We start from the raw sequence: 288,358 nt of genomic DNA on the forward strand, positions 1-288,358 counted from the left end.
TTGCAATATAAACGCGATAGAGGCAGATGTGCGCGCACACAGCACTAACCCAGTCCTCCCACGTGTCTAGCGCTTTCCACTCAACAACAAAAACAACATCGTTTCTTTCCTCCTTCTCTCCTCGCCAGCCGCCGCGGCCGTACCCCTGCCCTCCTCCCCTCTCCTCCTCTCCTACCATTTTTTCCCCCTCCGACAAAAAACCTGTAAAATCTCGCGAGAGGCGCTTGCTAGCGCGGCCGCCATATTGTGTGACAGTATTTTGATTCGTATCGGTTTTGGAAGATAGAAAGGAAAAGAAAAAAAAATAAGGGGGGGAGTAAAGAGAGAGAGAGAGAGAAAAAAAAAGCAGGGGAACTGTCAAACGATTTCCCCGAGACTCTGAAGCAGCGGGGAGCGGCGGCGTGCTCTCCCCCCCCCCCCGGCTCCTACCACCGCACGGCAGGCCAGGGTGCTCTCCATACCCCCTTCCTCAAGTTCCTCCTCCCCGCGTCTCTGACAGCACCCCGGCCCTGCGGAGACTCGGTGGCGGTGTCTCGGGTGTTGAAGGTGGCCCGGGGAGCGGCGGCGGAGACGGTAAGAGATTGCGTCGGGACAGGCCCCGCACTGGCGACAGGGGTGGGGAGAAGGGTGCCTGCGTTTTCCCCGTCCGCCTGCCGAGAGAGAGCAGCACCGCAGGGTCCCGCAACCGGGGGGGGGAAACTTTCAGACTTTCACCAGCTGTTGGAGCAGTTTTCTGGCTGTGTTACAGTGGCGGATGGGCTCGGGTCACTCGCCGGGGCTTTTCCTCAGCCCGGGGTTTATGCACTGTCATTTGTGGCATGTATTTCGACAACGAGTGTAAAAATACACAGCGTTATATTTGATTTGTGTAGTCGGTAGGTGGGCTGAAATGGGAGCTGGCTGTGTTCAATGAAGCGGAAAGTCTTCAGCAGATACACCCGCAGCGGCTCCTGTGTTGCACTCCGCAACTTGTTTTAGTTTTGCTAGTCGGACCAGGCGGAGAGTTGGACATTTTTTGGCCAGTAACACACGTTGCTACCAAATACAGTATCTCTTCAAAGGTTTAGGGTGTTATCGGCGTTACGGCCTATTTAGCATGTTGAGCTAGGTTTGCTGTTCCAGTGCTGCATTTGACATTGTTGGTGTATGTGAATGCACTTTTATCCCCACACCCCTGAAATAAAGAGCCAAGACGCTCATATTTAAGTGGCAGGCCCCAAGCTGAAAATAAATGTGGGGATAGGGGCGGTAGAGAGACACAGAGGCATTGTATGGAGGAGCACTTTTACCTAAGGGGAATCTGGACGGCAACTTAAATGTGGTTAACGAAGCCTTTCTCTTCCCGTTTTGTGTGTTTGTGCTCTTCGACGGTAACCCAAAGGCACCGGTTTGAAAGCGTTGCATCAGCTCCGCAGTTTTTCACTTCTGTTTGCATCTCTCCTGATTCAAGATTTCGCCTGATCAGTAATGCATTTCCAAGGCTTCATCTCTTTTTGTATTTGGAAGCACTTTTTACAAATTGTGTGCAATATATTGATCGTGGGTTTTGCAAAGAACAGGACGCACGAGCTGCACTGTGATCAATTAAGTCATTAAATAATAATAATAATAATAATGAGGATGATAAAAAACATACCGTGCAGGTTTGTTTTAGTACGTGTGTGTGATCACAGTACAGTGGGAGATCTTGTAGGATCTTGGATGTTTGGGATCTTCTACTTTATACTTCCTGGGAAAAGTGGTTTTAACTTGGAAGAGGGGAAATTCCACTTTTTTTTTTAACTTTTTGCTCAAACACACGTTGAGGGAGGAATCCTTCATGTGTTTCTGGACTGCAGAGGTTTGCGTTTTTAAAGCTGGCAGTTGCGAGATTTGTTTTCCAGATTTTAAGATGCTGTGAATTTTGAATTTTGACCCTTTATATCAAGCTTTCCTCTTGTTAAGTGGCCTGCTACCATGACAGCTGGTTTACCTCTCCACAGGTTGTTTCTTTTCCCTCGGCGTGAGAGAGATTAAGATCATCAGGGTCAGTGTGGGCCTTGTACCTCTTAGTGAGAAATGCCTGGTAGATACTATACTTTTTCAATTTATGTGAAGCTTGAGGAGTAATTGAGACTTATGTGCAGTGTGTATTGAACCCAGAAGTGCTTGTGTACAGTAGTTTGCATTGTCAATTAGTGGCTTTGACTAACCTAGTTTATTACTACCATGGTATGCCCATTTCAAAACTGCTGTAAGAAGGTGTTTGACACTGTGATGTAGAGGTATCCTTCACATTTCAAAATTAAACCTAATTTATTTTCACCTCACTACAAAGTCCTTAACACCTCTTGATAACTGTTACAGTTTTGTCCTCAAACCTGTAGTGAAATGGTGCTTTTTTTTCATACTGCATGTTTTCTGGTTATCTCATCTCCTTGATTTCTGTATATTTTCCATGTTCCAGATATGACTAAACAGTAGCACAAAAATCATTTGAAATAGACCCCAGTTTAACTTAGATGTATTTGAATACCTCTGATCTATTTCACATGTTGTCAATATAGAAACTCAATAAACTGTATATCTGTATCCAGTTGGCAGTTCAGTTGCCAGTGGAGGAAGTGGTTGTCAGGGTCACACATTAGCAGCTTGTGCCTGTCCGTACTTGCAGGCAACATCGCGCTTCCTGATCAAAGAGCCACACTATCCAACTGTTTATAGGTGCAGAACTTTAAAACAAAGTTAGTAAATCAAGATGTCTTTATCATACATCAGCATGTTACCCAGAGTCGGTCACACAAGGTTTTAGTTAATTTGTTATATAGGTTAGGCTATATCATTAACACACGCATTTTTGTCTTTATTACTATATTAAAATGGTAGCAAATTTGATATTTATTAAATTAAAGTGATGATGCGGCCTCACTACAGCAGTTAGACTTAACTGGTTTTATATTAAAAAGGGATTAGTACAGTTTTTGATTAGCCAATTCGTAACCCATGTTTTATTTCTAGCTCCAGTATTGGTCAGATGTTAAGTTGCTCCTGTGAAAGGGCTGCATATTGGTGCAACAGGCTGTGCTAGTTCCATGCTTAACTGGTATTTTCTGAGAGATGTCTGTAATTAAAATCGTTTGGAGCTGAGGTTACTGTATTGTTAATTAATATTGCGTTCTGAACATAATGTGAGAGAACTATTTCCCCCTTGTTTTAAGTACATGACACAATTACATATTTATATGGATTTAATACATTAAATTGTATATTTTACTATTTACTGCAACATCATTCCTAGTTTAAGGGACCAGTCATTTGTTAATCATTACAAAATTCAAATTTTGACAGTTTGAGTGATCTGTATGATAAACTTTTTGATTTCATATAAATTATTATAAAACTCTGGATTGTTGTGTAAAAAGGTACCACATCCTCCTATCTTAAATTATGTGTCTATTTGCCTAGCTAAACATGTATTATTAATAATAATGTTAATACTTACATATTAATACTATTAATGCTTTCTTGAGTAATTGCTTCCTTTTTGCCAACCTCCCATATTGATATTGTCACTTGCACAGTTTGACCAGTCTTGGCCAAAACAACCCTGTACCTCTTGTAAAGTTGGCATTGGACTCGTCTCTCTCATCAGTCTCTTTCTTGCTCATTTGTCCCAGTTTGGAGGGACGACCTGATATAGACAGATTCTTGGTGGTGCTAAACACCTTCCACTTCTTAATGTTCAACTTGACCGTGCTCCAAGGGATATTCATGGCTTTTATATTTTTAATACCCATTCCCTAATCTGTGCCTTTCAACAACTTTGTCTAGTATGTTCTTTCTAATGCTCCTTGGTGCTCATGGTTGAGTCTTTACTTTGAATTGCACTGTCCAGCAGAGGGAACTGCTGAATTTATCCTGAAATCATCTGAATCACTACAATTTAACACACGTGGAGGCCACTTATCTTGGTGTGTGTTTTGAAGGCGATTGGTTACACCTGAGCTAATTTAGGATTGCTATTGCTAAGGGGTTGGACACTTATCAAACCAATCCATTTCAGTTTCTATATTTAATACTTTTTCTTAATTTCTAGAATGTTTTTCACTTGAAAGTTGTGGGAAAGATGTGTGGATAAATGGAAAAAAAATGCTTAACTTAATTCCAGGCTATAAGGTGACAAATCATGAAAGATTTTCTATAGGCACTATATCTTTCTGACAGTGTGCGCTGAATTGTGAAATGGGCAGGTTTCACTTATTTTCTGGATCCTAACAAGTGGTGATGAACACAGTGTATTAGTAATGTTACTTTTAATCTTTTGAAAGCCTTGTTGCAAAGCAACATTTCTCAACCTACTAGGAAAGCTGCTAAACCTGTTGTCAGGAAAATGCAAAGTCATTAGTACTTTTGCTTTTAGCATGTGCTGGAAATATTTGCTGAGTTTAGTGCATTGTCTTACAAGAGGTTTTGGAAATGTGAAGAAATCAAAGCAGCAAGAGCTTGTGTCACAGTAATTGTGCATCTGACTGCAGCATAAACATCCCATACATTGTACAATTAATTTCACTGGTGTATAGAACTGTACTGAAAGGGATTATTTTGACTCAGGGATACATCTTGCTAAATCAAGGTTTTATGTTTTATTGTGTGATGAACATTTATGTTGCATCAGTATAACTCTTTGCAACATCAACCAATATAATCTGAAGTGAGAGGGCCTTTTTTGTATGTAGAAGCCAATCTTTAAGTACATTAACCAGACATTTATTATTCTGCTTGCCAGTGTGGTTTAGTGCTTTGATTCGAGGATTAGTAACCAGGAGATCCTGGTTATAATCCCGCCATAGACAATGCCTCCATGTGCGGTCTTTGAGAAAATCCCTTCATTCTCAGACCTTTGTTCTTTTAGTGGGTCAAAGGCAAATTACTTGATTTAGTCTATTTAATTGTTCTATTTTGTGGAAAATGTTATGTTAGTACTTTCCTTTTTAATTTGTGCTTAATCTTACCAAACTGAGTAAAGTGACAATATTTTAAAGCTATCCTAACCTAAATTTAACAGACATCCTCTGTTTAGATGCATTCAAACTGTTTTAGAACTATGTAAATATGTAGCTTTTAAGTATTACGAAGAATATTTATTTATGGTGGTGGTGTAGCTGTAGTATATGATGCATTTAAAGTGTAGATCCCACTGTTTCTTTACATTAGTACTGTAGTATCTGAGTCAGAAGGAAATAGAAAATGTGCATATCAATCATTACGTCTAAACTATCCAATGTTATAGGGAGTCCTCTCTTCCATATTTGGAATGTACTTAACTGTGAAATATATTACTGTACTGTCATATTGCTACACTGTATTTTTATTACTGACATGCATACATTGAATACCGATATTAGGTTTCACATGTTTGTACAGTTACAAGTATTCTCCATCTTTAGTGTATCTTAATTTTTAATGAGCAGCAAATATGAGGTTACACATCATATTTTTTCATTTTCTACAATTAATTGTGTGCACATCAATATATGAAGTAAAGGAAATGTTTGGAGACATTGACGAGGTATTTGCAACCATTGGGTTTGGCCCTGTTACAAGACTCAAGATTTCCTACATTTGACTAGCCTCTCTCTATTTGTTTCTACAGATTGTGAGATTTTGTATGAAAGTCCCAATAACCTTTAAATAACTGAAGTTAATTAGAATTAAATTGCTTGAAGTAGACTGGGTTGCTGCATTAGCCTTCAATGGCACTATTACTTTGTTATGTATCATTCCTGTTTCAAAAGGCATTCTTTAACATAAAAATAATTGAAGTGCAAAATTTAGTGAGCTTTATGTAAGTCACTCCAGATGTGGGGACAAAAATGCATGTTCAATACTCTGTTTAAGAAGAGCATGCTTGTGGAAGATAGGGCCACAGCTGAAATTGAATTTATTATACAGGACCTAACGCATTAGCTGCACATTCTTCAGCTGCTGAGGAATTACAGAGGAGGTCGTTGAAAGTAAGAATATCATAACATACAAGCACAGCAGTTAACAGTGGGAAGTACTGTAAGGCTGCACTAAAGTACATCAGAGCAGGGTAGGCAAAAGATTGATGTTACTAAAACAGGGATTTAGGACCCAGGGTTGTTATACTTGTGTTTTGAGCTGTTTAGAGGGATGGAGTTTTTTCATGTCCAATTACTTTCCCTTTTTTGCTCTCTGCCAGTTTTATTACTCAACTCCAGCTTCACCTTGCTTCTTATCTATGTGCATAAGGAAGAGATTGAAGGTTGTTTCCTTCAGTTTCATTCCCACATCCCTTTCTCCCCCTGGCATTCTCATTTTTGAATGTTAACAAGTCACTGAGCTCTTGAGAACTGAGCTCTGTGTATGTGTTCATCTGACCTCATTCATCATTTCCTAATTTACAGCTCATGGTGATATTCTAGTAGCAGTCCACACCACATTTGGTTGCTATACTGAAATTCTATGACTTGAAGCTTACTTGTGGCATAATCCGGTTTTATTTCAGTCATGTTTTTTTTGTTTGGTGTTACAGGCAACATGCACATGCCACTTCTTAAAATTGTATTACATCCTCTGGCAGCCAAGTGATTGTTCCCTGTACTATGTCTTTCCAGCACATTGACTATAGCCTCCATTACAATATTTTCCAGGGTATACAGGGTAATTTATATTATAAGAAACCAATTTTCTTTTTTGTTGTTACAACCTGAAATTGTCATGCATTTAAATGTGATTTTGTCTGATTTTCACAATTTACTCCACTTTCAGTGTGTGAATTTTTTTTTGGGGGGGACAACAAATACATAAATTAAATCCTAAAAAGTCTTCATTAGAGAAGTTTTCACTGCCCTTTGTTATGACACTCCTAAATAAGCTCGGGTGTAACCTTCAGAATTTACACTTGAATGTTGAATGGAGTCCATCTGTGTGCAATACATGTGGTTCTACATGATATCAGAATTAAAACAATTGTCTCTGGAAGGTCCCACAGTTGGGTAGGGTAATGCATTCAAAGCAAAGATACTACCATGAAGACCAAGGAACTTTCAAAACAACTCTGTGATGAAGTTATGGAAAGGCACAGATCAGGCTAGGGGTTTAAAAAGGTTTCATAGTCTTTGAATGTCACTTGGAGCACCATCAGCTTCCACATTAAGAAGTGGAAGGTATACGGCACTACCCATAATCTGCTTAGAGCAGCCATCCTCCCATACTGAGCAGCCTGGTAAGAAGGGCATTGGTCAGAGAAGCCACTAAGAAGCCAATGACAACTCTGAACTACCTACAATGTTCCATGGCTGAGATGGGAGAAACTGTCTGTGTCAATAATAGCTCCTGTACTTAACAAATCTGTATGGAAAAGTGGCAAGAAAGAAGCAGTTTCTGAAAAAAGCCCATGTGAAAAAACCTATTGCGCTTGGAATTTCCAAAAGGCATGTAGGAGACTCTGATATGATGTAGCTAAAGGTTCTATGGTCCAGTGAAACAAACATTTAAACTATTTCGCCTAAATGAAAAGTGCTATTGCTGATGCAAATCCAAGCCAGCACATCACCCAGGTAACACCATGCCCACTGTGAATTATGGTGGTGGCATCATCATGATATTGGGCATGCTTTGCATCGGTAAAAACTGAGAAGCTTGTCAATGTATAGTGCATTGTCTGATTGGTGTACAGATGCATTCTCATCCAACTTGACAGAGCTTGAACAATTTTGAAAGCAGAATGGGTGAATATTGTGCAGATGTGCAGACCTGATAGAGGCTTTCCCCAAGACTCTCAACTATCTTTACTGCCAGCTTCTACCAAGTATCGACTTAGAGGGTTGTTACTTATCTGACCAAGACATTTTTTTTCTCTTCAGTACCGGTTTCATAATAAAAATGTCCTGTATAGGTTGTATAAATCAAAGGGAAAAACAAAATGAATGTGTCCGTTTAGTAAAATATTATTTATAATTACAAGACCTCAGTTTCTGAGTGACAGGTTTTGATATACAATCCTGTGGTTCTACTCTTCGTTTCACCACCAGAATTATCCATTGAAATGTAACACATTTTTGAATTAGAAGAGAATGTAAAGTCTTTTAAATTATATTGAGGTGATAATTATCATGTAGTAAACAGCAGTACACTGCAAATATCTGCACTTCAGCAATGCAAAACATCTTGGATGAAGAATTTTGCTGATGTGCTGTCTGTGAGTGTAGGGCAAAGATATGTGTAGCTCAGCAGAAACTTTGTGACTCATTTGGGACATGGTGATAACTTTTTGAATGTAGTTATTCCTTTGGAACTGCTTTTCAACATCTCCATCTCTTTTGTTCTCTTAATGTAGGGCCCTATGAAATAAACTGAAAATTCTAAATAAAACTTTTCTTTATTTATATTTAAACACCAAACATTATAAACACAAGTGTTTAATACATTAACAGTAATGGCAAACCTAGAAATGCATAAAAAAAAACAAGTCAGACTTCTGTCATTTTCATAGCAACTGATTAGCAGCATTGTCGTTGCTAAGCCCATTGCTAGGAATGATATTCTACTCACCTAACATACTCGGCATCTGCACGGACGTCCGCAAATACCCAGGTAAACAAGCCAGCAAACCTACACTGCTTAAAAGTCGACATCTGAGTGAAGGTCGCTTTGACTTATGAAACTATAACATTATAACTTGTATTTGTTTTCACTCAAGCATTTACAGTAACTACAGTTGCAAGTGTGAAGTGGCACGAGGCAGCGCTTTATAGTTTTTTCGGGTTGTGTTTGGTGACACAACCCGTTTACAAACTGTTTATTTCAATGTATTTAAATATACATACACAGTACTGTGCAAAAGTTTTAGGCAGGTGTGAAAAAAATGCTGTAAAGTAAGAATGCTTTCAAAAATAGATGTTAATCGATTATATTTATCAATTAACTAAATGCAAAGTGAGTGAACAGAAGAAAAACCTACATCAAATCCATATTTGGTGTGACCACCCTTTGCCTTCAAAACAACATCAATTCTTCTAGGTACACTTGCACACAGTTTGTGAAGGAACTCAGCAGGTAGGTTGGCCCAAACATCTTGGAGAACTAAGATCAGGGCTCTGTGGGGGCCATACCATCACTTCCAGCACTCCTTGTTCTTCTTTACGCTGAAGATGGTTCTTAATGACTGATGCTGTAAGTTTGGGGTCATTGTCATGCTGCAGAATAAATTTGGGGCCAATCAGATGCCTCCCTGATGATATTGCATGATGGATAAGTATCTGCCTGTACTTCTCAGTATTGAGGAGACTATTCATTCTGACCAAATCCTCAACTCCATTTGCAGAAATGCAGCCCCAAACTTGCAAGGAACCTTCACCATGCTTCACTGCTGCCTGCAGACACTCATTCGTGTACCGCTCTTCAGCCCTTCAGCAAAAAAACTGCCTTCTGCTACAGCCAAATATTTCACATTTTGACTCACCAGTCCAGAGCACCTGCTGCCATTTTTCTGCACCCCAGTTCTGTGTTTTCATGAATAGTTGAGTCGCTTGGCCTTGTTTCCACGTCGGAGGTATGGCTTTTTGGCCGCAGGTCTTCCATGAAGGCCACTTCTGACCAGACTTCTCCGGACAGTAGATGGGTGTACCAGGGTCCCACTGTTTTCTGCCAATTCTGAGCTGATGGCATCTTCCGATTGGGAAGGGAAGTAAGCATGATGTGTCTTTCATCTGCTGCAGTAAGTTTCCTTGGCCGACCACGGTCGACCACGAGGTCTACGGTCCTCAACGTTGCCCGTTTCTTTCTGCTTCTTCAAAACCTCTTGGACAGCACATCTGGAAACCCCTGTCTGCCTTGAAATGTCGGCCCGGGAGAGACCTTGCTGATGCAGTATAACTACCTTGTGTCTTGTTGCTGTGCTCAGTCTTGCCATGGTGTATGACTTTTGACAGTAAACTGTCTTCAGCAACCTCACCTTGTTAGCTGAGTTTGGCTGTTCCTCACCCAGTTTTATTCCTCCTACACAGCTGTTTCTGTTTCAGTTAGTGATTGTGTTTCAACCTACATATTGAATTGATGATCATTAGCACCTGTTTGGTATAATTGTTTAATCAGACACCTGACTATATGCCTACACAATCCCTGACTTTGTACAAGTGTACATAGAAGAATTGATGGTGTTTTTAAGGCAAAGGGTGGTCACACCAAATATTGACTTGATTTAGATTTTTCTTCTGTTCATACTAAATACTTTGTATTTAGTTAATTGATAAATATAATCTATTAACATGTCTATTTTTGAGTGGGTTTGAGTGTCTAACTCAGTTTTTCCCCTGAATTCCGATTATTTTGTCTGTGTTCTCCGCAATGCAGATTTCACTGGGCCCTATAAATATATGGTTGACTAATTTGAAAGCCTGTTTTCATTTGCAGCACAAACTGGATATTGGCCAGCAAGCCAAAGTCAGTTTTACAAGGGATATATTCTAGGCTGATTGGGAAAGCGTATTTATGTTATAATGTTGGGGTATTTTAAAGTACCAACATAAGATCAGATAAAAAGTTGAGTTCTTAAATATAAGTTTGAAAACTTTATTTTAATAATAATAAAAAAAAAACGATACTAAAACAATAAATCCTGTATGTATGAAATAAATTATTTTTATCAGGCATTTGACCAGATACACTTCATATCCCACATATACAGACTGGACTTGTTTTAATTTAGGCCTAGTTAATAAATAAGTGTTTTAATAACTATCACAGGCAGAAACCACCAATATTTATAAAACTGAAGTGCAGAATAATCATACATAATTGTTCATGAGAACCTTGTAAACAAATGTAGACGGACATGAAACCTTAATTGTGGTTTACCAAACTAGGTCAGGTTGCTATCCATGGGGGGAGGAGAGGTATGAAGTACTTTAGACATTTATTGTTAAGCATTCTCTCAATCCAGAGAACCATTATAACTGCTAATATGTATACATTATGAATTACCCTGAGATAAGACTGATTTGGCTGCAATGTACCAGTTTCTATAGCTATTCTATTTGAAAATTATGAATAATCATTAAACATCAATGATGCAGCTTTCAAGCATATGATGTATGTTAAGGACAGCATAATTCTTTATGAAAGACTGAGCAAAATTGATTTGAGAACTCTTAATGATTTTTCTCATTCTACTCCATACATAGCGTCTTAATTTGCAGATGAATTCGCATATTTATAAATCCTTAAATATTGATCTGCATATAATAAGTGTTCACAAACAACAATATATGAATAAAATACAATACATTGGAAACTAAACATGTTTTTGTTATTCTGTGACAATATAACCCTTTAAGAAAGATGGACATCTCTACTAAATTGCTCCAAAACTGATCTGTTTTTATACCTCATCTAATAGTATAATATTAAGCACATTTGCTTCTGATAGTCAATTGTTTTTTTTTCTCCTCCCAGTTGGAATTGCCAGTTGTCTACTGTACCTGTTGATGTGTCGGGAAGCAGTTTTAAGCACTCATTTATTTTTTATACCGACCAAATATCAAATGCAATGTTTTATAGCAAAACAATGCAGAAACATGTTGTTTTTACAATTTGTTTCCACTTTTATATGAAGGGAGAAATGAAATCCCATGTTTCAAACTATAAATGTATAATTATCATCATGCCCTTATTTGTGACTTAACAATAACTATCCTCTATGTATGTTTTTGTCAAGTCTGAGAAAGGCACTACCATCCCAGTTTCCCGCAGCGCTATCCAGGCCCGCCTGGCCAAACAAATGCATGTTTGCAAATGCAAAAAAAACAACAAACTATAAAGCACAAGCTCCGACTCCAGCTCTCATTTGCCATTGCTAATCCTGCTCCGCAAGCAACCCCCCACACCCCAGCTCGACAATTCGGTATCAGACCGCCTTCCCTATGCACATTTCTGCGGGAAACCCTGACCATCATAATTTAGGGGGGGACAATAATCTCTGGGAACAATAGTGCATCATTCTGAAAAACAAAATACTTTGAAAAGCAGCTATATCAGCCAGCTAACAACTTTGTGAAGGGAGTAAGGCTATCTGACCACCAGGTACTAATCTAGAAGCCCTGCTTTTAGATGCTATTCCAGGGATTAAAATGATTTCCAGTTTAACACAATCTAAAAGATATGTAAATGTTACCTATTCTGTGTTTGTTGGATTAAGATTATTATTTTTTCTTCATGTTGGGCATGGTTTTACATGTAGGGGGGCTCATCATGTACATGTAAAATCAGTACTGTGATAAACCTCCTGTGTCAAGAGACCTGGTCTTTTGGCGTGGCACTCTTATTGTCAAGTGTTTAAGTGTAGTGTAAGTTTGTTATTAATATATCCAGTGGTGGAATTGAGCCGGAATGCTATTATAGGTATGAAAACTGCTGGAGTAATTAGACAGATTATTATTTTTATACAGTGTTTTTTATATAAATGTGTGACTCTCCTGTATTGTTGCTATAATTAAGATAAACTTAGCTCCAAATGGCCATGAGTTGAATGATGTTCACGTTCAATAATTCATTAATAATTCAACTTTTAAGAACAGGATTTTTCACTTCAAAATCATTTCAAACTTACTTGGTTTTCATCTGGATGTCTCAGAGCAGAAAACTGTTTTATATTATGGAGTATAATAATAGGCCTTCATTTTATTAACATAGTGTTTATTGTAATCCTTGAGGCTGTCATAGCCCTCTAGCCTTGTTTCATGTTGTTCAGGGTTGTACAGATGGCTATGAGATATCTCTTCATAATTATCGTGCAAATCTAGTACTCAGTTCCTTCGTGTTTTATTTTCAGGCCTATACACAAAAAATAAAAGGTCTTAAAATAAAACCACTCATTTCTTTGATCTTGCATCAATACAACAAATCTTTTCAGTTGCTTTTCTCTGTATTTAGACCAACATCACTAACACATTTGCTGGGTGGGTGTGGTGGATGGAAGAGTACACAGTTGGTCTCTTGTACATACTTATGTTTGTTGTGGTTTGAGTGGTAATGCCAATGCAACTGGCAGTCTTGGTCTATCTTGTTCAAATTCCTAGGGCTGTAGTGGTCTATTTAGTTACACTTGTACTCAGTTTTTTTTTAACTGTTGCATCTTCAGTGAAACCTTTTGAGCCCTGTGAAAGAAAGCCAGCAGCTATGCCTTGTGTGCATTTGCAACACATCTCAGACTACAGTTTTTCACTGCATGCACTTCAAGGTTCCAGTGTGTTTAAGGTTTCTGGCAGTTTATTGGATTTATAATTTTATTAAAATTGAGGATGAGGCCACAATTCTTCCCTCATGGAATTCAGATTCTCTTGTTTTGGTCTTTTGTCAGTTTTCTTGTCACTGATTCATGGAAACTTCCCCCCCCCTTCTTTCCCTTGTCTTTGAAGCTGGCAGATAGTGAATGCTGGGGGAGGGGATTGCACTCTTTGAGCACCCTCTGTGTGACTCTGGGCACAACAATCCTTTCTCCAGTGGACATTCTCTTGGTTAAATTTAATTTTATTTTAGTAACTGTGTATATTTATTGTGTGCACTTCAACAGAATGTAAAGCAGAATAAAAAAAATAGTGTCTTTTAAACGTGTGCTGTTTAGTGGCCTTTTGTTAGCTGTGGAGATGTCTGGCAGTCACTAGCACTTTCACTAGTCCACCTGTCAGTGCCAGTCTGGGACACACTAATGGGTCTTTTCCAAGATGGGCATGATTTGATCCACTTTCCTTTTACTACCAAACAATTTTATTATCACCATACTGCTGTCTTTTTCATTCTTTGGTTCTTATACATTTCAAAAGTGAGAACTGTTTTTAATATTGGAGGGATCCTGTTCTTGCTGTCATTTAGACCTAGTTTTCCACCAGTTGACATGATTACTTTTATTTATTTTAGGTGGATAGCTGTCTCGTGACAACAAAGATGAATCCATTACTTTCATTCTCTAATGACTAAAGTGCTTATAAAGACTTTTAATCAACAAATTCAGATGACTCTGAATGTCATCTGAATTATACACAATGTGCAGCACAATAAAGTTAAATTCACTTATCACCTAAGGGAGAACACATGAAAAGATGCACCACTTGTACCAACTCTGGTATTCTTAATTTATAGGTTAGGTGACACGGAATAAAAACAATTCCAGTGCATTTAAAGGTGTAAATGAGGTCATGCATAACCTGGATATCAGCTTAACTTCATACGAGCAAAACAGCTGTGACTTATTTGGTTGTTCCATCCCTTTCTATGCTGCCAACAAAGGAAACAATATCTCGGTCGTCATTTAAATAAATAAATCACTCCCTAATACAATAGATTTGACAGTTTAATATTTTCAGTATATTAACTTTAAAATTGACCATGTACTGTCTCTGGAAAATAAAAATTTCCTAGTGAACACTAACAGCTATTGAGAGTTACTGGGCTTGTTACTGAGGTGGTAGTGGTGTTTTTGGAACTTCCTCTTTCCATTTCGCATTGGGAAACATGGAGGAATCATGTTTTCAGTAGCTGGTGTGCTAATTGTTACCTTGTGATCAGACTAAAATTTGAATGTGTGAGGGTGTCTACAATTGGAAATGTAACTGGCTGTGTTCTCCCTGTAATTAAATGACTGTACAGCAGATACACCAAGCATCACTACGCTCGTTTTTTTCTGATTCATCTATGAGATTTCATAAGCTTAAATATCTAAGAATTGTGTTGCGCAGGAAATGGTTAGAGAGAAGACTAACCCACCCTTCATTCTTGATATTGCAATTCAGTATGGAAAATATGCTACATACTAGTATTGCGGTACACGTCAGTAATGTGAGTATTTGGTTCCTGCAATTAATTTTTCTCCAGTATAGCACCTATAATACATACTGTTCTGGGATCTTTTTCGAATTTGTAAAAGTTTGCTTACTCTAAAAAACTTTAATTTTAGAAATGACTGAGAAACCTCAGGTTTGCTAGAATGCACAAACTGTAATGTTGCACTGCATAGCTGTAGCTCTTCTGTTTTATATTTTAATAGGGGGAAATTGTTTACTTTGTTTGCATTAAGAACCTAAAGCTACATTTCTGCATCGAGAACAACTCAATCTTTATCAAACCTGCTGATCCTGTTAAGTTAGTGTGTTGAACCCAATATCCTTTACTCCTGTAATCAATACAAATAAGTGGGGGAACTCCTTTGCAAAGACTTGTTTTGCATTTTATAATGAAATATGATCTTTGTGGCCTTAAAATACTGGTATTGCTGAAAGCAGAGTAAAATACATGGAAGTGGGTTTGGGAATGTTAAAGAGAAGGAAGATGCCCGATGTATATTATGAGGTGGTTCAGGGTTAGAGGAGCTAGGAAGGATTGAAAGGAACCATCCAGCTTTATTGCCAGGAGAGGGCCTGACAAGCTTTCAGTTATTAGGGACTGAAGCTGTCCCTATCCCACATTTGTTTATTTTTTTACAGTGAATGCTTTGTCCTCCTTATCCATCTGTATTCCTTACAACAGGTAACGTTTAAAGTTAATGTATTCCTACTCAACCTTTGATACTATATTGATACCCATGCACCACCACTTTTTTTTAATTGCTTCAAAAAGACCCTGAAAAGTTTAACCATCAATTACGGAACTGAGGAAACTGTCCACTCTCAGACCTGGATGTATTTTTTTTCTGTTTCTGTACCTTTTTTCAAAGTCCGTCCGTACGTCCCCCCCCCCCACACACACACACCACACACACACACACACACTCTCAACCCTCAGACCATCTTTCATGTACTTGCATATTTCCTTAATTGAGGACAGCTATTGTATACATGACAAAAAACTAACTTATCAGAAGACTAAATGTTTTTGCTTTCATTATTTACCACAGATCTGATTGACTTCAAATAAAAAAAAAACTGAACAACCCATTAGAACCATCTACAAAAGACCTGTATACATGAATAAATAACTCTGACCTCCTCACTGTGTGCATATACTCAATTTAATTGCAGTATTTGGTTAAATGTATGCTGTAGTCCATTCATTTGGGAGTGGTTTACCCATTTTTGTATTGCATCTAAGGTTACAAACTGGTGTTTAAGTTGTCTCTTCAGAGCAAGTTACCCTCAGGTAGTGATATTTCAAATATATGGCATCTATGCTGTATTCCCATCTCCTTTCCATGTTTATGATTCTACTACATCCTTACTCAGTCCTCACTTAAATTAAGATATAAAAGTGCCCAGTACTCCTGCACTCCTGTGAGGTCTGTGTCCAATGTAGCACGATAGAACAAAACAGATCACTGGGTTACAGACGTGTGGCGGCTGTTTTAAAAGCACTTGGGCAAACATGGCAGTCCTCCAGGGACCCAGATAAGGCGCGTCTGTCAGAGCAGCTGAAAGCTTTTCTCCAGACTAGACTCAAACAAGAGGACTTGAACTCTAGCTACACCACCCACAGAATTAGCAATTAAAAGCAATCCATTTAAACACAAAAAAGCATTCTATCTGAGAGAGTTCATATTTGAAAGCTGTTGAGAAATGTCTGGGTTGGTCATGGTAATAAATGGAAATCCAGTTTTGATCTGTCCCACACTGTACAACTGATAGATAATCTGCTCTTAACATCACTGTATTCATCAAAGTTACTTGGTTTGGAAGTCATTGTGGGCTTTTATTTTTTATTAATGTCTTCAGATGTGAAATCATCCAAAAATCTTCTCATGTAGCTTTTACATACAATGCAGGAATAATAATAAAATATATTTCTATGTACAGCAGGAGTTCCCAACATAAATGTTGTTAACTCCTGCTGTACATAGAAATATATTTTATTATTATCAGCAAAGTTTAATTTATCTGATAGGCTCTTGCCTATGGCCACACATTCATAACTTTATGGTAGTTTTAAGGTTGCTGTAGTTAATAACAATGTAAGTCTGTCTACATTCTGGGCTAGCTACATTAGAATGTTGAGTCATGTAGACTTTGTGTTATCAAAAATAAGTTATCTGTACTATATGTACGCTACTCAGCTCTTCAGCAGTATTGTCAACAAAGAGCAGTTGAAAATTTGCATAATACCCATGGGATAACCAAAATGTTGCATAAAGTAATTCCGTAAGCCTATGAAATTGCTACATCCTTTTAACGTTGAGTTGCTTCCTGTATGCTTTTACTGTATCAATGTGATGAAAAACGTCAACCCATTTAACAATGTAGGAAATGGTAGCTTCAGAAAACTATTTACAAAATAAAGAAAAAATAAAGATCTTTGGAACCTAGCTGAACAGCAAATGTCCTACTGTAATAAGGGCAAGGTTAAGTTTTTGTCTGTCAAGAATAATATATCCAAATCAAATGTCTTTACCACATTCAGAAATGTCAGAAATTCAAAAAAGTTACTTTCTTGAGCCCAAACATTTTGACTTTGGCCTTCTCTGAGAACAGCAAGTTATTTAGCCTTTTCAAAGCCCAACTGCAACAGGTTATTGGCTTCTTCTGATTCCCATTTGTCAGCCATTTTGGTTCCTGTGTGCAGCGTTGAGGTAAAATGATTGACAGCTTCTGAAGCCTCTGTCCTAAACAGTAACTTTTCCATTCTATGGTTTATACTACTGTGTTGTGATAACTAGGTTTTGATTGAGTCCTGCCATCACAGATTGCCATTTATATGTCCAATTATTCATATTTATGGTTCCTTACTTTCAGGGGGGGTTAGCGATGACCAACTATAGGGGGTGTGGGGCGGGGGGTGGTTAGTGGTAGCGAACGACCGTCTGGCCTGAGTATAACTGCGGGAATCCCTGATGGTATTTAGGTCCATATAGTTTGAGGACGAATTAGAATAAAATCTTCAATATGACCTAAATGACTGATGTCACTTTAGCAGAAGTAGTACAGGTATAGCTAAGGTCTGCCTATATTGCGATTGAAATTTGACCTTATTCTTGGCTGAAAAATGACTTTGAGTTTATATAAAATGCACCCTTCAGACTATTAAATGCTAAAGTCTAGTCAACTGGCAAGATGTGTTTCCAGCACATGAGAAAAGCATTCTGTGGTATTTCCTTTCAAGGCGATCAGTAGTATAGCCCATTTTAAAAAAAAAAAATGTTTTATATAATTTAAATACAAAGTTCTTGGCAGAAATAATACATAATGTTTAGTGGTTTAGGTTAATGTTCTTCTTGTTGTTCAAGTTTCTATTTTAAGTGCAAGCTGTGGTTTTATCATATAATACATTTGTGGGGTCTCAGAAAGTGAAAAGCTTGTCACACTACAGTGTAGGTAATGGAGCATGCTGTATCTTTGATCAAAATCAAGGGTACGATCTGGAACCTGTCTGGCTATTGACCTTCCCACTACACACACACTGGAGTCAATCATGAGTGACATATTCATAGTAGGGTTGTCACGATACTAGAATTTTTAACTTGAATACGATACCAGTTAAATTTCACAATTCGATACCTCATATATATCTGTAGACAAAACATACATTTGCATTCCTTTCATACAGATAGTCTTCACTCTAGATCAAATGGGCTGGAGCAGTAAACACAAATATCATAGTATTAAGAAAACTTTTTCCAGAATTCAGTAACCATTCAAACATTTTCTTCAGAACAATAGACTACAGGGAGCTAGTAACATATGTATATTTTGATAATTTCTTTTGCCAACATAACACGGCATTCCGAGACTGGTTTAATCTGACTTGATGTAGTAACAGTCAATAGGCACATTCATGTTTTAAGTTTTACTGCATTATTATTGCATAGATTTATAATATTTTGAAAATGTGTTCCATATGGGAATTTTAATGTCCTTTTATTTGATATACAGAACATGCATATAACGCACACCAGTCATTATACAGACCAGAAAAGAATACAGTAAATAAGACACGTATATCTACAGTCTTGAGCCATAGTTGATCCGTTAAACAATATTAATACTGGTTATAGTAAAGGTAACTAATTTATACTGTTTAACTTACGTTTTAATAGATAAAGCCATGTCGGTTAAGAATCTTAAAGGCAGATAGCCAGAAAATAAACTGTCGAGTACCATTACCTAGGCCTATATTATGAATATGACTTTAGATATAGCTGAATCAATAATATTTGTTTTATAAATAAGTGTTATTGTTAAATTGTTATGAATCAGTGAACACTAGAACTGCATAGCCCTATATTTTGGGTGGCTTTTGCAGTGCAAAAGTAAATATCTCTGCGTATGTGAATTTCCAGCTTATCTGTCCTTATATGTTACAAACAAAAATTATTTAAATACTTATACAGCGTTTGCTGTAAACCCTTCGAATGTAATAAGTTATAAATACTTCCTTCAGCCGCCGGACCACAGTTAATGCTGTAGGCTTGAATACAATAAAGTTGACAATCTGGGCTTTATAATGAACTCAGTCATTGTGAAATCATTTGAATTGTGTTGAGAGCTAAAACAGTACACGTTTACACATATATTCATATATTATCATTATTTATTTAATTAGCAGATGATACAAAATATACACAATTGACGAGTCACACCTGATCTAGCTCTCATCTGCCTGTTCTCATCGGCTCAGTAAGTTTCTAACTTTCCTGTGGATTTCACTCTTGATCTCGTTGCAAACCCAGGTCTCTTGATTGAATGCCTTGACCAGTCACTGTCTGATCATGTGCTCATTATTTTGTGTCAGGTGCGGCTGGCGATAGGCTGGCTGCTGTTAGCGTTTATTAGACTGCTGTTGGCACTACAGTTCGGTATGTGCAGGACTGAAGATGCCCATCACCAGCGCTGCACAGTAAAGACACTGCCGGCTGCCCAATGCACAGAGCTGCGCTGTCTCCCGCTGTTGAAGTGCAGTCTGTGGTGAATGCACTGCAGTGATGAAAAGCGCCTCCTGCATGCATGTATGAGCTGTATACACAGACATGTTATATTTTCATTTTATGCTATTTTTAGGACTGTTTTTTTATTGTACGTTTGCTAGCATATGTGCATACCGATTTCTACAGCAGTTTGTGTAAAATGTATTATTAGTTTGTTCATGTTTATGTAGCCTATATGCGCTCGTTTTGAAAAAAATAATTACATTTTAAATGTGAATGCAGTGTTTCTGCCTTGAAAATGCAGAATGTTGCGTGATGTTCATATGTAAAAATATTAAGATTAATCCAACTGTTTATTTTTCGTTTTGGTAACACAGCTGTTTTATAAGGAGACACATTGGTGGAATTTATACATACATTTCGGGAGTGAACAACTCCGATGTCATCACGCTGGCTTCCGGTCAAAGCGCATAAATACCCGCCATCAACTGTCCCCGGCCTCCGCACCTGCGCTCCCGTAGCCAGGACAGTCAGCCGAAATCAAATAAATCACATTCCCGCCCCAGCGCGAAGTGTTGTTGTGAAACTACTGAATTGTATTTAATCCGAAACCTCGGCAGTTCTAGTGTTAAGAGCTCACCGATTGTAATCAGTCCAATTAATACCAAATTGAACAAAAATACTACAGAAAAGTGGTGCAATGTCTCGGCGAATTTTGATAACCCAGGCTTCCTGTGTTGTTGGTCTGCTTGAAATGTGTGAAATGACAGCTTTATTTCTGTCATAAAGGCTGTCACTCGCACGCTAGAACACAGCACTGATGCTCGTTCGTTTATCGCACTTCCGCAACTCCTGCTTGCGGAGCCTCGATCTCGCTGGGACCGGCTGATTTTGTTTCCACCTGAGGCGTATGTTGTCACTGTGTGGACAAACAGACTATTTTTTGTTAATTGAAAGATGCAATCACGCAGTTTTCGTTATACAAGTGCAGTGCTCCGATACTTCGATATTACTGAATGCATAGCTCGGAACTGTTTCTGAAATTTGGTATTACGGTAGTATCTTAATATCGGTATTTTTGACAACCTTATTACGTAGGCCTTATGGTTGAGTCTTCCACTTAACTGTTCTTAACGGAATTGAAATATGTCAAGGATAGCCATTTACTTTCATTACTTTTCCTGTTGATATTGTGGCTCTATTTCTACTGTATAATTGATCATTAGGATATGCGGGGGTATGTTATGTACATTATGTTTTGCAGATTAATTAGTTGGTTTTGTTTTCTTGGTAAATTCCAGACAGTTTTTTTTTTTTGTGGTTAGAATGATTTCCAATTTTTGTTTTTTCACCTGTTCCCATATAATGTTTTGTTTGTACACACAATATGTTGGATGATGGTGGTAATGGGTTTTGTTTTGTGAAAGGTTTACATCTTATTTGTTTTAATATCATTTATATCATTTTTAAATATCTTGTTAGTTGTAAAATCATGTGTAAAGATCTGTCACCCTTTGACAGAACAGAGGAAGCAGTAGAGAGACAGTACAGCTCTACTGTTGAGAATTTTTTCCTGTGGGATTGTTATTGGTTATTCTGTTCATTTCAAGGACTTTGGCAGAAAGGTTAACCTTACAACTGATGGCTCAAGCCACTGTTGTTGTTTATATCCTCTTTCTAGGCTGAGTCACTTCCAGCTGTAGCATGAACCCTTCACCTCCATATCCATAATCACGTGAGCTAACCACTGAAAAAGGGTTTATGATTGATTTTGTTTAGAATGAGAACAGAAACCCTTACATATTTCCCTCCCAAACTTAGAAAACTGCTGACACGTTTTTTTTCTTGCGTTTTCAATAATTTACAAATAATTGGCAACGTAGGGTTTTGAGAGAACTTGTTTCAGAAAGTATACAATGCAAAAGGAGGAGAAGGACTTTATACACTACTAAACCCTATGGGGTGATTGTTTTCCGCAGGGCTTCATTCTCAGTTTTTAGTTTCAGCCAGCATAGCAGGCACTTCAGCATACAATACCTTCAATTATGTGGAAGAGATTGAGGTCAGGGTGATATTGGCACTGCTGTATGTGTGTATATTTCCTCAAAGAGCTAATAGTAATTTTCACGGACAGAATGCAGCAGCACTCGCATTTCTAAGAGGCTGATAAGGTGAACTCAGCATTTTATAACCCACAGAAATTCTGTCTAAACGAGGTGGGGGAGGAGCAGAGAGAACAGGCTTCAGCAAGCAGCTAAGAAAGCTTCACCCTGCTAAATCCCCCCCTCTTTTATTTTTTTAAAATCCCCCATATGGTAAGAATAAGTTACTAGCCAAGCAGCTTTTACACAGTTATTTTGAAACATGGTTTAAAAAAATAAATCAGTTTGTTTCTTTTAAACTCTGTTAATTTGCCAGAAAGCTACTTTTTCTCTGTTTAAAGGGACAAGTAAATGGACTATTTCAAATATGAAGCTCAACAAGGCCAAAGTTTCCCTGTGGTAACACCTCTTTTTGTCACACACTGCCCTTTGAACGCTGGGCTGGTTTAGGGAGTCTGTGTCTGCCTGCTTCTAATCAACAGCCAGCTGCACTATTAGCAGCAAAGAATTCTTGATTTCCTTTCCCCAAACCCCCTCCGAAACGGAAAGGAAAACCAAAAATAAAGTCTCCGTCCCCCCTCCAAAAAACTCAGCTTACCCATCACCTTTACTGATTTGATCTACTAACTTCCTACAAATTGTGCATTGTGCACATCTAAGATCCAAGCTGCACCAGCTCAATTTTTGTTTTTCATAAGGCCTAGACATTCATGTTATCCTGTATTCTCCCTTTCCCACATTTTGTTTTGTTTTCCTCTTTTCATTTTAACACACATTGCAGTACTGATCTCTCTAATACTGCAGCTGGATGAACAGCAATTCCCCTCCCATCCTGCAGAAAACAATGCTTTAGTAGATGGAAACTGCCATGTAGGCAATAGAGGAACATTTTAACTAGCTAAAATTTAGAAAGTGAGTATTCTAAACTGATTCAAATACAATTAAACCGGAAAATAAAGTAGTTTGATGATTTTGTCATGACCGAAATTTAGAAAATCCTTAAATTAACACATTTTAACAAAGTTTAAGACTTCTTTATTTGAACCTAGGTTAGATAACATGTTTACCTTGAGAACAAGGATATTTTAAGGAAAATGTTCAGTCCCTTCAAATACTGTTTGAAAAAATGTGTTTTATCAAGTGATCATTCAAGCTTTTTACAAAATATTAACGAGGATTGTAGGCCAATGAATACCATCAGGGAGCTATGTCTGGTACCTGAAGGTTAGTTTAAAGGTAGGCTTAAATATTTGTTATTTGCATTTCTACAAAAACATTTTACCTGAGAATAACCTATATCCTGTTTGTTTAAAAAGAGTGAAGTCAATTCATACTGTTATTTGTTTCACATGAAGTGCGATTCTTCCGGTTGGACTGTGAAAGGCATTCACCCTTATTATCAACATTTAAATTCTAGGCAAAGAGATTCCATCTGTGTTTGGAGCAACTCCTAAGATATTTAGGGGAAAGATGCTGTGTACCTCTCCAACTTATTATTAATAAATATGAAAATAGTGTTAAAACCCTTTTGATAATTATTAATTGTACATGATTCCTTTGGATTATTACATTTTTTATCTGTTAATATTTTTGTAGTTGAACAAATATGGATTTTGTTATGTATTCTGAATGGCAATTTTCAATGTTCCTCGTTTTCTGAGCGGAAAAACAAATGTTGATTTGAATTCATTGGTTGACAATTAAATTATCAAGTATCTTGTTAGGAGAAGTTGTGGTCATCTCAGTTCTTTGTAAGTTCAATAGTCTGGTAAATCACAGTTCTATAAGAGCAATATCTGGTTCAATTTTATAAAGAGCATGTTTAGAAACAAATAGCCACAGTGATTTATGCTCATGTGTTAGGTCATACAGTGCTTTCAATATATTTTAAATGTCAGAGGACCTACTATAGTGAATGTTTAGGGCTCTGCTTCAGCTGTAAGTGGCTGAGTTTTTCCATGAAGCTTATAATCTGAGGTAGACCACTCTTGGTGGCTATGTGCCATTAAAGGTGGTCTGAAGTAGTCCTCCCTGTACCACAGAGCCGTTTTGCAGAAATATTATAAATATGTTGAACATAGAGGAGCACAGAACAGAGAGAAGAAAAAAAAATGTAATCAAAGCTATTTTGAGGTTTTCTTTTTCCTTTCCAACCTCATTCCCCCACAAGGAAGATTTTAGTTGTTTTAATCCAAACTAGTTTTGTTGAGTTGCTTAGTCAAAATGGAGGCTGAGCCTGCCCACACCTCAGTGTGATGTCTGAGGCTGTGCTGGATAACTGGAGACTAAGCCTAGAGCAGGGGTCCCCAATTATGTTTCACCATGGGCCACTTTCAAAGAATGAGAAGATGTAATGAGCCACACAAGAAAATACAATGAAATCAAGCCCCCTCCTCCCCACCCCATGACACGTTGCCCGGGAGGGCCGGCTCAACTTAGTTTCAACCCCTCCAGTAATATAATTTTCCTATCATGACTCCAGATCCAACGTATTCTTTAAACAAAAATGCTTAGTTAATCAAAAAATCTCACAAAAACAGAAAGCTGAGAGAATTTTGAAACATGGGAGTTTGTTACTTTGCAGACTGGAAGCAGTGGTGATTGATATGAGCTGAAAATTTATCAGTCATGAAGAATGGTGCTGACCAGGGCGCCGTTTCCTGTTTAAGATGGTACTTGAGGTTTCAATCATTCTCATGATTAACTAAAGCCAACTTTGATTGTTGTTTATGTGAAATTTGCTTTGCATATAGAATGGTATCTCGTAACTACCGAGATGATATACCTTATATTACTATTACACCTTAGATGCATGGCCTCAAGAGCTCCACTATACCAGTTTTGAATTTTACAGCAGCTGTACCCAGAAAAATATTTTCAGCTGCACTTTGATTAACCCTTTATTTGCTATTATGAATGCAAACCTCCACGGTCTCACTATTGGTTAATTAGCCAATGTATTTTATGAAGAAAACAGTCTTGAGTTTTGGGTCAGTACTCCTGTAGTGGTAACAATGTGTTGATCTAATTACAGCCTGCACTAAGGTTCATTTAATTTGCTGAGTGCTGTAGTATACTCTTTTAATCTTCAGTTTAGCTCTTACTGTGGTGAATGGATTGGTGGTTTAAGGTACCACTTGGTAACCAAAAAAGGGTATAATATGTGTATCTTCGTGTAATGGAGGACCCAAGTTCAGTTAAAATGTAACTTTTAAAAAGTGTCTAAACTATTGGGAGGTGAAGATTTCGTGTTATTTTGTGAAACAAACTTTACATGTTGCGCTTGATATAACGCAGCGTGCTGCCCTAGATTTCCTCCCGAGATAAATTGGTTGTGATCTATGTCGAACCCTCCTCTTGGTCGAATGAACACAGTGTTCTATTTCATAAGGCGCAGTTTACGCTGTAAATGTTCTCAGTTTGTAAATATGTGTAATCAAAATTTTTCTCAATAAATTACATTTTAGTTACAACTGTATTCAATTTAAATATACTGACCAAATGTTCATTTCAATTTCATAAGTTTGTACCAGTGTCATTGCCATCTTTTTAAGGTCACTTCCGTCCATCTGGTCAAGTAGTTTCTTTAGCTTGCAAAGTACCATCTGAATACCCAGTGAAGTGGTAGTGAGTATACATCTTTGGCAAACCTGTTTGTGCTGTCTGAATCTGTAATATACTGTGTTGCACTGCTCATGATTGCAAGTGTCTTCCCATCATTATTTTCTGGTTGTTTCTCACATTTCTACTTAAAATTAAACAAACCCTGCCTCTCTCTTTTCTGTTTCTTTATATTGGTTTCATTTTTCATTTTAAAGCAATTTTTTAAGATGCATTCTGGTAGATGTATGCCAAGATTATTATGAGGAGATAACCAATGTATGAAGATGAAGCGATTTGAGTAATTCCCTGACATGTTATTTTCATTTTATATATATATATATATATATATATATATATATATATATATATATATATATATATATATATATATATATATATATATATATATATTTATTTTTGTTTGTCTGCAAAATCTGTATCTTATAAGGCACTTTATTATATAACAATCATCCTCTTCTAGTACTCTAATTTAGGCACTGTGTTCTTAAACTTCTGGCATGCATTTTGAGAAACTTTTCTATGTTTTAAATTATAATATTATCATGCCTAACCCTGCAGTTTCTCTTTATATGCATTACACACTCTTGATTACATAAACCTGCTTCTTAAACAAGTTTGATTTTGTTTTTTTAAAAACAATATAGAATATAAACTTGGACAGCAGTTGCTTTCTATTTTAGTACTCCTCTGAAGAAAGCTTTAAAATAGAGGGGGTTAAAAATAAGAAATTGTTGGCATGTATGAAAGAGTTCTTCCATCCAATGTTGAACTGTTGGACCCGGTTGTTTTTGTGTTTCTTATAGTGACTTTAATGTAATTCAAGCAATGTCAGTATATTACGCTACAATAACTATGATGTTAGCAGGCATTTGGAGGCTGTCACAAACTCCATACTTTGCAGGTACTAAGGATTTTATTTTAGAAAGAGAATCAGAAGCATCCCAATCAGAACATTGTTTTACATGAATTAGGCATCTAAATATGATGTGTATAATTGTGTGTATATGTGTCTGTGTGTGCAGGGCAGTGCTGTATTATATGGGGCCTACATTATTAGCTGTGGCCAGAGACGCATGTACACACAAAAAACCTAGCTTTTGGGTGGAATACTAACTAAGCTGGTGGTCTGTTCCTCTATTATGGCATGGGCTAAGCTCTTCACCGACATGAAACATGCTTGTTAATGCAAGAGGCACAAAGTGCTCTAGTTCAGTGTGTAGAGACCTTCATGTGATGTACACTGTATTTTGCAGAAAATGCTTAAGCACTGGGAGAGCTGCTGCTACTGAGGCCCTGAGGTGCAGTACAGAGCAATCAGTCCTGACCTGGCAATACACGAATGGCCCAGGGAAGCCACCAAATTGACATCCAGGTTTTGCATGACCTGTGCCAGAAGTTTCCTGAAGTGCCTGAAGGTGTTGTATCCCAGTGCATATTGCAGGTGAGTGTATCCTCAGCTTTCCCAGTTTTAAGATCACAGTATTTTGTGGATTTATTCAGATTTGGGAAGCACACTAAGGAAATTCACAATTTCATTTCATTTCTCCTTAGAACAACAACAATTTGGATGCCTGTTGTGAATTATTGTCCCAGGTGAGCACTGCCTATCTTTACGGTGAAGGAAATCAGAATTTCTCGGACGATTCAAGTCTTTCAGGACTCCGAAATCACATGACCCAGCTGAACCTGGGCTTGCAATCTCAGAATGTGCACCAGCCCTCATTGCGGGACGGAGTGAGAATGAATGGCAGCAGAACTCTGGCCCACAGCCTCAGTGACGGGCCGCTTCAGGCAGGACAGCCCAACAGTGAGTTTTTTCAGCAGGAACCCCAGTCGGCTCCGGTGCAGGTGCCCTCAAGCTTAAACGTCTTTGGTGTTATGGACACATCACGAAAACCACACCCACCCCAACACCTTGGACTGTACCAGTTGGGCACCAAAGGACACTCCATGGGCTCCCAGCAGGCACCAAGGTTCAATCCCATCACCGTCACGCTGGCTCCCAATATTCAGACTGGCCGTAACACTCCCACCTCTTTGCACATACACGGTGGGCCCCCACCTGCCCCAAACAGTCCACAGGGTAACTCTATCTATATAAGGCCTTATGTCTCTCAATCTGGTACAACCCGACAATCACAACAGCATCACCAGCAGCAGCAAGTGGGCTGGCCACAGTATAGCCCCAGTTCTCAGCAGCAGCAGGTCTACCAGATTTCCCACCCCTCCCAGCTGTCTGGCACTTGGACAATTCCCTCCTCCCAGTATAGCTCCTCACATACCTCATCGCACCAGTCGCAGGGCCACCAGACGTCACATGTCTACATGCCCATTAGCTCGCCCACTACTCCTCAAGCGCCTTCCTTCCTTCAGGCTCCTACTGGAGGCCTGCCCTCTTCCTCATCCTCCTCTTCTTCCTCCACCACGCCCGCACCTTCGTCCTTTAGCCAGTACAACATACAGAACATCTCCACTGGGCCACGCAAGAACCAGATTGAAATCAAACTTGAATCGCCCCAGCGGAGCAACTCCACCACGACTGCTGTTCTGCGCCCCGGCGGAGGCGTAGGGTCGGGTAGCGGGCCCCGGTCTTCCTCTTCCACCTGCTCCTCCTCCTCTTCGGTCTCCTGCTCTTCATCTGTCGCTGCTGCTGGTATGAGCTCCACAGCCCCCCTTTCCATCGGTGGCCCAGCCCTGAGCCGCAGTCAACCCACCGTTTACATTGCCGCCAGCCCGCCCTCGGCATCTACTGCCGCCCCTGATGAGGCCTTGATGGCCTCCTCTGGATCCCGCTCTCAGCCCAAATTTTACATTTCGGCCAACGCCTCGGGAGATGACGCCGGCTGTCGAAACCCCCCCACTCTCTACATCTCGGCAAACCCTCCCCTGCCGGGCCAAACAGGGCCCAGGAACATGTCGGGCCAGGTGAGCGTGTCCCCTGCTTATATCCACCACCACCCTCCCAAGTCCCGGGCCTCCATGGGTGGCAGCGCCACGGCCACCTCCCCCCGCGTGGTCGTCACTCAGCCCAACACCAAATACACTTTTAAAATCACCGTTTCGCCTAACAAGCCTCCGGCTGTCTCTCCTGGCGTAGTTTCCCCTACTTTTGAGCCCACCAATCTTCTCAGCCTCCCTTCAGATCACTTTGTGGAGCCTGAGTCCCATCATCTCTCAGACCCAGTGTCGACACACAGGGACAGGCCCAGTGAGGCCCGAAGACTCAGCATGGGCTCTGATGATGCTGCCTATACACAAGGTAAGAACCACCCTTTAAAAACTTTGTTGAGATGGTTTTATAGAATGTATGACCTTGTTTCCCAATAATATTTCTTATGTAAGTTCAAGGCAATGAAGAATCTGATTCATATGACATTTTGGGTGGAAACGAGCATTTTACAGTTAAATGGAATGATGATTTTTTTTTTATATATATATATATATATATATATTATATTCCTTTTTACACACTGCTGTTTGGTTAATTTTGTAAATTTAGAGGAGAAAACAATAACATCTCATTATTTATTAGGCTAGGACTATAACGCTGAAACAGCAGAGTGGAAGATAAATCCTGTGCTCATGTCCTGAAACAGAATAAACACTCCTTTAGGGGTATAGACAGCAACCACAGGTTTGAAGGTTACACTTTTAAGTGTCAAAAGTTCCTAATCTAGAATTCACATACTTTGCTATACTCCTGCCAACACACACCAGTCATCACACCAGTAACTTCGATAGTGGTAAAAGTGGTAGCAAAATTTGTTCTCATAACCCTGAAGAAGGATAGTTGTATATAGAGAGACAGATTATAGATAGATATATATAATCTGTGTCTCCATCTAACACATTAGAGGGGAAATCAAAACACAGAGTGGTGTTAGAGCAAAGGACGAATTCCAGAACAGACCTCTCGGGGACAGGAGCGTGCTTTAGGAATGCTCATTAAGAACTATTATACCTATATTTTAATATGATGTTTGGGTTTGTTTTTGTTGTCTTTCATGTGTGAGATAGAAAAGAGGTATAAGAGCACAACATGCATTTACTCACTAGATAGGGAAGTACCCAGTAGCTGGAGTGTAAAGTGTTGAAGCAAAGCACTTCCTTTTTTGGAGTTTTGACTGGATAACATGTGATTCATTCACAGTCCTCCTCTTACTGCAGTGACTACTTTGTGGTTCTGTTCAGCTGCCGACTCCCACTCTTTCCATGTTAGCTAATATAGAGTCATTCATGCTTGAGTCAGATTCTTCAATGTCCAAAATAAGTTAATGTGAATAAAAGTGTTTTTAATTGTTTTCATCTTGATATTATACGGTGTCTACATTCAAATTAAAACGGACAGGGTTTTCAATCTTTGAATTCCATGAATTAAGTGACTACAGATGGTTTTCTATGCACTACTGCTCTTTGCAGAAAGCCTTATTGATATGTTTAACTTTAAAGCTTTCCAGAAATAAAACTTATTTGTAAAAGGGTGTAAACATTCCTGAGCAGCTTATTAGTATTAGTTGAAAATGTGTATGCTGAGGTAAAAACTTAAAAATTATTTCTGCGATTACCTACCAGAAAGTTGGAAGGTTTATTTTGTACAACATTGAAAAGAAATGCTGTCACAACAGCAGTAATTGTAGTTTTCTCACTTACACAAAAGACGTATGAGGCAGTCATAGAGAACAAAAAAAGTCATACTTGGTTTTATTGGAAAATCTTAATTATTTTAATCTGAATCGGAATCACTGTTATGTCTTAAATGTGTAAAACCTGTCAATGGACAGTTTGAATTTAAATGTATGTGTATGTTTTGGAGTTTTCAGCATAATTTGAATTTGTTTCTAGAAATACCTAAACACAACAAGCACTATGACATTTAGTTCTTAAGTGAAATCCAGTGCTCCAGTAGAACAGCTGAAGCATGGAAACATGTTGAAAAACCTTTGTAATAATCCTCTTTGTAGAAATGCTTTATCAAATTTAAATCTATGAAACACATGGCACCTGCAAATTTTGAATTTCATAATTTTTGTTAAGGCACATTTTTACTGGTACTAGCACATATATTAATTGTAAAATGGAAACCCTTTTTCTGTAGTATATTAGTGTGAACAGCAGGTACTGTATGGACCTCTGAAGCTTCTCAAAGCCGTCCAGTTTACTGTACCCCTGACCTCCCTTACAGCTCTGTTGATACATCAGAAAGCCAGGATGGAGCGACTGTGGCATGAGCTCGAGCAGAAGAAGAAGAAGCTGGAAAAACTAAAAGCAGAGGTCAATGAAATGGAGAACGACCTCACACAACGACGTCTGCAGAGATCAAACTCTGTTTCCCAAACCCCCTCTGTGAGTCCTAGTGGCTTTGGCCAGAATTTGTGTTACTTTGTTTAGCCACACTTTGTCATAGGATGAACCCAACAAACTGATGATTCTGAAATCAAGATTTCATCAGTAGATGCTAGATGGATCCTTGGAGAAAAGTGTGCAGTTCTTCCTGTGGATTTTGGTAGCATTCTTAAATTAATCATGATTACCATTTCAAATGTGTACCTCAGACCTTTACTAATTTCAATGCTCGTCTCTACACCTTGACAATACAAATGCAAACATTGAGGGTATTGGGGGAAAAAAATAAAATAAGAATTAAACTTAAAGATTTGCTCAGCTGTGGAAACAACACATCTATTTCTATAGCAGACTATACATAAGTCCCATACGGCTTGAAAAATATAAAATTTACAAAATATGAGGGATGTGAACTAATCCAGCTAGGCCTAATTCATGGATGGAAACAAAGTATTTGTGAGACTAATAATGCCTGGATTTACATAATGCACTTTCACCAAACACAGAATCGCTTCTGAAAAGCCGTAGGGATAATGGAACCCTATCAGTTTTTTTTAAATAAATGTAGTGGCTTGTACCAGGCTAAGGAGAGGCCTGTGAATCTGAAAATGTAGGTTACAAAAGGAATCTATATCTAGATTTTGATGTGAAAATATCTATACATACATATACACAAAGGAAAATGTTGAAAATGCCACATGATGTTTTGCACATTTTAGGCCCCTGTATAGCAGCCTGAAGGTTTTAAAGTGGAAAATACAAGCAATGAAAAAAAAGTAACTTACATTTTTGCTTATATGCAATTGGTGGTTTCCTGAAACTGCAGAAATGCTAGGATTAACAGAAATCTCAGTGCATTTGTTTTTTTGTACATTCAAATATTACATTTTATGTATTTTATAAAATTTCAGTTTATTTTTCAACTTGCATCTAGTGCTGCACAATGTGCAGTTGAATAATGGCAATTTTTTGTTTTTTTGATAAAGTAAGGGTCACAACTCCATGCCAGCATCAAATTTTACATTTATTTTGATGTTCTGTAATTTGTATATTACTTTAGACGTATAATGGGTTAAGGATTTCCCTATCTTCTATTTTACATATCCGCAATATCGAGCAAAGTTACCAACACCTTTTCATGTGAGACCTCTTGTCTCAGCTGGAGATGAACACATAGCTGAATATAATGTAGCCTCCTTTTTTCTTACAGGAAAAGTTGGGTCCATCTTGTCCTGGTCTTGTTCTATCTGCTATGGTCAACAGTTGTCAGTTTATAGAGATCGTTTAGCCATTTCTAAATTATTAAATTTGAGCACCAGAATACAACTTAAAACAAACCAATGCAGCAGTGCCCTTAGTGTCTGTTTTGTTGATGTCATCCAATTAAACCGGCACTCAACAAACCCCTCTAGGTCAGACATGAACTTTGACTTTGGTTTGACTTTGATCTAAAAGCTGGCAGGGTTCATGACTCAAGCAGAAGAGTTGATTTTGTGGACTTATCTTAGGATGGCATTTTTTGTTCTGTGTATTTATTTATGCATGTATTTTTTGTATTTTAAGATTGAGGAAATGCAGCAGTTAAGATGCAAGAACAGAATACTGCAGATTGATATAGACTGCTTAACCAAAGAAATTGATCTCCTGCAAACAAGAGGTATGCCGAGTATTTTTTTTTGTCAAACTATTGACAATGTGTCCCAAATCGTATATCCAGAAGTACAACACCTGTGCGGGGAAATGTTCTGTAAACAGTCTGTTAAAAGCCACTTTCAACAAAGCATTATAGCATATATAGCCTACATCAATTACAACTACATGAATGTGGTTTTAATAAGCTTGTTATACTATTTTTTTTCTGAATATGATTTCACAAGTGTAATTTGTGTAATTCTCAATTTTTTTATCAATAAGAAGAAACACTAGTTGGGCAAATTGTATGAATTGTTTTTCCATTGTTGCTGCAACTAATATTTCCTGAAATGCACACAACTGTTTTAATTTAATCAATACATAATTATTTTGGTTTTACAAGACTTACTCGTATTCCCTCTAGAAGCAGAAAGCATTTTGTATTCAGTGAAGGTACTGCTATTGTACTGTTAACTAGCAGTTGTTTCCTGAATTGCATCCTGTTGCTGGTTGGCAGCAAGGGATTTATTATCCTCTTGGCAACATTTCACTAATCACATGTCACTGGGGAATTGTCAACAAAGTAGGCACAGACAAATCTTTTCAAGTATGATTTCACATTAAGCATGTATGTAATTCTATTATTAATACTGTGTATTGAAAACAAAATGTGAAGCTGATAAGTCTTATCAGTGAAATGGTAATTGTGCCTTTTGGTGCAGTTGTCTTTTAGTGGAAGGTGTTTAATGCTGTGCTTCGTGTTTTCTGTAAATTCACCTACTCTAATGACTTTGGTTTATTTTTCTGTTCTGTAATTACTCTCTCATTGTTCTGTAAACTGATGCAGTCTTCGGTTGCAGTGGTGTATAGAAAATGTAGTGTAATCAATTGTTTTAATTCGTTACAGGACCACACTTTAATCCCAGTGCAATTCATAACTTTTATGACAACATTGGATTCCTAGGTCCTGTTCCACCCAAGCCCAAAGGTACTTTAACTGTTGGTAAGTGTTAGAGGGGGGAAAAAAAAAGAGAGAAAAAAAAAAAAAATTCCTAGTCATTTAAGTTTCTCCCCAACCCTGCTTTACTTGATTTATGTACGCATAATATCTCATTCTCTTTTTATCGTGAAATTAATAATGGTACTAGTACTACTAGGTAGGAAGGTGTAGATAAACCCTCAATCTAAATTAAGGATAGGAGAGAAGCATCATCCCCACACCATCAAACCTTTTTATAATAGATACAAAACATGTTTTTTCTTATACTTAGTCATGTTTTATTTGAGAAATGTTTTTAATATTTTTCCATTTTACTTAGCCCATTATCCAATTTCATCATCTCCTTTAAAGCTGTCAGGCCCAGATTGTTTAGGCATTGTAGACAGGAGAGGGATAATAAATTCAAAGTTAAAGGAAGACCCCACCACCTTCCCACCTATTTTACCTCTGGGTTGGTATCTTTCCTTCACTGCCTGCTTTTTCTTTCCTGGTCTTTTCTTCTTTTGCAGTGCTCTTATGCTGTGTTATAATATGTGTTATAATATATGCTCTTATAACTAGTGCAAACATTTTGATCTTGGAAATCAGCTTTTTGAAATTGATATAATACTGTTTTTCGGTTATCTGCACTGCTTTGCTTATGCATCTGTATGCTGCTATGGCTGCAACTATAGCTTCATACTTAACAGTAATAGCTGGTGATGTTGACTGAATAGACATGGATCAAAGGCTATAATAGGTTTTGATGTTGAGTGACAGAAAGCCCAGAGTGTGAACTAATGAGTGCTCTCAAGTGGGAATATTTTGATGAGGAGTCTTATGCAAAATAATAGCAAAATATTAATTTTACATTGTATTTTGATATGGTTAGATGCACTTAGTCTCAATTATATTACACAATGATTTTTACATGTGGTTCCATAATTTAGACTAATGGTGTGTGTTTGTAAATGTATATATGTGTATATGTATGTATATAATCTATATCCTGGAACCATTTGCAACTGGTTCCTTACCTGTCCTTAAGTTTATTAAAGTAATAAACAACAGATTTATTTGGCTTTTAAACGGTAACAGATGTGCAGCTATATGAAAAAATACATTTTAAAACACTTTGGCATACAGAGCTTTTTAATGCATTAAAGTGGCCTATGTGGTTAAATATAATTAAAATGTTTACATATGTGCCCTTTAAAATGCAGTATTTATCTGCATTTTCTTTTAAACCGAAAATTAACAAAACTGAAATATGCCATTCATACAGTGAGGGGAAAAAAGAATTTGATCCCCTGCTGATTTTGTACGTTTTCCCACTGACAAAGAAATGATCAGTCTATAATTTTAATGGTAGGTGTATTTTAACAGTGAGAGACAGAATAACCACAAAAAAATCCAGAAAAACGCATTTCAAAAAAGTTATAAATTGATTTGCATGTTAATGAGGGAAATAAGTATTTGATCCCCTATCAATCAGCAAGATTTCTGGCTCCCAGGTGTCTTTTATACAGGTAACGAGCTGAGATTAGGAGCACTCTCTTAAAGGGAGTGCTCCTAATCTCAGCTCGTTACCTGTATAAAAGAAACCTGTCCACAGACGCAATCAATCAATCAGATTCCAAACTCTCCACCATGGCCAAGACCAAAGAGCTGTCCAAGGATGTCAGGGACAAGATTGTAGACCTACACAAGGCTGGAATGGGCTACAAGACCATCGCCAAGCAGCTTGGTGAGAAGGTGACAACAGTTGGTGCGATTATTCGCAAATGGAAGAAACACAAAATAACTGTCAGTCTCCCTCGGTCTGGGGCTCCATGCAAGATCTCACATCGTGGAGTTTCAACGATCATGAGAACAGTGAGGAATCAGCCCAGAACTACACGGGAGGATCTTGTTAATGATCTCAAGGCAGCTGGGACCATAGTCACCAAGAAAACAATTGGTAACACACTACGCCGTGAAGGACTGAAATCCTGCAGCGCCCGCAAGGTCCCCCTGCTCAAGAAAGCACATGTACAGGCCCGTCTGAAGTTTGCCAATGAACATCTGAATGATTCAGAGGAGAACTGGGAGAAAGTGTTGTGGTCAGATGAGACCAAAATCAAGCTCTTTGGCATCAACTCAACTCGCCGTGTTTGGAGGAGGAGGAATAACCCCAAGAACACCATCCCCACCACCAAACATGGAGGTGGAAACATTATGCTTTGGGGGTGTTTTTCTGCTAAGGGGACAGGACAACTGCACCGCTTTAGAGGGACGATGGACGGGGCCATGTACCGTCAAATCTTGGGTGAGAACCTCCTTCCCTCAGCCAGGGCATTGAAAATGGGTCGTGGTTGGGTATTCCAGCATGACAATGACCCAAAACACACAGCCAAGGCAACAAAGGAGTGGCTCAAGAAGAAGCACATTAAGGTCCTGGAGTGGCCTAGCCAGTCTCCAGACCTTAATCCCATAGAAAATCTGTGGAGGGAGCTGAAGGTTCGAGTTGCCAAACGTCAGCCTGGAAACCTTAATGACTTGGAGAGGATCTGCAAAGAGGAGTGGGACAAAATCCCTCCTGAGATGTGTGCAAACCTGGTGGCCAACTACAAGAAACGTCTGACCTCTGTGATTGCCAACAAGGGTTTTGCCACCAAGTACTAAGTCGAAGGGGTCAAATACTTATTTCCCTCATTAACATGCAAATCAATTTATAACTTTTTTGAAATGCATTTTTCTGGATTTTTTTGTTGATATTCTGTCTCTCACTGTTAAAATACACCTACCATTAAAATAATAGACTGATCATTTCTTTGTCAGTGGGCAAACGTACAAAATCAGCAGGGGATCAAATACTTTTTTCCCTCACTGTATATTGTTTGTTTTTAAACCCAGATTAATTCTAACTTTCCAAAAATACCATGTTAGTCTTCTGTATGTTTGCAGAATTTATATCTTAAAATGGGGTTACTGCTAAAAACTAATTTCATACTCTGAATTCAGCACCTTATAAAATGACTGTTTAAATACATTTTATATCTATATAAAAACATTATTTTAAATCATAAGCAAATATTCCTGATTTATGTTTCTAATTGAACTTAATAGTTATTCTCTTAAAAATATGCCTGTCTTAAAAAAATTGTGATGTGGCTTATACAAATCCAGGGTACATTACTTTATCAGCTTGTTTGTAGGGGCATTGCAATAAAGTACAGCAACAGAGCTAATGTAGTATTACTAAATTTACTGACTCCATACAGTCGTATTTATATGGTATTCATCTATTGACAACAATAATGTGCTCTTGAAGCCTATTGTAGTTATGATGTACCTTTATCCTGTTTTTGTCATGCACAAAGGGCTGTTTTCAGAGACCTACATTAGCACTAGTCCTGGCCTTCCCAATGTTATGTTAGGTCGAGTGGTCTTAAGACTGGCACTAATCAGGGTCTGTGAAACCAGCCAAAAGGCTGTAGTACTTTTAAAGTTACTAAATAAACACCACTTTAACCAGGTTTGTCTTACTTTCCCTTTTTATATTATGTCCTGTATTTAACTTTGCATTACTTTGTTTACATTTGTGCATGCTGACTCATTTCATGTGATTTAAGTTATCCTTTGCATGCCTCCGGCACAGAGCTCTAGTACATTAAAGTATTACTGTAGCAAAAGCAGCATTTTCAGTGATTTCCAACATTTTAAAACTAATGAAGTTAGATATGTAGGGGGAAAAATACCAGCTTTGCAAAGCCTTTTTCCCAACAGGATTGTCTGTCGTTAGGGTCTAATATCATCATGTTTCATCATCGTTTCATCATGTGAAAAATTGTAATATACTTAGGATACAGTGTGATGCATGCGTAATAAATTGCTTGATGTTTTTGGTTGACATGATGATGGTTCAAGTTTTGAGATCCAATCCATTGCAAGTAGTTTTAAATCCTTCCGAGCAGACTGAATATCATTTATTTTTTAAAGCACTGATTGCATTGAAGCTGTGGTGAAACTAACCTTTGATCTTGAGCTGAAGTCTCAGAGCATGCAGTGACTGAACTGAAATTATACCACAGTGTTACCATTTTAGAAATGGCTTGTTATACATCTTGCTGCTTTCTCTGAATATTGTAGGACAGGCTTCACATACCTCTAATTGTTCACTGACAGCTTATCCTGTTGTTACCACTACAACTGTTTTCTTCAAATACAAAGTCTTTACAGCTGCAGCCTGGAAGACCCTGGGAGGCTGGGAAGTTCTTTCTTTTACAACATCTTTTTTTTCTCTCCGTCAATTTACAGCCACATGTGGTAACCACTGTAGGTGGAGACATTGGTGGTTTTGCAGCCATAAGACCTCTGTGCTGCAGTACACTATCGAGAGAGAGCACAACAATGTTCCCCTTTGTCGGCAGAAGGAGAGGAATGCATAATTTAATGAACTGAATCCGTCCCAGATAATAACAGTGCTGTCAATCCGAGTCAGAATTTCTTCAGAAGGTGCACATGGCAGACTGCATCATTTGTAGGTTTAGTGAGCAAACTTATAAACCCCCCCCCCCCCCCCCCCCCAATGCAGGCCTGTTAAATTGAAAAAAGCCTTTCATTACCGTATCCTGGTGTTTTTGCATTTCTGCTTGTAGCCCAGTAATAATAATCAGTGTATATCTTTTTGTTTGTAACCCTCTGTGGTTCTCGTTTCCTTTCCCCACCAGAACAGAGATCCCTTGCTAAGACCCCAAAGACTGTAGCAGACACGGAGGAGGATGAGGGGGCCCAGTGGAGCTGCACAGCCTGCACCTTCCTAAACCACCCGGCCCTCAACCGCTGTGAACAGTGTGAATTTCCCAGGCACTTCTGAGCCACCAGGCACCCGTACCCTTTCTTCTTTTCCTTTTTTTATGAGAATTTAAAACTAGATTAGAAAAGGTGTTTTTTTTTTTTTTTCATGAATAAGATCTGGCCAGGTTTTTTTTTTTTTTTTTTTTTTTTTTTCTTTCTTCTTCATTCATTGTTTCACAGCTTTTATGTAGGATGCTGTCCGCTGAAGGCTTGACTGGATAGTGTTTACAGGTTGTGTACTTAATAACGAATAGAGCTGATAATACCTCACCTTTGGGACAACGGCACTTCGGGGAACCTGTTCAATTTTTAAAGTAAATGTCATAAACTTTTCACGAGAGGCCTCTTCTTCCATGTGCAGTATTATCAGTGCTTCCCTTCAGTGTAATGGTCAGGGCAGGGTGCTACGATTCACTTTGCCCTCTTTTCTGTGATACTGGGGACACGTCTTTCAGTGGTTCAAAGAGGGGAAAAATCCACTGTCACACTACATTTGAAGGGAAAAAATAAACATTAAGAAGCTAGTCTGGACCATCTAATTGGTTGCTGTTTTTTCAAAGGATATTGGGAAGAAAACAGTGTTACTGGCACTGATACTCACCGCGTCCCTCTCCTTGATTGCCTCCACTCTGCGTCTCTACAATCCACAGTACAACACAATGGAAGTGAAACTGCATGCTTTGTATGTACAGTACACAGTGAAAAATACCCCCAAGCTTCTCTTACTGTACATAGTTTTAGAATCTGCTTTAAATTACTTTTTTCTTCACGCTAAGAGTTTCTTGTATTTCCTGTAAGTATAGTGTAATAGTCTTGATTAACTGTTTTTTTCCTTTAAAGCAAATAAGCACGATGTCCCTTTAAGCTTTTTACTTTATCTGTGAGAAGTGAAGCCTTAAATAAAAAAAAAAGAGCAAAAATATGAATCTATGCACGAGCTTTCTCTGCTCAGTCTGTTCATTGCTCCTGTAAATGTTGATATTCCACGTATGACCTGCAGATGCAGCTAAGACGCAAGATGGAGATTTTAATTCGGATTGAATCTGAGATTTTACAAATCAAGACTGAAGCTCACAGCAGATGACAAACGGCCAACTTATCTTACAACTTGTGGTTGTAAATGTTTCGGGGGTTTTTAAAGTTTGAGGCTAAAAGAGGGACTTAAAATTGTTTCATGAATACTTTGTATAAAGTGACTCATTCAGGCAGGATGATGGTCTGGTGTTGAGAATGAACGATGGGGTTGTCAGTGCAGTCCACACGAAACCTAATTTGAAGGCTACCTTTGTAAGGACTTTCAGATTGGAGATTGAAAACAGTGTCAATAGATCTGTATATATACAAACAATACCCTTTTTAGTTCCCCGAATATTCTTAACTTTTTTTTTCATTTTCATCATGCCTGACTTCTGAGAATTAAACCGCAGGATCAGCAGTGATGAAACACTTTTTTCAATTGAAATCCCACATTTTTTTCCCCTAAATCGTTTACTTTGGTATTGGTTTGATAATGATGTTTTTAAAAAAAAAACATAAGTTTACCAGTTCATTTCTTTACATTTGTGAAATAGTTTTTAAGGAATTTGTAAAGTTTGTCACATGTTGTGTAGGGCTGCTGCACATTTTTTAATGGTTGTTCTATCAATCTATGCAAGTTTTTTTTTTTTAATCAAGTACTTAATTTCTAAATCATGGAAATAAATTTGGTACCGAAATCCCAGAGCATATACATCAGACTTTAATTTTTTAATCAAGAGCAACTCAGTTTTCAGCTTCATCTGCAGTTCTGTGTGAAGATTGAGTCAGTTAATACAGTACGTTTTATTAATAAAAATCTAATTTGGATATCTACTTTTTTTTTTTTTTTGGTTTTAGCTGGGAAAACTGTCTTTGTAACAGATAAGTTATTTGTAAAAATTAAAAAAAAAAAAAAAAAAAAAAAAAAATTTTGCTTGGTGCTTTTTTCTCATTGAGGATAAGTCCCATCATTTTATAAATGCTGGGGTAGAATGCTGTGAAGGGTGGGGAATTATTGATAATCTTCATTAATGACTTTCATTATTGTTCCAGTTTAAGGTTTGTACAGTAGATGGCACTAAACTACCAAATGACAGAAATGTGCGGCTTGTGATTGAATTTCAAAAACGATTTTGCTAATTTTTGGATTAAAATAAGGCATTAAGGAATATTGTCTATTAATTTTATCTATGCTGTATCAAGACTCATCTTAAAACCCTGAACAATGCCATCTAAATGATTTCTTGGTTTTCTGACTCATATGTGACATGTTTACAAACCATATTGCAAAAAGTATTCAAACAACAAATCGCAAAGGACTGGTATTTACAATGTGTAATGTTGTCGGCTGACTCCTCACCTCCGTTACTGCCGCGCTGTTGATTTGCCCTCCAGTTCACCCCTGAGTTTCTCTGAATGGAGGCCACAGTGTTCAGATTTGTAATTGAATGTTTGCAGCACAATTCATGGAAATAAATTCAGTTTAAACCATTGGGTTACACCAATCCATTATACCAATTGGCAATACACTGTTTTCCATAGAAATATTGTATGTAGTGGTGCTCTTAAGAAGTAGATCTTACAATAGAGGAATATAAACTTGCATCAATAAACTATGAAAATGCAGTAAACTAATTGATCTAATGGGCAGTTTATGCGTCGCATGGCCAAGGTAGGGAATGCTCGCAGACGTGTACAGTGCCTTGCAAAAGTATTCAGACCCTCTCATTTTATTGCTTTAAAGCCTGCAGTCATGACACTTTGAAATAAGAATTAAATGGATCCACAACCTGCTCCACGCATTCAAACCAAAACCAAAACAAGTGTATTCAATCCTTTTGCTCTGGCAATTCTAATTTAATTTGGGTTTGTAAAATGACCTTACCAACCCATATGAGTACTTGAATGGCCTCTGTGTGCAATAATTGTGGATGTCATGATTTCAGAATAACACACCTGTGAGCTGCTTTGTTCAGGGATTGGATTTCAAGCAAAGACTCAGCCATCAAGACCAAGGAGCTTCCAAAGCAAAAGTAAATTTAAACTAAATGAGTCTGAAATGGAAGGTGAAATCAGAAAGTGGTCTTGACAGTTTCCCCTGGCAGGTCAAGATCTTTCTCCATGTAGGCAGAATCTAGCAGTTTATGTACAGTAACAAAAGCATTCAAAAGACATTTCTTACCATTTTGAGGCATAACATCTAGAGGTGCAAGCTGAAAGACACTTTTACTGGAACTGTGCAAGAAGCAGATGCATTTCCCGAACCTGCCTCACTCCCTTCTCCATCCCTCCCCTGCCTGTCTGTACTTTCTTATCTTGACTAGAAACATAGGAGGCCTATTTACTTTGTTTTGACAGGAAACTGGTAAGGGATGCCACTGAGGCCAACAACGGCTTTCAAATGGCTGAGATGGGAGAAAATGTGCATCAGTCAACAATATCCAGAACACTGCACAAAACTAGGCTGTTTGATTGTGTGGCAAGAAGGAAGCCATTACTAAAACTTATCTCCAAAAATTTGGAATTTGAATGTTTTGTTCTAAATGTCAAGTGTTATATTTGGTGCAGACCCAACACCGCACACCTCCCAGGCAACACCATCCCTACAGGCAAGCCTGGACATGCAGCATCATGCTATAGGGATGCTTCACTGCACAGACTGGACAGCTTGTTAGGCTTGAAGGTAAAATGGATGGAGCAAAGTACAGGCAAATCCTAGAGGAGAGACTGATTCGGTTTTTAAAGATACTTAAATTGTCTAAAGTGCTTCCAACATTTTTTTTAAAAATACTACATTTATATAAAATATCATTCTGTAATTTCAGAAAATGGGACACCATAGGAAGGCTTTGAATACTTTTGCAAGGCACTGTGTTTGGCTGCATTATTTTGTCTTAATGCCATAATGTAGCCATACAGAAGAAGCTCACTTTATGGGCTGTTATGTGTTAAAGGGTTTACAGCACTAAGATCAACATAATGACCAGTGTTACCAGACATTGGGAAAGGCAAAAATGCTCTTTGTAAGTGGTTTAGTAATGACAACTTTGAGTGAATACCACAGCAGAATGTGTAGACATGGATCTCTCCAAGACTAACACATGTAATTTAAGGATTTATCGTTTTTATATGTTCTTTAATAAAGCATCTCTTCAGTCTGAAAATATCCCCAGACAAACGCATCCTGATTGGTAGTGTATATTGTGTAGAACTGCACACCAAACCCTGCATGCTGCGCTGTTCTGTACAGGTGGGCATGGCGAACGTGTTGTGGGATGGAATGATTTATGATTATTTGTTTTGTTTGAGGGGAAGTGTGCCTACAGTGAAGAGTAGAGGCAGAAGCCAGAGTCTTGTCTAGTTCCAGTGCTGGTCCTCCGCTGTAGGGACATATAACATGAATTAGTCAAGTTCCTGTTATTCCAGAGGCAGAACAGAAACTTCAGTACTCGGGAAAACTGACCGATTCTAATGCATCACCATGTTTATTTAAAGATCACAGTATATTGTGGCATTCCGAACCAAATACATGAACAAAGCACACACACAGCAATTTGTATTTTCTTCACATTAATAAAGCACTGAATTACCTTTGGTTGTAAGCAGCACCTTATAAACTATTCATGACAATGCGCCATACTGTATTACTAATGCTTTGGAATAACTCCAAAAGGACATAGGCTGTGCAATCTTAAAATGTATACCTCTGAACTCCATAAGGAAATAAGGAAAACATATTATCACAATATAATATATATATGTATTACATATAGAAGTTTGGGGTGGGGTGAATTTGCTTAAATGTGTACACTGGTTATTTTTCATTCACTGAATGTGCTGTACATGCTAATATTGATTAGAAACAATGTGAGCAGAAACAAGAGCTTCAGTGTCCTTTAGTTGAAATATATTCAATACATTCATATATTAAGCTCCACATGGGAAACGGCATTGGTTGCCTTAAAACATTGTTTGTCTAATAATGCTAAAGTCCTAGCCTACGGAAACAGAGGTCTGGACGTGTTTCAGGACCTCTCAAATGTCCTGTACTTGATTTATGGTTAACAGATAGTAACTCCATGTACTGTGTATCTGGAAAGCTTCTTTTAAGTAAAAACTTAAAGCTTAAAAAATAATACATTCACATTTCAACAATCTTTAAAAACACTCTTCAGGTGAGCACAGATACTGCATTGTGTTTGGCTGTTATAATGCTAAAGAATAGCTCAACATTTAGTAACAGAGATGACTGCTTCTGAAGTTTTGGATTAACGAAATGAGATAAGATGTGTCCAACACATTTGGGTGCAAACACATCACCTGGTCTACTGAAACCTGTGGAAACATGGCACACAGCTGCTCTCTGACGCTCTGCTTCTGCTCTCTCAGCGATTCAGAAGATCGACCGCCTGCCGACACCTCAAGCTGACTGCTCTCCCAGCTGTAGTTCATGGTGTGATCACAAGCAGAGTGCTTCTTGGGCATTGGACGGTAATAGTACTGTTCGAGCTCTTGTTTCTCGTAGGGAACTCGACTATTAGACAATAGTGCATGACAGACTTCTTTTTGCTGATGTTGTGCCTTCAGCCCTGGTAAATTTGTAGGATATAATCTAGGGCTCTGAACGGAGCTTCCTGAGGCCTGCGAGGAGCCACAGCTACCCAGCGACCGAATGTGTGAGGGAGTTCTCCGGCAGAAACAATGTGTGTGGACTGGGCTTTTGCAATTGTTCCTGTGCTTACAAACACAGTCCATACTGTGAACATGAGTAAGTAAGTAGCTGTCACTTTGGTGGGGTGGCATTTCACTCCAGTTTGAACTCCTCATCCCACTGCTGTGTGGACAGATGTGACCATGTTTGGGTTGCTTATCATGAATGTATAGTTCAGATATCTTGGACTGAATGGACTTGAGCCCTTCCCCACTCAGATCTCTTGAAGGAGGGCTTCCTGTCTGATTGGGCCTCTCTAGCTGTTGACTGGAAGAAAACCTGCTGTGAATGTCTTCCTGTCTCCGAGTCACAGTGGGCTGAAGGCCATTGCATGTGGACATTTGAAGGCGTTCTTCATAAAAAGTTGTGTTTGATGCAACAGGAGTGTTTCCCTGAACTGGGAAGTTGACTTGAATGTTTGACACCTGCTCCTTGTCCATGAAGGGTTTGGGGGAAGTGGATTTGTTTTTTGCACGAAGTTCATCAGCAACTGACAAGTGAGACTGGCTGGTGCGCTCTGGGTGATAAAACTTGCACTTGATGCCATAAGTACACTTTTTCCCTGAAAGAAACAAAAACATTGTTTATGGACTTTTGTGCCAATTTTGGTAAATTACAATAAAAATATATTACAAGCATTTTCCCAAGCATTGAATTTCAGAATATTACACAAATCTATTTGCATGTTCTTTATTATCTATGCTTATAAATTATAAAGCCTACTAAGCCTTTATACTAGCTATTTAAATGTTTGTACTGACACACTGTATGCTATATTCAGTCTTCTCTTACCAAGAGAGAATTCACTTCCAAATAAAAATAGACATCCCAAATTTTAACCATTAATTGTCTCTGAATAAAGGGCACAACGCTTATGATTCTTACCATAGGGGCAATGTTGCCACTTATGCTCTGGGACGTTGGGTTTTTTTCTCAGGAAATTGTCAATACTTGGTCCATTCCGTCCCAGCGGATCATCTGGAGGCATAAACCTAGAAAGGGGGGCAAATTGTTTTATCAATTTTAGTTATACTGCTGTCTTACTAAGTTTCTTTATTACACAATATTAAATTACAATAGTTTAATTTTAGTTATATGAAACATTATATATAAATATACAGAATGCTTTATTCAAGTCCTACACCAACAATTTGTAAATCTTGTGACTAGGTAACACCTTTATGGTCCCTGAAAATCAAAACAGAATATACAATGGATTAACAGAGGAGGGAAATAATTGCTATTGTAGTGTCAGTGCTGGGTATCATAAAACAGCAGGATCCACGTGCTGAGAATGGAAGCTCATTAAATGGCATCACTGCTTACTTGTCATTGGCAAAGCTGAACATCAGAAGCCTTTCTTCGATGAACTTCTTCCACTGTGGCTTCTCAATCTGCAGGTCACGGTAGTTATCGTTGGATACAATGATCCCATCGGAGTCGTAGGCAAGTTTGACGATGTAGCGGTCATCGTAGCACACCACTCTCTTCCCATTGACGCAGCGGGACGGTGTGAACACCAGGATCTTCCTCTTCTCCAGATCATGGAGAATGTGCTGGTCTGAAACAGCCCATTGCAAAGACCTTACAAAGAAGCCCCACTACTGCACTCAACACAGTCCCAGAGCTGCCCATGTTTATTCCACCCTCATTCACAAGATCATATCATTAATTATATTAAGTGTATATCGTCCTTATATTCCTTTCACAAAGTGTTTTGCTCAAAGGAAGTGATTATCAAAAGAATACAAATTGTTTTGCAAATAAATGTTGTATTTAGATGTATATAGAGTATATTCAACTCATTTACTTCATACAATTGTGTTCATCATGGTCTATCACAGACACAGCCTAATAGCGCCCTCTAGCCGCAGCCAAGCAAATCATTTGTACCTGTAATTGGGGCCTCAGGTCTGGTCTGTTCCTTCCTCCACAAGGGCACAAACACCGTGATGTCTCGATGGCCCTGGTCCCAAAACCACTGCACTGCCAGCTGCACTCCTCGGCAGGAGAACACCTGTTTGTCACCATGGCTGCAACAACACAAATACGTCAGAAACTGGCACGTCCTTTTGCAAAAATGTTTAATGCACATTAACTGTAGAGCATTTATTGTGAACGGCCTGTTTAGTGTGTGAAGAAGGGTCTGTCTTGTCTGAATTCAGGTCCCAGTTTTGAAACCGTGAACCCCTGACTTTGTCAAACTAGGCTGAGCTGGTTTTAAATGGTCTAGACTTGATCAGCTTTCTCCATTGTGAAAGCTGGGACCAGAACCTTACCTAAAACATACAATGGATACCTTGTGACTGAATTCATTCTCTTCATGCAGGAAGTAAGATAACTGGCTGACCTCGAGCTCTCCCTGTCTCTTGTATTCAAGAAACACAACAATTGTAGCACCTCTTACTTTCAAATAAAGCCTTGCAGAGACTCCAGTGAGTTTGTTGACAGTGGATCAGCCAGTAATCTGATGAAGATGATGCCCCTGCTCTCACTGAGCTCTGAACAGGAAGTTTGTTGAAAGTGTGTATTTGCATATGTGAACAAAGAGCAATTACTACACGTCATTTTATGTAAAATAGCAGAACAAAATTGAACGTTACAGGGACAGCAATCCATTACAGAGATGTATTATTCTCACTATATTTAAGGATAAATAATTGGATTTCCAAGGCAATATCTGCTATGTTTATATTACACTTTTTTGGAAATAAAATGTGTGCTCAATGGCCTACAGTTTGTCTAACAAAAAAGTATTAAAAGATAGCTGCAGTACAGCAGTGTATGTTCTCTCACTATTGGGAATGTGTGAGATCTGACTGAGAGTAATGCTCTTCCTTCCATAACTAGTATTTTTGGAGAGCATTGGAACAGAAACACACATAGTGCTAATTTGGGTCAGCAAAAACAGCCAATAACGTATTTTGTCATTTTAGTCCTGCTTGTTTTCTCAGATATTTTAGCTTGAATTGTTTAACCCACATGATTTCACACGCACACACATATTGTTGCACAAATTTTAATTTTTTTTTCTTATTTTTTTCCACTGATGAAAATTATGAGTATTTTGTATCAGTTTATTAATTCTGAATCTCATAGTTTACACAAATAGCCATGCTTTAACAATTCTATAGTATAATTGAATCAATAAAACACTTAGACCTGTAGTTCTCACCACAGTACAGACTTGAATAGAGTAGTGTGCATTTATTTCATGTTGTTCACATATATCTGATAAAATATAGAATATGTCAATGCAAATATAAACATGTTTCTTTCAGTAACACTTTTGGGGGGGAAGCTCCACTTTAATAAATTTGGTTTCATTTCTACATTGAACATTATGAAACAGACCTGACTCTACAGCTGGCTTTACAGCAACTGAATAATACGAGTCAATTTTCACAGAAGTCAGCACGTGGTTTCTCTTCAGTGTTGCACTTATAAATCAATGTAAATGGCAGGAGTTTTTTAGGAACTGAAATTCAATGCATATATATATATATATATGAGTGTGTGTGACTGCGTGTGTGTATGCATTTGCTTTTGAATCCTTTTACATACATACATACATAATATACATAATTATATATAAATAAAAATACATTCAGTGAATTGATGATTAGATGTACATAAGAGTTTCCCTGAATTGTTTTCAGTTTGTGAGATTTGCCAGAATCTCTTAGTAAACACCCAACTGCTGACATGTTCATGTTCTGCTATAGGAAAAGCTTGGGTGGGGTAACAGCTGAAATTCCCCTGGCTTTGTGTGCAGATGCACTGCACATGTGTCACGGTAAGACCCCCTGTGAGAGTGTGAAACCACGCTGATGGAAACGCTGTCAGGCATTCTTCCATTCTCAACACTTTTATTTGTATATTTTTTAGCAGACGCACTTAAGCAGAGCAACTTACACTTGTTACAATATATCACATTATTTTTACATACAATTACCCATTCATACAGCTGTGTTTGTACTGGAGCAATCTCGGTACAGTACCGCGCTCAAGGGTACAGCAGTGTCGCCCACCTGGGATTGAACCCACAACTGGAGCACTAACCGCTACCCACACTGCTGCCCTCACAGCCTGCTATCATTTCAAACCCCTTTATATCGGACTAAAGCAGTGGGGGGGAAATGTGCAATGTCTACCTGGTAGTGATAGTCATAGTCACTAAAGAATCCTCAAAGCACTGGCTGGAAACAAGATTATGAGACAACCAGTAGTAGAACTGGATTAATCTTAGACAAAGAAAAAAGTGTTTGTTTTCCTGTTTAACTGAACAAGACTGTATCTGAAACCAAGTTCTCATCAGTAAGCATGTTTTTCATCTATTTTTCAGTTTCATGAACAGTTAGGAGGAAGTGTCAGTGAAACGGCAGAAACGCAAACCACTGTTGCTGCTGCAAAAATTTTTTTTTAACACAAAATATCCTGCTTTTGTTTTGGTGCTCATTTCTTGAGAGGAGCCTGACCTACTCCACTCCTCCATTGTAAAAGAAAGAAAAGGCTCCTCACGTGTTGTTTTCAGATCTACGTCTACTCAGTGTGGTTAAGACAGGCAAGATCCTTTAGAAGCCATTGCTTTCATTTGGACTCAGAGTGGATTATGAGAGAGACTCACCTCATAGCGACATTGCTCCCGTCAATGACTATGGGTCTCAGGGCAATGCTCAGGTCTTTGTCCTCTTCAGGAAGTCTGGTGGGGGGGCTGCAACCTCTTGGTATGAGCTGGGGACTGACACTCTTGGGTCGGGTGGGTGCAGTGCTGCTGCCAGTCTTGATGAGCTCTTCTAAGATGTCATTAGTCAGGGCATCGTGATGTAGGTTCTCCAGCACCCTCACAATGTCTCGTTCTGGGTAACCCAGCTTGAGAAAGAGCTCAATCTTGCTCTGGTGTCTGTCCATGCTGGTGATCTCCGTTAAGCCTTCAGGTGCTGCTCCTCCTGTACACCCACTTGGTCTCCTCAGGGGAACCCTCTGCAGCATCCTTTTTATCTCATCCGAAGAGTTTCCACAGCAACTGCTTGAGTTTTGGAAAAGATGACAGCTGACACTGAAGCATTCTCTGACACACTCTGTAAACACAGGAAGCCAAAGATCAAGTCAGAGGGGTTTTCAGAGACTGTGGTTTGGCGTTCAAATACAATTGCCTTGTTTTTCGACAGCTACTGCAGCTGCGACATCATATTCGCGTCATGGCGCCTAAAAAAGCCCCTTAGAGAGATCTCATGAGTGCCTCATAGGAGGGGACGTAACACTAAAAATAGCAACTAAATGTTCTTAATTAGTAGTGCTGCCCCAGCTTCTCTTACTGTAACTATTTTTGTATCAATTAAAAAGGTAAGGCACTGTAAGTACCAATTCAAGTAACACAGATTTAAGGAACACTATGATATGAAAACACATTATGATTTAATTATTTCATTGGGATTTGTATATTACTGTAATATGTATGAATACATTTTGGGGGGATATTCCTTGGTTATTAATTAGATGTGTGTTTAGTTATTTATTTCAGTTCATTTTATTCCTTTATTTCCTGACAAAACAACTTATGTACACATGAGTAGGGTGTCTTAAATACATAAACTGTTAAAGTGGACAACATGTGTTATAATACAAATATTGAATGGTGTGAATAAGAACTGCTCAATACAAACAACCAAGTGATTCAAAGGAATTTGAAAACAAAAGCTACATTCGGTTCAAGAGACTATCATAATTGTTTGACAAGTAATAAAAGTAGATAAGCATTGGTGAGACAGACTAATTGTACGGTGGCATTTGTAAAGGCACTATTGGGGTGCAGTGGAACAGAATGCCTCCCCTCTGTGTCTTGTTTTAGGGACAAATAATAGCCTAGATGGCAGCAGACCCATTCTAAGCTTTAGACGCTCTTATTTAGTCCTAATTATTTTAGGCAACCATGGCAACGATACTGATAACGTTAAGTTTACATCCTGACTTATCAGAACCCAAGCATCTGAGTGCTGAGCACACTGTATCCTGTTAAACACACGCAGGATAATGTCAGCGAGTGAAGCCTTGCAGTAATCAGATCTGGACAACACAAGGGCATTAGCAGCTCCACTACATCAGATACAGCGAGGACGGATCATGAGCAGGCAGTGTTGCTTCAATAAAAAAAGATGCCCTTTTGATATTTTGCAGAACGGATCAGTGCACAAACAGCAGTACATAAATGCAGCTGATATAGCCATTTTAAAAGCTAACCCATCAAGCATACTGGTTAGGGGAGAGTTGATGTTAGTGCACTGACAGAAGGACACCCTGTCAGTCTTCCAGTATGACTAACACAGCCTGCTTGGAAATGACTAAAATCTCAAGACACTTGATTTTGGAGCGGCCACTCTTCTTAGGGTCTATAGCAGGCTGTCTGGCTTTGCATTGCACTGTGTCATTAGGAATGCCTATTTAAATGGCATTGTTATTGTGTTTCTATCAGTATCAGAGTAAGTGATCTAGGAGATATGGCAGAAAGCTCAGGGTTGCGGTGTGTGGGTCTGACGCTGTGCTCAGTCCTGGGGTGGACAGTGCACAGATACTTAGAGAGCTGCCAGGTGTGCCATACCTTGACCTATACATTTGCTTCTCTGTTTGAAGTATTGGATTACACTGTGTTCTCAATTGTTTTGTTTAACCTGTACACATGATCTAGATTTTGTTCTTTGTAACTATACTGTTCACATTATAAAGCGATCGTGTTGCTGAACATTACCTTGCTGTGGATAACTGTGTCAACCTCAACAATACACAATAACTACAGTAAGTCTATATTTGAGATCCCTCTGTTTATTTAGTGCATGAGATAGGCATACTCCTCCACCGTTTCCAAAGCCTTCACATTACACCTTCTTTTCCACATAAGAATTGGACCCATCGTGCTCGTTTGGTGTGATCCAAGGATCCTATCCAGTCTGATTTTAAATGTGCCCAAATGTTCAGCTTCTACCACATCGCTGGGGAGTTTGTTTAGATTGTGACCACTTTGTGAGAGTGTCTCCTGCAGACAGATACTTTGCTGTTTTTTCTTTTGTGGTTGTTCTTTTTGTTTTCTTAAACAGAGAACTTCACATACAGCTCTGGAAAAATTTGAGACCTCTTAACATTGATTTCTGAACTTGGAGTGGTCTCTTAATTTTTTCCAGAGCTGTATGTTGCCAGATTAGTCTGTTAATTGTATCTATGAATTATAATTCTCTAGGTCTGTGTGGTAATGCTACCCAATATTTTTAAGATGTCACTGACAATATAAATTGCATTCACTATAAATACACCCTTATATTAAATAACTTTGTGCCTTTAGGTGAATTTATTTCTTCACCACAGAGATCCATCTGTCATTTCAGTCTTCCCTAGATTAAATTTGTCATCTATCACTGAAACTTTAAATACGTTAACAATCTAATGTATGTAGTATTACGTCATTACAGACGGTCACTGATCTGTGCTGATTGCAAACAACGTCTCATTCTTTATAACAACAACAGGAATAGAAAACTAGGCTGGCTACATACACCAGAAAAATCTTCAAAATGTAGCTACAACCTGAGTTCACAAACAATGCAAAGAATGAAAAAGAAAATATAGCATTGACATTTTAGAGAGTTGACCTTGTCTCTTCAACCACAGAGGTGAACAGATATGTCAGTACTTACATTTGATCACATGGAGAGGACCCTGCTCTGCAGAGTGCCTGTTGCTGAATGTCTGTCACACGGTGGTAAAGTTCCCTGGAAAAGAAGGAGCTGTTTATTCACTTACTCATATAAGGAAGTCAGCACTGTGTTTATGCAAGCTGTGTGATTGAGGAAGAAAAAATAATGCTTAATATATTGAATTTTACTTCCTTATTTAGCACCCAATCACAGCTGGTCAGCCTGGTCGTACACCCCTGGTCCTGTAGGCACAGACCTGTCTTCCTGGTGTGGAGCTCACTGTAGCTGGACAGCGATTGTCCACCCACTGCACTGATTCTACTCAACAGCCAAAACCAAGCTTTAAAAGTCTGTCAGGCTAAATTAAAAATGAACTGGATAAACCTCTGAGGTCAAACTGATGACCTCATTGCATTTCTAATGGCCTTTCCACTTCTGAGTTACTATAATGTACTGTATTTATTTCTGTGTTTCTGTATCTCTTTCACAAGCACGAAGTAATTAGCATTTTCCTGGCATACTATTCAGACCATTGAAGGTGCTACACTTAGTATAGTAACAGAATTACAGTTTCTGTGAATCCACAGCCCTTCCAGTTTAAACAGTCATATCCTCAACCTTAAATATCAGAAGAAAAGCTTGGGGCAGTAAAGTACAGGCAGACACAAGGTCTCAAGGAAACTGATTTAAGACAAAGTTAGCTTCAAGAATAGTTTCTATCCAAGTTTAAGCATGAAATATTGAAACAATGTGCCTGGCTATAACAACCATGCATACTTTTTTGTCTTAAATCATTATCTTAACAAATATAAGTGTTTGGGTCAAGCCTGTGTCATACCTCTGAAAATGAATGGTTGATTTTCTTTCCTTTTAAATTTTTAAAGAAGGAAAATGATAATCATATTTACCCAGCAGTTGCCTAATTTTCTACTCAACATTTATTTTGAGGGCATGGTGTTCTAGTTTATCTAACATATTTACATTTGCTTCCTGTTGTAATAACTGACTTGCTTAATAAGGACACATACATACAGTGCCTTGAGAAAGTTTTCACCCCCCTTGGCATGTTTCCTATTATGTTGCATTACAACCTGTAATTTAAATAGATTTTTGTTTGGATTTAATGTACATACACAAAATAGTCCAAATTGGTGAAGTGAAATTAAACAAATTAAAATATTCTAAAAAATAAAAAATGGAAAAGTGGTGCATGCATATGTATTCACCCCCTTTGCTATGAAGCCCCTATTTCCAAAAATAGGGGGTCAATGTACATACACTACATGGCAAAACGTATGTGGACACCTGCTCGTCAAACATCTCATTCCAAAATCATGGGCATTAATATGGAGTTGGTCCCCCCTTTGATGCAATAACAGCCTCCACTCTTCTGGTAAGGCTTTCTACTAGATGTTGAAACATTGTTGAGGGAATTTCAGCCACAAGAGGATTAGTGACGTCGGGCACTGATGTTGGGCGATCAGGCCTGGCTCACAGTCGGCTTTTCCATTCATGCCAAAGGTGGGATGGGGTTGAGGTGAGGGCTTTGTGCAGGGCAGTCAAGTTGTTTGACAAACTATTTCTGTATGGACCTCACTTTGTGCACGGGTTGTCATGCTGAAACAGGAAAGGACTTCCCCAAACTGTTGACACAAATTTGGACGTGCAAATTCACCTAGAATGTCATTGTAGGTCGTAGCGTTAAGATTTCCCGTCAGTGGGACTAAGGGGCCGAGCCCTGAGACCATTATTCCTCCTCAAAACTTTACAGTTGGCACTATGCATTCGTGCAGGTAGAAAGGTGTTGGAAAGGTGGCATCCTATGACGGTGCCACGTTGAAAGTCATTGAGCTCTCAGTAAAGTTAATTCTACTGCCAATGCTTGTCTAAGGAGATTGCTGTGTGATTTGAGTTTACAGTGGCTCTCAAAAGTATTTACCCCTCTTGGACTTTTCCACATGTCATTGTGTTACATACAACATGAAATCAGAATGGATTTAATCATGAGTTTTTGCCACTGATCAACACCGCAAATTTCCATAATGTCAAAGTGAAAAGTTTTGTTCTAAATGAATTACAAATACAAAACAGAAAATAATTGAATGCATAAGTAATTACCCCTTCAGTCAATATTTGGTAGAGGCACCTTTGGCAGCAATGAGTATATGCTGTATAAGTCTCTACCAGCTTTGCACATCCGGACACAGCAATATTTGCCCATTCGTCTTTGCAAAATTGCTCAAGCTCCATCAAGTTGGATGGGGACCTTTGGTGAACAGCAATTTTCAACTCTTTCCACATATTCTCAATTGGATTGAGGTCCGGGCATTGACTGGGCCACTCCAGGACATTGACCTTTTCATTTTCAAGCCACTCCAGTGTGGCTTTGGCTGTATGTTTAGGGTCATTGCCCTGCTGGAAGATTAATCTTCTCCCAAGTCCCAGGTCTCTTGCAGACTGCAGCAGTTTTTTTTTACCGGATTTCTCTGTACTTTGCTGCATCCATTTTGCGTTATGCTGCAACCACCATGCTTCACGGTAGGGATGGTGTTCTCAGGATGATGTGGGGTGTTAGGCTTGCACCAAATGTCGCGCTTAGCGTTGTTGAGGCCAAAAAGCTCTATTTTCTCATCAGACCATAGAATCTTTCTCTACTCGGTCTCAGAGTCTCCCACATGCCATATACACTAATTAGAAGCGGTGTCCACATACTGTTGGCCATGTAGTGTACAAATACTGGACAGTCCGCTAAAATACTGTCCGGCTGTCAACCCTAATTGCCACAGACATCTTTACCATTTTCTACTTTTTCATGTTTGAATGAACAGATGTTTGTTAGTAATATTTTGTTTTTGTTAAACAGTTATTTACATAAAATAAGTAAAAAAGGAAAGGTTATAAATAATGATCGCATCCTAGTTTGCACTGTTTTTTGTGGCTCCGGAGCTGGAGCTGGTTAAAAGCAGCCGGAGCTGGAGCAGCAGGGTGGAGCTGCACCGGAGTCGCTCCGGAGCTGGAGCTGGGGCTGCTGGAGCCCGCATGGAGCTGGAGCAGGGGGTCTCCATCAGCTCCGGAGCCAGCCTGGAGCTGGAGATAAACCTCTGGAGCCACTCCGGAGCCGGAGCCAGCAAACCCGGAGCGCTGCCAACCCTACTCCACAGAGCTGGGCTTTACAGAAGAGTGGCCAGAAAAAAGTCATTGCATAAAGAAAGAAATAAGCAAACACGTTTGCTGTTCGCCAAAAGGCATGTGGGAGACTCCCCAAACATATGGAAGAAGGTACTCTGTGTGGCAGTGTGAGAGGCAAGGCTGGGGTCAGGGTGGGTCTTTCAGTGGAGGAGACTACAAAGAAGAAGAAGAAGAAGAAGAAGAGCGAGAGTGGAAGAGCAGGAAAAATAAGGGTGAAGTTTACAGTTGACAGATTCACTGGCTTACGACCCTTTTTCTGGACCATTCTCCCTCTTAAACCCCAGACTGTCTGACGACCTCCCACTGGTAACAAACTTGTATTACGGACTTTGATTAGGAACCTGCCTTACCCCTGTTGTACTTCTGTCTGCCTGGTGTTCGGCTCTGCCCACCCGGGCATTTGCGGTTATTATTGTTAGTAGTGTTTTGTTTGTAGTTAATGATTGTTTAAGTTTAGTTAGCGCTCCATTAGAGCTAGGTTTTGTTTTGCTTTTTGACACTGTGCCTGCCATTAAGGGAAGCAATAAAACGACAGCGAGCCTGTTTTGTACCCTCTGCCTGCCTCCCTACTATGTGTTTCAAGACCAGACCCCGCCTACATACAGCCCTTTTTGTGACAGGCCCCCCAACCTGCTACATCTGGCTAGATGAGACTAAAATTCAACTTTTTGGCCATTCAAGAAAACGCTATGTCCAGTGCAAACCCAACACCTCTCATCACCCTGAGAACCGCATGCCCTGTGGAGCTGTTTTTCATCTGCAGGGACTGGGGATACTGGTCAGAATTGAAGGAATGATAGATGGCGCTAAATAAAGGGAATTTCTTGAGGAATCAATTTTAATTCAAGGTTGTAAGGCAACAAAATAGGAAAAGGGAGGTGAATACTTTCGCAAGGCACTGTACATACAATACGAATATAAACAATCCTATTTACATACAGACAGGTGACAAATTGAAGGAAAAATCAACATAAATTGTCTCCGTAAGGTGTTGGGCACCATGAGCCGCCGGAACAGCTTCAATGCTCTTGGCACAGATTCTATGAGTCTCTGAACTCTGCTGGAGGGATGAACACCATTCTTCCAAAAGATATCCCTCATTTGGTGTTTTGATGATGTTGGTCAAGAGTGCTGTCTAACATGTCGGTGCAAAATCTCCCATAGGTGTTCAATTGGGTTGAGATCTGGAGACTGTGAAGGCCATAGCGTATGATTCACATCATTTTCATACTCATCATACCATTCAGTGACCCCTAGTGCCCTGTGGATGGGGCATTGTCATCCTGGAATACAGCACTCCCATCAGGATAGAAATGTTTCACCATAGGATAAAGGTGATCACTCAGAATAACTTTGTAATGATTTGCAGATTCCCCTTTAAGGGGACAAGTGGACCCAAACCATGCCAGGAAAATGCCCCCCACAGCATAACAGAGCCTCCGGACCCCCTCACTGTAGGGGCCAAGCAGTCAGGCCTGTACTGTTCTCTTGGTGTCCCACACATGCACTCACCCACTTGTCCAGAATATGATGACGGATGACTCTTATGACCTTATCAATTTTTTCCACATCTCTGTAGACCAGTGCCTAAGTTTTTTTGCACCACTGAACTCTCAAATGTGCATTTGTCTTTGTTATGAGGGGTTTATGCACTGCCAGCCTGATCCAAAATTGAGGTCAACTGGACCTGCTCAGCAGTTTTATACATGCCACAGAGCATGATAGGATGTTAATTGCTTAATTGTATCATGCAGTGCACCTGTTTGGAGGCATCTGCATTCCTTATGTTCCTCCACTCATTTATTCAGGTTTTTCCTTTAATTTGTCACCCGTATGCACATTGGTTGTTGAAGTCTGATTATGGATACTTAGTGACACACATTGCTGAACCTATCAAAAGGCTACATGAATTGTCACCTCCATGATATCATGATAATTTTTATTAATATTATTATTATTTCTTAGCAGAAGCCCTTGTCCAGGGCGACTTACAAAATATAAGTGCAATACAAAGTGATTATTGTACAATATATAATCATTATTATACATTTTCACTTCCTTAAATATGAGGTTGATTGCAGAATATCCAAATAAAAGAACACAATTAAGGAAGCCAGATTTGTATTTATTTTAATAATCAGAGCACTGATACTTCTTGGAAATCATCTGTTATCTTCACATGAAAGTGTGTAAGAGTCAGCACCATTAATTTGGTCCACGCACGATTTTTCAAAAGGGTTTCCCGTCCTCACTGCCTCCTACATTCCAAAAACCAGTTAAAAAGCAAATATATTACGCAGGGAATGAAAGGTGTAAGTTTCCAGAAACAAACGTTTAAGTGACCCCCCCACCCACCTACGTTGTGCACTGAGAATAGCAGGGCTCCTCCCGCATGACAGCGACAAACAACAAGCGGAGACCCGCCTCCATCTTTTCCAAACAGCGGTGTGATATTTAGCAGTAGCACTTTGTGATATAAATATAGATAACATTTGATTAAAACAAAGAACAATACGATGTTTTATTTATTTATTTATTTATTTTTGACTTCCCTAGAAATGAACTTTGCACTTTATGTTTTCTTCACTGGCAGTTGCACAATTTGCAAAGTTTCCTCTCCATTGTGGGGCTGCGCGCGCCGGCCCACGCGTGTGTTTGTTGGTAACAGAACACTGTCAAGAGCATGACGTCACAAAGACCACGCACAGACTTGAACATGTTCACTAAACGGTGAAGTGCGTTATGGATCATTCTTAAGATCTGTCAGAAATTTAGGGTTACAAAACACAGAAATTCCCCTTTAAACTGCGGGAATCCCAAAAAGTTCTTCATTTCAGTGGCTGCAAAATATTGAAATGTGCAGTTTCATACATACCTTTCAAGAATAATTGTGACGATGGTTTTTATCCTTTTTTGTCAATTAAGAAAATTTAATTTCATGTCAATACCACCATAGCAGAAGCTTAATGGGTGGGATATTACAATATATGGGGACGGGGCTTAGCCTTATTAAGATGATTGATTTATCAGTCTGATTGATTATGCCTGTATAGATGGAGGTAGAGGGGCAGACTTTATTCAGGCTGCTGTTCATTAACCCTCTCCCCTCCACCTGTTCTTGTTCAAAGTGGAGTTCCGCCTGTGGCTGCTAAATTGGTTGCACCGCGACTATTTTATGGTTAAATGTTTTTGTTTAAAGCATGTTTTAGCATGTTATATTGGTTTCAGTCTGGTTTGTTTCACTGTATAATCCTTTCATGTGTTTTTCCTATTTTTCATACATTTGTGGGTCTGGCCCCTGAGAGGCTCTGTCTAATGGCAATGGGACTGCCAGACAACATTGTCGAGACACTACTGTCAGCCAGGGCCCCCTCTACCAGAGCCCAATATACTTACAAGTGGTCTGCCTTCCAGAACTGGTGCCTGGCCAGAGACGTGGATCCAATGTCGTGCCTCATGATGACTATACAGTGCTTCCTGCAGCAGCTGCTGGATGAAGGGAAATCTGCATCCACTCTGAAAGGCTATCTGCCTGCTATATCAGCTTGCCACGATAAGATTGACAATGTCTCCCCAGGAGCCCACTTCCTAGTGACTCAATTCCTGAAGGGAGTGAGGCGGCTGGGACCACCACTGAAGGACACATTTCCAGTCTACTCCCTATTTCCTCAACGGAGCTCCACTTTCTCTCTCTCCTTCCTTTTAGCCATAACTTCGGCAAGAGAATCAGTGAAATGCATGCCTTGTCTGTGGATAAATCCTGTCTGATCTTCTTAGGAAACAATGACAGGGCCACACTGAGGATGTTATTGCTGCATTAGTGGTGAACTCCAAAATAGCGTCTTCTTTACAATATTGCAGAACACTGATCTAGACCAAGCTATAATGGCCAAATACCATTTGCTGATTTAAACTTATTAGCTAATTAGGTAACTTGATAATTGATGCTGCAGAACTAGGTAGTGGTGTTATAGCATAGATTTTTACTAAGGCAAAAAATAACACAAAAAAACAGTTGAACAAACCTCACGCAGATCCTATTCAATGTAACACTCACTATAGATGCAAATACACAGCCACTACGTTATAATAAAATGCTATTTGGTGGCAGGTAAGGTGAACTTGTACTGTCCAGTTAAAGTAACCTGAAAAAAAAAACATACAGCCAGCCAGCCAGCTATCTGGTTTATCTGCACATTTATCATCGTCATTAAAAGTTAATTTAGCCTGTATGCAAGCAAATAAAAATTAAGCATAACAAAATAATATTACAATTCCTTTCTCTTGTGCTTGTTTTTCTTCTTCAGTTTGTTTATCTTATTCTTTCTTGTGTCTTTTTGTACATTATAATTTGGTCAGGTGTCAATACTAGAATATAGTTTTTCTTCTTTTCTGACACACCCAAACTGTTAGGACGCAGACGCTGTGCAACCGCAGATCAGTGGCAGGTTTCTAATGCTTAAATGATGATGTTTGATTCCATGATGCCTCTGGGCATGTCTCGCTCATAAACAAAATCTGTAAATTCTTTGAAAACTGATCACTGTGATCATTTATGAAAATCAATTATAGAAAATAATTGAAAATATATTCTATTTATTTATTTATTTATTTTACTAGGGGGCCCTAAGTAGCCGCTTATCGCTTATGCCTAGAAACGGCTCTGAATGAATGTATATTAAAAAAGTATTAACTTTGCAGAAACAAAACACATTTATATGAAATCATAACACTATAACAAGGTAAAATAGTACAATTATAAAACTATGAAGAAACAGTAACTATAACTAGACACTAGTGATCTGAGCAGGTTTAAGAATATTTGCATTGCTGTAGCTCCCCCCTCCTCTCACTCTCCTTTCCTGTCTAAACCTAACTTTTTTATTTGGTTAATTGTTAATGCACCAACAAAATAAAACCTTCCTGATTGGTTATTGAAGTCTTTACAGGTGTCAATCATTTATTACTGACCAATAGTTGTTCAAAAAGGCTTAAAATAGGTGAAAACTTTCAACATACACATCTTCATATGTGATTGAATTGTAGTGCTGTTGGGGTGAAGGGGTTAAACAGGTACGCCGGGAATTGTAGTTCAGTTTTGGAAAAAGGACGAGCAAGGCAAATTCTGGAAATGTTTTGATATTTAAACGGGTGGATATTAAATTACCGAAAAAGCACAGTGTCCAAAAAAAAACAAAAACAAAAAAACGGACATATGGTAAACCTAGTATTGATTCTTGTTGTTTCTTCTTCTGTTACTTACACATTTGTGGGGCAGGGCTTGGGGGCAGTACAGGCAAATCGTCGACGCGGGAAGTGGGGGGTGCAGGTGAATCCGCGCCAACTGTTACTGCAGCGGCCTCATGTTCAGAGCAACAGCCTTGCGGGGGAGGTGAAGCCTATTTGCCTTCCACAATTGGTTATTGGACAGCACTCCCCCTATGCACCATTAATAATATTTTTCACATTTTATCGATAAATGTTTATACCTAGTCAGACACCTTTTTCGAGCATTTTCACTTTTTGTAACATCAGATTTCAATTGAAAGATAACAATATGATTAACTTCTGGGTGTTTTAGATTTATTTAAAAATGCCTTTTTTCACTATTGGCTGGTGCCTATTGTGTTTTTAATATTTTTTTTTATTTTAAGATATAGATATCTTAAAATAAAATAAAATAAAATAAGAACACAATCTCAAAAACACAAACACTAGATCTAGTGCAGATGTTGAACACATAGGCTATAGGCAAAACAAGTGTGTAAAATAATAATCTTTCTTCTGAAAACATTAAGTGATACCAGGTTACATTTTACATAATACTAATTGGACAGTTTAAACTGACAATAACATTTTAAGTTGAAAGAACGATATGTAGGAGTTGTAATATCTCTAAGATATAGTTGTTTTTTTTGCTACAGAAATATTTTACCAGTATAATGCTACTGAAACCGAAAAGGATTTAAGCCTATTCACCCACGTAGCTGTGGTCTATATTGATTTTTATGCATTGTAAATGTATTTATGGAGGAGCAGTTGCCTTTAGATACAATGCATGCGTGTTAACACCTTTAGAAACATAGACATTTAACAGGCATCTGTTCCCCGATATGTGATTATTCTTATTATAATTTATCACAACATCCTAGACCTAATAATTATTAGATTATCAAACATATGTCTGCAATTGTTATTCAATTTAGGTGAAGCCACTCCAGGGTGATTTACAAGGTCATACAAAGGCTTAAATACAATGTTCTATACATTATAGGTTACATGCTGTAATGATTGTAATGACACCAGACAAAGACAGTCTAATCAAGCAACATAGAAATGTATTTACCACACATGGTGCAGGGTCCAAACACACTGGGGCCCTCTCAGTAATAACTCCTGCGCCTCTCCATTTAAAAACCCCTCTATGCGTGACTACAGTGCAGGTCCAACACCCCCGGCGGTAGCCAACTATCCCCAGATGTTCACCCTCTGTGATAACCCACCTAAAACAATAAGGCAAATACACAAACACATCTAGGGGCTTAATCACAACACAATGTGCTCTAGCGCTCCCATTGTATACAGCGTATCCGATAGGAATTAGTCCCCAACAAGACTAATCATGTACGGCTTGCCCTATAAAACCCCACTAGTTGAGGGGTGTACCTCCCATACATTGCCCACCTCTAGCTGGTGAATGGTACCCCACTAACCTATCAGCTACACACACACTCGCTTGCAGAAAACAAAACAAACATATCTGCCTAATCACTCACTCTGCCCTTACCTAACGTTCGGCCTGCCCCCAACCCACGTACCATTACTCCCTCACACTCCCTGCAGCTCGGAACTAAATGTCCTCTCGCTCTACAAAACTATCAGCTCGGCTGTCAGGGGCTCTGGGCCCTCCTCACAGGGTCGCTCTGCTGGCAACAGGGATAGCTCCCCCAGCAGGTTGCGCAGCTCCTCCGCTGCCCCAGTCTCCAACTGCCACTCCCCACACTCCTCCCCCTCGATCTGTGGAGTTATTGCATCTGCCTGTATGCCTGCCTGCGGCCGTAACCCCTCATCGTCGTCCTAATGGGGCTGCAGGTAACTGCAGCCACTCCTCGGTCCACTGGAAAGAAGTCCCTATTTCTGGTGCCCCGCATGCCATCCCCCTAGAGGTCCGGGGTAGCACCCACAAGGACAGTATCTTCTCTGGGAACTGTTGGACCAGTGGCCAGTTATGGCTCTGGTCATGCGGCTCCAGGGCCCTACTCCCTTTCATGCCTTTCCCCTGTTCTTCCTCTTCCTCTTCCTCCTGCCAATGCCCTCTTTGTCATTCTCCCCACAGGCCAATTGGCAGAAGTCTTTCCCTGGTATCAGTGCTGCCTCCGGGCCTTTGCTGCGGTTCAGCCCACCGGCAGTGCAGTTTATACAAATCCTAGGCTTTGAATACCATGCAAATGTATATTTCCATTAGTTTAAGTGTTAATAGCGTAATGACAAAGCCAAATTTTGTAGCTAATACCCAGTAGAATCAAGATCATCATTTATTTGCCCTAATTTGTAAAGATTCAATCCCAGAATTATTTAATATTTCTGTATACCTTCTGAGAGGAAGTTGAGACCATACAGAATATCTTCAGATCTGTATCTCTTATTCTTTCCTCTCCTCTGCTCACTTCTGCTAAAACATTTTACTTCCATTTTATCATTCTTTTCCTAATTTCTCAAACCCCCATAATACCTCAAATCTTTGCCTCCTTCTTTTACACAAAAATAGGTTACTGAAGATATTTATATAAAAAGCATTACTTCTCTCATCTCTTACCTCCCCCTTCTCCTTCTTTGTATGACTAAATCTACTCTCTATCACCAAAACCATTTATATAGCCCTAGTTGGTCTTCCATTTTGGGTGTTCTCCTTAAGATCTGTACAGGAGTGCATTTAAAAAAAAATGTTGCAATGCCAGTAAATAGATTTTGAATCTGTTCCTGTTGTGTGATGTTGATTGCTGTACAGTCCTTATTTTCACTGTCCTGTGCAGTAGAGGACTTGAGCAGGTGGTGATTCATAGGTCCCTCACCTTAATTGAGGGTGGTGTTAATTAGTTTTTAATTTGAATTAGTACAATTTAGGATTTACTTTAAAGTAAAAAATAAATAAAATAATGTTATGTTTCTTTTCACATCGCTGGTCTCTGGTTGCTAACCCTCCGAGTTGAAAAAGGTCAGCAGCAACCCCATCTTCAAGAAATCTTCTCTTGACCCTACCTCCTTCAAGAACTATCTCTTCACTCTCTTTCCTAATTTCCTATCTGTAACTGCATGTACAGTTTACTAACTATCCTCTTTCATCACTAAACATGATTTTCTTGACCTGCCACAGTGCACATTCCATTCTGTTCACTTTGAGGTATCTGTGACACAATCGTTAATACAAAATTAAAAATTGGAATGTCTTGGTTAGAGAAGAATTCACCCCCCTGAGTCAAAACTTGGTAGAACCACCTTTGACAGCAATTACAGCTGCGAGTCTTTTTGGGGTAAGACTCAATCAGGTGTGCACATCTGGATTGTGCAAAATTCACCCATTATTTTTGGCAAAATTGTTTAAGGTCTGTCAAGTTGAATGAGGAGCTTTGGTGGACACCCTGGTTCGTTTCCTGCTTCCTTTTATAGGGGAAGTGGTGGGCGGGGCTATGGCCATCAGGAGCCCTGCTGGCTTCTGGGGTTTGGAGTCTTGGAGGAGAGGTTTTGTAGTCCAGTGTCACTTTGGCTGCGTGCTTGGTGTCATTGTCCTGCTGGAAGGTGAATCTCTGTCACAGTCTTAGGTCTTTTACAGACTGAAGCAGGTTGTCCTCAAGGATTTGTATGAATTTAGCTCCATCCAATTTGCCCTCTACACTGACAAGCTTCCCAGTCCCTGCCGCTGCAAATCAGTTTAGTTTTTCAGATGAATGCAGCTTGGATCTAGCCGAGTGGAGAACGGAGGAGATCCAGGGCTAAGGAGAGGGGGGACAGGCTGCTCAAAACCAATTTATATACCCACATATTTTTTTCTGTGAAATGTGCACATATAACATCATTACTATCATCATCATTTCTTTGTAGGAGAAATCTTCAGAACATGAACTAGATCTGTCTTATTTCAGCCAGCAAATGTACATACTGTATAGCCCACATGGAGCCGATTTACTTTATTATTATTATTATTATTTTTATTTCTTGGCAGACGCCCTTATCCAGGGCGACTTACAACATAAGTGCAAAAATACAGAGAAGTACAAGGCATCAATCATTACAAGTTCAACTTAGCTAAAACATAACAATTCAAAATACATTTTACAGATTCCAATTTACAATTTACACAAGTACAGTAAGTGACTTCCTACATCCTGGACGGTGAAAGCTAAGTGCTGTCAAGATGGGAAATGGGAAAGGGAGCAAGGAGGAAATCAATCAAGAACGCGAGGAGCATAATAAGCTGAAGTGCTATCTAGCAGGGATAGAGGACTAATATTACAAGTGCTGTCGGAAGAGATGCGTCTTGAGTAAGCGCCGCAATGAGGTCAAGGACTCTGCTGGTTTGACTTCGGTGGGCAGGTCGTTCCACCACTTAGGGTTCAGGGATGAGAAGGAGCGTCTCTGGAGGAAGGAGAGTGGAGAGGAGGCAGAGTTAGTCTTCTGGCACTGGAGGAGTGCAGTGGTCTGGAGGGGATGTATGGAGATGTATGGAGATTTACTGTCTGATTTAGAGTGCTCTCTGAAAGCTCTATCAAACATGCTATCTCAAGCGCTGTATTTAATCTAGCTCAGATAGACCCTGTCTGTTTGTATACTTTCGAAGTGGTGCTAATAGTGAAATCAAAGTGGTTTCCTGTTTTTTTAAGTTATAACCCCTGTAGATGTCTGGTAATTCATTACAAATTAGAGATTACTCAAATTTGGAGACAAGGAACCATATCTCAGTCTAAATTCTTCAGATTTCATCTACTCAAGGGTAACATGATACTTTACTAAAACCAGTGACTGACTTTTAGAAATGAACCATCTACAACAGAATTACTTTTCATGGTGTGTACTTTCCAGACCCCAATCTTGTGCCTGACTTCCACTTTACCAAGCATAAGTATCTGGCAGCAAAAGCACCAAAACCAGAATTTGTTTCTTTATATCACCCCTCCACCCAAGGGCATCTCAAGGGGGTAGGCATCCTAGGCATCCCCCCCCCCGGTCTCACGGGAGAAAACTCTGCCACCCCCCCCGCGGGATAATTACACGTGGCCCCCACATACCCTAGAATCCACTCCAAACAGCAAACACCGTCTTTGCAGCAGCTCTTTGGCTCATTCCACCTAGTGGGGGGGTTCTGATGGCCTTGTCCTCATGTCAAAATAAACTTGATGATTTTACGTTTTACAATATACATCTTTCAAGGTTGTCTGAACTCTTGAACTTGTTTCTCCACTGGGGCCATTTCCCCCAAATTATAATAGGGTTTAGAAAACATACAGTAACAGTTATGCCAGTTTTGCTAAATTACTATCAAGTAATCAAGTTATAGAAATTGAGACTCATAGAAAATACTTCAAAAGTTTGGATATTTAGAAAAACAGAAACCAACATCTTTGGAGATAACAATATGAAAAACATATTGATTTAGTTTATGCTTTTTAATTAATTTAATTAATCTCCACATAATTAAAACAATTTACATGTGCTTTACAAAAGGTACAATAGATCTTGTTCATGTCACATAAATACTTAAATGTACTTTGTTACTAACAGACATTGCCACGTTAGATAGGGACTGCAGGACTGCTTAATGGCAGTTAATTGTAGCTTTAAAGGGAAACAATATATAACAAAAACCGTAAAGAGCACAACAGCCTGGTTTCCCTTTCTGCAGAGGTGTCCAGACATGTTTGTAAAAGCATAAGCTGGAAGTCTTAGAATAAACAGAGATAGTTTTATTATATTTTTAAATTATTATATTTTCCCATAGAGTTCACAGCAATGATAAAAACTGTAACTAAATAGGAAATAATGTGAATAATTGTAAATCCCATTAAAATCCTGAAAGATAACCACATCACCTGTTCATCTGTGTATTAGTGCCTTCAGCCATGTCAACATTTAAGGTCACTTGTCTTGAAAAACTTGATCTCTAAAGCTGATTAGTATATTTAAAGATACACTGGTACAGTGGCTTAGCAGGGTACCTTATCAAAGGTCACAACTAAAGATAAAATATTAATATAACTTACAGCCTATGACTGACTTTATTTTCTTATTTTTTTCCTCTTGACTCCATCAAATAGAGAGAGCTATCTGATATGAGAATGTAAACAGGAAATATTATAATCAGTTCCTGGTTTCTGAAGGACATTCTATGTCGGTAATTCTGCACCTTGTTTTTTTAGTCCTTTTTATCTCCTGCATGTCTTTCTATCACCTTTTACCAACATACATGGAGCATAAATGTTCTTGAAATCTATACTAGAAGTTGTAATCAACAGACAGTTTGAATAGGTAGACTTCCTATAACACAGTACAATCTTTTACATTGAGGTTTATCGGGTCATCATGCTCAGACAAGCCTATAATTTACATATAAACACAACAGTGACTCACGTCTGTGTTACCAACAGAATTTTTACAGGAAAGTTGAATAAATATATCTTGGCTGCAACCCTTTGTCCACCTTTGTATGTTCTGCCCTAATGTTATTAACCATTTGCTGTAGATTTTCTATATCATATATGTCATGTCTTCCTTTAATGTTATTCTAAGAATTGTCAGTCATAATCTACCCTCTACTCTTTTCATCTCAGTGAACTTGCTAATGCTTTGCTATTTCTCAAAGTTACCCAGAAATCATACAAAGAGATCATCACAAGGGACAGAAGTTTTGAACATCCTACAGCCTGTACTTATAATTGTATGTCACGGAGGCACAGTCTGTATGCAAAAGCTACATCAAAGCTTCTTTCTGGTTTCATAAATTAGTCTTACCTTACAGTTAACACATATTTATATCACCGCTTTCCCTGCTACTTTCCATAGGTGCAGTGGTTCAAATGCATTGCTATGACAAAGTTGATATTTTAAAATAACATCTTATGGTATAGTTGAGGGATGCTCGGTAGCATGAAGGTAGATCGGTTAACCTCACAATCACTGCTGCCTCACAATACCAGAGACCTGGTTTAGCTTCCAGCGTTTGGTGTGTGTCTGCATGGAGTTTGCATGTTGTGGTATGTTGATTGGCTACTCCAAATTGCCCTATTGTCATGTGTGTGAGTGCTGCCCTGCAAAAGACTGTTCAGAGTGCACCCTGATGATGTGGTTATTAATAATGGATGGAGTGTACAGTAGCACTTTACATTTATCGATGATTGAGTACACTGGGCTCACAGGGATATTCAGAGACTTTGATTGTTTCTGTACCTTTCCCCTGTCCCTGTCAATGACTATCCTTGACTTGCTTTGAAAGCTCCTGGGTCTGCTTGGTTGAGTCTTTGCTTGAAAGTCTCTACCTGACCAAGGAACCTACAAGAGACAGGTGTTCTAATTCAGAAATGTGAAATTATTCAGAAATAACGAGAACCACTAGAGACAATTCAGCTAATTGTGTGGCATTTCAAGGTTATTTTGTGCATCTGAATTAATTTAGGTTTTCCACACCAAAGGGTTTAAATACTTATTCAATCATGGCTTTTCCATTTTTATTTCATATTAATTCTCTACTTACTTATTTATTTTAAATGTAATTGTAGTACACTTGCCAGCTAGTGTATATTAATAATGTCTTACTCATGCCCTATTTCAGCTCAGTGTCTCACTACATAATTTTGACCCATTTCAATACAACATTTAGCATTAGCACAATGAAGGCTGGCCAGGATTTGAACTGACAATCTTCCACATTAGAAATGAATGTCATATCGACTGAGCCAATATACCACCCTGAGGCTTTAATTCCTGGGGCATGGAGCAGTGGGCAACAGGACATTTGTTCACAGCCAAAACACAGAAAACAAACAATTTTATGAATTATTTAAAACAGTATTGACTATTCATCTGTCTTACACATCAGTTTGTTGTAACCATGAGTTATGTATTTTTTTGTAATATGGGTTTTAAATAAGGCAGGTGGCTTATAGTATTTTAATATTCATCACTTGAATACAAAGCAAATTCTAGCAAAATTCTGATAGGTACAAGGTATGGGGGAGGTTCCACTTCATGATTTTCCTATTATCAATATATAAAGCTGTTCAAGACAAATACATAAATAAATGAATACATGTTTTTGCTATCTGACTGTCCCATGTCAGAGTAATTAAAATATATCTTTAAAAACAGTGTTAAACTGCTTTGAGCAACAAAAATTAAATCCATTTAGTTATCAAAGTATTAATCTGAAACATTAAATTCAGCATTTCTATGTCATAGCAGACACGGTTGTCAACTGATAGTCAGTAAAAACTAACATTGAAATCTGTCTGTAAATCCCCAAGTAACAAAAAATGTCTGTGAGTTAGGGTGGTATGTGTCTTCTATTCTTTTGCCTCTTTCTGAATAAGCTTGTACATCATAAAACTCAGGGGTCTTAAGATCTGAGACAAGTGGCTGGGCTTTGATGGATTTTCTCATTATAATTAAATAATTTGGACCTACATCATATAATGTCTTACTATACACTGATCAGCCATAACATTATGACTACTGACAGGTGAAGTGAAATATCACTGATAATCTCATTATCATGGCACCTGTCAGTGGGTGGGATATATTAGGCAGCAAGTGAACATTTTGTCCTCAAAGTTGATGTGTTAGAAGCAGGAAAAATGGGCAGCGTAAGGATCTGAGCGACTTTGACAAGGGCCAAATTGTGATGGCTAGACGACTGGGTCAGAGCATCTCCAAAACTGCAGCTCCTGTGGGGTGTTCCCGGTCTGCAGTGGTCAGTACCTATCAAAAGTGGTCCAAGGAAGGAAAAGCACTGAACCGGCGACAGGGTCATGGACAGCCAAGGCTCATTGATGCACGTGGGGAGCGAAGGCTGGCCCGTGTGGTCCGATCCAACAGACGAGCTACTGTAGCTCAAATTGCTGAAAAAGTGAATGCTGGTTCTGATAGAAAGGTGTCAGAACACACAGTGCATCGCAGTTTGTTGCGTATGGGGCTGTGTAGCCGCAGACCAGTCAGGGTGCACATGCTGGACCACGGAGCAATGGAAGAAGGTGGCCTGGTCTGATGAATCATGAGTTCAAGGTGTTGACTTGGCCTCCAAATTCCCCAGATCTCAATCCAATCGAGCATCTGTGGGATGAGCTGGACAAACAAGTCCGATCCATGGAGGCCCCACCTCGCAACTTACAGGACTTAAAGGATCTGCTGCTAACGTCTTGGTGCCAGATACCACAGCACACCTTCAGAGGTCTAGTGGAGTCCATGCCTCGCCGGGTCTGGGCTGTTTTGGAGGCAAAAGGGGGACCTACACAATATTAGGCAGGTGGTCATACTGTTATGGTTGATCGGTGTACATATTTAAGCTACTTTGAGTGTATTAATTTATAATCTGTACTAAATTGTTAACTTTTTTTGCATTTATTTCAAAAGTGTGTTTTTTGGTCATTACAAAATAGGGAGAAATATATATTTCATTGAAAAAGATACTGTAGCAAACTATTTGGTGCAAAATACTTTTGTTTCTTCCATGTCAGTTTTAAAAGATTAAAAGTTGTACTAGTTTGAACCAACAAAGGAAAGATTTCTAATCCAGTTGAACTCCCATTTAAAATGAACAAATATTATTATTAGAATCGTATGTGTTTAAAAAAATCATGTTGCTTTAAATGACAGAAAACCACAAAGTCTGCAAATGTGCACAATGACGTCTAAGAATGCTTTTGCTTCTTGCAGTGCATTGCAACCCTTTTGCAGAGTTTCCAGGTAGGATGTGAACTAGTACGTTCTATTCTGTTACAGATTGAATTGAATCGAGTGGAAGTCTCTAGTCTAAAGTTGCAGCCTTCAAAGTAAACAGCACACTGTTCTTTTCTTGCATGTCAGGATTAGGTTAAGCTTCAGTCACTTATCTCTGCAGTCTTACCTGTGACCTGCTTAGCTCCAACTGCAGAAGCAAGTATAACATTTCCATAGTTTGTGTAACTCAGCATGGTCCCACATGGCTCATCCTGTAACTGATTTTGAAAAGGTGTGAATGGAGCAGAAAAGAAAGAAACATGGCATGTGAGAGAGTAGACCTACACAACAGCACAAAGCCCCTGCACTGAGTTTTGCTTGAATGATTAAAGTTCAGATCCAAGGTCTTACTGCACACTCTACACCTATGGGGAGACACTTGTTCAATATGATCACCTTATTGTTCTTATACAGACTTCCTAGATGATGCATTTGGAAGGACATCTCCATTTTCTCAATTCTACAACTTTGTGATTACATCCATGTAGGTATATTTGCTTTTCTTCTGTAATTCTGCAATTAAATATTTCACAGGAAACACAATTAATTACAAGGAACACAGAAAGACATAATTAAGTCTGTAAGCTGTATGCCTACATATTAATGTATAATATCTAAATGAAAAGTACTTTAACAGAAAATACTTTATTTTCAAACATTACAGTTAGGGTCATCCCCTATTGATAATCTGTCTGAAATCGTCTTCTGTCCAGACATTCTCGAGTGGTTGTACCTGGAGGTGTTTATTTTTTTTAATTGAAGTGTGAGGTTTCTTCTTAACCACAGACTCAGCCTTCTTCATAATCTTGTGTTAACCCCAGTGTACACCCACACTCAGTTTCCCCAGAGAAGACACCACCCACATTATCTAAAAAAAGCTTTCACCTTAAAACAGGTCTCAAACAAAGAATAGCAGAAACAACTTTCACACATTTAGAACCATGAAATAAGGTCAACAAACTGATGCGATGGTCATCTTCTCCCATTACTCTGAGGGCTTTGAGCTTCTGGAGCTTTGTTATAAAGCAGAGAAACCATTTTTAATCTTGTGTTTGACTGGTTTGCATGGATATATCTGGCTAGGTATTTTTAGGTATTTCATAAATACCACCAATGATATAAACTGTCATTAGTGCATCTTTTGCAGATTATAATGTAAGACATCTCAGCACCCCATTCAATTTCAACATTATCACTGCATATTTGTTCAATTGCATTGAGATTTATTTTCCGACACCCTCCCACACACACACACACACACACTTACTTTACTATCTTTACCACTTTATCTTCCTAATTCTTTTAATAGAATGATGCATTGCAGTGTAATAATAATAGTTGTATAATAAGACACCTGTTCACTTTATTTGTAATACCACAGCCATAATCTCCTAGACATTTCAGCAGTATTGCTTTTATGCACTTTCTGATTAAACTAGTTCCCCTCATGCTCCTGATTACTCATATCATTTTACTGTAATTTCTCGTTCTTATAACAACCCCACCACTTAGCACAGACCAGAGACAGAACTATTATGTCAGCACTTGTTAGCTTATGTGTACTAAGATCTATTCTTATTGTATTTTGCACTGATTTTATTTACTGCACAAAATGTTTCATATGAAAACTGTAAGTTGCCCTGGGTAAAGGCATCTGTAATAAATAAATACATACATAATATAAAAGCTTGGTACTTCTAAATCCAAGTTAAGAAAACTGCTTAGAAAGGAGCTCCATTCAGTGTTACCTGTTAGTATACTTTCTAAATTTACAATTCAGGGCTTGTCTGATGTGGCATCAATCCAAAACTTAAATAAACTTTTCCATCTGCTGCAGAAAATGTATTAGTTAGCAAATGCCTTAATATTACATTTAAACTCATTTTAAGTGAAGATTGCAATTCTCTTTTTGATTTTAGTTTTAACATAACAACGAAGAACCTTAAAATAAATACACACTGAGTATTGTTACATAATGTTATTATTGTTCAAGTCTGGTAAAATGACAAAAACTGAAAATCACTAATTTACCTTTTTTCCTCAGCATTGTTTCCTATGTTTCTTTCTTTAAAAAAAAAAAAAAAAAAAAAAAAAAAAAAAAAAATATATATATATATATATATATATATATATAGTACTTAATGATGTACACTGATCCCTGGTCCTCCATGTATGCTGCCATAATTCATTCATGCAAGCAATTTATGTTATTGTTGTAGAGTTATAGTTTTGAAACTAACCCCAAAATGTATTGGAAGAAACTTCTTAAACCGGTCAAGCTCTGGAAATGCTACACTGTTTTGAGCCAGACTTCACAATGACTCTCCTGGAAAAGTCTTGTGAATGAAGACAAATAATTGAAACAGAAACAGAATTTGAATTTGCTATTTCAGTTCATCACCTTCTAAGTATACAACACTGAGACATGAATCCTCTACAAAGTTAGGAACTGTCATACCCATCAGGGAATTCCTTACATTTCCTGTATGGGCTATATTTTTTTCTGACTATATATATAATTAGTAATGTAGTTACACTGCATTAAGCAAGAGATTTATTTTGCTGAATTCAGCATTTTGGTCAGAATGCAAGTTTGTAAACAATTATAAATAAAAAGCTGGGAGTCCTTTAAAGCTTTGTGGATGACTGTTACGTCTCTCGCCCTGCTTACAGGAATTGGCCATTTGATTCACAGGTTCAGGACAGCCCCCAGTCTCGTATTACTCGTGCTCTCACACACACACACACACACACACACACACACAATCAGAAATAACACTTAATCCGTGTCAGTACTTTCACTTGACACACAGCCACAACCACACCCCCTCTGGCACACAATAAGAAATAACATCCCTCCGCCCCCCCAGTCTCTGCCTCTTGAGGGGGGATCCCGATAGCCTCCTCCTCAAAGCCAGGCGGTCGCCTCTTCAGCTTCAAGGCCATATAAACTACATTACTCAGTTACTACTGTCTACAGGGGGCTGTCCGAACTCCTAAGCAGTGCATCATGTGTGGAGTGAAACACTGATTACACAATTCTCAGACCTCCACAAACGTAGTAAATCTAATCCATTGTGCTATCAGCATATTTAGATACATTTGGATTGATATTACAAAATATAATGTAAGAAGAAGAATTTGAATGTAGAAGACAGGTCAACCATAATACAATCATTTTAAAGTCTTTAATTAGGTGTATCACAAAACATTAGTGGTGTGGAATCTCAGTACTATCACAATATCAATGTCTGTTGTAAAATGGACAAGAGCTGCAGTTCTGCCTTCTAAGGAACTTATAATTGCATTAAATTATCTGTGAATATGTATGAAACCTCTTCCTTTAATTCATTAAATTATATAGAAAATCAGCTATACATATAAAGAGAAATGCAGTGATTCCCAACCCTGGTCCTGGCGGCCCACTACCCTGCTTGTTGAACCCATAATTTAATTTCCTTTTAATTATTTTAAAGAGTAGGGCTTTTAAGTATAAAATTGTATAAGCAACTTATCTTATTAAGGAAACAACTTTTGATTAAAGTAGTTACATTAAGGGTTCAATTATGTAACTGAGAAATCAGTTGGAACAAAACCCATCAGGGTAGGGGGTCCCCAGGACCAGGGCTGGGAACTAACAATACACCGTGAACATCTGTAGGTAGGGCTCCTGGAAAGAGCATTACTGTGTGGAGAATGTACAGCTCACCAATCTCTTTCATTAGAGAAAAAATAAAAATAAGGGGGTCCTGGAGGCAGCTTTATGAAAGTGAGTCATGGGGAGACTTTCAGTCTGTACCATTTACAGACTCTCCAGTGCCAAGACAACAGCTGTTTGTCAAAGATTTCAAAACAATAGCTTTCAGAAAGTACAAAAATTGTAGAGGGCGGGGTCTGGGTGGAGACAAAAAACACATCACAAATAAAAGGTCTGAGGGCAGCTGCACCCCTCAGCGGTGTCGGCTGCGCTCCTTGTCTTTGGATTTCTTGGGGCTCCTACTGCGGTCCCTCCGGTCGTACCCGTGGTGCCGCTCCCCGCCCTCCTGGCGGTGTCTCTCCCGGGACTTGCCGTGCCGGTGGTGTCGGTCTCTGTCTCGGGAGCGGGAGCGGGAGCGGGAACGAGAGCGGGAGCGAGAGCGCGGTCGGCCTGCCTTCCTGCCCTTCTCTCTGTGCAGCTCCTTCATACTGTCCTGTACACAGTGAGAGAGGGGTTCACTCAGGCATCAGACACAATTTTACTATCAACACAGTACAGTAATTGAAACAAAAATGCCTTTTATTCAGCATGAACCCATTATTCATAGAAATAATAAAAGGTAAGGTTTGTTGTAAGAATTGGTGTTTCAGACAATTCACAGTACAGTGAAGATAAAATGTCTGTACATTTCCCTCAGGTTTAAATATAAAATTACCCTAATCATGCCCCTCAGCTGTAGCCAGCGTGACAGAAGTGGAGATCTAGTTTGTACTTTATTAGAGCAGCATGTCAATCATTGAACCCAAGGCATTGTTGAAATTCTTCACAACTGAAAAACATTTAGCGTATTTAGAATCCTGCATCGTTAGATTCACACAAATACTGCACATAGGATTCCCATTCTTACATCGTGTAACAGAGATATAGCTTACAGGAATGTAAAAAAAACAAATAAAATACTTCTAATATAAATACATCTGTATAGAAAGGAAACATTGTGTACCTTGGTTTTCTTTGCCTTCCTGCTGTCCTCATCATCAGAATTGTGGTGTCTCTTCTCATTGTGCTTTTTCCCAGGAGGCTGGTGACTGGGTACTGGCTCCTCTTCCTCATCTCCCAGGACGAGGTCATACTTAGAGCTTCATTGCACATCAAGGGGAACACAACCGAAGTCTCCGAATTCACCTTTCAAGACTGCGTAATACTGTAATACTGCGACTACATAAATCCCCAATAAATAATAACACTTCCTTATTACATATTGAAACATTATCCTCAGGAGCAAGTATATGTAAAACGTTAACTGAAATCTTAAAATCATATTATAGAATAAATATTTACAATACATTACTAACTATATAATATTAATATGCATATGATACATTAATTTGCCCTACAAAATGGTGTTATGCTGTTAGCATACAAGCTTATATACCTGCTGGAGACTGAACTTTTGTATGATTGATAAACATAAGGTTACATTTCTAATAATAATAATACAATTAAAAAACATGTATAACTAGAAACAGTTTGTTAAAAAACTGCATTTTCCTACATGGAAAACCTGTGAAACTCAGATTACAGAACAACAAAAAGGATACTCTTGTTTGGGTTTCACTTTGTCTTTCAAAGCAAACTTGGAACGACTGTCCTGATCTTTCTCGTAGGCGTTGAAATCATCCTTAGTGTATTTCCCTCCTAACAGACAATCACAGAGTTAAAACAGCATCTTGGACAGTAACCAGAGTGGAAAAGAGAGTTAATTCAAATAAATATATAATAATCTTCATAAAAGACTATAATAACTGATTTCTGTAAACATTTTTTCAATTTCTAGCTCTATTTAAAAAAAATGTAAATATATAATTATAGGGCTATTTATTTCAGAACACCTACAATTACTGTATTTTAGGGCTGGGCGATGTGGCTTAAAAATAATATCTCGATATTTATTGTTTTTATCCAATCAAGCTACAAAATAAGACCAAAGACATTCAAACTACAAGTATTTCGTTAATCATTAAATATGCAAAACTTCACTTTTTCCTCAAAAGTCTACAAACAAAACCCCATAATGACAACATGAAAGAAGTTTGTTTGAAATCTTTGCAAATGTATTAAAAATAAAAAACAAAAAAAGCACATGTACATAAGTATTCACAGCCTTTGCCATGACACTCAAAATTGAGCTCAGGTGCATCCTGTTTCCACTGATCATCCTTGAGATGTTTCTACAACTTGATTGGAGTCCACCTGTGGCCTCTATCATCCATAAATGGAAGAAGTTTAGAACCACCAGGACTCTTCCTAGAGCTGGCCGCCCGGCCAAACTGAGCGATCGGGGGAGATGGGCCTAAGTCAGGGAGGTGAGCAAGAACCCGATGGTCACTCTGACAGAGCTCCAGCGTGTCTCTGTGGAGAGAAGAGAACCTTCCAGAAGAACAACCATGTCTGCAGCACTCCAGCAATCAGGCCTGTATGATAGTGGCCAGATGGAAGCCACTCCTCAGTAAAAGGCACATGACAGCTGCCTGGAGTTTGCCAAAAGCACCTGAAGGACTCTCAGACCATGAGAAACAAAATTCTCTGGTCTGATGAAACAAAGATTGAACTCTTTGGCCTGAATGGCAAGCGTCATGTCTGGAGGAAACCAGGCACCGCTCATCACCTGGCCAATACCATCCCTACAGTGAAGCATGGCGGTGGCAGTATCATGCTGTGGGGATGTTTTTCAGCGGCAGGAACTGGGAGACTAGTCAGGATCGAGGGAAAGATGAATGCAGCAATTTACAGAGACATCCTTGATGAAAACCTGCTCCAGAGCGCTCTGGACCTCAGACTGGGGCGAAGGTTCATCTTCTAAAAGGACAACGACCCTAAGCACACAGCCAAGATAACAAAGGAGTGGCTACAGGACAGCTCTGTGAATGTCCTTGAGTGGCCCAGCCAGAGCCCAGACTTGAACCCGATTGAACATCTCTGGAGAGATCTGAAAATGGCTGTGCACCGACGCTCCCCATCCAACCTGATGGAGCATGAGAGGTCCTGCAAAGAAGAATGGGAGAAACTGCCCAGAAATAGGTGTGCCAAGCTTGTAGCATCATAGTCAGAAAGACTTGAGGCTGTAATTGGTGTCAAAGGTGCTTCAACAAAGTATTGAGGGCTGTGAATACTTATGTACATGTGCTTTTTTTGTTTTTTATTTTTAATAAATTTACAAAGATTTCAAACAAACTTCTTTCACATTGTCATTTGTAGAATTCTGAGGAAAATAATTAATTTAATCAATTTTGAAATAAGGCTGTAACATAACACAATGTGGAAAAAGTGAAGCGCTGTGAATACTTTCAGGATGCACTGTACATACGCACGCACCACTTTTCCGTTTTGAATTTTTTTTAAAGAAATTGTTTTTTTCATTTCACTTCACCAATTTGGACTATTTTGTGTATGTCCATTACATGAAATCCAAATAAAAATCCATTTAAATTACAGGTTGTAATGCAACAAAATAGGAAAAACACCAAGGGGGGAGAGTACTTTGGCAAGGCACTGCATGTCCAGCTGTCAGTTTTATTTATTGAATTATTTTCTTTGCTGGAAAATAAATCCTATTCATGTCACCAAATGTGTGCTATTTGTAAGTTCATATTCTACAGAGTTTTATTGTATGCTCTAATTTTGACAGCATTATGGAAATATAAGAGCACTGATAAATGACTACAGGTGTATTTATAATGAATAATTGACTAAAAAGACTGGAAGACTAGTGATACTTGTTTTCGGTTTCCAGAGACATTATCTGTTAGCAATTAAAACCTGAGATGAAACTCCCTTTATGTTACAGTGAGTGTAGAATCGTGTTGTGCCCGATTCAGAGCTGATTCAGACATCCTGCTGAATCCCTGTCAAACACATAAAGGCAGCTTACCTTTCCCTTTCCATTTAATCTTAGCAACAGACTGGCTGAAATCCACATGTATCCTGCGATCATCAATCAGCACATTGTCCATCTTAAAATAGGCCTTTTCACAGTCTTCTTCCTGTTAAGGCACAATGATGGTATGGGTGTGAACTGGTAGCATCAAGTTTCCTCCCTGCACAGAGTGCTGTCTGTACAGGGTGGCAAATGTATTAAAATTATAGAAATATTACATTGTTTAAATAAAGACTGACTTGCAAATACATTATAATAAAAATAAAATTAAAAAAGGGGTAGGGCTTAATTTGAGAGAAAAATATATTTATTCTTCAAAATGTTCAGTTTTGCCTTCCAAAATGCTGTATGATTTTACAAAGATTTTTTTCTAAACCTTAAACTATGTATTGTGACATGATCAACACACTCTCCTCGCACTTACTTTTTCCCTATGTATCATGCATTGATTATCCACAGCAAGTTGCAAAGCTGGGTATGACTGACAATATTTGTTATAAAGTGACCAAGTGCTGCCCTCTACATGTAAAATGTATTTTACTTTCCTTTATCTTTGTTTTTGACATTTACCAGTGAACATTCATAGAAAAAGAATACCATTCCTTTTATTATGTTTTTTCTAGCATCTAAAATTTTATGAAAAGCAATATTCCCGATTTCTAGCATCAATTCTGATCCACCAGCATAAGGAATAAAGTAAAAGGTGACTTGGCTGTCTGAATACAGTAAACATGTTCTGGTTGAGGTGCAACAAAGTATTCTGTCTTAAGGTAAAAACTTTTCAAATTGCCAGTCTGAAGTTTTTGTTTTCTTTGCCAATTTTGCCATATGTATATAGAATATATATTAAGAAATACTTTTTTAAATAGTCTGCATACATTCAAAGATGTACAGCCTTGGTTCAACCTTCTCTCCCTTTTCTATATCTTCTTCTGGCAATATATGCCTATGGCATTCTTAGGTATGTGGAGATACATCAACTTCACGTTTTACTGGACATAAAAACAAAACTAAAGGAATGGCTTTCCCTGTCTATGTTATTCTTTTAAGGCTTCATACAAATCACTGGTAATGTGCTGGGAGCTCCCTTAAGCCCTTTCTTGACACCACTGTATCCTTGCTTTTTATTTATAACTCTCTACAGCTAAGATCCATGGTGCCAGGGAGGGAACTGCTAATTCTGAGGCAATTCAATGTTTTTCACATTATAATCCTTGAATTAAAAAATGATTTATGAAGTCCTCTGGGTGAATATAGGAAAGACTAGGGGGTTAATCACCCTTGGGGGTGTGAGGGAGTTGTTAGGTGAAAGTTGTTGCAAGAAAATATATTTTGCCTTATATTATTGTGTTAAAATAAATCACTCTCATGCTCAAAGCTTACCTTTTCAAACTCAATGAAAGCATAGCAGAGGGATTCTCCTGTTTTCCAGTCTCTGATGATCTCACAACTGTAGAAAACGCCAGGGTTTACATTTTAACATTAAAAATGAACTTGAATTGAATTTGAGGAAAGTGTTTAGTGAATTGTGCTTGAACTCAAACTCAGTACTGACAGTGCTTAACGTACATTTGGGCACATATACAAAGGACCTGTTTAACAAATGTAAGCACATGTCCCTATAATACACAATTATGTTTTATCATTAGCAAGACACAGCATTTGGCTGTACAAATGATGAACTCTACTACACAACTACAGGCAGGTCATTTAGAACATCAGGAATGGCATGTAGAAGGATTTCCAAAAGTTCACACTTCATTCTTGGCTTTAGCATTCAGACTGCAAGGCGATAATGCCCAGGGAGTGGGTAGAGGACAGTCTGATGGAGAATGTTAACTAGGTGTTTAGAGATTTGCCTTTGTCAGTGTGAGCTAAAAAAAATGTTTTAATGTTTCAGTATCGGAAGAACAAGTAGCTGTTGTGCTGACTATACATCCTCAGAACAATATAACTGCTTGTCTACAGCTCTCCGAAGGTGTGCGGTTGTGGGCTGAGCTAAGCAAAGAGCAGGACTTTCTGAACGAGGGGATAACAGGGGAAATAACTGAGGAAAATAACTATGCAAAATAAAAAGGAAGAGTAAAATATCTGTAGGAATCAGCTGTATAATAAAACCGTAAATGTATAATCTCATTAAGGTCTAACTGCTCACTTTTCTTGAAATAAAAGTGCTTTTAATTAGTTATGTTTGAACATGCATGTCCATTTCATGCTTAAAGTTTTTTGAGTGTGTGCACCACACATGGAAACAAGTAATCAGTGAATGGTTTGCCAGTGTTGTGTCAGTACTTGAAAAGAAGATTTTTTTTTTTTTTAAAGATTAATACAGCTTATTTCAATTTCCATCAATTGAACATAAAGTTACAAATCTGTGAGGAAATAAATAACTTGTGATGTACAAAAATGGTTCTCCAGTGTTGCGTTAGTATTCATATGTGCTGCGTTTGAAGTGGTCACTACAGATGGCTGAACTTGCATGAAACATGAAATGGACGTGTATGTTCAATGGTAATTAAAAGCACTTTTATTTCAGAATGTGCAAGGAAACAGACCTAAGGCAAATACTGCTGCCATGACAGACAGCCGTCTCACCTCTTGATGAGTCCGAAGCGAGAAAATATGATCTCCAGGTCTTCATCGGTGGTCACTGGATTCAGTTTACATACAAACAAGACGTTTTCAGGAGGTTTAACATCGGCATCGGGCAGGTCACCCACCTGTAACACAACCAATCAAACAGGTACTTACCCTTCAACATTTTATTCATACCTCTGTGATTTTGGTGCATAAATAGGTAGATAACAACCACATTTAATCCAGTGGCATTAAATATTGTGTTCTGCAACATTCTTGTTTTAGAAAATCTTTATAAACTACTCTCAATGATTGAGCTTACAGATTGACTAGAGACGTCTGGTAAGGATGGAAACAAGCCTAAGTACAATGAATGATCAGTTTTGTATTGAGACAAATAGTCACTTTAATCACTATACTTAATAACGATGATCAAAATAAAAAATAGATCTATCCATTAGTTTATCACACTGCAGATAAGGATCAGAAATGTATTTAGCCAGTTAATCTACAGGGGATTTATAGACAGGGTTTTAGCCAGTGTACTGTGGTTAGTACCCTCTTTAAAAATGTGCCATGGTATCTTAACTAGTGTGATTCCTAAAAAATATGGTTTAATGCATCTTTACATGCTGTTATATTGTATAAGAAACATGTGTAGCACTTAATCTAAGAAGCTTTTAATATTTAAATCTTTTAAAATCAGTGTTTCAAGATAAGTCATGTCAATGTGTTGCATAGTGGATACATACAGCTCTGGAAAAATTTAAGAGACCACTGCAAAATTATCAGTTTCTTTGGTTTTACTATTTATAGGTATGTTTGGGGGGTAAAATGAACATTTTTTGTTTCATTCTATAAACTACTGACAACATTTCTCCCAAATTCCAAATAAAAATATGAATGGAATGGAATGGCTGCCATACATGTAGAGATGCTGATTTAAGAAATTTACAGTGGTCTCTTAATTTCTTGCAGAGCTGTATCTGAAAATCTACTAAAGCTCTGGATTTATCTTCCCAGCGGCAACTCGAGTCATTATCATCAAGTCAATCAAGCATTAGTGTTTCACAGTCTTACTCCTTCATAGTAATTATAGTTTCAATAGACAACGTGTTGCTGCATCCACAGCTGTGCGAAAAGAATGAAGACAGTTTATCTTTTCTCCTTTCCAATAACAGAGAAAATTAATGTACAGTGAAGACTGACTGCAAGTACACAATGCCACATTCAAAGAGAGCTGCAATCACCAGCAAGCAGTTTGATCACATTGCATTCCAACATTTGCATCACTTGAATCATCCTACTCGTTTGTAAGCATAGGCTAATGCACTGTAACATATGTTTAACATCAGTTTAACATCTCATCTGAAAGACAGGTGATGAAATTAAATGTAAATGTGTAACAAAGTGACAAAAAGGCATATAAATGCATTTCCTCACCATCTCCAGTAGGATGGCCTTGGTTTTAGCTTCTTTTTCTTTGAGCAACTCATCCACTTCTTCGGCACCCTTTCCCTTTGTGTCATTGATATCTTCATCAGCTCCAATTCTACCACTCTGCCAACAAAAGTGACAATTGTGAAGCCATGTGCATTTTTTAAACAGTTCAGGTGTTCTTTTAATTCTCATTTATGTAAATATTTTGCAAGGTTTGTGTTTTAAAGTATGTCCCTTGTAATCATGTAACAGCATATCACAAACTCCAGACACAGGAAATGTTGACACTTTACATTTTATTCCAAATTGATGACTATCTTATAATTTGAAATTAGTTCACAGGTCTATATAGAGTCAAACCTACAGTATGTGTTTGTTACTCCTCCTCAAAGCAGGTAGATGTTTCAGCAAGTGAAGATCAAACTCACATCTAGCTGCTCCTTTGTTGGTTCAGGGGAGCGATCAGGAATTGGCAAACCAGATGGATCATCAAATGGGTCTTCCAGTATCACTGTGTGGTTTATTCTGCACAAGAATATAAGAGAATCATACCAAGAGCAGACCTGCTGGCTTAATAATCTCTTAAAATAATAATGACCAAAACTACACACTAACAACATTACTGGTTCAGCTAGAAATCTTATTGTGGGAAAAAAAAAAAAAATCTGAAGATGTTGTTAATTTGATTGAAATGTATTGCAATTCTCAAATAAAAATGCAACAGACACTTTACAGCAAATTTCCAATCAAAATATCATGCTATAACATTAAAATAAGTTAAGGACTTGGGAGACCATGGTAATTTGGCATATGATTCTATAAGATATTTTGTGAGCGTAAATTAGGTCAAATGCCAGTGAAATGTATTTTTGCAAAAGTTAAATGTTTAAGTATAGCAAGATTTCCAGGTGACTCCATAATATTGACCAAAAGTGTATGTTATGTGAATGTCAAATTCCTCCAGGAATGTCTAATGTCTATTTTCTTCCTTCTATATACTTGAACCTTCAAGATAGTTATTCCTTACTTAGTTTTGTTTTATTCACACAGCTTAAAATAAGATCCATGACTACACTTTGCAATTGCAATGATTTCTACACTAATATAATGAGTGTTATGAAAATACAAAATCATGTTTAAACTAATTAACGATTACATAAAATTTAACAAGTCAACAATAGCTATGGAATACTGTTATTTCTACTACTTCTTTCTTAACCAATGATGCTAGATACAAAGGCTTCCTATAGACACTCCTTAGTCAGTAGAGAGCATTAGTGGTCTTCCCTGTGAAGGTGTGATAAGCGGTCTTTGGCTAGCTTCTCTCTTATGCCTGAGCTCTAACCTGATATCTTGGTAAGGAAGGAAGTCCTTATCAACAAAGGCCTCATTGATCTTCATTAGGACCTCCATGCCCTCTGTTACTTCTCCAAACACACTGTGAACACCATCCAGATAATCCAGATTTTCCCCAGTGGTAATAAGAAACTAGAAAGGAAAAGATAATACACACACAATAAGTGGACAAAAACAGGTACATTTAATAACTTTCCATTCATTTAATCAAGGTTTGCAGTACAAATGCATGACAAAATACAGGTGTGTGTGTAAAGGTCACATAAAAAAGCTGTAAGGCATAATTTTTGTAACTACCTGAGAGCCATGCTGGTCACTGCCATTATTCACCATTGAAACTGTGCCCTTCTTCTTGTGCTTGATTCTGGGCACTTTCTCCATTTCAAAAAAACGAGCTTGATCCCCATACAGTTTGCTGAGGGTAAGAAAACAATTAATCCACATTATTTTACAAATATAAATATATATTGGACAAACCTGGATGGACAAAATTCAGAGTAAGGAATTACAGTTAAGATGTGCTGTTGTGATAATATTACTATGTATTACATTATCATCAACATACATCATGAAATTCTTTAACAGTTAAAATTGCTTTACACGTTACCATACTTTCATACTAACAGCAGTCTTTGTTTCACACTTATAACAACATATGTGAAATACCTGGAAGTCAACCCACAAGGTATGCACAGTAAGAACAAGTTATCTACTAGTTAAAAGTGGCTCCTTTCAGAGCTTTACAGAAAAAGAGAAACTGACCCAAACACTGATTCTCCCCCGCGGCCTGTGCCAGTTGGGTCTCCAGTCTGGATGATAAAATCTCTCTGAAAAAACAAGACCAAGGCATCTAAGCAAAACTGGAGACCCCCTGGACATGTTAGAGATCTGACCTGCAATTAATGAGACACTGTACACAGAAACATCTCGGGGAGTACTTCATCAAGCAGTGGATCAATAATGGCTGATGATGCTGATGACATTATATATATATATATATATATATATATTCTACCACTCTGCCAACACACACACAAAGTGGACTCCACATTTATTCATAGAAGTTATAACAGATGATTTAACAGAAGAAATATCAACTGAAACTGTGAAAAAAGTAATACTAACTGCAGAGCAATATCATGCTTTACAAAGTTAAAGTAGCATTAACAATACTTATTTGATCGACACATTTCACAAAACATTGAAATATGAATGTACAAATAACCAGTCAAGTTGCGCTATATCATTACCTGTACATTGTGAATAAGGCAGTAGTTGTAGTACTTGATTTTGCATAACTTAAGGAAATTCAAGCAGGCTGTAAAATAAAAACATACACATTAATCAATTTCACTAATGTCGTTAATTTAAAATCAATAAATAAATCTTCAAGTTGTTCTCCAAGACAAGTTCCACAACAAACTACACAAGCCGCACTCTCAGCTCTAGTGCAAGCCTCGGAAGGGGAACTACAAATCATAACGTAAAGCGGATTAGCACACATTTGTTACTTAAATAAAATTAATACTGAATACAAAACTTAATATTAAAATTAAAAGCGTCAGCTACCACGCCATGCGGCTTGTCAATACATTCAAAATACCCTACTTCAACGTAGTTATCTAGCTGTATACAGACTACCGCAATCGTAAAACAATAAAGTGTTGTATCACGTTTCATATACGCAGAATGTGTTTACCCCTCGGTCTTTCTTCTGTATATAAATCAAACACAATGTCTCCTAATGTTGTTTCTAACAGCACAGCCATCCTGAAACAAGTTCGGAATCCTTGGCACTGTGCGATACGTCATCACCAAGCGACACTGGGGTCCACAGCTCCATCTTCTGGCGATCTATGACCATCATCATCATCATGAAAGAAACAACGTTAATATTTTAAAAGTTACATTTTTTTAAATTTAAAAACACAAATTACAAATTAATTTGAACCTCAACAAAGAAAGAAAACAAAAGTACATGCATTTACCACTTGTGATTAGTCTACCATTCTTTAAAATGTCATATTGCCAGATTGCATTAATTTATTATTCATTAGGAAAAAATGTTTTTCCTTCTGACTAACTGGGCTCTGTTGTATTGTGTTTCTTAAAGTATAGTGGCATAACTGGACCTGTAGAGAAGATTCCTTGTGTATGGTTCCTTTGCTGAACCAGACAACCCCAGTGGCAGGGCCTGAGCAGCAGCAGTGACATCCAGGAGTTGCCTGTCATAGGCCATGAGCACCAGCCCATCCCATGTGCATCCTTCATGGCAAGAGGGGTTGCAGGAGACCGCAGACCTAGGATAATGCTGCAGTGTGGGGCGCTGATGCCCAGTTTCATCTTGCAGTTGATGACGGTGTCCTTTCAAAACCTGCACGGCTGCGAACTACTCAAAACTGTTTGTTGCACTGAGTGACAGGACAGGAGAGCCACAGCCTGGTGCTGTGAATATGAAGGGGGGAGAGGATCAGTAACAGGGACACCTATGGCACTCCTCCATAATAGTGATGGGCCAGTCAGTCATGGCAGTGAGCAGTCTCTCACAATAGCTGGTTCTCCAACAAAATGATGCCTGATTCAATATGTCTATATGTACAGTATCACATTCTGAGGTTGATGTTTTCTCCTATAGTTTTTGAATATTATTATTATTATTATTATTAATAATAATACTCATATTATTAGTAATAACAATACTAGTTATTATAATAATATTCATAAGTATTCGTAGTATTCATATTTATTTGTATACATTATTTTAACAATTATACCAGTAATATAAAGTGCTGATCAAGAATAATACATAGTTGCGAAATAAACAATACATCATACCATACATACATGAGTACATGAACATGTGTTTAGGCTGGCACAGGCAAAAGGCTGCGCTGTGTCTTTAACGATCGCTCGCACAGTATTTCCTCATTGCGTTACCCATGATGCCCCGCTCGGGATGTAAACAGTCGCTCGGACGCAAGATGGAGAGGACGCGGCCGCTGCTCCGGGCTCTTGCTCTGCTGGCTCTGCTGGCTCTGCTGGCTCTCTTTCCGGTGACAGACGCCGCTCCGACACAGCTGGACAAGGTGAGAGAGGAGCCGGTGAAGTTCAGCCTCCCCCGCTGTGCCTCCTGGTTATCATGGTGAAACCGATCATATTATGATAGTGATGTACCTTTCCACAAGCGAGCGGCCAGCAAAGTGGAGAAACGCAGCCGGATCCGCGCACGGGTTGCACGGCGGCGATGTCCAGTAACTGAGGGGCTTTGTCTGCGTGGTTGAAAGTTATTGGGAATGTCCGTCGACTGTAATGAAGTTCAGATTAAACGACATCTGAGACATGTTTTCATCCAATGGCCAGTTGTACCCGTTCAGAATATTTCAGTTGATTTCGAGGCCTGTTGTGATGAGACTGGAAAGTGTCCGCAATGGCAGTGCCGCCCCAGTGTGATTGACCTTTTTTAAAGTTGCCCTGAAATTGAAATCGGCAAAACTTTCCTAAACTGATTTTACTGCTTACCCTTCCTGGCTATACAATCGTCTTTTATGTGAGGACACAAAAGGGGTCTCCAATATGTTTATTAGTCTAGTTTTTCACTTTAAATGTTCATTTTGTACGTATCCTTAATGATAAAGTGTGATTTGATTCCTAGCTAAACACTAATTTCCCTGATTGCCATTCTATTGTACATGCATACATATACACACAACCAATTTGCAAGATACTTTGTATTTTGAAAACATAATGCGAGACTATTGTATTGTCAAGTATAAATCAGTATGTCAGCATAAATAAGTTGTAGTGTCAATTTAGGAAAAGTTGAATGACAAATTTTAAATTATTTCAATTTCAGGGCAATTTTACAATCCAGTCCCGTCTCCTCAGATTAGTGACCATTTGGAAATCCTATCCACCTGGACACACATTTTAAAAGAAATGGGTCACAAAGCATTTAGGGTAACAGTGTTATAATGCATGTGTGTGAAATCAGTTGTTTTCTGCTAGTCATCCAACAATAATTAGGAAGGGAAATCAACTTTTGAATCAGTTTTTTTTTTTGACTGGGTAGGCCAGTGCTCAAATTAGTGATTTCCATAACACTTTATTGCTACTTTATTAACAACATTACTTCATATCCAGTCTTCAATGGCCACAATTCAGAAGGGTTTATAGGTCACTTTAAATGGTCATCTGCATTAGTCCTTGGACAATAATCACATCACTTAGAATTAGCCCACGAGTAATGAAAACCAGAAGTGGCCAGACCCAGGAGGACTAGATTTGGACAGCCGGTTTTCAGATCAGTATTTTGTTATTTGTTTTTTTAGGAGAGTATCGTCGTCAATGTAACAACAGTGGGGGACACACAGGAGACAAAGGACCTCCAGGTATGTGTCAGTATCTCGATGGGTAGTGAGAGGACTGTAATAACCGTATTGCTGCATTTAGTCATTCTTTTTTATTTTTTATTTTAAGGCACATTTAAATAGCCTTTCCTTTTCTGTCCAATAGTATTCAAGTAAGCATCTCTGTTAGTGTTTGACTAAATAGGAAGGAGAAACAACACTACAGTATAAATACACATCCAGTGTGCTGGATCATAAAAGCAAACCGATGTGCCACCAACTCTCCACAGGACCACCTTCTGTCAAGATACAGTATATCCATGTGAAGCAGGGCTTTAAAAACTAAATGCTATGGTACATGCTATCCTATGCTGTTAACCTTATTGTGTGTGTGTGTGTGTGTGTGTGTGTGTGTGTGTGTGTGTGTAAGAGAGCAAGAGGTTTGAGTGCTGAATTTAAGGAAAGGGTAAAATCCCTTTCACAGTGTTGTTTTGATTATGGGAGGTCTTCTCTGTTAAATAAGGCCATCTATTATCTGTTACTCATGTCTGCTGCCATTTCTAATTCACCATTAGAGATCATTAAAGGTAGTTTTCTGGTTCTGGTCCTGGTTTTCTTGCTGCTGTATATTTGAAGATTGTCACTGGGCTTTTATACATTGAGTATTGTAACAGAGTAGCCTGACAATGGTTCTAATACGTATTCATACAAATAATTACATTTAATATGAAGGGAAACTGAAAAATAGGAAAGCACAATGCTGCACATTGAAAGAAAAACAGAAGAATAATAGAAAGTTTGTGAATGCGTAACTAAACATGAACTCCTGTAAGTATTTTTGTGTCTGGTGTATAAATACTTGCTGGTATCAGTGTAAATCATACACTGTAAATTGTTAAACTAATTCTTCCCTAATTACTCAATTTTTGGTAGTGAATCATCACGTGGTTGAGTGTAGATTAACTAATCAGGGGAAAAGTTACAATGACAGGTGAATAAATTGCAGCAATACAGAATCTTTGCGGCTGGAGTTTCCTGATTCGTGTTTCACAACATTAGATTTTTTGGATTTTACAGTCAGCTTAATAAATTTAAACTATTTTGGTAGAACTCAAAAGAACAAATACATTGATTTTGATGTTTGTTTGTTTTTTTCCTAATTATTTGCAATAATGTATTCAACACCACCATCATTATATGAAAACGAATAGTGTATTGGAAGACTACTTTATTTGTATGTATTTTTAAATTTTAGATCAATTTTAACATCTCGGTTGTTGGACATCAATTCTATGTGAATGGTATTCCTGTCAGACTGTCAGGTGTTACAAGGGTGAACTGCCAGGCATTGCATTGTAAGTACCAAAAATATGTATATATTTATGTAGTTGATAGTAGCTGATTTATTTAAGTGTTTTATTCCCCCACAATTTTATCCTCTGTGCTTAAATGTATATGTAAGGAGACTTAATTAATTATTTAAGTTTTATTCTAACTATATGCAACGTATATAATGAAAAGTATTGAGTCAGAATTGTGTAACTGATACAATTGTGTGAAAAACATAACATTTCATACATTTTACATTTTCGTAGAAGAAGTCTTATAAAATTATAAGGTATCCTGGCCTCAATGTGTTTAACATTTGTCTCAATAGAACTGATTATCTAAACCAAGGATGGAATATTTGTATACTATTCTGTGTGTTGCCACAAATATCTAAATGTTTTTTTCTATACTTATCCTCCTTTTCTTGTTATGGTTGAAAGTGGAAGTGTATCCCACTGTTTTAATGTGATGATCGCTCATGAACGTTTGTGTTACAGGTGTGTGTGGCTTGCTCCTGGTGTGTGTGTGTGACTGTCTTTTAAATTTACAAATTATTAGACAATAAATCAACAAGTGCTTTGGCTTTTCTGTTTCCTGTAGCATCATGGGTCATTACTAGAGTTATTTGTTAAGGATTCTGACCAGTACTAGATCAAAGCATGTGTTCTCCTGGAGAACCCTGTCCTCTTGTACTGAAAACACTTAATGACAGCAGATATCTTCAAGCCAGATGAGATATATATTTTACTTTAAAAAAGAAGAAAGTAAAAACTAAACTCTTTAAAGTCTTTATATTTCTACCGATAATAAGGTTATACAGTATAGCCACGTTTTTTTGGGACTTGGCTTTGTAACCTGTATGTCAGTCCTCTAGCATCAAGAAGCTGATATAGCCGCCTCTTTGTCCATGTGAAGAAAGAGTTATTTCATTATCTAGGGAATTGGTAGCAACTGACTAATGTTTTTTAGCCTTTCATGTTAAATGGGAATTGTTCAGGCCTCTTTGCCCCTTGACCTAGACCATGTTCCTATTAAAAAAAAAAAAAAAAAAAAAAAAAAAAATCTGAAACGGAGCCTATAGTGATGACAGGAGTGGTTTGCTTTATGCAGAGCAGCATTTACTGTGAAGCTTTGTGTGTCCACTTTGCTTCCAGTGGAGAATGGCAATCGGAGCAGCCCAGGAGTTCATGTGATGACTGTGGTGCGTGTGCTGGTGCGCCAGTGGCCCCTGGAGAGCGACCCCGTGGTGGAGCTACTCGTCTTCAATGAAGAAGTGATAGAGGTGGAAGGAACACAGGTGAACTACATTCTGCAATTTTTGGAGATGGGGACTAAAATCATGTGCATGTTCTTGGTGACCACATGCTAATACACCATATTTTCCCTCTGTCTGATCATAGTTATGCCCTTTTAATCTTTACATGAAACTAAAATAAACTTCCAGGCTGTAAGTATTTTACTTTTGTGTTTATCAGATTCACCAAGTCAGGTGTATTACATTTGTATCCATTTGTGTTCACTTTGGTTTGATATACATAAGCTGAGTAGACAGCGATGCATCCATTTACTGGAAGTCATTGAATGGCTCCTTGTTGCACACACAACAACATTTTAAGTGCATGATCGCTGATGTGTGAACTTGAACAAATCATACTATACTTTAATCACTGATAACAGTTTCTTTTTTTTAGGTGCAACAACCAGACATGTATGAAGTGAATATATTGATGAACAAAGATTTCCAGAAGCTCAGGCAGTCCACCTACTCTTACCCTATGACGGAGAGCATGCTGTACAGCATTCCTAGAGAAAATGACATTGTCGTCACGGATCCCAACCTTCTGGGAAAAGGTACCAACAACATTAAATTTTTAGACCTCTTTGTCTTAGTGGTTCAGTGTGAGTCATCAGTGATTAACCCTTCTGATCACAGTCAGTATTTTACTCCACAGTAATGGGAGTTGAGTCAGATTTTCAGATTTGAACACAGGCTTCCTTTAATTTTACTTGAATGATTCTATGGTTTTATGAGAATCTCTCCCACATACATAATGCTGGAGGGGTGGCAATTGGCGCTGTGAATCTAACCTCAATCTCCTACATCACAGCCACGCATGCTACCACCTGGCCAATAGTATCTATGTGCTTCATGAACCAACTCCAATCTTGTGTATGTTGTTGTATATATGTATGTAGGTTCGTTATTTTGACTGCTTTAAACATTCCTCTCAGTGTATGATCATGGCCCTCTTCAAACAACAAGCCACTACCCTCTAAAGCAAGCGGAGACCACAGTGGAGGAAACGGCTGCCCCAGGCAAGCTGCCCGAGACTCCCCTCCGAATGGACCCGGTCTCCTTCTACGATGAAGAAACTACAGCTGACGAAGAGGGGCTTCCTGACAAACTGCTCCCTGAGACTCCCCTGCGATCGGAATCGCTGTCTTCTTACAACGTGAGCAGTCTTACAGTAGACTCTTGTGTGCCTAGAAAATACGTTAATTTAGTTTATAAGTTAGACCACCTGTGATGCATACACTCCACTATGTTTAGTGTTAGTCTGTCTGTATGTATATTTCAAACCAGACGCATACAAATACTTTACACTTTGAGAACAAGATTTGAAAAAATAATAATAATAATAAAAAAAAATTTTTTTACAATGCATTTCTTTTTCATACATAGATAATATAGTCTTGACTTTTCATTCAAGGCAATGTGTCAATGGGTGAAGAAGCTGAGAGACCGCCTTCGACGCTTTTGGAGTGAATCTCTGCCCTTATTCTTCCTGGTGATGTGGGTGGTGGTGGTGGGTGTTGTTGGCTCGGCTGTAATCGTCAAGATCCTTGACGTGCTCTTCCCATCCTGTGAGCACAAGTAAGTATTCCCACACCAGACGCCTGGCACTGGTTCTTTCTGTCATTATTATTATTATTATTTATTTATTAGTGGATCCAGGGTGTCTTACAGATAAAACAAGAAACATTTTAAAGCATTATAGAAATGCAGTACAATTCAATCAGTACACAATACAATAAGCATATAAAAGTGCCTATTCTACTCATTAATGCATTATAAAATCCTCGGTGACTTATACCCCCACATAAATAATGACTTCTCACAGTCAGATTAAACCTAAATTTGATATATTGGTCTTGTACCACTAGAATGCAAGAGATCTTCAAGATAAATGAAGTGTCAAAAGTACAGTGCATCCGGAAAGTACTCACAGCGCTTCACTTTTTCCACATTTTGTTGTGTTACAGCCTTATTCCAAAATGGATTAAATTTAGTATTTTCCTCAAAACAAAAAAAGCACATGTACATAAGTATTCACAGCCTTTGCTCAATACTTTGTTGAAGCACCTTTGGCACCAATTACAGCCTCAAGTCTTTTTGACTATGATGCTACAAGCTTGGCACACCTATTTTTGGGCAGTTTCTCCCATTCTTCTTTGCAGGACCTCTCATGCTCCATCAGGTTGGATGGGGAGTGTCGGTGCACAGCCACTTTCAGATCTCTCCAGAGATGTTCAATCGGGTTCAAGTCTGGGCTCTGGCTGGGCCACTCAAGGACATTCACAGAGCTGTCCTGTAGCCACTCCTTTGTTATCTTGGCTGTGTGCTTAGGGTCGTTGTCCTTTTAGAAGATGAACCTTCGCCCCAGTCTGAGGTCCAGAGCGCTCTGGAGCAGGTTTTCATCAAGGATGTCTCTGTAAATTGCTGCATTCATCTTTCCCTCCATCCTGACTAGTCTCCCAGTTCCTGCCGCTGAAAAACATCCCCACAGCATGATGCTGCCACCGCCATGCTTCACTGTAGGGATGGTATTGGCCAGGTGATGAGCGGTGCCTGGTTTCCTCCAGACATGACGCTTGCCATTCAGGCCAAAGAGTTCAATATTTGTTTCATCAGACCAGAGAATTTTGTTTCTCATGGTCTGAGAGTCCTTCAGGTGCTTTTGGCAAACTCCAGGCAGCTGTCATGTGCCTTTTACTGAGGAGTGGCTTCCATCTGGCCACTATCATACAGGCCTGATTGCTGGAGTGCTGCAGACATGGTTGTTCTTCTGGAAGGTTCTCTTCTCTCCACAGAGACATGCTGGAGCTCTGTCAGAGTGACCATCGGGTTCTTGCTCACCTCCCTGACTAAGGCCCTTCTCCCCCGATCACTCAGTTTGGCCAGGTGGCCAGCTCTAGGAAGAGTCCTGGTGGTTCTAAACTTCTTCCATTTACGGATGATGGAGGCCACTGTGCTCATTGGGACCTTCAATGCTGCAGACATTTCTCTGTACTCTTCCCCATATCTGTGCTTCTATACAATCCTGTCTCGGAGGTCTACAGACAATTCCTTGGACTTCATGGCTTGGTTTGTGCTGTAGGACCTTATATAGACAGGTGTGTGCCTTTCCAAATCATGTCCAATCAACTGAATTTACACAGGTGGACTCCAATCAAGTTGTAGAAACATCTCAAGGATGATCAGTGGAAACAGGATGCACCTGAGCTCAATTTTGAGTGTCATGGCAAAGGCTGTGAATACATGTGCTTTTTTTGTTTTTTATTTTTAATAAATTTTCTAAGATTTCAAACAAACGTCTTTCACGTTGTCATTATGGGGTATTGTTTGTAGACTTTTGAGGAAAATAATGAATTTAATCCATTTTGGAATAAGGCAGTAACATAACAAAATGTCGAAAAAGTGAAGCGCTGTGAATACTTTCTGGATGCACTGTAGGTGCTTATTCACTGCTGAATTTGTGTGCATTTTCTTGGGTTGGCATTTATATTGCTACTTAATGATAGCCATCGTTTCTAAAAATATATTTGTTAAAGAGCTGTATTTGTATTCGATTGTATGAAAACTAATGTAAAATGTTCTATTTTGAAGGGGGATCTTAAGACTGGACCCTGTTGCAATGATGCCAGAGGAGGCAAAACATTCCCTTTTGGAACACATGGAGGTAGAAATACAGGAAGAGCAAAATAATCCATGAGAAAATACTGAGATTATGGAAAACCAGTCAGACTTCCAAGTCAATCCAGTGGACCTGGGTGTTTGTTTATCCATTTCACTAAAGAATGTACTTGATACAACTCCTGATAACTTAATTTTAGTGTTTTTCTTCCCCCCTTCTCTTCCTGAAACCTAAATGCAGTGTCTATTCTGAGTTCTGTTGGGACAGTAAGCATCTGTTATGGGTCTAAATTATGTTGCTTTTTTCTACATTCTTCAAATGCTTGAATGTACCTCTGTACCACTTTTCTGTCTATCTGGCAATGAAGGGCCATGAGTAAGTCTCTAGTATAAGACAGGTTTGTATATGCACTTCTGGTTAATCAACCATTAATGGTTATTAAAGGACCTATTTCTTGCTTTCACAAAAATATACAAGAGCTGAATGCCAAGTCAATGAAGGAAATCAAATGAAACATCTGAAAAAGCCATGGGAAATAGGGATTCATTGAAATGAAAAACACATTAGGTTATGTTGAAAAATACTGCAAATAAACAAAACTTGTGTTTTTACTCCCCCACTACATTGTACCCGAGTACTCTTGAATACCACCCATCCACACGTATGGAGAACAAATTAATCCTAGAGTCCACCACTGTGAAGATGTTTTTAGAGAGTTAAGTTCATATGTAGCATCTTGTTCTGTTTTTTTTAATACAAAGAAAAGTGTACTATACCACACTAACTGAACTGAATGTGTGAGAGTAGCAATTGCAGTAATTAGGAGGTGGGATCTTAAGTTTTCCATTGTCTCTCTGTCTTTAAAACTGGAATGAAAAAGGTCAAGATCTTGTTAAAAGGAAAAACTCATCAGTTGCCATGGAGGCTGTCTTTCTGCTAGACTTTCATTCTTCTGATCAAAATCACTCCCAGCAAGTCAGCCTTATTGAAGTTGCTTTGTCAAACAGGAGCAACTTGATCAAGGCATTCTATTATGTTAATGGTCTCCCCTGATGATCTATTTTATTACTTTCACCACCAAAGGATAGGGGCAGCTTATGCTGGTGTTACAGTAGTTAAAACATTATCCAATGCATTCAGTCCTTACTGCTGCTTTTATTGTGCCTTCTTGGTTTTCCATTACATTGTTTTATATGTAGTATAAGCATGGAAGCATGGCATAGTATGACATTTTTAGTAATGTTTGAACAAACCCTCCCCATTATGTCATGTTGAAATCCTACTGAATGAATAAATAAATAAATGACGTTCTTAATAAAATATTCTAGCAGGATGTGAGTTAACTTTCAATAAAAGTGTGGAGGAATCTGTTTGACGGTCAAGGAAGGGTCTTCCTCCTTGTTTTACTTCTGTAAACCTGGGGTAATGAATGATTATTCTCATAAGAATACAAAGAGCATGAACTCTGAAGTTAATTTATCATTTAACAGATCCAAACTTTTATTTTTAAATAGATTTATTGACTTTGAAAAAGCTTAAAAGGCTACAGCTGACATTTTGTATTTGTCGTACAGCACTGCCCAGAGACTTAAGAAACAATTCTCATGTCACAGTGTCATTTTTAAAATCTAGTTATAAAAACTATTGCTGCTTACAAGTCATTTTATTACATTCAAATCTAAATTTAACAATAATGGAAGCTTTGGTATTCATACACAGAGCGATGAATGTCATGCAGCATAGGGATAATGGACTTTATTGCAACTTCTAAAGTATTTGTACTTAAACCTATATATCAAATCATAGATCAGATCATGGTAGTTTATGATGTCCATAGTCAGCAACTACTGTTGTGCAACTTCTATTCAGTAAATTAAATAGTGTTTTTCAAGGTGCTCTGGTTTAGCAGCCTAAGTTCGAGCATTACTGCAGACATTCTGAAGATGCTGGACAAAGAAAAACGAACCAGTTTTCTAATTTGCTTGGGTAACATTTACTAAACACTTTAGGAATATAACTGTGTGGTGAGAAATGTACTCTTGCTCCCCTGAGTGTTTCAAGACATTCAATGCTGGCTTTCTTCGGACTGGTCAACAGGAACCAAATTCTGCAATCCACGCTCCATATTTTTCAAGGTCTGCTGCAGACACTGATTTGGAGACCTTCTTTAAAGCAGATACAAAATCTTCCATGGTGGTTGGCATGTGCATTTCATCCCTGGAGATGTTTCTGATTTCCTCTGGCGTCAGACCCTCAATACGCCGTCGCATAGCCATCAATGAGGCATCCCTGGACAATACCGACAACACAAGTGAGTCGTCATGTAATCCACCCCCCAACCTCAGTCCTGACATGCAATGTAGGGTGAAAAGTTAGATACAACAATTGTAGGCCCCACCTGCACACGTTTGTGATATCAGCACCGGAGTAGCCTTCCATCTGCTCAGCTATTTTTGATATATCAACATTATTTGCCAGCTCCAGCTCCTTTAAGTTGATCTTCAGGAGCTCCTCTCTGCCTTTGGCTGAAATAACAAATACAAATATATGATTTAGTCAAATAAAACTAAATGTGTGTGTAACAATGAAATAGTTTATCAACGTATTTGTTTACTTCAAAACGAGACTCTTCCTAACCCATCTATCCACTTACTGGTCATCAGCTGTGAAGAAGTTGTTTAAAAGTCAATTACCTGAAGGTAAAGGGATGTAAATCCTTTTTTCTAGTCGTCTTCTCAGAGCTTCATCTATGTCCCATGGGAAGTTCGTAGCAGCCAGAACCATGACCATCTTGGATGGATCTTCATTTTCTGAAGCCCCACCAACACCTTAAGAACGAAACATTAAATATTCCTCTAGTTTTCAAACACAAAATGGGCCAATAGTAATTAGAGCAATATATGTTTCATACTATATAACAATTACTGTAACTTCATTTATTTGAGTACAGCCCCCATCAAAACTACAATAAGCCGAGAATATATTTGTAGCATTTCAAAGATACCCAGACTGACATTTTCTTGATTATGACTTGATGCATTATTGAAAGAAGGTGTGCATTCAGCTATGATTACCGTCCATCTGCACAAGCAGCTCTGCTTTAACTCTCCTGCTGGCCTCATGTTCCTCAGATGTTCCCCTGCGGCTGCACATCGAATCAATCTCGTCGATAAATATCGTCGTGGGAGCGTAGAACCGGGCCTGCAAGAACGAGCAGCACATTTTCCCACAGCCTCCGTGCATTGTTTGCATTGTTCTCATTCTTATGACACATACTGTGCCATAAATTCACACACAAACATTTACTAACATTTTGACAAGTATATGGAAGCTTACCATTTCAAATAGAAGCCGGACTAATTTCTCCGATTCCCCTCTGTACTTGGAGGTGAGTGTTGATGAAGACACATTGAAGAAGGTAGTTCTGCACTCTGTAGCCACCGCTTTGGCCAACAGGGTCTTTCCTGTGCCGGGGGGGCCCACCATAAGCACTCCCTATGTAGCGACAATGGGGTAATATAGACAATTAGAAAAACAGACAGGGCCATTTGTAATTGCATATTAAAATTGGTAAAAGTAGCTGCAACCGTTCATTCCATTTAAGTGAGAACAAAAACATACAATACAGATAGACAGTGTACTCCAGTAGATTTCATATTTATTTTTCAACCTGGTAATCCCAGTGAGTTCTATAAACCAGATTACCTTCCAAGGTCTACGAATTCCTTTGAAAAATTCTGGCATCCACATTGGCAGTACAACAGCTTCCTTCAGAAGTTTCTTAGCATCTTCTAGTGCTGCAATGTCATCCCTAAAGATAGGTAATGTATTATTTTTAAATTCTCTGAGAGCACTACACAGTATCCAATTCTCCTTAATATTGCAAAATAAATAGGATGTCCATTGTAGGTTAGATACAATTATTCTGTAGTATTTAAAAATACATAAGACACTGGTGTTTACAAATTAACAAAAAACATTTTGCTCAACAAAAATATAAACCAAAAAGTAAACATAAAAAATTGTTTTACTTACCATTTAACACTTGGGTTTTGTGATATGATATCTCGTTCTAGGGCCTCTACTAAGTCTTTATCATATCCAGTCCCATCAAATTTCTTGACTTCCGTCTCTGAAACATCAGTAGATTTGTTCTGTAATGCAAATATCATGATTTATAGTTTTCCATCCAGAGCCTCTTCAGTACGTTTTGGCCATTTTCAGAATTACAAACATGGCTAACAGTCTGGTGGTACATTAATATAAAGACAACACTACTACTAGTGAATGTGTGAATAATAACAATTATAGAGCATTTTCCAGATAAGACAACTATCCACCTACTCAAACAAAAAACGAAGAATTAGCAGCCTGGTCTGTCCCTATGCTGTTAAATCCAAAACAGTTTTGTTATTTGGATAATAAAATTAAGATACAATATTTTCTTGAATGTATTATATACAAATCATAGCAAGAGCACAATGAATTTGGCTAAGGTGGTTTAAATTTAATACAATATTTCAAAATTATCATCATTTTGAATCTCTGGAGGAATAAACGGTGGAGACAGGCCGGTTGTCTAACAGGCTCGGATCCGGGCTCACTGGATCATTTCCTATTGACATGAACCTGCTCATCAGGCTCTGTGCAGCTGTTTGAACATCTATAATGACTCAATATTATCATAAACCTTTCAGAAAACTATACTGTGCTATTGCTGATGAGTTTATTCATTAAATCAGCTTAATTGTTCACTACATTTCCAATGCATGTTAATGTCAGTGTGTTTATTGTTGCCACTGGATCTGACACGATCATCTGTAGTCTGTCATCAGAAAGTTGTCCGTCAAGGACAGGGCACATTGTATCTGTTCAAACCTCACAAAGTACACAACCTTTCCGGTTTCTTGCACTGGTGTGCGTTTCTTTAACTCCTCAACTAGAACTACAAAAATATTATTATTATTAATAATAATAGTTAGCCAATAATCAATTGTATTTATCTCATACCCAATAGCGCTAGAAGTCAAACAGTCAAAACAGACAAGATCAAACAGGCAACAGAACATCAGCAACTCGAGAGTATTTACAAAACCTGCAACTAACAGATCCTTAACAGTGCAAATCTTTGTAAATCATGCAAGTCACACGTTTGTTGTTTTTCTGTGCTGAACCAGACTTGTCTATATCGATAATAACCTACTATTTGCTGAAACCTGCCGGTTGCAAAATATCTCAGCGCTAAACGCAGTTTCAGACGTTTTGGTAAGACATGACTGTGCTTCGATGTAGGTCCTAAACAGTATCAGTTATGTCTGCGAGGTTAAATATGCATCATGCTGTTAATCTATCATACGTCTTCCTCCCGAAAAACCTCTAAAGGCGTCTTTAAATGCCCGTGTCTGTGTCTGATGCGGGCGAACTAGATGAAGTCTACAGAGGTCCTGCACTTTAAACAGTCGGGTCAAGCTCTGGTCCTGATCAACAGCAGGATCATTTTTGAGCTCAGATCTGAGCTCAGACTGAGCCCTGATCCGTTTAGTACAACACAACTGAGATCAAGATTGGATCCCCTTAGTACAACCCGCCAGACGTCCAGGAGTGTGGAAGCCCATCAGACATGTAAGCATGCGAAGGTAGCACTGTGGAATAGTGGAATGGGCTCTGGACTTATAACTGGAAGGTTGTGGGTTCAAATCACAGGTGGAGCAGTGCTGTTGTACAACGAAGTCCTGGCCATGAAGACAACACCACCAGAACCCCCACTAGGCAGAATGAGCAAAGAAGCTGCTGCTGCTGCTGCAAAGACAGTGTTCAGGGTATGCTGAGAAAGTGTTTGTTGCTGGATACTTATGCTTACTAAGGCAGAAATCCTGGCAAGTGATTGGGCTCAGATTGTTCACAAACTTTAATTTAAAACTGCATGAAAACATTTTGATTTTGGAGAAATAACACAGACTAAGACATGAAAAAACTTTAGTTGAACAAGTAATTATATATGTAAAGGTAAAATTAACATGCAGAAATGTCAAGAGTGCAGTGCTATTGTATTGAAACACTTTAAAGGCAATTTCAAAATAAAGACAACCTATTTTCCAACTATGTATGGCAATTATGTGCAACGTAGAATCATTTCTTAGTGTCAAAATAGTTTCATACTAAGCTTTGTGTGTATAAAACACGCTCATGCATAAAAGAACCAGAGAATCTCTGCCAAACCCCAGATCTTAAATTAAAATGCACTGCAAGAAAGTGAAGACCAGGTTGCTGCAGTTATTAGATTAGTTATCATATTGCCGTTACTGAAACAATGAGATCTGCTTTATGATTATTGTCTTGATGCCGATAGCAGTTAAGGGCTCAGAAAGCTTCCAGATATGTTCAGTTCTGACTGAAAACAAACTATGGTTTTGGTCCTCACTGATGTTAGCTTAAAGGTAATGTGAAGGTACTGTACCTTATCCTCCTTTTGCTTGCCCTGTGCTTCTTTTTTGTCCTTCCCTTTGGCTGGTTTGGCCCGGTCACCGTTGGCACCGCGGGGGGACTGTCGGTGCTGGGCCCTGGCCGGCACACTAAGCCGGTTGTTGTTGTGAGGTTTGCCATCTTTATATGGAACTGGCTGCCTTTTTGCTGGACAGGGCGAGGGCCTGCGTAGAACAGTACTGAAGATGTCAAACATATCTATAACACAAATCACTTACAAGTATTATTATAAAAGTAATCAATAAAGGCTAAATGACCTCTACCCTTCACCTGCTTGAAATGTACTTGAAGATAAATGCCATTGGATACAAGATCCAGCCCATGGGCCAGATACAGCCTGCCAACTGCCCCAATCCGGCCCACATGCATTTCAATATTATAAGAGAAAAACAGCAGGAATTCCATAGAGAAAATAGACTATTTTCCAAATTAAAAATAATGTGTGATTAATGTGTTCGAGTGCCCTCAAGTGTTTAAAAAAAAAATCACTTCAAAGTATTCTTAATACATCATTACTCATCAGCATGAAAGTCTTCCTTGCCAGTCAGGGAGTCTCCCACTGATCTCCAATGCACCTCAGAATGCACCCAGAGTGCATGTGAGCAGTAACAGCATATACTGATCATAATACATTACAAGGTAAAAACAGGGGTGTAAATAACTACATTAATATAGGCCATATTTATCATCACATTTAAACATAGCAATATGGGGAAGAGCATCTTCCTCACAAACTTCAGCCAGTGGAAACCAGCTGTGCACCCCTGCTATAGGGGCAGAGTTCAGGGTGGCAGCACATCTGCATGTTTTTTTGAAAATATCTCAGTTTTAACAATGCCTAATAGGTAACACCATCACTTTTCAAAATGGCTGTGTGATCTGAATACCACATAATATAATCAGGATGGTTCATTACAAGAAAACATTATTTTCACAAATCTAGATGAATGAAAGTCATAGTATGCATCTTGCAGGCATCTGTGATCTAAGCTCTTCTGTTTAATTTCTATGCAGAGCAACCTTTTCATTGTTATTTCATGTTTGAGCTACTACTTGAGCAGTCAATGAATATTTAACATTTCTAGGTAAAACATGGGATTATATAAATATCTGACAAAGGCAATTAAAGCACTTCTATAACAGTGTAATAATGAGAGGAATTACCTTGGATAACTTTAATTGGTAGCATTTAAAATTCAACATTGAGCTAAAAAACAGTCAGCATGCCGTTTTGAACATTTATGCTACAAATGTGAATAATGTAAATGGTCATAAAGTTTAATATGCATGTAATTTTATTTTAAAACACTACACTGTAATTACCATTAGCCTTTAAGAAGCAACATAAACTTGCCAACAGGGAAGCATCACAAATTAAAACTTGTATTTTAGTATAATTGAGTTGAAACACATGAACTGGTCCACTGTCAGAGGAATAATAGATGTTAAGATAATCCATATATAAAACATTAGGTAGTGCTTGCAATTATTTTCACTATAATGCAATACATACTGTGATATATGACATCCTGCTTGACTTTTCATGGAAAGAAAAGCTTCTTCAGCTGCTATCTAGGAGGATACTACTTGATTTAGTAGTAAAAGCTAATTTACAATTCTGTAACCCACCCCAATATTAATGTGCAACTGTAAGAGTATCTGAATACATATAGGTAGGCAACTTTGAAACCACAAATGATTTTCCAAGCCTACAGACTTGAAAAGTACCAAAACAGAGGCGTTTCAGACTGCCAGTGCATTAAGCAGGGTCATGTGACATAATCCTAGAGTTATGCTCAGCAGACAAACAGCTTATTGTTCTCCGTGGCTCATTTAACTCTGCATGTTCAGTATTTGAATCTGCAGCAGTGATATTCAAAACATTACCTACTTATCCTGATCAGGAAATAAAGTTTTTACTGGTACACAAATTCCTACATAATATTCAATGCAACCAAATCATTTATTGCAGCTTTTGTACGGACTTAAGGCCTTATTTTCACTCCCAATACAGAATAAAAGTCCTTGAATTCATCAAATCCAAATTACGGATATGTCAGTTGTTACCAATTATAAACAACACTTTCAGTATACTGTAAAAATAGAAACAACAACAACAACAACAAAAATGATTAAATCCTTGAACAGACGTTTTGCTGATGGCTTGATGTCATGATACCTCCTAAACATTAGCAACATTCAGTTGTAGAAATCAAACGTAATACCAAAGGACTGTAAAAGGCGTAAATATGGAAACAAACTTAACATTGCATTTATACATACAAGCCCCTCTGAGACAGGTTTAGGTAAACTGCTGCCCCATACTAAGAACATAAAGCACAGTGATTGTGAACACGTCTCAACACTGGTAATCACATCACAACAATATGCAAAGTCAATACGACAGTTTTCAAGAAACCCCTGACAAATACAAAGCAAGTCCCTCTGTGCAGACATACCTGCGCTCCACCTGCACCGGCCACAGCTCGTCCCCCGGGCCGGCCGCCCTGCAGGCCGCGCTGTCCCGCTCGTAGCCCTGCAGGGTGCTCACGATGTCCCGCACATGCTGCTGCTCTTCCTGGATCTCTTGCCAAACCTGGAGATACAGCGATCATAATCAAACGACACTGGCATGTAAATGGTGTAAAAGTCAAACATTTGCACCAGTTAAAGGAATGGTTTACCTGTTGCCATTTGTGTTGTAATGCGGGGTCTTTGACGGAGAAGACACCCTTCCTGATCTGTTCAAGCACTCCTTGGTAGAAAACAATGGCCGAGTTGTAGTTCCCAAGTAAGGCATATTCTCGGGCAAGCTTCACGTTTTCACTGATTTGAAGCAGACTCATTTTAAGTGGTATCTGTTGGTAAAGGACACATTGTGAAAAACCACTGCCTGCACAAAGTCTACACAATCCCCCAAGTGTGCGCCACGGCCGGGGAGCAGCCCGCCGCCGCCGCCGCCGCCTCCGCCCGGCACCGGCCTCCAAGTCCGCCCAACAGACCTCCAATTCAGCTCATGCACACACAGCAGCGCCGGGAAGTCTTCGCTGTGTCAGCTGACCACCATTACAGTCTTGTGGTCAAACGTGTAATATATTTAAAGGAAAAACTAAACAAAACAATTGTCACATCGTAGCGGTTTAAATGTCCCCACTCTCCGAAGTCAGTCAGTCTCTCTCTCTCTCTCTCTCACTCTCTCATATATATATATATATATATATAATCAGGTCATACGAAAACAAAGCGTGTATGTATGCATGTATGTATGTATGCCATTATACCGTTTCAACTGAGGGCAAACGTCACACACAACAACAACATAAAGTTCATCTTAGTTTGAGCCGCCTCGCATAATGCAAAACATCCTTGTCGAAACGGAAGTGAGATGATAAACCCACCTGTTGCAACACACACCACCGGGGCCCAACACACACCACCGGGGTCTCTGGCACCGAACACCGAGGCCACGCACACCGCGACGCCAGTCCCTCCGCAGTTTGAAGTCTGTCTGGAAATCGTCATTTCCTGGAGGCAGGAGCTGACCGTGCGGCACTGAAGGGACAGTCAAGCGGATGGCTTTGAGAAAGTAACAATCTTATACCTACACAATTATTATTATTATTATTATTATTATTATTATTATTTTTATTATTATTATATGAATGACTGCGGATACATATACATAGGCTCGATCATTTTATACAGTAGATCCAAGTCCGCACCTATTCAGCCAACAGAGGGCAGCGTTATGTAGTTCGTTTTCACTCAATGGTAGGAGATAGATAATACCTGCTGAGCTACAGCTACAGTTCATCCTTCGTCATTCTGTATGTTATTGGAGTAAGATTGCATACATCTGATCGTTATCGTATGTTCATTGTCTGCTCCCCCCGGTAGGCTCTTCAAAAGATATTGGTGTATTTTAAACAACACACTTTACTTACATTTTACAGAGTTGGTTCTTTAAGTCTCTCAAAATCACAAATTGTATTCCTACGGAAAATGATTTATTTGGCAGCAGAGTAAAATGAAATGTCATCCCTTCTAAGCTGTCAAAAACATTATTAAAAAAAACATTTTTTAAAGTTTTCGTGTGCATAATGAATGATTAAAGTTGACAACTCTGAAAGTAGTCACAAATATAAGGGTATGACCTGCAATCTAATTTTATTTTTTCAGTTTTAGCATAAAAATTAAGAAGCCAAATTAAATATAGCTAAATATAATATTATTTCTTCCTTTTCTTTCAGTTACATGAGCAATACAAAAGTGTAATCATACAATGCAAAATTCAAATAAAGCATAATACAAGTACAATTTAAGTTACAGAAGTTAAAATGTAGATTATATATACAGATAATATCAAATACAAAACATACATCCATATTCAATAGGTAACAAGTGCAGACGTGATGCAGTGAAATCCTAGGTATGAGGGAAGGGGCATAGGAGAAATCACAAATAAACAGCAGCAGTTTGAGGGACTGAAGGGAGTTCGGTGGAGTCTGGTCATGACAACAAGGGGATGGTGGAAGTCTTGAACTGGGTGTGAGCTGAGATCGGGAGCCAGTGGGGAGAGCGGAGTAGTGTAGTAGTAGTAGTAACCTTCCAACTGAGGACAGGATTACCTTCTGCTGATTACTCAAGACACATCTGTTCAGACTGTACCTGTAATACAGCAGCATAATCTCATTTTACTGCAACTTCTCCTATACCTAGCCCTCCCTTTAGCACATACCTGGGACTTAACTGTATTATGTCTGCACTTGTTAGCTCATTGTACTCGGATGTATGCTTATTGTATTGTGTACTTATATTACTGCCCTTTTGTAATGCTTTAAAGAGTTTGTGTAAACTATATATTGCCCTGGATAAGACTGTCTACTAATAAATACCTAAATAATGAGTGGGAGGAAACCAGAGTACCTTCATCAAACCCACACAGAGCTGGAGAGAACATGCAAACCACACAGGCAGACACCGAAGACCAGAATCAAAGCTGGGTCCCAGGAGCAGCGCTACCCCCTGCCACAACACCACCACTGCTGGTGGGATGACCAACCTAAAGAACACTGAACACTAAAGAACTTCAGAGTGCACAAGTAGTAAACATATACCTAAGTAATAGCAACATCAAAGATAATCTCAAATTGTATGCTTTTCTCACTTTTACCCAATTTTGGAATACAGAACTATTGATGGCTTTATTTATGATAGGCTTTGCAAGAATCATGTATGAAGAAGGGCCTTTATTTAAAGTGGGACTGTAGAAACTTTCTATTTTGGTTGCCGTCATGCAAATATATTCTGGTTCCTACAATACAAAATTAAATGTTTCTTAAGTCAGTGGAAAAATAGCAGTTCCTAAACAGAATGTACTGGTTTGGGAATATAGTTGAAATAATAAAAAAACAAACAAATCATAGGTTTCATTTTTTTATTCTCTCCCCCTCCGCTGCCCATTGTAAATTTTACATTAAGAACTGATTTGGAATTCTTGAGAAGATGATTATGGTTAAAAAAAGAAAAAAAAAAAAAAAGTAGAAATATTGATCATACTCCAGAATAACATTGAAAGTGTAAACCTCCTCAATAGTTGGGTTAACCATCTCAGGAGATGCTGTGCGTGACTTACATCACCACAAATACCCACTTCCCCATAAAGAGAGAAAGCTGTTGAAAGCCTTTCCTAAAATCCCAAAGAACATCATCCTCCCCTGTTGCATGCCATATGACCTGCCAGCTGGGGAGAGGGTATATTCAGTATTTCGAGATAAAGACCTTTTCCTACACAGATGGAAGCATGGTCCCTGTTTAATATAAAGGAATAAAATTGATTTAATTTGTTTAAACTCATTAAACTCAATGTGCTGTTCTCCTCTAAGACCTTAGAATATTGGTAATAACTGGTGCATTTATTTGTTTCAAAAAGGGGCAAGGGATGGAAAGGCCAAGTGAATAATCAAAAAACTTATAGAAAAAGCACAGAACTACAAGGAAAAAAAACAAGAGGGCCTGCCCTAGGATAGCTTATCAATGAAACCAACAGGATAGATAAGAACAGTATTTACATGTAATTTATACAGCATAATTTATAAATACATGTATATGTATAAATTAGGAAGAAAATACACAAATTACTAGTAAAATCCACTAAATCTCACCTAAGAAAAATGACCTCATTAAAAAATGCCAAGGTGATTGAAATTGTTCTAATATTTGGTAAAAGAAAGCAGAGGATTTGAAAAGGCACTGCAATGTACACTTAGCTTCAAGGATTTTACTTATTCCATCTCAAAATCAATTTCTCCAAATGAGAGATCGATATAGTTCACCTTTGCAACTTAACAAAATGAGACCTACTAAATTATAAATTAAGACATATTTCCAATAAAATATTCAGTTTCTAAAAGAACAAAAAATGATAGTGTTTATCTTGAATGTGTTACCATTATCATCAGTTTAAAATATTTAAATAAATTAAGAAAGGGGTTGTTATTTCTTTAAAATAAAGATTCAGATAAAGAAAACATTGTAAAGTCTTTGCACAAGTCGATTTGAACGTTTCTGCTTAGACACCATATTTGAGAAATACATTGTACACTCCATAATAAATACACCTGTAGTATGGGCTTCAACAGACTTTTCTTTGAATGTCTTTCCTCACACAATCTGTGTCCATCTTTGACTTTCCAGGCTAGACCTGCTCAACTACTATCAAGGAGATGTGGAAAAAGCTAAATGTTACTATTAAAACAAGTTTTCCTCTCTCCCTGTCCTTTTGCAGCAGCAGTGATGCAGGTAGAAGTTGGTGACAAAAGTCAGTTTGTATGTGCGCTCTCAGGAGTCTGCGCAGGGTAGGCCGTACTCAGGCTACACATACACTAGATCACGACCCTGTCCTCCCCGGCTGGACTGCTCCCGCCCCATTTCCTGCTGCTGGGGCTCCGAATCGAGGTCATCTTGGTCATAGCCCTCGTACTCGATGGGTTTCGGGTAGCTGTAGGGGTGTCCGTTGTCATCAAAGAAACGGCGGAAGGTGAATTCGTAGAAAGCGTGCTCGGGGTGTTTGCCATTCTTGTACCAACCATTCAGGGTGTCGTTGTTCTTCCCCTCCGCGTCATCGTCGCTCGTCCACAGCTTGTCGGGGTCGACGGGGTCAAAGTTGGAAGTGTCCATGCAGTGCGTGATCTTGGGGATGTACGGGGCTGGCCGCTGCTGCTGCCTCAAGTCGGTAGAGAAATCAATGGTCTTGAAGAAAGGCTGCACTTTGATCTCATCAGCCCCGTTCTTGCCAAGTCGATCCTCGGGGCCCCGGCACAGCTTGATGATCAGGTCTGAGGCCTCAGGGCTCAGTTTGGCTTGTTGGGGGATGTGGAGACTTGTCTGCCAGTGGATCACCTGGAAACACAGCAATGAACCGAACACAAAATGTGAAAAACAGAAGTGTAACAAATATGCCCCATGTATAACAATGTAGTTCATTACAACCTATTTGTAAGGTAACAGATCTGGGGAAAAAAATACATAAAAATACCTATATTCAGATAACATTTTAAAATTATAGTCAAGTTGTGAACATTTTAATATTAAAGTAACTCACTGCGAGACAACAATTTATGGAATGGAAGCAGCCTGGGTTAACTCAAAGAGTGTTCTAAAAGTGTGCGATTTGGTTGTTTTGTAAGAATCCCTGCACCAGTGTGCTGTTGTTACCTTAAGCTGCGTTTCCAGTGGTGTAGTTGCCAGAAACGGTGGTTGTCCAACTAACATTTCATATAAAATGACACCAACACTCCACCAATCACAGAGTTGAGTGTAACCTTAAAAAAAACACAAAATCAAAAACATTTCTAAATATGTACAGTAACAAGAAAATGTTTCACAAGCCTAGTTTTCCCAGTATTGCAAACATGAAAGAAATGACGAATTAAAACAAGTTCAGATCTGTTTCTTGGACTGACAAGCTCTAATTCAGCCAATGAGGAAAGAGGTTTTCAAATTAATGGCATAATAAGTAACTGCAGTTTTAAAGCAAATGTTACATTAGATCTGCCTCTAAAGTATTCCCTGCTGTAAGATCTCTCTCCATCTGAAGTCTGAGTTGTTCTGCATAGAGAAGTTTCTTTGAGAGGAGCTACCTGTCCTCAGCAGGACCTCAGGGGCAATGTAGTTAGGCGTGCCGACAAGAGAGTGAGCCAGGCACCGCTGGTGTTGCCGTGCTGCCCGCCGCTGCAGGGGCTTCAGTCGGTCTCCACAGCGGCAGTTTGATGGATCTTCCCATTCTTTACTGAAGTCCATGCTGTCCTGCCTGATATGGTCACCTGGGAAGAAAGCAGGCAGGTATATCTTCGTATCTTTTGCAGATCCTGTACGTATCAAGTCTACTTTCATACTGCAGAACATAATTAAGAAGTACCACACTGGATTATGCTGCAGATAAAAAAGAAATTAATGAAAAAACGTAAGTCTATAAGTATAGATTGACATATTTAGAAGAGATGCACCCGAAAAGTCTGACACAGAATAAAATTACAGCTAGAAATCCCAGATTTTAATGACTAAGGCAAAACGATATTAAAAATATTACTTCCATCTGCCAAACAAACCTGTTCCATTATTAGACAAACTGAAATTCAAGAAGGGAAAGAACTATATGCAATAATTGCAATAAAAATCTAACAAACATGTTGAAATGTGCAGGTCTGAAGAACAACATATCATCTGTTTGGTAGGATTTGCATATTAGTAATACACATCTCTAATGATTGATGTAAAACTATGATGAACAATGAAGCCTTTTTATAAATAAAAATACCTACATTCTGTCATTCAGCAAATTGACCTATTACTCTCAGTTAATCACTTTGCTTCATGGATGAAGAACAATATCTTCCTTTATATCCTGCCTTCACAACCTTTTTCCCCACAATGTTGACATCATTCCACTGAAATTCACTGCAAAGGCACAGCACTCTGCAAGGTATCCGGTAGAGAAATGCCATTCTAATGCCTGACTACGACAAAACCAGTCACTTTCTACATTGAGCTCCAACGTTTCTCCCCTTAATTATAAGCTGTAGAACGTAATTCCTCAGCTTCTTGAAGTTCAGGGACAGGACAACAATAAAAATATCTAGATGCTTATATCAAATGACATTTAAATCATCATAAAACAAAACAGATGGACATTTTTTAATAAATATAAAGCTGCAGGTACACAGCTTCTTTGCTGATGACTGAACTTCTCAGGTTCAAATATTATGCAATGCAGATAATATATTAACCTCAGTTTGAGGTCTTCTCAAAAAAATGATTGTGTCCAAGTTAATCAGGGTGACAAATTAAATCGACAGCTGGTCCATCTAGCTTCCTGTAATTTTGACTTTTCTCCCCTTGACCGCTGCTGGTCCAGTCTTACCGCTCTGGTAGTACTTGGAGTCGTGTGTCCAGCGGAAGCCGGTGCAGAGGCCGAAGTCCGTCAGCTTGATGTGTCCATCGCGGTCGATCAGGATGTTGTCGGGCTTGATGTCACGGTGGATGAAGCCCATCTTGTGCACGCTCTCCACCGCACAGGTGAGCTCTGCGATGTAGAACTGCGCCAGCTCCTCGGGGAAGATGCCCAGCCGAATCAGCAGGCTCATCATGTCTCCGCCGGGAATGTAGTCCATGACGAAGTACAGGCTGTCCTTGTCCTGGAAGGAGTAGTAGAGTCGCACAACCCACTCGTTGTCTGCCTCGGCCAGGATGTCCCTCTCTGCCTTGACATGAGCCACCTGATTCCTCAACAGCACATCCTTTTTCCGCAGGGTCTTCATGGCATACAGCGCGTTGGTGTCCACTTTCTTTGCCAAACACACCTCCCCGAAAGCCCCAATCCCCAGGGTCTTGATCTTCACAAACATGGACTTGTCCATCTTTGCTCTCTTCAGCCGTATGTAGTTGGACTCTTTCTGGCATAACATCATACGCATCTGCTCCTGGGCATCTTCCGAAAGGCCCACCTGAGGAAAGAATATACCAAAGAAAGGCTCTTACTTGAAATAATGCATTTGATTTAGGAAACCCTACATCTGAAACTAGCAAAGAAAAAAAAAAGAGCAGCCAAATACTTTTCCTGAGAAGACAAATAATTGCATTCGATGTACAAATTAGTGACTTGACAAACACACAAGTTGCAATATAGGCACAGTTAAGATACTCAAAAGAAAAACGTGTATGATGGGCATCGCCCTCAAAAGAACATTACATTAAGGGATACAAACAACATTCTTCTGAATAATGTGTATTGTTCAGCTGTCACTACTATATTCCAGGAGTTAAGAATTTTGCCACATGCTATTTTTCAGGACATTGATGAAACTCAGTGAGCATTTATCATGCGTTAATATGACTACATGAACAAAGAATATGAAGCTGTCATCATTACATGAAGCACCAATAACTCAGAGGAATGTAATCAGGGGAGGATACAAAATTCCACTAAGCTTAATTTAAGCTATAAAAAACTTTTCAATTAGTATCACTAATAGTCATGAAACAACTGAACATACCCCTTGTGTTAACATGCATGAAACATTTAAAGCTGTATTTCTAGTAGTTTTTCTATTTATTTTAATAGAAAACAGTCAACTTTTTTTTAAGATGTGCTAGTTTTAGCTTTAATATTAAACTGAGGTTGTGTTAAAGAGTACTGAAATTACACCGAGGAGCTATGTGTATAAAACAAAGTCCCTCCTTGTGTTTGCATACTGATCCAATATTACGTCTTGCTGGAGAAGTGTTTAATAGAATTACTTTCATTGTGCAAGAGAAAACCCATATATCCTCCCTAACTTAATGAAACAATTCTGACTTAAGACTACAGAGAAATATTTAAAATAAATGTCAGATTAAATTGCATACTTCACCTTTTTTGGTCATTATGTGTGAAGTTATTTATAACATAAAATATAAAAAAACTTCAAAAACTACAGTATTATCATTCACGGTATCTGTAGTGTTGTCTGTTCAGCCTTTAGGACCAATACTGTCAGACGTAACTGTGTGGATCAGCCTGCTTGAGAAAAGATTTTGATTTTGTCTGTATTAAGTTAAAACCCTCGGAGTGCCTAAACAGTGACTAAATCAGAGACGAGCATATTAACACTTAACATAGTTCAATTCATGAATGGTTTAAGACAGCAAAATGCAAGGTACTCAGTTGAGCTCCTTGGACACATGCATATTTTGGGGAGGATTATGCATCATCATGCAGAGGCAGGGAGAGGGGTTCATGCAGTTCATCAAAAATGGACTTTGTGGCAACAGGAGCTTACTTGGCCAGAGAAATGTGCAGACTATTCAGGTCACAGCGCTTCAGACACCTTTACCATCTATACCAGCTGTTAGTGAAAGTGAAGAGAGGGAAATAACAGCTCAAGAAAAAGGGAGTGTGATAGAGGGAAAGAATATGTAGATGAAAGAATTCTAAAGAATGAATCTATTAGAATAGTAAAGAAAAGGAAAGAATGTCTTCCTTTCACTCTCAAAACTTGCACTTGCAAAGGACTGCAAGTTTACTGCTTGCAACTGTACAACAATTACCACATTTCCAACACCACATAACTGAAATAGTATCAGGGAAAGTAACACAGTAGCAGTTAGACCAGGAGTAGCTGACCAGAATTCAGTCTGTAGAATTGGCACATGCCATGTCAGAAATGTCATCAGCGTATACATTTACTGGAATTTAGAATTTAACACCCAAAATGTTTGGTGTGTTCGAAACCATAACGCATTTGCTTCAACTAACCATCTAAATAACTGAAGGGAAGGGGTGCTATATGAAATTTCCATACAAAGAAGCGGACTAACGGTGGAACAGAGGAGAAAATGTTTGTTGTTACACTGTTCTTACCCTTTGCATCTCGCTCTCCAGCTGCTTTTTGCGGCGCATCCTCTGCTGATTGTTCTTCAGGATGTTCTCCACATGCTGTTCCATGAAGAACTTGAAGGCCTGTGGGGAGTAACTTTGGATGCGGGACTCTCTCCTCTCCTCGTCTTTTTTGTTTCTGCGGACGGGGACAGGGGAGGTGGTAATCTGCTTCTTCTCCCGGTCTGTTGCAGCAACAGCACCTTCTGAGCTCTCTGCCCTGTCACTGGAGCTGCTGCTGCTGCCCTCCTCCTCTTGCTCCTTTCTACCTGCTCCATGGCCCTGCTCCTCTTTGCCACTGCTCTGCTTAGTGGCGGTCTCATAGGAGGGGGAGGGGGTGTTTGTCTGCTGGAGGAGATGTTTTGGGTAGGGCGGTGGAGGGCCCTGGTAGCTAGGCACTTCAGCCACTGTAGTCCCCGATCCCATAGGCTGGGGCCCATCCTGGAAGGGGCTGGGAGGGGGCGGCTGCTGCATCCAGGGAGGATGGGTGGGAGCAACAGCTGTCTGCAACTCTGGCTTCTGAACCCGCATGCTTTTCACAGGCTGGAGAATAGGCGCCTGGGTAATGGCTGTCACAGTGGTGGCAGAGGGCTGGGAGTTTGCAGGGTGGTTCTGCCTGTTGCTTAGCTGATGGCTGTTGAACGAGTTGGAGCGGACAGGGATGTTGTGCTGCCAGGACGTGGGCATCTCGTGGCTGCCATTGCCTGGAGAGGACTGGGGCTGACCAGGGGGAGGAGGCGGCTGGGACCAGGCAGGCTGCATCCCAGGAATGTTGAGGTTGTAAAGGTCCAGGTTATGACTGTTCCGGTTGGGCACCATCATGGACGGAGGGATGTTGCCACCATTGACATACGTGGGCGAGGAGGCGGGTCCACCTGCTTGCATTTGCACAGCAGTGGGGCTCTGCCTGTTGCCCTGGTTCATGGGATAAGGGGGTGGGGGTTGCCGGCTGCTGCTGCTCATGCCTACATTCTGGTGTCCCAAGTAATCAGGTTGTCCCGAACCATTCTGAGCCCAGCCAGGAAAGCTGAATTTGTTTCCCGCAGGTCCCTGCATGATGATAGGCTGTCGGCCCACCGGCACAGGGCTGATTCCTCTCTGACTCTGAGGGGGGGCCGCAGAGTAGCCATCAGACCAGGCACTCTGAGGGACTGGGGAGATGCGGGGTACTAGGTAATCCATGTTGCCGGAGAAGCGCTTGGTAGAAGGGTTTGCATCCCAGGATGGTGGTGGTGGGGTGGTGCCCCGGGTTGGGGGAGGAGGAGGGGTGACACTACGCACCTGTGGAGGAGGGGGAGGGTTGACACGCTGCCCATTGCCCTGGTGACCCTGGGTGAAGGCTGCGAGTCCCGAGCCCGATGGTGGTCGCCCTCCCAGTTCACCTTGCGGCCCTGGGCTATCGGAGCGATACATCATCCCCTCTACGAGAGGAGAGCTGTGCCTGGAAGGAACCAGCGACTCTTTGGAGCCCTTCCAGCTTGGCTTGCGGTGCACCGGCTGCTGGATATGACCTGAACCCAGAAAGGATAAACATAAAGCAAGTCTATACAAACTATGCACAATTCAACACCAGACATTGTCGCTTGAGTGTACATTTTAAAAATCCCCAAAAGTTATCTATACAAGTAACTTACAAACACAAAAAGACAATCCTTACGAAAAGAAAAAAAATCTAAATTACATTTTAGGCTTGAATATAACTGGAGCTATAACACCATGGTTGAAAATAAAGGGCCAATTTGGAGATTATCAACAGTACATTATGGAAGGCCACTTTGGATCTTGACCAAAGGAGAAAATTCAGCCTTTCGCAAACTTTGGTAGAGGATCCAGAACAGACACCTACCAGGAGCTTTCATGCCAGCATTTACTGGCCGTGCAGCAGCAGCCACCATCTGTTCCCTCCATGGGTCCTGGTAGCTCATTTTACTGATGTATTCAATGGCAGCTTCCACACTCCGGCTATTGGTTTGCTTCAGAGCACGGATCACCATCTCCTACAGAGGAAAACATTTACAAAAATGCAATGTCAACATGAACTAAAGGTGGCATGAGCAGATTTCCAACACCCAAAATAGCTTCTATGGGTTTCAGAAAGATGATGTTGAATGTATTGTTTGACATAAGCAGAAGAGCAGAACAAAAATATGACTACGAGACAAGAACATTTATTCACATTATGAAATTAGTTGAGTTGCACATTATTGGTCAAATGGTGATTATTTTCAGTTGCTGACATGCAAAATAATACCAGACACTTCTAATTGCAATAATTGTTATGCACAAAGAAATGCTAACTGGTGTAAAATATATCTTGTATAATACATGAAGACAGTCATAATACATATTTTGAGGATCTTATTAGATATATTTAGTAACCTACTTCATTTAGGAATATCGGAATTGTGTATAGTCTGAAATTACCATTTTCAAGATATGCTAGCTAGTAATAAAGGTCAAAAATACCAGATAAACATAAGATGAAGGAATGTGTTCAGGTTTCATACACAACTTAATTGGTAAATTATTTAGATTAGTATGCCTTAACTGTAACAAGGGTGGAACAGATCAAATTGCAAATTCCACTGAAAAGGTTATTTATCCTATTATTAGACTATTTCCATCAGCTAACCATAAGATTTGTGCAGTTGTGAGGAAACAGGCATCTAAAGGTTTCTGGATGGTTTTGGCATAATTGTTTTGATATCATTCAACAATTTCAGCAGCATAATTCATTCAAATGTATTAAAAACAGATTTAGTTTGTAAATAGGTACGAATGAATGAAGTCACCCTATGACTTGTGCTGTAAACATCCTTTAGCACACAACATTACACCCTGAGGATAGAAACAATAGAAAAGCAGGTATTTCCACATACCATCTTTCAAATATTTGAATCAGTCAACTAACTCAGTTGTAGATGGAAACAGGGCAACTGGTAACAAATATTTATGAGTAAAGTCACAGCAATATAAAAGAAAGGTGGTAGAAGATCTTCTGTACATTATTCATAACATTGGTGACCATTAGCAATTGAGTTTCATATATTTAAATTCATGCTCACTATTTCATGTCTGGTATTGGTTTTCTGAGAAATATAGTTTACTCTGTCGTGCTGAGGAATGATGTTCTTTGTAATGCCACGTAATTCTTTAGAATCCATTCACACATTCACATACTGCTTATTATCTATAAACCTCAGCTCTAAATCTAGGCAGTGTTGATACCTCTATGGTATTATGATATGTTATTCTCTGGACAGGGGCTTACCTCCTCAAATCCAGCAGTCTGCAACTCCAGCAGCATCTGCTTGTTGACCTCAGAGGTACCCCTGCCCGAGGAGCTGGGCTCATTGGCGAAAGGCATCAGGGACTTTCGGATCTCCTGAAGGGCTTTATGGTAGGTGTTTAATTTTGGGTTGGTGTTCCTGCCCTGTTGCCTGGGATCCTCTGCCAGCCCTTTCCCAGCACTACACTCCATCTTGGCCGCATCGGAGGGCCTGGACAGGTTGCGCAGACTCTCCCGAATCTCCTGCAGCATCTGATGGCTGCTGCCAGTGTAATTACTCGCTGGGAAAGTCTTGGGCCGCACCTGTCGGTATCCTTCGGGTTTCTCCCCTCTCTTCATGAAAGAACATGTATGTCGGCAACAAAGGCAAAGTGGGGGGCCACACTCTCAGCAACTGGGCGGTCACTGATGCGCGAGAACTAAAACGACACTGGCTGGACTGGGCTTCGTTCCTCTTCACATTTGTTGTCCTAGTGCCAAAGCAACATCTGGAGAGAGAAAAGAAAAACAGTTATCCAGATAGATCTACACAGATCTAAATGTCAAGGATAGGGGTTATTCTTATGAATTTATATTAGAGTTGTTCTCTAAAAATAATTATCCTTAGAAGATGATAATGTATATTTCTACAGCAGGAAAACTGATTCTCTTGATGCAAATCTCCAAATGGTTAAACTTTATTACCATGTAAAGCACAGTGTATAGATGTGATTATTAAATCAGCAAAGTTACAGAATGCACATGTAATTTGGTGGAAAATAATAAAACAATTAAAGTTAATAAATGTTACCTAACAGGAATGTATAGATAATAAAAATGTATGATTTGGGACAGATTTCATTTTCTACTGCGCCCCCCCATTACATGCAACCTCCAGAAATTGGCCCTCCATCACCAGACATTGGGAACCCCTGCCGCAGCCTATAATAGTTTAATATCACCCAGTACATGCATCAAAACTGAAGGAGTGCATTTGTCGACCGAAACCTTGCTCGAAATGTGAGGTGCGGTAATAATGCATTGCAGTCTTCTCGGGAATGTTGCCTAGATTGGTTTGAACGATACAGTGCAATGTTTTATTTGTGTTAGTTCTCCATTGACTTCTGATATAGACTGAAAAATCAAGACAATGTAACTGAAGTTACCCACTCAAAACAAAAACAAGCTGCCGGAAGGGGCATCAGCTCCGCATCGCTGGAATACCAGGCACCGAAACCTGTCATTAAACTCACCAACTGCCCCAGACCTACCCTTAAGAGCAACACCACTTTCTCATTCGCCAGAACTTATAATGAATGTATTATCCTACCATTTATTTACTCCTGAACTGTGGTCGCCAAAAGATCAACAGTGTATCCATCTTGGTTTTAAACCAACTGACACGTTAAAAAAATATCACGGTCTACTACAACGACCAACGACCCTGTACGAACCCGATAATCCCCCGCACACGACCCGATTCCCGGCAGGCGTTCGGAGGACAATCCCTGGCTTCTCCATCTTGTCCCAGGCCTGTGTGGGCCTGGCTAAGGTGTGGCCAGGGATAGGGAACATTCCTTAAAACGTAACATGTAAAACACATTTAAGCCGGAGCCCTGTTTCAGAAATAACAGCGTTAGTGTTTGTCCCGTCACTCGGTTGCACGGCGGTCAAGTGAATCCTAAACATCCACCGATGCCACAGTCCGGACTCAGTTTAGTCGCTGCATCCAGCACCGGGCCTTCCAGCACAGGGGGCTTCACAAAGGACTTACCTAGCGCCTCCGGTCTGCAGCTCATTACCACACTGTACTGAGGACAAAGCGCCGCGGCGGCAGTGGACCGTGTGCGGATTGAGCGGTGCCGCGGATATCACTGCTGTCCTTCTTTCTGTCCCGGTGTCGCTCGGATAGTCCACTCTTGACTGTCACACCGATAGCCCGGATGTAGAGGTTATTTCCATTTCCCAGCAAGCTCAGCAATCCAGCAAATAGGAGGCATGCGTTCAGTCAAATCGTTTGTGCCGAGTTCTTACACATTTGTGTCTATTTACTTTTGTTTTTTGGCATTCAAGTTTTAGTTATGTAAATAGATTAAAGAGAACACATATACAATACAGTATTAAACTAGATATCTTATGTCTGTCAGGTGAAAATGTATTTGTATTGTGTACCCTATCTATGGATAATAAAGTTCAAACCTAATTAAGCTCTTAAATTCCCAATATTCTATAACATATACAATACAACTGAAATAATATTTGAATGCATAACCTCTTATCTAACAAAATATAAACAGACCACAATGGAATATTTTATTTTTTATTTGCACTTAGAAAATCATAAAAAAAAAATATATGAAGGAAAAGGTACTTGAATAATGTAGTAATGGAAGGCATACTGTGTAAATATAAACAAGCTCCACGCCTTTATTTACTTAACATGTGACATTATAAGGGGGATCTCGGCCTCCTGAAAATGCTCTTGGGACCATGACAAAGGGCTCACTAGTCTAAATGCAAACAATGGAATTCATATCTTATAACTCTGCAAACACACCTTTTTTGCAAACATACTTTATTAAAAAATAGTACTTATATTACACAACTTTTTCCTTGTTTGATTTACAGATTTTAAATATTTATTTCCTGGCTTTAAAACATACATTATATAGACTGTGTGTTCTTAACAAGTCATCCTTTGTATGCATCCCCATCTTGGCCTTTGTTACCACTGCTTCTTTAATTATATTATTAACTGCTGTACAACAAATGAAAGAATTAGGGAGGTGGTTGTGGTATTCAAAAAACAAGTTCCACTTTGTTGTAAAAAGCAACCAGTTCTCTTCACACTGGCACACGTTTTGTGACATAAATGGCTTCCCCATCGGTCCCACAGACCATGCACTGCCCCAGCACATCCAAACTGTTCACAGACATGGTCTGGCTGGGAAGCATGTTTGTCGTCTCCAGACGGCCTTTAGAAGAGTCATTGTTTAACCAGGAGCTTATCAAGGACTGATTTGCATTGGCAGGGCCAACAGTGCTGCGTGATGTTATGGTAGTATTTCTTCCACCTGTTCAATTAAACAAATAAATCAGTTTAATGAAATATTACACATTAGGGCTGAACACATCAGAAGAAACAGATCTTTCCTCAAGTAAAATGTCCAACTTCTTCTTTTCTGAAATTAAATTAATTTTGAAATCGAGTTGAAAGTTTTTACCTCTTACTACAATGGTAAATTGTGTTTTAAATTTGACCTCTCAACCTTTTTGTAAAATTCAAAAGAAAATGCAAACTTTGAAATAGTTTACCTTGTAAGAACGATGGGGTGTCACTGTTGGTGGAGTTCTCCCAGTGCCACAGAGAGCCGTCCTCTGAGCAGGTGAACAGGTGTTCTGGGTTGGAAGGATGGAAGTGGACCTCCCACACTAGGAAATCACATGAAACACCAATCATTGGTATGTGACTTTAAAAATGTTTGTGAATGAAGCAGGTTAATGCCTCAGTTGACATTATTGCCTTTTGATAACAAATGGTAATTGAGCCGTTGGGGTTAAAAACAGGTAGTTTTCTCAAAGCTAATGAAACAAGTAACTCACTTTCAGCAGAATGAGCTTCCATGAGCGAGAACGGCATGTTGCCCTGTCTTACATCCCAGATACACAGCATGCCGTCCTGCCCCCCTGTAGCCACTATGTGCTGCTGGTTGGGGTTTTTGTCCACACAGTGTAGCGGCACTCTGTCCCCAGTTCTATGAGATAAAAGACAACAGTATTCCTTTTTATTGTGCATCTGTATAGAAATATTTTTCCCAGCCTGTTTGAATTAGATACTGTTTAAAAGCATATAATGAATTAATCTGAATATTTGTATATACAGCTATAGTTGAAAACATGCATACTCTTCATTTCAAACAAATATTATTTAGAGAGTCAGTATAGTTTAATTAAACTATACTGACACATTAATTATATTTTTCAGTGGTAGCTGAACACTGATTCAGACTACAGAAAACAAATGATTCCGGTTGACTGAAACATGCAAACTTTGGATCGATAATCCACCAATGTATCTATTCAACTTGTTATGGTTACATCTCTACCAAATCTGTAATGGCTTGTCAACTCACAAGGAGAGGATCTGTGATGGTTCATTTCCCCGTTGCCTGAAGTCCCACAGTTTCAACTGGCCAATAGAATTGACTGTCAGAACCTCTGTTGTTCTCAGAAAAGTTGCAGCATGGATTGTACTGCTATCAGCATTGTCTGCAAAAAGAAACAAAGCCATTCCTTTTCTATTTCAACTGGAATGATTAAAACTACATTATACGGAACTCAAAATAATGATGTAACTGTCAGATTTAGGTTGTCTTTGCGGTTAACACCAGAGCAATGATGGGATGGCCAAGTGTGGTGTTGTCATGCACATTAAAGTGTTTCTTTATTTTAACTTATCAAAGTTGGTAAATGATGGAGCATTCTTAGAGATTTTTATTTAAAAATTCCTCAATTCAATTTTGTATTTATTGGTTGACTTAATTTCTTAGTGAGAAATCCAGATACTTTTTATATAAAGTTGCACACACAAACAGTAAAGTAAAATTAAATTAATCCTTATTAATATGGAGACATTATTACGCTTTGTCCTCTACCTCATAGAAACTAATAGAGGGCAGGTTTCTTCTCTCTCCAACATGCCACGTTTGGTCTAATCATTGAATTAGAACAGGAAAAACACGTTTGCCTTGCTGACTATTAGTCTAAATAAACGGAGAATTGAACAAATACATCCGAGCAAGAAAAAGTGTGAACAGCCTATACACAAAAATAGAAATAAACCAACAAACCAATCTAAATGAAACAACCGATATTGTTTTGGGTCGGGCACACACCTATGGTGCGTATGACTCCTTTGTGTTCCACTCTGAAGAGCATGATCCGACCGTCTTCCCCAACCGACACAATCTCTGGGCTGCTGCACACCACACCCGTGCAGGGGGCATTGTCACAGGAATAGAAGTGTGCCCGATCCCAACGCTGAGCCACAGACAGAGTCTACAAGGATAAGTGTGCATCTTTCAAACATACATACATACATTTAAAAGAAACACAGATTGACCTATTGTGCAGCAACTGACAAATACATCAACAAAATTAAAGTCACCTTTGGTTTAATATTACAGATAGAGGGACTGAGGGAAAAGACACTATTACCAATTCTTCTTCACTGAAATCCCCAATACATTGCTACAACTATTATCTACTTTGTTTGTATTCAACACTCATGATGATGTTATAACAAGCCGGTGGCAGCCAAACATCTTCTATTACAGAAAAGTTGTACAGCTGCAGGAGATACATCTGCCATTTGATTAATAAATGTTGGTTACTTAATCAAAAAGTATCACCTTTTCTGTAAAACTAAAACAATTGGGAGACTGTTAACAGCTAGAAACCAAAAAATAAGTTCTGTCACACTATACTTTGTAGATAATTTACTGCTTCCAAAGCTTTGGTTTGTAGTGAATTTGGGTAAACCATTTTTAATATGAGAAGAAGGAGTTTCAAAAAACCATAACTGGATTAGCAATTATGAGGGAATGATTGAGAACCATTCACTGTAGTCAGTAAATTTTCAGAGATTGTTAATTTTTTTAATCATATTTTTGGAAAAGAGGCATAATCAAGGCAGGTTTACCTGGCTGTTGTGGTGGTGACGGAAGATGGTAACTGCTCCAGTGGATGAAGCTGTAACAATTCTCTCCATGTCCAAAAACTATGGGGAAAATATATATATATATATATATATATATATATACAATATACTTTTTGTTACTACTATGCATTTCAAGTTCCCCAAAATATCCCTCTCAAAATGTATCTTATCTGCACACTTTTCTACTTTTCGCAGATAACAGCACACAATTAATATAGTGACATGACCTGAATTATTGACACTGTCACATACAACAGTTCACTACATCTAAAATATTGGAACTTAATATATTGGAATAATTTAAATTACATACAAAAATAAATCAAATATAAAATCTGAGGGGTAGGCTAAATATTGAAGTCTTGATCTGGACACAGCACTAGCAGGTGAAGAGAGAACGAATTATGTATTTGATTTTTACAACTGAATGATAAGACGCACTTTGCTTATAGTTACGCCTTATAATAAAACCATACAGCAAATAAAATGCATTAAAGATGAACAGATGGAGAAGTATAAAGCAGAATTGTACCTGAAGGTCGAGGACATCGCCGTCATGTTTGAATTCACACAGGAGCTGAGGATCTCCTTCAAACTCATCCTCCATGCTGGAGACTCCATGCTCTCCGACAGACCAGATGGAAACTTTGTTGTCCTGGTATAATAATGCAGAACTACAGTTATGCGAGATTGGTTTAATGTTCAAAAACACACAAACTCAGTCGTTAGACAACTGATGATTTCCTTTGCATTGATTTCCTCAACCTTCTGAAGATCACAATATTACTTTGCTGCACGATGTCGCCCTTCCTTTGCATTCAACTACGAAATATCATTGACATTGTTTACACGTTTTACTACAACGAGAAACACGAACAGAATAGCAGTTGTAAGTAAGGACCACAATTTTGTCTCCATGCAGCCTCACAATCAGAATAAAATGGCTATTCTATCGAATGCTCAGTCACTTCTGCAAACATGCCTTTAGCAGTGCTACTTTATATTCATACAGCACTAATAAAATAATAACACTGAGCTCCATTACACACACATTTCGCCCATGCGGTTCTGTGTGGCTGTACTTTACCTCATTATCCCAGGACCCCGTAGCGAATATATCTGGTTGTTGAAGCGAGGCAGAAGAGACCGGTCTCCATCGTGTCTTGCTGATCTTTTGCGACACAAATTTAGCGTTAATGCACTCCATCTATTTTATTAAATACCTACTTATTATTTCTTCCACATCAATTTAAATTCCGAACACTTTTCTATTTTTCTCGTTCAGTGGATCCCGCCGGTTCCGCCTCTTCCGATTCGCAATACTGGCGTGTGATTGGCTAGGAATGTACGGTGCCTGTACGGAGACAAAAATCTCAGATGTGTGATAGTAGAACGAGAACATTAAGGTTATGGACTTATATATAGTGATACAGACTTAGGAAAGATAGAGTTGTCTTTAAGGCATGGGAATTAAAATGGGAATTAAAACTGCAAGATCATTAAAAAAAGATATATTATTTCGGATGTAAGTAATTGAAATCTGGTTGGCTCTATTGTCATTATGTGGAAACGTTATTTCAAACAACTGACTTTATGATGCGGTTATGCACATGCCAATTATATCTTACACTTCTCTACCTTCCGTAACCCTTGTCATGAGAAAAATAATCTGCATCTGATTACCATGCAATCAGAGATTTGCACATGGTCTCTCATAAATCAATGAGTTCAGGTACAAAAGGGTCTGCAGCTTTCTAAGACTGAGAGGTAGTGTTTCATAGTGTAAAGATGCACCATCTTGTTATGAAAATGCTAGTCACATTTTGCTATTTGCTTGTTTACTATCATAAATCACTTTCAGGAAAAGTACAGGTGTCTCCATTTGATGTCAAGTATTATCAACCCGTGCGTGTGGGACAGTTCTATATATTGGACGTGCTGTTGTTTCGCATTTTGAGTGACTACAGATGTGACAACAAATAAGCATCGTGAATTCACACTCCTGCTGCACTACAATCCCATCAGACGTCCAGCCAGCGGGAGCAAAAAACAACCTTGATCACATGATGCCAGTGTCGACACACACTGCGCCTGCTGGACTAGAGGTGCAAACCCGCAGGTCTGTCGGGCTGCGCTTCAGCCACCATTGCGCCGCATGCGACACTGTCCTGCGTTTTGTGCCAACTGCATAAATAAAACAGCTGTCTCATCCTCTCTGTCATTTTAACACACAGTTTGTGCGTGTCCTGAATTATTGTTACGACACAGGGAAGCAGGGACAGCCCCCCCCCCAGCGGCGAGGAAGAGCAGCGCTGGGGGAGACAGCCATGTCTAGTGCCAGTGACGTAGCTCCCTCTGTACTGGAAGTTGTCAGTGTTGTGGGCAAAGCGGTTTGCGCAGGCGCGGCACTGACTGCCGCTCTCTACCTGATCCGCAGAGTGTGTTTAATGATGGCCTGGAAATCAGGAGGAGCCAGCCATGCCGAGCTCGTCAACAACCTCCGCAGTAAGTTCCCTACAGAGGGGCTCATATCCTAACTGCCAGCGCCGGAGCGGCCTCCCCTGCAAGGCCTGAGAGCAGATGCGTGCGCGGTCGTGCCGGGGACGGGGGTCCGGGAGGGAGGCAGAGACCGCGGAGATGCGGGGCGAAAAACGCAACTTCTCACTGGAAACAAAGGGGCGTGTCTGCCCTCAGAGACGGCGTATCTGCGGTTGCTTTTGTGCGGAACATGGTGCTTTCTTTAGAAAATATGAGTTACAGAAAGTGTTACAGTTTGTGACGCAACCTTAAAACACTGACCGCCAGTTCGCTCGCAAGCGTGCACGTATCGGACGACGTTGCTTTCAATGTAAAGGGCGTCTGTTTAGTTCTTGCATGATGGTGTAGACCTGTGTTTTTGCACGGAGCTGCAATGTCTGGATGTTGTCAGACGGTTTGAGTCGAGCCAGCGTTGCGTGCCGTGCCAGGCCAGGCGTGCCCGGGATGTCGCTTCATGCCCGCACTTTCCTCGATGCGGACGACACACGGCAGTAAGCTATACTATGTATGACGAAGCAGTAATGTTATCTGGGTTATTTCGGTGCTAGAATGCATGAAGTGTGTATCATTTTGGCTAAAGCAAACCGCCCTGGGGGTGGTGGGGGGCAGGGGCACCACTGTGCCAACAGCGCAACACACGTCGTTTGCCCACTTTACAGATATTGATTAGACGACATGGTTATACCTTTAAATAAAACCACCACCTCAGACTTAGCAATGTTTTACACTCGCACAACATTTAATCACGGCCATAAAACAGTTCTTAAAAATATTACATCTACAAATGTTTGCTTAATATCTGATGTTTTGTTTAGTTCATGAACAACGTATTCCTGTATAGATTTTGTAGACTGTATATATTTTTTATTGCTATGTCATTCATGATACAGTACCTTTATTGACCTATTCTACCTTGATGTAAAACAATGCAAAGTTATTCTTTCTCTCATATAAAAGAAAAGCCTAATCCCACAACAAACGACATGCAGAACTACAGTGTTGCCTTTGAATAGCAAGTATGTAGAAGTACTTTAAAAATGTGCTTGTGTTGTAATTTGTCAGCAATGTCAGATAGCTCTGGTGCTAAAGCAATACCAGCATTAACGTGGATTTAAAGAATTATGTGTGCGTGTGGTATGCATAGCAAGTTAATTTAATATTATGTATTATACGAATATTACTTTCTTTTTTTTTTCTTTTCTTTTTTTTTTAACTGGAGGCATTTTCAAAACTGCTGCTCAATATGACATGTATTGAGTAATGCAGTAGCTTATTTTGCCTTATTGAAATTATAGATGGTCACAGTCCACAACAAACCCAACACTTAATGTAATACAGTGGAAGTCATTATTCAGACTCCTTCATTTTCCCTTCCAGGAAAGATCCCAGAACGTTACTGAACAACAGAGTATTATACTAAGCAAAGTTAGAACTGCTAAGCAAAATATATGATTTAAAAGAAAATGTAATTTGTTAAAAAAAATTGTGATCTGTAAAAAGAGACATCAGCAGAAACCCATAATAGCACAGATTGTTTTTTATTCAAGCTTGTGTATTTGTATCCAGTACGTAAGTTAAATCCTTTTTGGTTTTGCCTTTTTAATTAAATATATAAGCAAACAAATGTAAAATATACACTGTAGTCTGAAAACTGTGTTTCACTTTGTTGTGCTATCTGATGATAGTGTCATCTGCCCCACCCCTCTGCAGTAGCTGTTAGGTGCAGCAGCCTCTGGACATAGAAGGGCTTCAGTATCAGCCAGTTCTCTATATTAAGTCTAGAGCAGCATGCAACTCATACCTCGGGGCTCCATGTCACATTTGGCTGCTAATCTTTAGTTGGCTATATTTATATGAGTATTACAGCAATGTCTTGCACTCTTTTTTCATGAGCATTTGCTTTCAAATGAAGTCAATCATTAGACCCCATTTTAACTGATTTTTTTAAACAGATCAAAAAGAAGTAGGGAAAATTTGAAGCTAAACCGATGTGTTAAGATGGTACTTCTGCAGAATGTGTTTGTTTAAAAAAAAAAAAAAAAAAATGTTGAAATACAGTTGTCTGAACTAATTAATGAAAGACATTGGACTGTGGCTGCACACAGACACTGATTTTCCACTGAGCATGATGTCATTTAGTGAGGCTTTGAACATGAACAATTATTCAGAAAAGGATTGCCAACGCACTGCAGGTAGTGGTTTTGCCTGTGAAAAACCTGAAGGTTTGATACTGGGGTCTAAAATGGCACATGAACAGTGGAATTCTGTTGAAAAACTTTCTCTCTTTCTCTCCATCTCTTTCCAGAAAATGGGATCATTAAATCAGATAAGGTTTTTGAAGTCATGTTGTCTACAGACCGAGCACACTTCGCAAAATGTAACCCTTACATGGATTCCCCTCAGTCAATAGGTAAATAAGTTTTAGAAAATAAAAATGATACATTTGTCTTTTAAGTTTTGTATTTTAATGTATTAACGGTGGTGGTGATTCTTTAATTAAAATTGTTTAATTGTGTTTCTAAATGAAAGCACAAATAACAAGCTACATTATGTAAACCAATTTTTACCAGCAAACTCTCCTTAGATAAGACTGATTAACACTGTGTTCTCTGCATACAGAGGAGAGTTTTGTTGCATTACCCTGTCAACTTCATAAGGGCATTTTGTTTGTTTCAATACCTTATTACACTAATAATAAATAAATACAAATATATTAAAAAAATAATAATACAAAAATGAAATGCATAATTAGGAGGAATGATACATTTGCTGTTTGAAATTCAGTCAAGGATATAGCACAATTAACTAAATTCTGTTGTGGCATTTGCAGTAGTATAGAATATATATGATATAGTATAGAATATAGCCTATTTGTTTTCAGTGCAAACAATTGAACACTTTTTGCAAATAATATTGGCTTGTTTTGACATTTATTAATTATAATGTCATTATAATGCAATTATAATGTCGTGTAATAATAATAAATATACATATAATAGACAGAATCGCTTACAGGCTGTTGTATTTTTGGTATTTGGGCATTATTTACAAGAACAATAATTCAGTATTTCTTTGTTTACAGGTTACCAAGCAACTATCAGTGCTCCTCACATGGTAAGCTTTAAGAATCACTATTTAGAAATAGATTATTTGTCAGGTTTCTAGCTTATTAAAATGAAAATGCAAGGCTAACAAATTAAATAAGTGGTCATAGGTGACCTTTCACAATGCTGGTATTGTTGGTAACTTGGGGGGGCTTGGACAGTGTTTAGGCAATAGAAGGTCAACAGGTACCCCACCTAACCACAGTCCAGTACACCCCGTATTTATCTCCTGTAAGATATCACTTCACAGCATTTTATCATGCTTCTTGCATTACTAATACTCGTATTATTGGTTGTTTGTCTCCTTGCTCCCTTTCCCGTAGCCCTTGACTGTGACCCAACGTCTTGACAGCATTTAGCTTTTACTGTCCAGGATGTATGACCTCACTTACTGTACTTACCTGTGTAAACTGGAAGTTGTAAAATGTATTATATTTTGAATTGCTCTGTTTAATGTAAATTTGAATTTCTAATGTTTGGTGCCTTGTACTGAACTGTATTATTGCACTTTGTATTGCACTTGTGTTGTAAGTCACCCTGGATAAGGGCGTCTGCCAAGAAATAAAAATAAATAAATAATAATAATTATTATTAATTTAAATTCAACTTAAATGAGGAACTGCAGGCTTTGCCTCCCAATGACAACTACTTCTCTCTTTTGCTTCAGCACTATATTTATCTTTACTGGAATGTAAAAAAATATATTTTAAAAATTCTGGATTAAAATGATTTTGTTCTGCATAGTAAATGTTATTTGCAAAGACTGCATTTGGTGTGAGTGAGTGTAGTTTGTGTTGGGCGGCTCAAGCTGCTTCACTGGTGTGGATGAAATGGAGATAATGCCAGCAGTCTGTTTGTCTATTCTAGCATGCGTACGCTCTGGAGCTTCTCCACGATCAGCTGCATGAAGGAGCCAAAGCTCTAGATGTTGGATCGGGAAGTGGAATCCTCTCGGTCTGCTTTGCTCGGATGGTGAGTCAGCATTTTAAACGTTTTAGATTTTTTTTTTTTTTTTCACACCACCATTCTTTTAGCTGTTTCGTTTTTGAAATGTGAAAGATCACATTTCTATCTCAATATTTAAATACATGTCTAGAAAAGATTTTCTAATATTAAAAGATTTCTCCTCATAACTTGGGCCATTTTTAAATATCATATTTTTACTTTAACTTTATTTTCTGAATAAATATATAGTTGACGCATCAGTTTTGAAATCACATTTGTGAGCAGTGTTTTTTTTACTCTCTTATAATTGGTTATTGCTGATTATTATTATTATTAATAATATTATTATTATTATTATTATTATTTTTTTTTTTTTAATTATTTCTTGGCAGACGCCCTTATCCAGGGTGACTTACAACACAAGTGCAATTACATCATAACATTTACTTTATGAAGGGTAGACCCCTACTCTTTTAGCATGTTAGATAACAGATTAAACAAATATTAGTCACCATTTTTATGGTTGACCAAGCATTTTTGTTCTTCTAGTCTGAGACTAGAGATTGCTTAGAGTCTGATTTGTGACACAAATCATCATCATGCTTGACCAGATTGATCTTGTTTACATTGTGGTGGGTGTTTGTGCATTCTTAATACGTTCAAGTGAAATCTGAGTGGGATTCTGAAAACATTGTGCAGTGGAGTGTAGGAGAAAAAGTTGGCAAGTGTACAACAGCAGACTGCATTGGGTTTCCACATCGAAAACAGACCAATCATTTATTACCACGTTGCATCTTTTGTGCAGGTGGGTCCCAAGGGAAAAGTCATAGGAATTGACCACATTAAGGAGCTTGTAGATGATTCGATAAACAATGTAAAGAAAGATGACCCTACATTGATAACATCTGGAAGAGTAAAACTGGTTGGTAAGTAAGTGTAGTTTTTATTACCTATGACCATCATTTTTTAATTGTTGTTTGTATTAAAGTCACTCTTAATATGATTTTCCAGTGAAGAATCTTATGTGTTTAAAAGTAGAGCTGGTTATCCCAGATATAAATCAAACTAAAACCTGCATTTTTCTAAAATTCTTTGACAAAACAATATTAAAGGGTCAAATCAGACCTAAAATAATACAGATAATTCGTTGTTCTTGGTAGCATTATCACAGCAGCATTTTCAGGAGTTTGTGTCACCATTTGCTGATTGTATGTAGTACAATACTTTTTATTGTAGTAGTATCAGTAAACATTATGACAAGGCTTTTATTGATAGTACTGGAAATGCTAGTTTGCATTACATGATTTCTAACGTGTAGAACAAAATTGATATATCTTTAGTTTTATTCATGTCTTCCTTATTTGATTGTTATAGTATTCATAATTAATATTAAGATAAATTGTACAGATTTTGTTTATGTTGTTTTGTTTTATTATGGGAGTTCTGGAGTCCTTAATCAGAGCTGTGATCAAACCAACTGCAGCTAATGAACAATTTACATCTCTGTGCTGCTAAGCATCTGATCACAGTAATTTTTTTCCAAAACCATGAATCACAGTCCTACGCAAATGTGATCTTTGCACGGTTTCCCACTTTGCGAACATGAAAAATAGGATCATGTCTTCTAATAATGACTGTATAGCAGTGGTAAGGAGTGGTTGTAACCACAGAGGAATAAAATCCCAGCTGAAACACTGTTGTTGTATACTAAAAGGATGGTCATCACAGTTTCTAAAATGATTGGTTTATATAAATATGTCCTCATGTGTTGGTAGGAGTTTATAAGTAAAGTATTTGTTTTTCGGTTTAATTTGATCATATTAGTAACTTTTTACACTTACAATTGTAACCCTGACCAAAATCATGGTGGCTTTGTAAAATGTGCTTTGAGCTTTCAGGATATAACATTTCATCACTTAAAGGATAGCCAAGAAAACAAGAGCACGGGATATCTTTTCCATGGCAATTCAGTGTGCCTTAATGTCGGACAATAATAATAATAAGTGTATTGCAGTGATTGAAAATGGATGGATGGATGGATGGTAATACAAATATTTAAATAATAGTAGTAGTGAAATACTGTTTCTTCATCATTTGTCTTTAGAAATTTGCACCCCAAACTTGGGACTAATTAAAATAATACATGAATTACTAATCAGAACATCATCTCTATCCCTAAGGGGTCTGTAGAAAAACGAAAATAAAATACGTAATTAAATGCACAATTCCAGTTTGGGGTTTCTCAGAAGATACGTTACCAGCTAGATGATTGTTGTGTTTGAAAGGCTGATACGGTATTGTGCTTATATTACAGTAGGCGACGGCCGAATGGGATTCCCAGAGGAAGCCCCGTATGATGCCATTCATGTGGGGGCGGCCGCACCAAATGTCCCACAAGCAGTAAGTTCTTCAGCACATTTACATTTACAGGACTATTTTTATGACTTCTAGATCAACCTGTATTCCTCCTCTGTATTCCTGTGATAAAAGTTCACTCTGCAGCATAGAAGAAAACAGTTCTGTGATATGACTGACTTAGTACTGGTGGCAGTGAATAGTGTGGTTGTTTCCTCTGCCTCAGCTCCTTGACCAGTTGAAGCCAGGCGGGCGGCTCATCCTTCCAGTGGGCCCAGCTGGGGGAAACCAGATGCTGGAGCAGTACGATAAGCTGGAAGATGGCAGCACCAAAATGAAGCCTCTTATGGGGGTGATATACGTGCCTTTAACAGACAAAGACAAGCAGTGGTCCAGGTGGAAGTGACTTACTACTCAATCTTACTTCTTCTTCCGAAAGTCACACAGGTGAAATGGTGTGGAGTGGAGCAGACAATTGATCACAAGGGCTGTGTTTGCTGCTTGTCATCATTCTTTGCTACCCCATACCATGGCAACTGGCTGCACTTTTGAACTGAACTAAGTGCACATAAGACCCCAAAACACATACATCAGTCAATTACTTGCTTAACCTAACTAACAGATCTAGGTTTTATTTTTAGTTCTTTAACTTTTGTTGTTCTCCTTCAACTGATTCGAATTGATTTTGTGGTGCCTTTTTACCAAACTTTTTAGTTTCTTACCATATTTAAATTATTCATATTTTCTCAATGCTATATAGGTATTATCATTCTGTTACCTCTCAAATGGGAAAGGAAATCAAAATCCAATTATGCAAAATGTTGTGTGTGTTTTTTGGGGTGAAATTGTCACTATTGACACTAAATCTGTGGTTTGGCTTGGATTGGTTGAGATGGTCGTGCACTAACAGTAATGCTGGAGGAAAGCGTTAGGGAAGTTTTTCGTTCAAGCCTTCGATTTTCTCTCTTCCTTCAGCCTGAGGTTCATCGAAGTAGGACTGGATCTGCGCAGCAGTCTGGGGGAATGTAAAAATGCAGGATGATCATTCTCGAACAACCCCCGAGAATTATCTAGTTTTAGTTTTTTCTTGTACCAGGCTGTGGTTAATTGCCCTTGTTAAATGCCATCTATCTGTTAAATTGACCAAGCAATCTACTGCGTATTATTGTAGAGGAATCTTGTAAAATGTTACAAATCGTAAAAAGATGGTTACAAAATGGAAGACTGGGGGCAGCGCAGGTGGATTTTATAGAGTGCATTTTAAAACGAAATTGTCTCTGCATGTATAAAATGCACTTGAGTGCTGCTGAAAAACAGCTGCTGAGTACAGGTTTTCTATTAGTGGATGGGTCACAATTTAGATTTAATCGCAGGCAATGGTTGATCATTTACCAATGCTGATGCATGAGTAATAACAGAGCTAATACTGTGGGGAGTGGGGATGGATTTTTTGCTGAATGTTAAGTCTCTCTCTTGATTGTTTTTTGCAGGGATGAACTGTGAAACAGCATCAGCCTTTCCTGTGTTGCATTATTAAACAGAATGGACTTCTCCAGTTTCAAGCAGCTATTGGATTAAAAAAAAACAAAAAAATGCATCAGTTTTCATTTTTTTTGCGGGACTTTTTTTTTTTGTCAAATAAAGAGGTGTGGAGCAGCTCATAACTGATCGGGACAATAGACATGTAGTAGTTGTACTTAAAAGGAAAAGAAAAAGTTTGGATTTGGGAAATTTTTCATGCCTGCACCTTTTTTTTTTTTTAAAGTGGATGCAAGGTACAGATTTTGCCCAGTTATGGCTAAAATAAATAACAGTAATGAGATCTTATTACTCATTCATTCAGTTGGAGAAAAACTCTTTCTTTCTGGACTGTTTTGCTGCAGTGTGTAAAGCCTTTATTACGACTTGCTGATGTGCACCTTAAGACACCATGTGCATCTTACAATTTCTGTCTGCAGACAACACTCGCTCAATGCTAATAGTCATTTTTCCTGCTTTCAATATTTAAACCAAGAAGCACACTGCAAATGCAAAGCCGCTATTCTCTTTCTGTAGCTTATTCTCTATGGTAAAAACAAAAACAAAAACAAAACACAAAATAACATGCAGTATACGAATTGCTGTTCTAGTTACCTGTAGAATCTCCTGTACAGATTGACATGCTGAGAAATCTTGTCTATACACTGCGTTACGAGCTCATCAGTTTTGTGCTTTATTTTTTGCTTTTTCTGTACTGAATTGGATGCAGACTATGATGTACATGACTAGTAACATGCTTTGCAAGCGATGTACCAGTGACTGACGGTAAACTGCAGTGCTGCTTTGCCAAATAAATCTGAACGCAAAGCAAATGTCTTCTGTTTTTACATCTAGGGGTAGAATAACAGCTAAATCCTGTTGGAATTCTGCAAGCGGTTTTTAATTCAGCTGCCGCCTGAGACAGACCTGCTATTTAAAGCCCCTCTAAATTAGGAACAAATGGATATGAATAGTATGCAAGCATGACCTATATGGTGGTGATATGATGGACAGCTTAAGATAAATGTACATCTAAAATCCTCTTTAATAAATGGTCTGTTGGTGAAAATACATTAAAAGTTAAAAATTGTAACCTAAAACATGGATTGTATTTATTCACTCACTCTTACAGTCTTGATATAAAGTATGGACAAAAATTGCAAAGGGTCAAATGAGAGAATGAACCACGTTTTTTTGTTTGAGATATTTAGATATTAACACTGAGCAGCCATCTGGAACAGGTAATCAAAAGATGGGGAGATAGACGTCCCTTGCTCTATTCCCTCATTTGTTTTGTTTTCACTGTTCATTCTTGGTTTCAAATGCCATACGAGTCTCAGACAGGAGCTGGGTTAGAAACGGTGCGCCTTATTCCAGCTGGAGAGGAATATCGTAGACGAGTGTTTCAACAGAATCTGTTCTGTATGAGGAATGAGATTTTTTTAAAGCTTTTGTTATTCTTTAATCTTCAATGTGTTGTTAAGTGGTTGTTATTATAAGCACTTTACATTACCAAGCCTCCTTTATTATTTATTTCTATGTCTTGCCTGTATAAAATGCTCACCCTTGCAGCTTTCCAGGTGTGGCATTTCATTTCTGTAAATAAAAGAAAAAGGTTGAGTGTAAAACTCCTTTTCTCATGTAAATAGACTTTGAGAGCCATCGCTGTTATGCAGCTGTTTGGGCAAAGCACTGGTGTAATTAAAGCACACGGGCGATTCTGAATCAATCCAGAAATACGAGGTGGAGTGAATCCTGACCATAGAAATGCCTGGCTTTGATCTGATACTTCAAAGCATGCTTTCATACAAGGGAAAACAATGACAAAATAAAAACCTAAACAAATACACAATCTAAAGCTAAGTGAACCTTTTCTCAAGTTTGAAATTGACAGCCAAATGTATTAATAGTAAACCACTTAGTGTGCGGTATGAGATCAGCATTGATTTGGGTTAATTAGCCAATTTAATTTATGTATCTTAGTTTTAAATTGTGTGGAATTAATCTTTTGAAAACAGTATTTTAAATCTCACTTAATTTTTTATTGTGTAAGCATACAGAGATTTCACAATTTCTGACCTACATACAACATTTACTTCATAGTTTTATATAATTTAGAACATTTAACAATTATTATATCAACAGCATTGTTGAATTTGCAAAGAACGAAAACGAAGAACAAAACGTAGACATAAAGGTTTATGCAGCGTAATGAGTAAAGACCAGACCTTCCCACAAAGGTTGGTGAAGTATGCAGTAGCAGGTAGACTTGTCCAAAGTCCCCTTGGCTATGTAGTGCAAGTCTGCTGACTTAAGACACTCATGGTTATATTAATTTTCTCGTTTTCTGCCACGTTAAGGTTACTGCACTTCAGAAATACTTATACTGCCTGTAAGCAGTATTTACCACCCTGAATGATGTTCATGGTGCAATACTACTTCCTTGGGCTGTTATAAATTTGTGTTAAAGGTTTGGCTTGATCATCAAGTCCTTTGCAAACACAAACCTGTTCACTTCCAGGTGACTCTTAGGAGAGAAAACCCAACAGCTGCAATCTTAAACTTTCAAATGATATCTCTGGAGAGAATCAAGAACTATTAGCATTGATGTGTGCAGTAGTTCTGCTCAGTAATTTACAATGGCCATATTATAAAAGTTTTCCCCTCTAGTCAGGAATCATAGGAATACAGGACAATAGTATATCACATGCACCTCTGGTGGTTGAACTAAATGTATTTCATGTAACCGCATTTAGCAGTAAATTGCATTTTACAGACAAAGACAATTCGGTTTAACTCTTGACCAAAGACTACAGGGTAAGATGGAGATCATTCAAGGGACTTCTGTTGTGAACTGTGAAAGCTTCTGTTACAATGAAGGCAGGCTGTATTATACAATCTTTAAAAGACAACACAGTAGTACCACCTTGTAGAAATGTGTACATCTACTGATATCACATGGGTTCATAAAAGGTTGCTTTCAACATCCTTGATTGGTGTATTGAGGTAAAATAAATTAGAAACAAAACAACCTTCTCATTAAACATTACAGATATACTTAGAATAACTGGTATAGAGTAAAATGACTGGGCTAGACTTAAAGGACCTCCAAGTTCTTCTCTCATCATTATACAAAAACAAGTCCATGCAGCTGCCCATGCTAATGATGACAGTGCTCATGTTATCTGAGAAGCTTGGTAACAGAGAAGAAGGCCTTCTAGTTTACAAGACAATTCCCACATCTGGTAACCACTCCTGCAGGTGGGGGAGGGAAAGCAGCTGCACATTTAATTCAGATTAGATGTCACAATTCTGTTGCTGTTAGTTTTCCTCACTGCTCTGGGGAATGCTGTTTTCTAATCTTTTGAGATGATGGTCACTCCAGCCCCTCTCCGACTGGACAGTGGGATCCTGGGTCTGTGCCTGTAGGCCTCCACTACAGGTACATGCCGTTGATCAGGTAATCGGACTCCTCGGAGGTGATCGGCCGGGCTTTCTTCAGCTTTTGCCGGACCAGGCGCAGGCGACAGGCCACCATGAGCAGCAGCAGGGCAGTGATGGCCAGGCCCAGCGCGAGAGGCAACACAGCTCCTAGTGCAAACACACATTGGGGTAGAGGTCGTTCCATGACATCACTGACACCAATCTGGACTTGTTGGCATGAACAGGATAGAATAGCTGTGTTATAAAAGCTAGGCGTTGGACTTTTACAGAACATGGGATTTTCTCTTATAAAACACCACACCAATGGGCTGGTATTAATAAGCTTTAGAAACCTATGTTCTAGAAAAATGTAAAGCAAGACGGAAGCAACCTGAGATTAAAAAAATGTCTAGTCATAGGTAGGGTGTTGTGTTTTTCTTGTCTTTGAAACTGAATTGTAGTTGTTATCCTTCAGGCAACATTGAAGCAATTCACGGTAACTAATCTAAGAAACAACTGGGAAATCAACAGAAGCTGTAATTAATTAGAAAATAAGTCATATATATATTGGTGCATTTTAATTAATTGTTCCATTTAATGAAAATCAAACAGAAAGCTTGTACTCTACCTATAAAGCTGCACCTGAGAAATATATTAATACATATGGAGCACTGGCTCAAAAGGTCACAATGAAAAGTTACTGAAAAATGAATTACTACAAGCTGGATCATTGTAAAAAATATAATCATCATGGAACCTGTGTTCAAGACTTAATAACCCCAATGCTCTGTGCATTATTGTTATGGTTAAGTCACAAAAAAGCACCATTATAATAATAATAATAATAATAGCTGGGTTATGATACAAATTCAATATCTAACTAAAATGAACTGGACATTTTCTTTAATGAAAAGAAGCGGCACTTGAGAGCTCCATTGCTCTATTAACCTATGAGCAAATGCACGTCATTTGTAGTAATACAATGACTAATTGAGATGATTAAGGTAAGGTAATGTGATAATTGTTCAATAAGTGGCTGAAACACAGGTTATAAATCCCAATTTTACAGCACTCTAATGGACCAGACAGCAATTTCCTGTTTAAACTATTGCTATGTTCTTTCTTTGCATGTATTGGCTTGGTATTCACATGCAAAGAACATTTGTTTATGTATACTAATGTCTTTATATAGTTAATGTAAGAATGATATATCAAAAGACATGCCAAACCTGACTCTGGAACGGGGTGTCCACCTGTGGCATGGTGGGGTTTGGACAAGGGGTCACCTTCACCTTGGTCCTCTGCAGTTTCTGCTCGAGCAGTGTTAGCTATTAGCAGGAGAGATGCTTTTTAAAAAAAAGGTTAAATAAATAACCACATCTAAATTATTAAACTACTTCTATCTTATATTCAGATATAAAGTGACAAAAAGAAAAACTGAATAAAGATTATATTAAAATGTGTTTCATTAATAATTTAAACCCAAGACTGAGAACAGAATTTCATACATAAAAAATATATATATTTTAAACCGTGTTAGACAGTACCCTTGCAAATCCCTTTATATTAACATACTAAATTATTAGAGTCTTCCTTTTTCTGTATCCATGAACTTACGAGACTCAGATCTTGTTGTAGAGGAAGGGTCAGTGATGTTCTTTGGCATGGCTGTACCTAAAATGAAAACAAACACAGCGATTTCTTTGTATCCCCTTTTACATTATTTTAAATGTATTATTGTTGATTTCACACTTACCGGAACCTTTGTTCCTTTACAGTACTCCGATTTGTATTTTAATCTAATATATATAATTAATAACAATCTAATATATATATACACATTGAGGGAAAAAAGTATCTGATCCCCTGCTGATTTTGTACGTTTGCCCACTGACAAAGAAATGATCAGTCTATCATTTTAATGGTAGGTGTATTTTAACAGTGAGAGACAGAATAACAACAAACAAATCCAGAAAAATGCATTTCAAAAAAGTTATAAATTGTTTTGCATGTTAATGAGGGAAATAAGTATTTGATCCCCTATCAATCAGCAAGATTTCTGGCTCCCAGGTGTCTTTTATACAGGTAACGAGCTGAGATTAGGAGCACTCTCTTAAAGGGAGTGCTCCTAATCTCAGCTCGTTACCTGTATAAAAGACACCTGTCCACAGAAGCAATCAGTCAATCAGATTCCAAACTCTCCACCATGGCCAAGACCAAAGAGCTGTCCAAGGATGTCAGGGACAAGATTGTAGACCTACACAAGGCTGGAATGGGCTACAAGACCATCGCCAAGCAGCTTGGTGAGAAGGTGACAACAGTCGGTGCGATTATTCGCAAATGGAAGAAACACAAAATAACTGTCAGTCTCCCTCGGTCTGGGGCTCCATGCAAGATCTCACCTCGTGGAGTTTCAATGATCATGAGAACGGTGAGGAATCAGCCCAGAACTACACGGGAGGATCTTGTTAATGATCTCAATGCAGCTGGGACCATAGTCACCAAGAAAACAATTGGTAACACACTACGCCGTGAAGGACTGAAATCCTGCAAGGTCCCCCTGCTCAAGAAAGCACATGTACAGGCCTGTCTGAAGTTTGCCAATGAACATCTGAATGATTCAGAGGAGAACTGGGTGAAAGTGTTGTGGTCAGATGAGACCAAATTCGAGCTCTTTGGCATCAACTCAACTCACCATGTTTGGAGGAGGAGGAATGACCCCAAGAACACTATCCCCACCGTCAAACATGGAGGTGGAAACATTATGCTTTGGGGGTGTTTTTCTGCTAAGGGGACAGGACAACTGCACCGCATCAAAGGGACGATGGACGGGGCCATGTACTGTCAAATCTTGGGTGAGAACCTCCTTCCCTCAGCCAGGGCATTGAAAATGGGTCGTGGATGGGTATTCCAGCATGACAATGACCCAAAACACACAGCCAAGGCAACAAAGGAGTGGCTCAAGAAGCAGCACATTAAGGTCCTGGAGTGGCCTAGCCAGTCTCCACACCTTAATCCCATAGAAAATCTGTGGAGGGAGCTGAAGGTTCGAGTTGCCAAACGTCAGCCTCGAAACCTTAATGACTTGGAGAGGATCTGCAAAGAGGAGTGGGACAAAATCCCTCCTGAGATGTGTGCAAACCTGGTGGCCAACTACAAGAAACGTCTGACCTCTGTGATTGCCAACAAGGGTTTTGCCACCAAGTACTAAGTCGAAGGGGTCAAATACTTATTTCCCTCATTAACATGCAAATCAATTTTTAACTTTTTTGAAATGTGTTTTTCTGGATTTTTTTGTTGTTATTCTGTCTCTCACTGTTAAAATACACCTACCATTAAAATTATAGACTGATCATTTCTTTGTCAGTGGGCAAACGTACAAAATCAGCAGGGGATCAGATACTTTTTTCCCTCACTGTATATATACATACACCTAAGACCTAAGATGGGACAGAGTCACCTTTCAGCAGGACAGCAGAGCAATGACCCCAAGCACACAGCCAAAGCAACACAGGAGTGGCTTTAAAACAACAAAAGTGAATGTCCTAGAGTGGCCCAGTCAAAGCCCAGACTTCGACAGAATCTAACAGAGCTTGAACATTGCACAATCCAGATGTGCAGAACTGACAGAGGCTGACCCCAAGACCCACAGCTGTAATTGCTGCCAAAAGTGGTTCTACCAAGTATTGACTGGTGAATACTTGTCTAACAAATGTTTTTTGTTTTATGTTTTTCCATTAACTGTTGTTTCACCATAAAATGTGTCTTGCCTCTTCAAAGTGTTGAGTAGGTTTTGAAAATCAGGGCAAAATATACATTTAAATGCATCAAAATGTCAGGTTGTAAAACAACAAAATGTATAAAAGTACATTTTACAGAATATAAGAATACAAATATATAAATTTAGTCAAATTCATGCAGAGTTGTTATTTAGCAGTTAAGCTATGTTATTTTAATAGTTGTGCCTTTACAAATAATCCTCATCTGTGGTAGCAAATAAAATAAACAAAATTGCAGTTAGGCAGAGCACAGGTAAGGTAAGTTGTGTATTTCATAAGGCTAGGGACCTGTACTTAGGACAGCTGCATAAAAAGCCAAGGGGGACTGATTCATATAATAACATTTTCTGCAGAAAATATTGATTTACAAATGTTAAATCAGACTGTAGACCCCCCCCCCCAATAATCAGTTTTCATATACTGAGATACTGAGATAGATTACAAAGGGCAGAAACAACAGAATAAAAGAGCTCTCACACCTTGTTTTCTTATACATTCATTGATACAGTCTGTCTCCTGCAAGAAATTGTTCCCATTTCCTTTGCAGCCTCCATAGATGAAATGCTTGCAAATTCCAGCGGCCTCGTCAAAGTACCAGCGTGGGAAGAGGCCTTTGCACGGCCCAACAGCAGGAGGTGCCAAACAGTTGTCTGCAGACATAAACATGACTTCAGCCTCTACAGGGACACAGATCTCTGTTTGGTGTCATTATGTCTAAATATGAAAAAGCAAACAGATCCATCTCATTCAAATTGGAGGATCAGATAGCTAAAAACAAACAGGCACTGTTTTTAACCCTGCCCCCCCCTCCTTTCAGCAAGGCTCAGTATTTGTTTTTATGTGTTCCACCCCAGAGAGCCGCACACAGGCCAGCACAAAGGAGGTGGTCAGGTGAACCATACTTGTATCACCTATTAAACAGGATCCTTTTGTGTGAAACCCTCTTCAGTATCTGCATTTTCCCTGTTATCTTGCAGGCGTGTTCACTTCATTTCACAGCATTACATCAGCCTTGAGGGTCTCAATCTGATCTTATATGAAAATGTATAAAAATGAAATTTGCTGAACAGATACAAAATTATTAACATAATCATGCCAGCTTAGCCTTCAATTTTCTTCCTTCAGGACAGAAGTCAATTCCCTTAACATATAAATAACATGTTATTTAATTTAAAATAGATTTAATGCTTCCCATACTTCAGAAAATGTGACTCATAACTGAAACACATTCTTTGGTCTTCTATCTTTTATGAAAATAATGAATAAAATCTCAATATGCTTTCAGTGAAAACAGCACAATGAAACAACTGATTGCTGCTTGACAGAGTATAAGAATAAAAATGCTGTCTCTACAATGACACTATTTTATACTGGGCAAGCAGGTTTTCGGTGCTTCCCAGTATCAATGCTGTGGCTAGACTACAAGGAATGCAGCTATTGTTTACTGAGTTACTGTTCATAATCTTTACTGAGTTACTGTTCATAATCTATGTTAAACAGATGTGAGGGAATTTAACATTATAGAAACCAGACTGAAACTATGAAATAAAAAAACACCTATGTGATTTATATTTTGTTCTTAGTGTTGTTATTTATGATCATGTTGTTGTCCATATTTTCACAAGCATCTGCTATGTAATTGTTATTTTGGTTTTACTTTCAACCAATAGAACAGTGGTTTTCCACCATGGTCCTGGGTGCCCACTGCTGGCTAACAAGGACAGCAATACTAGTTTCACACATACAGAACTGTAGTTTTCCTTTAACAACAGTGACACCTCACACCTGCTATGTATGTCTTTGAGGACACCCCCACGACTGCAGTACCTGAGATGTGTCTGCCTCCCTCGGTCTGCCCATGAGGCAGGGGGAGGCTCTCTCCTCTGTCATAGGAATGGATGGGCGTCTTCAGCTCCACCATGGTCTTCTTGGCTTCGCCAAGCAACATCACCCTGTCCTCTCCATCCTCAGTGTGGGCCTCAATCCTCAGCTGGCTGGGGACGCCCGAAGAGTGAGTGACAGCTTTACGACTCCCGTCAACTGGAGGATCGAGAGCTAAATTAGAGGAGCAGTTTGCATGCACACTAAATCTTATGAAAAAAATATGATTCTGTCTTCTGTTCACATAAGTTAATAAAATATTCAATTATTTTAATCACAAATGTTTGGGCAAGGCTTTTCTAACAAGGAAGAAAAGCAAAAAACAAAGCAAGGGAAGGACACAGTAACATTTCTTTTGACTGGCATTGCACACTATGCAGGAGCAGTACTCACAGCTTTGGCAGAAGGCTTCGTCAGACCTATCTGGACATTGCTGTTTCCCGTCGCACGCATATGTAATGTCAATACAACAGCCGTCGTCGCACATGAACTGGTATCGGGAGCAGTGGCCTGTACAGACTGCAGATAGTGGAAACGTTTGTTGCTGTAGTGCTTGTTTACTTTTACACAAATGGGTATCTTACAGAGCACAGTTCAGTTTTAGATTTTTTGAATATAGACTTAAAGACGGCATCCTCCAGAATCACTCCCATTCTACAGTAATAAACGAATTCCTCGCCTTACCAGCTTCATTTAACAGTGAATAAGGCATGAGCTCTTGCTCCTTGGAACATTATTTAATTGTATATATTTTTCCCCATCAAGATAGAGCAGAGTGCATCAGTATGAAGGCATTATTAAAACTAATAAATACATATTTAATCTAAAAGCATTTTTAAGATGAACGCTGCTTTACAACTTTTTAATATTTTGAAGGGGACATATTTTTATTTTTATTTCAAACATACTAGCAGCCAACCTGTACACAGACAAAGATAAGCATGTATCATGTATCTAACCATATGGTTTTTTTTGGAGATGGAGAATGAAACAGTATTTACATTTCTAAAAGCCATCTGTTCACTTCAGCATATTTATTATCACAGAGAAAAGTTAGGCACAGAAAACGAAGGACAGCAATACAAAGAGAGATATATGCAAAAGAGATATATAAACAAAGATATTTATAAAACAAATGTTTTGCAGGTCTCGGAGGTGTAATATTTATTGAATTAGATTAATGCAAGCTCAACTTAATTTAATCAAAACAAAATAACCAATAAATACATAAATGCCTACGTGAAACTTTTTTTTTTTTTTATCAGTCACTGCGATTTTGTGTGAAATGTAATGAAAGGATCCTCACGGATGTTTCTGATGTTGTGTATTTCAGAGGGATGTTAAATTACAGGGAGAAAGGCATCGTACCTTCTGCTTGGTGCTCAGGTGCAATAACAGTGACAGTGACATTGTCTGAACTCTTCTGCCCGTCCGTATCAGTGACAGTCATCTGGAAAAGGTAAGTTCCCTCCTGTAGACCACTCAGCTTCAGAACCCCAGGCTGGGTAACCTGGTTGGACATAAAACAAAACATTAATGACAGGCTGAATTCAGGGGATTGCTGAATTCAAATAAAATAAATGTAAGACATGTGCGTATATGGTGTATACCCACTTATCTGAGTGGATATATATTGTCTACTTAATTTGCTCAGTGGGATTGCTGACACACTTTCATGACATCTGTTAGAAATAATCTCTCTCACAAGTGAGGCAATCCTGCAGACCTGTGGGTCAATTGCATGCTATAATCATTCAGCATTTCCCCCTTACGAAATACCACTGGAACAGCAAGAATAAAATAATGGCGAGTGTTTCATTATATATTTGGAAGTGTGGGTGGAGTTTGACCTATAAATCAATTTCTTCAATATTTTGGTAATATCAACATGACAGAACATGCTTCAAATACAAATCATGATAGCATATCTATTATCATAATTGGTGTAAAAACATAAAAAAGCTTTTATTTAAGTTTGGCTTTTGAAAATGTGTGTTTGCTCATTATACTTTCAGATATAGGGCATAAATATACATTAGAATGTAATTATGATTACATAATCAAAGTTATTCATGTAAAATGATTTATTTGAGTTTTTTTATTGATTCTGTAGGTCTGTGTGTCATAACCTGAATAAACGAATTGAGTTGCATGATTGTATCTTGTTTAGCTTGGTTGAGGTTACAATGTAATGTGACTTACCGCAATGTATTTTTCACAACTGTGAAAACCACGTATTCAGAAATGAAGTGTTAAATGTCAGTACAGTATGCCTTCAGTGAATTTCAATGCTGTGCATATATCTTGCAATAAAGAGAGAAAATGTCCTCTATTACCCTCTCTGAATACTAAAATATCCTCCCCATCCTCTCACACCTTAAGCCTCACAGCCTACATTGCTGCTTTGATCCATATAGTATACCCACTTACGATTTTACCACAACACCACTGATGCTAATAAGTGAAAGCCCAGGTTATCTGTGCAGTGAGTTCAGTGTACTGGTGATTTTGCTTAAAGCACATTCAGTTTTATATCCTGTAAGGGGGAAACAAAATCTTAAAATGTATGACTCCATGTTGGTAATTAACCATATGAGAGAATGAGTCAGAATTGTTCACTCTTCCGCTTATGACAAACTACTGCTAAAACAAGGCTTTTGTGGACTTTGTAAAGCTGATTTTCAGGGAGAAGAAAGAGTTTGAGTGTAATCTGACCATGATTAAATGTCTGCTGGGTCAGGAGGTCATGCCAAGTAGAAATCCAATTCCAGCTACTTAAATGTGATTCCCTGGAGGTCAAGAGTACTGTGTAAAGTGTAAACATGTTTTAAAATGAATCCTTAAACCAATGTTTTATTACTATACAGTTAACATGCACAGTTAGGTATGACTGTTCTGAATGTCTTTTTGTGTAACAAACTTAATGTGAACATTTGATATTTGATCACTGTACAGAGGATGGGGAAGATGGTTCCTGGACTAAATTCAATACACCACATACTGAATCTCAGTTTGACAGAACAATGCTACCCAGGAAGCAATTTCATAGGGCCGGGGACCCCAACCAGTTGATCGCGAGCTACCAGTCGATCGCAGGACCTCTCTGAGGGGCTCGCCGAACAATTTAGAAAATACAAGCAAAATAGCGGCGCATATAGTACACTACCAGTCAAAAGTTTTAGAACACCTCCATTTTTCCATTTATTATTGACATTTACGCAGTTTAATGTCTCAATGTACTCTGAAATTAAAGCATGGAACAAATAAACAATTGGAAATAAAAAATGTTTTGTTTAACATAATTTAACCCCTAAAGCTGACAAACCCCTCTGGTACCCTTAAAAAGGCACCAAATCCATGTGCTTCTCTTTAATCCCATGTGTGCTCTTCACTGTGGTGTTGTTTGCCAAGTGTTTGGTATCCCATGAAAGCTGAGACTCTGATGTGAAAAATATGTTTTTTTCACCCTGCATTTACACCCCCTCCGCATTCTGAAATGGGGGGTGGGGGGATACTTGGTCTGAGTAGGAATACAAAATCTCAAATAATATTGACATATTCTGGAACCAGACAGACTACTGATCAAAACAAGACATCCACGTTTTGGTAGAAGCAACACACACCCGTAGAGAGCTCAAAATATCAAGATGGAAAACTCTGTTTACAGTGTACTAATACACAATGATTTTACATAACTGGATCTGAACTTCTCTGTGTTTGATAGAACATCAAATAATATATACTGGATAAATCATTAGGTTGTTCTGTACAAAACAAGCCTATTTACGAAGAAATCTGATCGAAACTGAGTGATCTGTGACCGTCTGAATGAGACCCCCCCGGAGCAGACTGTGTGTTTACCCCCCGGGCTCTGAATGATGGCGGGCGGAAACTTTAAAGCGGATGTGTTTGAGAATGAAACGCGCTGGTAGCCAAGAGAATAAGCTTTCAAACGATGTGTGCATTGTAGGAATACAGTGTAACTTATATGCACAGGAGCTGCGTGTAACACTGCCAAATAATGCTTAAGAGGGTGTAGTAACAGTATATAACTCTGAAATATACATTATGTTTCAGTGTTTGGTAAACTAAACTATTTTTTTAACCTCTGGCCGTTTACCACTTACCTTTGTACCATTTCAGGTTATTCACTGGACTTGAACTGCTTCAATTTCAATAAAAAATTGAAGAATGGGGGTGTTCTAAAACTAAAACGGCAGTGTAAGTGTTTATGTTTATTTATTTTTTATGGAGTCCACTGAAAAATGATATTTATTCTCTGCCTGGTTGCTCTGCGATAACTGATGGCATAAACAATGGTAATTCTTTTATTTTGGTTATCAGTTTTAAAAATCTTATCTTTGTATTGCATATGCTTTAGAGCTCAATTTCATAATGCCACAGTTTAGATTTGTAAAATAGTTCAGAGACAGTTGTTTGAGAGCAGCACATTAAGTGTCACTTACAGTTTCATGAAACAAATGTCCTGTGCATAATGTTTTGCTATTAAATGTAAACATCGTCAGTTGGTTAACCCTGCTTTCTTTCAAGCTGACCAGAGAAATAATTTATTTATGTCTTACAATAAACAAAAAGAGCTCATCCATTTTTTCTTTCTTTTTTCTAAGCTATGGAAAGAAGCTAAAGGCACAGGGCTAATTCAAACAAAGCCTCCAGACAAAACAGCAATACACAGCCCTCCATTTTATCACCACACCAGAACAGATGCCAGCTGTCTTTCAGCATGAGTTCAAGAGGCTATGACTACAAGGGGGCTTTTGTCCTTGAAACAGGTTGTAATATAATAGTTTCTTATCTAAACCGCTGCAGTATTTTTTTAATCTGACCCTAGTTTCCCACAGTCCATATCCAGCTTTACTTTAGAGCTGTGCTCTATCTAATGCAAACACACAACACCTGCTAGCTCCATCTTTTTTCAGGTGCTTTCTTATGTATTAATTAAATGATTTGTCAGGAGCTCCTCACGTCAGGGTCATAACTTGTATTATAGGAATTAGCTTTTTACATACACAGCCTATATTGTTTAAAAAGAAGAAACAATTGATAGCAGTATGAGCTATCAACCCATTCCTTCTTTAGAGATTAATGCTTTTACATATTTCAGTTAAGTACTTTTAAATAATTTCACAATAGTCTAATAATATTCAGGAAGTTGAAGTTCTACTTGCTACATCTCTATTTTGCATAAATTCAAATGTGCAATACTGTATTCTGTGTGACTTTCACAAAATATTTTCTTCTGTACACTTTTGAAATAATTTAATATTTGAATACCTGTTTTGACAGTGACAATAATCAACTTTACCATTGATGGGTTTCAGAAAGTAACATTAAGTTTATGTCTCTATACTGTCTCTCTTTACACACACACATACACACAAATATTAAGCGACCACTGCAAAATGATCAGTTTCTCTAGTTTTACTATTTATAGGGTATGTGTTGGGTAAAATGAAAATTTGTGTATTATTCTATAAACTACTGACAACATTTCTCCCAAATTCCTAATAAAAATATGAATGGAATGGAATGGCTGCCATACATTTTTTTTCCAGAGCTGCATGTGTATATATATATATATATATATATATAAATACACACACACACATCAACATCAACATCAACTTTGCAGGCATGGCATGGAAAAGAGAAGCTGTAGATTGAAGCAAGTGGAAACATCTTGGGGAGGCCTTCATCCAGCAGTGGATCAATATAGGCTGATGGTGATGAGACATATATAAATATAAAGAGAGATTCAAACATAATGTTTCTTTCTAAAATCATATCAATGGTAAAGTTGATTATAACTGTCAAAACAGACAAACAATACTTTGTGAAAGTCATACAGAATACAATAATGCACATTTTAAATGTATACAAGTAATATTTTGCCAGTGAAATAGGTTGGGCATGTATATGCGTGTCCAAAAGTTAAATGTCATGGTTATGTCATGGTCCAGGTGAAGGAAATGGATACACGATTTCCTGGATTTTGAAGAGAACCTCACAGAAGAATGTAGAATACCAAACAAGAAACATGGCTGAGTTCTGCAGCATTTTCAGGTGTGGAATCCTGTAATGTAGTGAAACAGAAGTGCCTCCGTTTCCCAGGCATGTCAAAGTGTTTGGGAGAGGTTAATAAATTAATTATCTGTCAGACAAGAGCTCTGACCCTTTACCTTCATGTTCACAGAAGGATCCCCTTGCAGTAGTGACCATTCGTAGCGTGTTATGCCATGATCGTCCACACTGTCCCTCCCGTCCAGCACTGCCCAGTCTGTGGGCAGCTGCAACACCACGTCCTGCCCAGCATCACTGCGCGGAGGCTCATCAATGTCTGCACGGATACAAGGAAGGAGCAACACCCAAATCAGACTGTCCCCTGCAGGGTCAAGCCATCTGCTCTGTAGTGTGTGGTATTACATTTGGTATTGAGCAGCCTGTTAGACTTCCTGATTTCTTTAAACAGGCATACATAGGTCCAAAGAAACCTCAGTTTGGAAAGAACATGTTTATTCTGGAATCATAAAAAGCACTGGCAAAATATGATAGTTAGGGCTCACTATTGGGTAGCTGTGCCCCATGCCTTGTCCAGACAGACTAGGTAGCCAATGGTAGTATATTCCTAGTACCGAATGTCTTATGAGGACTACTGGGACATTTTACACAGGGATCAGTTAAGGGTGGCCCACAACCATACAGTGGGGTTCATGTCCAGTGAACTGGCTGTGATAAGAGTTGGGATGGACTGAATCTCTTTGATGTAGCAGGACATAAAGAGCATAGGGATGATCACAGCTGGTGACCTGTAAATGTTATTCAAAATTGCAGCCAACACATCAAGATTGTAGGGCAAGACGTTTGCCTCATCTCTACCAGAAAGTCTGTTAAGAGGCCATCACTGAGGTCAACTGATCTGTGGACACTTCCACTGAAGCCACTTTGAGCCGTGGTGCACTGATTCTGTGATGGGAAAGGGCTGCGATCCTACAGGCCAGCACTGAGGGTCTTGTCTGTGTAGGAAAAAGATACATCTACATAGTATTACTCCTGTTTATAATCTGCATGCACGCTTCCAGAATAAAGACGTTTGTTCCACAGTGTTTTGGTTTTGGTTTTCCAACATGGGCATTCTTTTTGATGTAGTTTGTGATGCTTTCCCAGTATTGTATACAAATTGTATTATTGTTTTCGTTTCATTTTATAGACCAAATTGAGAGCTCAGACTAATCATTACAATATTTCAGTGGTACACACATTTTTCCATTATGAAATAACTATAAAAAGTACGTATTCGTTAAAATCACGTTGAAACGTTTATTTAGATTCTTAAAACACATTCACGACTGCACATGTGAGAGATAACACTGATATTAGGCCTACATATGTAAAGCAATGATAACATTTCTGTCAATGTGTTTGCTAATTCTGTGGGTAACACAACACTTTATTTATCACAGGTTTAGGAATAATCGCAGTACTCAGGATGTTAAAAAGCACATGAATGCACAATTAATAGGTGAACGAAAGCAAATACTGCTACCTTGTATCGCAGAGTCTTCAGGTGCAATTTTGACTCGGGATGCTTTCCTGTAGCTGGCTTCTTTAGTCAAATCCAAATTAGCCCCGCCGAGACTGGGGTACAGGGTGGCATTGGAAACCCGGTTATAGCTGCTGTAGCCCTTCTGCAGAGAGAACTGACACACGTTTCTGTTCCTGTAAGTGCAGTTGAATAAAAAGCAGCTGAGGCTCTCCTCGGCCCTCTCCCGGTCCTTCTGCACCACGGTGACGGTACAGTGCGGGCTGGCGCAGCAGGCGTGGAGGCAGTCTTTCCAGCTGTGGACGGGGCTGGGCGCCGTCAGGAAGGTGGCCCCCGACTCAATGGAGTCCTTCGCCCGGATGATGTAGTCTTCGATGGCGTTGAAGCTGCTCAGACACCCGTCTCCCACGCCGTCTTCCCTCTTGTGCTCCTGGTCCTGCTGGAGCTGCTTGCGAAACTCTTCCAGGAGCTCCTCCACGCCCGAGATCTTGGATTTCAAATCGGAGATCTGGGAGGATGTGGCAAACACGACGTGCTCCATGCAGAGCAGGGCTGCGCACACGACGAGGCGGCGGCACTGCGGCGCTGAGGGCAAGCGCGGCATGTCTGCTTATAGAGGTGTCTCCGGCCTGTAAACAAAGACGCCCGGGAAAGGAATACTCAGCTTTTCATGTTCTTCGGGTGAGAGATGCGTGTGATAGTCTAAATATCGGACCTGGTGTACATACTGACAGGTGCCCGACCGCTGTGCCTGTGTGGGAGCCCGGCTCTGAGCTATAGCGATAACATGGTGGCGCTGGGCGCTCAGCACCGCCGCGGAGTGACAGCTCCGTGCAGCGCCGGCAGCCCACACACGCCGCTGACGTCACCGCTGCGTCACCTGCGCCGCACCTGGACGTTCAGTTGCCTCAATTGGCTTGTCTTTGTGTGATCGTGTGTACAGATGCAATGTGTGCGTTTGTATCAATACAATTACAGAATACCGTCTCTCTCTCTCAATCAAAAAGGTCTCAGAGTACAATGTGCTTTCAGGAGTATTACCATTATCATAATTTCTAACTTCTCATCTTCATTTCAGGACACAAAATATGATGATGATGATGATGTTGATCAGTATTATCTTCATCATCCTATACATTGCTCTGTTTTTAATACAACTTCAATTGTACAAGATGCTGGATACTCTTTTGTCTGCAGTGTTTGTCACAAAATTGCAAGGATGATAATACAAATATTAATTTGGCAGACCAAAGCAACTTACAAGGTTTCCAAGAGTCTGACTTCCTCCACCTCTTCTGATCTCTCCATCTCTGTTTCTCTTGATTCAATCATCCTCTCTCCTTCCCATGACAAGAAGTTTGCATATCTCGTTCCAGACATGCTCCTGCAGTTCCTTTCTAAACAACATCTGCAAACACAGACGACTTTAGGACCTTACTCAGCTCCGGTTTCAGTGCTTTCTGGATCGGACTGATGCATCTCTCCCCGGCCTTGGCTCCCTGCCTCCTCAAGCTCATCCAGACTTATGCTGCGGGGCTTGTTCTTTTTCTGTCTGCTTTTCCCACACCATTCCTCTTCTTTAGGCTTTACAATTATTGTTTTGCAAACTGTTCTCTCCATCAACTTGCACCGTTCTATCTTCAATCCCTTGTCTCTTCTAATACCCAATTTGTGAATGGATTTTTAGTTAAAATCCCAGTGTAACATAGCACTTCTCTAGTCATAGCTTTTTGTACTTTTCTATCTTTCTATACAATTCCATATAAATGTTGCATAATGGAGTCACAATTATGATCTACTCGAGCCCAAGGCAGTGACTGTGACTCTTGTGAGCAATGATGGTTCCCACAGACACCACAATTAAAGGGGCTGACAATTTGTGGGTGGAAGAGCTGACACTGAATACTGAGGAACCCTCACCCCCATACCAAACATACATCACCTTTCCCATCCGTTTTGTTTAGCCCATTGTTTAAACAATTTCTTTGGCTATCATTTATAATCACTTCAGAGCATTCAATCAAGCAATTACCTCATCAAGTGTATCAATTAGATGGCACTGTGGTCACAGAGAACAAGCTCATAGTATGATTGAAAACTGAAGTGAGTACAAAATAATATGCATGGAAATTATGTTTAAACTATAGACTAAATATACCCGGAGAATTGAATAATCAGAATATCAAATTATATTTTTTTAAATTGGAATGTTAGATTAAACTGACCTCTGAAATCATTCACATACCAATAAGAGAGTGTATATTGACACACATATACACAATCTACTATTTGACAAATTTTAGACAGTGTAACTTTAAGGGTCTTAACATTGCTGCTTGAAACACCATTAGTCATTACTTTTAGCTCTATATGTGCACACTAACTACCCAGTACATCATATGTATATGACATGTAGTTTTTAACATTTATTATAAACGACAACATTTCTGAAGTGTATATGGCAGATCTGGTGTGAGATACTTGTATTGATTTCATATAATGAATAATTTTTGAAGGAGTGATGTTGATGCAAAGAATGATAATTTGTGGTGCATTTAGGTATTGCGAATACAATATTACACCAATATAAATCTATTAAACTGCCAATACACTCTAAATAAATTCTAGCAACATTTTAGGAACATTATGTTGAAATGGGAAAACTAACAACATTGACTGCATTTACACATATTGCTGTGCCACAGTAGCTGTGTGGGGTAGTACTTAAAATTATATTGATGAATTACAAATATCCCATCATATTTAGAGTTATTTAGATAATGTCAGCTAAAATTGCAATTATAGCACCTTGTAAAAGTATTCTGTCCCTTCCTAAAATTTCAATTTGTTATGATTTAATAATGTAAACCAATTTTTCTAAATTAACCTTTTTATATTCAAAACACTACTGATCAAACTTAATCTTATGTGTTAAGGAGATTGAATGTCAACAAAACTGAAATAATTAAAGAAAATATATACATAAAAATGTATTGATTACATAAGTATTCAACCAAGTCAGTACTTGGTGGAAACACCTGTGGCAGCAATTACTGCTGAGTCTACCAGCTTTGCAGAGTGGGATGGTGTAATTTTTACACATTTTTCCTCACAAAATTCACAGTTCTGAAAAGTTCATTGGGGATCAATGATGCACTGCGAACATCAGGTCTTGCTGTAAAATTTCTATTGGATTCAAGTTTGGACTTTGACTGGGCTAATCAATGACATTCACTTTCTTCATTTTAAACCATTCTATTGTGGCTTCGGCTTTGTAATGTAGGATATTGTCCGGCTGAAATGTGATTTTCTTTCAACACATTATTGATTATTGCCTGACTCAAGCAGGTTTTCCTGCACGATTCGCCTGTACTTTCAACCATCCATTTTCCCCTCAATCCTGACAAGCTTCCCAGTCCCTGTGGATGAGCAGAAGCTGCATTTGATGATGTCAGCACCATGCTTGATAGTTGGGATGGTGTTGACTGGGTGATGTGCTGTGTTGGGTCAGATGTAATGCTTTGAATTTAGAGCAAAAGGTTAAATATTGTTTACATGCTTTGTTGCAAACCCAGTATGAGATTTAAGATGGGTCTTTTTCAGTAATGTCTGGTTTCTTGTCACTTGCTCACTTACAGACCAATTTTGTACAGCAACTGGGATATTGTTGATGTATGAACACTGACTCCCATCTCAGACAGTTTTGGCTTCACAGTAGCAACCCTAACCAGTTTCCTGCTTGCATGGCTGCTCAGCTGGGAACGGTGGCCTGACCTGGGAAGTGGCTGGGTGTAATGTGACTTATTTAGAAAACTCATTGGTATTCATGGTTGGTTTGTTGTCTCACTATGTGAGTTGTGGCATGATATTCAATAATTAACTGAGGAAACATACAGAAACAGATTCATTTACTGGTTATTAACTTATGATTACATAGAGACAGAGACCATAACAAACTTTCAAACCTTTTGCACCCAAACTGATGTATGGTTGTCATAGCAAAGGGGTTGAATACTTTTAGAAACATATTTACATAATATCAGCATTTGTGGAGCTTTATCAGTTGGGAGTAGTTTGTGTAATTTCAAATGGTAACAAAACCAGGAAACTTTGCAGGGAAGTGAATACTATTGCAAGACACTATCATCAGATGCTAGTGTTTACATTTAACTTTAATGGTAACATTTAGAGGTTTACAATTAGTCTTCACTTAAAAGTTAATTTTGATATCACTTGCATTCTGAATATCTTTTTCTTACAATTACAGGTAACATTGGCGGAGTTTACGTGTGTGTTTTAACCTTACCTGAGACAATACGCTTGAGTTAGGTTACCCTCTCCCTCTCGGGGTTTACATGGTCTTAGTTTGTTGCACTCGGGACGAGTTGACTTTTACCCGATGTCATGCAAATTAAGAGGAAAGGAGTGAGTTAATATGCAAATTAGCTGCACTCATGCTGTTTTTTGGAAAATCCCAGAAAGGGTGGTTTACACGCATGAGAACAATACTCGAGACGTCACGGAATCCATGTGACAACGTGTTCAAATTGAACAGAGTACAGCTGTGGCTTGTGCCTTGCATCTATTGGTTTAATACTTTGTTTTACTGATCTTACCCAAGTTGTTTTTCATGACACTGATTGTGCTAGCAAGCCATGAATATAAGTTCAACTAATTTTCTAGCTTCTAATTAATTTTAATCTACAAGTAAACTATTAACACGGAGGGTGGCTATAACAAAACAGTCCAACCCAGGCAAGTGTTTTTATAAAGTTAGTGTTACAGCATGATGGAATGAACTAAGCAGTGCAGCACAATCATAGATATATATATATATGTATATATATATATACATATATACAGAACCACAACAACATAGAGCTTAATGATAATAGCAGAAACAATAACAGTAATCCACATTACTATTAACATGAAATACACTGTTAATAACCATGACATCTTGAAACCCACAATAAACTGACCAGTTATCTTGCACTTTTATAATGCAGTTAAGGACATAAGATTATCACAGTAGTGTTTGCAAGTGAAAGGTGGGTTTACATGTTGAAAAGGGCGTTTTTTTCCCTGTGTTTTTGTCATTTTGACGTAATTTACTCAAGTATTTGGGATTGACCCAGTCCTTCTCTGTGGCCATATTTTTTGGTCACAAACCTGATTCTCCTGAGTTTTCGGGCCAAATGTGCATGAGCATCATCACCTCATGAGTTAAAAACACTGCATGTAAAACTCCCCCATTGTAACACCTTCTAAGCCATGGTATACATTTTAGTAAAACAGAACCCCATCAAGTAACTATTTAATAATTTATACTTTGTTTTGAGAATTTACATTTCTTCAGTTATTTACCTGGAAGGTGGCTTCCTGATGAAAAACTACAAATTGATTCTCAAATGTCATGTTTATTTTACACTTCATTTTGTACATACTTATAATTATTAATAATAACATTACTTCAAGATACATAATCCCGTCTGCGCACCATAGGTGATAACATAAATATAAGTAACAATTACCTTGTATTTAGTTGTTTTAAAACATCAGTTGCAAATACAACCCTTAATGTTAGAGATTCAAGAAACTAATACCATATATTACAACCTTTTTAAAATAAAACATTGTTTTTTTCTAGTTATATTTAGTAAAAAGACATGCAAAAGGAAAATTAAGCAGAATTTTAGTAACAAATAGCTTCTAAAAATAAAATATGCGAACATCAGTGAAGGGCTTGCCTGCTCTCTCTTTATATATATATATATATATATATATATAGCTCTGGAAAAAATTAAGAGACCACTGCAATTTTTCCTTAAATCACCATCTCTACATGTATGGCAGCCATTCCATTCCATTCATATTTTTATTAGGAATTTGGGAGAAATGTTGTCAATGTTCATTTTACCCAAACACATACCTATAAATAGTAAAACCAGAGAAACTGATCATTTTGCAGTGGTCTCTTAATTGTTTCCAGAGCTGTATATGTATATCTGTATATATATACACACAGTAAATACCAAGAAGTAAATAGCAAAACTCACACTATTTGCATAATACAAAAATGTATTCCCCCATGTATATTTTCAATGGCCCAACTAAACTTTAAATTGTGAATATGCACAATACCTTGATAAAAACACACACACACAAACATTTATGTATATGTAAACATGCTATATAAACATTAGTTCTCATAGTTTTATTCCATTGTCACATAATAAAAATATAGAAGTTCTCGAGGCAGATTTATTCAGTGGGGAATGATGTGTGAAGGGCCTCTGTTCACAGGGCTCGTTTTATTCCTGCATGGAGACCCGGTGTGCAGTATGTTATCTAACTTATCATACATTAACTAACTTTATTATTGGCATTCTGCAATTTAATAGCCTTTAATTTTGGATTCAACTTAAAGATGAAATTTTGCTTTGGAATTCTGAGTGTGAGCTCAAAACAACACGGGCCTCCAGTGTCAGCCAGTAAAAAAAGATTATACTAAAGTTTTATATATTTTGTTTTTTGTCTATGAAATGACTTTGTCACTAAGCTAATGAGTGCAGATTTAATGTTTTTACTTTATAAGCAGTGTTATTAGTGCCACAGTGAGTTTAATTGTGTTAATTTGAGATAATATTGTATTACCTTGCAATAATTCTTGTATTAAAACAATTTTGTTACTTTGTACTGTACTTTCTATTACACATAACCATTACACCAGGACTTGAAATCTCAGCTATTTGTCTTGATATTTGGTTGGGAATAATAGATATATAGACAATTATAAGATTGCTTACTTTATTGGTTATGGTCTAGGGTTTGAGTGAGCAAAACATCAAAACTTTGTGAGTTTATTATTTATAACAAATGACATGGTATTCTGCAGTGTAGGACCTTTCTTGTAGTTTGCAAACTTTGAATGGCCCTTTGGCAAATATTCCTAGCAGTATTGAAGGGGTAATGTAAAATAAAAGCAGTGCTGGTGTTGTGTTCATCATGAAGTTGAATATCAAATCTCAAACCATCTTCAACAAGGTCGCTTACAAACATATAGAGCTGCATTTGTAAATGAAAACTAGATCTAGATTTAGACTTAAATGGAGGAATACGAATATTGGGATATACAAATATTAATGTTTTGGGAAGCTATGTGGAGAATGCTTATGTGTCCAAGTCCCCCGGCCCTGTCATTGCTTACAACCGGACCTATGTAAAATTCCAGGGAAAATGTAGCTTCTAAGCTCTTTTCTAGAGACTGGAACAGTTATGTAAAGTTGCAATATGAGTATTTACAAGATCATGCGCCGAGTCTTGAATCTGAACACCTGCAATCTTTCCTTGTTCTTTTGAAACTGCATGGGTGTTCAAAAATATTATTATAGTTTATTAAACTGAAACTATTCTATTTGCCATTCAAGGAAAGACTGCAAGTATAATGCAATTATTATTGCAAAATAATGCAACATCATCTCATATTAACATGATAATTATTGCAAATTAACTGAATAATATCTCATTAATGCAATAATTACTGTGAAATAATGCTATATTTTCTTGTAATAACGCAATCTTTTGCATTTTATCTGTTGTGCTAATAAGCTTTCTTAGTGTAATGCACTAAAGTACTGAGACAGATTGTACTGAGTCACTTAGTTAATCTATTTAATTAAATTTTTTAGTAAGTCATATTTTTACTATTGATTTTTTTATTGATCTAACTTGGCCACATTTTGTTGTTTAACTAATTGTAAAAATGCATTTATATAAACTGACATTTTTTGACACAATCCTGCCCTTGTTACCAAGCTTAATTGTAGAATATTTAAAAACTGAACTGCAGAATTAATTAATTAATTGTGGATTCCCATGGAAAAATAACAGTCAAATATTTTTTTCAAAACACTGACTACACACTGGAAATGAAAACATGTAAGAAGAAATTCCAAAAAGTAACTAATTTAGATCAATTTGGTAAAAAATCTTTATGTTGTCATTTTTGCAATTTGTACATAATTCATCTAATGAATAATAAAATGGAAGATATTCGTATTTCCAAAAGTTCTAAAAGGAGAATCAAGCCTCAAACATAGCACTGAAAATGTCTTACCTTGAGATCTGTACCAAAAACTAATTTCAAGCTTTGTGGTCCTAAAAACACTTTCAGTCTTAGTTCCAGTAAATGTAAATGATTGATAATAGCCCTAAAGACAAAATGTAAATATCATAATAATTCAGAGTTATAGAAATGTGTATGCTTATATACATTGAATAAGAAGTAATTGATTGCTATAATTGATGTATAAAGGATGGTGTAATAAAAACCATTGGTTTGTATATCGTTATATAAATATTTAGTCACCATCAGACTGCTGACCTCAGGGGGTGGTTTCAGTCTCAGTGCTCTACAATTGAAAACATCTAGATCTTGAAATAATGGCATCTGGGGTTTCAATTTCTTTTATCTGAAAAATCTATACATTCGTTTTTCTCCACAGAATATTGTTCATAGGAATAAGAAGAGTCAGCATTTTGGTCTAAAAAATATTAAAAATAAAGTGCTGTGTTGTGAAGAGAATACTGATTCAGTTTTGATGGAAGTCCTCCTCAATTGAAAGTATGGTTATAAAGCAATTAAGAGGGTTTCTCTCGATAATCTGTGATCGCTTTCCACAGTTTGCACAGAATACCCCCTCTGCAAGACAAATGAAAAGAACATCAGTACAAATGGATGCAGAGAAACACATTTTATACATATATTGTATTCTGAATTTTGGAAAAAACACCATTTTTTTGTACTCTAAAAGCCAACTAATAATTACCTAATATAATAATGTAATCTGTGTATGCAGTCTCAGATGCAAAGTAACAACAACTTATTTAAAGAAAAAATGAATGTTTAAAAGACGGATTTGAGTAGTTGGTAGGATTGATAGAGGCTAGGGCTAGGTGTAAAATGCTTGCTTAATTGATTTTGTGTAGTTAAAATCAGACAGCTTGTGTGTGTAAGGTTTTGTCTATAAAAGGCATCTAATAATTGAACCTATTTTCAATTAAAGATTCAATGTATCTTCTTGAGTACTTTCACATTGCTTGTGTTAATACTAAAGCCATTAACTAAGTAGATCCATTAATACAAATTAATACCAACTATGCTTGGCATACCTTAATTTTAAACTCTTTAGGTCATCTCTCGTCACATAATGCAAGATGTCCATCAGTGTGTACTCTTCTGCCAAAAACTAGGGGATGTAAAGAGGTACAATTCATTAGTTCACAATAGTGTTTCTCCTGCAGACTGGTGACATTAGAAACCTGTCGATGTGTTCAAAGTAGATGCTGATTATGTTGTTTCTGAGTTTGGTTCAAAAATGTCTGTAGGACATGCTGTAATGCCCATTTTTCCTTTTCCTTTCCTGGAAAGATTGCTATTCATTGATCGATCCCTTACTTCACAAGGATACATATCTATTCTTAATAATACTCCCTTCAAAATGTTTCAAGACACCAGTTCATGTGAAACAATTTGCCACCAGCCATGCCTGTTAGACAGCTCATGGAAACCAGCATTATAACATTTTTTTATAGAGTTAAGAATAAAATATACCCTTTCAATAGTATCATCGTCGGCATCATTATCTTTTAGCCATTTGGTCAGCTCAGGGTCCTCGTGGTCCGCAGTGTGTGTATATCGATGACAAACAGATGGTGCAGGAACATCTGTGTTAAAACAGGCGATTTCGGCAGTGCCTTGGTAACATCATAACAACTCTTGACCTTCAGTTACAAAACCAACATGAAATGGTGACTACACATTCCTGTTGTTTTGAGAGTCCAGGAATAGTAACATTTCTTTCAGCTGTATGAATTTTGACACCTTTCTGTTCATGGTGATGCACATATCACACTATGGTGTTGGAGTACCTAAAAAACTGAAGGTATGTGCTATGCAGTATGCCAGTTAAATAAGATAGAGAATTATTCAGTTGTAAAGTAACTGAAAAAGATCATTAGGAAATAAGGACTCACCAGCCAAACAAACAATACAAAATAAATAAATAAGTAAATAAATAAACAAACAAAACAACTATTATATCACATTATTTCATGTCCAGCATTCAAGCAGACAAAGATGCAAAAATGCAAATCCTTTATGATTTATCGTGGTCTAAACAGACTTTTAAGGATTGTTTTGGATCATTGGTATTCTGTCTATGGCACTTCAAATCTAGATAAGAAACAATGAAATACAAAGGAATGAACTGCAAGAGATGGATATGGACTAGTCGAGCTGCAGTTTCCTGCAGTACTCATAGGGAGTCCTTCTACCACATACCTATTGGGTCCGATTTCAGTCTCAGTAGTTTGATCTCCTGCTCTCTCTCCTCTATGACCTGATGAAGGATGATCTGGTACTCCTTCTCCTTCTCTAGCAGCTCCTCCAACAACCTTCAAGAAAGAAGACAGGAAAGGGATCTGGAATCACTTGAAGCCATCTTGGAAGCGGAGAGGAGCAAGGCTGGCAAACTGCTAATCTAAACATGCTATGATGTGAAATCTGTGCTGCATCGAATTTTGATTTGCACTGTTGACTCCCATGCCATTTATTTCCATGAACATAGACAAATCCTGATTGTTCAATGATGACTACCACATAAAAGAAGCAAAAAAGCAACAAGTAAAGATATAAAATCCACAAAAAAAGAAACTCAAAAATCAGAAAAGGAAAATGTGAAAGAAAGTACTTAAATAAAAGTGGTCTGCATAACCTATATAATTTTTAATGTAGGAAACAAAATAGAAACTATAAAAATGATATAGCATTCAGCTCTCTAAACGATATAACCTAAAAATGGAAGATCCTGACAGCAAGGAGCTAAAGCCGAGCACCTGAGAACATATCCACATTCAACTGCTCTGGAACGTCAGCTCTCAAGTGCCCTGCTGTTACTCCCCGTTTCAGTAATTGCATCTTGTGTTTGGTCCACACCACACCTGAAATCTGCAGTCCCTACTTTGTATTGCCCATCCTATACTTAGAATACACTGAACACTGAACACTGATTATCTGAGGTATGCACTTTTCTGTCTTTTAAAGTTGTATGCATTGTAATTACACAACTTATAGGTAAGGGCATCTGCACTTACACAATTTTGCTAATGTATGAAAAATTATTGTGATTTTCTAAACTTGCTATATTGTTTTTCTAACATTCTGTACATCTAACAATTGTATTGACTATATGCAACAGTCTATCATCTTGGACAAGGGCTTCTGCTAAATGAATAAACAATAATAATGCAGTAGGTCTCATAGAAACGTCCATCAACACAAAGGCATAAGGTTTCATGGTGTGCTGTGAAGCATACCACTCTGCTACTGCAGCATCTAAAAATAAATCATCTAACAAGCAAAACAATGTGAACAATCCCTGAAGCAACCGCCAGGTGGAGCATTTACAGCTGGAACTGTAAAAATATGACTGCAAACGTGACAGGAATGAGCATTAGTGCACTGAGGAAATTACCCATGATGGAGTGAGGAGACAGTGCTGTAATAATCTCTGCTGTTATGGGGAAACAAACTAACAAATTAAATAAATACATGTATTATTATTATTATTACCTGTTGGTTTCTAATTTCATCCTCCCCAGCTCCATGCTGACAGAGCGCTGGGCATTGTGGGACTCATGGGATACCGTGGAGCTGAGAGTGCTGACCCCCGAGGTGGGCACGGTGTCGTCATGGCGGACAGGGGGCTGCCGGCTGGACTGCTTGGCAGTGTTGTCTCCGGGATCCTCATCGTCGTCAGCGTCCTCCTGGTCGGCTGGGTCGCTCTCCGAGGCCAGGCTGAAATGTGGCCTTAGTTCTACGACACACAAATAAACTGTCACCCAATCATGGTATGGCCACATATTACTTCCACATCCTGTAATTCTGTGTAAGGAGCAAACAGACACCTACTTCAGCTGCCCAACATGCAACTCGCACTTCCATCTTACAGTGCAGAATAGTAAGAGCTCAGCCACCAGATCCCTGTGAGTTTATTTTGGGGGCACATTTTCATGTTTTTAAGGTAGATCACTTGTAACTACACTATAAAGACTTGCAGAACAGAGTATTGCTACAGGACAGAAATTAAAACAAACCAGAGAAGCAGCTTCCATTTGGCTTTAAAAACCACAAATCCTGACTGTTTTATTTTGACTTTAACCTAAATGATGTTTAAAACGATATAACAGTACTACAACATCGATTAGACTTTAAGGTAAATAAATACTCTATATGATTACAAAAATATTTTCCTGTGCAATTGATTTTCTTAAAAAAAAAAAAAAAAAAAAAAAAAAAAAAAAGAGGTTAATTAATTTCCTTCTCATTAGGAGTATGATTTATTTTGCACTATATGAAGCTTTACTTTGCACAGAATCTCAATTAGGGTTTCATAAAAGAAACACAAATACTATTCAAGATACAGCATTTGTTTAATGTTTCATGTAGGATGAGACTTTATTCCAGATTATAAAATTATAGACAGAAGCGATGTTACCTGGGACAAGAATGGTAATGGCAGTCTGTACAGCTTTGCGGATTATATTGTCCAGGGCAAACATCCAGTGAGGTTTGATGTTATGGTTTCGCAACACTTTATTTACCTGGTGACAAGACATGAAAACATTCATTACTTATACACCTAATGAATATAAATATAATAAATAATACATATATTTATTAGTTAACAACAGAAATTTCACCCACTGTGTGTTGCTTTATGTAAGGGGGATGCTTTTAAATATTGCCTTTCAGTTAATTTAGGGAGCATTGCCTAATTAGGCAGAGGCTGATTTCTTAATGACTTTGTCATGTTTTGTCATTTTTTAAGTGGTTTCAGGTTTCAGACTGAAATGCAGGTCATACAGGGTGTTTTAAATGACAGGTTTTGATGAGTTTGTGCTGTATTGCAGCTTTATTTATGTGATGGAACCAAACACCTTCTTGTCAAGGATTACATAGGTTTAGTATAACAAAGTACATGCAAAGGCAGTCTTCAGTGTGATTGTATTTTACATTTGTATGTTTATGAGAAGAAAACATTTCAGTCTGAAATGCACAATTTATCAGAACTCTTGTCTTTTATTGCACTTAAAGGCAACTGGTGGTTTAAGAGCCATATTTCTAGTCAGCTCTTTCCTTTCTGCTAAAATGGGGAAATAACAAAAGCAAAAGACTGCATTTAAAATTATTAAATACAACACATTAAAGGAAACATTTTTGGTGAGGTACAGTATATTAATACTACAAAAAGTGGTACTACAACTTCTTATTTTTTTACATTTTATTTAGGTGGTAAGATCCTGGCAGCCATGTTAAGAAATTTAATAATAATAATGCTTTGAATTATTTGCCACCACTGCCAAAATTTACAATGTATACATAAATCGCAAAGTCAGCATTCTGAAAAGAATTACTGTATTAAAAAATACTCATAGGTCAATGTACTACATGCCGTTATTTTGTATTGTTCAATTTAAAATACATACATTATTTTCATTCATACAATCCTTCCTGCCCACAGACTTACCTAATTCGAGCCTGCACACTTCAGTCAAGAATTAACATTTCATTACTCATAACTAGGACCCTGTGTTTTGCACAATTTGCCATATCAATTATACAGTATATGAACAAATATTTATTAGGAAGTCAGTCCATTTCCAGATTTAAATTATTCAGGATATACACTGCAGATGCCTGACTGAGGGGATGCGTTTCCTCATCAAGAGATTGTCAGCAAATACAAGTGTTTCCATAGATAATGTATGTAAATGACAGATAAGGGTTGGAAACCTAAATTTAACCTGAGGCTCTGGGGACAAAGACTGATCTCTTGTCATTTCAATTGTCTATGATAGTTTGAGGTTGAGAACAAGAACAATATAGGACTACTTGGGCTATTGTTCCTAGTTAGGAAAGGTTGTGATTCTGTTTTACTAACACGTTTACAAACTACTAAAACCACATATAGCCATATACCATCCCTGCTCACACAAGCACACATCCCAGAATTTAGAGCATGCGTAAAATGTTATTTAGCTGTAGTATTACTATTATTATTATTTATGTCTTGGAAGATGCCCTTATCCAGGGAGGCATACAGTTTACACATGCTATAATTGTCATCCATTCACAGGCAGTGACTTACAGCATCCTGGAAGCCAAACAGCACAACCTGCAGCTGGCTAATGGCCGAACTGTCAAAATCCAGCTCCAGCTTGAGCAGGGACAGGGTGTTGGCAATGATCTTGCGATCTGCAGTCCTTACAAAGTCCCCTAGGCTCACCACTAGCGTGGAAATGTGCTGTCTTTTCAGCTTTGTCTCTTCTGTTCCCTGTATTTGAAACAAAAAGGTCCAGGTGTAAGTGTCTGAGACTAAGGTAAGGCCAGCAAACACTCAACAGGAGTCCCCTGCTGTAGTTTCTGAAAGATACAATATACAATTCTGCAGTGCTAGCTTCCTGACCGCTCACACACCTAATCAAGTGTCATTGGATACAGCAGATACAGTTACTAATACAGTCTTGCCATGCTGAACTGAAGACAAGCACCACACGGGAAAATCAACCAGATTGAAGGCTTTTTACCTGTGCCAGGGCTTCCACCAGGTTTTTCACTACCTTCTCCTTGTCCTCTGTCAAGATCTTGTGTAATGTGGCTCTCCTCTCACTGTCTTTCTTCAACATGAAAAACCCTGTGTCCTTTTCTTCAGGAGACGGAGGTGCACTGTGGTCCTCAAAGTTTTCAACAGGAATGCTACAAATGAATAGCAGGAACAAGTTTTCATTAGACAACTTTTCCACAGGATCCCCCCCCCCGCCCCTTTGTAATTAGTTCCTACTCTAGATGCACCTGTGATAAAACATGGCCTCAGATGATTTCTGAAGATTTCTTGTGGAATAGAAATGCATGCAGCTACTTTTCAACTGAAGAGGTCGAAAGATTTTAGTATTATAATGCTAATTTAACACAGGTTGTACTTCATGTACTGGTGATATTATATATATAAAGAGTACACATTATATAATGTGACATATCAAAGGACATATTAAAGTGTTTGTAGTGCTATTGTTTGTTCCTTCACACTTCTAACTAAATATCACTGAAAAATATTTCCTCTTTACCAAGGAGGATAAAAAAACTGAAGAAGCAGCCATCTCACAAGCATACTAGATGCCCGACACATAATTCTTCTAAACAAAGAAGCAGATGTGTGGCTTTCATGATAAATGATTTATTCAAATTCTTTAGTTCCCTTGAACAACCTTTCATATTAATTTTACACATCTCACTTTAGAAGCGCAGCAAATAAACAAACAAATCTTACATGTGATCTTAAAAAAAAAAAAAAGGTGTCCAGTGTTGTTCAGTCCAGGATAAATTGAAACATCGGACTGACTACGTGGAGCCAGTCCCCGTGCAGATCGAAACACAAGGCTGAAAGTCAGTACCTCAAGAATAAAGACCGGGTCCCTTTGACGTCCCTCTCGCTGAGGCACTTGTTCCTGGGTTTGAAGATGAAGGGGTCTGTCCTGAGGTCGTTGTCTGGAGACACAGAACCGTACTCACTGCTGCTGCTTGTGTCCTCCACCAACACAGGCACGGGCAGGGAGATACTGCGCAAGTACTCTGAGGAGAATAACAATGCTACAGATCTTACAGGTGTTCAGGACCAACTGATTATACCTGTATTATACCTTCAATACAGATGTAAAATGCATTTACAAATACACTACATGCTAAATCAATTCGCAATGAGTTTAACAGAATGCTAAGCAGCATTATATATATATTATATACATTATCATATATTAAGATTAAGTGAATCTGAATGCTTGGTATCTTATCAGACATCTTGGAAAAATCAATAGTACTCACCTGATCCTGTTGAAAGGGCTAAAAGAAAAAAAAAAAAAGTTTAACATGTATCAAAGGCAAACATGGAAAATTCCATACAGGTACAAAAGAAATATACTAAATGAGATATACTAACACTGTCACTGGCTTGTAAAGCAGAAAGTTAAAATTATTTACTCACATGATCTGGAATATTTTACATATAATCTAAGTAGCAACATATAAAAGAAGCAGAAGACAAAAAGTCCACATTTAAATAATTAGTTCATGCCAGAAAGAAATGTATTATTTTTAAAGCACAGTAATCCATTAAACTAGACTATGTTTATAGTACATTTTAGATTGTGCTGTGGAGGACAGAATCTGTTGCTTCTGATTGGTTCTCAGCCTCATGGGCACAACAGTATTACATTGTGTGCGCAGCCTGTACCTGTTAAGTTGTTCTTTGACCTCTTCTTCCTGCTGGTGACAGTGAGGAACTCATCGGTCAAGAGGTCGAAGGCGGTGGCTCGCTTGTCTGGGTCTGGTTCAAAGCAGCGCAGGATGAAAGCCTTGGCCTCCAAAGACATGGACTCTGGAATCTCAGGATGGATTTTGAACATACCGACCTGGAGAAACAGAGGGATGTGTTGAAGGGACAGGGCACCTTGTCCACAGCACCAAGGCTGAAGCAGTGTGTGGGATCATGAAGTGTAACTTGGCAAACTCATTAGCTCAATATTTGTGTTAAATTACATACAGTAACATTACAAAACATATATTTATATCAGGTTAACTTAATAACTATATGTTTTGTGTGTCAGGGGTGGTGGGGTATACTTCTGTATAACATATTTGTCAGAGTAAAATCAATTTTCTGAAAATAATTATCCTATGCAAATTGCAAAGACTAAGCCACCTACCAAATGCAAATCATAAACCCACAACCTGACAGCTGATTTCTATTGGGTAGAAACAAGATGCCTCAAAGATATATCTAATGATTTGCTTGTTAGATCACAATGATGGAAAACAGTCAGCATTACAACTCAGTATATGAATAGCAATATTAATAAACGTCAAGGGTGAATGGATTCCAGTTTGCAGTTTCAGGTTGTGCATGCTCTATAATTGTGTTAACAGGTAGCAGAGTGGTGTTTACAAATAAAGAATGGACCCCCCAGAAAGCAAGATTCTGTATCCTGTCTTATGGGAAGGAAAAGTGAAGAGTTTTCATTTCTTAAAAGGGCAGCAAAACACATAGTTTCCTGCATGCAATTCCATCATCTTAATCAACCACTGAATCAAATAGTCTGTACCAACAAGCATTCATTTTGAAAACAGAATATTACTTTTATTAAGCATTAATTAAATGGGAATGCTCAACTTGTTAAAACAAGAACAAACGCATTAACATACCTTAAACATGGCAGCCTGTGGCTCCCCTAATTCATAGAAAGGCGGCTTTCCTGTGGCCATTTCGATGATGGTGCAGCCCAAGGACCAGATATCAGCAGGCTTCCCATAACCTCTCGGGCCCTTATCAATTATTTCAGGTGCCATATACTGCAGCGTTCCTGTACAATAAAATAATAATAATAACAATAATGATTCAGAAAAAGATAATTGGACTTGCTCTACAAAAAACGAATGCATTTGAAATTAAATAAAAATCTCTCTCATATAATGCTTTCAATGCCTGTTTTAAAAGGGACTTCTGAATGTATTTTTGCATAAATATATAAATAAATATAAAACAAGACCCAGTGTTTAATGTTTCATAATTCATCATTGAGTATCAGTACATCAGTTGGATCAGCCAATGCCGAGTTTTTTCTGATATTTAAATCATAATGAACACAATGTAATACAGGCAGAAACACTGTTTGTTGTACAAGCCAGCACAGGGATGAACTCCTTGACCTGGAACTCCACAGTTTGATATCCTTTTTGGTGGACACACTTGATGTTTGACCCACTTGATTACATGTCTTTATTAAGATAAAAGGTGACTGTGCCTTGTTTTTCTTTTATTTTGGAAAATGTTACATAATGGAAAGAATCACGCAAAATGTTAACATTGTGAAAACACACATTAATAGTGAGTCTGGAAAGGAGAGCACTGCTTTAGCTCCATGATGATAAATAAGTGTCATATATGGCCTATATATAGTTTACTGGTAAATGCCCTTCTAATAATGAGCAGGTGACTCTTGAATGTGCAATAACATTTCTGTGTTGTGGCAACTGTGAAACCAAAATACACTGCGTTGTTCTGTGCTCTTTATGGAAGGAGAAAAAGAGGAAGAGAACATTTCTTGAAGGAAGCAATCCTGATTCTGTATCTATATATTAATAATTAAAAAAATCAAGACATACAAGAGCAGCCAAACATTGCCATTCTCTGCTCGACCTCAATAAGTATTTAAAATATATATCACTTCATAGCTGTGATTCATATCACACATACTATGGTCTTTCCTTTCAAGTCTACACAGCAGCTGTGAGTCTGATCTCTGCCTGTGCGTTATTGTGCTGTTTAAATAACTAAAACTAAATAAAATCAGAAAAAAGTCACTCTATAACTTTAGGAATCATAAGTGTTCCCCTTTAAGTTTGAAGCAGTAGGAGGGAAAAACTGGTTCAGCAAGGGATGAAAACTACACCTAATATTAACAAGGTGGGATTAGCCAACCTGAAACAATCAGAGGAGGCAACTTCTTTGTCCCAAATATCACCTGTTCATTCATTTTGGACAATTTGTTAACTCTTCCTTAAGCACTGCAGCACTAGACAGATTTCTGATGTTGGTAATAAACTGTATCATTATAAATGCTACACATTTTGTGGTTTCGTAAATAAAACATCTCGTGCAAAGTACCTCAACATTCCAATGTTTTGATTATGGAAACCCTTAAAGAACTGGTATTGCATTTCTAAAAGGAGTGCACTTCCTATGTAGATTTTTGTGTTTGTGTCTCAGCGTGAGTCTGTGTGTCAGTGAGAATGATTGTGTATTCATATTAGTGTGTGTAAAGTATGTTACATTGTACATCACCACCCTGTCTCTCGGTCTCCCATCCTGTTGGTGATTGCTTCAGTAATTGTGCACATCAGGGCTGCCCAACTGCAGTCATCAGAGGCTGTATTTTCTACTATGCTTTTTTTAATTATATAATGGTTTTGAATTATATAATTTGATTAATTATCACCTGTGTGTCAGTATGCGAGTGTCAGCGAATGTGTGTCAGTTTAAACATATGTCTGTGTGTATCAGTGCATGATAATTTCTCAGTGTGTTACTAAATGTGCAGTCACTTTGAGTTTGTAAGTGAGAGTATACATCGATCAGCCATAACATTATGACAACCTGCCTAATATTGTGTAGGTCCCCCTTTTGCCGCCAAAACAGCCCTGACCCGTCGAGGCATGGACTCCACTAGACCTCTGAAGGTGTGCTGTGGTATCTGGCACCAAGACGTTAGCAGCAGATCCTTTAAGTCCTGTAAGTTGCGAGGTGGGGCCTCCATGGATCGGACTTGTTTGTCCAGCGATATCCCATACATGCTCGATTGGAATGAGATCTGGAGAATTTGGAGGCCAAGCCATCAGACCAGGCTACCTTCTTCCATTGCTCCGTGGTCCAGTTCTGATGCTCATGTGCCCATTGTAGGTGCTTTCAGCAGTGGACAGGGGTCAGCATGGGCACCCTGACTGGTCTGCGGCTACGCAGCCCCATACGCAACAAACTGCGATGCACTATGTGTTCTGACACCTTTCTATCAGAACCAGCATTCACTTTTTCAGCAATTTGAGCTACAGTAGCTCGTCTGTTGGATCGGACCACACGGGCCAGCCTTCGCTCCCCACGTGCATCAGTGAGCCTTGGCTGTCCATGACCCTGTCGCCGGTTCACCGCTTTTCCTTCCTTGGACCACTTTTGATAGGTATTGACCACTGCAGACCGGGAACACCCCACAAGAGCTGCAGTTTTGGAGATGCTCTGACCCAGTCGTCTAGCCATCACAATTTGGCCCTTGTCAAAGTCGCTCAGATCCTTACGCTTGCCCATTTTTCCTCATTCTAACACATCAACTTTGAGGACAAAATGTTCACTTGCTGCCTAATATATCCCACCCACTGACAGGTGCCATGATAACGAGATTATCAGTGTTATTCACTTCACCTGTCAGTGGTCATAATGTTATGGCTGATCAGTGTACTACTGTATAATGTAAAACGATACAGTGTATACCATACACACTGACTGACACAGTCTCACAGCACAATAAAGTCTATACCTCAGCATCACTGACTGTGTTAAGCAGACTAATCTTACTGTGTGAATGAGAAGGCATTGTGATTATAGTGATTGATTGAATGACCACTTTGTAGGACATAATAAAACCACTGCCACATTACTATATAGACTGAGCACTTTTTTTGTGGAAAAACTATAATGAGAAATTACATACTGATACTAAAAGCTGGTACATACCTGTAAAGGTTTCTGTGCAAGGGTTGATCCCAGCAAGCCTTTTTGAAGTACCAAAATCTGATATTTTTAGGACTCCACTGTATGTGTTTATCAGTACATTGTCCCCCTGTGGAAAGACATAGACTGAATGCCTTTTTTTCTACAGGTTATGAAGCATTACGTTTTTAAGATCACGTTTATAAAAAAAAAAAAAAAAAAGAGTATTCTAATGAGGATTTACTAGCACATCGTATAACAGTAATAATACAGCCTTCTATTCAAATTGCATATGTTTCACTATAAATTGAATCATTTGGACAACTTTATTTTGCATATAGACCTAAAAGTAAAATAAAGAAGATAACATCTAAAGTGTCAACAATACATTTATTCAAGAATTAATGGGATTGCCAAAGACCTCCCAACCTAAGCGGAACTGTATCCATCTTTTTCGAGAATTAGATAATGAGACTGAAACACTAAACAGTACTGCAATTAGATATTTGTGTCAGACTAACTATATTAATATGAACCTTTATCTTAATTATTTATTGTAGTCACTAAATCCCCAAAGTACATTAGGTATCTACACAATTTGTATCTCATGACTAATTTGTTTCCTCCACTTGTATTATTAGTTTAGTTGTTGCTTTAATAACATGTGTTATTTTATCTTTGTGTTAACTTAGTCTAGTATATTTGGTTTCTAATGACTAAGAAATTCCCTATTTGCAAATATACTTTGTTGCAACTTTGTACGTAATTATATGCAACAATTTGTCCATGAATTCACCTGCATGTTATCATTTTACTTCATGCATGTAATGTATCCTTTTAACCTGTTTTGACATTACTGCTTCACAAGAACAACATCATAACGGTATGTGTAATTTCTTTAAAGGTAAAGCCTGTGACAAGTAATTTTAACATTTAATCCTGAATTTGTTCAAGAATGCTGGCAAACCATTTAAACATCTAATCCAAACTTTCCTGAGATCAAGAATTGTTTGTTATACAATGTGATATGATACTATGTATACTGTGTATATGGTAATTGTATGTAAAATGTCTGTAAATATATGTTAAAATGTCAATTAGTCATGACAATAACTTTTTTTAATTGAACAAATTAATAGGTGTGTCTATAGTAAATGTAATGAATGTGTTAATTCACTATTTACTGTAGAGAAATTAAAAACTTTAGGACTTGTATTGTATTATTAAAAGGACTATAAGGAGTAAATGGCTTCTCTAATGTTTTATTTTTCTCTTTCATTAGCAATACAGTTTTTTAACAAAGTTTTAACATTTAAGTAATTGTGTGTGAGAACAATGAAGTGAGATAGTGAATTGTATTTTTAATATCAACAATTATATTTTTGATATCAGGAACAGCATTTTTTATATAAGGGAATGCATTCTTGATAGAAAGAATTGAATCATGTTTTTCAGTTCTTCATATAAAAAATGTTAAACATGCTTGCCATAAGAAACTGATTACTGTAAATAATTATATGATTATGCAAGAACTAGGTGAACAGAAAACAAAATAGGATAATTTACTTGTATCAAACAATTTACCCAGCACAGATGTGAAATGAGGTAGAACTGAATGCTGCACTGGGTGCACATAGGACTTCAATTCAGACTGGGACAATACATATAGGAGACAAGAATTATGTTCTTCCCAATGGATGAAATTGGAAAAACAGGAAACATTCTGACTAATGCAGTTGAGGCCTGAGTAAGATGTGACCTTTTGCAAATACAAAACATTGTTGTTGTTATTGTCTTGCTTCATAATTGCTCAAGCGATGTCAACATAAATGGAAGTCATCCACAGCCGGTACTGAGGCATGACTCTATACTGAGATGTGCTGCTTGAAGAATGTAATGACAACATCAATAATTCAATAATAGTTGCAAGAGATAAAAACACAACATTGTTCTGACAGTTGTAGGAGTGGGAGAGGGAGGAGATTCATATAGATACTGTACAGAAAATAATGAAATATACCTTGATATCTCTGTGTGCAATCTGATTATCATGAAGATATTTTAAACCTTCCAGAATCTGCTTGGTATAAAAGCCTATTGTCGGCTCATTGTTCTTTAAAGGCCCCCACTTTGATCTCAGCAGAGCAGACAGACTTCCTGCAATTGAGAAACACTTGTTACAAGGTACAAAGAATACCAGCTGCTATATATATATATATATATATATATATATATATATATATATATATATATATATATATATATATATGTATATATAAAAGTGTAACATGCACGATTCCTAAGATCACAGTTTTATGCTTCTTTATGTGATGTTATAGCGTGTAAGTAAGATGTATAGCACTCTTCCAGATTGATTCTATCATATAAGCAAGTTTTAAAACTTAAAAATGTATAACTTACCAAATAATGACGGCTGTCCAAACCCAGCACGTCTACTCAGGTCTATTCAGGATGTGTTTAAATATTATTTGCTTTTGTTTTAAATTTAAAATTGTAAAAAGTTGTTTATATGATATATGATCGAACTGGAAGAGTGGTATAAATCATACTTATACACTGACTATAGCAAGACTACATGTTAAGCAAACACTCTGGAATGTACTAACCTCCAGGCACTTGCTCCATAAAGATTTTGATGAAGCCATTTTCACTGATGGACCCAAGATACTGGACAATGTTCTTGTGCTTGAGATGTTTATGAAGAGCAATCTCTTCGTGAAGAGGCTGAGAGTATCTGGAATCAAGCAGGTTTAACAAAAAGAAAACAAACATATCAGTAAGTCAGTATGATTGTTTTTAACAAGAAATGTTAGAACTTCAACATTCAGGGTAAAGGGTGGATCTACTCTGGTAACACTAGATCTAGAAACTCTCAAAAGATAATTTCTGTCAAATGTAAGGATGTAGAATGTAACTGACACAGGACTTTGGACAGCTAAATTATAAAGTGTTGTTTACACTCAGCCCCATTTTTGCTGATTTGAACTTATAAGATGCGCAAAGTGTTAATATGAACATTATAAAGAATACAGGTATGTGACACCTAGCAAATGAAAATAGACAAACTGTACTATCATATTCTGCATAGTTGATCATGATTAGACAAACTATATTACACTACTACCAAGTTTTTTCAAAAAAACTTTTTTTTGTTTTTTAGAATGTTTTGACCTTTTGCTCCATTAAAGTCTATGGATGTATAGTGTATATGAATACCCCTCAAATCTAAACTTGTAGAAGTTGTTGGGTGACAACAGCATAAGAAATGAAGCAATAATGTGCATTTGAAAGAACCTAGCCTATGCGGAAACGTTTTGAGAAAATGTGTACCACAAATTGTGCACAAAAGTGTGGCCCTTCCATTATAAGGGCAACAAGCATGTGGGACCACTCAAAGCATACAGAACTACAGAATAAGTTTCTACATTATTGATAATGATTAGACAAACTACACTCACCTAAAGGATTATTAGGAACACCATACTAATACTGTGTTTGACCCCCTTTCGCCTTCAGAACTGCCTTAATTCTACGTGGCATTGATTCAACAAGGTGCTGAAAGCATTCTTTAGAAATGTTGGCCCATATTGATAGGATAGCATCTTGCAGTTGATGGAGATTTTTGGGATGCACATCCAGGGCACGAAGCTCCCGTTCCACCACATCCCAAAGATGCTCTATTGGGTTCAGATCTGGTGACTGTGGGGGCCAGTTTAGTACAGTGAACTCATTGTCATGTTCAAGAAACCAATTTGAAATGATTTGACCTTTGTGACATGGTGCATTATCCTGCTGGAAGTAGCCATCAGAGGATGGGTACATGGTGGTCATAAAGAGATGGACATGGTCAGAAACAATGCTCAGGTAGGCCGTGGCATTTAAACGATGCCCAATTGGCACTAAGGGGCCTAAAGTGTGCCAAGAAAACATCCCCCACACGATTACACCACCACCACAAGCCTGCACAGTGGTAACAAGGCATGATGGATCCATGTTCTCATTCTGTTTACGCCAAATTCTGACTCTACCATCTGAATGTCTCAACAGAAATCGAGACTCATCAGACCAGGCAACATTTTTCCAGTCTTCAACTGTCCAATTTTGGTGAGCTTGTGCAAATTGTAGCCTCTTTTTCCTATTTGTAGTGGAGATGAGTGGTACCCGGTGGGGTCTTCTGCTGTTGTAGCCCATCCGCCTCAAGGTTGTACGTGTTGTGGCTTCACAAATGCTTTGCTGCATACCTCGGTTGTAACGAGTGCTTATTTCAGTCAAAGTTGCTCTTCTATCAGCTTGAATCAGTCGGCCCATTCTCCTCTGACCTCTAGCATCAACAAGGCATTTTCGCCCACAGGACTGCCGCATACTGGATGTTTTTCCCTTTTCACACCATTCTTTGTAAACCCTAGAAATGGTTGTGCGTGAAAATCCCAGTAACTGAGCAGATTGTGAAATACTCAGACCGGCCCGTCTGGCACCAACAACCATGCCACGCTCAAAATTGCTTAAATCACCTTTCTTTCCCATTCAGACATTTAGTTTGGAGTTCAGGAGATTGTCTTGACCAGGACCACACCCCTAAATGCATTGAAGCAACTGCCATGTGATTGGTTGGTTAGATAATTGCATTAATGAGAAATTGAACAGGTGTTCCTAATAATCCTTTAGGTGAGTGTAGATTGCAACACTATTTTTTCTGGTGATAAATAGCATTATTATGAATTATGAAAGTTATGTTTTTTATTAAACAAATCTAAATGTAAATGTTTTTTTGTTTTACTTTTCCATTGAAGTACTAACAAAAAACAACTTATAAGATGAACTGGGTGGAGATTGGATACAAATTGAAGGTGTTATGATAATTTATAAAAAATGACAATCCTTGAACCCAAATCAATTTTCCCCCCTAACTTGCATGTCAATATCTCCACACAGCAATGGCAGATCTTATCAGGGATATAAAAATCTATCTGGCTATAATAATGCCCGTGTTATTAATAGATATATCTCAACCTGTTGGCAAGATGCAAACAATGGGGCTGAGTGTAAAGTGTTACATTAATCTTATATTCAATATTTTAGGTATGCTCTTCAAACATACTTACAAAAACCCAAATTGGAAGAGAAAGGCCATGCAGATAAACATGAATAGGAAGAAATAACTTCAGTAATTAACTATGAGGACCCTTCCAGCAAAAACACATATCTGGGAATAGAGCTATAAAAGATTTGAGAAAATCATGTTATAATTATTATTTGATATAGTTCTTAGCTGATAAGTATGCCAAGTAGAGGAGTTGGAAAATGAAGAGGCAGTAAGAACCTGTCTTGTGGTTGCTAGGTGATAATTTCCCCTTTCAGTCTAAAACGAGCAGATCTTTCATTAAGAGCAGCTCTCACAATTACAAACCTGAGGCTTATCACAGGGGTTTCAACTGCACATACTTCAGCACAAGCTAACTGGATTTAAAATTACAGTTCAATCAGTGCTTTTTAAACAATGTAATAAAGGGACTGAATTAATCAATTTGTTCTATCCTTTACTCTCAGAATCTGCTTGAAAGTAAGCCTGGCTACATTTACTTGGGGAGGAGGGGCTTGTCCATTTGAAGTACAACATATGTGTTAACTATCAAAAGAATTCTGCAGAGCATAGCACCACAGGTGAAAAAAATAAAATGTCTTTAAAACTATGGAAATGTTACACATTTTCACCATCAAGTGGTTACACTTTATTATATTTAGTTTTACCAGGACAAGCCTTTTTTAGTAGCACATTAGGAGAGGTATAGATACACCCATCCTGCCCAATGACATCCCTGTCAACTGCAGGTACATTATCTCAAGAATGAAGCTGCTGGCAACTACTTGGCATCCAGAGACTTGTACACTCATGATACATTTGTTCAGGGTGATGTTTTTGTTATACTTACCGACTGTCCCTCTCGGGAATCTCCTTGATGGCTAGTCTAACCTGGTTACTCAGGTCTCTGCCTGCATATACAACTCCAAAAGTCCCCTTCCCAAGCACAACCATCTCGCCATTCTCATCATACTCATAGTCATACTGCAAAGACAAACACCAGGGTCAATGCGTCACACAAATGTTTTGATATTTAATGGTTTTGTTGTACAAAACTGGATTTCATTAAGGCTATGGAGGTATACATTCATTAATGAAAAAAATTGCTTCTCGCAGGACCATCTTGCTCTATCGCCCCCCGGTTTCTCTTCAGTTTCAGACACTGTGATTGGCTCGCGGTGCCTCTTGCACTGCCCACCCATCTCGGAAACCACACCAGCAAAACATGAATCCTCCCCGTTCACAGGTCCCCTTATTTTAAATTGAATTCAAGCTGAGCTGCGAGATTCCGTCCTCACGTTCGCAACCTGCCCTGTGAACATGTTTTATTTAATCCTGACCAAAGATGTTGTAGTGAATCCCTGAGTTTTAAAATGCACACCAATTATTGTATTTTAAACATTCACTTATTTCTCTCAGTTTATCAAGAGCATCTCCAGGTATTTTTTGTTGTTTTATAAAGCAGATGCTACTCAAAACAGTGTAACAGATGTTATTAAAAAGACAGTTAGACAAGGAAAAATAATCACTGGAATAGATAAGAGTCCTATTTTATTGTACAATATGGACAAAAGGGCTTGATGTTTGTAAAATAATATTAAGACATTAAAACATCCCTTTAAATGTTTCCATTCAGGTGTATTCAAATTATTAACTAGCATCCAATATTTCAAGGGGACCTTAACTAATTTTGCCTAAGGCTGGGTAGAAATTGGCTATTAGTCTGCATGCACTCTAGACAACAATGTACCTGGTATGTAAAACATAAAAAAGACCTTTGACAAAGTTTAAAAAACAGGATCTGCCCTTACCTCCAGCCCATCTGTCTCACACTCCCACTCATCTGGGCTCTTGAAGGCTTCCTGTGTTATGCTGTTTACCAACTCACAGAACCTATATGAATTCAGTCAGAAACAGCATTGACATTCATTTACTTGAATAACACAATAAAAACGAATTAAATGAAAATCCCAGAGAACTACATGTTTTCCTTGTAAGCTCCCTCACAAAAATGTACTTTTGAGGTTTGTTTTGGATGACACTTTGTGAGGGAGAAGCATGGCGATCTCTCTGCTATTATGTATATTTTCTCCCTCACCTATGTAGACTACAATTTGCATTTATAATGACTGTTGCACGTGTGTAAGTTGATCACTGATTTTTCAAAGTTAATTAATTTAATAAATTATTAAATATGCACTTCAGCGGGTGTGTTGTAATGGGGATCTACGAATGCATGTCCAAAAAATAAGTACTGTATACACTGATTGTGTACATATTCTGAGACTTTAATGACGGTGGAAACAATCGGGTGGAGGAGGGGCTTCTCAGGAGCAAGTCTTTGTTTTAACTGAGGTGACATTAATTTATTCTGTTTAGTGGAGGCGCACTCACCTCTTACATAGGGGGAAACAATGTAAGTTAATAAAAGACTGTCTGCCGGGTTCATGAGGTCTGGGTACTTTAAGATATTCATATACAGTGAATGTTTTAATGTCATCAATATTGTATTTATTATCGGACATGTAAACTATGTGTATTTAAAGAGACCTTGGTTTTAATGAATGGTTTAGCCAGGAGGAGGTTCTATTGAGGCTAGACTATATAAGACCCCAGTAGGAGACCTCTGGGAGAGAGAGATTCTGCCTGCATGTTTTTGCACGGTGATACCTTGTTCTGAAGGGTTGTTCCTGGATTTGAGTTTTGTTCAAATAAACTTTTGCTAAACACAGTTGTGTGCCTGCCTGTTTGACTACAGCAGTGAAGGTCACCCGCAACACACTTAGTTACTGTAAGAGGAAACTACACATTTAAATCATTGTCAACAGAAAAAGGAGCAACAAACCTCTTACAGTGTTGTTCAGTGCAGAAGTAGATCTGAAAGTCTTCAGCATTGTGTAGCACATATAAAAAGGAACTGCGCTCGTCAAATTTGGACACGCTGAAACACACACAAGTGAACTGTAAAGCAAAATCTCTAAGTGTTTCCATTAGTTTGATAAACATTTGATTATGAATAGCATCATTGTCAAATATTAAGTTGTTGCATGGACTGATTTCAGGTCAATTGAAAAACAGATGGCCCTCACTGCAGCTCATTTTCTATCTGCTCTGGTTTTGACATTTTTTGTTTTCCATTGGTAATTCCTTGGGACTGTTTTTCAGACCCTGTACACTGTTTTACCCTACTACTCACACACACACACACACAAACGACATATATATAAAATTCATAGGATTTTACACATTGTGATTGTTACATACTACATTAGCAGAAGAGGCTGAAAATAACTAAGATGCTAAATTGCATCTGCTTTTGACAGTTGTAATTTCCCTTCGTGCAGACTCAACAGAATGACTAATCCTTTTAAGAGTAGTGGCTCTAACACTTTGACAGGGGAGGTACTTTATGGATTTTCAAATAACACCCATTTAAACACATTTTAAGCCAAAATAATATCCTGAAAACATGGAGGAGGCTGTTAATGGCTTGCCAAGTGCAAGATGACATCACACTTTTGCTTACTTTTCAAAATTTGCATTGTTTTCAGTAAACCTACAATCAACTGATTAAAGGAATAATTTGACAATCTGAATCATGGAACGTTTTATAGGCTACTTTGTATTCGGCAATGCTAACCTGGAGTAAACTACATATTTATGTTACATGAAAATGCAGGTTTCATTCATACAGCAGTACTGTAAAGAATACAAAACAGTTAAATAATATACATTTTGTGTGGAAGAAAATATTCAAATTTACACGTCCCACATAACCACAATGTTTGATTCATTATTAGCCTACACTAAAAATAAACCATACATACTGAAAGTACACAGATTAAAACTGTAAGCAAGAAATTACATTTGATAGTTCTTAACATGTTCCTCTTTCATTATTTTGATATAGGTCACTTCCAAATATGTTTTAAGGCATGAAAACCCATGTTGCTATTAACATGTATAATTCCATACAAGCCAGCATTCAATTTATTCAGCTGCTGCATTTTTTCCATAGTATTAATTTTATTCACACATTTTTCAGTTTATAATAAAACAGTCTGTATTCTGTACACTTTGTCATGCGTGCCTCCCTGAGCATTTGGAGGGAGAGTGGGCATAAACAAGCAGAGGTTTCCTAGCAACAGAGGAGGTTTAATATAATCAGAGATTCCGGAGATGCTGCTTAAAACCTCCAGTTTATTTTTTTTTAATTTCAAACGAGTTGCTGTCAATGCATCCAGAGCGCTTTTTTTTTTTTTTTTTTAATACTTAAGTCTTTTTTTTTTTAATAAAGTCAAGTATGCTGATGATCTTAAAATAAAACATGAATATGAAGTAGTTGAGCTAAATAAGTTGACCTGAACACTAACCTCACACCTCTGATGGAGGCAGCTGTGAAGTTCCACTCGTGAATCCCTTTCTGCCATTTCAGATCATGTAGGGGTGAGAGGAAAGATCAGAGAAAAATATAAAACATGCATTTCTCATGTTGGTATATATAAGAATATAAGAAGGCTGTTTTGTAATACAGTGATTGAGCAGTATGTGGTATCTTTGAATTTCAATAAAAATGCTTCTTTGCATTCAAATTCAGTCTCATGAGTTTACAGTAATATTATGAAAACTTTGTTGTGTTATGAAAACATAAAACATGAAAATTAATTTCCATAATATGTGGTTCACCTTATAGAAACAATCATGTGCTCAGACTTTTGATATAATATTGCATTCTGAAAACCAACAGATGGATTTAAACATGGTGTTTTATAGCATCATGAAATAAAACACTGTACTATACCTTATCATCTGGAGCTACATGCCAAATAGACACTGTCTTCTCCTCAACATCATTGTTGATAGACAGATAAGAAGGCTGGTATACTTTAGTGGGTTCTAATATCAAAACCTAGGTGGAACAGAAAAAGACAGATTATGTGATCCAGTCTCCAATTATATTTGTAAATTTAATTATAGCTGTTCATGTCAATTATCTTGCACCTAAGGTCCTTATTTTACACTCAATGTCAACTTATTGACTAATGTAGTACATCTAATTAAATGAAAGTAATAACATAAAGTAAGTTAAATAAATGATTTAGCTACAACTGAAACACTAGAAATATAAATAGACTAAGGCACACATTTCTGAATTAAAATTGGCATGTGGTCAAATTAGATTATTTTAAATTAAGTGATAGCTGACTACATTAAATAACTATTTATTATTGTCTGAAACTCTCTCTTAGTGGACGTCATGCTGATAGTAAAAGTGATAAACTCATAGGCCTACAACACCACCCCAAGGACCCTGAAGACATTTTAACAGCCAGAGTTCAACTAGAAAGAGACATGAGGAAAATCCTGATTCAAAATCACCATACATGTTTAAATAAAAAATGTGACACATTCAGGTTTTCAGATAAAACCATGTTAGTTATTTTTTGTGAAAAAGTAATGAAAATTAGTGAAAAATTAGCTAAAGTAGGGAATATGAATTATGTATCTTGCAGCTGGCAGCCAAAGAAGTAGGAGGCAATTGAAACCAGTTTCCAGGCCATCTATGGTAAACAATGTTAATTGCACAATGGTCATAACTATTGCTTGGAGCCACAAATAACTTTAGAGCTGTGATATTACAAAGTTAATATGTATGTACAACAGCAATTTTATATCGATTGCAGTTATGTACATTCCATCCTTTTATTTTGGGTTGTTTGTTCCTTGTATATCAGTGCTTACTTGCCTCTGGAATTGATGCTCCCATCATATTCCTTATACTAGTATGTACATATCTGGTATTTTAACGGTTGTTGTAGAATTATAAATTCACCCTTTACATTTTTTTTTTTACTTTAACTTTAATGTACATATCACAGCTTGAGACATTCAAGCAGACAAATAATCATGTTAAAAACACAACAGAGAGCAGAAAAAGGAACAAGAGACTGTGCAGAGAAACACTCACTGGGAAACGGACTGAAGAGACTTCCTTCTTTGTGGCTTCCACAAGAAAGTCCATCCAAAAGTCCACTAGTTCCTGTTTTTGGGCAGCTTGCTCTCCAGAAGGTTTTTTGAAATGCTGATATATCAGTATAGTCTCCACCAGAGAACACAAATACCTGAATTACACATGAGACCATGGCCATTAATGTATCAATCAAAACATGCTCATTTTTAATTTTGTAGTTTTATTAGGGAAAATGAATTAACAAATTTCAAAATGTTCTGAAAGAATGACATAAACAAGAAAATAAATGCACAAACCACAATGGAATTTCTATTTTCCCTTTTCAAATCTAATCAATTACGTTGTCAAGAAAGGCAAAGGACAAAGTCACAATCTAAATTCTGACAGTACCAGTAAAGTTCAATTAAGCACACAACATATGACAGTGTGCCAGTATGGCTGAATATAACAGACACATTTCTATTGCAGATATTAATTTGCACCGAGGACTCAGACTGGAGAAAAAGCATAATTGCCATTTTAGCTTAACTACTGTGTTTAAATGTTTCTAGTCATTTTGCAGTAATAACTGATTTGGGACAGTGCCTTGTTCAAATGCCAAATATGTTATTTGTATTATTGTTGCAGCAAGATTTTGTAAACCATATTTGAATTTCTGATTTGTGTATAGCTCCCGGTAGGCCAGGTTCAGTTAGTAGTGCGTAGCTGGTATTAGAATAAACACAACTATCTTTTTTAAGGTCAAATAGAGTTCAAAAGACAAATAAGCATGTGTTAAGGTTTGGGGTACCTCATTTATATGTGGTTGCCCAATAACCACAGGGCGTTACCTCTATATGATAGTATGTTCTTTAGAAAAACGAGCCTTCCAGACCAACCATCTAAAGAGTGATTTGTTATTGTTGAATAAACTAAAAATGGTCTTACTACAGAAGTCCCCTTCAAAGGCTTTATAACGACAAATTCAATATATCCTTTTTAAGACCTGAACATTTGTTTTTGCTCTGTGAGCCTGGAAGGAAGACAGGAAGGCTTTGGTGTAAACCTGATAACAGCCCACCCTGAACAGGACTGCTCAGGATCTCTCGGCTCTTCCAGTCCCAGTAATGCATGAGAGGCAACCAGCAGAGCAGTGGAAAGCAGAAAACTTAAATTGCAGGAAATCACTTAAATAGTAAGGATAATTTGGACTGCTTTTCCACTGTGCTTCATACTGTTCTTGTAGCCAAGGAAAAAAAAAAACCTCCACATTTACAATCCAAAAAAATATATTGGAATTGACACACAATCCAAGCATAAACTCTCCCTTACCACACAGGGGCCTTGAGTTTGAAAAGTTTCTCAGAGGCCTGGATCACCCTCAGGTTGTCACAGGCCAATATACTGGCCCCCAGGAAGAATCCCACATCCCAGTAACTCTGAAGCTTGTCCAGGCTGCCTTTTTTACCTAGGAGGCTACTAAGCTTCACACCTGTGAACACACATATGAATAATTATAATACCGGTAATTTCAAATTTGAAGAAAAATTCTTGGACAGGGAAACATATTATTGAAGACCTTCTCTGGTTTATTGCTCAAATGTACCCACAATAGATTAAGACTGAAAAGCAGAATACTAACAATATGACATTTGTGAAATATGAGAATGTGAAAAATCGAATTAATAATATGAGAAAATACAATTTGAGATCTATAGATATACATATTTTATGAATGCATAGTTCTCTTGCAGGGAACATGCTAGTACATGTTCCTCATTGAGACTGAGTTATAGGACAAGCTCGTTGCTGATAGTGCATGTACTGTTGCAACCTATTTGTTGTCTGTCAGGTTTTTCACATTCCAGAGAGAAAGGGTTGCATACTGGATTGGTCTGTTCCCTGAGGATGATGTCATAATATGCAACGTGCTTTACTATTCACCCCTGTGGTAGACAGTAATAGCAAGCATGTATTTTTGGTTCTAGTTTTTAACTACATTTATTTCTTTTTACAATATTTTTAAACAATTTTTTTGTTTTGCTATATTTGCTAGCACTGTACAAATACCCAGGTGTTTTTAACAGGATTTTGCATTGCATTGAAATTGAAGTATCAAGGATCTTAAACTATTATTTCAGTGAACTGTTGTGAATCAATTGAAATGGATAGTAGCATTACAACTAACCTAAAATATTTATACTTCCAAAAGGCTTCTGTCAAGTACAATATGAAATGTTAACACTGAAACTCTAATCAGAGAGAGTGTTATTTGTATACAGGCCTGTAAATCAAACGAAGAACAATGTACTAAAGGAAAAAACTCGGGGGAGGTGAAATGGAATAGCACAAGTAATGGATCTGGCAATGCTGATATTTTGCATGAATTGATATTCCTCAAATTTGAATCTGATATTTTGAATGCATTGTTCATTGGGAATAATCTGATATTTCAGAAAATGTTGTTATATTTAATCTCCTATCAACTACTTTCAGAATATAAAGGAAGGAATCAGTTATTATGATAATTACCAACTTTCCGAAGTTCAAAGGATGTGTCAAACTGGTGTCCTGCTGCCAGGACAAGAACTGCATAGTTGATCCCTGAGTGTAGTGTTGGCTCTGATTCAAATCCCCTCTTAAACCTAGGACACAGATAGTTTTAAATATCTGTTGCACATACACGTGTACAGAAATGTATCTGAAGCCACCAAAGGACAGCCAAGGAAGCGTGCATCACACGAGAGAACAATGCCTGCAGACATAACTTGTCCCAACTCTTGATAACATCTACCTTTATATTTTATTACACTATGCTTTAATTGCACTTCTCTTCAGCAATTAACAGTCACAAACCACAATTAAGAATACCAAACATATATTAATGATTAACAACTTGATATGAGAACATTTCATTTTCAATATGTTTTTATAAATTACATTTTATTATACTTCTATTCCCATGACTATCCTCCAAACATGTCTAATAATGCCATGAGGAATACAGAACACAAACTAGCTGAGCTTCACATGGTTTATTTGAATATTTTTTATTTTTATTTCCTTCTAGATGTGATTCTCCAGCAAAAAGCAACACAATTCCTGAATTATTTTGAAGCTTCATGAAAAGTATATTCTGTGTGGACTGAATTCTCCCTTGATGAAATACACATTTTCTAAATGGCACTCCAGAGAATTCAAATTCAAAAGAAAGTATTTTTAACATGACAATAAATAATATCATACACACAATATATATATATATATATATATATATATATATATAATTTGTTTTTACCACTGTGCACCACTATCTCTGCTCTCTGTGTCAGTGAAGTTAGAATCTAGAAACGTATCCTTGTAGATTCGGCCCACCAGGCAGTACATGTCCGAGGCGACCTGCTGCTCAGACTGCACCAGTGGCAACATTATTGCCAAAGCCTTCTGTCTGTCCCCAGGCAGGTTTCTCCTGGGAACGCAAAACATATGTCAGTGAACAGTTCTGTTTTTTGTTTTGTATTAAGCAGATGTTTATGCAAAGTTACCTGTGAATCAGTCTGGCTAGACCCTGGATCTCTTTAAATGAGCAGCCTTGATCCTAATCCCTGTCTGACAGAATTACTTGCAATATACACTCACCTAAAGGATTATTAGGAACACCATACTAATACTGTGTTTGACCCCCTTTCGCCTTCAGAACTGCCTAAATTCTACGTGGCATTGATTCAACAAGGTGCTGAAAGCATTCTTTAGAAATGTTGGCCCATATTGATAGGATAGCATCTTGCAGTTGATGGAGATTTGTGGGATGCACATCCAGGGCACGAAGCTCCCGTTCCACCACATCCCAAAGATGCTCTATTGGGTTCAGATCTGGTGACTGTGGGGGCCAGTTTAGTACAGTGAACTCATTGTCATGTTCAAGAAACCAATTTGAAATGATTCGACCTTTGTGACATGGTGCATTATCCTGCTGGAAGTAGCCATCAGAAGATGGGTACATGGTGGTCATAAAGGGATGGACATGGTCAGAAACAATGCTCAGGTAGGCCGTGGCATTTAAACGATGCCCAATTGGCACTAAGGGGCCTAAAGTGTGCCAAGAAAACATCCCCCACAACATTACACCACCACCACCAGCCTGCACAGTGGTAACAAGGCATGATGGATCCATGTTCTCATTCTGTTTACGCCAAATTCTGACTCTACCATCTGAATGTCTCAACAGAAATCGAGACTCATCAGACCAGGCAACATTTTTCCAGTCTTCAACTGTCCAATTTTGGTGAGCTTGTGCAAATTGTAGCCTCTTTTTCCTATTTGTAGTGGAGATGAGTGGTACCCGGTGGGGTCTTCTGCTGTTGTAGCCCATCCGCCTCAAGGTTGTACGTGTTGTGGCTTCACAAATGCTTTGCTGCATACCTTGGTTGTAACGAGTGGTTATTTCAGTCAAAGTTGCTCTTCTATCAGCTTGAATCAGTCGGCCCATTCTCCTCTGACCTCTAGCATCAACAAGGCATTTTCGCCCACAGGACTGCCGCATACTGGATGTTTTTCCCTTTTCACACCATTCTTTGTAAACCCTAGAAATGGTTGTGCGTGAAAATCCCAGTAACGGAGCAGATTGTGAAATACTCAGACCGGCCCGTCTGGCACCAACAACCATGCCACGCTCAAAATTGCTTAAATTACCTTTCTTTCCCATTCAGACATTCAGTTTGGAGTTCAGGAGATTGTCTTGACCAGGACCACACCCCTAAATGCATTGAAGCAACTGCCATGTGATTGGTTGGTTAGATAATTGCATTAATGAGAAATTGAACAGGTGTTCCTAATAATCCTTTAGGTGAGTGTATGGGGTTCATAATTAAAATTCATATTTCTTACTGATGTTAAGAGGACCAGATTTCACATGAACATCTAATATACGAATATAACATTTTCATATGAGATAGTATTTAAGGTGTATGTATATTTATAAGTATATATATTTCCTGAACAGCAGCTGACTAAAAGAAAGCAATACAACCTGTAAGGCTTCTCCCATTATGAACTGCCAATCCCTGTTATTTTGTTTACTTACATTCAAATGTTAAGATGTAATATTTCAGACTCCGTGATTTTGAAAAGTAAATAATAGAAGATAAAAATACTTTACATCTTACAGTGGTTCCAGGTCTGCCTAAATCAAAAGTAAAATACAAAACCTATCCTAAATTTTACAGTAACTGCTCTGTGGTCCATATATACTATTCATGACTTATTCAAGGGCAGACACATTTGTAGTCCAGATTCTACCACAATGGGTCGACTGGTTTGTATGTGTTGAGGGCTTGTTGACTTTTTTTTTTTTTTTTACTTTTTCCAAAGGAAAATGATCCTTGTCATATATTCTAGTATAGTCCTTTTGGCAGTGAACTGTATTGGTCACATATAAAATCTCTTAACCTGCTTGCAGATCTACGGTTCCTGTTTTGAACCCTTAGCACAAAAAATATATATCTGAAGGAACTGATCAAATGCCATGCATTAGAAGGATGGAGGGACATTCAATTGGACTACCGAAACATATCCACTGAATGTATCTTGAGCAACAGACCAAGGCTGGGATTAAAGCAAAACTTTGACCCACCTGCTAAAAGACAACTATAGAACTGTACTCAGTTGTGGCATCATTTTTTTTTAGATGCCACTTTCTTCTAATCATGAATGTAACTGCTATGATGTACAGGTTTGTAGTTTGCTATTAGCGGGTGGGTCAAAGTTTTGATTTAATTCGGCCCCAAGTGTGAGAAGAGAAGGAAAAACAAAAAAAAGTTTTGTGATATGGGCTCAGAAGGGGGACATACAGTAGTTCAGTAGTTCTATATGTTGGTCATGCAAAATAGCTAATGCAGTTATTTGTAATAATAACTTTGGAATTTACACTGATAAACCAACTTAAAAGTATATTTTAGTCAGGAAAGGCAAATATATGATTTGTTGAATGCGTTGTACACACACAGAATGAATGATTGTAAAGGAGACTCATAATCTTACTAAACCAGAGCATTTTTCATTCTATTAATTAAGTATATGGTATTGGTAATACACTTTCCCTAAATGGAAAACCACAGTGATTTAAAAGCAGATAACGGTTTCTCATTGCTTCAGGTCTGTAATGTTGTTAACAGAAGAAGTGTCTCTTCACTTAAACACACTAGAAGCACAAGTGGTGCAATGCAAAAAATCTGAGATGTGGTTTATTTTCTATGTTATTTGGTGGAAAACACACAGGCTCTGGACGTTTCCTAAATTACTAACTGCCTACCTGCAAGTGGAATGTGTGTTGCGTGCTTACAGTAGGCACACAGCAGTGCTGGAAACTTACTCTGGTTTGTGTCAACAAAACTAAAGCTTCTAATTCCTCAGTACTATAACGCAGAGATGTGTTTCCATGGTAGCCCTCCAAACTTCACACACAGGAACCAAGCCAAAAGCACTTTGTCCTTTAACTGCCAACCACAGATATAAAGCAGCAGTCAAGTATGTTCTTCATGATTGAATTATAAAACATGATGTGTAAAAGCCATAGTTTGCATTATTCATTCAACAAATCACAAGGAATTGGGTGTGTGAAGTTGGGCCAACAGGAACACTTCTAAAACAACACATTTAAACTAAGAATTAATACTTCGATCCAGCTGCCAATCACAAATTAAGAACACATTGTACTTGATGGCAGGTTTTACACTGGAGAATCATTTGAAAAAAAAACATTTTATTGGAAATACTGGAAATATATTATGTGACTGCAGAATGAGTCATTGGTTTCATCCAGGTCTAATATGTACAATACTCTGTGATACTAAATTGTATGGTCTTTTCTAAACCTCTAAAAGTCTCTAGTTCTAAAACAGTAAACACACTTCCAAATATACATTTGAAACCATTATTACTGCAATTGGAAATCAGTGTAAGCCCTGTATTATACATTTCCCAGGAAATGCTTGTGAATCGGTTTCAATACCATGAGTCACTAATTTGCTTAAGTAAAAATAGTTCAGCCATGGGTTAAAAAGGTTACAAAACTCACAAGGATTAGAATAATTGTTTTAAACAAGAAAATAGTTTTAAAAATAAAGTAATTTTAAGTGTCAGTTTTATTTTAAAATATTTTTTCAGACACATTAAAGACATAAAGAATATCACAAACAAGAAAACAGGTAATGTGCTGTGCTAATCCCACTATAATTGAACAGCTCTTACCGATTCAGTGCAAAAGCATAATGAAACTTCACATGGGGGTGGGACACAGGATCAAATGTTGGCAACTTCTCCAGAGTTTCAACCAGCTTCACAACTGAATCGTAATCCTTCATACCAGTTGGAAGGCCATCATATGAATAAATTAAGAAGTAACAATAAAGGAAGAAGAAAAATAATGATTAGGCATTTCAAAATAAATAACCCAGTTCCAGTCAACAGGAATATAACTAATATATAGGGCCTTACAATTTGCACAACTTACTTTTTAAAATTGTAACTAATTTGTTATCCTGCAGGTGTCTCTGTAACCATTTCAGTTTTACTTAAACAAAAAAAAAAACAGATAAAGAAATTAACTAATTAAGCTCTGACTAATTGGAAAAAGAAAACAAATATTTGAGTATTCATGGGCATATATTGATGCTTTTAAAGAAAAGTTTAAATTTGTATCACTTTTTCTTTTAAAAGTTGCCATACACACACACATATATACATATATATATATATATATATACACACACACACACACACACACACACACACACAATACCTTGCAAAAGTATTCAGACACTCTCTCAGTTTTCACATTTTGTTGTTTGAAAAGCTTGCAGTCATGACACTTTGAAGTAGGAATTCATATGTGTTAGATACACAGCCTACTCCACACACCCAAAACAAAAATATGAATAAATAAATAAGAAATAAAAACGTCAAAATTGCATAAGTATGCAGGTGTTCAAAATTACCTTAACATGCCACATAAGTTGAGTGACCTCTGTCTGTGTGCAATTTTAGTGGTTCTCATGATTTCAGAATCAAAAACACTTGTCCCTTGAGAACCTTTGACCAGGTAATGAATTGCAAGCAACTCAAGGAGCTTTCAAAGCAAGTCACGGAAAAAGTAATTGATCAGGAGTAGGGTAAAACAATATTAAAGTCTCTGAATACCCCTATAAGCAGAGTGTACTCAATCATTAAGAATTGGAAGGAGAATTGTACCATCCAATCGCTGTGTAGATCAGGTGGTCCCTCCAAACTGAGCAGTTGGGCAAGGAGGCAACTGGTGAGGGGTGCTACTGTGAGGCAAACGACAACTTTGAAAGAGCTACAGAGTTCAATGGCTGAGATGGGAGAAAATGTGCATCAGTCAACAATATCCAGAACACTGCACAAAACTAGCCTATGTGGCAGGGTGGCAAGAAGGAAGCCATTACTAAAAAATAAGCATCTCAAAGCTTGCGTGGAATTGCAACAAAGCACCTGAATGAAAGTATGAGACCAAATTGAAACTTTTTGGTCTAAATGCCAAGCGTTACGTTTGGTGCAGAACCAAAACAGTACATCTCCCAGGCAACACCATCCCTACAGGCAAGCCTGGCAGTGGCAGCATCATGCCATAGGGGTGCTTCTCCTCAGCAGGGACTGGATAGTTTGTTAGGCTTGAAGGAAGAACTGACGGAACAAAGTACAGGCACATACTAGAGGAGAGACTCTTTCAGTCTGCTAAAGACTTAAAACTGAGGTGAAAATTCACCTTTCAGCAAGACAATGATGCAACGCACATGGCTAAAGCTACACTGGAATGACTAAAGAAGGGGAAAGTGAATGTCCTTGAGTGACCCAGTCAAAGTCCTGACCTGAATCATACTGTGAATCTGTGGAAAGACTTGAGAATTGCTGTCCATAAGCGATCACCAGGCAGCTTGACAGAGCTTATGCAAATCTGACAAAAAAGAATGAGCAAAAATTGCACCAGACAGGATTCAAAGTTGGTAGACACATATATATATATTATTTTTCTTAATTATTCTCATAAATGTACAATCTGTATCTTGTATTTTTGTACTTAATCTATGTTAACTTTGTTTGAATGCTTTTGCAATACGAGTCTAAGCTTGTCATGCCAATAAAGCTATTTACAATTGAATGGACTTACCCACAGACATGCAGCTATAATTGCTGCCAAAGTTGCTTCCACTAAATATTGATTTGACGTCTCTGAATATTTATGGAATCAGCATATTTCTATTTGTTCACTGTAGTTTTTGCTGAAATTTTCTGAAACGTATCTTACCCTTAAAAGTAAGTAAGATAAAATCTTGAATGCTCTGGTAAGTTAATAAAATATGAAGTAAAAAAAAAAAAGCAATTTCACAAAATGGGACACCATAGGAGGGGTCTGAATACTTTTGCATGTCCTGAGGTCTGGTGATAGAGGACTGCTACATCACAGCACATCTTTTCTAGCCCATCAAAATACAGACTTGTCATAAAAACTGCAAACTCTAAGCTACCCCATGCAGAAGTGGAGACACCATAATTGTGACAGGAGTATAAAAACCTACCGACACCACATAAGAGGCTCTCAGTTTCAATATGAGAGAGAGGATTTTGTCGTCTATCAGCCTAGCTCACACCCTCACCTGACGACAGAAACCCAAGTCTAGCTAGACACTGCACCCAAGTTCTTTATCTTTCTGATTGCTTTTGGTCTAATCTTCTTCTCTATGGAGGATAATTTGTGCCAATATTTAAATATAAATAAATACATACTTTTTGTAAATAAATAAATGCATTTATAATTTTATTTATTTATTTATTTTGCATTTCATTTTGCTTAGTCTTTTCACCCTAGTGTCAATCACATTCTGCAAGGTTCGGGGACAGCAAGTCAATTGATACTCTACTGACTTTGCCTGCTTTGTGAGCACCAAAGTATCTGAATATCCTGCACATAAAGCCAAAACATAGATTTTATACACTACATAGACAACTGTATTGTAGATTATGTTATTTAACAAACACGTTTGTGAAATGTATGATGTATGGACTGGCTTATCTTATATAATTAATCTATTTCATGATTTCAATATATGGGTAAAAAAGTACAGTTGAGTTAGTTTCAGTACCTCTTGATAGCTGTCGGAGATTAGAATTCTAATTAGCTTTCAGTTAATTAATTAATAAAGCAGTTATCTGGTTACATGATATCAGTAAGCTACACATGTCCGAGTTATTATTTTTACAAAATACAGGGACAGAAAAATAAACTAAAGATTATACAGATGTGTGGAGCAAACAATGCACTGTTCAGGGTAGAAATGCAGTGTGGAAAGTTTTTCCAATCACAATGTACTGTCTAACATTCAACTTTACCTGAAAGCAAATGTAACTGTTTTCCAATTAGATTCCTAAATATCACTGTGTATGCCAAGTTATAGACACAAAAAACATTTTAAATGCACACTATAGTTACTACAGTCAACATTCTGCCTGCTTAGCCTAGAGACCCATGTACAAGCAGGCAAAGTTGGTGGATCATTGACTCACTTGCTGTCCCACCCCTTGCAGAATGTGATTGACGCTACAATGAAAAAAAAAAAAAATGAAAAGCAAAATATATAAATGCCTTAAATCTAATAGATCAGATGTATATAAAACCTTAAAGTACATTTTTACTTCCTAATTTTTAAAGATAAAAAAACATTTTTTGCAGAAAAAAAATGAAATAAATATTCGATAAAAAAAATAGAATCTCCAGTTATTTTATTTATTTAATATCAGTTTTTGAAATCAACAGTAAGTGAACTCAACTCAATGATGTCCATGCTGTTTCAAGAGGGATGAGATAAAGCATGCAGTCATTCATAGGCATGTTGTCAAAGCCATCTGCTTGTACATGTATGTATTATGGTTTCCTGTGTGGAGTTGTGCTGAAGGCCGATACTCCAAATAAAAATACGAAAAAAACGAAGTATCATTATTACCTGAATATCGCGGTAGGAGAGAAGCAGGTTGATGACAACATCAGCTGATAGGCACTCAACGTTATCCAGTCGCTGTTGAATCCGGCCCAGCTCTGCTGCCAGCTCCATGCCGGTGTACAGCTCCCGGGCTTTCCTGATCTCATTTAGGATCGTTTCTCTGAAATACTGGCTAGAGAGGAACACAATGTGATTTAAATGAACACGGTCAAGCTGCTATCACACAAAACCACTTATCACAACAGGATGCCTTGCATTGCATTCATTAAAAAACATCAACAGAAGACAGAAAAGGATAGCTATGGACTGAAGCTCATCACACAGTTGACCAGGTGATTAACAATTCATATAGGGCCTAGGTACTTAACTTGCTCTACAGACCACTGGATACAAAGACACCTTTCACAGCCTAGCCCAGGATCAGTCTAAGAGCATCTCTAGAATCCAGTCACCTCATGATGTAAACCTGCACACATTCACAGCTGCTAGACAAATGCGTTGAAAAAATCCCCAAAGCTTTCATTATGGTAGACCTTTTACAAATATCTTGCACTTCAGTACTGAAATTAATATTATTTGGTCAGCACCTTTCAGCAATGGAGCTATAGTTCTGTTATATATATATACAGAAGTGCAAATACTCACAAGTTGTCATGACTAATGTTTCCTGGAAGTAAACCTCTAAATTGGCATTGACATTCTAACCTAATGTTTAAATCATTTAATTTGCTAAAGTATAATTGTTATATTTTTCAGAATCTCTCTAAAGTGCTGTGAATCGGCTCTTTTGCACAGTCCTTGGACTAGTCCTGGACTTTACAGCCCCAAAGGTAACCCCCTTCCCTTGGTTTTAGCTTACACAGTTACATTTTAATGGAAATACAGAAACCAACGGAGTCGGTTGGTGGGAGGGGGAGTTTCTCTGTAGCTGCTGCTTGCGTTTTGAGAAACTCTTCTGCTCCATGGTGTTGACTTTCAGGTGATTGATGAAGTTTGATGTGTTCAAATAGTTTCCCAAACTTCCTTCTGATACTTCAGTGGAACATGCGTTACAAATGCACTTTGAAAAAGGTCCACACAGCCGTCATTCTCGTGTAACCAGGCACATTTAAGCGCATATAAAGAATAAAGCAGTGGCACTTAAACAGATGCTTAGTTAGACACGATAAAAGCAGCGCCATCAGTCAGCAATATGTATCATTTTAAACCAATTGGCCGATATTGTAAATTTTTGCCATATCGGCCCGATACTGATCGGTGCATCCCTATTAATAACTTTATAACACTAACTTTCTCATATATCCACAATCCAGTCCTTCTCAGCTTCTCAGTGGGCCTTTTTAGTTCATCTGTACTGGTTTCAGTATTGCCAGTGATGTTTCAAAACTCCTAGTTGATACTACTGAAGATGTGTTTACAGTAGATTGTTAAAATAACCTGACCAAGATTAAATCATCATAATTTTCCATGCTACATACTTACTACAGAACGTGTACAGACTTTAAAAGACACAGAATGAGGAGATTGTGGACATAGATTAATTAATTGTTCAGTAAATTCCTGCTCTGTTGTATGACTTATATTGCCAATTATGCTCACAATTTAGTATTGTGTTTCATTCAGTTTTACCCATTTTCAAGTCAAGGAAATATTTAAAAAAAAACTGATGGTAAATGCAGGCAACTCACCCAGAAATCCAGTCATTTCTACAGGCTGAATTTACTACCTTTTTGAAGTTGAAGTTGAAATTTAAGCTAAATGAAGTTTATCTTTTTGTGTTAGGCTTTATTAACAACTGTGACAGGGAATAAATTATAATAATAAGAATAATAGCATCAAAATTTTAGGTTGTAACAGAACAAAAGGTGGAATAATCCAAGGGGAGGTGAATACTTCCTATTGCCAATGATAGCGATTGACTCAGTTGAAAATAGCATTTTTACTTTACATTGTAAATATATTGGAACTTACCATGAATTTGTTTGTGAGACCTTCAAAAGCTGGACAAACCGATCCACAAGTGGCATGCAGATTGGCCCAAGCAACATCTCGAAGTTGGGCTGCATTAATTCAGTAAGTCCCTTCATTAAACTACTTTCACAGCAATACACTTTATTGTGTGGTGTCACCATATACGGTATAAAGGTATAATTTCCTGTACATGTCTGTTGAGAAACAAAAGGTGAAAAAAGACTGATCAGGTGAAACAATATGCAATATCTTGCTCACATGCTGAGGTATGGAATATGCAGTTGCCATGAACATCATCAGCACATAGTTAAGTCATAATTAAGAATGGTTTTGGAGTAACTTACATACTGGATACACATTATGTTCCAATACGAAATCAAAAGGAAAGAAGACCTGTGTAATATCCCAATATAACAGAAAGTCCCTTTCTGATGAAAACTTGGGAATATCAGACTTCCCTTTTGTTTGAAAGGGACAGGGAGTGGTTTTACATTGCTTTACCAATTCAAACAACCTTCAGCAATAAATCAAATCAATCAGAAGTTTTACCAAGTCTGCTTTTTATAGACAACGTTAAAGTCAAAATGTATTGTGAAGTGAGAAGACAGCAATAATAACATAAGAGAAACCATTCTCATAGTTACACACACCCTTGTGAATGTCTCAAGGCTTTACCTTTGAAGAGGGGAAAATGGATTTTCCTAAACACAGACGACTCACAACACATGGGTGTAGCCCTCTTTGCAGGCAGGCTGAGGACCAGGTTTATATAAAAACAATAGTTTGGTACAGCTCTTGTTTACAGACACACAATAGTTGGGTGTAGCTCCTGCTTGCTTGCTTGCATAAATAAGAAAGTGATGTCTACTTCAGAAAATCGTGAGCCAAGCCAGTACTTTTCCATGATTCTTCTGTCTCACATTACATTAATATCATATGATTGGTTGATAGATTATATACTGCCTATTTCTAGAAAGTACCCTGTGTGTGCTCCCAATCAATATGCCCGTGAAAACTACATATTTATTTCACTGTACTTCTGCTATTTCTTTACGAGTTGCTTTATTGCTTCATGAGTGATAAGTGGCTTTTCCCTTGTATGCATGAATACAAAATCTTGAGCTCATAATCAACGAAAATCTTGAGTCTCTTTGGATAATGGAGAAAAATCGTTTACACCTTAACATCATATACAGTGGGTGAAAAAAGTATTTGATACCCTGCTGATTTTGTACGTTTGCCCACTGACAAATAAATGATCAGTCTATAATTTTAATGGTAGGTGTATTTTAACAGTGAGAGACAGGATAACAACAACAAAATCCAGAAAAAACGCATTTCAAATTGATTTGTATGTTAATGAGGGAAATAAGTATTTGATCCCCTATCAATCAGCAAGATTTCTGGCTACCAGGTGTCTTTTATACAGGTAACGAACTGAGATTAGGAGCACTCTCTTAAAGGGACTGCTCCTAATCTCAGCTCGTTACCTGTATAAAAGACACCTGTCCACAGAAGCAATCAATCAATCAGATTCCAAACTCTCCACCATGGCCAAGACCAAAGAGCTGTCCAAGGATGTCAGGGACAAGATTGTAGACCTACACAAGGCTGGAATGGGCTACAAGACCATCGCCAAGCAGCTTGGTGAGAAGGTGACAACAGTCGGTGCGATTATTCGCAAATGGAAGAAACACAAAATAACTGTCAGTCTCCCTCGGTCTGGGGCTCCATGCAAGATTTCACCTCGTGGAGTTTCAATGATCATGAGAACGGTGAGGAATCAGCCCAGAACTACACGGGAGGATCTTGTTAATGATCTCAAGGAAGCTGGGACCATAGTCACCAAGAAAACAATTGGTAACACACTATGCCGTGAAGGACTGAAATCCTGCAGCGCCCACAAGGTCCCCCTGCTCAAGAAAGCACATGTACAGGCCCGTCTGAAGTTTGCCAATGAACATCTGAATGATTCAGAGGAGAACTGGGTGAAAGTGTTGTGGTCAGATGAGACCAAAATCGAGCTCTTTGGCATCAACTCAACTCGCCATGTTTGGAGGAGGAGGAATGACCCCAAGAACACCATCCCCACCGTCAAACATGGTGGTGGAAACATTATGCTTTGGGGGTGTTTTTCTGCTAAGGGGACAGGACAACTGCACCGCATCAAAGGGACGATGGACGGGGCCATGTACCGTCAAATCTTGGGTGAGAAACTCCTTCCCTCAGCCAGGGCATTGAAAATGGGTCGTGGATGGGTATTCCAGCATGACAATGACCCAAAACACACAGCCAAGGCAACAAAGGAGTGGCTCAAGAAGAAGCACATTAAGGTCCTGGAGTGGCCTAGCCAGTCTCCAGACCTTAATCCCATAGAAAATCTGTGGAGGGAGCTGAAGGTTCGAGTTGCCAAACGTCAGCCTGGAAACCTTAATGACTTGGAGAGGATCTGCAAAGAGGAGTGGGACAAAATCCCTCCTGAGATGTGTGCAAACCTGGTGGCCAACTACAAGAAACGTCTGACCTCTGTGATTGTCAACAAGGGTTTTGCCACCAAGTACTAAGTCGAAGGGGTCAAATACTTATTTCCCTCATTAACATGCAAATCAATTTATAACTTTTTTGAAATGCGTTTTTCTGGATTTTTTTGTTGTTATTCTGTCTCTCACTGTTAAAATACACCTACCATTAAAATTATAGACTGATCATTTCTTTGTCAGTGGGCAAACGTACAAAATCAGCAGGGGATCAAATACTTTTTTCCCCCACTGTATTGAAGAGGAGCACACAAAGCATTAATAATTAACAGCAGATAAACTTTAGCTATTAGTAGCAATACTTATAATACTATTAAACTAGTAACATTCATATCATTTTATTGTTGATGTTAAAAAAATGAATTAAAATGATAGACCATACTGTAAAGTTTGAATATTCAATTCACCAAGTCAAAACCTGATACCCTTAGTATGTCTATAAAATACCCTGATAACTTAGAGCCAATTGTGTGGGAGCATGGTCAGTAACAACACAATAATGTGTAATTACAGTACAGTAAAATCATAATACACATAACAGTTAAGCACACTCCAAATTAATCTCCCCGAGTCTCCCTGAATTATGTGTAGTTCAACAAACTAATGGACAGTGTTGAAGTTACAGATTATGAATGTAATTCCTATACTAAATTTTCTGGATTCTTTGATTAGTTTTGGAACCGTCCAGATTTTGGCCTATATGAAATGCCTTCACTGTAATCTATATTTTGACAGAATATAAAAAATGAAGCAATAAGGAATTCTATATACTTTTGGAAGGGATAAAAATATAATGATTTTCAAAACCCCATCAGTTTTTAAATTGAGTTGAAACTGAATGAAAATTGTTTGATCTGCTCAAGGTAGGGTGACTCCCTTTAATATGACTGACTGAAACCTGACAGGAATGGACCTTACAGTAAACATCAGCTGGGATATGTACTATACTGTTTAACATGTCTGTATTCACTAAGCACTCAATAAAGCTTTGTATGATTTGGGAAAAGATCATTTGGAAGTTATGTAAATTACCTCTGTAGATACGTTTTTTTGCATATGACATTTGAAGTGACATTTATGATAGTCACACTACCAACACAACAAATCTATCGACATATTATTTCTGTAATGCTGTAATTCTGTAATTTCAAAGTCGGTTGAAATGGCTTTTCTGAAACGCACAGCAATAACTGTGCTGCTTAATAAGTAATTAAACTAATTATAATGAGTTTCGTTACCAGGTTTGTATAACAGGTGGCTTCTGCAAAATCAGTTAGTAATGCGCAAATTCCTATGTAATCAGTGATATATATATTAATGTATATTCCCATATCACACATGTAATTATTTAAAAATAAACTAGTAAAAAAACTAAAGTATAACAGTAAGGAAAAAGATGTCAACTTCTGGGCAGTTTTGTCTTTCTTCATACTGTTATCTCTAGTTTCACAAGGGATGACGTCACGGGTGGCTTTTTATAACTCATGACAGTTACTTATGTTTACTGATGATAAAACCCTGCTTCTATTTTTATCTCTACACATATGCACAATGAGGTATGCAAAGACATTTTCTACACATTGTGTGGAACTCATTGGTTCCAAAATGCTTCTAGTGCAGTCTATTTGTCAGGTTAGAAAAAACAAAACTGCATGCATGCAAACCAGAAACAATCTAAAACCTGACAAGAAGGCAAAGACCAAATTCAAACTTTGACCTACCTGCAACTTCACATTATAAATGTGTAACCTACTGCTGCTTAATGAATGGTCAGAAGCCTCTTTCTACTACTTATTAATACAAATGGTGACGTTTATTTGCAGGTAGTCAAAGGTGGTCTAAGCCAAAGCAATGCAATTATTAGTTAATTATTAAAAAAAGGGTTTTATTGCTTTAGATGGCCAGAACTCTTTCAAAAGTACTGTTAGCATGTAGCATGTTCTTCAATCCTGAATATTACATTAAAGTGTAGGATGCCAATAATCTAAATTCAAAAGGGTGTAGTCCTGTTTCATATCATAACATCAATATTTATTGTCTTTAAAACTTTACGTTTTGAAATAATTATAAAAAATAAAGTATTTGCTCACTGCAGTTGTTCAGGGTGTTAAATCCCATGGGACTATTTATTCATTTATTTCAAATGCAACAGGCATGGAACATATATTGCTGTGGTGATAGCTGTTGCAGAATGACTAACTCAGATTAACCCATATCATCTTACTGCAGTCATGTGAAATCATTATATCTCCAAGTAATCTACACCATTCCAAATAATTCTGTATGATCATTCTAGATCTAGAGAGGAAACATTTTCAGGTTTTTACACTGTTAAAAGAATCTGTATTCTCTTCAGTTATCCCTCGTATATTCATTACCTGTTCAATTGTAAAATCGAATATTTTTACATTTAAAACATTTTAATCAAACATTGTTTGAGGTTTCATCAACCTCTAGCAAGAATAAGTATATCGGCAGACCCTTTAAAGATTAAATATTTGCATCTTTAAAAAACATGTTAAAAAATACTTACTATGGTAATAGCGGCATGAATGTAATATACTAATACATGAATAAGATGTAAATAGAGTTAATTTTGCATGTAGCAGTACCTTCAGCAATCTTTTAGTTATGCCTACATGTACAATTATGTTAAATGTTATCTGTGTTTCCTGTGCCAGTCAAATAGTATTAACTTCCTTTGTTGCTGATGTGGGTTTGCAATAGCTTTCATGGTCTCTCTTTATTACTAGGCTATATGTTTCTGTGTGCATTCAGAGAATGTGCTAAAATCTGATACTGTACACGAACAGAATGTAGGGCCTACTTATATTTATATTTTCCTCTTACATTATAATACATTGACGTACCAGGGATCTTAAACATCCTGTTTGTTTACTTTTAAACACTTAAAAGGAAGAAAAGGAAGTTGAAGTCAACCCAGACACAGTCTTTAATCCCCAAAGTAGGGACTTCTCCCTGTAAGACAACACTCTTGACACATGCTTTACAGAAATGGGTATGTGAAACAGGCCGTCTCTTCTCTAATACAAAGCCACCTTATTGCACACTGTAAAGCCACTTACCCCAGCTAAGCGAATTAGAACTTCTCCCACCTGCTGAACCTTATTAGCAATGAATGACACTGTTTAATGGCAGTAACACTGTTGTATAAAGCCATGCAGAATTAGCATGTGTAATTGTGTAAGTAAAAACATTCTTCCTAGTGTAGCTTGTAAACAATGTTTCTTAATACAGCATATTGAATAACCCTAAACAGAGCCTTTCTGATGCTTATATACACAATACCTCCAGTTTATCCGGAGTCTCTAAAACCCCTGCAGAATGTTTAAAAGCAGATTTACAATAATTACAGTTCAATTGACATTATGCATTTTATTACACTGAAGAGAAAGTAAGAAACAGGGTGAATGCACCTGAAAAGCACCTCACTAACAGACATGGCTGGCCAGATGGCAGTGGGGTTTCAGTATTACAGTAAATGTTCAGTGAAGCAAAGCAAGCTGCTGCAACACAAAAATGAAATGTGAACGTACAGTTTCACATTAAACAATATACCAAACAATGCAAACTAGAAACACCAAATCACATGTAGACCCGAAAGTATTAACAATGCAAAATTATTACTTCAGAAAGAGTAAATATTAATATTATAAATGGTGTAAAACATATGCTTATACTCACAGTGTTCTTCTGGCAAATGATGTCCTGTTAAAGGAAAACAAATACAAATCTGTAAAATATATTAAAACATTTCTAGAAAACCTCATATTGGTAGAAATATTTCTGTGCTCATACAGTACTGTGAAAAAGTTTTAGGCAGGTGTGAAAAAATGCTATAAAGAATGCTTTCAAAAATAGACATGTTAATCGATTATATTTATCAATTAACAAAATGCAAAGTGAGTGAACAGAAGAAAAAATTACATCAAATCCATATTTGGTGTGACCACCCTTTGCCCTCAAAACATCATCAATTCTTCTAGGTACACTTGCACACAGTTTTTGAAGGAACTCGGCAGGTAGGTTGACCCAAACATCTTGGAGAACTAACCACAGTTTTTCTGTGGATTTAGGCAGCCTCAGTTGCTTCTCTCTCCATGTAATCCCAGACAGACTCGATGATGTTGAGATCAGGGCTCTGTGGGGTCCATACCAACACTTCCAGGACTCCTTGTTCTTCTTTACACTGAAGATAGTTCTTAATGACTGTCGCTATATGTTTGGGATCGTTGTTATGCTGCAGAATAAATTTGGGGCCAATCGGATGCCTCCCTGATGGTATTGCATGATGGATAGGTATCTGCCTGTACTTCTCAGCATTGAGGAGACCATTAATTCTGACCAAATCCCCAACTCTTTGTGTCTTGTTGCTGTGCTCAGTCTTGCCATGGTGTATGACTTTCGACCCAGTTTTATTCCTCCTACACAGCTGTTTCTGTTTCAGTTAATGATTGTGTTTCAACCTACATATTGAATTGATGATCATTAGCACCTGTTTGGTATAATTGTTTAATCATACACCTGACTATATACCTACAAAATCTCTGACTTTGTGCAAGTGTTGAAAGCATTCTTACTTTACAGCATGTTTTCACACCTGCCTAAAACTTTTGCACAGTACTGTATTTGTCCTGAGAAAGGCAATAATTATATTCAATATATACACTTGAAAAAAAGATCTGAAGTATAGAAGAGTCTGTTTGCATTCAGTACTGAGATCAATAGGTATCAACTTGGATGTATTTATGTTGAATTAATTGAATTTTGTAGCATCATGTGCTGTCATGTCAGCCACTGGAGATGTATAAGCATTGCAAGCATATGCAACCATTCAGTAACAATCATTGGAAAGGACAAGAGATTATACTTTATGACTGGCTACGCTGTCCATCACTTCCAGACGGCCTACAGGATTTGAATGCCATGTTAGTGTGAGCGAGCATCACTCCCAAATCATGGATAGCTGATGCAGGCAGTTAAGAGAGTGCATGAAGAAATCCGCCATGTCACCTGGTGCGGCCGGTGAGGTAGAAGGAGAAGCATGCAAGAACAGTGCCAGCGACTCCAAGGTTGGCAAGGGAGAGAGGAGAATGGAGTGAACGACAGTGCCAAAGGCTGCAGAGAGATCAAGGAGGATTACGAGGGGGAGGCATCGCAAGCAGAGTTAAGAGTGAGTGAACAGATAGGACAGTGTTATCAGTGGATTGAGCTGAGCAAAAACCAGACAGTTATATTTGGATATGTAAAATAAACATCTAGTAAAAAGGATTTTTATGCAGGATTTCTGTAATTTGGACCACTGTAACATTTCTGTGAAGTCAGGTTCCCCTTGACCAGTGTGGGTCTTAAGGGTCTTTAAATCACTACCTACTTAAAAACTGGAAACAATGGTTAAGTTCTGATATTCAGTAACTGAATGTAGTAACTGGGAGCTCATTGGGCAAAGAAACCTCAAGACACTGCAGGCCCACGTTTCCCGAATTAAATTTTCAAATTGTTCATTCTACTCTGATAATGTTTAACATCTGGAAATTACATATTAAAAAAAAAAAAAAAAAATCTACACATAAGAAAATAAAATATACTAATCAGAAATCAAACCCAGATCATCAGGCCCACAGCGCTTTTCCTTAACCACTACATCAACTAATATACAACTTTAATCTGAAACCTGTTTTAAGTAGCTTCCAGATGCTGCTGCTGGCTGTCATGATTAATTGTATATTAATTATTGGAGTTATAGCCTCAATTTAATGTATCAATTAAAAACATACATTATAATAATACAAAATAATTGTGTGTGTGTATTTATATATATTTAAATAGCCTGCCTTATATATATATATATATATATATATATATATATATATATATATATATGTATACACATATGTGTGTTCTATGGGTCTACAATAAGTTAATGCACTCATAGTTACAAAAGTGGAAAACGTGGGGGAGAATTGTCGTTGGGGACGGATTGTTATAGGGGCGAATTGATGCAGGGACGGACTGTCATGGGAACAAATTATCACGGGGATGTCGTTGGGGATGGATTGTTATAGAGGCGAAATGATGCAGGGATGAACTGTCACGGGACCAATTATCTCTCCCCCTCAATTTACATGTGCTGCTCTGATCTCTCCACTGACTCACGTTTTCCACTCGCACCCAGTTTAGGACTCTGGAAATTGCCAACCACTGTCTCAACCAGACTGCACCTGGCTACCTACAGACTCTCATCTCTTCTTACACTCCCTACAGACCACTCCAATCCTCCCATGCCAAAAGACTGGTTGTAACCCCTCTCTGATGCTTCTGCAGAACCTGCTCCTTCTTCTCCCTCACCCTGGGGCTGGAAAGAGCTACCTACTGGTAGCTCCACAATCTTCCTCTTAAGCATTTTTTAAATTAAACTATGCTCCTGATCACTTATATATTTTTAGCACTTCTATATTTTTACTGTTATTTCACCTTTGCACACCTCACCCCTTAGCACATAATGGGACAAAAATCAATTATGTTTGCACTTGTTAACTCATTTGTACTAGGATGTATGATTATTGTATTTTGTATTGATTGTATTTACTGTACTTGTTATGCTTTGTAAATGGTTTCCTCTGAAAACATAGAAAACACTATATGGTAAGAAACCACTACAATATAGTAAAATACTCAAACCAAGATTGTAACAATGCCTCTACATATACATATGCATGCCAAAGAGTTATTTCTTTCTTTGGTATGAATATACTGTATAATTACACAGACAGTCGAAGGAAGTTCTTCAATCACTCATCGAACCCACCAAACAAGAAAGCTTAATATAATACACTAATCGTCTGCTGCAGTGAGGTGACATAATCACAACAATGCTGCTGGAAGGCACCAATGTTAGCAAAAGTACTCTGGTTCATGTTTCTATATTTCCACATCATTCTAATCCAGTCTTCATTTCAGAGTTTGAAGAGAAGTGTTAAATTCATCCAGTTAATCATTAAATTAGACAAGTTAAGGAGCTGAGAGTTGAGCCTGAACAAATAACAGAAAACACCACGGCCCTCTAGGACTGGAGTTTGACATCTCTAATTTGAGAGTCATAATGTCAAAAGATTATTAAATAACATTGAACTATAGAGATTTCTAAGAGTTCATTCTGTAGTTAATTTATATTTTTTTACAAAAAGAAAATATATTTATTTGATCAATGCTGATGCTGTATGTTTGTTCTGGTCCTGGTATTCAACAGTCCACTTCAGACTAGAGCAGCTATGCTGGGCAGGTAAAGCCATTGCACCACCAATGGGATCGGTGGGATTCTGCAGATCTGCGCAGAACTGCAGAAATCTGCCCAACCGAATGCGATTGTATCCAAGCGTGTGTTTCGCTGAACATTGAAGCGCTTGATGTGGTTTAGTATATTGGGCTCAACGTGAAGCTGATCCAGGTTGTGTGAAGTTAAACGCCTGTTCTTTTGTCCACAGGACTGGTAAGTGCAGGTCTTGTAATTAGTAAAGTTACGATCTAATTGGTTAACTTATAAATACAGTAAGCCAAGTTAAGCGCTTACAGCATGAAGCGCAATTCACGCTTGGCTACAGTAGAGCTTAACAATATGCTTCTGCTTTTCATATCACTTTAAACATGCAATCTTTTGTGTATCAGCGGGAGAAGTCTTTGAAAATGAAATCTTAATGTAAAAGCCATTTAAAATGTTAATATTGTCAGCGAATGTGCATACTGGACTATAAAAATACAAATGGCATGATTATATTTGCATTTTTACCAAAATAACACATGCATCAATGGAAAATGAAAATGCAATTGTGGGATTACATTTGCATTTGAATCAAGTCCACTGTATGCTTCCATACTGTTCTTGTAACTCTAACTCTATTTCAAGAGAGACTTAAAACTTAAAAAAAAAGAAAAATTAATGACAGAATATTTGTGACGATAAAGTTTACAATAGCTGTTTTTGACTTGATTTCAAATACATTTTAAATGAAGTCAATCAATATGTTTATGTTTTGAATTAAATTGACTAAAACTAGACTAAATTGACAGGAATTTTCGTCTACTAATATTAACTAAAACTAATTAAAGATGAAATGACTAAAATGTGACTAAAACTGATAAGCATTTTTGTCAAAAACGTAAGACCAAAACTAAATCTAAAATAGCTGCCAAAATTAACACTGCAATGATTTGCTTTTAGTTAATAGGCAATCCGCTATTAGTGCAGGTTTGTATTTTTTATTAGCATGTGGGTCAAAGATTGATTATGTAATTTCACCATTAGTTAGCTGCAAACATTTCAATATGACAGCACATATAGCAATGCATATTGCATTTCCTTAAAATCAGATAGTAAATGTTGTGTAATGATTTCTTAGCTTTTTTGGAAAGTAATACATCAAGGGTTCCAGACAAAGTGGATCTCTTAAATGTACCAATACATTTGTGGTGTACACAACAGTCTGTGAAAGTGGATTCAGTCTGCTGATTATTAGTAACAATAACAAATGTGCTTCAGTGGAGTTCAGTGGACGACTTTCTATAAAATAAATTTTCCTCCTGGGAAAATTCTCTCCATGTTCTCATACCAAGTTGGTTAGCCAAATAATAATGTTTAACTAGTTATGAAGGCCAGGATTCACAGCAGACACTCTAGAGCACAGTTATGGAAGATTTGTAAAATATTATGATGCTATTTTCACTTAGCTCTCCAGCTATACATGTAAATCTTAATATCTGTACACCTAAAGCTGCAGCATTGTGAACATTGTGCATTGTGTCTTTCTCTGAATACCAAACGTGTATATTTGTGATGAAAATCCTTGTCTTCCCCTTAATACATTCTATAAAATCTGATGTTGATTATGACCTCAAAAAATGATTATATCCCTGGTGTTCTACATAGATCTCCCATTTTAAAAACACAGCAGGGGTGTTCCTCTAGTCTTGCAAATGACAGGAATGAAAAACTGTATCTTCAGTAGCATTTAGACTATCTCAGGGGTTTTCAAACCGGTCCAGGAGTACCCCCTGCCCTAAACATTGCTGTGTTGCTGATTGCTTTAGCATATGTTTCAAAATATTAGATTCATATTTGTTGGTGATGTTAGATAGTCCAGGGATTTTCAAACCAGTCCAGGAGTACCCCCTGCCCTGCTGGTTTTTGTTACAACCTAGGTCTTAATTACTTAATTGAATAGTATATTGCTTTGTTAGGTCAATTAAGGATTAAATTTTGCAATTTTGGTTGGAACAAAAACCAGCAGGGCAGGGAGTACTCCAGGACTGGTTTGAAAATCCCTGGACTATCTAACATCACCAACAAATATGAATCTAATATTTTGAAACATATGCTAAAGCAATCAGCAACACAGCAATGTTTAGGTTGTGAGTCAGAAACTCCCCAGTTGCCCAATGATACCTGTTCTCTGTGCTAGTTTGCACGAAGTATTCTCAACTTTTTCATGTATTATTATTTTTAATATTATTATGATATCAGAAAAGTTATCAGAAACCGTAAAAATGGCGATTGTGTCTTTAAAGTGCACCCCCCTCAATCAAAGTTGAAATATATCAACTTGCCATTCAACATTTTCAATTAAATTATTAATACTACATTTTTACACATTATGCATTATACATTTGAATGGAAAATGGCAACACTACATACAAATTAATAAATGTACCTGCAGGGACTGGAGAGACTCCAAGTTTGTGTCACAGTATAAAATAATGTTATTGGCCATGCTGAAGCTCTCCCTCACTCCGAGGTGATAAAACAGGGAGGGCTGTCGAAAAGCATCGGTCATCTCCACAACAGCGATGTCTGAGGAACACAGAGACAACACACATTTTAAGCACATTCCTTCACCTAAAATGCATATTAGTTATTTTTCTTTTTCTATTTTTACAATTTTACAATGTCTCATTTGAACGTGTTAAGTAACCTACAGTCCTGATTAGAGGCACTAACTGTATAAATAATCCATGGTTTTCCTTCCTTGTTTAGATTTGCTCACACCACTTGCAATCATGTAACCTTCTTCCACAGTGAATTCTGATATTTGCATCGCATTTAAAAATGTTTTTTTGTCTTTCTATTCAGTTCACGGCAGCTTTTAATTTGCTTGTGTGAAATAACAATTGTCCAGTTTCCATGTGTGTTGGACATTTAGTCCAGATAATATTCTCGTGTGTAACCCAGATGCATTCACTACCTGTTTACGTTGCCATTTGTAGTCTCACATTTTCAAATACTGTGACAGGACAGATGTTGTTATGCAAATTAATTGTGCATTAAGTAGATTTTCAAAAAAAAAAAAAAATCCTGTCTGCCATGTATAGAGAACATTTACATGAGAGAATCCCCAGGAAATCCCTGTGACGTAAATGCTTGAGAATATCAGAATTTTGCTGGAGGATCTTGCTAGTGTTTATTAATGTGCTGTGTAGTGTTGTCACCCACTCAGATATCAACAACAGTTAAGACACTACTCTCCTCAACTGGGGGAAGATGGTGACTTTCCTCAGACATAACTAGGAGACATGGCAGGAGAATAATACTGTTACTCCAGCTTCAGTTTCTGCACATGCCTCTTCACAGTACTTTCCAGTGCTGAAGATGTGTTTGAAAAGGTTTTTTAGAAAGTGTTTTAAAAATCTCACCTTGCAATCTCTCAAACATTGTTGCTACCTAGCAAATAGTAATGACAGTTGTATCACATTTTAAGGATTACTGCATTAAAATATTGTAGGTTATCAGCATCATTATTCTGATTAGGAATTTTTTTTTTATAATAATTTTATAATAATTAATGTTACTACTAAACCTGTACAACTTGAAAGTTGTTTTCTTGAGCTGCTTAAGATTTGAATGTGAAATTGCTGTTTCAGTGGGACAGTGGGCAGGGCAAGCTTTACTTTTCTCCCCAACATGTCAGTGAAAAAACAGCTCAATGACAACTTAAATAGCTAATGTGATTGAAATGTTTAAAGTGTATTCAACCCTCAGTCAGCGCAGTACCTCTGATTGTACCCTTGTTAAGGCTCATGAGGGAGTGTAGGTGGACTACAGTTCTTCTTAGACCTACATGCTCCTTTATTAATAAGATAGACATATTACACATTAAATCGCAGCATATAAAATAATATATTATTAAATATGAAAAGGCTCCGAAAATACAGCAGAGAAAGAGTTGTTTTGCAAGATAAAACACAAAGGGGATGTCCCTAACTCTCTGTAGTTCCACCCTCCATGCAGCTCATTTAAAAGTCACCAGGAAGTGGTTTCTGCTTTAGATAGTTCTTATTGCACTTTTTGTTCGATTTTTACCAGAAGTGTAAGATAAACCTCATACAACTGTGTTCCACCTAACAGGATGTGCTGAACTTAGAACGGTTTAAGGAAAACAACAACCAACTACTTGCTGGGAGAACTTGGTATCACATGTTTTTGACAGGCCATTAAAGTCAAAGCCGTTTTCGTTTCACAGAGCAAACTTAAAATGAGAAAATAGTGTAATTTCACCCTCACTTCAGCTCAGTATAAATTTATTCTATGAGTAGGCTAATTACTTCAAAATCCGAAAAATAACTTAAATAGGTCTATAAACAGATTTAGAATTAGTTTGTAAGTATTCTGCATTTGAATGTACTTATTTAGCATTTATAAGGTGCTTAATATTTGTATAGAAACTTATCAGTAAAAAAAAAAGCTTTAAAGGGCCTTCCCAGACACATTTTTATCTATATGGCAAGACCCACTGGAATTTAGCTCTAGTATAGCAGCTGAGATTTGCCTTCAGGTTAGACAAAAAGATGATTATCAGTAGATAAAACTATTTTTAAAAAGTGGTGTGCCACGAGTGCCAATAAAAATGTTTGCTTTGTTAGGGCATGGCAGTTATGAGGGCTGATAAGAAAATCTGATATGAGAAGTTTCAAATAGAAGATGCAAGATGAAAAGATAAAGAACAATAAGAGAAACACCCTGGTTTTCAGGTGGGTCTTTATAAAACTGAGTTCTAAGAGATGGCTGCATGATTCATTGGTGACGTTATCACCTGGAATTCACAAAGTGGCAATTACTGAGGATAATGTTTAAAAATGTATCTTTAACTTCTTTCATGCTAATATATTTTTGTCAGATATTTCAATATATAGCCTACTATCCATAGAAAGCATAGAAACATACAGGACAGCGTTATGAATCCATCAGAGACTTGCAAATAAGGTTTAATCCAGTCAACTACAATTTAATTAATTTAATATCCATGTAAAAGTTGGGTGCAGTTTAGCAAAGACTCAATCACCCCATGCTTGTTGAAAATAGCATGGTTCATACCAATCTGCAACTTCATAAATGATACATCTTAGATATGCAAAATATCAAAAGTTGCATTTGAAGATATGTGCCAGGCAGCTGATGTGCGATGCAGTTTGTGATGTTCCAAATATATTTTAAATATACAAGTACATTAGAACATACAAATATTACACAAAATATATAATGTATTAAATTATATACGAATGTTCATTATGATCTAATTCAAACATTGTTTACAAATATTACAAATGTGCTTCCCATATTAAACCCTTTTAAACCAAATGTTAGATTCTCGTGTTGTTTTAATAACAACTTGTAAAAACAAAAATTGAATAATAAGATATTTAATGGTATTAAACTGAATATGTTATGTCTGACGCAATGTCTTTATGTCCTTTGTCAAAAAAGGCTCAAAAACTATGTGTATCGTGTATATTGTTGTCTGGGTCACTTATCTGGATGACATATGTATACTTTAACATTATCCTAACATACTGGTTATCTGCTAGATCTGTGAAGAATCTTCCAGACATTTTGGCTTTTTCTCTGATGAACACGAGCTTGAATATTTTGCATAAATAAACACGATTATTTCAAGATTACAATTACCATACTACTAATATTTCACATTTACTCTTAAAACACAAAAAAGTGCCGTTACACCAGAGAATAAATTCAAGACTAATGAACAAAATGAAATTCTATTACAAAATAAGAATTGAATTAATTTAATGAAAATTAAATTTGAACAAAATACATTTTCATGATGTATAGACTGTATGTATGTATTTTTATATGTAGTTTCTGTGTTTTTAATCCCTTATTTTTCAAGTTCCCTTTCATTGAAGCATCAAATCAGGATTGGTGTGATAAAAGCTGACATTATTTATTATTTATACTCACATGGAGCAGAAATACAATTTTTTGTCAGAGCAATGGATATATATTATGTTCTGTAATATAACATAAGTAACATTGTCATTAGGGATAAGTAGTTTCTGCAGATGACAATGATTAACACCATTAGTGAGAAGTAAAGTGACCTGATGTTGGGCTATGGCAGCTTCTCATTTAAAGCAAACATTTAAAAATGTTGCTTTCATTCAGTAGGCTGAAGAATGGATTCTCCTGAGTGTGTGAAATGTAATCACCCGATATAAATCATGTGAATGTTACAGTAGTTAGAGTATACGTTTGATGGTGTACATTGTTCTTATTAGATTTCAGTATCTTCCAAATGTTCAGGACACAGGGCAGATCCTTCTAGAATCTACTATTTGGAGTGGGGGTGTAAATGGAACACTGTTATTATAAAAACAAACTGATATGTTACTTTAATGAATTCCTCAAACAGATACAGCAACCTCATAATCCAGCTGTACCTTTATGTATTGTAAACAAATGTTCTTTAAGCAATTCATGTTAAATCAATCATTATTTACATTGATGATTAGGAAGCTCATTCTATCTCATTAATTTATATTACAGTATTCATCCTCTGATGACTTGTAGGTACCATTTAAATTACAAAAAAAATAAACAAATACAAAGAAGTACAATTGTACTGATTAACCTGTGTTCTGGAAGTAGTCAGAAATTGTATTAAAAGGTTAAAGTAATACTGCATGATATCAGTGGTTTGTTTTTAAGTGTTGTGCACATCTGAATCAGTTACTTTGTCAGTGACACAAAAGTGTCAAAATCTGGAGGAAATGCATATCAGATTGTTCAGTTGTGATACAGGTGGTGGTGTTTGGTTTAGCAGAAAATGTTGTCTGTGATTAAGGCACTGGATTTGGATGTTCAGCTACAACAATTGAAAAGTAGCTAAAACAGCAAATTAGTGTAAAATCACAAGGGAATCTGTGTACTTTTTCTGTAGTTATACCTCAACATACATTTACAATTTCCCTTTTTGCACTTTGTATACTTCTGACCTGCAAGTACTGCAGACCTAGGTTTTTCATATTAAGTTATAAACCCCACATAAACCACAGCACTGACAGTAAATCACATGGGTGGAAGGTAAATTGATGGTAGGTGCACTATTATCTTGTCATATACGTGTTCGATATGTTAAGCCAACTGTCAAGAGTTTAAAGGATGCTATTTGTGAATTATTGATGTTAATTCAAATAGCCTTCTATACTTCTAGAGAAATATTAGTTTCTTCACTGTAACTGATTATGTTGTTCAGCTGACATTTTTGGCATATCTTATTCATGTTAGTCTTAAATGCTCATGCAGTTGTTGTGTCACTTTTAATAATTAAGATAAATTTTGCCTTTATTAAATTCAGCTAAATTAAACTTTCATCTTCAAGAACTTTCCAGAGAAAAACATGTTTAAGTTATCATTATGTTTTATGCCGGATTTTGACAACCTAATGAAGCCTTTAATAAAGTTTTACCGGATGGATATCTTTGTAATATTTTTTATAGAGAGGTCCTACAGGACATTCAACTAATTGCTTTCACTTTCACAATTTGCAAAAAATATTTTTGCAGCTCAGTTTCCTCTGCATTGCTTCGGCAGCACTGCAAATTTAAGCCACATTATATTCATACTACCTTGTTTCATTTTAACTTCCTCTTAATACAGAAGAATTATTCTAATTATCTAATTTTCCACACACAGTTCAATAGAATCATCAATACTTTCTACAGATATTTCACATTTCTTCAGTTTTAATTTCCCATATACAATGTTCTCCGTTCTATAAAATATAATTCTCTTAAGCATTGATGCAGACATTTTTTGACTTGGGTACCTTGTTTGAAGAACTTACATCATGAAAAGTTGGGATATGTCCATGAAACATGAAATCCACAAATATAATTCAATTTCTCGGGGATTCAATTAATTATTGAGAACATTTTATGAATACATTTATATATTTATTCAAGGCTTTTGAACCACTTTTCACACAGTATCTCACTTCAGCACAACTTCCTGTTGTTACAGAAGAATGAAAAGCATTTTAGCTCCCCCAAGGATCTCATTTTCCTTAAGAAAATAGGTTGTCTTAGAACATGCTCACTGGACTGAAGATCAACTCAGTTCATTTTCATTTTAATGATTATGCTACAGTGCTGCAGTATTTCAACCACACATGAACTCAGTGGCCTTGGTTGCTATGCAGAAGGCTATAAATAAGTATTTTACAAAATCATCTACAAGATATTTCACAATAAAAAAAAACACTTTTAGTTTTGCACTGATACACAGACAATACATTTTTTTTAATAGAATTTCAAATACCATGTCAATATCCTATGTTGATTGACGCTTGTTTTGTTTTTATATTTATTTCTGATTAAAAACGAATTTCAGACTGCCTTGTCACAGTGGCTAAACCTGACCGTCTGCATGCTTTACCATTTTCTGTTCTTACCACAGGAGAAAAGGTAAACTAACAAAACAATTTTCTCATGCTTCCAAATATATGACAATACTAAGTCAAGTGGCTATTTCTATGTTCTAACGTCCCTGTACAAAAAACAATACTATATAAAAATTAACTTGTTGATGCCATTTTTATGATCCTGCCATAACAAAAAAAAGATTCAGATTAGTTCTAAAAATATTCCAATTCGCTGAAGTTAGCACAAAAGGGAACAGTCCTATTAATACAGTAGAGGAGAGATAAAAATGTTAACAAAATTTGGCATAAGAACAATTAGGATTCTAATCAGCTGAGCAGATCCACACATGTAGCATGATATGTAAAAATAATACCACAGTGGGTGTTAAATGTTGATTTTTTTTTGCTTTTATGGGAATGCAACCAAATTCCAACAAATGGTAAAACACACTTAATGTTATATCTCTCAGAACATACTACATGAGATTATCATTATTTTAATTGTATTAGGACCCCCTATTTACAAACTATTTTGCCCACATTTTCAAGGGCTCAAATTCAATAAGTGAAATGTGGAGTTGCAAGGTACCTTCTGTTAATTGTGTTGGAGGTACGTGTGAACATCAGGCTTAATCATAGCGGTCATTAATCATGATCAGCTTTGGGTTATGCCAGTCTCTCTTATGGTGTGGCCCAGATTCCCTGCACAAACACTGCGCTCAATCCTACATGTACACAAAATAATGCAGTTTCTTCCTGTATCCCTGGACTCAGGCCTCTCTGTACTCCCTCTCTCTGTATAAAAATATGTATATGCCTGGCCCCAGGCAGCAGATTCCTCTTCTCTAGCACTGGCTCTGGTGCCTGCCCTGGCTCTCCACACCTCCACCTCCAACTCCTTAAACTCCCCAACAATAAGGGTGTACCTGCTTTCTTTTTTAATGCTGCATCTAGGTCAGTCCTTGCAGTTAGGTGTTCCCTGTCAGTGATTCATCACCCAGGGCTTCTGGGAGATGTAGTGCCATTCAGCTCAGTCATTTTGTGCACCACAATATAGGGGTTACATAGGTGATGGTCAAATGACATAGTGGTAACCGGTGACATATTAATAACAATATGTGTCATCATCCAGGATATAAATGGTTCTTTATATTTTAATTAAACTGGCACTGGCAAATAGCTCCCAAGAGAAAGGACACTAGAGAATGCTTTTAGACTATGTGTGAAATTTGAATACATTGTTGACAGCAATTTTCTATTTGTATATCAAAGCCATGTAAGTTTCATCCAGTGTTTTTAATGTTTTGGTTGTTTGACTGTTGTATGACAGTGTTTATTTGGCTCTGAAATTATTGCACCCATCATTATACTGGATTTCCAGTGCTTGCTCCTAGTGTTCCCACCTTCTGCACTTCTCAGGAAATTGTTGTACTGCAGACAATGAGTAATGCCATATAAGAAGTTTTCTTTTGTAGGTGTCCAGTTTCTGGTCCACGACTCTCAATCGTGAAAAAAACAGATGGGAGTCATTCATGATTTAATTGTTTATTTACTCCAGATCCCTAGTTATTTTGTTTATAAACAAGAACAATATAACTATAATCTCAATATGTACAGGTTAGCATATTTTTAAATAATTTGAAATTCACACTTCATTTGACATTGGTGGAGTTCACGTGTGTTTTGATCTTCCTTGAGACAAAGATTTAATGATCCTCTCACCTCTCATGGTTTTAATTCATTGCACTCAGGACAAGCTGCTGTTTACCTGGCGTTATGCAAATTAAGGGCAAAGGAGTGAATTAATATGTAAATTAGCTCTACATTTTATGCTGCGTGGAGAACAATGTTCGAGATGCTGACATCATGGAATCTATGTGACAACAGCTGTGGCTGGTACCTTGCGTCTAATTAATACTTTGTTTTACTGATCTTACCAGAGTTTTCCATGTCACTGATATTGACATCTTGCTAGCTCCATAAGTGTTTTATAAACTTATGATTACAACACGATTTACAGTACTGAACAGTGCACAACAAACCCACATCAGTATAGAGAGAATAATTATAATACGGGAAATAAACTAACAACAGCTTTCCACATTGCCATTAATCTGAAATACACAATTGCTAACCATGAAACGTGCATCAGCCACTTATTTTAACTTTAAATCCACAATAAACTGACCAGTTATCTTGCACTTCTATAATGTGATAATTTAAGGACATAGGGCCTATACATATATTTCAGTAGCATTTGCACATGCAATGCGGGTTTAATTGGCATATTAGTCCCATGTTTTCTTAATTTTTTACATAATTTACTAGAGTATTTGGGATTGACGCTGTCCTTCTCTGTGGCCATGTTTTTGGCAGCAAACCTGTATCTCCCGAGTTTTCAGGCCAAACGTGCACAATCACTTTACATGTTAAAAACATTGCATGTAAACTCCCCTATTGAGGACAAAAAGTTAATATAAGGTACAGTATTGTTAATGCTTGCTCAAAAAGTGGCTTTAAGTGAAGGCCATATCAGAGTTAGAAACCAAGTCCTCCAAAATACAATGCCCAACATATGTGCAACAGTACTGCTAAACACCAGAAAGTAAAATAAAAAAATGATATGTACACACACACACACACACACACACACATGTATTAGCATGGAAAATGCTGTATGAAACTCAGTGATCAGAAATATATAGCCTAACATGTAACATGTAATTTTATCACAAATAATAAATTATATCTATGTTTTTAATATATTCCATCCAAAATAATCGAATGTCAGTGAATGTGTTAGTAAATACATTAATGAGGATTAATTTTCAATAAGAGAAGGGATTTCAAAAACCAACAACAGATGAATCTGTTTATCCGTCAGTCTGTGTAAATATGTCATGCGTGTTTGTTTTGTTTAGTTTTTTACTACTTCTTGGACAGTGTTCAATATACAGTAATCGACTCCTTATAATTGCATATGGGATAATTACATACTCCTTTTAATTGCATAGTAAACAACAGGTCACATTAAATCTTGGAAACATGCTTTGGTTAAATGCATATTGTTTTAATGCATAATTACGATTAGTGCATCAAGTTGTGTGGTCCCATTCAAAATTTCACACCTGATAATTGCATAGTGCTGCCCACTACAGTAAAGTTCAGATTGATATCAAATACTTCCATTATTAGAAGAAGAAATAAAAATCAAGAGAGATTGCAAGCTACATACTTTTTATAGAGTAGTCTGAATAACCCATTATTAACCTATACTTTTTTCTATGAAGATGTGAGCTACCGAAATTCATTATTCCATTTGAGGCTAGATAGATTTTGACAAAGAGTTACATTAAAACAATTGAGAGAAAATACTGTTCGTCTCTAAGTTATTTTTGGTAGCCTGTATTTTATTTTGCATTGCAGAGAAGCAGCGTTTACTTTTCAATGATACATTATTCTGTATTATATCCCAGGTTGATTGAGACTGAGTTGTTGCTTGCTTAACATGAAATAACATATTTCCTACTGATTTCTGTCTATTTTTGTGCTTCTTGTACCATAACCCTACAGTTACTGATTTAAATGTTAGTTTTTTTGTCAGAATTAATAGCTGAAGCCCTGTACTCTATACTGGTGGTGAAGTCATGTACAGGTGTACACATACACACATATTATATTGTTTTGAATTGTATTTTAATAGCTTGCACCGGATTAATGCATACTCCAGTTAAGTGCATAACGTCACAAAGGTTCCAAGCCTATGCAATTATCCCGAGTCCACTATACTTGTAATGGATAATGTACACCCGTCTCATCAATACCACATCTGGATATTTGTTATTTTCATTAAATTAGAACTGATACATTTACGTACATTTACTTATTTCAATTATTATTTATGTATTTCTCTGCAAAGGAAACTTATGCCTCAGTTCCACTGGCTTAAGCATCCGTGCCGTGCCATGCCGTGCTGTGCCGGATGCGTCCCAGAGCTTTTTGTAAAACCAGGCCGTTGTCAGAAGTCCATCCCCTGATGTGGGAGGAGCAGAGCGATTGTGGGTTTGGTTTGCAATTCGTTTTAAAAACAAAGACAGAGAACAATACTACGAGCGATACAGCCTGATGTGGAAAGGACTTTTGTGTCCATTTTATTCTTTATGCTTTACATGATTGTAAACCGCATAATAAATACATGTTTATGTTAAGAGATATTAGGAAGAGCTAAACATGTATAGACATTATATTAAGACAAGCATTACGTTACCATAAGAAAACATTTCCTTGTACAACAATAAAATAAATATTTGCTATTTATTATTGTTGTTATTGTTATTATTGTAATCATGATCAAGATATGTGCTAGTAGATATGCATTTTAAATGGCACAACTTGTCTCCCTTAACTTAATACTCTTACTATAGATTCGTAGCTGCAAACAACACTTTTTGCCGTATTATTTTTAATTTACTTAGCAGATGTCCTTAACCAGGGCAAGTTACAAAATACACATATTTCACAATTAATCATTCAGATCATTCAGTAACAGCAGCTACAATATAGCAGGTTATAATTTAACTAAAATGTGCACGTTTCATTCATGGTGTTTATGGACTTATGGACGCATTTATTAAACCAGTCCTTAATGTTTTAGAGGGAAACCCAGATCTGCTGTATTTATTTATTCATTTAACTTGTAAATGGGCACACATTACCTAAATTGTGCTCACCTTCATACTGACTGTCTTTGCGGGGCCTGACAGACCTGCAAACCATCCGATTAATAAAATCGGCGGCTACCAATCCAGTTATTATCCTTCAGTTTATTTTTAACTAGTCAGGACACTGCACTGGTCCTGTGAAATCCATGTACGGCAAGGCCTACACTCAGACATTAACTGTAAGCAGTCATTGTTTCTGTACGTGGATTTCACTCCATGCTGCTATAATAAAAATGTAATTTCTTTGTGATCCCACATGGCACTTGAGGTTATATCTTCCGGCCTAATGTAGCTGATCTCTTCCCTGTCTGTCTATTACAAGTCAAGCACACATCTCACTTCTGAAAGAGAAGTATTTCCTCAGTGGGTGACGGACGCTTACAGCCACGTCTTGCACCAGATATATAACCGGCCGCAAACGCTTAAGCCAGTGGAAACACCTGTTTAAGCGTCCGGACGCTTAATTACTGGAGAGAAAAATTGCCATGCACACCATGGACATAAGAAAAAAATAAACAGAAAGATGGAGAGATCACTAGGCTCATCTTTCTGTCAACCTGGAAAAATAACATTTATTGTTGTATTTTCCGTTTGCTGGTTTTGATTTTGTGAAAATGAGACGGACTTCAATTATTTCTCCTGGAACTTTGATACACACAGGTTGTCAAGCGGCTCCCCTGCTTACTTCTATCTACAGGATCCTGGTTAGTACTGCGTTCATGTTCATTCGAACCTAAACCTTATTATTTCTCACAAATTACCAGCATCAAAATAAATAAATAAATAAATGTTGGTTTTAGAGGTAAGAATATCATCATATATAAAATATCATTATAAAAATACATTAGTATTATAGTAGTTTTATTGGCACAGCACTACTTTCAAATGCCTCAAACTGAAATTCTTAGTTTATTTTTGCTTAGTCCATTTTAAACATATTTAAACTACAATGTAAAAGACACTAATGTGATTGGATAAGAGAAGTGCTTTTAACTGTTCTTAGTGACCTGTGCAGTGGTTAAGAAACATATTTTAGTACAAGCTCATGCTACACCATATTTAGTAGAAATTATTGCATACAATCTTCACAGTAAAAGTGCTTATTAAAAGGAAGTGGTCTCCCACAAACAAACGACAATTTTAAGTTGACAACAGATTTTAAGAAGTTGATTGGAAAACACATTGAAGAACTGCATTAATCATTTAAATTCACTGATGTTGTGACATTATGGCTTCAAATGAGCTTGAGAAAAGCACATTCACATCCACTGAGAATCATCAAGCCATTCACTGCACTCGGACCCATGAGCCCAGATCCCAAACAGCAGGGACTGGTTCTGAACTGGATGAAGTATTAAAGATTACTGACATACCCAAACTTGAGGCAGTTTGAAAAAAAACAAAGTCTGCTGGTGCAGACTGACACAGGCCAGGGAACCCCCGATTTCAATGCATCACACCTTTCACCAACTACGGACCACCCCTGAGCTTTTTAGTCTCAAAATTCAATGCCATAGCCTAGATAGAAACCATTAAGATTCAAAGACCAGTGACATAGCGCTGAGGGTGTGAATATTCCAAGCCGCATTTCCCAAAATTCTTTTACCTCTTATCTTGTGTATGAATGCCATCCCGTGCAGAGAACTATCAGTATTCAAAAATAATAAAGCTAATTGCAACCACAAATTGGAAAACCCTGTTATTACCTTTGCCTTAAGTTTTAATTTGGATGAACTGGACAGCAGGTTTTCGGAAGAAGATATGGCAGACATTTCAGAAATAGAAAAGGAACATGTCAAATCCAAATGATTGGCAGTCATTGGCAATTCAAAACTAAAACACACATACAAACAACATTTGCCATCAGAAAGGTATAAGAAAAAGAACAAAGAATTGGATTTATCATGTGCTTTTAGGAATTTGGCCTGGTTAGACTACATTATATCAAAATAACTTACTGACACTTTTTATTTTAAATTTAATATGTGTTTTCCTGCAATTATTTTCTGGATGGCATCAGCTTCTTATTAGTCTCTTAAATTGTTCATTATCCAGTGAAACTTAAAGCTGCTCTTTTGCTGTTGTATAGGCTCTGTTTAGGATGAAAGACTCTGATGAAAGCACACTGTCCTAAAATAGCCACCATGCAATAAACAAAACTGACACTCCTTGGCTTCCTGAGATTATAAAAGAGGAACTAAAGAAGAATGACACTCTAGGTTTGGTCAAATAGTAAAGGAAATTATAATTCCCAATTGAGCTGGTTTACACTATAGGTTGACTCCTACATTATTAATCATAAAGGCTTTGTACCAACTCAATAACATGTCTGTTATTCATGTTTTTCTATTTAAAGCTCTAAAGTATGAAAAGTTGTCATGTAGTTCAGTGGTGATAGGCTTATTTTGTTGATGTTAGCAACTGGACATGTGTGCTTCAGCACAGCAGGCAAGTACCTCTTTAAAATGTAGCTATATTACAACATGTTGTAATATAACTACATTTTAAAGCAGCGCCAGAAAATTGGGGGTAAATTACGAATTTTAATTGTCATAGAAAGTTGGCAACTATATAGTTTAACATTAATTTCTGCATTAAGGCTGAAGCTAACAAACATACATCACCTAACCTTGAGGGGAAAGTTGTGGTTAATGGTGGGTGCCCAGGGGGACAGTTTGTCTAGGGCATCACTTAACCTTGTGTTCCTAGAGATACATACGATATCTTTGTCTGTTATCCAAATATATATTTTTTTATCTCACCATATATTTTAAACAAATAAAATAAATATAGGATCATATACTTCTACAATATTTTAAAAACATGTTCCATACACCGAGTCGTAATTGCTAAAAGGCTAATTCACTGTAGCTTGTGAAACAGGTTTAGTTTGACATCCCTTTTTCTGATTCTCAGAGGTTTAACTACATTGATGTTATTTATGTTAAACATTTTTTATTTTTAAACAAACACTTATTGTGCACTTTAGAATACAATGTTGATTGCAAAACAATGACCACCACAATGTAATAATAAAGACATGGTTAGTTTGGCTCAGGACTGACCGATAATGATCTGAAATTATTTTAATCAGAATGCAGTACTGAGCTTACTGAACTAAGTACTTATTTGATAAAGCATACATGTCATGTCTAATAAAATTAAGCTTTGCTTTAAAGCATTTTGAATGTTGCCTACTCTTCTTAAAGAACTCTCCAATTATAGATTGATAATTGACGATTTTACAATATTAGACTGCTAAACTGTGTTACTATGACTAACCTGACCAAAACAGAGCCATGAATAAACCTATTAAAGGTTTTCATCTCTATCTCATAACAATGTTATGACTGACTGAACTATCCCCTCCTTTTCACAGCCAAATATAAAAGCAAGGCCTTTTCCCCACACAATAATTGCACGTCAAATGTAGTAAGCCTAAGACTAAACTACTTTATTCTTCAAAATGATTATGTTGCTGTCTCAGAGTAACTCATTCACGATTACATAGAATAAAACATTATTGTATTTTTCCTTGTTATAACCTTCAAGAGTTATTTTTTTACAGATAGTCCATTGTGCTGTTCAGGGGTTTCTTCAGAAAAAAGAAATGGCATGTGAAGAAGGAAATGAAACTCCTGAGATAGGTGAACATAGTTGCTCCACACCTTTTGAATAAGCTTTTGTTTGTAAAACATTCCTGACTGAGAGGACACTGGGAAGGGTTCAGGATTCCGAATGCGGTACACGAATGAGTGTCTGCAGGCAACAGTGAAGCATGGTGGAGGTTCCTTGCAAGTTTGGGGCTGCATTTCTGCAAATGGAGTTGGGGATTTGGTCAGAATTATTGTTCTCCTCAATGCTGAGAAGTACAGGCAGATACCTATCCATCATGCAATACCATCAGGGAGGCATCCGATTGGCCCCAAATTTATTCTGCAGCATAACAACGACTCCAAACATACAGCGACAGTCATTAAGAACCATCTTCAGTGTAAAGAAGAACAAGGAGTCCTGGAAGTGATGATTTGGCCCCCACAGAGCCCTGATCTCAACATCATCGAGTCTGTCTGGGATTACATGAAGAGAGAGAAGCAACTGAGGCTGCCTAAATCCACAGAAGAACTGTGGTTAGTTCTCCAAGATGTTTGGGTCCAACTGCCTGCCGAATTCCTTCAAAAACTGTGTGCAAGTGTACCTAGAAGAATTGATGCTGTTTTGAAGGCAAAGGGTGGTCACACCAAATACTGATTTGATGTAATTTTTTCTTCTGTTCACTCACTTTGCATTTAGTTAATTGATAAATACAATCTATTAACATGTCTATTTTTAAAAGTATTCTTACTTTACAGCATATTTTCACACCTGCCTAAAACTTTTGCACAGTACTGTATATTCACAGAAAGACTCTATGAGCCCTTAGAAGGTTTTGATTGTTAAGAATGTGTCAAGAATTTCTAAATGTGTGGAGTACATTAGTTTGTCAAAATACTATTTAAGTGTTGTGGGAAAACATTCAAGGGCCCTTTCTCAAGTCCATGTTTCAGGTTTAATTTTCCTTTAAGGCAAATGTAATTATTTAACTCTATGATGTCTTCAATTTTTACATAACAAACAAGCAAATAAATAAATAAATAAATACATACATACATACACACACGCACACACAAATGCTTGCCTGACAATTAACCACAGAAATTCAGATTTTGGCCAGTACAATAACTGATCTATGGTTATCCTCAGTTACACCTTATTTTCAACCCTCTAGTAATGCCTCTTGACTTGGAGAAGAAACATACTGCACTAAGGCTTTGACATAAATTCCACAATACCTCACTCAGTGGAGGGGGTTTTAATGCGTTTGTGCATCAGCTATAATGAGGCCACAGCTTGAGGCTCTAGTTCTAGATGAAGATCCAGACCTGGACCCTGAGAACTTTAGGACATGCACAAAACTAACAGTTCAGCAAAAGAACCAATACAGTCACTTTGTCACTCATAATGACCATGCCATTCAAACTTCCATGATTTATATTTACTCCCCAATGATTATGGATATGTGTAATATGGTATCAGAGCTTGGCCTATTAATCCAGGAGTGATAACATACAAGTGACAACATGGAACAAATGCACATTAACTCACCAGGTTAAACAGTAAGTAAATGATGACTGTGCACATACCCACACTGATCAAGGCAAACTGATCTCTAAAGGGCTCTGAATCCAGCAGTGGTTTGTACACCAATCTGTACAACATTTGGTATGGTTTTGGTTGATGTTTTCTAACTATAGACACTTGATGGAAACAAAATCATGGGAATGCTCAGCACAAGCAAAAATAAAATCTGACAAAAAAAAAAAAAGTTTACAGTGACTGCTCTTCACTGAAGGCATTTGCGAAGCCATTCTTGTATATGATTTGAGGAATGGGCAGGAATTACACTAATCTTCTGCTTATTTATATCACATGACTGTGCATGCAATTATTACACGAGGTGTTTGAAAATTAAATACTATGTTCTGAGATCCATAGATAAGTTGTATCCCCCCCAGCAGTTACTTATATGGTCAACTTGAGCATTTCTAAAGCATTTTCAGAATTACCAATATAGTTTATCTCGTCTTGTACCAGTGCATTTTATGTGGTTACAAATGATGACTTTTCATTCCTGCCTTAGCAGATCAACTGGTGTTTAGTTGTGCATGAAACATCTAACTGAACAACTGTTCAATCAATACAGCCATTGTGTGCATGTAATCTGTACAAAGCTCTTTTCTCCTTGCCTTGGGTAGTTGGGTGGGGGGCGGGGGGAGAATCAGATATTGAATTAGTCATACTGTTTTGATTCAAGTGACCGCACAGGTTGGCACCATTACTTACCTGCATTGTAAAAGTGATCCAGCACTGCTGTTTCACCAAAGTCGAGCTTCCCAAAGTGCACAATTTCCAGTTTACTGCCCGCACTCTCACAAGCCTCTTTCAGACACTGAAGGGCCATGTTTTCAGCCGCATACATCTGTGTCATTTCATTGTTGATCACATACGCCACCGTGATCGCCCTGCTTTTCGCTTTGCCAGCTGTCAGCAGGCCTCCACTGTCTGCTGGGCAACTGAGCACACTGTTGCAAACGCCCGCGCTGGCGATGGGGTCCTGCCAGAACGTGCCCGCAGCGGGCACCGCGCTCGCGCCCCGTGTGCCACCGACATCGTCACCCGCGCCCGGGGCCGGCCAGAAAGAGGGCACGGGCAGCGTTATCCCTTCGCTGTCTTGACTCATCTTTCAAAGGTAAAGGAGGATACGTGTTGGATCAGTTGTGCCGGCGCAGTCTGCCTCTTCACACCTCGTGTTTTCAAAGTTGGTATGCATGCGTTACGCAATTGTCCACGCCAGCATTCCCCTCAACACCGCTGCACAGGTATCCATTGCAAAGCCTCCCACAGCGACGTCGATTATTTATTCATCAATCAGGTCTGCAGCTGAGTAAACACCACACCCAAAAAACAACAATATTGATGGAAGAAAAGCATAAATCACCTCCCCGTGTTTAAAACCCCAGTCCTGCAGAGCCCATACCCAGCTCCTCCAGCAGCCGCGCTCGGCATTGACAGCCACTCGCCGAGTCCAGGAATGTGTCCGACCCCCCGGCCACGCAGAAGCCCCTTCCCCTTCTCTACTCCATCGGTCTGATCAGATGTCTTCTTACCCTCGCTTGCGTCGTCTGCCTTTTATTTAGTTTCGAAAAGTTAAACGGGCAAGTTGGGTTTCAATTCCTATAGAGCCTCTTCGCCTCACCCATTGGTTTCCACCGAAACCATCTTCCTAGAAAGCAGAACCAGTTCACCTTCTATAAATCCGCACGCATGTCGTTATGTCACCGGCCAAGCATGCAAACAAGTTGAAAAGATTGCCCAGCTCCTGTGCAGTGAGCCCCGGCCCCGGCCCGGCCCTGCGCCGCTGCATTGTGTCCCTACACCGACACACGCACCCCGCGGAGGCGGGCGAACGACCAAATACGGGCTGGGTGGTGTTCAGCCCTTAAAGTGACAGTGCACTTGCTGCTGCTGATGTGGTATTTAACAGATACGAATACGGCAGCTGCAATTTATAAACCTGTTTCTCTTCACCTTTTCCTTTCAGTGAAAATAAATATGTAGTGTTCTCCAAGTTTACTGACTGTGCAAACTGTTGTTCGGATAAAACTATAAAAGTGATCATATTCTTAGATCTTCTAATTAATCACCATCCAATATAGTACATTAATTAAATACGGTTGACAACCTCTACTGTGAATGAGTGTTAATGCTTAGAACAATGGTTATATTCTCAAGTTTTAATGAACACAAACTTTAGGCCAGTTGTTTTCCACAACAATTGTATTTTGCTGCCACCTGATGGGAAAACGGTGCACAAACCTCATAATGTTAAACAGGGTTGTGTGTTGTTTAAGTCGCTTACTAAACATGTCTTCCATCTTGATGTATTCATATTATTTCTCAACATAAATGAATCCCGAACAGTAACAATTATTTTAATCCTCCCACTAGGTTTGTATTCGAAGTGCCCATCCTGTGATATGTTATTCGTGCCATGTTATTAATAGTCTTTCGACTACTAAAAGTTTAACTTTAAAATATTTAGTTTGACGCCAATTCTTAATGCATCGGATTGGAATAACACGGCATTCATTTGAGCTGAGTTCATCATTCATACAACGTTGTTAAGTGAATGGTTCAAGTTGAAAGGGGATTTGAATGAGAGACAAATGAAACAAGCAGAGGACTTCTGCAGTAAATACATAACTTTCAAAGTATAAATATTGGCTGTAGCAATTTTGGACTTTTTCACTAGGCAGATATTACTGCTGGTTCTGTCAACTGCTGTCAACAGTTCTTCATTTCCTTCAAACTGCTGTTTTACTGGCCTTCAACTGCTTTTCAACAGCTCTCCACACATGGTTGAATCTCTATTTATTTAGTGTTTTGAGATAACTTGAGACAATTTGCATCTTCTGAGTCCACATAACTAGAATTCTATCTTTTTCTATATACAAGTTTCATTATAATGAAAACCAAAAGAGAAAAGACTAAAGAACAATGCAGAACATTCTAATACCACAAAACAATGCTATTCAGCTCAATACTCATTTCTAGAGATTTCTTATATCAAAGACTATGCCAGTGCACATATACACAGCACAATGCGTTACTAACTTCAAATAATATAATTCAATATGGAATATGTCACAAATGTTGAGCATATTTTGTAGTTACTCATGTTATTTCCCATATTAGTTATGAATAGCACTTAAGTGGATAAAGCCAAAATATTGTTCTATCCAATGGCTGGGCAGTGATACAGCTCCTGAGACTCAGGATGTATTTAAAATATCAGGTATTAATTACTTTGGTATTCATTTGAAATTCCTGAGATGTTGTGGTAAGATGTTGACACAGTGTCATGATGTAGCCAACTATGCCACCTAGTAATTTAGGAAAATCTAGGACCTCAATACCTGACCAATTTCCCTTTTTCTTGTATGACCAGCTTTTTGAATCTCCAGTCTCTTGGATCGGATTCAAATTTTAGATCTTGTTAGCATAAAACAGGTTATCATCACGCAAACTACAGACAAAGAGGTAAGATCAAACCAGGGATATTTTATTAAAAACTTCCTTTTTCTTTTTCCCTTGTATTAAAGGGAACCTCCAGGGAGCAACTGGATGGTGAAAGATCCAAGTATGCAATGATTAAACTAAACACACTGTTAGTAAAATATGGGTTTAATCTTTTGGGGATTAAAAAAAAAGCATATATCAATATCAAACTTCAAACTAAGAAAATAAAATAACAAATTAAGAAAATGGAGACCTCTCTCCAGGCACAAAGTGTGGCAGCCATCACTCAGCAACTCAGTCTTAAAATCCACACTCAAACTACAATTCAGTTTTGGATCAAACTTTAACATATTTTGTACCGATAGGTCATTCAGACACTGCTTTATGTTATACAGCATAGAGGCACACACTGTCCTTTGACTTTCACCAAATCTGGGTGTACTTACTGATTTTGTGTGCGAAACTGTCTTCTCCACTATCTGTTAAAAAAAAATATTATCAGCATAAATTGTGTTGGGCACCATAAGCCGAAAGAACAGCTTCAATGTTCTTGGCACAGATTCTACGAGCCTCTGGACTCTACTGGAGGGATGAACACCATTCTGCCAAAAGATATTCCCACATTTGGTGTTTTGATGATGGTGGTCAAGAGCGCTGTCTAACACGTCGGTCCACAGTCTCCCATAGGTGTTCAGTTGGGTTGAGATCTGGTGACTGCGAAGGCCATAGCATATGAGTCACATCATTTTCATACTCATCAAACCATTCAACCAAGGGTGTTGAAATGATTGTGTGCAGTAAAATGTTGATTAACCTGTCCCAAACCGGAGACTCAAACACAGCCACATAGACAAATAATACAAAAAAAACCTATTAATTTACCTAAGCAAATATACTGAAAGTGAATAAATAAACGTAAGCAGACTTAATACGAAGGCTAAAGAATATGAATGTCAAACATAATACAGATTAGGTTAACTACTATATAAGAAAAACACAAGCACCACCTCAACCCCTCTCTCCCAATTGACAATTAAGGTAAGAAGAGACAAGAACAGATTGACAGGGAGAGAGGATTGGAAGGTGAGAATTTGAATAAACTAATGGTGAGATGGAAAGTAAAAGTAAAAGGACACTGGGAAATATTGTATTTTTGAGGTTGGCCTGGCCAGGCTACTGCTTTACTTAAAAAGACAGGTGGGTGAAACTTACACCCACATAGGGAGCAACAGGAGTGCTACATGGGCATCGGGGTGCAGCAAGGGGGTCCATATCTGGAAGTATCTAGATGTATATTGGTTTGTGCGCACTCGCACAACCTTGTGCTTGTCCTCGACCACTTCCACAAGTCGGGCCTGTGGGTCAACTCAGAGAAGAGCTGTCTTAAGGTACATGCACACTGCCCGCTCGCTAGCGCTACAAAGCGACACACTCCCATTCATTTCCAATGAGAGTCAGTGAATCTCTGCGACAGGGGGCAGAGCTACGCTCGGAGATAAACTCTCCCGGCGACAGCGACAGTTGAGAGATGAGCAATGATCAACTGTATGCTAATTTCCAACGAGCGGGCAGTGAAGGAGTTCGGTGACTACCAATGACAGGCAGATGTGCTCTGCATCTGAAAGTCCCTTCTCTTTTCTACTCGCTAGCTTAAAACATGGACGAGAAACTTATTATCATGGTGTGCGGTTTCCGGTTTCCCCATTATTTATGATGTGTCTCTGGCTTCATACAGAGATACATTTCTAAAAATGGATGCATGGAAGAATGTTTCAGGATCACAGGTGAGTGTGATCACACATCGCTTATCCAAGCATACACCCAGGATACCATCACTGGGCACACACACAGCAATTAACCTAACCACCATGTCTTCGGACAGTGGGAGGAAACTGGAGTACCTGGAGGAAACCCACGGGGAGAACATACAAACACCACACAGACAGATGGCCGAGACTCAAGAAAATCAGAAGAGAGAGAGTCCTGTTAGCCTCAGACTTTGGTTCTCGGTCCTCTTCCTGTTGCTTTGTGTTCTAAACAGTAAACATTTATTTGAAAATCTGCCAGCACCCTTCCCACACAATAAATCCACTTGGTGCCTATATCTATACATATATTAAACATAGGGGTAAGTACATTTGGAATAATTGCTACAATACTAATCTGCCCATTAACCTCAAGAGAAAAGTATCTGAACAATTCATACTACGAGTGGTCACTTACGGATTTGAAACCCGGTCACTGAATGTAAACATTTTACAAAAATGACAAACAACACTGAGTGGACCCTGCCCACAGAACCAGATGTCATGCTTTCTATAAAATCTGTTACATTTTGTTGTTCAGAGAGACTCCACTGATGTTGGGGAGCTTCCCTGTCGGGGCCTTCTAGGCCAGGCATGTTAAATAAATATATTATTCTCTGTACTTCAAGTCTGCTTTTTAAAGAAGGGTTCAACAACACAAATAATCATTAAGAGATGAAAAATGAGAAGAGGTAGAAAAACTAATAAATTGATCTGAGAAGAAAGATATGTGACTGAAAGAGTGAAGATGTTAAAATGGCAAGTATTCAATTCAAATGATCACTTTTATTATTAGTAGTAATTAAGCTATAGAATTCATAGCAGAATCAATACAATAGGATACTTGTCCCACCCGCCACGGGTGCGTTGGCACGGGAAGAACACCCACCTAATTTAAAATGTCAGACTACGCCACTCTGTTTTATTACGGAGACAGAGAACTCACTCCGCACCCTCCCCGCACAGGACGTTTAGATCTCGGCACACCAACAGGACACCATGTACAATAAATACATAGTTTATTAACAGAAGCAGATCGATAAAACAACAATCAATAAAATATATACAGGGACACTTAGGCCTACTAAACTAAAACCGGTTGAACACCTTACTGGGCCGGGCCATAACTATAAAAGCCCTACCCTAATCTAAACAAAGAAAAAATAACGATTTTAACTAAAACCCCTAAAAATAAGTCATCAATAAAGTCACAAGTGCAGATTCCCCTGGGCTTGTCCCCACAGACAGCAACACCACGCACTACCACCACTAGGTAAGCGTGATCTCGGGGCACTCTGGGATTTCCTCTTTATTATCTCGTCCGACTATCTCGCAACCAGACGACGCTCTCACGGTCTGAGGGCAGGAACATCCTCAGGGGAGGCAGCAGGGAGAAACTCCGGGAGGCACCCCTCATACTGCGGTCCTGTGGCTTCCTTCACCGTCAGGAATTACCGTCTTCTGACCACGGGTGCACGGTCCTCATCAGCCACTCTCCACCCGCACCAGCAATTGCCGTCATCTAGTCACGGGTGTGCATCTAGTCTCCTCTCTGCCCTTGCCTCATGCACTGCCCAGCCCCCTCTATTGCCCAGATAGAGCCACCACCTCCCAGTGCGCCAGTGCTCAACTGCTGTTCCCTTTCTGTGCTCTTGTCCCGGCCTAGCTCTCCGGTCTACCTCTCCGGTCACCATCTGTGACATACTGGTTTTGTCTCATCCAACAGACATAATTTTATTATTTAATTCATAAAATGCTTGGAACCCCCTAATAGGATCCAATACAAAGATACTGTAACAGGAATTTAATTTATGGGAGTGTTACAACACATTACATTTAAATTGTATACCTTCACTAGATATCCTCTATGGATGTGTTTACATGTTGATGAATGAGTCACAATAGTGCAGGTACTTCTCATGACATATGGCGGTTATAACTCTTCATAAGTTTTAAAAGTTTTGCGATGTGCTTTAAAAGATCAACACAACAAAATATTAAATGTCAAAGTGGGTAATAAAACTAATTAAGTATTAACCAAAACAGCCTAAAATTGTATTCCAGCTGTACAAACTTAAAAGAAGTCATGACACAAGCTTTACATGCTTTTTATCAGCATGTATACAACACCTATGATTTGAAATATATATACAGAAACAATGTTGGTTTTTAACAATAAATGCAATTTATAATTAATCAGCATCTGAAAATATAATATTTGAAAATCAATCAACAATCAACATTAAGTACTTGTCTATATAATCCCAATTGTTTTAATTAATCCATAGTAATTTCAATTTGTCACTTTAAGCATGGCATTTGTCATGACTAATGCAGTAAAAAAATAAAAACATAATGTTTTGTTGGCCCAAGTGTGTGATAAGAGAATACTTTGATGTTTGAGAATATATATATATATATATATATATATATATATATATATATATATATATATAATTTATATAAATGTGTGTGTGTGTCTGCGTGTAAGTGGTGCTTATAATCTGCAAGTGCTATTTAGACCTTTCTCTCTTTAAGAACCCTTCTGTCCTCTTCATCAGTTCATCTGTATTCCTGAACACTCAAAGATGAGGTGGTGATTTATCAAACAGTCCCAGAGCTTGTTTCTTTTCTTAACTGGATGCTCTTACAATATTAAGAAAATTATCTCTGAATTTCTTATAAAACACAGCATGCAATATAGGATGGATACAGCAGTGTGAGAAGCTCAGAATCTGGGTGATGTCAGTGGCAGTTTGAACATTCTCCAAGAGTTTACACGTCCAAACCATAGTCTGTGACGTGATCAATGTGTTGACAAAGGCGCAAATTTCGTATGGACTCCGAAATATAAGAAATGACAATGTCATCACAAATGTGATACATTTGTCTTTTTTCTTTTTCTGATTGGCATGTGCAAAGCAGTAGTATGCCACATATATAAACAGGAGCACTAGAGGGAGAACAAAACCCACTGAATGTCTGAAAAAGTACATTGCATGCTGCAATGCATCCAGGCCCTTAGGCACTTCATTATCATGACAGAGTAGAATTTTGTTTTGCAGCAAAGAGACGTTATAGAATAACATGGCAGGCAAAGCAAAAAGGGCTCCAAAGAGCCAGGTTGATAAACATAGGGCTATGCTGTTAACAGGTATGAAGGTATTTATAAGGATACACAATAAAAGTAGAAGTTCTGCTCCTGAAGTACTGATATGGCTTTGCAGAGAAAGTCTCCAAACATCCACTCAGAATTAATGTGAACCATGCAAAAGGGCAGAGAGAAGGAGAATAGGAGGTCATTGACAACCAGGTTCAACAGGCACACATCAAGGGTGGTTCTGCTTTTCTGCAGGTAACCATTTACCAGTATCACAGAGGTATTTCCCACCAAACTCAGCATGAACACTAGTGAGAAAATGATAACATGAGCATGTGTGCTGATTTCAAACAGAGGTACTGGACAGGGAGAAGTGCTTGTATCAATATAGAAGTCTGTGAAATTGTAGCGGCTATTCTGGAAAAGATCCTCAAAATCAAAATCATCTGCTGTTAGGATAAAGTTCATCCTCCTTTTCTGTAAAATAAAAAACAAGAAAAAACATGATATTAACTCTTGCTAAAAAAATAAACATCCCAAGTCAAGTTTTTTTTACACATTTTTAAATTTGTCTTTGTCTTCATTGTTTAAATATTTGTGCTCTTTGGAAGACTGGTTAGTCTGAGTGTGTTAATAATTTAAATATGTTTTAGATGGATAGATGGACAGTGATTAAGAACAATCTCACAATCCAATGTTCTATTTTATTGCTATATCATTGATATTTGCAATGGAACAGTCATTACATCAATTGACAAAATAACAAGAACAATATTTACATAATGGATACAAATTACAACATAATCTTTACCTGCATCTCTCATAAAGTAAGAAGTCAAACTGGAACAAGCAGTGTTTAAAATTGGATAAATAAAAATAAAAAATACCTTTGACTCCAACCAGAATTAACACATTTTCAGCAAACTGTTATAACATTAATGCAACATGTGGGTGTGGCTGTTTTCAGATAACCACATAGTTCACCAAGCCTTATCAAGGTCCACAGCTTGTTTAATGCTTAGCTGTTCCTGAAGATCCAATATATAGTACTGTTCAAAAGTTACGTCAGGTGTGAAAAAATGCTGTAAAGTAAGAATGCTTTCAAAAATAGACGTTAATAGATTATATTTATCAATTAACTAACTGCAAAGTGAGTGAACAGAAGAAAAACCTACATCAAATCCATATTTGGTGTGACCACCCTTTGCCTTCAGAACAACAACAGTTCTTCTAGGTACACTTGCACACAGTTTTTGAAGGAACTCGGCAGGCAGGTTGACCCAAACATCTTGGAGAACTAACCACAGTTCTTCTGTGGATTTAGGCAGCCTCAGCTGCTTCTCTCTCTCCACGTAATCCCAGACAGACTCGATGATGTTGAGATCAGGGCTCTGTGGGGCCATACCATCACTTCCAGGAGTCCTTGTTCTTCTTTACGCTGAAGATAGTTCTTAATGACTGTCGCTGTATGTTTGGGGTCATTGTCATGCTGCAGAATAAATTTAGGGCCAATCAGATGCCTCCCTGATGGTATTGCATGATGGATAAGTATCTGCCTGTACTTCTCAGCATTGAGGAGAAGAATAATTCTGACCAAATCCCCAACTCCATTTGCAGAAATGCAGCCCCAAACTTGCAAGGAACCTCCACCATGCTTCACTGTTGCCTGCAGACACTCATTCGTGTACCGCTCTCCAGCCCTTCAGTGAACAAACTGCCTTCTGCTACAGCCAAATATTTCACATTTTGACTCATCAGTCCAGAGCACCTGCTGCCATTTTTCTGCACCCCAGTTACTGTGTTTTCATGCATAGTTGAGTCGCTTGGCCTTGTTGCCACGTCGGAGGTATGGCTTTTTGGCTGCAGGTCTTCCATGAAGGGCACTTTTGACCAGACTTCTCCGGACAGTAGATGGGTGTACCAGGGTCCCACTGTTTTCTGCCAATTCTGAGCTGATGGCACTGATGGACATCTTACGATTGGGAAGGGAAGTAAGCATGATGTGTCTTTCATCTGCTGCAGTGAGTTTCCTTGGCTGACCACTGCGTCTACGGTCCTCAACGTTGCCCGTTTCTTTGTGCTTCTTCAAAAGAGCTTGGACAGCACATCTGGAAACCCCTGTCTGCCTTGAAATGTCTCCTGGGAGAGACCTTGCTGATGCAGTAGAACTACCTTGTGTCTTGTTGCTGTGCTCAGTCTTGCCATGGTGTATGACTTTTGACAGTAAACTGTCTTCAGCAGCCTCACCTTGTTAGTTGAGTTTGGCTGTTCCTCACTTTATTCCTCCTACACAGCTGTTTCTGTTTCAGTTAATGATTGTATTTCAACCTGCATATTGAATTGATGATCATTAGCACCTGTTTGGTATAATTGTTCAATCATACACCTGACTATATGCCTACAAAATCCCTGACTTTGTGCAAGTGTACCTTGAAGAACTGATGCTGTTTTGAAGGCAAAGGGTGGTCACATCAAATATTGATTTAATGTAGATTTGTCTTCTGTTCACTCATTTTGCATTTAGTTAATTGATACATATAATCTATTAATGTCTATTTTTGAAAGCATTCTTACTTTACAGCATTTTTTCACACCTGCCTAAAACTTTTGAACAGTACTGTGCATGCATACATACATACATACATACATACATACATACACACACGCACACGCACACGCACACACACACACACACACACACACACACACACACACACACACACACACACACACAAACATATATAGGAGAGTACTGTAGACATGTAAGGCTCCTGACAGGACATGTGGAAAATGAAAACCCCACCTTTCTAATATGATCAATTTATGATGTCCAACTGTCTCTGGTGAACTGAAATATTAGATTGCTTTTGCAAACACCTGAAACACCTGGAGCAAATCTGAATCACATTGTTGTTTGATGCATAATGGTCCCAAGTAAAGGAACAAAATGATGGAGCCATAACCAGATGCTGCAAAAATTGGCTGAGATGCTGACGCAAGAAAGAACATGGAACAACAGCCCTCAACAACCAACTGTATAGAAAATCAAGTTAAATACGGAAGAGGAACAGAAACCCAAAACAGACAGTGATATAGTCTGAGGATAGAAAAACAGTCAATTTGACAGAGCTCACAGTGCTGGTAGATTATGGCCTGGAAGATAATCATCTGCACAGTGGAATATAAGATGTTCTAACCTATAAGATATTTACCCAGATAGTTCTTCAGGTAAGTTTATGAATTAATTTTAGTGCACATAGAGTATACACACAACATACATTGAGCTAGGTAGCTAGAACAAGAAGAAACCTCCACATGGTTTTAGAAGATGACCAATCAGATACCTTACCACATGCTTTAACTTCACGGATACCTTACTGTGTTCAAGCCCCGAACTTGCTGACTACCCACAGATTCCTTATTCCTGGCTGTGACTTTAGATTACTTTAGAAAAACAAGGTAGATTTGACCTTTCTCATAAAACCCCATTAACTTCTTCCGCAGCAGTTTCTACCATGAAACCTACTGCAGGTCAAGGCAACAAAACACCTGAGATGGAAGGTGCCCATCAGAGACTGCAAAATAAACCATGAAACCCTTTCCAGGTGTATGCCATATTGATGTGCTATAGAGGCCATACTTATTGAACACAGTGTGTTGATACACTAGTGTGGCCAAAATGTTGCCAATAAAAGCATTATTTCATTTAAACATTTTTATTAAACAAAATCCTGTTCTAAAGAGAAGTGTTGAGCAGTAAAATTGGAACAATCAGTTTTTCTGTTAAAATAATTGAAAAATCAAATGATCCCAGTTTATAATTAAAATTCAAATGTAATTACATATTAAGTCTTGCAAATGGTCTTGGTCATTAGTTTATGGTACTCTAATCCAGTTTACAATCTATGAGTTTGGGTTCTTTCAGACTGTAGTGTATCTTTTATTAGTTTTGATTTCTATACATATCTCTAGGGAAACTTGACATAAAGAATACAAATAAGAAATACTAAATACACAAAAACATCTTTACTTAGTGTGCATTTTAATACACTGTAATAGGAGTTCAGCATCTTGGTGTACTTGTGACAAAAATATAGTAATAATAATACTGTATTTATTACATTCTCCTTTTATGTTTTGACAAACTTGAATCACACCAGGGGGCAGTAAAGTATTAGGTAAAACTTATTCTAAAATTAGTCTAGTTATAAGCTTTCTATTTACCTCTCTTTCTCACCTATTATTATTATTATTATTATTATTATTATTATTATTATTATTATTATTATTATTATTATTATCAGAAGTAGTAGTATTTTAGAAGATAAGATAATCATTCAAACAATGCTTTGCTTGATATTATCCAAAACAACACAACTGTGAACTGTGTTCATTGTTCATTATTCACTATTCAGAAATGTAAAATATCCCAGAATTCAGGTTAATCTGTTGATTGATGAACTGCTTTCATTAGTTAAATGTTGGTTAAGAGCACCTTCTTATCATATATACATTTAATCTTAATCTTAAAAATGTGTTGGGGGGCGTGGACATGGCCAATATATGGCAGTGGACTGAGATCATGGCAAGTCACCAAATACAACACTGTTACACATGACTTGTGCTTAGCTAAACGTAATATACAATTAAATAAAATTGCCCATATATTTAGGCATATATAGGATATGAGATAGACATACCGTTACCTATCTATCTATCTATATAGATACACATAGATATATAGATAGGTATATTTAACTGATGTTACATAAAGAGAGGTTATTTTTAAAACATTTTTCAGTGTACAGTAAATGGGAGATATGTCCATACTTGAGAGTGAAAAGCTTTTGAAAATCAACAGAGCATATTGACTTTTGCCAAATATCAGAAATCAGGACCAAAACTTAGTGTAAAAACAATTGTAAGACTTAATTTAATTTTTAATCGATGTGTTACAGAGTAAAAGGTACACTTATGATGACTTTTAGGAAGTGTTGGGTTGCGGTCAAACACAACTAGAATATTGAAAACAAACTCACTTTTAAGGGGGTATGTCTACAAATGCTTGACATAGACTTTCTTCTGCTACTGAGGAAATAGTACAATACTGTACAAATATTCTCCTTATCTAGTTTACATTTACTTCAATGTTTTATAGTTGTATAATTATTAAACATCTTTTGGTTTTGTTACCTCAGGCTTTTTCTGTTTGAAACAAGTCTACCCTTTCTTCTGACAGAACAAGGTGCTGTTTCTACTAAATTAAGTGCCAAAGATTGCACTGTTGTGCATATAAATATTTTTAGTTTTACATTTCAATCACTAAATTATTAGTTTTATATGGGCAGATTGCATGTTCATAATGTTTATGAAATGCTCATATATGATGAGTAATATCGTGTGATTTAATGTAGATGAAATTGTGTTTCACAATGAAAATATAAAGGAGACAATTTAATCAACTATGTACTAGTTGCCAATGGGAAATAAGAAATGTTGTTAGTACAATGATAAATGAAAAAGAAACTTGATTTATATAAAAAATATAATACTTTATTCCCAACTAGAAAAGTCAAAACATGTAACTTTTTGGTCACACTTCTCAACAGACAGTACATAGACTGTCAAATGAACAGTCACTTTTACAAACAAGCTATTAATTAATGTATCCAAGCAGTTAACAAGAATGCATTTAACTTTAAATTAAGTTAGACAACTGTACAAAAATATGTACAATATTTACAGCAATAATACAATAAAAGGAAAGAAGCTACGACAAATCATCCAGTCTATATTTGACAGAATGCTGATTTTTTTTTTTTTTACAGTAACCTGAATCAGCATGTCAAAGTCAATGTTTTTTTCAGTGCTGTTTCCAATTTGTGTAGCACATTCACCTAGCACCTTGTCTTGGTGGATGACTGTTTTCGGCAAGTGCTGAAAATGTAACCTGCCATCATCACTGATGGAGTTCTGCAACAGTACAAATCACAACAGCACATTCATCTAGCACTCGGGGAGGCAAAGGATTAAGGTTCCCTTTGGGTTACCATCTTCACCCATCGTACCATAAGTGCTATGTGTTTTAAAACTGCCAGGTCAGTGGGATGCCCACCACAGTTTAGGGGAATAATAAAATGGCATCTGCCAATTTTTCATAAACGTCTTGTTGTTGTGGAATACAACTAATAGTGCAGTATTCATTTGAGGCTGCAGGATAGCCCCCTGTCTTTCATACCCTCTTTGGGGCAACTGTCTAAGAGGCAAGTGGCCTTAGACATATGTCAATAGATACACATGTATATATTCATATTATTTTGTTTCTTCATAAAAAATACAGAAATGCAAAATATGTTGTGCTACAAATGAGATGGATATCTGTTCAATTCAAGTGAAAAGTCAATGGTGTTTGTGGCGCTTTTATGCCATGTCTCCAAGCATTTTCTTGTAGTACATGGACTGGAAGATGTCATTCTCTCCGGGACAGTTGTAGTGGCAGGCGCAGGTCTTGATGAACATCATCTGCTTCTTCATCATCTGGCCGTCGGGGCACTTGAACTCCATGGGCAGAGTGGTGGTTCTGTGGGGGGTGCAGCAACGGCCATCAGTGCAGACGCCACAGAACTTGGGCCTGTAGGTTTTGGTGGTTGTGCAGCCAGATAACTCAAATTTCATGGGCTTAGAGACCCGAGGAGTGCGGATGCACTTTTTCCCTTTCTGTGAAGATAAAAATAATACGTTAATTGAATACTCCAATGTATTGCTTTAATCCTCCTGTACATGTAGAGTGTGCTCAAATTCCTTGAGGAAGAATCAATCCAATGTAAATATTATTATTATTATTATTATTACTATTATTATTAATTTAATAATAATAATAATAATAATAATAATACAACAACAACATTATTTGTATTATTATTATTTTTTTAACCATTTTATTTGGTTATATTGCCTACTTATAAATGCTTCCTTTGAAATAGATTTTTCAAATGAAAACATTTACAGAAACAATTATTATTTCTAGGGCACTTTGTCTGCATGCCGCTGTGTGGGATCATGTGCTTACCTTGATGCTCTTCTCCAGATGGGACTCGCAGGGCCTGACCATGCACAGTCTGGACTGCTTTTCCAGTCTGCACGCCCTGTTGTCGTTGGTGACTCTGGTGGATATGCCCAGGCCGCAAGTCTTGGAACAGGCGCTCCACTCAGTGGTCTGGACCAGGCAGTTCTCACGCATCATGGAGGGGTCAGGACCATAGGTGTCTTCCTCTCTGTAAGCTGAGATGCAAAAACGAAAGGAGATCAAAATTAAGTTTCTCCATTTCTCCAAGTTTTTCCATTCATTCCATTCCTGCATCTAAAGCAGACTTACTTTTAAGATTTTTTCTTTCAGTTTTAGAAATGTTTTAACTTCGTTTTTATATTTCTAATGTAACATTTTAGGGATGCTTCTCAACAAAAGACTAAACTCACCAGCAAGAACAGGTCCAACCAGGGTTTGACTTCCTGGTGCGTCGCACACCCACTCCTCACAGCATTTCCCAGGAACCTTCACCCTGCGTGGCATTGGGCAGTCAGGGCTGGGGAGGCGGACGTCCATGCTGCACAAGGGCACACAGCCCACCGCGCCATCCAGACAGGTGCACTGGTATTTACAGCTGCTCTGGAAACTCTCTCCACTCCTGTACACCATGCCCCCAAACACACAGGGTGAACCCTCTTTAGCTGCAGGAGAAAAACAGATGCCAAAAATTTATTTTTAATTCAATCCCTGGGAAAATCGAACAGCAATCTGCTTATAGATTCAATAACAGAACAGTTGCTTTCAACTGATACGAGGGAACAAAACAAAAACAATAAAATCTCCATCTTACCCGTGCACACTCCAATTCTGCGGTTGATGGGGGATCCAAAATCACAGAAAAGTCCTTTGTGGGGATCACAGACATCCTTCTCGGTACACAGCTCCCCGAGTTGTTTGGCGCAGATTCTGCAACAGCCACAGTTGTCTGGTACCAAGCTCACTCCTGGAGGGCACTGTGGTGGGGCACTGGGACACAAGCACTGTCCACTGCACTCCTGGGCAGACACCTGTGGATTACCCAGAACCCAACACTCAGTCACATCTCAGTACATTATTTAACAAGGGAAAGAACAGAATGAGAATATTGGTGGATAAAGCTTGACTTATTTTTAGCTCCACAGATAACAGTTAAATATGTTTCTTATACACAGAATTTAAGCTGAATCTATGGAAATAGCTAAATAGACTTCTTTGAGGCGAACTTCATAATGGATTTTATTTTAAAGTAAAATACTATGGCTATAAATCTACTTTAACCTCACAGGAATAATTTCTCCCACTTACCCAGTAGAACAGAGTGAAGCAGAGCAGGGCAGTGAGCTTAAGGTTGTTCATTCCAGCAGACATTTTCTTCATAACACTGTAAAAGCTGAGTAGGCTTCCTTTAATTTCTTCAAGCAGAGTCTCAAAATGTTGTTTTACGATCAAGTTGATCTCGTTGTAGTTTTCTTACTTCTTGTTGCTCGGTTAAAGCTAAAGTTTAGCTTCTGTAGTTTCTCTTCTTGATTCCTCTCTTACTTGAGGAGAAATTTTCTGTGTCTGAAGCTGGGAGCTCTCCCTGTATTTATACGTTGAGAGCCACAGTGACGTGCCAATGGGGTGAACGGAGTCCTGGACAAACAGGGACATTCTTGTAATTCTTCCTAGTTTCCTGCCTCTTCTAGACTCGCACCGGATTGCTCATGACCCCCTGACATCCAGCATTCCTCTTGTCTGAGATCGAGCGAACACGTATCAAAATAAAAGTGCAGTCTTAACAGAATTTGTTTTTAAATGAAGGCTGTACATTTTTTGTATTTCAAAACAATTTAATTTGTGATCTTAATTTAATCTAGTGAGACTAATGCTTAAAGTGCTTAAAATTCGCTCATTTAATATAGCTTAGAAGCACATTATATAATACTACTACTACTACTACTACTACTACTACTACTACTACTACTACTATTACTACTACTACTACTACTACTACTACTAATAATAATAATAATAATAATAATAATAATAATAATAATAATAATAATAAATTACTATTTTATATAAGTAAAATAAGTAATCTCAAAGCAGTAACATTCATAATGTTACTGTTGTTAATACTACTACTACTACCACTGATATTGTATGTTACACTAAATTACTCTATTGAGAATATTTATTGTACATTTTAGCAGCATTGTAGGTACTATCTACTATCTTTATGACATTTATGTCCTTTACTTAAATCCATTATTAGCTGTACCTATACATTTAATGATTATAATCAGTATTTGATCAGTATTTAAAGGGATGTTATGCATTGAATGTGTCTTATATTGATGATGCAATACCTTTACTTTTGTCATGAACTAATATTGTTTTTGTTCCTTTAGTTACTGTAGTAATACCACATGAGGTTCATTTAATGCTGTCACTGTAATGTTTTCCTTTATTTATGTAATTATCAGTCTAAATAACCTAGTAGTGAATATTAGGTTACTTTCTTATTTAATCGGATGACAATTCTTATTATGGACATGCCTGTGGTTGCAGCATGATGGGAATGATTCTGTTTAATGAATAGGTAGGTTGTGAATGTAAATTACTTGCTACGCCTAGCAACCAAGTGTCTGAAATAAAACATTTTGTTTATATTTAGAGAAGAACATATTTCTTATATGCATACCATTCCTTAAAAACATGTGTATATAAGCTTTTCCACTAAATTATAATTTTTAACATTTAATGAGGAAATTATATTATTATTTTTAAATTATTGTTTACTTTCTTTCTATTTTCCCAATGTTTGCTGTTGCTGTGTTGCTGTTATGTAATCTCATAATTTCCTAAAAACTTGCAAAATACAAAGATCCTTTATCCTTACTTTTATAGATTGAATAGACGTTCCATTCATAGTATGTACCCTGTCTTTCTATAATTTTAGTGACTTTTTTATAGAAGTGTGCTATCACCTTACTAATAAGGTTTAGTCTATGTGCATTAAAGCACAGGTGTGCTACATTCTTTCTGTAATATCCTATTTTGCTCCATCAGTTTGTAGACACTGAGCAGACTTCAGGATTGCAGGAAAGTGGCTAGACTCTGGGTTTGTATATTTTTAAAAAAAGGATCACACAAGCCCTAGACTCTCCACCTCACTCTTATGAAAGCCGGTGTTGGTATTTGCCAGCCACCAAATCGGAAATCAAGAACTCCCAGAGAAAACTTCTATCGAGAGGAATGTATGAAGTGAGCCAGGAGACATACTATTACTACATGCACACAGACTCAAAGGAAGTTTAGCCATATATGGGAATCTTCAATCTCAGTTTTTCTGTCTCAGCGAAAGTACAGTACAAGTGGTTCTGTTATACTGTCTCATACTTTTGTAGCAGATGTTCAGAATTTGAAAGTCCCCATCTATCAACGCTATTTAATGTATGGTAAAATTAGACAATTAACCCTTTTTGTCCTTGTGTTTTTTAAGAAGGGTATGTTTCACAAAGCCCATCTTAAACTTGACTGCTGGCTCTAAAAAAATATATTCTCTACTTTCTTTTGACTGTTTTCACAAAACAGTATTTCAGGATTTTCCAGATACATTTTTTTCCCTATTATTTCAATAAATATATTTTCAATTTATTTACACTGGAGTTTGCAGACTGCTACCAAGGCGAGGTCTGGCCCAAGGTTTTCATTAGAATCAATGATTAAAGTGTTTGATCTATACGAGTTATAATTCAGTGCAGTTTATGATTTTATGTTAAGAAACTGGTTTTAGTTGATTCGCAGTTTGACAATACAGAGTGAAATTAAAAGGGGATGGCATCATGTGTTGTACCCCATAGCCAAATGTGATCTAATTTCTTACATTGAACCTGACAAATGTGTCTCTAAAGAGATCTATTCCCTATTTAACAAAGAAGCTGTAGTTAATGGCATACACCTTTCAAAAGGAATTCCTCAGCCAATGGTGCATAGGAAAATACTTTCAGGTCTGTTAACCTTTAATGTCATGCACTGTGATTTTCCACAGTATTTTAAATGGTACGCAATTGTACTTTGGTATGTGAGTTGTAAATGGGATACATATGACTTTTGTTTTGCATGCAGTAGGTTATGCTCTTCCTTATACATGTATCTACAATGTAGTAATTGCATCATCAAAATGTGTTTTGCATTACTAGTTCATTAGAGAATAAATCATGATTTTAATAATAATAATAATTTGAAAAAGTAATTAAATATAGGCCCTGTATTAATTTTTGAGAAACAGACACCCGTATATATTTTTGGGGATTTCAATTTTCTGCCATTATCTGATCTTTTATTTTTTCCCCCAGAATACCTAATGTATGCCAAAATGCAATTTTCTGTTTTCTGTGTGATAGTTTCGGATTGCTTGGAATGCTCCCACATATCCACAGAGTACCACAACATTTCAGCTCACCTAAGATTATCTGTAGCTTATGACAGTTCTCAAATAACAATTTTGTCACTCAGGTATGTGATCTACTGCTGATGGCAGTATTAAACACAACAAAAAAAATGCAAGCCCTTTGTGATTAAAGATAGATGTTCTATTTCTCTCTTAATGCTGCCTTATTGCTGTAGCTCTGCATTGCGTGAAGACCCTATCATCACAGATGTATTACAAGCATATAGATATTTCACATCAGAACACCAAATAAACATAGTAAAATAAAAATAAGCTATTCTCAGTCTTAAGAAAAGGTAAACTATTCTCAATTGTCTCTTAAAACAACTTAATTAGCATTTTATTTAAAGTCAGAATTTCTTTACTCTGTGGCTAGAGCATTAAAACAACAAGGAAACAACAACAGGTGTGCTATTGCTGTTGATACATATACATCCAATACATTTATTTTATTTTGGCTATGTATTCAAGTTACTAAACCTGTTTTATGCATAACTGTATAAAATAAGAACAGTATGGTGTAGTGTTACATTTAGTTTTAATAAATGTTTATGGTTCTAAAGCATATCTATTTTTTGCTAATCAAATGGAATATTTACAGTATGATTGTTACATTAATAGGAAAAAGAAAGGCTTAAGTTTTCCTCAGGATTTACTCTGGTCAGCCATGCCAAATTCATTTATTCCTAAGCAATGTGGTTTTGGACAGAACCAAGGCAATTTCTTTTATAAAGTATATAATGTAAAGCGGCAGACAGAAAAATTGCCTTTGTGGTTAATTTACTGTGATCTGATATAATATTGCAAAGCCAAGTACAAGTTCTAAATACCTTTTGCTGGTTGTAATTGAATGTACGTATTTGTGTATGAATGTCTGAGTAATTACCCCTCTTTGATGGAAACCATATGGAAAGTTACACTGAAGCTGCTGAATAATTACTGAAACAATTAGTATTTCTGATAGACTTTGGTTTTAGGGAGGGTGCAATAGGATATGAATCTTTATATTAATCTTTAACCTTAAAAAGAATGCATTCATGTTGAAGGACACAATCTGAAGTTTCTAAAAGGAAGAACTACCATATATAAATGGTTTGGAATGAAGATAGCAATATAATGAACCACAAGCCATTCCAGGTTTGAATCTGGACTATAATATTCCCAATGTGACCAGGACTCCACACAGGATGGCTCACAATGGACGGAGGGAAAGTGGAGTTGGGGTTGAGTTGGCAAACCCTGTGGCTGTGAACCCTTAGTACCATCAGAAAAAGCCACAATAATCCTCCGTTCAGTGCTGTAGTTCTATATTTCTGAACATATGTGTATTTGACTTTATTCGGCAGTAGTGATGAGCCAAGTTACTAATCACTGCTAATTGGGAGTGTAAACGATAAGAAATAATGACATTTCCCAGATTTTAAGAAAAATAAATGAAACCACAAGAGGGAGTCTGTTTCTGGGGATGCTGAAAGAATATCTAATTCAAACTGTGTACTGTAAACTTATGTGGACTGCCGGAACTGAGGCTAATTTTTTCTTGTTAGAATGGAACACTCATTGGATGATAACAATGGGGAACCATAGTTTTATTTATATATATTATAAAACAACAGCAACTAAGTATTCAATGAGGTGTTTTCTTAAATTATATTAGACCTTGGAAAGATGAGGAATCCCCATTTTTTATGAAGTATTTTCCAGAAGCATTCCTGCAGACGTCTTGCAGTGCATTCCTCCAGGGACTGGGCTCGTGTGTCTGTGTCTCCCTGCGAGAATGACCTCATGCGTGTTCTGAACTAAGAGGAAACAACTGACATTACTGTAGGAGTGAGATCTTTTTTTAACCCCTGAGGACATCACGGAAAACTGTGATAAAGCATTCTTGCCTTGTTTGTAGGAACTTATTTTAGCCCAGGACAACAGGATAATAATACAATATAGAATGATTAGTGAATACAGCTAAATATAAAATGGCATTTGATGAATGGGTATTGTGACTGAAATGTGCCTAGGTGTTGTTATAGTATTAGTTGTTTATATACTATATGGCAGATTTGTATTGGATAAAGCTTTTACTACCTTTTACTACTGTTTCCAATGTTATTAAATTAGTTGCTGTGAGATGTATTTTCAATGTACTTTACAAAATTTAAAAGCTTTTTTATTTCACACACAAAAAGTATGTCTGTGAGTGGCTATATATATATGGTTAATTTCACCTTAAGCAAATAATGTTAAGGAACATATTTTCCTCACATCAATGTGCCTTGTACCCTCAAGGGCAAAAATCTATAATTGACTGCTGGCTGACTGTCCGAGGAATGCACCTTGCTTTGAAACTCCAAACCACCTTCTTCCCTCCATTTGAATTCAACATGTGGTGGAGCTTTCAAAATTAGTAAGTTACTAGTGCCTTTGAAACTTCAGACCTGTCGAATCTAATTTTTACTACAGATGTATGCTAGATAGCTAGCTGTATCACAGCAACAACTTTATAAATTGTACTTTAATGCCACACTACTAGTAATAAAGAAAGACTGATGAGAAACATTTTTCATTTGAACTGTAAAAGAAAATAGATTTTTGAACAGATCAAGCACAAAAATTAAAAAACACGTGGGTATATTCAGACCAGTGAGCCCAGAAGACTTGAACTCCACTCTGGACACCATACAAAACATTTGTGTATTTATTTCCTTAAAATATCTGTGCTTGGGCTCTAATGTATTGACAGACACAAGCTAAAGTCTGCATCAGTACTGCTGATGTCTGCAAAACCACTATACCTCTGAACTGAATTCCATATGTGTGACATTTAAGGATTTATTGAACAAAATGTTCTTGTTTGGATCCAATAAAATTGTTTGAACAGTCATGGTATAGCAAGATGTTCCAAATATAGCCTCTTAGTGTAACTGGTATACCAGATAACTAAACATCAGTTTTTTCAATTATTGGTATGGTACATTCCAGAAATTATGCCCTTTTCTGTTGTAGCCCAGAGAGATTTCTATTTGTGGTAACCTTCTGAAGTCTTGTGCTATGTATTTAACTGTCTTCTTCAGTAAATCTCTTTATTTTACATGTTTGCAAAGCCCTATGAGAGTATAAAAAAGATGAAAAGGTCAGCAGGCTTCCCTTTGGATGTTATTTCCTTTATAGGAATGTAATAAATAAAGAAACCTTGATACTGAATATATTAAGTAAAACACCCACACTGCTTTTTATATGTAGTTCAGTAAAATTAAAGAGTATTCAATAATTGTGTATTGGCTCCAGTACTCAAAAGTACTGTAATAATAAACCTTTAATGCCCATATCCTGTGATATATATATATATATATATATATATATATATATATATATATATATATATATATATATATATATATATATATATTAATATTGTTAATATTAATAATACTAAAATAACATTTTGAGTTTTATGTTTGAAATTAAGAAAAAGCTCATAGCTCATTGCTCACCAGAAAAAAATTGTGACGAGGAGATATTAACTCTTACCTATTATCCTCACTTTATCCTAATTTAAAAGCCCAAAAAACATGTATTTTATTGATTAATTAAAGACATAAACATAACCATGGTCCATTATACTGAAATAGAAAATACTTGTTTTTTTGTCTGTGTCTAGGAGCAGATAACTGGAATTTTTACACACCAAACATCTATGGTAAATTGTTAAATTAAGTCCCAAAAGTAAACAATGTTATCTTTACTTTTAAACATTTTTTGGGGGATCAACAGATGTTACATAATAAGCCTTTATGACTTGTATTTGATTTTTATCATTGAAGTTCACATTCCTTGGACTTTTCAGAAAGCACATGTTGATACCTGTGGGTAACTGCTAATGGCCCTGAAAAGCTTTCATTCATGGGAACAGCACTCACTGATTCTAGGTTGCCAAGGTAAGCAGCCCAGGAATGCCCTCACCACTCCACTCCATAGAAAACAGTCTCTACGGTAACAGACCACTGCTCCTTGGGGCAAATAGTACCTGAATTTTTCAAATTGAAGAAGAAAATGTCTTCAAGAAAATAATACAGAGCAATTAAAATTCCATAACTTAGTTGGCAACATTCAGTTAATCAGGGAGGCTTTGAAAGAATTTTAACCAAAGGTCTCACACTGCGAGTCTGCTTCTTAGATTTATTTCAGAAGCAATAGGAAAAGCCTTGTTTAGAGCTGTTGACAGAGTTCTTCAGATACTTTGATTCTTTTTATGGCTGAACAAGTATACATTGTTTTATTTGATCAGCTTTCACAGGCATAGCAAACCCTTTTATGTTTAGCTACTGAATGATAAATATGCAGTAGGACAGAAGACATGTCCCTTTCTCGTTTTACCTTCTGAAACTAATACTTTACTTCATCTTTTTGTGTTTCTTCTATTTAATTAAAAAACATTATAACAGGGGTGTGCCTAACCATATGCCACCTCAGAGATTTCTGAAAACACAAGGTAATATAATTATAGACAGGATTTGTTTAACAAAGTACAGATATTACATCACAATGCAGTGATAGTCTCTGAAAAAGGAAATATTTCATAGTCCAATGTAGCAGATACTAATTGGCAAGCACATATAGCATAAACACAGGACTGAGAATGCAGACCAGGAGTTACATAAGTTGAGGATTATATCATTCTTATGATCTGTGAAGGCCAAACAAGAGAGACAGAAACCACATGGGAATGAAGTCAGCTGGATGACATGTAAAAGTCACCATTTCCACACACAGTTTATGATGTGCTAACTAGGCTGATTACAAAAGTAATGTTGTTCACATCCTTTAATTAGCCGTAGTTCACACTATAGCTACTCATAAACAGTACTGGAAGACTATTGATCTAATACCTACACTGGTGTGAAGTAATAACTAATTTAACTAAAGGTTAAATAAAATACCAAAAACAAATATAATTTAAATAAATATTTAATTCTCCACTTTGTTCAAACAAATTATGACTAAACAAATGAACTCCCTTCAGTAGATCTGGATTACTACCTCAAGGCTAGAAACATACCATCAAACACACTGTGTGAAATACGGACAGACATTCATAACTGCTATTGTAAGCAGAGGCATTGACACATTGTAAATAAATACTAAATGGAACATCACTTTTGTATAACACACACAGCCTGGCATTGATTTTCCAGTTACAGAAATTACTACTAAGCTTAGACAAACTTCAAGAAATGGCAATTCTCTATTAAATTAAATATATATTGAGTGTACAAAATATTAGCAACACATGCTCTTTCCATGAAATAGACTAACAAGATGAATCCAGGTGAAATTATCCTTTATTGATGTAACCTGTTAACTCTACACATCAGTGTAGATGAAGAGGAGGAGACAGGTTAAACAAGGTTTTTAAGCTTGATACTGAGATATGGATTGTGTATGTCTCCCATTCAGAGGGTAAATGTACAAGACAGTGTGTCAAGAACTGCAATGCTGCTGGGTTCTGTCAGCAAAATACAAGAAACTGTGGTTGCAGTGGACTAAGGAATGAAGACACTGGACACTGGAGGTTTGGAAAAACATTGCCTGGTCTGATGAATCCCAGTTCCTGCTATCCATCTGCTAATGGATGTTTTCAGCAGGATAATGGGCCATGCCACAAGGCTAGGATTGTCCAGGAATGGTTTCACAAACATGACAGTGAATTCAGCTCACTGCAGTTGCCTGCCCAGTCACCAGATCTCAATCTGTGGGATGAGATGGGACGAGCTATTTGGAGTAGATATCCACTACCAGCCAGCTTGACAACTGTGGGAAGCATTGGAGTCAACATGGGCCAGCATCCCTGTGGAAAGCTTTCGACATTGCTTCACGAGGGCAAAAGGGAATTTTGGAAATGTTGGAATTATTGTTTATTGTTTGTAATTTTAAGTTGATTGATTATTGTTTATTGTTTGGCCTAACAATTTCATAAGGTTAGTTTAGGTAACAAATATGGTTAATAGTTAGTACAATAAATATTTAGATTTTGAAATGAAGGTAAAGTAAATGTCATATAGGGTGACACCTGCTATATCAATGTTCAATACTTTGACTACATCACCTCAAACAAAGATTGTAATTCCTCCATTAATACCACACAGGCTTGAAAGGCAAGACTTTCCAGGGCATTCAACAAAGACACAGGTAAGTGGTCATGAGTGATTGTGATATTCATGATATTCTTGTGTCATCTGATGGAGAAACATAGCTGCACAGAAACGTTGCAACCAGCAGTGCTGAAGAGGGTGCAGTGCATGCTGGAAACAGCCTTCAAGACTCTTTTGGTGGATGCTAAAGACAATGGATGGAGTGGAGGACATTGTACATAGTTATGAAAGGGACCTAAACAACTGTGTTTGCTGTCCTATGTGCCCAGATCCTTATTTGTCTGTCCACCCTGTCTGTGCTGTTAAAAGCCTGTCATAGCCTCTCTCCCCTTCACCTCTGTGTATGCAGATAAGTCCTTATAAGGATAGTGTAATGACCTGTCACTAAATAAAAGAGCAGAATTGGTTTTATAGTGCTTATAAAAACCCATTACAGTTGAATTACAATACAATATAATAATACAAAGTTTTGAATGTAAGCAATAATGGGATAGAAAAAAAAATGTTTTTCCTTAGGCGTTGCAAATCAGTTTGTGCATCCAGCATTATTTTGTATTTGGTTTTGAGAGCTTAGGTGGTCTCTGTTTTTCTGGGAGAGGTTTCACTGGGGAAAGCATTCTGTCTTTGTTTTGTTGTTGCTGGCTTTCCTCCTAGTAAGTGCGTACAGGTACAACATGCAAAGTCCTTGAGTGTTCTCAGTTTAAACATTTACTGTAATTTTTGGACCCATAATGAATTCACATAACTTAAAATCATTTGAAATTGTTTCTGTTTATTTACTCTAGAAAGTCTGAAGAAAATCCTCAAAGAATAATTGAATAACATCATAGTAAATGGAGTGGTGTGAATATAAATAACATTAAATAATGCTTTCAATTACTTCACAATTTCAAAAAAAATTATCAAAAGTGCTTAAACAGGCTTTGGCTTTGAATGAAGAGGACATTTCGTTTTAGAAAATGTGTGTTCAATGTAAAACCCTGCAAAAGCTGAAGGGCTACTGAAGTGATAGGGAACATTTCACTCTTGTGTAAGTTGATTTGAAAACTTGCCAAACTGCTCCAGCACAGGTACTGCAATGGGAAGGTAAGAGACTATTTTAAATATATAAAACAAGATCATCCACATTGAATGACACCTTCTGCCCCCCCAATTCATTGTTTTACTTAAGGAGGTTAAATTGTAATTGCAAGAAGAAGAGAAGAAAGAGGGCAACCTCTTGTGCCTCGATGGAGAGGGAATCATTTAGATTGCATGTTATTTGTACAAACTGAAGTTGTAGGGGAAGTGTATAACAGTTTGAGCCATTAAGTACAATTCAGACCAAAGCAAAACTTCAGCAAACAATTTGTCCCACTCAACCCAATCAAAAGCTTTCTCAGCATCAAGTGAAATAACTTCCAAGAGGGGCTAAGAAGGAGTAATAATATTGAGTAGATGGCAAAGGTTAAAATAGGCATTTCTGCCCTGCACAAACCCTGTCTGAGCAGAGGAAATTATAGTTAGGAGGATAGATTCAAGGTGGGCAAGGGCCTTAGCAAGAATTTTAAAGTCAGTATTAAGCAGTGAAATAGGGTGGTAGGATCCAAAATCCATATTAGTAGCACTGCAATAGATGCTTAGTACAGTGTAGAAGTTAGGGACTGAGATGGTATAAGATTTAGCAAACATTGTGCTTAATATGGGCGACAATCTAAGTATACATTTCTTATACAATTCTATGGGAAACTCATTTGAGCAAGGCGATTTACTACTCTGTATTGAACTTATAGCAAGAATAATTTCCTCTGGCGAAAACAGGTCCTACAGGCAGGCTTTTGAATCTGGATACAAAACTGGAACAGGAAGGCCTTCAAAAAAACAAACTACCACTGTGGGTTGAGCAGGTGCCTCAAATTTGTAAAGTAAAGAGTAAAAACCTTTAAAGTGATCAGTCTCCTCTTGGTCAAGGGCAGTCAGACTTGATTGAGAATTCAATTGAGGGATCAATTGTGATGCAGAACATTTGTTTAGCTAGCCTAGTCTCTGGTGTTCATATAGTACATGCTGTGATCTAATCAATTGCTCTGCCTGTTTACAAGTGATCAGTGGGAGAATTAAGAGCACTAAGTGTAACCTTCGTATTGAGTAGGATATTGCAGTAACTTGTATCTCTTATATCATATTATTATTTATTTCTTCGCAGACAACCTTCTCCAGGGCGACTTACACATATAAGCACAATTCAAAGTGCAAAAATACAGGCATAAAACATTACAAATCCCAATTTACATAATACAGTGCAATTCAAAGCATAATACATTTTACAAATTCCAATTTACACAAGTGTATACAATATATCATACAATGTATCTATTATTTTAGTTATTGTAGTATTTTAGTACCACAATTTCCTATCTTCAAGCATTTTCATCAGAGCAAAGACATGGACGTGGTCGTTGTCACAGGAAAAGGTCGAGCAATCGTGTCACCGCCTTTGGGGTGCGTAGGGGCGACATGCTCACACCACCTCTTTTGTTTGACGAGAGAGGACCTCGTTCACCCCCGTCAATTCTCTCCCCGGGCAGGCTCGACCAGACCCCAGAACTCCACCACACGGAAGGCAAGTTCACAAAAAGTAACAATTTATTATATATATAGCTAGAACAGGGCATGAAGACTGTACTAGCTCAGAACCCGGAAGTCAGCATCCCTAAAATTCTAAAACCTATATTAAAATGCCTTTAATAAAAATGGGCACATAAAACACTAAAAACCCTACCCAGAATAACAAAGAAAATAAAGAAAAGACTAAGTAGAATAAATAAAACCCAATTTCCTAATATAAAACACAGAAAGCAACGTTAAAGTTTCAGTCTCTTCTGTTCACAAGAAGTGACACCACACAGAAGAATCCCCCTTGCTCTCGGAGAAAAGAAGTCTCTTTGCAGCTGGGTTGGAACCCCGTCGGCCAACTGGGACCCCAACATCTGCAGGTAGGAACAAGTATTAGTAAGTCTCAGATTGCACAAATTAAAATGTAATTAATGAAAGACTTCTATCCCGCAGTCACCCATCTGCATCACAAAGACCGAAAAATAAATCACAGCAGGTAAGTCTCTAACCCCAGGACAGGGAACGCTCTCCACAAAGTGAACCGGCAGAGGAGATCAACAAAGTCTTAATAAAGAAAGTTCAACCTCTGCAACGTGTGGCTTCTCTTTTCTAATTAAAGTCCAAAGTTGGGAGGCAAGGATTCAAGACGATGGCGACATCTAATGGGAATATGTGGAGGTGCATTTAGACAGGGATTGTGACACAGATACTAATTCAAAAAGTTCAACAAGCATCTTATTATTTCTGCAGAGAAAAGTTATGCATCTGAAACAAACTCATGGCATTTAGAACTCGTGCATGAAAAGGGTAATTGGGAAAAAACAACTCTTACTATATAATAGCACTACAGCAGGAGATTTCTTATTTTTCAACAGTTAGAACTATTTGAGGCAAAGAAGAGGGTGGTTGCAGCACAGAGTGTGTAATGTTAGGTCACACCAAATAACACTTTCACTTAGTATACAAGTAGACATTTTTTTTAATACCTACAATTCATAAAGTTGTTAATTTTTTAATAAAATAAGGTAACACATACTTATTCAGATATTCTGCATATCATGTGTAAGGCAGGACTAGACTTTATTGTATAGTTTTGAGATAGCATGGTGCATTTGTGGATTCGTAACAATACCAGTTTTACTAGACAGTTATCAAGTTCTTATTTAATGCATGTGCAGCTTGGATTCCCTTAAAAGGAGATTTTGAATTACTGGAAGTCTTGGAACATGTTCAGTGAAACAATCATTTGGCAAAATAAAAAAATGAGGATTATTTCAATCCTGGTTAAGCTCCCTGGGGAATGTATTCATATGAAACCAATGCTGAAATAATCTGGCATGGTGAACAGAATCTTTAGATTAGTTCATGGTTTTATTGCACAATACTAAGGTGTTTTATATGAAAGTCTATTGTAATATTTTTGTGAAAAGTATTATTTTGAATAACGTATTGCTGTATTTATAAAATGCATTTCAGTGGGACGTTTTGTTTAACATGAACATGAACATTAATATCTCTACAATCTGCACATTATTTGATAATACAGTCAGTGTATCTAGAAAGAGGTGAGTGTTCTATTTATGTATAACATGGTCTAGTCCTTCATTTATTTCAAAGAAATGTATTTTACTTATATAATACAAAAATATGAAAATGCTTTACCTACACTGTATTTGAATTTCTGTATTTTTGTTAATTAATTATTCAATACATACTGTATAATAAGGCATGTTTAAGATATAATTTTTGGAAATAATCTCATTAAAATTAGAATGTCTGAATTTATATTATTAAATGACCATGAAACATATATTGTACTAGTATATTATTGATAATGTGGGTTAGTGAGAATCATATTTTCAAACCTATATTAAAAAACAGTCACAGTAGTGGTTTTATAAAGCTGCTGATTGACCTGTCAAGTCTGACTAGCTTTGCTTGGTACACAGTAACTCATAACCAGTCATTTAAATCTCTCACTCCCTTTCATTGGCAAAGTCTGTTCATTATAATGCCAATTCTAGCAACTAAGCACTGAAGTACAGCAAGACTAATATTCCCACCAAAATAAATGCAGAAGTTCTGCTTTCATGTTTTAGCTTCACCTGGTGAAAAGCAGAAACTAAAAATAATAGGCACAGCTGAATAAATAGGTGTGGCAAAAAAGGAAGCTTAATTTCCTTTAATTTATTTAGCTAATTCACACTATTCTTAAAGATGGAGGAAGCCATATGCCTAAACAGCAATTATATATCTTTCTCTGCCCCACAATTTTCACAGACCACATTGAGGAGATTTAATAGGAATGTCACTTTCTTGACCACTTTGGCAAGTGGGTACATTCCTGGGTTAATTGGTTTCCTGTAGAATGCTTTGAATATTCAGATTGGTGTTGGTTAAACATACTTGATGTGTTTCGTAACCTGCCAAAAACAATGTTATTTAACCTCATAGAAGACCCACCAAAGGGTGACTTAACTGTTTTCTTTTTAAAGCAGGTGTTGCATAGCATGATAGGTATGCATTTCATATATTCCCTCACAATTTTAAATAAACCCCTTGATATTATATATTTTTAAAAAAGTTTAAGCTGAACTCCATGTACATTTCAGAAATATATGCGGTTTTCACTTCCTGTATATTACCTTTTATGTTTTCTAGCCAGACATGTCAGGTGTTAAATATAGGGTGGGTGTAGACAGACCTTGACATAACCTGGTTAAGGCTATTTATTTTTTTAGGGTAGGCGATATCAACTCTTTATGCTGTAAAATATCTGCATGCACTTCCATCATAAGTTCAGCAGTTTATGATGTAATGTTTATGTATATTTATAATATGGTAAAGCACACTACAGAAATGGTGCAAAAACAAAATCACTTCATATATGCTCACTGACCTCTCATCATGGCATTGACCCTTCATACAATTGCAGATTGCTCTATTTAACAATACTTTATAGTGCAAACCTGACACCAGGTACTGTGTTTTCAAAATGTAATTAGTGGGTGGGATTAGGGTTTGAATTGGTCTATTCTGATGTATTCTGTACCACTTCCTTTTCCACCTTCTTCACAAACGGAGATTGAATAGACAGTATGGGACTACTGGAGGAGGGGACTGGAGTTTATCAGTACCCACTAAGCAAGGACCAGTGTTCATTTCGTCAACGAAAACTATCACTAAAAATATTCGTCAACGACCTATTTTCCTTGACGATAACTACGACGATAACGAGACAACATACTGGGAAGAAAACGATAACTAAAAAAATGCCTTCCAATTTTACATACAGTATTTTGCGAGGCGGCCGGTCAGGGGGCTGTTTCATAATTAAGCATGCCTTGACTCGGTCATCGCGTTCGTGTAGCGCAGCTCACCGTAGTTCTGCGCAGATATGCGCTGCACCACCAATAGGATCGGTGGGATTCTGCAGATCTGCGCAGAACTGCAGAAATCTGCCCAACCGAATGCGATTGTATCCAAGCGTGTGTTTCGCTGAACATTGAAGCGCTTGATGTGGTTTAGTATATTGGGCTCAACGTGAAGCTGATCCAGGTTGTGTGAAGTTAAACGCCTGTTCTTTTGTCCACAGGACTGGTAAGTGCAGGTCTTGTAATTAATAAAGTTACGATCTAATTGGTTAACTTATAAATACAGTAAGCCAAGTTAAGCGCTTACAGCATGAAGCGCAATTCACGCTTGGCTACAGTAGAGCTTAACAATATGCTTCTGCTTTTCATATCACTTTAAACATGCAATCTTTTGTGTATCAGCGGGAGAAGTCTTTGAAAATGAAATCTTAATGTAAAAGCCATTTAAAATGTTAATATTGTCAGCGAATGTGCATACTGGACTATAAAAATACAAATGGCATGATTATATTTGCATTTTTACCGAAATAACACATGCATCAATGGAAAATGAAAATGCAATTGTGGGATTACATTTGCATTTGAATCAAGTCCACTGTATGCTTCCATACTGTTCTTGTAACTCTAACTCTATTTCAAGAGAGACTTAAAACTTAAAAAAAAAAAAGTTAATGACAGAAATGTGTGACCATGAAGTTCATAATAGCTGTTTGTGACTTGATTTCAAATACTTTTCAAATGAAGTCAATCAATATGTTTATGTTTTGAATTAAATTAATTAAAATGACTAAAACTAGACTAAATTGACCGGAGTTTCTGTCAACTAATATTAACTGAAACTAATGAAAGATGAAATGACTAAAATGTGACTGATAAGCAAAAGCCTAAGACTAAAACTAAATCTAAATTAGCTGCCAAAATTAACACTGGCAAGGACTGCTTACCTCAGTGAGAAGGATAAGCCTGCCTAGCTCTGCTCAATTTATCAATCTCAGGTGTAATGTGTGATCAACAAACCCTCAAGAGGTACTCAACATTGAGGCAGGATCTATATTTTGACTTAATTGCGGTCATGGTGGAGAATGATGCCTCACACATAGGATTATTTTAGTCATACTGCTAATGCTTCTACTAACAATTTGATACTGTTTATAACTTAAACTAATTCTCCTGGAACACCTACATAATTGGTGAAGAGAAGGTCAGCAGAATTACATCTGCTGCCAATGGAGGAGGCTAACTGCCAATTTGTCTCTGGATCTTCACACAAAGGGATTTTTTTTCTCTTCGTAGTTCAAATACATGATATGTAGTGTCTGTATTAATCAATGCTTTCACAAACAGTCTTTTATTTACTCTCCACCTCACAATTAATCTGCATAACTCACACATCATTAAAATAATAAGAACAACATGCAATGTCTAAAGATTGAACAACTAAATAGTTACTATATCCACAGACTGTTATAATACTGTTTCCATTTTCCACTGTCTACAACCATTCATTTTTATACATAGTAAAGTTACACTATTACACTGGTGTTAATTCTGTCTGGAAAATCCCCACTGTGTAATACCCATAAATGTAGGCCTGGGTGCTAACCTACAGACACATTAATAGAGCTATTCAAATTATTTGCTGAAAGTATTAGAGGAATTTCACAACAGAGCCTTCTCATGAAATGAAGTCAGAAAGCTATGAACTTTAAAGTGTTTGCCTGGGAGCAGCAGTCATTCCTGTGATGTCAATATTTCCAGGTCAAATACAGCTGCCACAGAATAGATGGGGGTGTTCATTTTACTAAAAAAACTAGAGGTACACTACTGGTCAAAAGTTTTAGAATGCCTCCATATTTCCATTTTTTTGTGAAATTTACAAAGTTTAATGTCTCAGTGTACTCAGTATAGAACAAATAAACAATTAGAGATAAAAAAATAAATCATGGAATCATTTTGTTTAACAAAATTTAATCCCTTAAACTGACAAACCCCTCTGGTACCCTTAAAAAGGCACCAAATCCGTGTGCTTCTCATTAATCCCATGGGTACTCTTCACTGTTGTGTTGTTTGCCAAGTGTTTGGTATCCCATGAAAGCTGAGACTCTCCCCCCACCCCCCACATTCTGAAATGGGGGGGTGGGAGGATATGTGGTCTGAGTAGGAATACAAAATCTCACAAAATATTGACAATTACATATTCTGGAACCAGACAGTCTACTGTTCAAAACAAGACCATCCACATTTTGGTAGAAGCAGCACACACCCGTAGAGAGCTCAAAATATCAAGATGGAAAACTCTGTTTACAGTGTACTAATACACAATGATTTTACATAACTGGATCTGAACTTCTCTGTGTTTGATAGAACATATAGACTGGATTTGTTCATTTTTGCTGAACAAAACAAGCCTATTTGTGAAGAAATCCGATCGAAACTGAGAGATCTGTGACCATCTGAATTAAACACCCCCAGGCTCTGAATGACAACAGGCGACATGGAAACTGTAAATCGGATGTGTTTAAGAATGAAACGTGCTGGTAGCCAAGAGAATAAGCTTTCAAATGATGTGCGCATTGTAGGAATACAGTGTAACTTGTTTGAAGAATGATTGCCATCCTGGATGAACTCATCCAAGAAGATTTAATTTGTGAATGTTGTCGGCATGTTGAAATCCTAGAGATCAAGGCTGTGATCTTGAGGCCCAGTTTGTTGATCTGCACTGTATTAGAGATATAGAAGAATTAGTCAGTCAGCCCATGAGAGAGATGGTGTGCACGCCAAAACCTAGGAGAGTTGAAACCTTTGAGCAGGACAGTGTAGAGAACTGCTGGGTTACAGTAGGTCGTAACCGCAGAAAAGGGCGTGCACAGCCCCTAGAAACACCCCAAGAGCTAGAAATGCCCAACAGGTTCCAACAGCTGGACACCGAGTTGGACAGTGACAGCTCAGAGGGTGATGGGAGGGCAGTTGAGCACCAGAGCACCATGGTGCCCACTCCCTCCCCAGAACAGGGAGGTAGTTATAGTAGGAGACTCAATTCTTAGAGGCGTAGATCACACAGTGTGTTCTAGTGACAAGGAGACCCGCATGGTATCTTGCCTGCCTGGTGCTCAGGTTGCAGATCTCCCTAAACTAGTAGACAGGCTACTGGCCAAAGCTGGGGGGAATCCACTGGTCATGGGCCACATTGGAACCAATGACATGGGAAAAGGTAGGACAGAGGTTCTGCAAGACATGACCTCCTCCACGGTAGTTTTCTCTGAAATACGTCCAGTACCACATGCATGGCCAGGGAGACAGGCAGAGATTAGAAAGTTTAACATGTGGTTGAAATCTTGGTGTAGGGAAGAGGGGTTTAGGTTTATGGAGCATTGGTCTTTCTTCTGGGATAGATCAGACCAGTACAAACCGGATGGTCTACATCTAAACAGAAGTGGGGCTAATGCATTGGGAGAGCATATGTGCAGAGCCCCCCACCCCGCTCTGACACTGGCACTGGCCAGCACCCCCCCCACTCTGACACCTGCACCAGCAGCCACCTCCCCTGATCTAACACCGTCACCATCAGAAGACCACCAACCCCCCCTGCTCTGACACCGTCACTGCCATCTCCCCCTCACAACCCCTCCCCAACCCCCACGCTCTTGACTCTGACACCAAAAAAACAAAACGTCAGCCCCATGAAGCCCCTCTAAACCTTGAAGTCTAGAACCGACCTGGGTATACACACAGTTTAGGAGAGACAGGCAAAATCAAAGAGGAGGTGGGGTAGCATTGTATGTCAGAAAAGACATTGACACTTCTTCACACAGAGAGTTGTCACAATCTGGAACAAACTCCCCAGCGATGTGGCTGAAGCTAAAAAGACAAACACTTATACATCTGAGAACTAAAAAATGATGCTGTCTTTCATCTTAACGAGAAGGATATCACACCAAATGGTACAAGCCTTAAATGCTGATGAAGAACGTACTAAAAGTGGAAAAAACTATTCATCTACACTTAGATCAACACGTTATTTGCTTATGCACTGTCTATTGTTCCTAACAATTTAAATGAGTGTACATAAAAAAACTTGGAATTTACCATTGTTATATTTAAACACAATGACTTATCAACACGTCATTACTGTACTGACATGTCATACGTAAACTATCTCCTTGACTTAAGACTTCCTGTAGTGCTATTATGGGTTCAGCTTATCTGAACAGTGAATGTTAACTGCAGTTTTGCTATCTTCTGGCCACAAGCACAGAGATAAGTAGTGCTGTACTTTTAGAAAGTAAATAAATTGGACATTTTCATTTAATATTTGTTTCTTCAGAAGCCCTTAAGTGTGCACCATTTAAAAAAATACTTTTAAGTAGCAATGGGCTAAATATGGTGATATTTTATTTATGAAAGAAAATACATGGTTAACTATTATTTTACTTCTTCTTAATATCAATACTGCTAATATTAAATAATCATTATCATTATAATACATAATAATGATATAATAAAATATTATTAACATAAATTCACATGTATTATTCACAATTACGTTGTTTCGTACTGCAATTACATAGACATATATTTAATTAGACCTCAGATAATTGGTTTATACTTGTTAGGCTTATGCAAGACACTTCAACATTTTTATACTAACTCCTACAAGGTTATTCTTACTTTTGGCACCTGTTTTTGTAAATTATCAAAATTACAATATTGTCTCAAAACAATTTGAGTTACTTACTACCATCCGGTCTCCTGTGTTGACATGATTAGAAACATGTCTTTCTAAAACAGTAGTCTGAAGTGAAGATATAAGATGCCCAACTAAGAGCAGGAGAAACATTGGAAATCTCTCTGTTATGGTATAGTTAATGACTTTAACAGCTAGACTAGATAAAGGCATGTACTGAATACATATTGGTTCATCATGTCCAATTTCAGACAAATAAGTCCTTAATTAATAGTATTTTATCTTAATATTTTGTTGACAGATCTTTTATGATTATTTATGAGTTAACCATAATAGATAATCCTGAAATACAAGTTAATTAAGCTCTCTTTTGGAATGGTATTGTCTAATCTTAGTGTGTTCAGTTTACAAAGCTGATATTTTGAATGCAGTGATTCTCATGAGGGGAATTTTGTGATTAACATTTCTCATAGAGATCTTTGTTTTTCATGCTGATGAAGAAAGACCACACATTAAAAAATAGCATTATATGATATTAATTTCTACCCCTTTCATGTTAACTGGATAAGATCTTACTAGAAACTCTTTTCCCAAGCTGGCAGTGAAAAATTACTTTCTTCTATTTGTCTTTGAAGTTGTTCAATCAGAGAAACATAAAGCATTCTCTTCATTAAAATGTAGTTACTCTAGTTACTACTTTTAGCTAATTTATTTACAAATGTGTATGATACCATGGATATTGTATATTATACTCTATATACTAAATTTCAGCTTGCTGAATTATTATTTTGATTATGGCTTCATAACCATAGTTTCACAGGTCACCTGCCTTCATCTAAGGGGAGAATTAAATGTTTTGTGTTTTGAAGGGAAATCATTGAATCAAACTTTGAAGAAAATAGTTTTATCAGGTGAACTGGATTACACAGTTTTCTGTAAGAGTCTAATTTCACAGGTTGTTTAATAGTTGAGTAGTTTTGAAACAGCAATTACATCATGCCGCAAGCAATGAAAAAAATAAGTACGTAAAGTAAATAAGGGATTAGTCTAGATCAGATAGAAAACAATTCCCAACCCAGACATTGGGTACTTTAGATTAAACCTTAAGACAGGGAGTTTACTTTTAGACATACATCTGCAAGTTTCAGGAACCACAGGAAATCTAATATCCTAATTTAAGACAGCTTATATATCTTAAGGGTATTAGAAAAATACAAGTTAATCATAAGCAATATTTTCTTATTGTTGATAAATCATGCATTGAAGTACTATGTTTATTAATGTTAGGGTTGTTAAGGGTGGCCCTTAATTCTGGCATCTGGTTTGTGAGAAAGTGCTTGACTCAAAATCCTTTGTTTCCTTTCTTGCTCTGAAGATGAATCGAATATGAGGAATGGTTATTAAAAACTTCAGTAATTTTGAAAAATGAATGCAGTACATTATAATTCCAGTGCCCTGTTGGTGCTTTTGTTGTTGTTGTGACATACTTTTCTCCATGTGGGAGAAGCCAGTAGGGAGAAGGGGGTGAGGGCTTCTGAAAGGTTACTAGTTACTAGTACTTTACTGTAAAGAGGTAGAGGTGTGCACCATGTCAAGGTCCATGGTGGGTTTATTGACATATTTCAAATTTAACTGGTGCTTAATTTAACAGTTATCTGTAAAACATTTGATTTTTAGTTTCTAGTGTAATTTTCTTTTCTCTCTGTACTGCTCTATTTGTGTTTTTCTCCCAAATTAAAGGTTGAGGGCATGCAATTTGGGCATAGATCCAGACTTGTGTTTTTGTTTGATAATAGGTACCTTAGTCTTAGTTTCTTTTTTATTAAATATTATTATTTAAAACATTACAATCTTTCATGTGAAATCTGTGAATTGTATTTTTTTAAGTAATAACAGAAAATACCAAATTGATGGTTTTTATTGAATACATAATAAGAATACAATTATTTTATGTTTTCATCTCAAACTTGGATACAGTGTTTTGGTAAATATTCTTTGTGGAATATGAAGTTAAGGTTAGCTTGGTTCAAATAAAATAATAATATTAATTCCTTCGTCTGTTTCTTTAATCTTGGGTGGTCAAATCCCCCTGCCCCTTTTTATATAATGTAACATCTGAATGTTCCTGTAATTGGTGCATCTCCAAATAACTTGAGGTTTTACAAAAGCAGACTTATTATTTACAAGTCCAGCATTTATATTTGTTTTAAATAATGTTTTCTGTGGCTTTGGACTTCTATCATTAAAGACATTCCTCTGGCTCCATGAGTGAAACCCATTCTGCTTGAAGTTTCAACTCAATGGAATTTTCAGAGAAGATCTAATAAGCTTTCACTTATTGGTATTTCAACAAGTTCAAAACCCACATAAAAATATGCACAGTGGTGAATCTGGAAGAAAACAATTCCATCAAGAGAGTATATAAAATTAAATATACTTCTGCAACTCAAAACTCTATCTTTGAAACTAGGAAGTCCATAATTTATTTTTCATAATATATCACCCTTTAGCAAAATAGCAGAAAGGTATGCGTTGTGGTTTAAACGGTACATTGTCTCTTCCATTTATAGCCAAGAATACATTCTATGTTCAGTTTTGCCAGAATAAAACTGAAGGAATTATCAGAGAAAGACATACCTTCGGTATTTAAACTATCCACAAATTTGAGAGAAGGAGAATTCACAGAAAAAAAAACTGTGATCTATCTTTATTCTTTTCAGGATTAAAGCCCTGAAGAAATATGACATACAAATCACCATTTGACATTTCACTGTTGTATGTCCTATTTTTTTTAATGTTTGTTTTGCCTTTAATGTATTTTTTGAGATTGCAGATGCTAATATTAACACAGTATATTGTAAATTAATATGTGAACATATTAACTTACACAATGTTCATATTTTCCTTAAATAAAGATGGATACCATATTACATCAGCAGACATCAAACTTCCAAGGCTAAATATTATTTATTATTGACAGAGAACATTAAGCTCTGAGTGAGTACTGTACAACAATTATTTGTGTGTATCCTAAAAAGCATAGTTTCAATTAATGTCTGTAACTGTATGATTAATGATTACATTACATTACAAAACACAATTTATTTATTTTCCTTTCAGAATTTTGTCAGATCTTAGAGCTAAAGATGTATAGTTTTTAATGTTTTGACCAATTCAGCCAAATAAAATAGCACTAATGACTTTGGGCCGGATTACATCAAAGATTTGACCCACCCGCTAACAGCAAACTACAAACCTGTACATCATAGCGGTTACATTTCTGATTAGAAGAAAGTGGCATCTTACTAAAAATGAAGCCGCAACTGAGTACAGTTCTGTAGTTTTATGTTAGCGGTTGGGTCAAAGTTTTGACTTAATCCCAGCCCTAGTTTTAAAGTTTTTCAACTCATCATGTTTCCATTAATGTTATCCTGAATTTAATACCGGCCTTTGTCTACCAGTGTTGGTATTTAACAAATAGTTTTTATTTATTTATTATTATTATTATTTTTATTTCTTGGCAGACGCCCTTATCCAGGAACAAGGGAAGGGAGGAACAAAGTGACGTGACAGAAGCAACATATCAAAAATGCCCCTCTATTTCCACCCCCTCCCTTGGTGGCAATTCCCCAGAAGTAAATATTACACAATAGAAAGATCAGTACCTTAACATAATCATCTGCTGCCTGCCAGGCCATTCATGTCTCCTCTCCAGCCTTGAGGATCTGTGCATTTGAAAGCTCAAGGTAGATAATATCAAGAAAAGCGTATAAATGTGTAAAATATCACAAATATAGATAAAGACCACACATGTGAGACTCCCAAGAGAAATGTGAATGGTGACAGAAACTATATATTGCATCATAAAGCTGGCAATTAAAGAAAAAGACTACAGGTGTTATTTGTAAATGTAAGTGGACATTTCCAAACTGTAATGTAATGTCATTTGATGTTTTCAATAAAATAAATCATTTATCATAGCTTTTGAATACTCATTGGATATAGGCTTTAAGAATGATCTATGAACTGGAAAAACAAATCTCAGCTAACTGTAGTACCCACATTAATTATTATAATTGTTATAAATATATGGATCAGACATTAGATTAAAACTACATAATAAAACTAATAATAATAATAATAATAATAATAATAATAATAATAATAATAATAATAAAAACATGGTAAAAAACAAATTGAATCTCCAGTTAATTTAGTCAGTGGTAAAAACAGAGAAAGCCATTTGACTGTCAATAATCATTGAGGTGGAAAATCACTGTGGAAACATACAGTGCATCCGGAAAGTATTCACAGCGCTTCACTTTCTCCATATTTTGTTATGTTACAGCCTTATTCCAAAATTGATTAAATTAATGATTTTCCTCAAGTGATCGGGGGAGAAGGGCCTTAGTCAGGGAGGTGACCAAGAACCCGATGGTCACTCTGACAGAGCTCCAGCGTGTCTCTGTGGAGAGAAGAGAACCTTCCAGAAGAACAACCATCTCTGCAGCACTCCAGCAATCAGGCCTGTATGATAGAGTGGCCAGACGGAAGCCACTCCTCAGTAAAAGGCACGTGACAGCTGCCTGGAGTTTGCCAAAAGCACCTGAAGGACTCTCAGACCATGAGAAACAAAATTCTCTGGTCTGATGAAACAAAGATTGAACTCTCTGGCCTGAATGGCAAGCGTCATGTCTGGTGGAAACCAGGCACCGCTCATCACCTGGCCAATACCATCCCTACAGTGAAGCATGGCGGTGGCAGCATCATGCTGTGGGGATGTTTTTCAGCGGCAGGAACTGGGAGACTAGTCAGGATCGAGGGAAAGATGAATGCAGCAATTTACAGAGACATCCTTGATGAAAACCTGCTCCAGAGCGCTCTGGACCTCAGACTGGGGCGAAGGTTCATCTTCCAAAAGGACAACGACCCTAAGCACACAGCCAAGATAACAAAGGAGTGGCTACAGGACAACTCTGTGAATGTCCTTGAGTGGCCCAGCCAGAGCCCAGACTTGAACCCGATTGAACATCTCTGGAGAGATCTGAAAATGGCTGTGCACCGACGCTCCCCATCCAACCTGATGGAGCTTGAGAGGTCCTGCAAAGAAGAATGGGAGAAACTTCCCAAAAATAGGTGTGCCAAGCTTGTAGCATCATAGTCAAAAAGACTTGAGGCTGTAATTGGTGTCAAAGGTGCTTCAACAAAGTATTGAGCAAAGGTTGTGAATACTTATGTACATGTGCTTTTTATTTTTATTTTTAATACATTTGCAAAGATTTCAAACAAACTTCTTATACATTGTCATTATGGGGTATTGTTTGTAGAATTTTGAGGACAATAATGAATTTAATCAATTTTGGAATAAGGCTGTAACATAACAAAATGTGGAGAAAGTGAAGCGCTGTGAATACTTTTCGAATGCACTGTACATCTTTGAAAAAGTACAAATAAATCCTCATATCCCCAGGAGGAAGCAAAAAGGGTCCAATTCAGCATATTACAGCTAAAAAACAAGACAATTTGCTTTAGATGAGAAGACGCAACAGCAAAATAACAGTTAATGACACATTTATTCTGTGATTTATCAGCTTTTTTTGTGACATGTTTTTTAAACCCTACAGGGTTAGGATGCAGTATTGTGCTCAATACATCATACATCATACAGCTTTAACCTGACACAATTAAATGTTCATAGATCATTAAGTTAGGAGCATTTCCAATTTAACACTATTTTATTCTACTAAGGTAACTGTGATATAATACATATGGACCACAGATGTGATTTGACACACTTAAAAAATCATAGGTGCACAAAGTCACAGCACAGTCTGTCACAGCCTACAGCGGCAGTCTCTCTTAGCAGTCTTTCAGTAATCCTGAACACCCCATACGTCACCACTGAGGCCCAACATCCATTAGCTTGTCTTGGCTCCCCTGCGTGACATGTCCACGTCTCAGGGAGTTGGTAACTCTCATGAAACCCACATTCACTCTCAACAATCCACACAAACGTACAACAAAAGTGGTTCCCTATTCCCTCCCAGACTATAGTATTTAATGTTTTTTTTTAAGTTTAAATAATTTGGCAAGTGATAATGATAATGATTCATATTTGTACTACAACTAAGCCAGCTACTGCTACTACACATACATGAGTTAATTCCTAAAATGCTGACACCTATGGATTGCTATGCTACTAGCTGGATCTGCAATATTTGAATGCAAATTCAGGATAACATTAATGGAAACATGATGAGTTGAAAAACTTTAAAACTAGGGCTGGGATTAAATCAAAACTTTGACCCACCCGCTAATAGCAAACTACAGAACTGTACTCGGTTGCGGCTTCATTTTTAGTGAGAGAACACTTCTAATCAGAAATGTAACTGCTATGATGTACAGATTTTTAGTCTGCTATTAGCGCGTGGGTCAAAGTTTTGATTTAATCCGGCATTAGATGTGGATCTATCTGTACAATTAAATCATTCAGAAGTATTTTTGCAAGGCACAATATATGCAAATTAAAATTAAATCTAAACAATTGTTTAACCACATATTGTAGTAAGCTTCACTCTCTTTTAGACTTTTGCAATAAAATATGGACAAATAAATTAATTATATATTTCTGACATAATTACACCAGGTCTGTCATTTGAATGTTCATTTTGGGAGTTGGAAAGGAGATTTGGTACCTGTGGAAACAAATGAAAAACCTGGAAAGAATGTTGAGTGTAATGTAACCCATATCAGATAAGGAAGGCTGCTGAAAAATGTTCATTACAAGCAAACTACTGGAAAATATTTCTGTGACGCTAGCTGGACCATTTTTTCATCTGACAAGTGTAAGTATGAAAACTAGTATGAAAAATTAGTTCAAGGCAACATAGGCCAAAACATGCAAAAGCAACAAGACGTTTAATATCTTAGGGCCGGATTAAATCAAAACTTTGACCCACCCGCTAACAGCAAACTACAAACCTGTACATCATAGCTGTTACATTTCAGATTAGAAGAAATTAGATTTAGATTTACTCTTTGCTTTGCCATGGGAATGAAGGCTTCTTTTACTGGTTGCAATACACAATTCTGTGCTCTCATAGATAAAGTTATGTTAGGTTTCATTACACTACTGGTATTTTATTAAATAAAGATTCAGCCCTGTCTTCAGGTCCATGGTTTGTGTCTAAACACCATGATAGCAAAACATCTCAGAAGACAGATCTTTGTCAAGGATAATTGTGGATACATCATATTTTACCTGCTTTCTTGAAGTTGTGGAAAAAAAACGTACTGTACAAGGGGTTATGATTTCATGTGTGTATCTGAGGGAAGATGTCAGTATGATTTGTAATAGTCAAACTTTGCAAACATATGTCACTTTTGCTGAGACCGATGGATTAAGAATTGTTTCCTCTCTGAGGGGATATTGTCCAAGTGGTTCCATAATTGTGAAAACCAAGCAGTGTTCATTTTGATGAAATTGATGACGAATGTTTTTTTTCATAGATAGGGAATCATGAAATTATATACAGTTTTGACATTTGATTTATATATTTATTGGTTTTTTAGACACATTTGGGGTTAGCCAAAGGAAAAAGCAGCATAATAACATTTAAACCAAAGATACAAAGTCTGCACTGTCTATGTTAATTTTATACTCAGTAGGCATTATTCAGATACAAATACAAATAGCTCCCTTTTCTTAGCTCTTAAATATCCAAAATTAATCTGCCTGTAAATATCATTACATTTTATTGTTGTACTGCTGCTGTGTAATCTATGATGACTGTTTTAAACTCCCCTGTGCCTGAGTGCCTTGAAAGGTATCTGCTGACTGATTTGTTACAGTTTACTATCCATTTGATACACATATCAATTTCCCAGGAGTGGTAACATCCTCCATTCTTGTCTAAGAATCACTGTGAGATAATCCTTGACATCTAGATTATTATTTTGTACAGATGTGTGACAAATTACAGGAAAAACCTGAATAAATGTGTGGAGGAACATAACAAATGCAGATGCCTCCAAAAAGGTGTAGTGCATGATACAATTAAGGAATTCACATCCTATCATGCTCTGTGGCATGTATAAAAATGATGAGTAGGCCCAGTTGACTTCGATTTTGGCTCAAGACAGAGGCATTGCTAGGATTACAATACATTTGGGGCTTAGCCCAGAGTCCAAACCCAAAGTAGGGGAGTCTGGGGGCATTCTCCCCCAGGAATAAAAAAATAGATTATGAGCAGCTAAATGTATTAATCTGGTGCACTTTTTAATATGTATTAATAAAAAACATGAACTAAGATTTTTGATGAAAAAGGAAAGAAAAACTGATCTGAAAGAAATCTCCAGCCAGCAGTAATGTCAGCTAGCTAGTTAGATTTCTACATCAAAAATCAGTCAATCAGACATCAACTCTTTAGCTGTACTTCTGATATTGTTCTTGGAATATTTTAATTAAATCATAAATATCTAGCTTAGCTATAAGCACTCACATTGTGTGCAAAAAATGCCCTAATGTCTACCTTATGTCTCTTTGCTGGTTTCATCTTGATGCTTAGAAACACATTTGCTAGCTAGCTTGCTACCTCAGGTGCGTAGGCTGGCTTTCACAAAATGAAATCAAAATAAACAAAATGAGTGTTTCAATCGCCAAATCAATTACAGAGATGCATATGAGTCTTACATATGCTTCAGTGGAAATGAATTATGGCTTTAAGACTTATCAATTGGATTCTACAAAGGCAAAGTAAGCTCATCCCACTTTCTTTCTATGCTTAGCCCATGCTCCACAATATCACAGTGAGTGCAGGCTAGCTAGACCAGTGGTTCTCAAACTGTGTGCCGTCACACACTGGTGTGCCTTGGAATTAGTCTTATTTATGATGATTTAAATAGCTATAATCATATGTAAAGATGTGCCTTGGAAAAACTTGTTTTTATAAATGGTGTACCTTGTGACAGAAATGTTTGAGAAAAACTGAGCTAAAGAGCCCTCTTCACCAACCTGAGCTTGTAACGTTAGATGAGGCAGTGGCGCTCTCACGTCCTGACTCATCTGCTGTTACAGCTACAGGAGATAACTTGTCCTCATCCTCCACCTGCTCTAGCCTCACCTGTGCCTCCTTGCCTTCATGATCCTTTTTGAAAAAGCTTCTTACATCCATAGCCGCCCTTCAGCTCAAGTCTTGCCTTCACAATGACAAGCCCTGTAACCGGTGCGCTCTCTCTCTCTCTCGGCTCACACAAAATGCGCGCGTGCGTGCATGTGTGGGGACACCAAGAGAACGGTACAGGCCTGACTGCTTGACCCCTACAGCTTCTACAGTCTAGAAGCTCTGTTATGATTTGGGGAGCATTTTCCTGGCATTTTGGGTCCACTTGTCCCCTTAGAGGGAAGGGCTCTTCCAGGATGGCAATGCCCCCATCCACAGGGCACGAGGGCTCACTGAATGGTTTGACGAGTATGAAAATTATGTGAATCATATACTATGGCCTTCATAGTCACAAGATCTCAACTCAGTTGAACACCTATGGGAGATTTTGGACTGACCCCACCATCATCCAAACACCAAAATATATTTTGAATGGTGCACAATCACTCCAGTATAGTTCCAGAGACTCGTAGAATTTATGCCAAGGTGCATTGAAGCTGTTCTGGGGGCTTGTGGTGGCCCGCCACCGTTCTGAGACACTTTATGTTAGTTTCTCTTTTAATTTGTCACCCGTCTGTATATATACATAGACACACACACACACTATCCAAGTACTATCCACAACGTTTCCTTGTAAACTGATATGTAAAGGGGAGGATGTCTTGTGGTTTATTTGTCTATTTAATTGTCTAAGAAAGGACTGCAGCATTGCAATACTGTATGTCATGAGAAGAGTTGGCTGGAAGGTTAGGTTTTGATCCCACCATGATGAATCTGCCAGACGCAGGACAGACTTGGATGCAATGTTTCAGAGTCTGAGATAATGAATGAACTATTGAAAACTATCTGGCTGGAAGTGACTCAGAAGGGGTCTGAGCTTTAAACAGCAAAACATATGGTCAAACACTGACACCTATCTACTATAATCCCCCAACAATAAAACAATTCAAGTATTGTTCACAGGAGCTGAGTGGGAGAATCAACTGTGGTACAGACTTTCTGGGCTTTTCATTAAATATATCAATTTTTTAAATCTAGTTTCAGAGCATTGACTGTAACCACATGGTTTAAGCTATAGAAAACATTTTGGGCTCATTCTTTTTAGAGAAATTCCCATCAAGTAAATCAATGAATAATTACATTATAGAAGAAATATCAATATATTAAAGCTATGACCTATCATGGAATATCAAGGTTAAACCAGATTTCCAAAAGGATGGCTTAGGAATTACTTTAGCATGTTAAGAAGCTATTACATCTGACCATGTATATTTTTTAATGGAAATTTCCTTTAATTTTAAGTATTTGTAAACATGCCCTTCCTAGTAATTTAGAGGTTATTAGTTTCAAAACCACAAGCTGAAGCGGAGTAACATAAGTCCTTTTCAATTTTTGCCTTCAGAAGCTTGCAGCATAAAAAGAAACAAGTTGCTGGTCCAACAACTATCGGACACAAAATATGGAGTTTAGTTCGGTAATTTGTCTAATTAGTGAAGCAATATGGTAATTGTAAAGGCATGCAACTGGCATGCTAGTCACAGATCTTCACAGAGGACTTATTGTGCCGCGTGCTGGGGTAACACAGATGCAAGCCGTTAAGGGGTGTGCCATGTGAATGTGGTAGCAGTGACAGACATTCCAACACCTCTGGCTCAGACTCTTGCTCTACATTTTTCTTTGGCCAAAGGTGATATTTCTAATTTCTCAGACATTTCAGTTCTCCTATGAATCATGTTGCTCTCTATGAATCTCTGTAGTCATGAGCTGGCTTTCAGACTACGGAGAGTTTGAATTGGCAGCCCTTGTTGCCACTCCATGGTCTAAGAGAATAACTTGAGCACATTAAAACAAATCTGTGTATCAACCCTAAATTAACGATGAAGGCTGATGGATACCAGACTCAATGATCCATTCATATGAGAGCTTAGACAACAAGAATACACTGCATAGATGCCATGTCTATACTTTTACCCGAACTTACCAAACCAGTGGTAGAGAGGTGCCAAACAGGGCCCTTCTTTATTATGATTGATTAATCGAATGACCGCTGAGATGACAAAGTACTTGTCATTCTTGTTCAAGTGTTTGGGGAGGACAGAGCAGCAAGTGGCATTCCAGACATGCTGGTGTGCAATGTTGGTACTAGCCATCTTTAGACAAAACACTGATGTAACTCTGATGTAATTGTTATCTACACTATTACATACAGATGGGTGACAAATTAAAGGAAAAACCAACATGAAGTGTCTCAGTAAGGTGTTAATGATGGTGGGGTCAGTCCAAAATCTCCCATAGGTGTTCTATTGGGTTGAGATTTGGTGACTGCGAAGGCCATAGCATATGATTCACATCATTTTCATACTCATCAAACCATTCAGTGACCCCTCGTGCCCTGTGGATGGGGGCATTGTCGTCCTGGATGAGACCACTCCCATCAGGAGAGAAATGTTTCACCATTTGTGATCATTCAGAATAACTTTGTAATGATTTGCAGTGACCCTTCCCTCTAAGGGGACAAGTGGACCCAAACCATGCCAGGAAAATACCCCTCACAGTACAACAGAGCCTCCGGACCCCCTCACTGTAGGGGTCAAGCAGTCAGGCCTGTACCATTCTCTTGGTGTTGCCACACATGCAGTCGCCCACTTGTCGAGAATATGATGAAGGATGACTCATCTGACATATCACTTTTTTCCACATCTCTGTAGACCAGTGCTTATGGTGCCCCAATAATGACCCCTCTTTCAAAGTCACTTAGATCCTTTCCTCTTGCCATCTTGATCCAGAATCAAGGTCAACTGGGCCAGCTCAGCATTGTTATACATGTCACAGAGCATGATAGGATGTTAATTGTATTATACAGTACACCTGTTTGGAGGCATCTGCATTCGTTATGTTTCTCCACTCATTTATTCAGTGTAGATAAAATAATGAAAAGGAATCGGAAAAGGAAAAGTATATCGACTCTGGTGATGTACTGCTGGTGGCTCCTGTGCCTTCTTCCTGAATGGAAGATAAATCTACTTAGATTTCAAAAAGAAAAGAAACAAAGACAACTGGGTTAACAATGTAATCACCTGGTTTTAATATGTGTGGCTTTACTTACCTGCAGCTCCTGTATGGTGAAGCTCCTCCAGTGACAGTGAGGGTCCCTGTGATTCACAGTCCAGGTCCAGCCCCAAGGCAGGTATTTAGAGGAGAGACAAGCACAGCGCACCACCTGGAGGAGCCCTCAGTCCCACCAGGAAACTGACACTCACCTAGAGTCATAGTGTTGGAGCAGTACCCATGTTGGACAGAACTGCAGATTGTGTTTAGTATTGAACTCTTCTTTCTTCCAGTATTTATTTAATCTGCACTTTGTTGTGTTTTATGAGGTGGCTTATTTAGAATAGATTTTGATGTAGATTAGGTTTTTAGGGGATTTTAATTAGGAATTTTATCACCCAGTATTTTATTAGGCAATGTTAAACATTGTATTTCTAGTTGTAGGTAGTTGTTTTGTATTGTATTTTTGTTTATGTGTCCAGAAGCCAGAGTTACTTTATGTAAAACAAACCTGAGCCATGACTCCTTTTGCGTTACTGTATTTAGACACCAGTAAGTAAGGTAACAACAGTACATCAGAGTAAACAACCTCTGAGGTTTTGTCCTTAAGCTTACAATCTCCATCTTTGTTGTTGTTTTATTCATCAATGAACTTTCAACTCAAATCAGGTCTTTGGTGACATTTACTAATGACAACAGTCAGACAGCAAGCGTGTTTGCTCTTTTATGTTAACTATTCCCAGCATAGCATGCTTTCCTTCATTATCGCACCATAAAATTGCCAGCTGCCACAAGTGAATGTGTTTGCCTTGAAAACACTCCTGAGGTGTTACAGAAAGAAAAAGAAAAAACATGCGTCACAAACTCAGTTGGTCGATAGAGTTTCATTAGACAAGACCATTCTAGTGGTCTGCTACATATACTGGTTTCCTTTGGGTAAACATGTCCCCCAGCAGTACTCGTTTTCAAAGATGAGAACGCCTTCTCCAATCCCACTTCAATCGGTCTGCTTTTCTTCATTGAAGCTTGATTTCCTTTCCTGCCAGGAGTAGAATAGAGGATATACTTGGCAATAATACGCATAGGAGCTTTCCAATCACAGCTGTAACAGAAAACGAGACTTTGGAAATAAAACCAGACAGACCCAAGTACCTTAATTGGTCACAGTAGGCTCGAATGAAAAAGACATAACAAAAAAAGGAGTAAAGTATGGTCAAATCAATGCAAAAAGCAATAAGCTTTTAATTCTGTGCTTAGGTTCCAGACTTTAAAAACACAGACCAAGCCAAGTATATATAATTGTAAGCTTATGTATTTTGTTTTGTTTGAGCTCTATTTCATGTAATTTTCCTTTGAACACACATAGGCCCTGTTCCCAAAAGCATACATGTACACCAAGAAAAATCTATAGTTTGCACAATTTTCTTAACCTAAAGCCAGCTTCCATGTTTGGTATCCTTTAACTTCTGTAGCACTGAAGAATACAATATGTCATGTCTGTGCAGCCACTGCAGTGCACCTCCAGTCATTTATTTTGGAACAACTTTAAAAAATTCAGTAAATCTGCAAGAACAAGAAGACAGAGAAAAATATCCCAATTAATGTAAACCATTCTCTGAATTGTAATTACTAATACACCAGTAGTACATTCTCTGATGCTCTGATGAAACTTGCTGTACTAGACTCACTGTAGTTCCTAGCTCCCAGAACTGACAGTGTATTTTAAATGACATGTTTTCCATGTACTGCAATGTTCTCCAGTATTTAGATACAAATAAAATGCAATACAGTCAAATTCATTACATTAATATTTGTGCTTTGGAGGTAATTGCTTTTTCTTTTTGCACCCTCATTCTTCATCATCTCCTGTCCATGGACCAAACTTGACAGAGAGGAGAACCTGCTTTTTGCTGTCCAGATGTTGATAAGAATAGATAGATTGAATACAAAAATGTCAGCATTATTTGAAGAGGAAATACATTAAGTACATTTGTTATTTAAGTAATAGAAAATGTACATTAATGCAGACAGTACTTGACATAACAAAACTGAGATGTCCAAGAACTTCAAAATCCCTTAAGGTTTTATAAAGCAACTGGCACAGAAACCATCTGCTTCAGTTTATTAAGCTGCCTGGATACATGTTGGAGCCACACAAAATATGATTTATAGATATTCTGGCCTAGGAAGCAAATACTTATTGCCATTTTATTTTAGGCCTAAGTTCTAATTTCTTGGGGAGACAAACTGTATGTTTATTTAAACACCCTTTCCCTAATATATACATGGGAATATTCTATGAATGTGTGTGAACTGTGCCAAGGCTGCAGTTTAATGATTGGACGGTATGTTTTTGCAGGTGCTAGTCATTTAGGGACTGCCTTCAGGTGGTATTTCCTCTAAAATGGGTCCTGTGCTTATGCCCGGTAAAAGTCTGTCATCCAACTACTTATTGAATGCTATAGACAACCGGATTAGCAGATAGTTTGTTCTGCCATTAGACTGGACCAATCAAAATCATTATTACAATAGTGTTTAAAGCAGTTTGAGCAGTACTATTTCACACAAAGTAATTGAAGGTCTCATTTATGCAACTTTTTTATGGGTCTAGCCGAATCTGACTTACAATTGAACTGCATAAGGTCCTTTGTAAAGCACTGAAATGATGATAGATGCTGAGACATTACATGAGCCCATTTTTTGGGGGGCTTGTCATGGATGAATGTCAGCATTTTAAACATAATGACAAGTTTATGTAAAGGCACCATCTGCTGCATTATGACATTTTTGAGTTTGCATGTTGCATTTTGGAGATTCATAGTGATACATTTTGTTTCCTAAAGACATTCAAAGAGCTTGAGTGCAGTGACTATACGCACATTTTTTTTTTTTTTTTATCATTTCACATACCTTAACTAGCACTTGTCTTGGACTACTCTTCCTAAAATAACATTGAGTAGTCCAAGAGTAGTGCAAATCACAATGCTGATTCAAATGTAAGATATGTGGACATGAAGCACACTTCATTTGGGCTTGCCAGCAGAAGATGGGTGAGTGCAGGATAATTGTCACACTTTGCTGTTGAAGCTGCAGAAGGTTAAAGCTGTATCAAGGCTGTAATATTTTTCATTGCTTCCTGTACAGTAGACAAGACATTCAGTGGCATAACACGGACTGTACCTTGAATGTCATGACATTCTCCTGAGCTCACATCACCCTTGAACTTAAATTTCTACAATCTCCAGTATAGGGATTTTATTGAAACCTCTGTCATGGACTGTTGTAAATATCCATGTATCACTGCTGTACTTTTGCAAAGACAATTAGCTTCAGTTTCTCCACAGTGCTTACAACAAAGGTTTGGTGCATTATGATTTATGCACATTGAATACATTTTTCCACTCAAAAAAGGTCTGTTAGCTCCCCTGAAACATTTCATTGGGTGCAATTAATTTGATGTGCTGTCCAAATTACTCTGAACATTGAATAGATACAGACGGGTGACAAATTAAAAGAAAAACCAACATAAATTGTCTCCGTAAGGTGTTGGGCCACCACGAGCCAACAGAAAACCATTTCAATGCGCCTTGGTCACTTAGATCCTTTCCTCTTGCCATCTTGATCCAAAATTGAGGTCAGTTGCCCCTGATCAGCATTTGTATACATGCCACAGAGCATGATAGGATGTTAATTGCTTAATTGTATCATGCAGTACACCTGTTTGGAGACAGCTGCATTCGTTATGTTCCTCCACTCATTTATTCAGGTTCTTCCTTTAATTTGTCACCCATCTGTAGATAATCTGATATGTATTTGCAAATACTTCAGTTGTATATTTTCACTAGTATTTGTTGTTCTCGATTTTCAATAATTTGTATTTGAATCAATGGGTTTTATTCGAAAATATAACCTTATTTGTATAACATTAGCACAACATAATAAGATTAAAGACACAATGTGAGATTCCTAATATACTCCCAACAAGGAAAGCAGGAGACAAATATTCAGTCGAAATTGGTCACTTTCATTAACTCCTTGTCACCTCCCCGCATATCTTATCTATTAGCCAATGAGAGGAGGAGATGAGACAAAGAAAGAAAAATGGGTTTGTTATTCAAAGTTAAGCTACTTCATGTACTGCTGAACAAATCCACCTTGCACACATAACACATATAGTCAGTGTTAATAATAATACTATTTAACTATGACACAGATGTGGCCATAACCTGACAGAGATAGTAAAGACGTCTGCAACTGAACATTTACTTTCAATTAGAGTCTTGATATGTTGGTAATTGTAGACCATCTTTGTTGAGTTTGTTGTGATGAGCAAATGAGATTGCTTTTTCAAATACAACCCATACATTGAAACACAAATAACTGAAAACACAGCGTATCAAATACTTGTTGAAATACATAAAGTATTTGCAAAATACATGCCAGTACTTTCAAAAAGTATTTACAAATACATTCATCTAGTAATTGTGAAACAGATACAATTCATAATTTAAAAAATAAGAATTTGGAAAAATATTTAAATATAGAAAATATGTATTTATCCCAGGTCTGCTGCAGAATAGTGCTTTAAGCATACAATGATAAACAACACAGTGAAGCACAATATATTATTCACAGTTAAACAAAAAAGTCCACTCTGCAGATTGCTCACTGATGTTGAAGTTGAACTTTTTCGAAAAATAAATCAACCAACCAACCACAAAGTTCTCATTTTATGGCAGTGTTAAACTAAATGTAGCTATTTTTAAACATACTAAATGTGGCTCTATGTGCCGGTCTCATGCAAAAGAATGTTCTGAATGAAAAAGTCTACATAGATCACATCCAGCCTTGCAGGCTTTTGGGCTAATGTGAATATGCACAACGGCTCTAGACAAGAGAAAACCTGTTCCCCGAGAAACCACAGGATTGCTGAATGTTGTTTTAAATTGCTGAATGTTTTTCTAAGTTTGTTGTCTTTATCCTTGTGCACCTGTTTAACAAAAATATCACGCTACTGCTTCTTTGGTAGTATAATATGTACAGAAAATGCAGCCTGTGTGGAGAGATATTTAGTAGTTGTCCATATGTGCCCATTTTCATCAAGTAAACCAAAGAAGGAATGGAAATAATAAAACAAGACATCATTCTGTCTTTGCTTCAACTTAACTTTTTTCAACAAGAGACTTAATAAGTGAGCCTCTGCTGGTTTGTCCTTATTTTCCTGGAAGCTATGACTCTTATCCTTACCATCACTCTGAATGTATTACCCATTTCCTGACTGCACTTGTAACTTTTGTTTACAGGGCATAAAGACAGCCTGCTTTTCACTTGGCTTCAATAAAACGTCTTTGATCATCAAACCTGAGGAAACTGTAATTTGTTCCAACAATGGGGAGTCCCCTGGTGGTTGCATTTCTTTCCATTATAAAATGTTTAGTTTTGCAGTTCAGATACTGTTATTGTCCTGTGATCCTATCTCTTTATTTCAAAGATTGTTATTCTTTCCTCTACAGTTTCCATTATCAACCCCAGATGGATCCTCATACCTGAATTTCCTCTCTGATTTTCACACCTTAAGGTAGGGTGTGATCCAGCACACCCCCCCACTTTGAAACTTAATTTGTCACCTAGTCTTTCCCTTAAAAGACTGACTCCTAATGAGACACCAACATCACAGTCCTGAAGCATGCATAAGTTATTGATACAACAAATAAAACTGCCAATCAATTAGTGACTGCTCTTAAATAAAGTAATCTACCTTCAGAATGAACAATGGTCCCAAAGACACATCACAATTATATCTGCAAAACAGATACATGTACTTATTGATGTAATTATTAATTAATATGAGTGATGTTGTACTTATTTTCCTTACTTAAATGTGTAAATGTAAGGCATTCAAAAAGATTATTACAAAAAACAAAGAAGAAAATGCTGAAAATCTGAAATGTAAGCAGTAAGATATTGAATTGAAATATTTGTATTATTTGTAGACGATTAATAATGTCCCAAATTTTTTCATCAATTTAAAGAAATTGACTCATGCAGGCATGTAACTATCCTCATAATGCACAATATGGGTCCCTGTAGGAATGAGAAGGAACATTCCCATGGTTTTAAAAAAAAAAAAAAAAAAGGAAACTGTACAAATTTCACATGGTTCATTTGAAGTCTTTCATATATACAGACACCTCATTAATAAACTGTTTGCAGTCAGAAATACTGGCGTATGACCACTGGCCATCTAAGCCCTGTTCATTCACTTTTTAATCGTTACCTACCACGTCACAAACTATTACCTCATAGTTGCATAATCCCGCAGCTGTTAGTAGGTATGCAGTACACGGTAAAGCCATTGACCCCGGAGCACTGTAAAAACAGTCAGAATATCAGCTTACCACTCTTCCGTGGTTTGTCTTGTGGCATTTGAAACCAGCCATTGGAAATGTGACTATAAATAATTATTTTTGTAACATCTTTCAGCATTGATGTTGACATAAAATAGAGACAGAGAAGACAACTGTCACTTAACTGTTATTGTTTTACTCAATAATGTTAATGTTAACATTTCAGAAGGCAGATGCTTTATCAGTGATATCTTTGTTGCTCTAAGAACCCACATCTGAATGCAATTCATATTTATTTTATAATGTTAAATAAAATAAAATGAAGGAAAATGAGGGCAATACCACAACATGTAAAATATCCCACATTTTTTAAAGCAAACTGTCAGTGTGACCATATTGTCTCAGTGTGAAGGCCAGTATTTTTAGATTGACATGTACTTAAACAGGGCAGGGCAAAATATTTTTTCTAAATGCTTCCTCTAAAGGAGCAGCAGTGAGCATGCTTTAAAAATAGTTTTTGATATATATCGTTTTGAAACAATGTCACTCTTCACCCTTTATACACTCACCTAAAGGATTATTAGGAACACCTGTTCAATTTCTCATTAATGCAATTATCTAACCAACCAATCACATGGCAGTTGCTTCAATGCATTTAGGGGTGTGGTCCTGGTCAAGACAATCTCCTGAACTCCAAACTGAATGTCTGAATGGGAAAGAAAGGTGATTTAAGCAATTTTGAGCGTGGCATGGTTGTTGGTGCCAGACAGGCCGGTCTGAGTATTTCACAATCTGCTCAGTTACTGGGATTTTCATGCACAAACATTTCTATGGTTTACAAATAATGGTGTGAAAAGGGAAAAACATCCAGTATGCGGCAGTCCTGTGGGCGAAAATGCCTTGTTGATGCTAGAGGTCAGAGGAGAATGGGCCGACTGATTCAAGCTGATAGAAGAGCAACTTTGACTGAAATAACCACTCGTTACAAACGAGGTATGCAGCAAAGCATTTGTGAAGCCACAACACGTACAACCTTGAGGCGGATGGGCTACAACAGCAGAAGACCCCACCGGGTACCACTCATCTCCACTACAAATAGGAAAAAGAGGCTACAATTTGCACAAGCTCACCAAAATTGGACAGTTGAAGACTGGAAAAATGTTGCCTGGTCTGATGAGTCTCGATTTCTATTGAGACATTCAGATGGTAGAGTCAGAATTTGGCGTAAACAGAATGAGAACATGGATCCTTCATGCCTTGTTACCACTGTGCAGGCTGGTGGTGGTGGTGTAATGGTGTGGGGGATGTTTTCTTGGCACACTTTAGGCCCCTTAGTGCCAATTGGGCATCGTTTAAATGCCACGGCCTACCTGAGCATTGTTTCTGGCCATGTCCATCCCTTTATGACCACCATGTACCCATCTTCTGATGGCTACTTCCAGCAGGATAATGCACCATGTCACAAAGGTCGAATCATTTCAAATTGGTTTCTTGAACATGACAATGAGTTCACTGTACTAAACTGGCCCCCACAGTCACCAGATCTCAACCCAATAGAGCATCTTTGGGATGTGGTGGAACGGGAGCTTCGTGCCCTGGATGTGCATCCCACAAATCTCCATCAACTGCAAGATGCTATCCTATCAATATGGGCCAACATTTCTAAAGAATGCTTTCAGCACCTTGTTGAATCAATGCCACGTAGAATTAAGGCAGTTCTGAAGGCGAAAGGGGGTCAAACACAGTATTAGTATGGTGTTCCTAATAATCCTTTAGGTGAGTGTATATGTCATCATAATTTTTTTCCTTATGGCATCCAGTTTCAAAAGGTCATTTAAATGAACCTTTAGTCTTATAATGGACATTTCTGTACTAGTGATGTCATACAATTAACATAGACTGGACATCACAAATGGAAGTCCAAACCTGAGGAAAACCAGTAAGGTGATATAGGTTTCATTTTACAATTATTTTTAGGTATTTAGCACTAAGAGATGTTAAGTAACTATTTCAATTTCAGTTGCAGCGATTCATTGTTTTTTAACATGAGTGAGAGGTAGTTTATTTAAAGGTATTTGATTAAAATGTAACACAAGGCCTGGCATTGTTTGACTACGCCACTCAGATTTGAAGGGGGGTCAGGGTCCCCTACATTTACTTTTATAAGACACTTACATATAAAACCTGCAGATGCTTATAGTATACACTTTCTCATTCATATTAATACAATAAAATATTGTCAGAGCAAGGAGTCATAAGATTAAACATATTATACTCACACACATGTGAAACAGTAGAAACCAGAAAAAGCCAACTAACCTGAACCCGAAGGCTTTGTTTGCTTGTTTGTTTAAAATCTTCATTCTTCTTAAAATCACCAACTTAACTATATTAATTTATTTTTGGATATCCTAAGTTTATTTTCCTTTTCTTCATTACATCTCTGTTATCTTTCAAGTCAGAAATAGCCCCCAAAGGGGACAATGAGACACTGCTGAACGAAATGAGGACTGAACACTTACAACCCCAATTCCGAAAAAGTTGGGACAGTATGGAAAATGCAAAAAAAAAAAAGTCATTGAGCATTTCCTTAACTAGGTTTTTTTGAGAGAGGATAAGCCCAGGAAAACTCATATCTGTAGTCATTGTCTGACTGACTCAGACTGATTGACCTGTGATTTATATTGGAACTATCATTTCCAGTTACTAGTTCTGCTGCATGTACCTAATCTTATATTAGGCCTAAGCCATACATCACTGGTGCCCATATTAACTACTGGGACCTGCAACTGTCCCTTTTGCACCCTGACATAAGAACTAGGTACCACTAGATTGGCTGGAAAAAAAATCTCCTCCTATTGCTTCCACAATGATTACATACTCTGCTGTATTACAGATTTGGTAGCGTGTAGCTTGAACAAACTGAAATGTACCAGCTGGAACTGTATAGAGGCTCGACCACCTACATTTGCAACACCAATACACTTTGACTTGAGCCAAGATTCCAATAAGGTTATTTCAGTCCTCAGCGCTTTTAATGCAGTTTTTTGATGCAGCTCAGTTTCCAGACAGGGACCTTCCAGTCAGCCCAACAGTTTTACAGAGATAACACTGTTTTTCTTGGACACTGGACCAGATATAAAAAAAACAACAACAACCTAATCCTATCATTTCCTTAGCTTGTATTTCATTTGCACTTATGCCAATCAAGTAAGCAATTTTATTCTCTATCCTGCCAACTATGAAAATGATGTAGACTGAAGCTACATAAATAAATTACAAGTAGAGACAAGGTTAAAAACAATGCCACAGTTTTTATCCTTCAACAAAATATATATATTACTTGTGCAACATTATCAAGATGTAGATATGCAAACTCACAACTAACAGTGCATATTAAGCCCAGTAATGTTCTCAAGAAGAAAGAAAAAACATTTATATAAAATAAATGACAAATCAAATTAAAAAAGAAAAAAAATTCAAGAAAACACTGTTAACCCTAAAATCTAAAAATGCATTGATGAATATATAATGTTCAAACTCCTCATTCACGAAGTGCATTTCCTGTTTTAGGATGACACATTCGGTCTGTGTCATATGTTGTCATAAATGCAAGCAACTTTGGGGGTTTTAGGGGCTTGCATTAAAAAAAATGATCATAAATGCAGGGGGTCATAAGTTAGGGGTTACCTGTTGTGTTTTTAGAAGATTTTGTAGAAATAATTTCAAAAATCTGCTAAACTATTACCTTACAAAAATGAAATCAAAGAACATTCCACTAATGATAACAAACTTAAACATCCAGTAAACAAGGGAACTCTGTGAAATTGCCCCACCCTCCCCTTACAAATGGCTTCTTGGATTAATTAAATATTATTCAGTTTTGCTATGTTTGTGCCATTGAAATATATGTTTGTGCTGCTATGGTTTTGAAGATGATGCTTTTACCAACACAAACATAACACAAACAAGAGAACATTTGGTGTGATTCTATTGTTGTCGTGGGTGACAACGCTCACCTAAAAATAAATAAATAAATATATATATATATATATATATATATATATATATATATATATATATATATATATATATATATATATTAATATCTCCAAAACCATTACAGCACAAAAGTTTATTTCAATGGCACAAATGTAGCACAAACTAATAATATATTATTCATAATTTGTGCCATTTGTACAGGGCCCAGCTTCACAGAGCCGTACATCACAGAGCCGTACTTTGCAACTGTAGCCATCCCCTTCCTTCATACACTATTCCTTTGCACTATTGTCTGAGGCTTTTTGAATAATCTCTGGCCATTGGAAGAGGAATAGGACAACAGCAAGAAATGAAGGTTAGCTGATGCCCAAGAGGGGACAGGTATGCCTCCTTCGGTGACCCAGTGATAAATTAATATACAGTACATGGCCAGAAGTATGTTGACACCTGCTCGTCGAACACTTCATTCCAAAATGATGGGCATTAATATAGAGTTGGTCCTCCATTTGCTGCTATAACAGCCTCCACTGTTCTGGGAAGGCTTTCCACATGTTGTAACATTGCTGCGGGGATCTCACTTTGTGCACAGGGTCATTGTCATGCTGAAAAAGGAAAGGGCCTTCCCCAAACTGTTGGCACAAAGTTGGAAGCGCAAAATCATCTAGAATGTTATTGTATACTGTAGTGTTAAGATTTCCCTTCAATAGAACTAAGGGGCTGAGCTTGAACCACAAAAAACAGCTCCACTATGCATTCAGGCAGGTAATGTTCTCCTGGTAACTGCCAAACCCAGATTTGTCCGTTGGAATGCCAGATGGTGAAGAGTGATTCTTCACTCCAGAGAACGCATTTCCACTGCTCCAGAGTCCAATGGCAGTGAGCTTTACACCACTCCAGCCGATGCTTGGCATTGCGCATAGTGATCTTAGGCTTGTGTATGGCTACTCGGCCACAGAAACCCATTTCATGAAGCTCCTGATGAACCGTTCTTGTGCTGACATTGCTTCCAGATGAAGTTTGGAACTCAGTAGTGATTGTTGCACCAAGGACAGGTGATTTTTAGGCACAACGCACTTCAGCGATAGGTGGTCGTGTTCTGTGAGCTTGTGTGGCCTACCACATGTTGCTGAGCTGTTGTTGTTCCTAAAAAATTTCCACTTCACAATAACAGCAATTACAGTTGACCAGGTCAGATCTAGAGGGTAGAAATTTGATGAACTGAGGTGGCATCCTATGACGGTGCCAAGTTGAAAGTCACTGAGGTCTTCAGTATGACCCATTCTACTATCAGTGATTGCCTAGGGAGATCACATGGCTGTGTGCTTCATTTTATACACCTCTCAGCAATGGGTGTGGCTGAAATAGCAGAATCCACTAATTAGAAGGGGTGTCCACATACTTTTGGCCATGTAGTGTATAACAATAAAGCGCTTAGTGAATAATATCTAATAAATGAACCATACATTATTAATAAACAGATCATGAATGTGAGTAGTTCTAGCAAAAAAATTATAAAACGATCCATCAATAAACAAGCAAAACATCTGCAAACAATAATAAAAAACAAAAACCTGTAGAGTGTTTGTCATGTGACAGTACTTTTTTGTTTATGAGTTTATGAGGAAACCTGGCAGTGATAAGATGTAAGATAACTTATATATATGCATACTTTTAATGCATAAATCTCAATTAATTATTTCTGTTTTTCTGTTTTAATGAAAAACAATTAATGTGAGAAAGAAGAATGTGTACTGTATTGTTTCAAATTGATCAAAGCACATCATTTGCAGGGAAGGGAAATCACTACATCTTTAAATTTCTCACCCCACACTTTATAAAACCTGTTATTATTCACCATGTCTGTGTACTGAATACTTTTCAAATGGTTTCAAAGCTCTTTCAGGAGCTAACAAAGAGCCATTATGCTGACAACAGGAACATTTTCAATCACCAATTTGTTTCTTGCTGGTTTTGGATTACTAACGTGTGGGAGCTTGCAATTAAAATTTTATCTGTAGGTGTTTTGCGAATAATAACAATATTATATTCACTTTGTAGCTACTTAGTTCTGTCTTTAATATTTGGGTTAAACTTGATGTATGTGCAAATATGATTCCTTTTAATTCTCCAGATCTGTGTGACTCAATGACTTTCTTTCATTGCATTTTTTTAAAGAAGGAGCAGACAATACAGTTGATATTTCAGCTGTGTGCTTTAGAACCGTCTCTCATCTGTATTTAATTACATGAGAAAGAAATTGTCCCCTGCAATCTCTTTACAATCTCTTAGGAGTTGTTTTATGTATTTAAAATAATGAATACGGTGCTGAAAATATGCCAAGTTTTAGATTTGTAATTCTCACATGGGTAGGGCTCCTCCCAGTATTTATAATGGATTATGGAATGCCTGCAGAAAATAGAATTTAGCAGAGTGAATTTATATGGACATTTCTCCAGTGTGGTGTACCTTCTTTTCCTTCTTCTAGAAAAATGCTTTCAAACTGAATTGATTTGAATTCAGGCTGATGAAAAAATTACAGTGCCTATTTTATATACAGTGTATAATGTAATGTGAAGGTAATGTGTAAATAAAATTAATCTTATGTTTCTTATGATGAGAACCAGGGTTGCAATTTAACATTTTCTTTGAATTCAAGAACTGTCTGGCACAGTATTGGACAATGTGCCCAACCTGTTGCAAGGGAGCAGGGATGATATCCAGGGTGGCACGCACATAACTGGTTAAGGAAGTTTCCTAACAACCATAGTGCATATCCAGTAGAGAGATACTGACCACACTGTGCTACAGAATATGCATGCCCTGGCCAGCCAGCAGACTCATAGGGCAGAGAAATAGTGTCCAGCAGGACAGGCACTGTTTGGATATGGTCTGAACCAGTACTCTAGTGCCATGACACTCTGAAAGTTTTTTCAGAGTTGTGCAAACCTCTAGTGTGGTCAGTGTAGTTACTCAGTGCAAAGTATATGAAACCTCTGCTTTTGAGGGGCTCAAAAGGTGGCTCCTTAATGGCTTCCAATACACTGGCAAGGTCCAATGAAGGCAGGTGCTGACATGAATGTATAGCACCCTTGAGGAACTATGTAGCCAGAAAGGTCCCCAAGACAAATAGTGCTGGACTTGCCAAGTGCCTAGTGTGCCAGAAGCTCCAAGTCAGGTGTTAATAAGGTATGTATTAAACACCAGGTTAAAAAGGGCAGAAGTCCCAAAGGTATTGGCCCTGAATCACCTTGAAGTGCTGAGGAAACTTGTGCTCAATAACTGTCCTGCACAGTGCTGTCTTTCTCATGAGGGAGGTGCGCTCATCTGAGGCTAGCCATACAAGCAGCACTTATGACCACTAGTGAGTTGACATACTAAAAACAGCAGCCCAGTTGTTGTTCTTGTATTTGTTACACACACAATACAATGAGTAGGAGTACTGTATAAATTATTTATTCAGGTAGTTCAGTTTTAGTAATAAAGCAAAAGACGTGTGTCTTTCAGTAGATTTTCAGTCAAAAGCAAAAGCGGAATCAATCCAATGTATTAATTTAATTGAATGATGGAGTATTTAGAAAATGCTTTGTTAATTAAATATAAAAAAATACTGTATGAAGTGAATACATGTAGTTACAAATAAATAATATAAATTAGTGCAATGAATTATATTGATTGCACTAAAAGACAGTGCCTCCAAGCCAAAATTCAACTCCCTACCCACCAAGATATAAATCAGAATTTTCTCTCTTTGTTATTATTTTATGATACATAAAACACATAAACTGTTAAGACTCTTACACTTCAACAATTGTAGTTATTCCTGAAAAAATCCAGACAAAGGAAAATGGTCATTACCAATGAAACAATAATGCAATTCCCATCTGCCACTGTTATAACAAGCCATTTGTTACACCTCATCTAAGTTACATTTAGCTCAGCAACACTTATGTACAACACAGTTAATATGACCAGAGCCACATGTGTGATCAGGAGTTTGACACTTGGCCAAGATAAGGCACTGCGTTTATCACAGATTTTAGTTTTATGATGTTGCCCTAGTGTGTACTAAAACTGAGAAACTGTTGCATAAAAGCTGTACATAAAACAGTGACAAGAAGAAAGAGATCAGTAATGGCAAGGGTTCAGCAGTAGTAAAACCACTTGCTTTATTGAATATAAATTTACATATATTGGAAACTCTTCCCCTTTAAGCATTAAGCATCCAGGTCATGGCTTTTTAATGTAGTTTTTTTTGCAAAACAGTAACATTTATATCACAAAGTATAGTACTCTAATGTCTTAGTTGTAAACATCTAATTAAAAAAAAAATCACATTATAAATCAGATGCATACAAATAATTAAAAAAAAAAACAGGTTTGCCAATGTTACTCAAAACATGAGTGAATATTTTCTACATTATTTTTAATTCTTATATAATTTTAAATGCATTATTATTATTATAATGTCTTATTTGTCTAGCAGTCAAAGGTATATAACTGATATTTCTTTCTTTGCTCTCTATTTGTCTATGTGCAAGTGGGAGCAATACTATCTTGGGGGTATCCATGACAACCTAAACTCCCTGTTTGGTACTCAGAAATAATAACACAGATTTTTAAAGGGGAATACACTTTCCAACTAATGCTGTTGGCATCTGTAAAACTGTAGGTTATATCCAAACACATTATGTGAATTCTATATATGAAGTTTTATCAATTGAGTATGGCACACCCAACATTCCAACTCATCCTGCTTCCCCTTTCCTGTTTTTTTGTAAAGCCAAACAAAATTTGTATGATCACACAAAAGTTTCAAGGTTTGGTTCATGAGTATGTATTGCTTCAATGATGCACATTTTTTTTTAAAACAATCCCTAAAATAAGAACATTATGGGTTTGTGTTCTGAGTCACAAATAACATTACACATTTATGTAAATTATCGACAGCAGAAATATACTTAAAAAATAGGTGACATCATTACTTATTGTATTGTTTATTTGTTCCATTTCTGAAGAAGAATAACATACCTGTAATCTTAATATGTACCAGTTGGCATTTTTTATTAGTTTTATTGGACCTGTAAGCATGCTATTGAAACACCTGGCACCTAGGTACACTGTTGTCTATATGTATTATACATACATCATCACAGCCTATTTTAGAAATCAGGTTGATTGTCAGAATCTCCTATCATTTAACCCACAGGGAACGTTCAAGAAAACCTACATTCTACGTCCCCAGAATCCACTGGGACTACATAATAGAACTACAACCCTTGCGTAACATAAAATGAAATAAACAAATACTGTAAATCCAAACTCATTAGATACATAATCCCTTAAATAAAAAAAACTAAATACTATTACTAGTAAATAAACTGTGCTGTGCATATTCTGTGGCGTCATGGCGTCAATGAGTTGAAATGAAAAGCTCACTCCACAGAATATGTTTCTACTTATAGAATAACCTGAGAATGTATGGATTTTCGGTGGAGTTCCCCTTTAATAAGTGATATTTAATAGCAAAAAGCAAATAAACATAAAATACACTTCTAAAATATTGCCTCAAATACACCACTGATCAATAAATTGTCAGGGAGGTGGAGGAATGGCAGTGAGGCAGTGAGGCATCACAAGGATAGCAGCAGCGGGATTCAAAGCATAAAACAATTAGACACTTGGCACTTGTTTAAAACAATATACATAATAAAAAATGTGAATGCTGGTTTAGAAAACAACTACAAAAATATTCTCCCACAATGTTTCAGTGTTAGGCTCTGTATATACTATGCATTTAAACTGTATTAGCTGGCCTTTAACTAACCTAAAAATGCTACAGTTGTGTGTACACAAGGGGAATTTAATACCGTACTGGAGAACCAGACTTGAGATTACCTCACAGTATCAGGTTGTGGGGTTATTCAAAAGTGTGGATGCACATGTCATCAACCATCCCAGAATACTTGTTTATGTTTGGTGTATGGGCACTTAAAATACCGTGGCTGCCTTCTTGCGGTTTTGAAGACAAAATACATGAAGAACATGTGTTTTGCACCCATTGACTCCATCACTTACTGGGATACTCTCCCATGAAGCATTGCGCTGTGGGGAACAGTACTAACGGATGCAGTAATCCTGACTTAACGTACAGTTCTTCTTCTGTGTGGGCACTTTGAGCTGCTTTAATTAGATCATATTCATCAGTTATGTAGTGTAGACAGGGCCTTAGTTAGAGCTAGTAACTAAGTATACAAGACAAATGACCTCCCTCCATCAGACGGCTGTATTATTGCATATGTTAGTTCACTGTGAAAAGACTAAATTAGCCAATTTCAGTCAGTCAGTCAGACTAAAAAGGAAATAAATGCATAGTCAATTTCGCTGTTGCAGGCATCTGCTTATTATTGTGGTCATTTTTTTTGTTTTGTTTATGTTTTTAAATATGTCTTATAGGATGATTTTTTATAGTATATTTTTTCTGGACTGAAAATGTTCCTTTAAAAATCCATGCTGTTTAAACAGTACTGGTTGAATCAGCACTGGCTCTGTGTTCTACAGCAGTGTTTTGTTTGCCCAGGGTCAATATTGTTATAAGTATTCTCAGTGTTATTATTATTATAATAGGGTAGACATGGGAGAAGTTACCGTAAAATGATAGTGCTAAAAATACATAAGTGATCAGTAGCATGAGAGAGCATAGTTAAATAAGAAAGTGCATAAGAGCAAGAGTCCTGAGCTGTCCAGGAGATTAGGCTGCGGTATTAGAGCCATAGTCTTAACAGATGTGTCTTGAGTAGACATGCGAAGGTGGTCAGGGACTATGCAGTTCTGACCTCGGTGAGTAGGTAGTTTCTCCATTAAGGGGTGAGGGTGAAGGAAGTGGAGCAGAGAGGGTGTACAGTGGGTTTTCCCGTAATGGGAAACCAAAGTGGTCTGGAGGGAGTGTAAGAAAAGATGAGAGTTTGTAGGTAAGTAGGCACAGTCTGGTTGAGACAACGGTAGACAAGAACCAAAGTCTAGAACTGGATGCAGATTCTGTGTATATTGCTCAGTAGGAATCTGCAACTGCATATTAGAGTAGAGATGTGTTGGGAGTAGGACAGAGCAAGGTCAAGGGCGACACCAAGATTCTTAGCACAAGAGAGGAGGAGAGTGTGGTAGATTCTGGGGGGAATTTAAATTCTCAAGAGGTAGAAGAAAGGAAGAGCTTGGCATCATCTGCATAGAAGTGGTAGGAGAACCCATGGGATATGCATGGGGCCCAGAGATCAGGTGTAGAGAAAGAAAAGGAGAGGGCCAAGGACAGATCCTTGGGGTACAGCTGTTAAAAGAGTCTAAGGTGTGGACGAAGAACCAGAGTCAGGAGTCTTTCATATCTCACTCCTGTTTGATATTTCACTCAGAGCTGTGCAGTCAAACGTCTTGTGAAAACGAAGCACAACTGAACAAAACTGTCAAAGTTACTCAAACATTTTGATAAATATATCTTATGGTCATTCATCGTAATTTACTACCAGATGTACTAAGGTGGGACTCGTGATCTCCTAGACACAATGTCATTTATCCAGGAGCAGCTGGATAATAGGTTCACTGAGACCTCAGTATTTTTATAAATCAATTGCACTTGCTGTCTTCTGGATGACGTGTGTTTTATTTCGCCCACTCACGTGGCATTGGCACATCAAAAACGCAGCTCATCCCATAGAAGTGTATTCATCCTATCTGTTTCATATGTTTGATCAGAAATACGAGCTCCGAAGCTGGCTATGCACATGCTCAGGAGCAACTAGTCGTCAGCCTTGACTGGTTATGATTGGTTTGAAAAGGGCTGGATGGAGCACAGACGGGTAACAAACATGGTGATCAGTGCACACGTGTCAAGATTACCAAGGCTTAATACAAACTGTATTATATTTTCTATCTTTGTCTATCTTTATTTTCGCATTTTACATATATTTTATTTTCATAGTTTTAATCTACCTTTGGCTTTATTTCATGCATTTTGTCCCCTTTTCTCCCAACTACCTGTTTATAGTAATCGGCTATTAAAAATATCGTACAGTATATGTGTATAATTTCAATGTAAGATCATCAGTCTTCTCTGACACTACCATCAACTGAGTAAGTCGGTTAATAAATACATTGAAAATCTTCTCGATCCATGTCAGGTCTTTTTTCTAGATGTTTTTCAATATTAGATCAGTCTTTTCAACCACTATCAGTTATTTGAGAAATAAATCTCCTCCCTCCTTGACACCACACTCCTCCCAGGCTGTTTCCACTGTTTTCAAACAATGCTTCTTGATTCCTCAAAAAACCCACCCAGAACCCTACCTGTTTCCAATCTCCCCCTCCTCTCCAAAACCTTTGAGTGGACAATTCATCATCAGCTCCCTTCATTTCCAGAGTTGGGGGTAACGCGTACTGTAATACTATTACTTGTCGTAGTAATGAGTAAATATAACGCGTTACAGTTTTAATTCGAACGGGTTCGAATACAGCCCCACTCCTTCTCCGCGCAAGCTACAAATTATTTCAATTAAAGTCAA

The 288,358-nt window shown here is 37.6% G+C and overlaps 11 protein-coding genes across 18 annotated transcripts; 3 read left to right on the forward strand and 8 right to left on the reverse strand.

Moving 5' to 3' along the window:
• Nucleotides 1-222: 222 nt before the first annotated feature.
• On the forward strand, nucleotides 223-40,207 carry tab2 (TGF-beta activated kinase 1 (MAP3K7) binding protein 2). 2 transcript variants are annotated; one of them, XM_066699005.1, is made up of 7 exons: nucleotides 223-573; nucleotides 26,823-27,010; nucleotides 27,121-28,828; nucleotides 30,752-30,912; nucleotides 32,476-32,569; nucleotides 33,452-33,532; nucleotides 38,236-40,207. In XM_066699005.1, the coding sequence occupies exons 2-7, from the start codon at nucleotides 26,909-26,911 to the stop codon at nucleotides 38,379-38,381; spliced, it is 2,292 nt and encodes a 763-aa protein (XP_066555102.1). In that variant the 5' UTR covers nucleotides 223-573; nucleotides 26,823-26,908; the 3' UTR covers nucleotides 38,382-40,207. The 2 variants fall into 2 exon arrangements, with proteins under 2 accessions (XP_066555102.1, XP_066555093.1); XM_066698996.1 differs by having other exon boundaries at nucleotides 224-573; nucleotides 33,452-33,547.
• Nucleotides 40,208-42,838: 2,631 nt separating this feature from the next.
• On the reverse strand, nucleotides 42,839-51,915 carry LOC136746487 (endoribonuclease ZC3H12A). The gene is made up of 6 exons (XM_066699015.1): nucleotides 51,776-51,915; nucleotides 48,718-49,171; nucleotides 45,984-46,123; nucleotides 45,417-45,651; nucleotides 44,976-45,082; nucleotides 42,839-44,652 (listed from the first exon to the last, which is right to left on the reverse strand). Exons 2-6 carry the CDS (start codon nucleotides 49,080-49,082, stop codon nucleotides 43,613-43,615), a joined length of 1,887 nt encoding a protein of 628 aa, XP_066555112.1. The 5' UTR covers nucleotides 49,083-49,171; nucleotides 51,776-51,915; the 3' UTR covers nucleotides 42,839-43,612.
• Nucleotides 51,916-73,115: 21,200 nt separating this feature from the next.
• On the reverse strand, nucleotides 73,116-84,785 carry ppil4 (peptidylprolyl isomerase (cyclophilin)-like 4). Its single transcript, XM_066699025.1, has 13 exons — nucleotides 84,653-84,785; nucleotides 84,204-84,271; nucleotides 83,716-83,780; nucleotides 83,251-83,368; nucleotides 82,943-83,085; nucleotides 82,026-82,122; nucleotides 81,601-81,717; nucleotides 80,176-80,300; nucleotides 78,964-79,030; nucleotides 77,575-77,686; nucleotides 75,245-75,341; nucleotides 74,647-74,782; nucleotides 73,116-74,136 (listed from the first exon to the last, which is right to left on the reverse strand). The coding sequence occupies exons 1-13, from the start codon at nucleotides 84,720-84,722 to the stop codon at nucleotides 73,897-73,899; spliced, it is 1,455 nt and encodes a 484-aa protein (XP_066555122.1). The 5' UTR covers nucleotides 84,723-84,785; the 3' UTR covers nucleotides 73,116-73,896.
• A 1,095-nt stretch (nucleotides 84,786-85,880) lies between these two features.
• On the forward strand, nucleotides 85,881-94,164 carry ginm1 (glycoprotein integral membrane 1). The gene is made up of 8 exons (XM_066699070.1): nucleotides 85,881-86,039; nucleotides 87,282-87,341; nucleotides 88,555-88,654; nucleotides 89,783-89,925; nucleotides 90,320-90,479; nucleotides 90,861-91,081; nucleotides 91,340-91,503; nucleotides 93,517-94,164. The coding sequence occupies exons 1-8, from the start codon at nucleotides 85,893-85,895 to the stop codon at nucleotides 93,620-93,622; spliced, it is 1,101 nt and encodes a 366-aa protein (XP_066555167.1). The 5' UTR covers nucleotides 85,881-85,892; the 3' UTR covers nucleotides 93,623-94,164.
• An 855-nt stretch (nucleotides 94,165-95,019) lies between these two features.
• Nucleotides 95,020-103,535, reverse strand: katna1 (katanin p60 (ATPase containing) subunit A 1). 3 transcript variants are annotated; one of them, XM_066699037.1, is made up of 11 exons: nucleotides 103,426-103,535; nucleotides 102,712-102,885; nucleotides 102,487-102,623; nucleotides 100,002-100,191; nucleotides 97,580-97,698; nucleotides 97,250-97,355; nucleotides 96,881-97,039; nucleotides 96,619-96,745; nucleotides 96,238-96,372; nucleotides 95,943-96,069; nucleotides 95,020-95,833 (listed from the first exon to the last, which is right to left on the reverse strand). In XM_066699037.1, the coding sequence occupies exons 2-11, from the start codon at nucleotides 102,871-102,873 to the stop codon at nucleotides 95,635-95,637; spliced, it is 1,461 nt and encodes a 486-aa protein (XP_066555134.1). In that variant the 5' UTR covers nucleotides 102,874-102,885; nucleotides 103,426-103,535; the 3' UTR covers nucleotides 95,020-95,634. The 3 variants fall into 3 exon arrangements, with proteins under 3 accessions (XP_066555134.1, XP_066555144.1, XP_066555154.1); XM_066699047.1 differs by lacking the exon at nucleotides 103,426-103,535 and adding an exon at nucleotides 103,309-103,377; XM_066699057.1 differs by lacking the exon at nucleotides 103,426-103,535 and adding an exon at nucleotides 103,030-103,112.
• A 1,915-nt stretch (nucleotides 103,536-105,450) lies between these two features.
• On the reverse strand, nucleotides 105,451-117,189 carry lats1 (large tumor suppressor kinase 1). 2 transcript variants are annotated; one of them, XM_066699083.1, is made up of 8 exons: nucleotides 116,984-117,189; nucleotides 115,213-115,718; nucleotides 113,788-113,938; nucleotides 111,927-113,452; nucleotides 109,449-110,031; nucleotides 108,169-108,351; nucleotides 107,744-107,850; nucleotides 105,451-107,428 (listed from the first exon to the last, which is right to left on the reverse strand). In XM_066699083.1, the coding sequence occupies exons 2-8, from the start codon at nucleotides 115,567-115,569 to the stop codon at nucleotides 106,901-106,903; spliced, it is 3,435 nt and encodes a 1,144-aa protein (XP_066555180.1). In that variant the 5' UTR covers nucleotides 115,570-115,718; nucleotides 116,984-117,189; the 3' UTR covers nucleotides 105,451-106,900. The 2 variants fall into 2 exon arrangements, with proteins under 2 accessions (XP_066555180.1, XP_066555189.1); XM_066699092.1 differs by lacking the exon at nucleotides 116,984-117,189 and adding an exon at nucleotides 116,664-116,963.
• Nucleotides 117,190-117,515: 326 nt separating this feature from the next.
• Nucleotides 117,516-122,272, reverse strand: nup43 (nucleoporin 43). The gene is made up of 8 exons (XM_066699124.1): nucleotides 122,016-122,272; nucleotides 121,461-121,583; nucleotides 120,911-120,988; nucleotides 120,105-120,267; nucleotides 119,343-119,478; nucleotides 118,813-118,964; nucleotides 118,525-118,641; nucleotides 117,516-118,283 (listed from the first exon to the last, which is right to left on the reverse strand). Exons 1-8 carry the CDS (start codon nucleotides 122,133-122,135, stop codon nucleotides 118,054-118,056), a joined length of 1,119 nt encoding a protein of 372 aa, XP_066555221.1. The 5' UTR covers nucleotides 122,136-122,272; the 3' UTR covers nucleotides 117,516-118,053.
• A 992-nt stretch (nucleotides 122,273-123,264) lies between these two features.
• Nucleotides 123,265-132,900, forward strand: pcmt (protein-L-isoaspartate (D-aspartate) O-methyltransferase). 3 transcript variants are annotated; one of them, XM_066699144.1, is made up of 8 exons: nucleotides 123,265-123,433; nucleotides 125,772-125,876; nucleotides 126,549-126,580; nucleotides 127,438-127,542; nucleotides 128,321-128,441; nucleotides 129,830-129,915; nucleotides 130,097-130,317; nucleotides 131,361-132,900. In XM_066699144.1, the coding sequence occupies exons 1-7, from the start codon at nucleotides 123,376-123,378 to the stop codon at nucleotides 130,274-130,276; spliced, it is 687 nt and encodes a 228-aa protein (XP_066555241.1). In that variant the 5' UTR covers nucleotides 123,265-123,375; the 3' UTR covers nucleotides 130,277-130,317; nucleotides 131,361-132,900. The 3 variants fall into 3 exon arrangements, with proteins under 3 accessions (XP_066555241.1, XP_066555232.1, XP_066555250.1); XM_066699135.1 differs by having other exon boundaries at nucleotides 123,270-123,433; nucleotides 130,097-130,266; XM_066699153.1 differs by lacking the exon at nucleotides 123,265-123,433 and adding an exon at nucleotides 123,623-123,957 and having other exon boundaries at nucleotides 130,097-130,266.
• A 1,204-nt stretch (nucleotides 132,901-134,104) lies between these two features.
• Nucleotides 134,105-148,865, reverse strand: lrp11 (low density lipoprotein receptor-related protein 11). Of its 2 annotated transcripts, none has more exons than XM_066699112.1 (9): nucleotides 148,036-148,865; nucleotides 146,672-146,829; nucleotides 141,840-141,981; nucleotides 140,865-140,990; nucleotides 140,418-140,630; nucleotides 139,070-139,240; nucleotides 136,429-136,485; nucleotides 136,041-136,139; nucleotides 134,105-134,979 (listed from the first exon to the last, which is right to left on the reverse strand). In XM_066699112.1, exons 1-9 carry the CDS (start codon nucleotides 148,634-148,636, stop codon nucleotides 134,825-134,827), a joined length of 1,722 nt encoding a protein of 573 aa, XP_066555209.1. In that variant the 5' UTR covers nucleotides 148,637-148,865; the 3' UTR covers nucleotides 134,105-134,824. The 2 variants fall into 2 exon arrangements, with proteins under 2 accessions (XP_066555209.1, XP_066555201.1); XM_066699104.1 differs by having other exon boundaries at nucleotides 136,041-136,157.
• A 4,567-nt stretch (nucleotides 148,866-153,432) lies between these two features.
• Nucleotides 153,433-222,404, reverse strand: map3k5 (mitogen-activated protein kinase kinase kinase 5). The gene is made up of 30 exons (XM_066699166.1): nucleotides 221,311-222,404; nucleotides 204,704-204,843; nucleotides 198,684-198,707; nucleotides 192,442-192,635; nucleotides 190,474-190,642; nucleotides 186,707-186,813; nucleotides 182,757-182,927; nucleotides 181,991-182,103; nucleotides 180,791-180,950; nucleotides 179,477-179,630; nucleotides 178,310-178,417; nucleotides 177,882-177,931; nucleotides 176,354-176,449; nucleotides 175,320-175,401; nucleotides 174,359-174,492; nucleotides 171,035-171,162; nucleotides 170,428-170,564; nucleotides 168,432-168,537; nucleotides 165,353-165,510; nucleotides 164,385-164,562; nucleotides 163,976-163,993; nucleotides 163,549-163,726; nucleotides 162,685-162,853; nucleotides 162,246-162,431; nucleotides 160,593-160,698; nucleotides 159,668-159,911; nucleotides 158,378-158,490; nucleotides 157,649-157,761; nucleotides 157,207-157,283; nucleotides 153,433-156,736 (listed from the first exon to the last, which is right to left on the reverse strand). Exons 1-30 carry the CDS (start codon nucleotides 221,705-221,707, stop codon nucleotides 156,676-156,678), a joined length of 4,071 nt encoding a protein of 1,356 aa, XP_066555263.1. The 5' UTR covers nucleotides 221,708-222,404; the 3' UTR covers nucleotides 153,433-156,675.
• Nucleotides 222,405-234,482: 12,078 nt separating this feature from the next.
• Nucleotides 234,483-237,582, reverse strand: ccn2a (cellular communication network factor 2a). Its single transcript, XM_066699178.1, has 5 exons — nucleotides 237,323-237,582; nucleotides 236,829-237,045; nucleotides 236,428-236,679; nucleotides 236,021-236,232; nucleotides 234,483-235,668 (listed from the first exon to the last, which is right to left on the reverse strand). The coding sequence occupies exons 1-5, from the start codon at nucleotides 237,392-237,394 to the stop codon at nucleotides 235,372-235,374; spliced, it is 1,050 nt and encodes a 349-aa protein (XP_066555275.1). The 5' UTR covers nucleotides 237,395-237,582; the 3' UTR covers nucleotides 234,483-235,371.
• Between the last annotated feature and the right edge of the window lie 50,776 nt (nucleotides 237,583-288,358).

This window comes from Amia ocellicauda, chromosome 1 (assembly GCF_036373705.1).
Source record: "Amia ocellicauda isolate fAmiCal2 chromosome 1, fAmiCal2.hap1, whole genome shotgun sequence".
Taxonomy (NCBI): domain Eukaryota; kingdom Metazoa; phylum Chordata; class Actinopteri; order Amiiformes; family Amiidae; genus Amia; species Amia ocellicauda.

Coding starts and splice junctions, on each gene's coding strand:
- tab2 (XM_066698996.1), top strand. CDS start 26,909: ATGGCCCAGGGAAGCCACCAAATTGACATCCAGGTTTTGCATGACCTG. Junction 27,011..27,120: donor TATCCCAGTGCATATTGCAG/GTGAGTGTATCC, acceptor ATTTCTCCTTAG/AACAACAACAATTTGGATGC. Junction 32,570..33,451: donor TGATCTCCTGCAAACAAGAG/GTATGCCGAGTA, acceptor AATTCGTTACAG/GACCACACTTTAATCCCAGT.
- LOC136746487 (XM_066699015.1), bottom strand. CDS start 49,082: ATGCTGCAGAGGGTTCCCCTGAGGAGACCAAGTGGGTGTACAGGAGGA. Junction 46,124..48,717: donor GGGAGCAATGTCGCTATGAG/GTGAGTCTCTCT, acceptor GTGTTGTTGCAG/CCATGGTGACAAACAGGTGT. Junction 44,653..44,975: donor GTGGCAACATTGCCCCTATG/GTAAGAATCATA, acceptor TGTTTCTTTCAG/GGAAAAAGTGTACTTATGGC.
- ppil4 (XM_066699025.1), bottom strand. CDS start 84,722: ATGGCTGTGCTGTTAGAAACAACATTAGGAGACATTGTGTTTGATTTA. Junction 84,272..84,652: donor TACAGAAGAAAGACCGAGGG/GTAAACACATTC, acceptor TTTATTTTACAG/CCTGCTTGAATTTCCTTAAG. Junction 83,369..83,715: donor GGGGGAGAATCAGTGTTTGG/GTCAGTTTCTCT, acceptor TCTTACCCTCAG/CAAACTGTATGGGGATCAAG.
- ginm1 (XM_066699070.1), top strand. CDS start 85,893: ATGATGCCCCGCTCGGGATGTAAACAGTCGCTCGGACGCAAGATGGAG. Junction 89,926..90,319: donor TAGAGGTGGAAGGAACACAG/GTGAACTACATT, acceptor TCTTTTTTTTAG/GTGCAACAACCAGACATGTA. Junction 91,082..91,339: donor AATCGCTGTCTTCTTACAAC/GTGAGCAGTCTT, acceptor TTTTCATTCAAG/GCAATGTGTCAATGGGTGAA.
- katna1 (XM_066699037.1), bottom strand. CDS start 102,873: ATGAGTCTGCTTCAAATCAGTGAAAACGTGAAGCTTGCCCGAGAATAT. Junction 96,373..96,618: donor GCTGCTTGTGCAGATGGACG/GTAATCATAGCT, acceptor TTCGTTCTTAAG/GTGTTGGTGGGGCTTCAGAA. Junction 96,070..96,237: donor TTACATCCCTTTACCTTCAG/GTAATTGACTTT, acceptor TTGTTATTTCAG/CCAAAGGCAGAGAGGAGCTC.
- lats1 (XM_066699083.1), bottom strand. CDS start 115,569: ATGAAGAGAGGGGAGAAACCCGAAGGATACCGACAGGTGCGGCCCAAG. Junction 108,352..109,448: donor CTCCAAGTACTACCAGAGCG/GTAAGACTGGAC, acceptor CTTTCTTCCCAG/GTGACCATATCAGGCAGGAC. Junction 107,429..107,743: donor CACTGGAAACGCAGCTTAAG/GTAACAACAGCA, acceptor CTGTGTTTCCAG/GTGATCCACTGGCAGACAAG.
- nup43 (XM_066699124.1), bottom strand. CDS start 122,135: ATGGAGTGCATTAACGCTAAATTTGTGTCGCAAAAGATCAGCAAGACA. Junction 120,989..121,460: donor GCGATGTCCTCGACCTTCAG/GTACAATTCTGC, acceptor TTTTCCCCATAG/TTTTTGGACATGGAGAGAAT. Junction 118,965..119,342: donor CCATCACAGATCCTCTCCTT/GTGAGTTGACAA, acceptor TTTATCTCATAG/AACTGGGGACAGAGTGCCGC.
- pcmt (XM_066699135.1), top strand. CDS start 123,376: ATGATGGCCTGGAAATCAGGAGGAGCCAGCCATGCCGAGCTCGTCAAC. Junction 127,543..128,320: donor CGGTCTGCTTTGCTCGGATG/GTGAGTCAGCAT, acceptor TCTTTTGTGCAG/GTGGGTCCCAAGGGAAAAGT. Junction 128,442..129,829: donor TGGAAGAGTAAAACTGGTTG/GTAAGTAAGTGT, acceptor CTTATATTACAG/TAGGCGACGGCCGAATGGGA.
- lrp11 (XM_066699104.1), bottom strand. CDS start 148,636: ATGCCGCGCTTGCCCTCAGCGCCGCAGTGCCGCCGCCTCGTCGTGTGC. Junction 136,486..139,069: donor TGAATGTATAAGAAAACAAG/GTGTGAGAGCTC, acceptor TTTTCATTTTAG/GTACAGCCATGCCAAAGAAC. Junction 134,980..136,040: donor ACACCCCGTTCCAGAGTCAG/GTTTGGCATGTC, acceptor TGTTTGCACTAG/GAGCTGTGTTGCCTCTCGCG.
- map3k5 (XM_066699166.1), bottom strand. CDS start 221,707: ATGAGTCAAGACAGCGAAGGGATAACGCTGCCCGTGCCCTCTTTCTGG. Junction 182,104..182,756: donor AGAGATAGTGGTGCACAGTG/GTAAAAACAAAT, acceptor TCTGTGTCCTAG/GTTTAAGAGGGGATTTGAAT. Junction 159,912..160,592: donor CATTACCATTCTTGTCCCAG/GTAACATCGCTT, acceptor TGTGTGTCGTAG/AACTAAGGCCACATTTCAGC.
- ccn2a (XM_066699178.1), bottom strand. CDS start 237,394: ATGAAGAAAATGTCTGCTGGAATGAACAACCTTAAGCTCACTGCCCTG. Junction 236,680..236,828: donor CAGAATTGGAGTGTGCACGG/GTAAGATGGAGA, acceptor TTTCTCCTGCAG/CTAAAGAGGGTTCACCCTGT. Junction 236,233..236,427: donor GGTTGGACCTGTTCTTGCTG/GTGAGTTTAGTC, acceptor TTTGCATCTCAG/CTTACAGAGAGGAAGACACC.